We start from the raw sequence: 288,358 nt of genomic DNA, 5'->3' as shown, positions 1-288,358 counted from the left end.
ATATGGCAATAGGCTCACACCCTATTTCACCACAATTTCTTTTGTCACATATCTCATATTTATTCCTATTCTTTTATCTCTTATACCGATAAATAACGCTTATTTTAATATCTTTTTCAATGAACCTTTCCTCAGGACAAATACAAGGGCATTACATTATATTTATCTTGAAGTTATCTGTCATTTATCTCTTCATTCCTCTTTTAAGATTACGCCTTAATGGTATAAGCAGAAGAGTATTAAATGCCAATTACACGTGGTGGCTGTTGTGGCATAGTGACTACTGCGCCGAACGTTATATCTATACTAATATTATAAAGCTGAAGAGTTTGTTTGTTTGTTTGTTTGAACGCGCTAATCTCATGAACTACTGGTCCGATTTGAAAAATTCTTTCAGTGTTAGATAGCCCATTTATCGAGGTATGCTATAGGCTATATATCATCACGCTACGACCAATAGGAGCAGAGTACCAGTAAAAAATGTTACAAAAACGGGGAAAATGATGATTCTCTTATGTGACGCGAGCGAAGTTGCGCGGGTCAGCTAGTAACAGAAGTGGTTTGCTTTTTTCCCTCGAACTACCATAATAAATAATAAGAAGATCTTAGAGTAGTTTTCAATATAAAAACTTGTTAATTTGATTAGAAACAATAATTTTATGAGCTTGATTCTTGCCGCCGAGTTATTACCGTTTGTGTTGACATTTAAACGATCAGTGTGTTAAGTAACTAGTACATCACATAGATGTAGGTGCAGTGTTTGAGCTGAGCGTCTCCGTGATACAAGTCACGCTTGTTGTTTAACATAACAACAGTTCACGAGTATTCACGACATGTCAGTAATCTTCGGGCAACTTGAACATTTTTACTAACCGTACGTTAAAGCTAGTAAAACGATTTAAACCTTAGCTTCGCAATATAATGTATTTCAAACGACCAATTGATACTAACAAACTATGGGGGATTTTGACTAGGTATATACACAATACACGAGTATACTCTCTATTCTCTCACTCTCATAACAGTCGTTAAGCCACGTCAAAGGCCTTCGAGCGGCTTGAACAACTTTGACACTAGGTTGACCACTAACCATAAGACGAATAAATGATTAAACAGACCGTCTTCTCAATTCTATATTGAGATATATTTTAAGTTACAGCTCACGTGTTCATACACGTGTCGAAATCCAGGCCATAAATTATCTGCGTGCTAAATCTCATCAAAGCAGATTCAGTAGTTTCTGCTTGTCGAAGTAACAAACGTAAATCTATTGGATTTAATGTCTATTATATACCTACTGAACTAACTTATGCTCGCGGTTGCGGCTACATGAAAAGATTTTACGAATAGTAGTATCTGATTTTCGAATTTCATCAAAATTCGTTCAGTAGTTTTTGCATACATGAGTGACAAACATACATACGAGATCTTTACAAAGTTCTCTATCTTTTATAATTCGAGCTTCTGCCTGCAAACTTACCCGTATGAAAAGATTTTCCGGTCTGAAAGTCCTATGTGTTAATACAGTTTTTAAACTACTTGTGTACAAAATTTCATGAAAATGCATTCAGTAATTTTTGCGTGCATGTTACAAACATACCTTCTTCTATGATCTTCACAAACTTTTACAATATTATAGTCCGATAACGATGATAGAAAGTATCGGCATGCACGATTTATCTAGATTATAATTTAATTTGGGTATTTTCAAAATAATGCAGCTGTATCAATCAGGTCACCGTCAGCTGTATAAGTCTGCGGGTCAATGATGTTCTACATTCTGAATTTTCTGATACCACTTGCGAATCTTGCAAACTAGGCTCTCTATGAAGTTGTTAGACTATAGTAACATAGTTATTTTAAACAACGGATTAAAATAATAAATTTTACAGCATGCAATAAAATTATCTACGACGCATTTTGAAAATCAAATCCTAAAAGCATTTTGTTTTTATTTTGATTATAAAAACTATGACGATGTAAGTTATTAAAAGTGAATTAAGAGGTCAATTTTCGAAAAGGACCATAAATTATGGTTGTAGACCATATTATTATAGTTTTTTTGCACCCGGATAAAAACCTGTGACTGTACGTCAGTAGTTTTGAGTTCAAATTGCAAAAAATATTAGTAGTCCATTGAAATGTTACAATTTGAGGGCCGAATATTGCATTTCTTAGAGGACGCAATTTTATTTTTGGAACGCGTAGGGGGGGTCAATAGAAGCTTAACTTGAAGTTTGTGGGGTTGCCACTCTTGTCCCCCGGCCGCCATCTTGGAAAACACTTTTTTCGCTATATCTCAGAAACTATGCGTCTTACAATAAAATTGTAAAAGCATAATTTGTAGCAAATAATTTTGCCTACAAATGTTAAACAACTTTTTGTCCTAAATTAACAATTAAAGAAGTTATAAGCAAAAAAGTGATTTTATTTTTACAAAAAATTTCTTTCCGAATCTGGTCTACTTCGGAGCGCTGTTACTGAGTTATAATTAATGAGGTGAAAAAAATTATAGGGATAAATTTTCCTCGAAAAATACTCTACAAAATTGGTCTGAGGGATTTTTTTTGTATTTATACATATTAGCTTAGCCTTTTTTCTAAACTATGTTGGAGTCGGTTTCCAGTCTCACCAGATGCAGCTGAATATCAGTGTTTTACATGGAGCGACAACCTATCTGACCTCCACAACCCAGTTATCTGGGATATAAAACGATACCCTCCGTTAAGACTGGTTGTCAGACTTTCAAGCTTCTGACTACTGTTAACGACTGTCAAAGATCTTCGAAAATGACAGCCGGGACCCACAATTTAACGTGCCTTCCGAAACACGAAGGAACTCGATATGTGTAAGATGGTCACCCATCCACAGAACAACTTCGGCAAGCGTGGCTTAACCTCAGAGATCGATCCGCGCGGCTGTCGTCAAAAAAAGTTATAGAGCAATAAAGAAAATTGTCATAAATAAAATTGCACTTTTTTGCTTATAACTTCATTAATTGTTAATTTAGGGCAAAACGTTATACATCATATTTGTAGGCAAAATAATTTGCTACAAATTATGCTTTGACAATTTTATTGCAAGACGCATAGTTTCTGAGATATAGCGAAAAAAGTGTTTCCACCCCCTTTTCCAAGATGGCGGCCGGGGGACAAGAGTGGCAACCCCACAAACTTCAAGTTAAGCTTCTATTGACCCCCCCTAAATGTTCCAAAAATAAAATTGCGTCCTCTAAGAAATGTAAAACTGATGTAACATTTCAATAGACTATAGAATGTGTGTTCAAATCCCATTTTTTATAGTCTTGACGTAGTTAAGTTAGTAAGCTAGTTTTGGTCTTCATACATACATACATACATAAAATCAGGCTTTCTTATAACGGTAACAGAGAACACCACTCTTGGTACGGTCCTTACAAACTTCCCTTGCTTCATTCACATACATACATGTTGTCATACAGGACTGCCGGTTACGAGTAGCACCTGACCTTTTTGTTAGATATCACCTAGTCTCGTGAATAAATTTATTAAATCTATTAATGGGCTGGGCGAGGGTCTCCTCCTGGATCAAATAAAAATAGGGGCTAGGTCTTGAGTCCACCACGCTGACCAATTGTGGGTTGTATACCAAATTACTTCCAAATCCGTTTGAAAACTTTTTGCGTGAAAGAGTAACAAACACCCATAAGAATTATCGCATTTATAATATTAATAGGTTTTTTTTAAAAGACAACTCCCGCATTAAGAATTGCTCTTGTGTCGCGGGGACTTTTACAAACATACAAAGAACGGACAACATTTCTATTTAATTTTGTGCTTAACTACAGTTTATCTGTGGATCACATAAATATTATTCTGGTCTCCTTCCGTCATCATTAGAAATATCTGTAGTAAGCATTACTAATACCTAGACATTAAATCTAATGGTAGCTACACACTTGTACATACAGTAAACGGTGATATAATTTTTTGTAAGGCTTCCTACATACATATTCGGTTCGGCACGTTCTTTTCTTCATCTATTTTTATAAGACAACTCCCGCATTAAGAATTGCTATTGTGTCGCGGGGACTTTTACAAACATACAAACAACGGACACAAAGTAACTAGACCCGAAACAATTATTTCGCATCGCACAAATAATTGTGCCGTGTGGGAACCGAACCCACGACCTCCCGTCGGGTAGCGGCGCGGCGGCGTGGCGACCTAAACCACTGCGTCACGGAGGTAGTCATAAGTTCGGTTCGGCAATATTTAGCGAACTACAAAACCGACTCGACTCACTTGTTAAGCTTGCACCGGCACGGTGGCATTGACATTAAAATATGTCTACAAACGATAATGATATTAGACAGATAATTACATATTATCAAACTATCTAAATCTGTCTATTTATTAGCGATGTCCTACATTTAGTATTATCAGGTTTTAACTTAGAAAATAATCTTTCCCGTACAAAGCAAGTGTCTCCCCCCGTAATGCACTATCATTTGAAAAAGTACAATATTTCAGGTACCATTTTTGTATTGGAAAAGGTGATAAAGTGCGCTTACCTCTATGATTAACATTTGAATATTCTTAACAAGCTGACTCGCGCAACTTCGCTTGCGTCACATAAGAGAGAATAAGTCATAATTTTCTCCGTTTTTGTAACATATTTTACTGGTACTCTGCCGCTATTGGTTGTAGCGTGAAGATATATTGTCTATAGCCTTCCTCGATAAATGGGCTATCTAATACTGAAAGTTTTTTTTCATATCGGACCAGTAGTTTCTAAGATTAGCGTGTTCAAACAAACAAACTCTTCAGCTTTATAATATTATATTCTTAATATATTCTTAATAATAATCCATAGTTTGCATATGTTACAGATGTGTATACACCTTTAACTAGACAATGTAACACAATGTAATATAGATAATCATAACATATTGTAACTCACGTTGTTTATTTAAGTTCGCGATTAATCTAAACTAATTATAAACTACTTGTACATTACTACGAGATACTAATTATTAACACGTAATTATGATTAACTTATAATAATTATAATATTATTAAACTTAAACATTATTAAATTTAACTGCCTCGATCTTTCGCAGTAGTGTAACAACTTGTAGTTTCGATATTTATTCTCGGGTCGGGACAAATGCTTTTGCACTTTTCTAATTTTACTTAATACAATAATAAATAACTCTTCCGTTACTGAGTGACTGGCTGACAAATAGGCAACGCACAGCCGAAACTATTGAACGTAAGAAACTGAAATTCAGCATGTATATAATGTTCCTTGAAGGGGATGGAACACTAAGAGGGGATTTTTGGAAATTCTGCGCGATCAAAGCCTCGGCTGGAAAGCTAGTTTATATAAAAACTAGCTTTTACCCGCGACTCCGTCCGCCACGTAAATTTTCCCATGAAAATGCGTCATTTTTCCGGGGTAAAAACTAGCCTATGTCCTTTCTCTTATGTTCGCTATTTTTTTTTTTAATTTGCCATATTTCCCGGGTAAAGACAAAGATCGTTCTATGCGGAAAAAAACCACTGTGAAAAGTTAATAAATATGAATCGTTATCAAAAAAATACTGTATTTTGTCTAGTATCTCATAATCGTAAGATTGTATTAACCTCAATTACATAAAAAGTGACCTTTCCCTAATTTGATTACAATTAAATAAGATAAAAAACTAATTACATAGTAGACTATTAAGTTCTATTTAACTTTTTCTTCCAACTATGTTGTAGTCGGCTTCCAGTCTCACCGGATACAGCTGAATACCAGTATTTTACATGCTGCGACTGTCTATCGGACCTTCACAACCCAGTCATCTGATTTATAACACGTTACCCTTCGGTAAGACTGGTTGTCAGACTTTCAAGCTTCTGACTACTGTTAACGACTGTCAAAGATCTTTGAAAATGACAGCCGGGATCCACAATTTAACGTGCTTTCGAAACATGAAGAAACTCGGAATGTATAATAGTTCTTTCTTTTCTTCACCGTATGGTTAGTGGTCAACCTAGTGTCAAAGTAGTTCAAGCCGCCCGAAGGACTTTGACATGGCTTAACGATTGTTATCGAAGTAGATAACAACCGGGACAAACTTTTAACGTGCCCTCCGAAGCACGAAGACGCCCAGTTCAAATACCACTATGCGGTCACCCATCTATGGAGTGACCGCGCCATGGGTTGCTTAACCCACAGATCTTTTACCGACCGGTGAACGTAACTGGCTATGGACGTCTCGTGTATAATAATAAATATGTTACCTTAGAGATCTATCCACGTGGCTATTAACTAAGCCACGGGGACTCAGGCCTAAAACATTTGATTCTAGGAAGAGACTCTTACCCAGCAGTGGGGGTCATGGTTTCTGAGCTTATAGCCGGACTCTACATAGTAACTCTGATCCACCACGTATTATACGCACAAAATATAACATTTTAATGAGATAATTAAATTCACGAGTTATTATGTATTAATAACAGATTAGCGACGCGTATTTTGATGGAAAAATATCGTAAAAATACCTGTTTTGTAATCTTCTATCTCTGTCTGACATATACCGTTTTACATAAGAGAGAAAAGGAGGGAACATACTTTGATATTGCTATAAAATTTTATGGGCTTCTTGTTTTCTTTCAAACTAGATGAGTTTTATACATTTTTCCTGTGTCTCGCGTGATTTAGTTAAACTCTAAAATTAAGTAAAAAATAAAAGATTATTTTCTGTTAGTTTAGTATGTTTTGACTTTTTTTTTAACCCATTACTGTCCCACTGCTGGGAACGGGTCTCCTCCCAAAGGAGAGGGAGGGGTTAGGCCTTGAGTCCACCACGCTGGCCAAGTGCGGGTTACCGCGGGTTGCGCGAGTTAGCTAGTAAGAAATATATTTATATCAAAATAACATTTAAAAAATACTCACAATTTGCAAAAATAATAATCCAAAACCACAAAATCCACGCTCATTGTCCACAACACAGCACTTAACTTAAATAATAATTATTATTAAAATTTAATAATTATCGATTATTATTTCAACAATTTTCTTATTACTTTTTAATAATTAGTACAATTTTTTTTTTAATAATTATTATTTCATCAATTATTAACTATTATTAATTATTAATAAGACACGTATACGCGGCTTGGCAGCGCTTGTCACAATATTTCGTTATCATCTTCTTGCAATACAAGTGGTGCTATCTAATAATACACTCCGTCTGTCTGTCATAAGAAACTGTGCCAATTTTGATAAAGTTTATCTTGAGTGATAGAATATACAATTTGATTTGAAAATGCAGTTTTAATACTTTACGATGAATAAACAAGAAGATATAAGTAAAGGTGCTACTCGTAACCGGCGGTCCTGTATGACAACATGTATGTATGTGAATGAAGCAAGGGAAGTTTGTAAGGATCGTACCAAGTAGCGTTCTCTGGTCTCTGTCTACCCCTATGAGACAAGGGGCAGCTTTTTGTATGTTTTTATAATAATATATTAAAACCCTTTTTAAAAACAAGTAAGATTATTTTAGTAAACTACCTGACCCACTGCTAAGCTAACAAATTTTCTTTGCATTTTTTTATCTCCAGAAAAACCTTTCCCGTGTCTTAAAGATAATTTTACAAAAGCAATAAGTGGAATTAGTTGAGCCGTTCTTTTTTAACACTTTCAAATATAATTTTATTTTATTTTTCATTTTATTTGTATATTTGCGCTCACCGGTCGGTAAACGATCTGTGGGTTAAGCAACCTTTGGCGCGGTCATTCTATAGATGGGTGACCGCATAGTGATATTTGAACTGAGAGTCTCCGTGCTTCGGAGGGCACGTCGGTTGTTGTCGGTAAGCCATGTCAAAGGTCTTTCGGGCGGCTTGAATAACTGTGACACTAGGTTGACCACTAACCATACGATAGATAGATAGATTTGTATATAAGAAGATTATCGGCTAGGAGGACATTAATATAAGTAGATTACAGGAGAAACCGCGTATAAAACATAGTACATCAATAGATAAGCTACTATCTGTAAGTGACATCAATTATGCAGAACTTGCGATATCGCGTCTGTTTTTTGTGCTACTTTTACAATATTCTTATTAATTAATAAAAGAAAATACCCTTTCTTTAACATTTTTATATCATACTTAAATAAATACACGACGTTTTCCTCATGTAGCAAAGGAAAGACTATAAAACGTGACTTGCTATGATCTTCACATATTTGTTTTGCTTCATTCATATTCATACATCTGACTGCTGGTCCAAAGGTCTTGGATTTGATTCCCGGGATTAATTGCTATTTGGTTTTTCTAATTTTATATTAGCGTGATGGGAGTTTGCCCAAGATAGGGAATTTTGGAAGGAAATAGACTGTTGCCCAATAGTGGGACACAAAAAAGGGGACTGAAATAAATGTGTTTGAAATAATTATAATATTTTACAGAGTCCGGAATTTGGTAACGTGATTGGTGCATGAAATGTTGCACAAGACGGAATTTTGGATGTAATGAAGCTTTGCCCAAACGTGGGACACAAAAGAGGACTAAAAAAGGATATATAAATAATTCGAAAATTTTCCAAAGTTGTCCGGAAATTGGGAGCGCGTTCGGTATATGGCAATAGGCTCGCCCCCTATTACATGGGACTAACATTGTTAATGGCGAAACGTGGGTGTATTTCATGCACCTCTGCCTATCTCTAAGAGTTGAACGGTTGTGATGTTATGTATGTATGTTTAAATAAATGAAAATAAATACCATTGGACAACTCACACACGGTCATTTGATTCCAAACTAAGCAGAGCTTGTACTATGCTAACCAAATTACTGATAAACATACTTATATACTTCTAAATTTATACTTATATACTGCTGTTTACCTATGTTAAAGTAAGAATTATCTCATAAATATATTTTGCATGTAAAACACTTGTAAAAGATTAACTGTTATTATCAGGTAATAAAAACGTGTTAATTAAGTATTAAAGATTATTGCATGTTTTTAGTTATTTTTATAACATATACAAGAGATAAGTACAGTACATTTAACTGCACATTTGACGCAGTAGTTAACTGCATCTCGTTGCAATAACTGTAGCATCATGAGTGTAGGGTTCGAATCCCACCCGGGACAAATATGTATTTGTGTGATGAGCACGAGTATCTGATCGGAGCTTGGTTGTCAATTTATCTATATAAGTATGTATTTAGCAGTACCATAGTACAAGCTCTGCTTAGTTCAGAAATAGATTGGAGTGTGTAACTTGTCCAAATACGTGTATAATATACAAAAATTGTTGAACTTTTAACATAACTCATTAATGTCCCATTGCTGGGCAAGGGTCTCCGGGAATGAGAGAGCCTTGAATCTATCACGCTGGCAAAGGGCCAGTTGGGGATTTCATTCCTTCAAGAGCTGTGTTAAACAACCGTCAGACATGTCATTCATCACGTTGTTTTCCTTCACAGTTACAACAAGTAATAATTATTTCTAATATATACACATCACTTGGACAAGTCAGAAATATTTGTTAGTATCGAATAATATTAGAATTTTCAGCTGCATCCGGTGAGACTGGAAGCCGGCTCCAACATAGTTTGGAAGAAAGGCTAAGCCATGATGATGATCGAATAATATTAGAATTTTCGTCAATAGTAGTCCGTAGTTAAGTAACGCACCCGGTATATAGCAATAGGCTCGCCCTCTATTAGGCCCTATTACATGGGAGTTGGGACTAACATTGTTAATGGCGAAACGTGGGTGTATTTCATATACTTCTGCCTACTCACTGCATACACAAATAAAAACATGTAGTTTAATGTAAATAATAATATAATAATTTATTTATAATATGCATTAAGTGCATTAAAAATTAATTTACTTAATTTAAATAATTAAGATATTAAATTTTTCCTTCTTTTTATCGGAAATGGGTTTTACATGAGTTCCTAGTGTCGATCCCGGGGTCAGGTAAAATGTTAGTCTCTCTTTAGATGACTCAGTGCATCATCTATACTGATTATGATATTAAATAACTGAAACTGAACTGGTTTCGATGATTTTATTAGATTTCATTTTATAACGAAAAATATTATTAAGCATATTAGGAGCTACTTGCGGTTCATACTGAGTGATTTTTTAAAGTAATCTATTACTTGACATTATAATCTATCACTCTGGCATTTTTTGTCCAAATAGCATAGCAATAGTTCAGCCGTTTTGATGTAATAAACAAAGAAAATAACCCATTTTTCGCATGATATATGCATGTGATTCGAAATTTGGGTCTTACCGAATAAACTCAACCTCGCAGAGTTAATCTTTAACTGAAGTAAACTAAAATAAGATAATAAAGGTTAAAAGAGTACGATAAATAAATAATTAATGTAAATAGCACATTTAAATACACGTGAGCGTAAAAATTCCATTTATCTTGAAAAAAGTTTATTTATACAAAAACATATATGCAACTATAGGGTTGTTCTGTGGATGGGTGAACATCCTACTAATATTATAAACGCGAAAGTTTGTGAGTATGTATGTATGTTTGTTACTCTTTCACGCAAATACTACTGAATCGATTACGATCAAATCTTCCAACGATGTTGGAGTCGGCTTCCAGTCTCACCGGATGCAGTTGAATATCAGTGTTTTACATGGAGCGACTGCCTATCTAACATCCACAACACAGTTACCTGGGTTATAACACGATACCCTTCGGTAAGACTGGTTGTCAGACTTTCAAGCTTCTGACTACTGTTAACGACTGTCAAAGATCTTCGACAATAATAACCGGGACCCACAATTTATCGTGCCTTCCGAAACACGGAGGAACTCGATATGTATAAGATGGCCACCCATCCACAGAACAACCTCAACAACCAAGATTGATCAGCGCGGTTGCCGTTAACTAAGCCACGAGCTCCTCCTATATCCATTCATTCAAAAACATCTAAATATTGTATTACAATTACATAAGTTAGATAAATTCCTAAACTATTTATTTAAAGATAACTCGCTTGTATTTCACATTCATTGACTAGAATATGTCATAATATTATTATCACAGAGTACACAGTGAACTGTAGCTCGATTCTCTACTACTATCGACTACCGACAACCGACCTGTCATCGAGAAATTTTCTATGAAAATCTGATCAGCGCCTCTGACGGGCGTCGTAGAAACTTTTTTGGCAGTACATTCTAAATGTCAAAATTTCGATAGCTAGCCGGTTGTCGATAGTCGATAATGGTAGAGAATCGAGGTACTGAAACCCGTAGCCATTTGTACTCACCGGTCTTAAACGATCTGTGGATTTAAAATCAAATCATTTATTAATTTAGGTCAAATATTGACACTTATGATAGTCGTTACAATTACTGAATCTACCACTAGCTCGGAAAGGGGGTAGAGCCTTATGAGAAGAGCTAGCGAGAAACTCACGGCCACTCTTTTTATTCGCCAAAAGATTTACAATGTGGTTGATACAATAATTGATCATGCGAGGCGCTGCCAACAATCAATGATATAGTTTAAGCAACCCTTCGCACGGTCATTCCATAGCCCAACTAGCACACAAGCTGCTTATACAGTCGTTATACAGCCTGATAGTTGCATAAGAGTCGTTCAAATGCTGTACAATTCTCTATAAGTTGTATACTAGCTATTTAAAAAACCCTTTAACAGCTAGGCGGGATAGTAGCCGTTTAGTAGGAAACTAATGACTTATAGTGATATATGAGCATGTAATTGCATCGCTAGACAGCCTAGGGAAGTATAACTGAGTTAATGGAATCTTCTATAACACCGTTAACTGTATAAGGGGACTTTAGGAGATAAAGGAGTTTAAACGGAGTTATGCGTTGCGCTTATAGCGCTCAAGAGCGTAAATAAGCTTTTTGTAATGCCTTAGGTTCTATAACAGATTTTTTTAGGGCTAGTGTATTACTCATCTATAAAAGAGTTGCGTAGGTCTTTAATAGCGCCTTGAGCGTTATATCAGATATTTATATGGCTTCTGTTCGGCAAATAGATGTATAAGGTATCATTCGAAACATTTTTACAGCCATGGGGATAACAGAATTATGTTAAGCACCTAAAGCGCTATAACCGAGTAATATACCTTTATACTAAAGCTTAAAATTATTATCATAATATATTTACATAGGTGCAGTGGTGGTTCAGTCTGTCAACTGTTTTTAAATAAAATAAATAAAATAAATAAAATAAATAAAATAAATAAAATAAATAAAATAAATAAAATAAATAAAATAAATAAAATAAATAAAATAAATAAAATAAATAAAATAAATAAAATAAATAAAATAAATAAAATAAATAAAATAAATAAAATAAATAAAATAAATAAAATAAATAAAATAAATAAAATAAATAAAATAAATAAAATAAATAAAATAAATAAAATAAATAAAATAAATAAAATAAATAAAATAAATAAAATAAATAAAATAAATAAAATAAATAAAATAAATAAAAGAAATAAAAGAAATAAAATAAATAAAATAAATAAAATAAATAAAATAAATAAAATAAATAAAATAAATAAAATAAATAAAATATATAAAATAAATAAAATATATAAAATAAATAAAATAAATATAAATAAAAAAAAAATGATTTTCAAACTATTTTAATATTCAACGACTGACCCCTAAAAGTACGAGTAAAATGCTGGTGTGCGACCAAAACAGTTATATTGAAGCACTCCTATGCCACAACTGCAGAACCTTGAGGTCTACAACAGCAAACCATAGAGCCTTTGTACAGCTTAAGGCGCTAGAGCAGATGTAACCAACTCTGAGAGGTGCTTGATCGAGACGCCATTACAGTATTTGGTAAACATATTTTTTGAGGTTATTACGATCTTTTGAAGATCATATAAATCTATACCCTGGTAACGTTAACATAATTAAAATCATTTTTTATTACCTATAACCCTTATTAAACTATCTGTAACCCTCAAAGTCTTATTTATGTTCAAAATACAATTTCCAAATCCACATATCTATATAATTTTTGCATTTAAAACTGAATATTTTGAGGGCGCATGAAAATATTGACGATAATATACATATATATTGACAGCAAACTGGCACTCGCACTTTCATATCACGTACACAAAGAAATAAAAGCGATAGACTACTTGTTATTTTCATAATCCAATCCGTAAAAATAAAATGTCTCCTCATTTGTCACTGATGATTCATTTTAAAAAAATATATTTAGTTTACACCATAATAAACCGACTATATTACTAATTTAGAGCGTTAGCATTTATAACCGTTACACAGTAGCGCTAAAATAAGGTAAAGGTGGTATAATCGCGCTGCAAGAGCTTTTTCGAACGCTCGTGGCGCTAACCACCTCTGTACAACAGCTGGTAAGCGCCACGAAGCTGCGAAAAAGCTCTTGTAGCGCGATTATACCACCTTCATCTTATTTTAGCGCTCCTGTATGACTACTATACTACGTACTATTATAATTACTATTTACGACCACTGTAGATCCAATGTCGAGCTATAAGCTGGACAGTATGGGCCTATTTGACGCTACAAGAGATCTGTAGCCGCTTATAGAACCACTATACTTCTTACTAAGGAGCCTAAGGCGTTATAAAAATCCTTTAACCGGCCATTGTGCAGCTTGTTATAGCGCTTGTGTGCTAGTTGGGAGATGGGTGACCGCATAGTGGTATTTGAACTGGGCTTCTTCGTGCTTCGGAGGGCACGTAAAAAGTCGGTCCCGGTTGTTGTCATTTAAGATAACAGTCGTTAAGCCATGTCAAAGGCCTTCGGGCGGCCTGAACAACTTTGACACTAGGTTGACCACTAACCATACGATAGATAGATATGAAAATTTTCTAACAAATTAGTTTACTATACTAATACTACTATGATAACTCAGTCAGGGGGCAATAGTTTCTTATCATTATATAAATAAATACTACTTGAAACTTGAAGAAAGAGCTACGTTTATCGTATTATAATATTTTGGATTAGCACAGGTCAATGACACTGCGTAATTATTGATGGTACAGTGATTATAAAGTTATCAAACTAATATCAATGAGACGGTTATCTCACGTTCGATTTTTGCGGAAACTTTGATTCCGTATTACACATTTTTTTCTAACCAACTTTAGAAAAAGTAGGATGTTATCAATTCTTGGGTATGTTTTTTTTATATTTGGTATAATTTGCGTAAGTAGTCAAAAGTCTAAAATGAGATAACTAGGTAACATACTAAATACTTTTCCAAGTGATGTGTGTATTATAAATAATGATCACTTGTTATAACGGTGAAGGAAAATATCGTGATGAATGACATGTCTGACAGTTGTTTAACACGGCTCTTGAAGGGTTAAGTCTTTAATTGGTTAGCCTGATAGACTCATAGCTTATAATCTCACTCATTTAGGTAGCATAATGAAGAAATATACATAAACCTCTTCCGTTACTGACTGACTGATGGACAACGCACAGTCGAAACTACTGAGCGTAGATACTTGACATTTGCTATGATCATTCCTTAGGAAGTGTAGAGGTGCACTAAGAGAGGATTTTAAAAAATTTCATCCCGAGGGGAGCAAAAAGGGTAAAAACCCTTTATATGACAGATCTGAAGCTTTTTAGTTTTAGCGCTTTAACATCATTTTTTATGGATGTTGTAAAACAAGAAAACTAAAGTCCACGTGAACAAAACCGCGGGCAACCGCTAGTTGTAAACAAAACAGGAAGACTTGTAGGTCATACAAGCACGTGCTCTGTATGGCCTAATTCTTCCAAATGCGTTACGAACTAGTTAATTCGGAGAATTTATCAAGCTACCCTCATTATATGCAGTAAACATGTAGATGGTAGATACTATATAATAATGTTCTACAAGCCGATATGCGGCTGCGGCGGTCAGTTTCATTAAAACTAGCCAACTGTGCAGGACTTTGTTTATAGTAGCCAAGTGTGTGCACAATACACAGGTACACTCTCTGGTGAAATGGATAACCGACACGACCAGTGAGAGGTCAGGCGCAGGATCGACGGCATTACGTGCTCTCCGAGGCACGGAGGACGCTGAAAAAATGAAAATCTCAGGACGGATGAAAAAAAGATAAAGGCCTAATAACTCCAGCCGAAGCATGATTTTGGCTTTAGAATTATCAGAAACGTAACTAAACTTGGACTATCTGAAAAAAATATCAAAAAAGATTTAGGACCATTTTTCCAGCCGAATTCGAACCTGAGACCTAAACTAAACTTTTACTCGACCCAGAGGGGCAGATGTCAGGCGATTGTTTTCGTTGTTCAATACTAATTAGTAATTATCACATAGTTTACGTTAAAATGACAAAGCTTAGTTCCTTTGCCTCAGATTTCAACGACCGATGTCTTTTCTTTTGTGTTTAAATGTCATAGATATTTGCGCAAGGCCTTTGACCACAAAATTGTTAGTATTTTAACTTGTTTTTGAGTGCAAGTTTAAATGGCAACTATCAATTTTTAAATGCATAATCCGTCTTTCGCAATTCGTCCCGTAATTTGAGAAAAAATGTTGGCGACGCGATTCTTTTACGAAAATTAATGTATTTGTATCGTAGAAGTCGCTTGAGGACTAAAACGTCGAATATTATATTCACTCATGTTCCTCAACCACAAAAAGGGTATATTACTTGTTCTAAAATAGTATAGGAACAGCATAAAAATTGTTTCAGGCAGGTTATAAGTCCCGGCTATTATTTTCAAAGATCTGTGACAGTCGTTAACAGTAGTCAGAAGCTTGAAAGTCTTACAACCAGTCTTACCGAAGGGTATCGTGTTATAAAATTGGTAACCGTGTTGTGGAGGTCCGATAGGCAGTCGCTCCATGTTAAATACAGGTATTCAGTAGCCCAATTCTCACATTTTGACATTTAAAATGTACCACCAAATAGTTCTTACGGAGCCCGGTAGAGGCGTTAAACAGATTTTCGTGTATTTCTCGAAAGGTTGTCGGTAGTTGATAGTAGTCGAGAATCGTGCTTCAGCTGCATCCAGTGAGACTGGAAGCCGACTCCAACATAGCTGGAAGAAAGGCTAAGCTGATTGTTATTTAACCATGAGTCTATTCCACGTCTCGTTGAATGATAAGTGCTCGACATAACGTGTCGGGGTCATATCTCGAGTTACACGTGACAATGATACGATGTACTGACGTAATCATTCAGAGCTAAGATGAGAATGAACCTTTATGCATGTACATATATCAGCTTAGACTTTCTTCCAACTATATTGGAGTCGGCTTCCAGTCTCACCGGATGCAGCTGAATACCAGAATTTACATGGAGCGACTGCCTATCGGACCTCCACAACCCATTTACTTAGGACATAACACGATACCCTTCGGTAAGACTAGTTGTCAGACTTTCAAGCTTCTGACTACTGTAAACGACTGTCAAAGAGCTTTTAAATTGACAGCCGCGGGACCCACCTGCATCGTTTCTTACAAACTTTCATATTTATAGAATTAGCAGGATAGAAATATAGTGCGATTACTTCTAGCTCGTATGTAAAAAACCTAGCCTTCGTTGTCATAGTTAGTTATCGGATTGGAGGACAATATTTCTTAATAACACGATTAAGAAATAATCGTACTTGTTTAAATGTAAACAATTATGTTTACATGTTTCTTGTATGTAAAGGTAAAGAGTTTATCTTTTAATACAAATATTAAGCAAGTTATTTGTTCTCAATAAATGTGCTGATAAAATGTTTCATTGAGACGAAATAACAATACACAATACACACACGTCTAGATATATTGATTGACTAGTTTTTCCATGTGACTTCATATGCATGAAAAATATCTTTGAGTAAAAGTATCATATGTTTTAACCCGGTTATAAACTATAGATACATAATTATAATTATGTGTTCATTAATTTTTTTTTTATAAAATGCCAGCCAACGAAAAAAGGCATATATCGAAAAAGCTAGCTATTTGGAGCAATAGTTTGAAGATTCGTTATTTTCCAACATTTTATCATTTCTGAACGTGCTGGGAAACATGAAATAGTGATGAATGTTACCTAAATGAACCAATCGTCATTGTAAAGCACTTTTATGATTCTGATTTAAGGTCGTAGCACACTTATTAACTTGGAGAAGTATCGACACTTTACATCTCTACGGAAATAAGTTTAAAAAAGCTCAAGGCACTATTACATGGGACTTACATTGTTAATAGCGAAACTTGGGCTTATAATTGCCTTTGAGATAATAGGCTATTACAGGCTTGGGGTGCTGTCGTCAGAAAAGTCACTTCGCCTAAATGCCAACGCATCGTAGGTCCGATTTCCAATTGTAACAAATTAATCGTAACACAAAAGCAATTCTAAGAATCCATAGACATGAGAAGCACCATCATTTGAATAAATAAATTAAAATGTAACAAAAATAGAGACGAATTGAGAACCTTTTTAACTCAGTTAAACTATCCATCCAAAATAAACGCAACAAAAATAGAGACGAATTGAAAACCTCCTCCTTATTTAAAAGTCGGTTAAAACTACCCATCTTGACACATAAACTATTAAAACATGAGTATCCACAATTTCGACATACCTCTACATTTATCTTGCTGTTCCACTGACATTTGATTCCTGTTGCAGCATCCATTGATAGCTTATCACATCCTAACAGATGGGATTGGGCAATCTTATAGTGCACTAGTTATAGCTTGTGACTTTGTCTGCGTAAACTTGGAAGGCTGTGGAGGAACGAGGTAATCATGTTCCTACATCACACAGGAAGGATCCTCCGACCAGGCGAGGTGATCATGCCTGGTGGGCCTAGGCTGCCCGACTGTTGTAGTCGGGAACTTGTATATATAGTGAATTGCAGTGCAAACTTCGATAGCGCGATTCAGGACTTGTGACGTCATGCGAGTTTGGTGGTTGTGCGCTCGTCCCAATAGATGTCGCTATATGTACCGCTACACTTGACTTTCCCAAGGAGTAAGTTCTTCAGTTGAACTGAAAAATTTGAGGGGAAATTAAGGCACTGGTAGGGATTTATGGTATGGGAATCTGGGATATAGGCGGAGGGGTTCTTTATCTTTATCGTATAGTTAGAGGTCAACCTAGTGTCAATGTTGTTCAAGCCCGAAGGCCTTTGACGTGGCTTAACGACTGCTTGTGTCGAGGGTACTTTTACAAACATACAAACAACGGACACAAAGTACAACCAGACCCGAAACAATTATTTGCGGATCGCACAAATAATTGTTCCGTGTGGGAATCGAACCCACGACCTCTTAGGCAATAGCAGCGGCGTGGTGACCTAAACCACTGCGCTACGGAGGCAGTCTAAAATGTACATACTATATTTTTATTTTGTTATCAAAAGATTAAAAAATGACGCTCGTTACTAAAAAAATCATTTTGATATTTCAAGCTAACCCTAGGTCACTCATATCTTGAAATTCAGACTGTCTTTAAACATTAAAATGTTAAATTATTACCTAAATATAACTGTCTACATATAAAGATATTTCATAATTATATTTTGGATTACAAATAATTGTAATTATCTCATATTTGAAAAGCATCTAACACTTTTCTCGATATTGAGTTTTTATATTAGGTCGGGGAAAAAGTCTTTTTGCATTTTAGTATGTATAAACTTGTAATAAAATCTCTTTGGCTTCAAGAATCACAAATGAGTACACGGTTCATTAGGTTTCTTTCAGTGAGCTCGTGAGGTACCCAAATATCGAGCTTTTTTGTGAAGAGAAAGATTTTATTACAAGTTCATACATACTATAGTGCGGAAAGACTTTTTCCCCGACCTAATATGTTGCCGGAATCAGCAAATCGCACTTGTATAAATAATATATGTACATATATTATACTAAAATTTTCATTCTTAATTTCAAATATTTGAAATAAATATGTGTGTATGTGTGAAAACTGTACCCACATTTTATATTCTTGCAAACCCCATAATTATGTTTTTCAAAACGTTTTTCTGTACACAATAATGAAATAATGAAACAACAAGTTTTTGCCACAATAATTTAATTTGAATATATAATTATATCTTATATACTTAAGTACATATCTTATTATTTACTTATATACAACCTTTGGCATTGAATTATAAACTAAACTAAGTTATTCCTGCGACTTCACTCGAGTTAATTTCTCGGGTTTTAAAGTATATTTGTTAATCCAATTTATTAATATTATAAATGCGATGGACTATCTGTTATAGAACACGCTAATTAAAAGGTACGTTAACTTATAGGTACGTGTCAATTTTTTTTTCAAAATTTGTTTAGAAATTTTTACTGTTAAGAATAAACTTTTCAATCTATAATTTCCTATTTTATTTCTACGTAAATAGGTTCTATTGTGCTCTACAAGTTGACAATTTATCTGTATTTTAAATTGCATCAAAATCTGTTCAGCAATTTTCGCAATAAACATCCACACAAACTTTCGCATTTATAATATGATAATGATTAGGAAAATATACATTGCAGGTTTTAACCGTACTAATAGTATAACATTACGCCTTATTTTCTCAGAAAGGTCAAGCAGAGGTGGTGTATAATTACAATTTGTTGATTATGTAATATTTAATTTAACGGAATAAATGTGTAGGTACATAATTGCATTATTATGACGATAGATGGCACTGACGCAAAAAATAATGAAATACATTATTAATAGGATCAATTTGGGTAACTTTGAATCATTTGGGTAAGATTGACAGTGGGAATTTGAACTAGTTTCGATTATTTTTTCATATGAAACCAACACAATTGATAAAACTTTGCAAAACTAAAATAAACCTTTATCAATTGTGTTGGTTTCATCAAGTTTATCACTCAAAAGAAAATACTTAAATCGATGCACCACTGCTTACCCCTTATAAGACTATAACGCGACCAATATTAAATAACTTAATTTTCTTTAAATCTCTTATAATAATATTGAACTACAATCGGTAACTATTATATTGCTAATACACTTAAATAATAATAAACTCATAATTTGTTGGTAACTTCTGAAAAACATAAACAAGCTTATAGTCTCTTACACTAGTTTCAATAACTTAACTCCGGTAAGAGATAAGGTTAACTGTAGTTTGAAATATGATTCCAGTAACATGGGGCTTGTTTCAATAACCTATCTCCAGTAAGCAATAAGCCTAACTGATGTTTAAGAAACTGGTTCTAATACTATATCTTGAGAAAGATTATTAGTTATCTGAGCCCGTCTTTATATGAAATTAGCTGACCCAGCAAAGGTTGTTTTGCCATATAAATAAAAAAAAATAGTGTCACTAAGGGGTATGAAAAATAGATGTTGGCCGATTCTCAGACCTACTCAATATGCTCACAAAATTTCATAAGAATCGGTCAAGCCGTTTCGGAGGAGTATGACAACGAAAACTGTGACGCGAGAATTTTATATATTAGATAGGAATAGGCCTATTGTATAAATTGGTAACTTGGCAACAACGAACACAAAATAACAAGTAGTAGTTTATCCTTACTAAAGATAGCTTATTGAAAACGGCAGTAGAATTTATTGTTTTTTAAACTGCTAATTGTATCTATTCTTCATTAAAATATATAGATTAAATTAAACGATTGGTAATAAATATACTTTGAATCTTAAATTATTAATATTGTCACTAGGTACCCACTATGTACTAGAAAGTATAGTGCCACGTAGTGCAATAGTGTTCTTTTGCTAAAATTCTGGAGGTTCTTGGTGCTGCTTCAAGTGCTGTTGTCCCTGAAATCATATTAAATAATAAACGGGAAAAACTGGCATTTAAGATATTATGTACATATAATTTAGACGCATATATAGAATGATTTTTTTCCCGTTATCGTAACATTTTTTACTGGCACCCTGCCCCTATTGGTCGTAGGGTGATGATATACAGCCTAGCCTTCCTCGATAAATGGGCTATCTAACACTGAAAGAATTATTCAAATCGGACCAGTAGTTCCTGACAAACAAACAAACAAACTTTTCAGCTTTATAATATTAGTTATTATACCTTTTGTTATATACCGTTACCCACCTAAGAGCCTATTCGATGTCCCAGCGCACTCGCAGTGCTGGTAATCCAGTGTACATAAGACGCTACTCTCGTGTAGACTCCAGGCCGCGCCCGCCGCGCGCAGCCCGCGCCCCACGACACCACGCCATGCAGCTGCCAGCTGTCGCCCACCGGACACGCGAGGGGACCGCCTGAGTCGCCCCGGCAAGCGTCTACTCCACCTGAGAGGATACCTGGAGAAAGGCTTTTGTATTTTGATTTGTTTTTCAAAGTAATTGACCAAATAAATTCTACTAATTAATAAGCAGCGACAGCTGAGTGGTTTAAGTTGGCATTTGGCACCTCCCACGCAAGTGGATGTTGGTTCGAACCCGAGGCAACACACCTATGACTTTTGGAAGTTATGTGTGTATTAGAAATAATTATCACTCGCTCTAACGATGAAGGAAAACCTCATCAGGAAACCTTGCACGCCTAAAATTTTATAAATACATTCATTGAGGGCATGCAAAGTTTTCAACCCGCACTTGGCCAGCGTGGTGGACTCAAGGCCTAACCCCATCTCCTCGTTGGGTTGGGTATAAACTAAAGTTTAAATTGACTAAGTTTATACTAAAGTTTGATAGCAGTAAATGTATAAGCGTCTTGCACGCAAAAGGTTAAAGGTTCAAACTTAAGGCATTTATGACATTACGAAGTATTGTATATTTTAAAAACTATTGTCATTTCTTGTAACCAGAATTGAATCCGATTTATATACTTTTTTAATATTAAAGAATGCAAATGAAAGTCTACATTGCACTTATATTGCTATTATAATTTTTCAGGAGTTTCGTTTTATGAAACCGATTGCTCGTCTTCGCGATACAGGCGCTTATGGGTGGAAATCACTTGATATTGAAACATTTTGTGTACAATACTGACTACCTATTGTGAGCCGCAGTGGTTAAGGTCGCCACGTTGCGAAATCTGCCATTGCATAGAGAAGTTTTGGGTTCGATTCCCACATAAAACAATTATTTGTGCGATCCACAAATACAAACTAATAGAAGAAGTAGTCTCATTCACGAAGACATCTGATGAGATGATGTTTCCTTTACACCAGTGGTTTTCAACCTTTTCTTAGTCAGGGACCACTTGTATTACTCTTGTTAGCAGGGATCACTATGTAAGTATATTAAAAATAAAGTGTAATAATCATCCTGAAAATTAAAAATTTCAAAATCATTCGCGGACCATATTTTGACTTCCACGGACCACTGGTTGGGAACCACAGCTTTATACCCTTAAGTTGTAATAATACCCTCACCAGCACATATCATGGAGTCCAGAATGGTCTGCTGGCGCCCCCCAAGCACCTGGTTCTTGCGGCACGTGGCCAGGTCTAGCACCGGTACTGCTGCAGCTCGGAGGACTGGAGCGAAGTTCTCTGTGTTCTCTGCAAGAATGAGGAGAGGGGTACAGCGGTTTATGAGGTCAAAATTTCAGCTGACAACTAGATTACGTGGATGGCCGCTATGCAGTACATTATTGCTTTGATGTTACGTATTAATCAATTTTATTTTAGGGAAAAGGCAATGAACGGCATAGTGCCTATGAAATGGTTGTTAACTGGGATACACAATAGGAAATGGTTGAACGTTTTTAATTCGACATTTGCGATTTTAATGGACAATTATTTGTGCGATCCACGAATAATTGTTTCGGGTCCGGTTGTACTATGTGTCCGTTGTTTGTATGTTTGTAAAAGTTTCCGCGACACAAGAGCAGTTCTTAGTGCGGGAGTTGTCTTTTGTAAAGAAAAAAAAAGAAAATGGCAGCTGTCTTCGACTTTAAAGAGATGTCGACAAAAATAGGTAACTAAAAAATGGTTAAGTAAATAATAATCGTAATTTGTTATACTGTAATATATTGTAAATATTTACTTAATCTTAATTTTGTTTTTTTTGGGATTAAGTTTAGAAAATAATTAATTTATGTTTAGATGGATAAATTTAATTATTTTTTGTTTTAGTTAATGTAATATGTAACCAAATTGATTTTATCCCTAGACCAGATCTATATTTACGTGTGCACAAAGAATACATTTTATTACTCTCCTCATTACACCAAAAAAAAACGATTCCTTTACTTGTTCCCCGCGGTACAAAAGTCAATGAAGACAGCTACAAAATAATAGAAGAATAATATCAATCGATTATGCTGACTAAGTATCTAACCCAGGGTTCCCAACCTTTTCTTAGTCCGGGACCACTTTTATGTTATTCTTGTTAGCAGGGACCACTATGCAAGTATATTAAAAATAAAGTTTAATAATCATCCCGAAAATTTTAAATTTTAAAATAATTAGCGTACCATATTTTGACTTCCACGGACCACTGGTGGTCCGCGGACCACTGGTTGGGAACCGCTTATCTTACCCTTACTACAAAGAAAACCTGTTTAATCTACCTGCCTGGTACCCCCAGCCGCTGACAGCACACCACTTGCCAGGACTGACTCCATCAGCAGGCAAGCATATAGGCCTCACGTGAGAGTTGAACTGCACCCCGTTACCAGCGCGTGAAACTAGGATTATTGCTATATCGTTGCTGTGAGGACCGTCTGAAATACAAGAAAATAAAGGTTAAAATAATAAACAACGACTATGCAAATATCTTTGGACATCTCACACACGGTCATTTGATTCCAAACTAGGCATAGCTTGTATTATGCTTACCAGATAACTGATAAACATATATGTACTTCTTAATACATACTTATATAGATAAATTAACAATCAAGCTCAGAACAAATACTCGTGCTCATCACACAAATACTTGTCCCGGGTGGGATTCGAACCCACCACACGCGGCGTTACGGTTATTGCGGCGAGGTGACCACTTTAACCACTGCGCCAAACGTGCAGTTAAAAATAAATAAAATTAATCTTACTTTTCCTGAAGTCAGGGTGTCGCACCACCTTCTCAGCGAGGAACCGATGTTCATGCTTGTCTTGTACCTTCAGACGATGTTCTCCCACCACCAGGCGAATGTGCTCCAGCTCCAACGGTTGCTGGAACAGAGAGATTAGGGTCCAGGTCAAAAATTAGAGCAATTAACATGATTTCTTTATCGACTTTGAGAATATTTTTTTGCAAAATAACGCTATCGAAATGTTTCGTTACATTTTTGTTGTACGGTTGTAAACTCGACTATTACGTCTTGAGTTCGTTGTCCGGTTTTGAGCAAAAACTGTTTCTTTGGCACTTGGAGTCGCAGACCTCCGTGCCAAGGAGAGCACGTAAAGTCTTCGCATCAGCAGCCAACCTGTCACCGATCGTATCTAACATCCCAACAGGCTATGAGATTGATAAAGGAAAGAATGTACGTGTAATGTACGATACAACTATAAACGAACACCACGGCTTTAATTAATTTAATGATACTAGCCAGCAGAAGTACCAAATGTAAATAGCCCCTCTGGTTCCCAAAACCCTAGTATCTGCTAGAAAGCTCTAACATTACAGTTTTAAATAGTAGCAATGATCTGTACAAACTTTATCAAAACAGTGCGCGGCTGACAACACAAGTCTCTCAGCGATGACAGCGCCCCCACAATGATGTTCAAACGTCAGTTTATCAACGTCCAGCATCTGAATCTCCACCTGAAATAAACAATAATATATGGGGGACAACATCACTTCAGTTTTATGGTTCTTAACCTACAACTTGCTTCCATGGCGCTGTGGTTAAAGTCACCACGCCGCTACCATTGCCTTGGGAGGTCATGGGTTAAATTCCCACACGGAACAATTATTTGTGCGACCCACAAATAATTGTTTCGGGTCTGGTTGTACTTTGAGTGCGTTGTTTGTATGTTTGTAAAAGTCCCCGCGATACAAGAGAATTTTTTAGCGCGAGAGTTGTCTTTAAAAAAAGCAGAAAGACGTATGAAAACTTTTCTTAGGAGGTTTTCTTAAAGGATTGATATTTTTTTCCTTACATTTGTTGTTCATTGGATAGTAGTAAATCCATAAATTGTGATAAAACTCTCACTATTTTGTCGCAATACGGAAAATGGTGTTTCGTAAAGTTTGTAAATGTACCTCTATATAAATTACGAAATTACTTAGTATGAGAGTCGAACCAAGAATAACTTTATATCTAAACTTAAGAACTACACTATCTTACTTCTTATCTTAAGAACTGTACTGTTGCAGCTGCTGTATCTTTCTTATTATAGGCGGCGTATTTATAAGATACTTCAACATTCAGTGATTTAAATATAAAAAACATGCACTCATAATAATTAATCGAACATGAGACCTTTCACTTACAGTCATTAGGTCATTGGAACAAAATAACTTCGAGTATGAACAAAAAATACGTAAACATAAACAACATCTGAAAGTTCTTAATTATTACGAAATCGATAAAAAGCCCAATCATTCCCAAAATAGTATATGCGAAAACCTGTCTGTCTGTCTGTCTGTCTATTCTGCTTGTTCATAAACTGTTGAATAGATATTGTTGAATCCTGAGCTTTAACTAAAAGGTACTTTATTTTCAAGAATAATGCGAAAAAAGTGAATAATTTTAAACCCTACTGTTTGAGTTTATTTGAACCTATGTTCATGAAATTTACGCAAGCTTTTTTTTAAACTTAGCGTAAAGAGACTGAAATAGGAAAAGAATATTCCGCAAATATTATAAATTCAAAAGTTTGTGAGGATTAAGCTTATTTTTGTTAATTATTTCACGCAAAAAAATACTTTCATTTATAACATAGGATGCATTTTAGCTGAAAATATTTACACTCGGACAAAGTCACCGGCTGACACTAGTATGAAATAATTCGCAAAGCTACATAATCAATTAATATTTAATCAATTACGTTCATAAACAGTAAACATTTAAAACCGTCTTGAAAAGTGAAAGTTAATACCGCTCATTAATTCCCGAACGACACAATGTCTGTCACGCTGACATTTGTTTTGGCGGGAAACAAAGTACAAATTGAGGTTATGTTACATAATGGCCTCTTTCGTTAAGAGTAACGTAATATTTTGCGGTTTTCATTCATAATAGGACGTAATAGTGTGATTTGTGCTTTTGTATTTCGTGTTCTATGGAGGTGTGAATTTTGACATGTGTTTTTTTTATTTATATCTTCATTAAAAGGCTTAGCGGTGCTGTAATAAGTAGAGTTGGTATGTTGAAAAAGACGCAACGGAGTTACATTTTTATATATAACATTTTAGTTTTTTGTTTTTAAACTTAATATACCTAAAGGCGGAAACAACTTTGTATAAAGGCGGACTTAATGCCAGGGGCATTTGCCAGTCTACCTTAGGGTGATGCAGAGATAATTACGAAGGTGTTTTTAAATTACTAAGGGTAGGTTGTCTGCTAAGTCCAGATTTTTAATACCAAATTTGAGATTCTTCTCTCTCTCTTTTACGGATTTCAGACAACGTCATTTTTGGTGTATAAATAGCTTTAAAAAGAGTAAAAAACGTAGGCAACCATAAAAAAATCGACAACAATGTCTTGCTTCTCGTTTTGGAATAATAATCTTGTTAAAAATTCTGCATCTGTCTTTCTGTTGAGGACTAAACCACTGAATCGATTTTGATGAAAGCATGAAGAAAGTTGAAAATTCAAAAGGAGTAAAAAGAGGCATTTACAAATATCATCCCCAAAGCTGCTGTAGCGAATATGCTACGAAAAAAACTAACCTAAGAACAAAAAAGATGACCCATCCAATAGCAATCCTTGATCGAAAAATTTACCGATACGGTTAAAATAAATATGAATAAACAACCTTAATGATAACCTTCCAATGAAATAAATCATACAGAAATTCAGCAAACAAATCTGTATTTAACTGAATTAACATAACAATGTTATTCTAACGGTAAAACTTCACAATGTATGTATGGAGAGATTTCCATACATTTTGTTACGCATTGATATTTTACACTTGGACATAGAATGAAAGACATTTGGGTGCTCATGGAGAAACTATTGCCAAGTATAAGTACGCGGCAAATAACTTTGTGTCTCTGACCCCCGGTTTCTGAAGTACATTTAGCGGTAGTTTATCTATTCAATAGCGTCTTTTTATATGAGTTTTAACGCTATTGAATAGATAAACTACCGCTAAATGTACTCAGAAACCGAGGGTGAATCTGGTAGTAAGTTGGCGTGAGGAAGACAAAAAATAAACATAGCAGATGTTGGAAAAGGATGCTAGTTATCAGTCTAGTCTTTCTTCCAACTATGTTGAAGTCAGCTTCCAGTCTCACCGGATGCAGCTGAATATCAGTGTTTTGTATGGAGCGACTGTTTATCTGACCTCCACAACACAGTTACCAAAGTTATAACACGATGCTCCTAAGTAAGACAGGTTATCAGACTTTCAAACTTCTGACTACTGTTAACGAATGTCGAAGATCTTCGAAAATGACAGTCGGCACCCACAACTTAAACATCATCGCTTTATGTAAAACACTGGTATTTAGCTGCATCCGGTGAGACTGGAAGCCGACTCCGACATAGTTTGGAACAAAGGCTAAGTTGATATTTATATTTAGTAAGATCTAGTTACTTCATTTGACCTCACCCTAACATCACAACATTTGACTAATGTCATTTTACGTCAAAATTTTCATAAATTTTGCAAATTTTTGCACTTGAGTAAATACAAATATACATATGTTACCAACATTGTCAGTTATGCAAAATTAATAGTAATGAACAAAAGATGACCTTGGTGACAAAGAGGATCTGTTTGAGGTCAAATTGCAGTTTTGGAGGCTTTTTTGACCTTGAAAAAACCAGCTGATAGAATGATGGTGAGATGTTTTTCTTAGTTTGAAGACAAGCTGTTCTGGTTATTGTTCTAACCAAAGGAAGATGTTTACATTTTTTAAAATAACTAGCTTGGCGCCCGCAGCTTTCACCGTGTGGAATTTCACCCCCTTCGGAATGGAATTTCCAAAAATCCTTCCTTAGTGCTCCTCTACATTTCCTAAGGAATATTCATACTAAGTGTTCAAGTTTCTACGCTCAGTAGTTTCGGCTTCGGTTGTCCATCAGTCACAGAGTAAAGGAAATATTTTTTAAATAGATTTTATAAAAAAAAAAGAGAGTCTGGTTGGTAATTTATTTAGAAGAATATAACTATATATCTTAGTTCATCAGTTATTTGGTTACCATAGTAGGTACAAGTTCTGCTTAGTTTGGAATCTGATGACCGTGTGTCCAATGATATTAATTTATGATAAGTATTTATATAATTTGTTCAGTGTTATATATTAGGAATATTTCACTTCAGTTGTGAGGTTTTCTTACGATAATTTTCTTCTTGTCGATATGTCATTGAGGATTGACCTGTAATTCAAAAGGTCATAAACCATTTTGAATGCTATCCGATAATTTTAATGACATATTTCATGAGATTTAAATTTGGTAAAGGAATCTTGAAGTAATCGAGAAAATCTTAATATTATTATATACTCAAATATGTTTCTTTTTTAAAGTTTAGTTTACTCTTTTTTTGACTATTATGAAGTAGTTACTGTTTGCGAATATTTTTATATCAATGAAACATGTATTTTGGTTTCTTTAACAATATATTGAGACCTCTACCTAAACTTTAGATTTTTTGTTAGGTAGTGCAATAGATGAGTTACGAACCTGTGACCTTTCGATCAAACGGTCAACACAATAACCATTTGTTAAACTTTAACGTATCGATAAATTTTATTATGATTAATTTTGACAATCACAATGTGTCAATATTTGACATTATTCGATTAATTATATTGATTTCATTTTGGTTGTTTTTATAAGCAAATTTTATAATATAAATAAGTTTAAACAACATGATATTAGAAATATTGAGGCCAAAATATATGGTTTAACACTAATCTGAGGTAATGATGATTAAATCAAATCGTTTATTAATTTAGACCAATACACACACTTATAGTCAAAAATGCAGAGTGAATTTACCGCCAGTTCCGAATGCAACAAACTCCTGGCCATCTTTTTAATAGCCAATTATTTTTTTACAATTTGCATAAATTCAGGCAATATTTATATTAATCAATTTAGTATTTAAAAAAAGTCTACATGGTTTTAAAAAAAATATTTTTATATTTTAATGTTTTTTTACGTTTTTCGAGAATTTTTTATTACAGATTTTTTTTTCTTACTTACTTGCCAAGGAAAAGCACCGTAGGGTGTCTCCGTCCCTCCGACAATCTTCCCTGTCCTCCGAGGGTTAAATTCCACTGTCCTTGTTCCGCACTTCACTTTGTCACCCTTCAAAGGTTTCGACACTAAATTCTGATTGAAATAATTCGTTGAAAAACTCCCAAAAGCTTTAGACGGCCGCGTCCTATTTTTATAAAACTCCATATGATTGATTCTATTCAAAAAATAATCTCCATTGACTATGTCAATGAAAAATAATAAAAAAAATACTTTGTGAAACATTTTTACGATATTGATTTTAAAAATAATAATTCGTAAATTCAAAATTCGAAACGTCTACACATAATGGAGACCGAAAACTAAATGAGACATTACTGTAGCGATTTATTTTTTTTAAAAACTTACTGAGGCACAGATCACAATGCCACAATGCCATGACACATGAGAATGTATGTTACTAGACCAATCCGGAGATGCATCCTTTGTTCAATGAATAAATGAATTAATTATATTATGTACTAGTAGAAACGCGCGGCTTCGCTTAAGTTTAGAAGATATTAAACTTGACTTTTGGTTCATATTTTGACCCGTTAAGGGATGATTTCTGTGAACAATGACATGTTTTATTATTTACCACGGTCGATGTAATTCGATCGAAACTTCGGGTTAACAAATAAGGTATCCTAACCTTTAATTTTCAATTGCGTTTAAATATGACATAATAATATTATGTTATTATTTATTTATAATCAAAGACCTAAATAATAAGTTTTTTTTAAACTCTAAAAATGACAAACTTTTATGCCAACTTTCAACCTCCATTTTATTCCATTAGGGGTGAACATTTTAAAAATCCTTTCTTTGTTGGTGCCTACGTAATAAAAGGCACCCTTGTTCCAAAAATTCTTATTTCTAACTTTCATAGTTTATTCCCTGTGATGATTTATCAGTAAGGACAATTATTTTATACGTATAGAACTATATAGTTGTATAAATTGATAAATGAATAAGATTTCATTACTCTTTGTAAGGTGTTAAAAGTGTTCTAGACGTGCAATTGTGCATCTACTTTGACTTTCTTAGAAGTAATTTGTTTCTTTTATATTTAACTAGGATGCAATTTCGAGAGTGTTTCAAAAGGTCGTCTGATAATGGTTAAGAAATGCGGCCTGAAATCATGCATATTATACAATTCTGAATTACGGAAATCACGTTAAATTGTGAGTCCCGACTGACATTTTGAAGAGCCCGTGGCTAAAGAACGGCAGCCGCGTGGTAAGATCTCTGAGGTTAAGCTACGGTTACCGAGGTTGTTCTGCGTATGGGTGACCATATTAAACTAGTTCCTGTGTTTTGGAAGGTACGTTGAAGGTTTCTGCTGTCATATTTAAAGATCTTTGACAGTCTTTACTTATAGTCAGAAGCTTGAAAGTCTGACAACCAGTCTTACCGAAGGGTATCGTGTTGTAACCCAGGTAACTGTGTTGTGGAGGTCAGATAGACAGTCGCTCCATGTAAAATACTGGTATTCAGCTGCACCCTGTGAGACTGGAAGCCGACTCCAACATAGTTGGAAGAAAGCCTAGGCTGATGATGACTATATCTTAAGAAATATCTCCACAACAAATCTCGCTTGCACAAAACTAACTGTTCAATGTCACTTAAATACAAAGTTGTTATATTTTCATACAAACTACATTCTTCACATAACACGTACTATTGATTGTGTGAACTAGTTACGCGCCCTTATTTCTGTTGCATATTTATTAACTGGGTCAATGGTAGTACGCATTAGATTTTTTGCTGAAAATATGGCTAGACTGACATGCGTGTGTCTAATAGTTGCCTATCAGTCAAATCAGCTACTCTTTATGAAATGTCAAAAACACATTTTAGTATAGAAATACGACGTAGTGACGTCACTATGTCGTATTTTCGTTGGCGTCAAATAAGTGTCTAATGTTTCAGTCTGTAATAATAACAATTTCAATATTTTTATGGAAAGAGCTACATAGTCTGAGCATTTTAGATGAAACTTTTACGAGTACGAGTTTAATAATTTTTCGTTAACCCGGTGAACTACCCAAAAAATGAAAAGGCCTAATTCAATTTTATGACCCAGTGAAAAGCGTGTTACGATTTTTTTAAGGAACTGATATTTCACGCACTACTTTCAGACTTACAAGGTTTTATCGCTATGTTTTCCTTCATCGTAATGTATAATCAGCTATTTACGTCATATTTTTTCAGTCAAAAATCTTCCATCCAAACTCATTTAGTTGATAATCAATCAATTACAATTATCATCAAAGTTATTTAACTTAAAATACCTAAAGTAATAAAGTTTGTAATTTTCCTTAATTCACACATATGATTGTGTTATTTCGTAAAAACGTAGTTTAAACGTGTTAATTTCCATTGATAAAGTATAAATTATGAATGGAAACCTATTAACTCGTTTTGTAATACGATTTGCGTAAAACGTAAAACATATTTTGCAATATTTTATGACCATTTACATGTTCATCAACATGGCTATAAAAAAATAGTTTTCAAAAATGTTTATTCATCTATTGTGCGAAGTATAATTTTAAAAACAATATAAAGTATATTGTAATTATTGAATTATCGTAATTTAATTTTGGTATTAAGTTCCTATTTAAATATTTAATGTTTTGTGTTGTAAATACATACTTAATGTTAATAATTTTTTTTTTTAAATATTCTAATAATTTACAAAAATCTCTAAACCTCATAGCTAGTTGCTCTGAACTTAAACGACTCTTGAAGCGGTCATTTCAAGAGATTGATGGTCTATCAGAGGTATCAGAATTAATCTTCTTGCTTAGAAGGGCACGTCAAAATACTGTACTTACCGTTTTTTGACAATTATAACTACAGCCGATAAGCCATGTCAAAGGCCGAATGGCTTGAACAACTTTGACACTGGGTCAACTTTACTTTTGTGCTAAGTTAATGCCAGCATTTCTCTGTCCATGGTCCATAATAATATATTAGACATTATGTACCAACAACCAATAATTTGAATATTATCTTCAGATCTTCAAAGAAAAATCTATACTAATACTTACTAATATTATAAAGCTGAAGAGTTTGTTTGTTTGTTTGTTTGTTTGAACACGCTAATCTCAGGAACTACTGGTCCGATTCGAAAAATTCTTTCAGTTTAGATAGCTTATTTATTGAGGAAGGCTATAGGCTTTATATCATCACGCTACGACCAATAAGAGCAGAGTACCAGTAAAAAATGTTATAAAAACGGGGAAAATTATGACCCATTCTCTCTTATATGACGCAAGCGAAATTGCGCGGGTCAGCTAGTTAGCCATAATTTTGCAGTACAATGTCAGCCTGCCCCACTTGTAATTTCTAAATTACATACAATATGATGCAACTTCGACCTCGGACAACAGTACGTATAGTTTGAGTACTGTCTGCAAACACATGTGTTACAGGAAAATTCAGCTGAAGGAACCTGTTTCAGTAATAAATAATAATAAATAAATAAATATTATTGGACAACTCACACACGGTCATTTGATTCCAAACTAAGCAAAGCTTGTACTAAGGTAACGAAATCTATACTAATATAATAAAGCTGAAGAGTTTGTTTGTTTGTTTGTTTGTTTGTTTGTTTGAACGCGCTAATCTCAGGAACTACTGGTCCGATTTGAAAAATTCTTTCAGTGTTAGATAGCCCATTTATCGAGGAAGGCTATAGGCTATATAACATCACGCTACGGTCATTAGGAGCGGAGTAGCAACGAAGAATGTTACAAAAACGGGGAAAATTTTGACCCATTCTCTTAGGTGACGCAAGCGAAGTTGCGCGGGTCAGCTAGTAAGTAATAAACATACTTATATACTTTTAAATATATCTATACTTAATATAATAAAGCTGAAGAGTTTGTTTGTTTGATTGTTTGTTTGTTTGTTTGTTTGAACGCGCTAATCTCAGGAACTACTGGTCTGACTTGAAAAATTATTTCAGTGTTAGATAGCCCATTTATCGAGGAAGGCTATAGGCTATATAACATCACGCTACGGTCATTAGGAGCGGAGTAGCAATGAAAAATGTTACAAAAACGGGGAAAATTTTGACCCATTCTCTTAGGTGACGCAAGCGAAGTTGCGCGGGTCAGCTAGTACTTATATAAATTGACAACCAGGCTCAGAACATACACTCATCACACAAATATTAGTCCCGGGTGGGATTCGAACCCACCACACGCGGCGCTACGGTTGTTGCGGTGAGGTGACCGCTTAAACCACTGCGCCAAACGTGCAATATTACTTACCTATCGTATGGTTATTGGTCAACTTAGTGTCAAAGTTGTTCAAGCCACCTAAAAAGACTTTTCACCAATGTATGCTTAAAACTAAACCCTCCTTCCAATTATGTTGGAGTCGGCTTCCAGTCTCTACGGATGCAGCTGAATACCAGTATTTTACATGCAGCGACTGTCTATCTGACCTCCACAACACAGTTACCTGGGTAATAACACGATACCCCTCGATAAGACTTTCAAAATTCTGACTGTCAAAAATATTTGGAGACGACAGCCGGGACCCACAGTATAACCTTCCGAAACACAAAGGTACTCGGTTCATATAATATGGTCACCCATCCACAGAAAAACTTTGGCAAGCGTAGCTTAACCTAAGAGATCGATCCGTGTGTCTAATGTTACTTTGTTATGTATGTATGCATGTGAACAAATAGTATGTTTAGTTATTTTCAACCCAAAATCATTTTTTTTAGTTTACGAAAGGAAAACAATCTCTTTTTTTCAGTTATTATCTATCGGTACATACGTCCTTCTGTTATCAGGTCAAGTTACTCTGATAACGATGTACACCATAAATAACAAACCACCATAGTTGCAGGCATTTGTACCGGTTCTAACCAGTTCTGTGTGTTGAACCAATTAAATTGGCGATAGAAAAGGTTTGTTATGCATTGACGTCAAAATAATATATATACATACGCACATACAATCATACATACATGCATGCATACATACATGCATGCATACATGCATACATACATGCATGCATACATGCATATATACATGCATACATACATGCATACATACATATAAACGTACATACATACATGCATACATACATACATACTTACTTACATACATGCATGCTTACATACATGCATAAAATCACGTCTTCTTTCCTAAGGGGTAGGCAGATATCAAAGAACGCCCTGGAAGTACGAGGTGGCCCTTATCTAAACTCAATTTTTTTTATAGTATTTTGATTTTTCAAACGTTAAAAAAATACACCTCTGTTATCAGGCCCGAGTTTGGCCAAAACAATGTCTTCTAACATGAGATAAAAAAGCCCTTTGCTGCTCTATTTGCCAATGACCCAAAGACTGAGTTAGCAGCTTAGTATCTATACTAATATTATAAAGCTGAAGAGTTTGTTTGTTTGAACGCTCTAATCTCAGGAACTACGGGTCCGATATTAAAAAATATTTCAATGTTAGATAGTCTATTTATTTAGGAAGGCTATAGGCTACTAGCTGACTCGGCAAACGTTGCTTTGCAACAAAAAAAATTGTATCACTTAGGTGTATGAAATATAGATGTTGGCCGATCCTCAGACCTAGTCAATATGCTCTCAAAATTTCATGAGAATCGGTCAAGCCGTTTCGAAGGAGTGTGGCAACGAAAACTGTGAGGCGAGAATTTTATATATTAGATATCTCATCACACTATGACCAATAGGAGCAGAGTAGCAATATTTTTTTTTACAAAAAGGGGGAAAAATTTGACCCATCTTGTATAATATAATTCGGGAATTAACGCAGACTGACTGCGACCACAGCGAGTGCAACCTGCGCCGAAACGTTAGGCTTTTTGAAATAAAATGCGTGTTCGCGTTAATTGCCGTATTTTATTAAACATGCTACGCGTTTAATAGTTATGAGTTAGCAGTTGTTTAGTCGACAATGCATAGCAACTCTTACACAATATGTTCTGAACTAATTAAATAGTAAACGCGACCCTAACACAGTTATTTAGCCCGCAGAGTAGTAGCCTTAACCCTCTCAGATTGAGGAAGGTTTACTCAGAAATATTAGTACGTTTTGCTGTAAACCAAGTAGGAAAGTCTTCCTCCTAAAAAATCGACGACCTACCGAAATATATACTAATATAATAAAACTGAAGAGTTTGTTTGTTTGTTTGAACGCGCTAATCTCAGGAACTACAGGTTTGCAAAATTCTTTCACTGTTAGATAGCCCATTTATCGAGGAAGGCTATAGGCTATATATCATCACGCTATGGCCAATAGGAGCAGAGTACCAGTTAAAAAACGTTACAAAGACGGGGAAAATTATGACCCATTTTCTCTTGTGTGGCGCAAGCGAAGTTGCGCGGGTCAGCTAGTTACACCATAACAGTAGTATTATTGTATGTATAATTGCATTAAAAGGAAGTAGGTTGTAGCCGTTTACGATAAATGTGTCAACTTGGCCAATATTTAGGTATAGTGGCCAGTTTCATTGAAAACAGTCAACAGTGCAGGACTTTGTTTATAGTGTTCAAGTGTGTGCACAATACACAGGTACACTCTCTATTCCTTTACTCTCATAATCCAGAATGACGGATAATCAGGACCGTCGGCTTTACATGCTCTCCGAGGCACAGAGGACCTCAATATCTGTTCTTAACAATTTCTAACAGAAAACTCAGAAAAGTCTTTTTGGCCGGAACCAGGATTCGAACCCGAGACTACCACTACCGACCACGCCACAGATGCAGTCTCCTACAACCTACCTAGATTAGCACAAAAGATTAATTTTACAGAGCAAGCCGTGAGTTTCTTGCCGTTTCTTCTCACGAGCAACAGCTTTTCCGAAACGGTGGTAGATAAAAAATATTTTGACGATTTCAAATACTTGTTAAACTCTAAGAAATAAAGAATATTTGACTTTGACTTTGACTTTACTCCGAACAATATTTTCACGCGAACGAAACCACGATCAAAGATTCGTTTAAACGTTTCTTAAAATCTGATGACTAACTTTTGTACTCAGTATTTGTATAGATTATACATAATATACAGTTAATCTTATAAATGTCAATATTATGATTCATCATTGGAAAGTTAAGCCGATGTGATATAACCTGATGACTCAGTGGTTAAAACGACACACATGCCTCGGGAGGTTTTCGGTTCGAAATCGAATGTGTTATTTATTTAGGTCATACATTTTGTCGAAGTGTCATTTATGATTTTAAGAATGGAATGCTAGATCGTTTATGGTGAAATTTGGGAGATCAATAGATAATTTCTACGGAACGACAGAGTGTTAAAACTATCCATGCTAGCTTTTCCGTAGATAGAAAGATAGACAATTAGTACCGAAATTTTATCATAAGTTAATAAAGAAATTTAACTCTGTCTGTTAGTTTGTCACGCCTTTCAGACGGAACTGCTTAACCGATCCGACCGAAATAAATATTTTAGAAAATTTAGTATTAAAGAAAATCAACTCTGTCTATTCACTTGTTTTGTATTTTCAACGAAATTACTGAACTTAAATAAAATAAATATTTTGAAATTGGATTGGATTATAAACGATTTCAATAAAATATGGGGGTTTCCCCATATACTTAAATCAATCAATATACTAATATTATAATAAGTTTGTATAGCCAAACTAGACAGTATGGCGACAGGTCATTGACACCAAGTTCACTCGGACATTGACCCCCATTGATGTGCCATCAATCAATGCTACAAGTGGACACCATAGCTTAGTAGATAAGACAGTCTTCTGATCGTTGTGTTAGCAGGTTCAACTCCCAGAATTGAAGTCTGTATAAGTTAAGTAATTTAGCTAAAAGTTAAGTTAGGTCAAGGTATAGTTGGTTTTTTTGGGGTTCGCAAGTTCGATGTCTTGGTAAGGTAAGATGTAATTGGGAATCGAACTCACAGTCTCCTATATATTGTAACGATATCATAACAGAATTTTTCAGAGTCAAACTAATGAAAAGCTGAAAGCTATTTAAGAAATATAACATTCTACGAACTAAGACGAAACTCCCAACAAAATATTCCGTATCCTATTATATAAAACATGCAACGCGAGAGTTCAAAAGTTATTAAAGGTCCCCCATCACCAAACTGACCCCCCCCCCGTCACTAACCACCCCCTCCGCCCTCCCCTTACGAAAAGAATTCCCGAAGAGCCTCTCTCACAAAAACACACCCTCTAAGAATAAAGTTGGCATTGGACACAAAAAACTGTTTGACTGAAAATCGAACTGAATACCTCGTTATCAACAGCCGTATACTCTTCCACGCAGACCACAGAGGCAGATAAAAAATGTAAGTAAAAAATACAATACTATTTAGAGCACACAGTTGTTAAAAGACCTCATATATTTACAATAATCAGTTATGATCAAAATGTCACTATGTCAATAGGTAGGCCATTGTTATATGAACATATGATGGAATATTCGAGAATCACACGTGCTTCTTCGGTCTCTGACTATCACTGTATGTTTGTTTGTTTGTCGTATGGTTAGTGGTCAACCTAGTGTCAAAGTTGTTCAAGCCGCCCGAAGGCTTTTGACGTGGCTTAATGACTGTTATCTTAATTGAACCCGGGTACGACTTTTTACGTGCCCTCTGTAGCGGAGACGCCCAGCTCAAATACCACTATGCGGTCACCCATCTATGGAATGACCGCGCCAAGGGTTGCCTAACCCACAGATCGTTTACCGACCGGTGAGCGCAACTGGCTATAGGCGGCTCACTGTGGGGTAAAGGCGTGATTTTATGTATGTATGTAGTTGTTTAGTTTACAACAGGAACGATCTCTGAGATTAAGCTATGCTTGCCGAGGTCATTCTGTGGATAAGTGATCATATCATACATATCAAGTTCCTTCATGTTGCGGAAGGCATTTTAAGTAGTGGGCCCTGGCCGTCATTTTCATAGATTGACAGTCGTTAACAGTAGTCAGTAGTTTGAAAGTCTGACAACCAGTGTTACCGAATATCGTGTTAGAACCCAGGTAACTGTGTTGTGGAGGTCCGATAGACACTGGCTGAATGTAAAATACTGGTACTCAGCTGCATCCGGTGAGACTGGAAGCCGACTCTAATATGATTGACTGGTTGTCTCCGTCAGAATTATGGGTTATTATTATAACTGTTCAACTGTCGGTCACAATTTCGATTCCTATTTTGGTTAAAATGCTTTCAAGACAAAATTTCATGTAACTTAAATTAATTTAATACACGCCTAGTTACGAGTACATGCACTACCCATCCGATATTTAAAGAGTTAGGTTAAATAAATAAAAATCATAGGACAACTCACACACGGTCATCTGATTTTAAATCGCCGAATATCGGCTAGGAAGGCATTATTATTCTGCTTCACAGTTTTAACTAAATTCCAGTTATATAAAGCAGTAAATATTAAAATGTCACTATGTCACGTCATGATGGAAGGTTCGAGAATCATGTTTGTAACGGAAGAGCATCTCATTGTAAATTTATCTTTGTATTGGATCAATAACCGCAAACCACAATGGTTAAATGCACGTTTGGCGCAGTGGTTAACGTGGTCACCTCGCCGCAATAACCGTAGCGCCGCGTGTTGGGTTCAAATCCCACTCGGGACAAATATTTGTGTGATGAGCACGAGTATCTGTTCTGAGCTTGGTTGTTGTTGTATCTATATAAGTATGTATTTAGAAGTATATAAGTACGTTTATCAGTTATTTGGTTACCATAGTACAAGCTCTGCTTAGTTTGGAATGACATACAGTTCTGCCAACACCTTTGGGTATAACAGACTGTTGATATTATTTACACTATAATTATGTAGTACTAGAGGCCACCCGCGACTTCGTCCGCGTGGAAACCCTTCCCGTGTAAATCCCGATCCCTCGGGAACTCCGGAATAAAAAGTAAAGTAGTAGTAAGCTTATATGTTATTCGGGGTCTTCAGCTACCTATATACCAAATTTCATCGTAATCGGTTCAGTAGTATTTGTGTGAAAGAGTAACAAACATCCATACATACATACATTCTCACAAACTTTCGCATTTATAATATTAGTAAGTTAGATGGACGACAATATATCGGTTTCTTTTGATGTATTTGGGAATCAAACCCGGTACATTACAATGTAATTCCGATCGCGTTAGTCAAGTTGATTCCGTGTCCGACTGACATTTAAGCACATACAGTTAACTGTACAAAGATATCACATCTTGTTATGCATACAATAACAACAGGAGTAAACAACATTTTGCATGTTTGTAAAATTATCTATACTAATATTATAAAGCTGAAGAGTTTGTTTGTTTATTTGTTTGAACGCGCTAATCTCAGGAACTAATGGTCCGATTTGAAAAATTCTTTCAGTGTTAGATAGCCCATTTATCGATGAAGGCTATATATAGGCTATATATCATCACGTTACGACCAATGAGAGCAGAGTACCAGTGACGAAAATGTTACGAAAAAGAGGAATATTATGACCTATTCTCTCTTATGTGACGCAAGCGAAGTTGCTCGGGTCAGCTAGTATCTTATATATAACATTTCCATGTCACAATGATAGTCACCGTACTCCTCCGAAACGGCTTGAAAGATTCTCATGAAATATTGTGAGCATAATAATATTGAGTAGGTCTGAGAATCGGCCAACATCTATTTTTCATACCCCTAAGTGACACTATTTTTTTTTATTTATATGGCAAAATAACGTTTGCCGAAACAGCTAGTACTTAATAAATTTAAGCCTTTAATCCCACTGCTGGGCAAGGGTCTTTTCTCATATTGAGGGAGGGGTAAGGCCTTGAGTCCATCACGCTGGCCAATTCCGAGTTGGGGACTTTACATACCTTCAAGAACTGTTCTAAAGAACTCTCAGGCATGCAAGGTTGCATCACGATGTTTTCCTTCACCGTTGAAACAAGTGATAATTATTTCTAATACACACATAACTTGGAAACGTCATTAGTGTGTGGCCTCGGGTTCGAACCGTCGACCACTTGCATGGGACGCGTAATTATTATATAAACCACTCGGCTATTACTACTTAAAATTTCTTTCTTTTTACTCTTAAAAGACTACTCCCGCACTAAGAATTGCTCTTGTGTCGCGGGGACTTTAACAAACATACAAACAACGAACACAAAGCACAGCTAGACCCGAAACAACTATTTTCGGATCGCACAAATAATTGCTCCGTGTGGGAATCGAACCCACGACCTCCCGACGCAATGGTATTAGCGTGTTGACCAAAACCACTGCGCCACGGAGGCAGTCTAAAATACAATTATCCTGTTAAAATGAAGGAAATAACTGTTCTAGTAAATGCATTGAATGCATGTTATAACGCTTGTATTGTCTTATACAAATGACTAATTAAATGCATTTTGTTTCAAAACCTGAAAACCTGGATCTTTTTCAGGTCAGTGTTGCATTAGTTAGGTAGTTTAGTCAGCACTTTAACCAGGTCTGATACCTGACTAAGGCTTGTCAGTAATTTTATTGGGAATTCTAGTAAGTAATACCTAAATATAAGGAAATAAGATACATACATAAAGGCTTTCGCTCATAAGGATTGGCAGAGACCAAAGAACGTCACTTGGTACGATCCTTACAAACTTCCCTTGCTTCATTCACATACATACATGTTGTCATACAGGACCGCCGGTTACGAGTAGCACCTGACCTTCAAAAATGACATTAAAAATACTTTACATACATCATAAAATCTACGCCCCTTTTTATAAGGGTAGGTTAAAGACCAAAGAACGAGTATTATATAAATACTTTCTTAAATAAAAAAATCTAACCCATTAATGTACCATTGCTGGGCAAGGGTCTCCTGCCGAAATGAGGGAGGGTTTAGACCTTGAGGCTCACGCTGGCCATGTGCTGTTTGGGAAAAATACCTGGCTTAAATAAAAATTACTCGTACGGGAAATATAAAAATACTTTCTTAAAATGTTGGTTACTGCTGGATGTATGAATCATACATTCTTTCGACAAATGGGATACAATCTTTCATATTGTGTCATTGTTGCGCTCATCCTAAATACATTTTAATACACTTATTTTGGTCAATACACCGTTGCTTACTGCTTGCTGCAAGTAGCAGATTCGAAGCTTTAGATTCGATTCCCAGGTTGAGTAGAACGATATTGGGTATTACCGTAACGTAGAGTTTAAAGTGTAGTTCCGACAAGTTCCTCTGTATGCAATTGCAGCTTAAGCGTCTTGGGTTCGAAACCCGAGTCGGGCCAATTGTTAAAAAACAAGTTGAAAAACGGAAGCCTATAACTGAGATTTCTCCAAAGTGCGTCGAGCTTGCACTTGGCCGGTATTTGTTCATCAAGAAATTCATAGTGGGTTAGGAAGCTTATTGGGCCTTGGAGAGCACTTAAAGCAGTCAAAATAAGTCTATCTCGTTTGTTAAAACTGAGGAGTTTGTAGCTAAGTAACAACGACCGCGCGGATCGATCTCTAACATATGTAGGTAACCTTACTATACATATCGAGTTCCTCCGTGTTTCGGAAGTCACGTTAAATTGTGAGTCCCGGCTGTCATTTTCAAAGATTTTTGGCAGTCGTTACCAGTCAGAAGCTTTAAAATCTGACAAGCCGTCTTACCGAGAGGTATCGTGTTGTAACCCAGGTAACTGCGTTGTGGAGTTCTGATAGACAGTCGCTCCATGTAAAATACTGGTATTGAACTGCATCCGGTGAGACGGAAGTCACCAAAATAGTTGGAACAAAGGTTAATTATGGTTGTTATCAATTAATATAACAGTCGTTAATGTCAAAGGCATTATCCAAACAACTTTGACACTAACTTGACTACTAACCATAAAAAAACACTTTAGAAATCGACCTCAGGACTACGTAATCTTCATTCAGTAAAACCATTCATACATGTAATATACACATATAGTTATATCACCATTCAAATAAAAGACTTCAAATTACATCCTTTAAAGCAAGATCTTTTATACTGCTATGTCGTCACTGCTTACCCAACAAAGCGGCGCAATAATAACTTTCTTATTCAATTAAATTAAATGTACTCCGAGCTCAAATTATCATTAACTTTCAAACTATCGGAATCGGTTGAGCAATTCTTGGGGATAAAAAAACAAACTTTCTCTAGTTCATTGTTTGGGAGTCAAACCCGCGACCGGTGATGTCGGTCACTGTGCTAGGGTGTACAATACTGTCTCGTGCGTAGGAGAGAGGTCGTTAACTTTTGATATGGAACTTTTTATGTTGCAAGGACTTTTACAGTGTAGTTGAGTCAGTATTCTGATTATTCTAAGCTGTTTGATATTTATTATCTATACTAATATTATAAAGCTAAAGAGTTTGTTTGTTTGAACGCGCTAATCTGAGGAACTACTGGTCCGATTTAAAAAAAATCTTTCAGTTTTAGATAGCCCATTTATCGAGGAAGGCTATATGCTATATGTCATAACGCTACGACCAATAAGAGCAGAGCGGCAGTAAAAAATATTACAAAAAGAGGAAAATTTTGACCCATTCTCTCTTATGTGACGCAAGCGAAGTCAGCTAGTCATTCATAATAACATTATATATTAAAGTTATCGCCTTTGACGTGAACTGTAGTTATGTTAAACAACAAGCGTGACTTGTATCACGGAGACGCTCAGCTCAAACACTGCACCTACATCTATGTAATGTACTAGTTACTTAACACACTGAGCGTTTACCGACCGATGAGCGATACTTACTATAATAATATTAATAGTTATGTATATCCATGTAATATCTTTATATTATGTAAACAAAAATATGGGTGATTTGCCTGAAATAAATGATTATTTAATTTAATTTATTTAATATCCTAGCCTTTCTTCTATGTCGGCTCCCAGTCTCACCGGATGCAGCTGGATACCAGTATTTTACATGCAGCGACTGTCTATCTGACCTCCACAACACAGTTACCTGGGTTAACACGATACCCTTCGGTAAGACTGGTATGGTGGATCTTTATAGAATTCAGGCAAACCTTTGTACAAAGTTCTCTTACTGTACACACTGTGTTACTAAGAACCGTCTCATTGTATGAACAAAGCTTTTCTGCGCGACAGAAATAACTTCCGAGAATTATGTGACAGTACTCTTCTTTTCTTTCCACTTACTCATCAATTGTGTTACTTTTATCCTTTTATTTGAGACATACAGACGTACAGAGTATCTATATGAGTAAACACGCTTTCGTAGCAATCAATAAATCTTATTTTTTAGTCACATAGAATATAAGAAAAACGCTTGCAACTTGTACATATATTATTATAATGTAATGGGACTTAAACGTGATTGAAAAAAAAGGTTACTTTACCTTATACCTGGGTCGAAACGTCGGGTACACAAGTACCTACCTGACGTTTCGGCCTAGTTGCCATCGTGGTCATGGGCAGACACAGAAAAAAAAACAAATTTTGTTGCAATTATAAGAGTTAGATAAATATGCACAAAAAACTTTTCTTTTTCAATAACAAAAGAACTGAAGTAATATTTCATATTAGAGTATTCGTGTCCTTACGATTAGTCCTGTCTAAAAATCGAACTTACGACCTACCGACCAAGTGGCAAAACGACCGCCATAACATGAGATACGTTGACCGGCAAAATATATTTGTTTCATGTAAGAATCGAACCTACGGCATGCAATAGAATAGTATAGTTCGTCACTCACCTCTCTGTTATTAGACTAACTGCTTTTATTTGGGTTTGCCCATCTTATGACCGATATTATTTAATATTATCAAACGGTACAGTCATAAGAATTATAAAGCTATTATATTGTTCATCAAATGATTGATAGATCTACATCAAAATCTTCGTAAAGCAGTCCGTTTGTTAGTTTGTTTGCTGCAAACTAATACATTATTTATCACGAGACGCATTCTTATGACGGTATTTGAACTGAGCGTCTCCGTGCTTCGAAGGGCACGTAAAAAGTCAGTCCTGGTTGTAGTCAATTAAGATAACAGTCGTTAAGCCATGTCAAAGGCCTCTCGGGTGGCTTGAACAACTTTAACACTAGGATGACCACTTGACTAACCATCGATAGATAGATAGATGAACACCTCTGCCTACATTTTTGCCTATAATATATTTTGTATTTGGCGTACGCATATAAAAATACAGTCAAATTAAAAAATATAATTCTTTTATCGTCTGCAAAAGGGGCTATGCTCGCCTCTTTAATGGCGCTTTAAAAATAGACAAAACCGAATGAAAAGCACAGCCAAAATTAAACGGTCTGTGATGTTTCAATTCCGTTATGACAAACAATCATTAATCACTTAATATTTATATTAGTTATAATAAAAACCGTTGTTTTGTCCGTCCATTCATGTAACTAGGTCTGCTTATGAAACTGATTCATTGTTTTACCGGTAATCGAATGCTGGACTTCAAGGTTGACAGTGTGGCAATATCATTAAGTCACAGAGAAAAACATCCTACTAATATTATAAATGCAAAAGTTTGTGAGTATGTATGTATGGATGTTTGTTACTCTTTCACGCAAATACTATAAAATCGATTACGATAAAATTTGGTATATAGGTAGCTGAAGATCCAGAATAACACATAGGCTACTTTTTATCCCGGAGTTCCCGAGGGATCGGGATTTAAGACGAAGCCGCGGACGGCCTTTCGTTTAGGTAGGTTAAGTATACAAAACTTTTTTCATAAGGGGTACGCAGGGTTTTTTATCCTTGTCAAAAGGGCGGCATAGTTCTTAAAAAGTTAGGAACTTATGATTTGGAAGAGATCAAACTTTTCTATTTTTATAATATGTGTGTCTTTCTATGCGCTTTTTTGTATCGCTTATAATGTTCTAGTCCCATGTAATTGGGGGCGAGCTTATTGCCAAATTGAATTCTGGGATTATTGAAAATATTGATATATTTTCCTAAATTGCACTAAAATATACTAAACTAAACCCAAGACTTTTACCGCCAGTCCTCAATAATTACTTTACCAACATAAGGTATTTGAACCCACTACCCTAAAATATCACCACCCCAAAAAGGAACAAATAAAAACAAACAATATAAACAAATAAATAATCATGTATTAAGTTAAGCAATCTTAAAAATAGCCTTGGCGACGGAGCCTGCCTTCAGGTCCTTCATGGCTGACTCGTACTCCGAGAGACGGTAGGTCTTCACTCCAAGCTTGTGGTAGTCCAGGTATCTGAAGAAATATAATAAATAAATATTATTAGACAACTCACACACGGTTATTTGATTCCAAACTAAGCCGGACTTGTACTGTGCAACCAAATAACTGATAAATATACTTATTTATGTACTTCTAAATACATACTTATGTAGAAACATTAACTACAGTCTCACCGGATGCAGCTGAATATCAGTATTTTACATGGAGCGACTGCCTGTTGTTTCTCCACAACACTATACTGAGTAAGACTGGTTGTCTGGTTTTCAAGCTTCTGACTACTGTTAACGACTTTCAGAGATCTTTGAAAATGACATCCAAGACCCACAATTTCACTAGCCTTCCGAAGAATCTCGGTATGTATACTATGGCTACCGATTAGAAACACGGAGGAACTCGTTTTCTTTATAATATGGTCACCCATTCAGAAAATAACCTCGGCAAGCGTAGCTTAACCTGTTATTACTTAGTCACGAGCTGAACAAGCTTGCAGTCTGTCTCACCTGCTGCCCATAGCTTTGATCCAGCTGATAGCGTTAGGGAAGCTGAACGGATTGATCTTCACTCCAATGATGGTCAACTCTTTGTCGTAGATCTGGAACGGGTTCAGGCTGGAAGGTAAACAGAATATTAAACAGTATTAAGAAAAAGTCGTGATAGCCGAGTGATAGCGTTGAACTCTTAATTAGTCTAGGGTACAAGGTAATATACCAATAACTTTAAATTTTGACTGTCTCCGTGGCGCACTGGCTTAGGTCGCCACGCCGAAACCATTGCATCGGGAGGTCGTGGGTTCGATTCCCACACGGAGCAATTATTTGAGCGAAAAGAGAAAACATTTTCATTGTTCAATTGCTTACACGGTGAACGAAAACTTGCTGTAACCTTGACTGCTACAATTTGTCAGGATGTGTGAGTGGCTATTTAACATTTACTCGATATTAAACATACACTTGGTTTATAACCTGGATTATTTCGTAGCACAATATGTCTCAGCTAAATGCAACAGACGAAAATACCCATCTCCCCCCGCCCTTTCCAGGAGGAGACCCGTTCCCAGCAGTGGCTAAGTTCTTAAGACCTATGCTCTTATATGCCCAGCTATGGCTTACAGCTGCAGCACCATCATGTTCTTACACGTAAGAAGCAAATATCCTTATGACCACAAACCTGGACTGATGAGTAGGAGGGCAGCATCCGAACAGAATGTATTTGCCACCCTGTCTCAGATAGTTGAAGCTGATCTCCATTACTTTGCCCACACCTGGGAAACAAGAAAAGACATATTAAACTAGCAATATTCTCAATATTAGCCTGTAATTTGGTAACGTGTCCGGTATATGGCAATAGGCTTGCCCCCTATTACATGGGACTAACATTGTCAATAGCAAAATGTTAGTGTTTTTTAAAAACTTCTTTCTGCCTTTACCTTCGGGTGTAACGAGTATATTGGTAATTATTATCCTTCTGACCATTATCGGGCAATCCTTTTAAAATTAAACTGACCATAAAATTGAACACTTAACTAAAATTAATCATTTTCTTATTTACCTGTGCAGTCAATGATGACATCGTAGAGGGTCTTCTCGGTAGCCAAAACATCAGGGCTGACAAGCCTGAAGCCAGTGTCTGAAAGACAAAAATATAAACCAAAATCAACGAATATTCCAGATATTTAATTAAAACAATAAAATACCTCTTGCAATTTTTTTACCGCCGCCACTTTTAAAAATAACAGAATTTACTCAATTAATTATTATACAAGCACATACGAGTATATTAATTATTATATTAATTACATAATATTAATTATTATACAAACATATACTAGTGGTCTACACGTGGTCTACAAGACACAGAGGTATAACCTACTCTTAGGTGAAAAGCAAAGAAATATTTATTTACCCATCACCTCAATGCGGCAATCACACACTACCGAAGTATAGTTTTTTGTAAGGATTAATATCACTGGTAAATTCAAGTTAAAAAAGTTAAATAAACCGGCCAAGTGCGAGTTGGACTCGCACTCGAAGGGTTCCGTACCAAAAAAATACTAAAAAACACATTTATTGTATAGGGACCGCCTTAGTATCTTTTAATTGTTATAGCTGCAACGGAAATACAGCTTCCTAGCTATCACGGTTAATGAGATACAGCATGGAGACAGACAGACAGACAGCGGAGTCTTAGTAACAGAGTTCTGTTTTACCCTTTGGGTACGGAACCCTAAAAATCAAGTTGTGAACGACCTTTAAAATTTAGCCAGTGGTCAACACGGCTCGGTAAAAGATAAAATTATGAAGACTTACCCAGTCTCTTCACAATGTCCAGCCTGGTCTTGTTCATCTCGGAGACGGTGACCTCCCTGTGGCCGTGGTGATGAAGAGTGGTCACCCATAGGTTACCTGGAACATACAAAAACAAAACATGAAGTTTTTTATTGACTGCCTCCGTAGCGCAGTAGTTTAGGTCGCTACCACTACCATTGCGTCGGGAGGTCGTGGGTTCGATTCCCTCATGGAACAATTACAGTTTGGGCAATCTATCTTGACCGGCTTGAAGTTAGGCATAATAGAAGATTTGTGCAGGCATCATTTCATCTTCATCATCAGTTTCAAAAAAAAATATCTGCGCAGCTACTGCTGCTAACTTCAGGCTTATCGAGAAAGATTGCGCGTATTGTATTTGTGCGATCCACAAATAATTGTTTCGGGTCTGGTTGTACTTTGTGTCCGTTGTTTGTATGTTTGTAAAAGTCCCCGCGACACAAGAGCTATGCTAAGTGCGGGAGTTGTCTTTTTTAAAAAGATTTAAGATGAAAGAATGATTAGTGCGGGAGTTGTCTTATAAAAAAATATAGGTATGAAAGTCCTTGAACTATTACACAACATTTTAATCAAACAATAAACAATTATCTTTATACGATAAATAAACTAATACCGCTGATAACAATATCGATATAATTAACTACAAAGATTATTTGAGTAAAACAGCTGTTTTATTCAAATACTAGCTGACCCGCGCAACTTCGCTTGCGTCACATAAGAGAATGGGTCAAAATTTTCCCCGTTTTTGTAACATTTTTCGTTGCTACTCCGCTCCTAATGACTGTAGCGTGATGTTATATAGCCTATAGCCTTCCTCGATAAATGGGCTATCTAACACTGAAATAATTTTTCAAATCGGACCAGTAGTTCCTGAGATTAGCGCATTCAAACAAACAAACAAACAATCAAACAAACAAACAAACTCTTCAGCTTTATTATATTATATTAGTATAGATTATATTATATTCAAATATAAATTCTATCAATTTGATATTTTGTGTTATTTAAGAACGAAACACGTGTAAGATAAAACAGAATAGCATGTACTGTTTTCGTAAACAGTACCGCTAGTCTGTACTACTATCGACTACCGACAACCGCAACTGCCTCTGTGGCGCGGTCGGTAGTATAATAATATGCGACTGCGGTGCGAGAGGTCTCGGGTTCGAATCCTGGGTCGGGCCAAAGAGTATTTTCTGAGATTTTCTGTTAAGAATTTCTTAGAGATTGCCCGGAGTTAGGAAGTTGAGGTCAAAGACCTCCGTGCCTCGGAGAGCACGTAAAGCCGTCGGTCCTGCGCCTGACCTCTCACTGGTCGTGTCGGTTATCCGTCCCACCAAACTATGAGAGTGATGGAATAGGGAGTGTACCTGTGTATTGTGCACACACTTGGACACTATAAACAAAGTCCTGCACAGATGGCCAGTTTCAATTGAATGAAACTGACCGCCGTAGCCGTATATCGGCTAGGAGGACATTACACCGACAACCGGCTAGCTATCGAATTCTGACATTTAGAGTGTACTGCCAAAAAAGTTTCTGCAACGTCCGCCAGAGGCGCTGATCAGATTTTCATACAAAATTTCTCGATGACAGGTCGGTTGTCGGTAGTCGATAGTATTAAAGAATTGAGCTACAGAAGTCAGACGCTCATAGCTAGTTGCTCTCACCGGTTGATAAACGATCAGTGAGTTAAGTAACTTGTACATCACATAGATGTAGGTGCAGTGTTTGAGTTGAGCGTCTCCGTGCTTCGGAGGGCACGTAAATCAGTCCCGATGGTTTTCAATTAAGATAATAGTCGTTAAGCCATGTCAAAGGCCTTAAGGCGGCTTAAACAACTTTGACACTAGGTTGACCACTAACCATACGGTAAATGATTACCTATATATAAGGTATATACATACCAATGATACCAGCTCCAATGATGAGGATCTTCTGGCCCACCTTGAGGGGAGCCGCGCGGTCGAAGCCGTGAGCCACGCACGAGTACGGCTCAGTCAGACCAGCTGGAAAAGATAAATAAATGTTGATTTTATTTTCTAGAAGAAGAAGACAGAAGAAACATTGTAACGAAAGCCGTAAAAGTTATAATCTATTGCTCAACTGTCTCTTAGTCCGGTCACTGGAGTCTTCTTCTGGAATCAGAGAAACCCTTTACCTTGAATTCACCAAAGTAGCCAAATGCACGCTGGGTCTGGTTTTACTCTGTCCATACATATTAACATAACGCCAAAAAAATAACAGTTTTACACAGCTCCTGCCTCATGGTCTTAATTGCTAACCCATCCACTTGTATACCTCACGTTGTTCACTTACCATGTTCAGTAGTAATGCCATCAGGTAGGGCGAAGACCTGGTGCTGCGGTACAGCGCAGTACTGAGCCCAGCCTCCGTCTTGCCAGATACCAATAGTACTGTTGATGCTCACCCATCCACTTCTATACCTCGTGTCGTTCACTTACCATGTTCAGTAGTAATGCCATCAGGTAGGGCGAAGACCTGGTGCTGCGGTACAGCGCAGTACTGAACCCAGCCTCCGTCTCGCCAGATACCAATAGTACCGTTGATGGTCATCCATCCACTTCTATACCTCGTCACAGTCACTTACCGTGTTCAGTAGTAATGCCATCAGGTAGTGCGAAGACCTGGTGCTGTGGTACAGCGCAGTACTGAGCCCAGCCTCCATCTCGCCAGATACCAATGGTAGGTACTGTTGATGGTCACCCATCCACTTCTATACCTCGTCACAGTCACTTACCATGTTCAGTAGTAATGCCATCAGGTAGTGTGAAGACCTGATGCTGGGGTACAGCGCAGTACTGAGCCCAGCCTCCGTCTCGCCAGATACCAATAGTACTGTTGATGGTCACCCATCCAGTTCTATACCTCGCCACAGTCACTTACCATGCTCAGTGGTGATGCCGTCAGGTAGTGCGAAGACCTGGTGCTGCGGTACAGCGCAGTACTGAGCCCAGCCTCCGTCTCGCCAGATACCAATGGTGCTGTTGATGGTCATCCATCCACTTCTACACCTCGCGTCGTTCACTTACCATGTTCAGTAGTAATGCCGTCAGGTAGAGCAAAGACCTGGTGCTGCGGTACAGCGCAGTACTGAGCCCAGCCTCCGTCTCGCCAGATACCAATAGTACTGTTGATGGTCACCCATCCACTTCTACACCTCGCGTCCTTCACTTACCATGTTCAGTAGTAATGCCATCAAGTAGAGCAAAGACCTGCTACTTTTGTAGAATACAGTTACTCTCTAATATGGTCACCCACCCACTTCCACACCTCGTCACAGTCACTTACCGTGTTCAGTAGTAATGCCGTCAGGTAGGGCGAAGACCTGGTGCTGCGGTACAGCGCAGTACTGAGCCCAGCCTCCGTCACGCCAGATACCAATAGTGCTGTTGATGCCAGCAGTCAGACAGTATTGGTAGTTACCGTTGCGGCAGAAATCGCACAGCTGGCAGGCACTAAGAAAAAAAAGGTTTATAAAGCTTCATTCTTGTTTTTAGTCCTCGGCTCCTGTTAGCTGTACCTGATAGTCTTTATTAAAAATGTGGCTATGATGCACAAAAAGATTTGCTTCGATATGACCATTATTTTAACAGATTAGCACGTCTAACCCCCGGTTTCAAAGGTACATTTAGCGCTAGTTTATCTACTCATTAGCGTTTAAACTCATATAAAAAACGCTATTGAATAGATAAACTACCGCTACATGTTCCTCAGAAACCGGGGTTAAATGATGATGATGATTGTTTGGAGAATACCGAAACTGTTTTTGGCTAATCTTTTATTCAAGCAACGTAAGATATTCATGTGTTCCCTTAGTGGACAATCGAACAGTGCCTCTCGCGTATGTTAAATTATTATCTTCAAGTTATTATAAATGTCAAACGCTTGCCAGTCGATAGTCAGTACTGTAGCGAAATTTATTACACTCGATACTATCGACTATCGAAAGTTTGACAATTAGCTGTACTTTAAAAATTGTTCCTACTACACCCATAATCGCGCTGGTTGGGCTTTCATACAAAAGTCGACAGCCGGTTGACGGTTGACAAAAGCATTCGTTGCATACGTAGGACAACAAGATTATTATGCAATATGCAGTGCCTTACCAGTTAGGATCAATGACGACTTTCTGTCCGACTTTAAAGACGGAGTTCTTGCCGACCGCGTGGATGACACCAGACGACTCGTGGCCCAGGGGCAATGGACGCTCCTTGGACGCGGGAAACTCACCCTGAAAGAAACCAGATATACCATAAATCTTTAACCATTTGATTGCATCAGTATAGACCAGTGGTTCCCAACCAGTAGTCCGCGGGAGTCATAATATGGTCCGCAAATGATTTTAAGATTTATTTTTTTTAGGATGATTACTACACTTTATTTTTAATATACTTACATAGTGGTCCCTGCTGACAATCTATACTTAATATTATAAAGCTGAAGAGTTTGTTTGTTTGTTTGAACGCGCTAATCTCGGGAACTACTGGTCCGATTTGAAAAATTCTTTCAGTGTTAGATAGCCCATTTATCGAGGAAGGCTTTAGGCTATATATTATCACGCTACGACCAATAGGAGCAGAGTACCAGCGAAAATTGTTACAAAAACGGGGAAAATTATGATTCTCTTACGTGACGCAAGCGAAGTTGCGCGGGTCAGCTAGTAATAAATATAAAAGTGGTCCCGGACTAGGAAAAGATTGGGAACCCCTGGTATAGACATTTCCTTGATTTACAACTAATATTATAAAAGCAACAGTTGCTCGTCGTTCTATTCACGACCACGGACCACGGAAACGATCTAAATGTATGAAACATAGTTAGTTGAAAACCCGTTTTTAAAGTTTGAAAAATTGGCAAAAATATGTAATATTCGGTCTTTATTATGCCTAAAATAAGAATGTTTTGGTAACTTTTTGACTGTGCGGCATACGCGACCTATACGCCGTAAAATAAGTATTAGAAAAGTACCCAAATATTTGTCCCGATTGGTGATCGAACCCACGATAGTGGCATGGTACTTGAACCATTGCGACAAAGTGCAGTCGGTGCTCATATTGTCAATCACAGATTAGTAATTGAAGTGGTCATGTTTTGTCAAGTGCCATGTTCAGACTCGAGAGCAACACTGCACTTGATGGTACACGCCAATTAGCGTCACATATCTGAATATAGCAACAAGCCGCTGCGAATACAACGTACTCGAAGATTAAGTACTCGTCAATTTCAGGTAAAATGCATATTTGCGTTAATTCCCCTTTATATAGAAAAAATACATACATTTTTTTAACCCATTACTGATCCACTACTTCCACTGCTGGGCAAGGGTCTCCTCCCAAGGGAGGGGTTAAGCCTTGAGTCCACCACGCTGGCCAAGTGCGGGTTGGGGACTTTGCATGCCCTCAATAAATGTATTAAACATGCAAGAATTTTAAGCATGCAAGATTTCCTCACGATGTTTTCCTTCACCGTTAGAGCAAGTGATCATTATTTCTGATACAAACTTCGACTTCGAAGTCATTGGTGTATTGCGGATTCGAACCTGCGACCACTTGCGTGGAAAGTGCCAACTTGAACCACATATCACATTTATAAAGGCTTAATTAATACATTTAATAACAGTATATAAAACTTAAGCACGTCGTTGTTACGTCTGCGTCACACGCACTCCGCGTATAAGTACGTCTCTTGTATTTATGTTTCTACGCCGACTTGTTGCTATATTCAGACACACAAACTTAACTTGTGCGTACTATTATTGTAGTTTAATGGAAAATAACAAACTAATCTAAGAATAAACCTTGACTTTGTTATTTACTTATCTGGAAACAATTGAATACCGGCTTTTCTTATCATGTAATACGTATTTGATAGTATGTTTATATTACGAGTATAAAACATACATATTATGATTGTACCAAAGCGGAAGAAAGTATAAGAATTAAGTGTATAAAATACACCCACGTTTCGCCATTAACAATGTTAGTCCCATGTAATAGGGGGCGAGTCTATTGCCATATACCGGGCACGTTACCAAACTCCGTTAGGTACATAAATTTATATCCCAACTACTTTCCAATCCCGGACGTATAATATATACTTGTGTGATGAGCACGAGTATCTGTTCTGAGCCTGGTTATCAATTTATTTATATAAATATCAACATATTTAGAAGTATATATGTAAGTATGTTTATCAGTTATTTAGTTACCATAGTACAAGCTCTGCTTAGTTTGTAATCAAAATGACGGTGTGTAATTTGTCCAATGATATCTTTATATAAATAATTCTTCTGTAAGTGTGTATGTCACTGAACTTCTCTTAAACGACTGGACCGATTTTGATGAAATTTTTTGTGTGTGTTCAAGGGGATCTGAGAATGGTTTAGATTCAAAATTTTATCCGCTGGACAACGTTTTTTTAATTAATTTTTAATTTATTAGACAGGACAACGTCTGTCGGGTCCGCTAGTTTTTTTATAAAAAATACCAATAGTACAGGGCTCATGATTAGTAATCAGCACATAAACTGCATCACAGAGAAGTTTATCTTACCTGGATAATATGCAGGTCAGTTCCACAAATGCCGGAGTACTCAATCTTCACAATGACCTCATCATCGTTCTTTATCTTGGGGATCGGGTAATCCTTCTGATATTTCAGAGATAAAGTCTTTCCGTCAAATACTACAGCCTCCATTTTGTTACTGAAACAAGAAAAGTAATTATTAAAAACGTTTATTAACTACTAGCTGACCCGCGCAACTTCGCTTGCGTCACCTAAGAGAATGGGTCAAAATTTTCCCCGTTTTTGTAACATTTTTCGTTGCTACTCCGCTCCTTATGACCGTTGCGTGATGTTATATAGCCTATAGCCTTCCTCGATAAATGGGCTATCTAACACTGTAAGAATTTTTCAAATCGTATCAGAAGTTCCTGAGATTAGCGCGTTCAAACAAACAAACAATCAAACAAACAAACAATCAAACAAACTCTTCAGCTTTATAATATTAATTTAGCTTTAGATTAGTTTAGATTTATGAAATACACTGACGTTTCGCCATTAACAATGTTAGTCCCATGTAATATCGACTGCCTCCGTGTCGCAGTGGTTTAAGTCGCCACGCCGATGCCATTGCGTTAAGAGGTCGTAAGTCCGATTCCCACACAGAACAATTTATTTGTGCGATCCACAATGATTGTTTCGGGTCTGGTTGTACTTTGTGTCCGTAGTTTGTATGTTTGTAAAAGTCCCCGCGACACAAGAGCAATTCTTAGTGCGGGAGTTGTCTTAAAAATAAAACAGTCCCATGTAATAGGGGATGAACCCAAAGGGAAAGTTCTAAATTAAATTAAGTAAGTCAACCTTGCATACAGCGCTCTCTAGAAAATTGTCGATCTGTAGTAATAGTCGGATCCAAGGTAGAATATTTTTCCTTGATCATTAACTATGCACAAGGAAAAACATGTAACATCTGATTTGTTTAAAGTATAGTAGTATAGTGTAAAGTATATAGGTAGGTATAATAATTCTGTATTCTAAGATAGCGTTTATGTGCATTCAGCAAACAACAAACAAGAGGCGCTTATAGTCAGTATCGCTCATCTTAACGATCAGTGTGTTAAGTAACTTGTACATTACATAGATGTAGGTGCAGTGTTTGAGCTGAGCGTCTTCTTGCTTCGGAGAACATATCAACAACGACTGACAAAATCTACTGAACGGATTTTCATACTGTTTTCACCTATACGTAGTTATAGCTGTTCTCGAAAAGTGTTTATTTGCAATGGTTCTTTACAAAAAAGCATTCCAAATAAACACTTTGTAAAGTAACTATCAAAACTGGGGAAACTTTTACCTACTCAACTTACGATTCCAACATAGTTGCAATATAGGCTGGACATCAGCCCAGTCTATTATCTGTTGGAGTCGAAAGCGGCTGTCTATCAGACCTCCACAACCCAGTTACCTGGGTTATAACACTATACGCCTCGGTAAGACTGGTTGTCAGACTTTCAAGCTTCTGACTACTGTTAACGACCGATAAAAATCTTTAAAAAACCCTCCCACAATTTAACGTGGCTTCAGAAAAAAGTAGAACCCATCTTCTGACCAACCTCGACTAGCGTAGCTTAACCTTGCGAGATCGATGCGCGCGGCGATTGTTACTTAGCCACGAGGAAGTATAATAGTAAATTCTAATTAACGTTTTACACATACAAGTAAATAGTGTAAATACGCAAAGAGATCAAAACAAAAACATTATTTATCAGTTATTTATCCGTCCAGTAGATAACGCTGAGCGTCATCAGCTGTTATTTTAATTATAAAGATTATCTTATTCTATAGGCATAGTATTTTTCCTTAATCAATATGACCTATAGTGTTGTTATTTTTTTCATCAAAGCTAAGTGATTGTTCGTTTTTAGGGTTCGGTGCCGAAAGGGTAAAACGGGACCCAATTACTAAGCCTCCGCTGTCTGTCTGTCTCCAGGCTCTATCTCATAAACCATGATAGCTAGAAAGCTGAAATTTTCATAAATTATGTATTACTGTTGCCGCTATAACAGAAAATACCAAAAATTTAATATAATATATTAAGGAGGTCCCCATATAATAAACGTGTTTTTTTTTATTTCTTTAGTACGGATCCAACTCGCACTTGGCCGGTTTTTATTAAATGGTATGACAACATGTATGTATGTGAATGAGGCAAGGGAAGTTTGCAAGCATCGTACCTAATGCATTGGTCTCTATCCCAATGGGAAGAACGCTTAATTTTATGTATATACTAGCTGACCCGGCAAACGTTGTTTTGCCATAAAAATTAAATAAAAAAACATTGTCCAGCGGACAAAATTGTGAATCTAAACCATTCTCAGATCCCATTGAACACACACAAACAATTTCATCAAAATCGGTCCAGTCGTTTAAGAGAAGTTCAGTGACATACACACTCACAGAATAATTATATTTATAAAGATGTGTAAAACTGTGTTATTGTTTAAACTAGCTTTTCCCCGTAAAAACAAGTTTCTTGCTACGATTTTTAACATATACCTTTTGTATTTACACTTGTTGATACATTTTGATATTCATGTTTATATGTCAGAAAGTCGGTTCTAGGTTTGTTTAATTTTAATCATGTTATTTACATATAGTCATTGTAAAATATTGTGTATATTACTGTGTTTTTAATCACTAAAACGGACAAAATGAATTTATATTACACTAAGAACAGAAAAAGACTAAAACACACACTATTAACACTATTCTCATTATTTTCTACAGTATCTTTTCACCGAAAGAATTAACGAGCATAAACTAATTGGAAATAAGTTTAAAATACTTATCACTATCTTGGTTTTAATGCTAACTATGCATAATGCATTTATTTACATAACAAAAGTTGGTAAATACTTAAACGATAGGTATTGCAAAGCATTCGAGAAAATACAAGTAATACCTGTTTCTGAATAATTTAGGTTTATATCAGGTCGGGGAAAAAGTCTTTTCGCATTATAGTATGTATGAACTTGTAATAAAATCTTTTCTCTACACAAAAGACCTCGATATTTGGGTACCTCACGAGCTCACTGAAAGAAACCTAATGAACCGTGTACTCATTTGTGATTCTTGAAGTCAAAGAGATTTTATTACAAGTTCATACATACTATAATGCGAAAAGACTTTTTCCCCGACCTAATATTTATACTTTCAACTTTACAAATTTTTAGTCTTGATGATGTCTTACGACCGGTAATTAATACATAGATACTAATTTTATTATCCCTATCCCTAGGTACTAATTTTATAACTCAAGAAAAAACATTTTTGACAATTAAATTGATAATCTGGGAGCAATGTATATTTTTTTAAATTGATATTGATGAAATAAATTAATATAAATTAAAATTTATAAGTCTGCTTGACCCTTTTTATCATTGTTTAAAATTAATTTATTATAAAATTAGATTAACACACGAGGAAAAACATAGAAATTATTGTTTCAAGTACTACGAGAAAATACGGGCAAGTAATTAATAAATAATTAGGTACTTACGTGTGTTTCCCGCCGCGGTTGTCGTCCGAGTGATACACTAATAATACTAAAAGATAATATTACGTAACATTGATAACAAAAGATCAAGCGGGTTATACAATATTGTATATATGATTTTGTAAATACATAGACATTTGTTTATTTGTCAGGGATCTCTATTATCGATTATAGAATAGAGACATGAGGTTTCCGAAAAAGATGTTCAGGACAGAGCGAAGTGGAAAAGAAAGATCAGGAAGGCCGACCTCACTACCATGGTATTCATAGCATAGAAGAGAGAGAGAATAGAGAGGTTCGGGCATGCGATCCCGAGCCACTGCAGCCTTCAACAACTCATAGCTGCAATGTTAGAAGGAACCAAAATGTGTTTATTAATATTGGTGGTAGCTCCTTCGATAACCAATACACTGTAGTGAAAAAAAATTAAAAAAGGCAATTAAAAAGAATGGCCAAGAGTTCGTCGCCAGCCTTACTCATAGGCCCTACCTTCCAAACTGGCTGTATATTCATCTAGATACTGTATTTGACCATCATAAGTGTCTGACTAAACTAATTTATTTTGGTATACATCTGTTCGAACATAGGATAAAAACATTCGGGCATGTGATCTCAATCAACCCGAGTCTCTGCTGCAGTGTCACACAGTCCCGCCATACCATTAACTGCCGCCACTGCGCCCATAGCCAGTTGCGCTCACCGGTCGGTAAACGATCAGTGGGTTAAACAACCCTTGGCGCGGTCATTCCATAGATGGGTGACCGCATAGTGGTATTTGAACTGGGCGTCCCCGTGCTTCGGAGGGCACGTAAAAAGTCGGTCCTGGTTGTTGTCTATTAAGATAACAGTCGTAAGGTCACGTCAAAGGCCTTCGGGCGGCTTGAACAACTTTGACACATTGCAAACACACATTGCTAATATTTCACATATCCTAATACAAATTATAATAGATAAGATACTTAAATACTTTAGGTACTACTTAATAGGTACTAAATCCTTTTTCCAAAATGACCGCTATCAGAAAGTAAAGATAATTTAGACATAATCTCTATTTATTTTATCAGTTTTTGATATTATAATGTGTAGTCATTCAAAATTATTATCTAGATAATGCCTCGATGAGTTTGGCAGAGTAGATAACTTCTACTTAATCGATTTCTAAATGGTGTAAGTATTCGCTTCCCATGGCAATGGTCGAGGACCCAAATACCAATTAATGACTTTTTTAAGTGATGTGTGTATTATAAATAACTAGCTTTTACCCGCTACTTCGTCCGCCTCCTGAATTTTCTCATGTAAAATGCGACATTTTCCCGGGGTAAATAGTAGCTAGTCTATGTCCTTTTTATACCAAATTACATGTAAATTGGTTCAATAGTTTAGGTGTGATTGAGTAACAGACCGTCAGACAGAGTTACTTTCGCATTTATAGTATTAATCTATACTAATATTATAAAGTTGAAGAGTTTGTTTGTTTGATTGTTTGTTTGAACGCGCTAATCTCAGGAACTACTGGTCCGATTTGAAAAATACTTTCACTATTAGATAGCCCATTTATCGAGGAAGGCTATAGGCTATATATCATCACGCTACAACCAATAGGAGCAGAGTATGAGTAAAAAGTGTTACAAAAACGGGGAAAATTGGGATCCATTCTCTCTTATGTGACGCAAGCAAAGTTGCGCGGGTCAGCTAGTAATATATATGTATGGATGATCACTTAGTCTTGTTATAACGATGAACGAAAATGTCGTGAAGACTGACATGTCTAAGAGTTGTTTAACACGAAGAAAAAAAATTCCAACCCGCACTTGGATAGCGAGTCGGCCCTTTGTCTGGTAAAGGGAATATATTTACCACCATATTATGACGTGTTCTTTTTTAATCTTTCCCATTCCCCCCTTAGTTCGGGAGGGGGACCATTGCCCAGTCAGTGAGTAATATTTTTAAAGTGCGGGTCGAAATGTTTGTCTCAAAAATTCTATGAATCGTTTAGTCACAGTATAATAGCGCGAGAAATTAAGATACGCCCTTATCTGTTATAATCTAACTTTAATAACCTTGTTTTTCAATAAGTTTGTAAACCGCTGATACTATCGCTTACTATGCAATTGTAATAAGAATAGCCGCGTAAATAAATCAGTTAAATGTTTAGTTATTTTTTCAAGATTTATCCCATTGCGGTCTATCTGCTGGGTACGGGTTGCCTCCAGTAATGAGAAAGAGGTCAGTAGCGCTACCGTGAGCTGGTAACTATAGTCTCCCGGAGACACTGTAGTTCTCGTAAAACTCGAACAGCGCCTCTAGCGGATAGTTAAGGTACCAAAATTGCTACCATGGGTCGCCATATTTAATAACGTGTAGTTAAATTAAACAACAGTGAATGTAGATTGGCTTTGTCGTTCATTCTTTCCCTATTTGAGCCCACTGTTGTAGTTGCATTCTCACGTTAACTTCTCTAGTTTTTAACTACGCCAACTCATGGTAGGGCTACTGACCAGTGGTTCCCAACCAGTGGTCCGTGGAAGTAAAAATATGGTCCGCGAATGATTTTAAAACTTAAAATTTTGAGGATGCTTATTACACTTTATTTTTAAGATACTTACATAATGGTCCCTGCCAACAACAATAATATGAAAGTGGTCCGGGACTAAGAATAGGTTGGGAACCCCTAGGTTATACCATGAAAACGCGCTGCCCAAGTGCGTGTTTAGAACTTCGCATTTCTTCAATATTACAGTTATTTTTTCAAAACCCGGGCATGCAAGGTTGCATCACGATTTATTCCTTCACCGTTAGAGCAAATGATATTTATATATACTTAAATAGAGGCCGCCCGCGACTTCGTCCGCGTGAAAACCCTTCCCGTGTAAATCCCGATCCCTCGGGAACTCCGGGATAAAAGTAGCCTATATGTTATTCTGAGTCTTCAGCTACTTATATACCAAATTTCATCGTAATCGGTTTAGTAGTAATTGCGTGAAAGCGTAACAAACATCCATACATACATACATACCTACTCACAAACTTTCGCATTTATAATATACAGTAGAAAGTAGGATAGAGAGATATAACAATACATAATAACTTCTGAAAGTCTTTCGTATATTGCCTGAGATTAGAGATTTCGACATGGGAGGTGAATTCTCACTTGCTATCACTGCTTTTTCTTGTAAATATTATTTCAGATTATATAAAGAGTTCACGCCAAAGAATCGCGTTTATTTAAAACCATGATAATCTTTTTAATTAACCTTGCAACTTTCCTAGAGTGCAAGTAAACAACATTATCTAGTATTTACTAGTTGTAAACTCATAATAATATTATTTATCCTTATCTTATTCCTTAATTATGTATGAAATACACAAGATATTGTAATTGAATAACAAACAGTATTACGACAAGAGCCTGTAGTTTTAGCAAGTAAATTCGGTCGTAAAATCTGAGATAGTTTTTTATTACAGGGTAAAAGATAACTTTTTTATTTCAATAATCTTTATTTATTTCAATTTTTCATCATAGATTGTAACGGCATCTGTTGGATATAAATTACAATGTTTTAACGCCCTCTATTGAATAAATCTAAAACTGATTTAAAGCGCCATCTACTGTAGAATAGATAAACTTTTGTCAACGCGTATTAAACTGCTTTAGCGAAAGAGCAAGGCGTGGCATTGAAAATTTAAGTTCGTTCATTTCTGTGATTGAAGTTTTGAACGAGTGTGGATACACTAGAATAATACAACTTTGTTCTGTCTTATTGTTTTTGCTTTTGTTTCAATTAAGGATAATCACTGTTTTAAAAATCATAGCTATTACTATACTTCTTATTTATAATGCAAATTAGTTACGATTTAAGTAAGACTTCAGTCGTAGATCCTATTGAAAATTGACTATTTTTTTACGTGGCAATTTAGCACACGTTTCCATTCATTCACATTCAAACAAATCATTCAAACGGAATAAAAAGAAATTTCATTCTGGTGTTATTGTGCGAACCTGTGATGCGTGTATCGACAATGGAGGACAAAAATATAATATTTTTCACGTTATTACTGTACACAGCAGCAATTGGTGAGTAAAAACATCAACTTAACATCTTACCGAACATGTTTAAAGTATCAATATCTCGGAAACAAGTGTAACTTTCGACATCCACGCCTATTTTTTATGTCGTATGTTTTGCTAATTTACTCGGTTTGCCGTGCGTAATCTCGACACACCCTTTTTAAAATACACAGTCTACTGCATTATTAACTTATTCTTTGCCTAAATATTACTATGCCTGTCCCAAATATTGCAGATTTATTTCACAAATTCGCGGAAACTGTAAAGCATCCATGCGATTTTGATTCGATGTTTTACGGTATAACAACATTAAGATTTCTTTGACTACATTTTGAAATGAAACTAATGTTCTGTTTGAGATTTTAACGCTATATTTGAGACCCTAGATTCACAATTTCAAAATATTATGTTATACATTTTACGTGTATTTGGTAATTCGAAGTGAATACGTAAATCGTAGGTACAAGGATTTGTAGACATCAGTATTTTGACCATAGAGCAGCATATACTACAATATTAAAATTTGGTCGTCTACAATACATACAATAGTTGTTTATTATACCTTCGAAATATAAATAGAAATACTATGTTTCAAGTGTATGTAAATTGAACTTGGTTGCTATATCAACGAAAATAGCGTCTCCAAGAAAAACTGCCGTTTTGGCGGAAAATTTACGTCATACCACTACATAAAGTCTACATTATTATATGAAAATCCTTTTACATAATACTGGCATATGATTAGAACAATATTTTCTATAGTATTATATAAATTACAGTACTTTATTTAGATTTATGTGCATTTGTTGCAAGTAAATACAGTAAGACGAAATAAATAATATACTAACTAAACACTGCCAAATTATATCCAAGTTCACCTATTTATGAGTTATAGAGTTTCAGCAATGTAACTCTTATATATGCAATGAATTTGTCTTAGTAGTCATAACAAATATGTAACTTTCAGATAATTTTAGATAGGGTCAGAGTGGACCTCATTATGTAATTTATTTTAGCTGTAACAATTTCTGCAAAATCAAACATTGATAACTCTATCAAAAACTAAACATTTAATATATAAAATTCTCGCGTCACAGTTTTCATTGCCATACTCCTCCGAAACGGCTTGACCGATGCTAATGAAATTTTGTGAGCATATTGTGTAGGTCTGAGAATCGGCCAACATCTATTTTTCATACCCCTAAGTCACACTTTTTTTTATATGGCAGAACAACCTCTGCCGGGTCAGCTAGTATAAGTATAAATAAATAAATAAATATGATATAAAAGGTTAAGAACCCACAGATTTAGTTAGTATTTTCTACTGAGCATAGAAGGTTGAAATTATACTATGAAGATTCCTTAGAAAGTGCAGAGGAGCATTAATAGTGGATTTTTGAAAATTTCATTCTGAAGTGGGTGAAACATGAGCATTTAAAAAGTTAAGGTCCTGTCATACAGTCTAAAAATGCTCTTAATGCCCCTATTCAGGAATTCCTTGCTTGTTTACTTATTTAATTTAAACAATACACCTAACCTACCTACTATGTCCTTACTAACATACTTATTTTATTTTCTAGTTGTGAATTATCTTTATAAGTTTATATTTAGAAGTATATAAGTATATTTATCAGTTATTTGCTTACCATAGTACAAGCTCTGCTTAGTTTGGAATTAAATGACTGTATGTTAGTTGTCCATTGATATTTAATTATTTATATAATTGTTTTTACAGTGCAAGCTCAAAGGACTCCGACAATATCTCACATAACTCAGGAGCAGATCAGAGATATAGGAGGACAGGTGGACTTGGACTGCTCCGTGCATTACGCACAGGACTTTCCTGTTGTGTGGGTGAGTTATATTTTATATTTCTTGCTTTCTTTAGCACATTACAGGCCCACTGTCGGGAATGGGTCTCTTACCGAACAAGAGAGAGGTTAGGCCTTGAGTCCCTTTCTATGTTATTTCTTAATAATTTTTTTTTTTTCATTTAACCCATGACTGTCACGCTGCTGGGCAAGGGCCTCCTCCCAAACAAGAGAGGGCCTTGAATCCACTTCTATGTAAAAAATAAAAATAGTAGTCATAGTATAGTAGTCTAAGTGGACTAAGGTTGCATCTCCCACACAAGTGGTTGACAGTTGGAATCTGTGGCAATGTCTATACACGCTTTAAAATTCTGTGCTTATTTAAATAATTATCACTTGTTCTAACAGTGAAGAAAACAGTGATCAAATGTACCATGCCTAAAATTCTTGAGCACATTTCATTCATGCTTAGTTGTTTTTGATTTTGATTTATTAAGGTGCAAGGCATATGTTGATAAATTATGTTTCTTTGTTTTTATGTGCTTAGTAGCTACCTTTTTCATCTCATCAAAATCACAAGAATGCTTCTAGCCTACTAATATCCACTAAACCGAATTGGGAACAAAAAGCAGACAAAATAATTTGATCCAAATGAAGACATAACAATAGACATTTATTGAAATTAACTATAGTACCAGGGATTATTCTTTGTTTAGCTAATTGATTCTTGAAGAGGTGCCAAGTTTTCCATTCTGTACTTGATCAGTATGACCAATTTTATTGCTCCGTACCCAAAGTGTAAAAACGGAACACTATTATAGGTGCCGCCAAACAACTTGAGCAATTTCGCTACATCTTAGTGAACGATTTTTAGGTCAGTTTAGGAATAATAGTTTTGCGCAAAGGCGAGGGCGTTTCAGCTTCGACCACCCGACTGGTATAACAGCCAACCAAGTGTCTTCTGCATTGGGTCTACATTCTGTTTAATTTCTAATACAGCAAATGATGTTTAAGTTGTTTGGCGACGTCTATACTAAGCCTCCGCTGTCTGTCTGTCACCAGGCTGTATCTCATAAACCGTGATAGCTAGGAAGCTGATATAGTCACAACTTATGTATCTGTTGTATAACAACAATTATACTAAAAATTTAAAAATAAAATACTTGAGAAGAATTAACTAAAAAAATATTGTCCAGCGGACAAAATTGTGAATCTAAATCATTCTCAGATCCCCTTGAAAACACACACAAAAAATTTCATCAAAATCGGTCCAGACGTTTAAGAGAAGTTCAGTGACATACACACTTATATATATAAAGATACATAAATTTAAGCATTCACTGTTTAATTGTACTCTTTTAATGCAGACCAAGTCGGGGCAGAAGCTTGTATAAATTAAATGGTTTGTTTACTAAGAGTGCATTAAACTTTACTATGGGTCATACTATCAGAACACAAGTGACCTCTTACTGATAATTGACTTGAAATAGACCCTATTACTTGGAGAAATAAATTTTGTAAATTAATTAATTTTGTCTCTTACTAAGTTTTACCTGCGGTGCAAAGAAAGTTTTTTTTGGTAAAATATATACTATGTGTTAATCCAGGTTATAAACTAACTGTCTTAATAAACTAGAGGCCGCCCGCGACTTCGTCCGTGTGGAATCTCCCGGATAAAAAGTAGCCTATGTGTTATTCTGGGTCTTCAGCTACCTACTTACCAAATTTCATCGTAATCGGACCCGTAGTATTTGCGTGAAAGAGTAACAAACATCCATCCATACATACATTCTTACATACTTTCGCATTTATAATATAATACCGTTTAACTAATCAGAGCTTAAACCACGTTTATTACTAAGACAATAATGATAGAATAGAAATTAATACATACATGTATTTCTCGCGGTGCCTTTCAATTCTTTTTCAATTTTCCACCGTTGTACCAGAGTACTCTGTGACACTATGGGCATCAAACGAATGATTTTATTGTGCTCCCAACTATTATAGGTGTAGACGTAAGTCATTTCATTTAGTATTTTAGAGTTCCTTGGGTTTTATACAAAGTTAAAAAAAAATCCCTCCTCTGCTTCCGTGGCGCAGTGGTTTAAGTCGCCACGTCGCTACCTTCGCGTCGGTAGGTCGTGGGTTCGATTCCTACACGGAACAATTATTTGTGCGATCCACAAATAATTGTTTCGGGTCTGCTTGTACTTTGTGTCCGTTGTTTGTATGTTTGTAAAAGTCCCCGCGACACAAGAGCAATTATTAGTGCGGGAGTTGCCTTTTAAAAAAAAAAAGCTCGTGCAGTTACATATAACACTAGTAGGATTGAACTATTAAGGATAAAGAGAAATAAAACATTACATAATGATTTTAATGCATAATTCATAAATTTAAATAAAATTATGTATATTATGTTATTAATACAGTGTTTTCCTGGAGGAAAACCGCAATATTTAGATAAATTTTATTGCTCAGTGGTAGTAGGTATCCCAATTAATGAACAATGAAATGACTCATACAGAATTAAGACAATAAAAGTCAAGTAATTATAACTGATAGCTGACCCGCGCAACTTCGCTTGCGTCACATAAGAGAGAATGGGTCATAATTTTCCCCGTTTTTGTAACATTTTTTATTGGTACCTACTCTGCTCCTTTTGGTCGTAGCGTGATGATATATCTATAGCCTTCCTCGATAAATGGACCATCTAACACTTAAATAATTTTTCAAATCGGACCAGTAGTTCCTGAAATTAGCGCGTTCAAACAAACAAACAAACTCTTCAGCTTTATAAAATTAGTATAGATTTGGCGCCTACACGATATATGATCATTACTAGCAAAATACCATGGCTTCGCGTGTGACAAATTTATGATCACTGATCAGCGGGTTAAGCAACCCTTGGTGCATTCAATCTATAGATGGGTGACATAGATGTACGTCAGGCTGGCCCGGCCCCATGGAATTTAATAATGAGATTGTTATCAATCCAATGTACCCGGGTATACTAATATATGTAACACTTTCATTTTCAATGTAACTCTTTTTAAAAGAAATTACGTGCACTTCTTAGTGGCCGGGCCAGCCTGACGTTTTCAGCCCGGCCACCTTGTTTCCCACTAATCTACAAAAAATACTGGCAATACTGTGCTACAGATGAAATGTACCCTATAATTTATGCATATGTAACACAAAATCGAATCCTAAAATGCAATAGCATACGAAATATTAGCGGTTGCAGGTGGCCGGGCTGAAATTATTTCGTTAATATAAAACAGTAAAACTGCAACACCTACCAAAAACTAATACCAGTACATAATGAGATATAGAGATATAGAATACATGTAACGCTTTCATTTTAAATTATAATACATATTTAGAAAGAATAATCACTTGAAATTATATTTCAGCCCGGCCACCTAAAAGCGGTAATATTCCCTAAAATCTTATGCCAATTTGTACAGTAAAACCTGATACAGCTATGAAATGAAAGTTACATTGGTTTCGTTTTAGTCGTATACCTTTAAGCCTTCGGTTTGACTAGATTATCAAAATCTGAGAAACTTGCCGAAGAGTGACTATCATTTATTAACTAATTTCAGGACATTTGGTTTGTTGAGTGAAACAAAACGCGTTACTATGATATTTTTATTAATAAACTAAGTAGTATAAATCACACATAATAATTGTTGGATACATAATACCTAAACCTATATATATTTTCTCCGTTTTTGGCTTCACAACATAACTGTGGTGAACCTAAACTCCACCTTATACCTTATACCTTTGGTCTTATAGTTGTCAAACCGAATGGGAGTATCCGATTGTGCGCTGATTATAAAGTTACACTAAATAAAGTCATACAAAATGAACAATATCCAATACCTATGATAGAAGATTATATTTGCAGAGATGAACGGAGGTAAACTATTCTGTACACTCGACATCACCCAGGCATATCTCAACATGACAATGGATGAAGAAAGCGCAATGCTACAAACACTAAGTACGCATCGAGGCACTTTTAAGGTGAACCGCCTAATGTTCGGCGTTAAGGTCGCGCCGAGCCTTTGGCAGAAATTTATGGATAAACTCCTTCAAGATCTCGAAGGTGTAAAATGTTTCTTTGATGACATCATCATTCAAGGCATCAACAAAGAACATTTACTACAGAGACTTAAGCTCGTGTTAGACAAACTAAAAGAAAGTAACCTACGAGTAAACAAAAATAAGTGCCACTTTTTCAAAACAAGCATCGACTATTTGGGACACACTATCGACAAAGAAGGTCTACACAAAATTAAATTAAAATTGTTGTAATAATTATATTAGCATAATTTTAATTGAAAGTTTTCAAAACTTTAAATTCAAAGTTGATGTAAAAATCATTATGAAAATCTGTGATTTTTTACCAAGGTATAATAAGTATTTAACCAAAAATTATCTTCTAATATTCTGAATGAATGAATGTTCGATGTTAAGGTAATATTGATATTACTATAATTTTTTGATAACTGTGTTATTATCAATGTGTAACCTTTTTTTACATTATTTATAATTAACAATTGTTATAGTACCTAATTAATATAAGTACAAATGTTGTCTAACTAATTTCAAAAATGATTATTAAAAAAATATGACAATGGAGAATGTTACTAGGTATGCCAAATCGCTTGAAATTTTGACTCGGTAAAGCCTGTACATGTACATGAAAACTAGTTTTTGTTTTAGTCAAAAATACCATAATAGTTTTGATTTTATAAGCATTCAAAGTTTCAAAAAATATCGAGTCCCGCTAACAGCGTGACGTCATAGTACACCATGCCGCGCGGGCCGCGTCCCGCTTAATATCAAGTCTCCAGCCGTAGATGTAATAGCTTATGCAGTATTTTGTTGTGTTTTCGTCTGCTTATTACATTTAAAGTGTAATAATAGTAAATATTATTAAAAAAACCTATGTGAGCCAGACTTAGAGTAATGTACAATGACGTCACACCGACTCGCGCGGTTACAACTTGTTTTACTTATAAATCGGAAAGTAATTGACGTATCAAAGTAATTCTTTCACTAGTATTTTTTATTTTTAACAGAGAATATGGAGAGCTAATAATCCAAATTTGTTAACATTCTCCATTACCAATTTTGTTTCACTCAACAAACCAAATGTCCTGAAATTAGTTGATAAATGATAGTCACTCTTCGGCCAGTTTCTCAGATTTTGATAATCTAGTCAAACAGAAGGCTTAAAGGTATACGACTAAAACGAAACGAATGTAACTTTCATTTCATAGCTGTATCAGGTTTTACTGTACAAATTGGCATAAGATTTTAGGGAATATTACCGCTTTTAGGTGGCCGGGCTGAAATATAATTTCAAGTGATTATTCTTTCTAAATATGTATTATAATTTAAAATGAAAGCGTTACATGTATTCTATATCTCTATATCTCATTATGTACTGGTATTAGTTTTTGGTAGGTGTTGCAGTTTTACTGTTTTATATTAACGAAATAATTTCAGCCCGGCCACCTGCAACCGCTAATATTTCGTATGCTATTGCATTTTAGGATTCGATTTTGTGTTACATATGCATAAATTATAGGGTACATTTCATCTGTAGCACAGTATTGCCAGTATTTTTTGTAGATTAGTGGGAAACAAGGTGGCCGGGCTGAAAACGCCAGGCTGGCCCGGCCACTAAGAAGTGCACGTAATTTCTTTTAAAAAGAGTTACATTGAAAATGAAGGTGTTACATATATTAGTATACCCGGGTACATTGGATTGATAACAATCTCATTATTAAATTCCATGGGGCCGGGCCAGCCTGACGTACATTGACATAGTGGTATTTAAACTGAGCGTCTCCGTGCTTCGTAAGGCACGCAAATAGTCGGTCCCGGTTGTTATCTACTAAGATAACAGACGTTAAGTTAGCTACTCTTTATGAAATGTCAAAAACACATTTCAGTATAGAAATACGACGAAGTGACGTCACAGTTTTTTATTTTTGTAGAAATTAAATAAGTGCCTTATATAATGTTTCAGTCTGCTGTAAGTTTAATTTCAACATAATTTACTAAAATTACATAGCGTGAACATTTTGTATGTACCTTATATGAGTATAAGTTTAATACTTATTTAGTTAACCCAGTCAACTATCCTATTCTCTTAGCAATCATCGAAGTATATTGTACGGAATCATTGTCATATATTTCTTTGTATGTATGTATGTTTGCTATACAAACAATCAATTAAATGGCGACGCGAATAGAACGCGAAGGATGTTATTCTTATATGTGATTGAAACTATTAAGGTCAATTTTATTATTGTTATAACTTTAATGGCGAAAATTTTACAATAATGATTATACATAATATCACGCCTGTTATACCTAAAGGTTTAGGCTGAGATATAGAAGACTAGCTGACCCGCGCAACTTCGCTTGCGACACATAAGAGAGAATGGGTGAATTTTTTTTCCCGTTTTTGTAACATTTTTTACTGGTATTCTGCTCCTGTTGGTCGTTTCGTGATGTTATATAGCCTATAGCCTTCCTCAATAAATAGACTATCCAACAGTAAAATATTTTTTCAATTCGAACCAGTAGTTTCTGAGATTAGCGCGTTCATTCACCGTTGGTGCATGTGATAATTATTTCTAATACACACATAACTTTGAAAAGTCATTGGTGTGTTGCCTCGGATTCGAACCTGCGACCACTTGCGTGGGAGTTGTAAACTTATACCACTCGGCTATCACTGCTCTAATATTTTTTTTTATTATATTTAGTTCGAGACGACTACAGTCAAACCATAAAATGGTTTTGTAGGAATATGTGTAAATATATGTTAAAAAAATACTGAATAATAAATAATTAATAAACAACTCTTAGGTATACAATTTTTTATCGCGATGTTTTTCCTTTACCGTTGGAACCAGTGTACGTGTTAAATATTAATATTATTTTTATTTTTCAGGTAAAATACGATCGCCTGAAGACAATAGACTCCATCCCGTTGTCCAGTAATGCTGGTCTTATTATCAAAGATTCAAGATTCTCACTACGTTTCGACGATGCCACCGCTACTTATACTCTATCGGTAAGAAATATTTATTATTTACTATTTGTATTTAAAACTACCGACCGCAGACAACTGCAAACCGCAGACAACTGCGAACTGCAAACTGCAGGTTGCGTTAGTTTTTATTGGGGTGAAGTTTTTAACGTTAGTATCTGTGTGTTACTCAGGAAATGGGGGTTTATTATATTTACTGAGCTGACCCGCGCAACTTCGCTTGCGTCCAATAAGAGAGAATGGGTGAAATTTTCCCTCGTTTTTGTAACATTTTTCACTGGTACTCTGCTCCTTTTGGTCGTAGCGTGATGATATATAGCCTATGTCCTTTCTCGGGTATCAAAATATCTCCGTACCAAATTTCATGCAAATTGGTTCAGTTGTTTAGGTGTGATTGAGTAACAGACAGACAGGCAGAGTTACTTTCGCATTTATAATATTGATATGGATTTACTTTTTGTCAACAGATCAAAGATATTCAAGAGAACGACGCCGGCTGGTATCAGTGCCAAGTGTTGATATCTATCAGTAATAAGATAACAGCCGAAGTGGAGCTCCAGGTTCGACGCCCGCCGATCATCTCTGACAATTCTACCAGGTCTCTCGTCGCTAGTGAAGGAGAGAGTGAGTGTTACTGTCTTTTTAGTGGATTTGAAATATGATGTCTCAGGTTCGAATCCCGGACTGTGCAAAAAAAAATATTTTAAATGCTACGAAATTTGAAATCTGTTACCTGTTGTGTTTACTATAAAAATTACATATTTTACTAAATTTAATGAGAGCTATAAGCTCTAAAAACGTGGTGAAATGCGGATGCCTACGTCTTATCATCTTGCATGCCAAATTTCAGCTCGATCAGTCCAGTGGTTTGGGCTGTGCGTTGATAGATCACTACCAAACGGTTTCTGAGTACATTTAGCGGCAGTTTATCTATTCAATAGCGTTTAAACTCATATAAGAAAACGCTATTGAAACCGGGGGTAAGTCAGGCAGTCAGCCAGTCAGTCATCTTTGAGGTTTATGTATATATTTGTTTATAGGTGTACAAATGGAATGCTACGCCGGTGGTTTCCCCCCGCCAAAGATCTCGTGGCGTCGTGAGAACAACGCTATTTTACCTACCGGAGGCTCTATCTACAGGTAAACACTAATTTATTAGTTAAACTAGCTCACACGTGCAACTTCGCTTGCGTCACGTCACATAAGAGTGAATGGGTGAATTTCCCCCCCCCCCCCCCCGTTTTTGTAACATTTTTTACTGTTACTCTGTTCCTATTGGTCGTAGCGTGATGATATATAGCCTATAGCCTTCCTCGATAAATGGACTATCTAACACTTAAATAATTTTTCGAATTGGACCAGTAGTTCCTGAGATTAGCGCGTTCAAACAAACAAACTCTTCAGCTTTATAATATTACTAGCGGACCCGACAGACGTTGTCCTGTCTACAGGTTACTAATAAATTAAAAATTAATTAAAAATACATTATCCAGCGGACAAAATTGTGAATTTAAACCATTCTCAGATCCCCTTGAACACACACAAAAAAGTCGTTTAAGAGAAGTTCAGTGACATACACACTTACAGAAGAATTATATATATATATACAGATATTCAAATTCAATTATATTCAATATTTTCAGAGGCAACATCCTGAAAATAGCACAAGTGCACAAGGAAGACCGCGGCACGTACTACTGCGTAGCTGAGAACGGTGTGGGCAAAGGCGCGAGGCGTAATATTAACTTGGAGGTGGAATTCGCGCCCGTGGTTACTGTACCCAGGCCACGATTAGCTCAGGTGAGTTTTACCCACTATTTTTACAGTTTAAGGAATAAATAAAGGTTTCATAACGATTTCTAAGTTAAACTCATTTCAATTACATTTTGCACGTAAATAGTTTTCGAAAATCATCCCATAATTTGCTGATATATTGGACTAGCTGACCCGCGCAACTTCGCTTGCGTCACGTAAGAGAGAATGGGTCATAATTTTCCCCGTTTTTGTAACATTTTCTACTGGAACTCTGCTCCTATTGGTCGTAGCGTGATGTTTTATAAGCCTATAGCCTTCCTCGATAAATGGGCTATCCTATCACTGAAAGAATTTATCAAATCGGACCAATAGTTCCTGAGATTAGCGGATTCAAACAAACAAACTCTTCAGCTTTGTAATATTAGTATAGATAACAATAATACACACATAATACAGACTTTCATTCCGAGAGGAGACCTTTCCCCAGCAGTGGATCAGTAATTAATTTAAACTATTTATTATTTTCAGGCGTTACAATATGATATGGACTTGGAGTGCCACGTAGAAGCCTACCCACCGCCCGCCATTACATGGCTGAAGGATGAAATGCAACTCTCCAATAATCAACATTATAGGTACGTGCAATATTATTACACTACTGAAAGACTGATTGTTAATATAATTATAAACATACATATAATAAGTAGATACATACATAATACATAATACATATTATATAAAGTTCCTAACTACCTACTTACATTATAAGGAGCATTATTTTATGTTTCTATAATTTTGTTGGCTTAAATGTTAATTTAATTTTTAGTTTTGTTGTTGATATTTATTATTTTCTTTTAAATACCCTGATTATTGTTTGTTTAGTTAAGTATGTCATGTTAGTCAATAAGAGCGCCTTCTCGCCGTTAAACTAATAAGTTTGGCGAGTATAAACTAGTTACTAGATTAAGGTAAATTGTAAAAGTACAATAAATAAATAAATAAATAAATAAATAAATAAATAAATAAATAAATAAAATAAATTACACTACATAGAACATAAATACCTACGTAAAATTACAAAAAAGACAACTCCCGCACTAAGAATTGCTTTTGTGTCGCGGGGACTTTTACAAACATACAAACAAAGGACACAAAGTACAACCAGACCCGAAACAATTATCTGTGAAACGTGGCGCAGTGGCTTAGGTCACCACGCCAATACCATTACGTCGGGAGGACGTGGGTTCGATTCCCACAAGGAGTAATAATTTGTGCGATCCACAAATAATTGTTTCGGGTCTGGTTATGCTTTGTGTCCGTCGTTTGTATGTTTGTAAAAGTCCCCGCGACACAAGAGCCATTCTTAGTGCGGGAGTTGTCTTGTACAAACTCTGCTTAGTTTGGAATCATATATCCATGTGTGAGTGGTACAATATATATTTTTTTGTTTTTCTCCCAGGATCTCTCACTTCGCCACGGCAGACGAGTTCACTGACACAACAATCAGAGTGATCACTATTGAGAAGAGACAATACGGCCTTTTTAAATGTAAGGCGCAGAACAAACTCGGCACTGATGAGGGGCAAGTGGAATTAGTAGGTGAGTTGATCATTATATTAGGTCGGGGAAAAAGTCTTTTCGCATTATAGTATGTATGAACTTGTAATAAAATCTCTTTGGCTTCAAGAATCACAAATGAGTACACGGTTCATTAGGTTTCTTTCAGTGAGGTCGTGAGGTACCCAAATATCGAGCATTTTTGTGTAGAGAAAAGATTTTATTACAAGTTCATACATACTAAAACTCGAAAAGACTTTCCCCGACCTTATATTATTTATTTATTAATTCTGTAGTTATATAAACTCTAATAGATATGCAAAGAGACCAGTCATGCCCGGTTTCTGAGGTACATTTAGCGGTAGTTTAACTATTCAATAGCGTTTGTTTATATGAGTTCGCTATTGAATAGATAAACTACCGCTAAATGTACCTCAGAAACCGGGGGTATGTCAGTCACCTTTGAGTTATATATTTGGACTATGCAGTACTTTTTCCTAAAATAACGATAATTAATGCGTTATATACAAACTTTCCACTGGGATTGCATTTAAACATAAAAGTATATTTGTTATACGTATATATAGAACTTATTCATGTATTTTTCATGTAAATTTTGATCATATTTATCAAAACTGTTGATGCATTTTCATTTTGGTCATTGTTGTGTAGTTTTTTTCGTTATTTGCTGATGTTTAATGTATGATTAATAAATGTTAAAATATGTATTTTAAAATCCCTTTTTACATATGTCTATGTTATATCATTTTGCTGTTTTTGATTGCAATTTTCTTATGTTGTGATAGAGACTGAATATATTCTAAATATTATAACCGTAGCGCCGTGTGTGGTGGGTTCGAATCCTACCCGGGACTAATATTTGTGTGATGAGCACGAGTATTTGTTCTGAGCCTGGTTGTTGTCTACTAAGATAACAGTCGTTAAGCCACGTCAAAGGCCTCCGGCTTGAACAACTTTGACACTAGGTTGACCACTAACCATACGATAAGAAGTAAGAATAGTCCCTTATATATTCAGTCTCTGGCATCGCATGTAAGCATGTATTCCCCCCTAGAGTCAATAATCCCGGTGTGTCCGCCCGCCTGCGGCACGGCGCGCTACGCCGGCGCGGCCGCCATCACGCCGGCCACCAGCACGCTAGTCGCTATGTTCGCCGTTTATATACTACATGCCTTCCGCAGGTGAGTCGCTTTTTACATTATTTTTATGAGAAACAGTTGGTTTTTTTTTATTATGTTCTTTATTGTGGTGAAAAGGCGTAATATTGTCTTTGAAATTGAATGCAAACTAATATTTACAACAATTTTTTTTTCTTTTTTTTCGACAACCCCCGCACTAAGAATTGCTCTTGTGTCGCGGGGACTTTTACAAACATACAAATAACGCACACAAAGTACAACCAGACCAGAAACAATTATTTGTGGATCGCACAAATAATTGTCCCGTGTGGGAATCGAACCCACGACCTCCCGACGCAGTGGTAGCGGCGTGGTGACCTTAACCACTGCGCCACGGAGGCAGTCAAACAATAACCTCATAGTACTAGATACATCCTAAGCAACTTTTGAATGTCTCTGTGGCGCAGTGGTTTAGGTCGCCAAGCCGCTACCATTGCGTCGGGAGGTCGTGGGCTCGATTTCCACACGGTACAATTATTTGTGCGATCCATAAATAATTATTTCGTGTCTGGTTCTACTGTGTTCGTTGTTTGTATGTTTGTAAAAGTCCCCGCGACACAAGAGCAATTCTTAGTGCGAGAGTTGTCTTTCCAAAAAAAAATTGATATATGTATAGTTTGTCTCATCGCCAAAGCGTAGTCTATCAAATTTTAAACTTTCACCGAAATTGATTTAACAAGCAGACAGTTACTTTTACAATGAAATATAGAAAAATTAGCTGTTTCTTATAACTTTTGCATATCGTTTACACACCGAACCATTTTATTAATTAAATAGAACATTAATATTAAGTCCCCAACGTGCACTTGGTCAGCGTGGTGGACTCAAGGTCTAACCCCTCCCTCATTACGGGAGGAGACCCTTGCCCTGCAGTGGGAGATTAATGGGTTAAATTTATTTTATTTAAATGGAATATTTCTATAAACGTATAAGTACGTATACGCATTTTTACGTATAAATATTTGCACGTGTTCGTTGTGTATACGTAATAAATGTATGTCTGTATGTTTTAAATATTTTATTGTTGTGCTTTTGTATATTTGTGTCATGGCTTGAAATATTTCCCATTTTTTATTATTATTGTGCATATTGCGCTTATATTATTATCAAATACATTGTGATTTTTTTCCTAATCGAAAATATTTGTTGATGTTTAATATTTCTTATGATAACATTGAAAATTACGTCTATGAGATCCTTGGTTCGATTTCCGGGTGTGAAATTTTTCTATAGCTGTTCTTCAGTAAATATGTAAAGGTGAAGTAAATCCTAAAACAATTTATTTAATTATTGTTTTAGTTTTAAATGTGTTTGTGTTACAATCTTCTATACGATTATATGGACATTATAATATTATCATAATCACATAACAATGGAATTCTTCAAACTATAATTATATTAAATATCTTATTACGACAAATGTTCTTGTAGAATATAAAATTATATGCAAATGTTCGAAAACAAACTTCATAATTTTCACTATTTGTCTATTCATACTAAGTTTGTTTATAAACGATTGTTCCCTATGTTAGACCGATATTTGTACCCATCTATATATTATGTATGTATATTTCTTTCTTTCTTCATATATAATGTCCAAATAAAAACCAAAAAAATATAGGCTAAATTAAACACAGCAACTAAACTATTCCTGACGCGGGGAATTAAACCTAAGTCCTTTTGATCGGCGAGCACAATTAACTACTATTGAAAATATTCTAACAGAAATTAAATTACTGAACAACACTACTCGACCCGAGAATCGAACCTGAGACCTCTGGATAGACAGTCGCACTCATTACACGTCTTTATTGGACAATAACATATATTTGTTCTCGTTTTTTAACCCGTTACTGTCCCACTGCTGGGCAAGGGTCTCCTCCCAAACGAGGGGAAGGGGTTAGGCCTTGAGTCCACCACGCTGGCCAAGTGCGGGTTGGGGACTTTGCATGCCCTCAATAAATACCACTTCAACTTCTTGTTCACTTCAATAAACCCGCACTTGGCCAGCGTGGTGGACTCAAGGTCTAATCCCTCCCTCATTACGGGAGGAGACCCTTGCCCAGCAGTGGGATAGTAATGGGTTAAATTTATTTATTTATAAGGTTTCCTCACACACATAAATAAGTAAATTATATTTGTGTCTCTCAGCCTACCCCTAAAGTGCTAATATGTATGTTTCAGAGTCGCCAATGGCGGACATTAATTACCCGGGTTTACGGCCGGACCCGCTAGTTTACGGATATCCGGACACAGCAACAACGCCAACAACACATATCTTGTATGTCACATTATTGACTTTAATTGCGATATTTATTTAAATACCTAAAAAACATTTCTTTATAAGTGAAGGAAAAATAATCTCATATTTACAAACTGTTTCGGTTTGTACAAATAATACTTAATTACTAATGCCCGGTTTCTGAGGTACATTTAGCGGTAGTTTATCTATTCAATAGCGTTTAAACTTATATAAAAAAACTACCGATAAATGTACCAGAAACAGGGAGTAAACGGGTCTTAAACGCAATTGATAATAAAAGGTTAGGATACCTTATTTGTTTACCCGTATTGGTCGATGTAATTCGATAATAACTGCACGTTTGGCGCAGTGGTTTAAGCGGTCACCTCGCCGCAACAACCGCACAGTGTGTTATAAACGGTAGTGCCGCGCGTGGTGGGTTCGAATCCCACCCGGGACAAATCTTTGTGTGATAAACACGAGTATTTGTTCTGAGCCTGGATGTCAATTTATCTATATAAGTATGTATTTAGAAGTATATAATTATGTTTATCAGTTATTTGGTTACCATAGTACAAGCTCTGCTTAGTTTGCAATCAAATGACCGTGTGTGAGTTGTCCAATGATATTTATTTATTATTATCAATAGCAGTTAGACCCGTCTAGTAATTAAATATTATGAATGAATATCACATTTTAAATGCAGCTAATAAAATTGTGCCAATGTTATTCCTTAAATTACCGAATTTTTCGTCATAAGATTTTTTCGCGTTGCATGTTCACAAACAAATATTTTACGGGAATGAAAGCGAACATGCAATTGAACCGGATTGCATGTTCGCGTTAATTCTTGTGAATACTTATGAAACGAATATGCAACGCGAAAGTTAAAAAATTATGTGCGATAATATTTGACAGTCGGTTTATACGGAAGGCGTAAACTGAAATTATAACTATAATTTATTTTTAATTCAAAGTTCAAAATATTGTGCCTCTATCAATGTTTTCTAAAAGGTACCAGCATTTTTTAGGTAACTGACCATTTCTTATGACTATAAAATGTAAGAGGAAACGATTTTAAGCAATATGTATAACCTATTTCTCTGGTCTCTGCCTACCCCTTATGGGAAAATAAGATAACATGTACGAATTTTAAACTTTACAGTGACGTCACAATACAATAGTATGAAAAAAATAGAAATTTCAATTATATATGCAATTTTTTAAAGACTTTTTCGAACGACAATAAGTAAAAGGTCGATTTTTCTACAATTTTAGTGTTAAGAATAAAATAACCAGTTTATTAATAACTTGTTAACCCGCGCAACTTCGCTCATGAAATTACTGCATTTTTTCTCTCCATGAAAACTCTTCCCGTGTCTTAAAAGACAATTTAACAAAAACAATAAGCGGATTTTTTTAAACCGTTTTTTGAGTATTGCGCTTAGCAATACATTTGGCGATATTTTTTTATATATAAGAGAAATACATCAAAATCATACAAAAGATAATTATAACACGTCAATTTTTTGAAGCACAAATTTTTCTTTAAACAAACTCTTCATCTCTTTGAATAAGGGCCTAAGTAACATTAAAAATCATTTACATTACGTCTTTTCAAAACTAAGGGAAGGTTCATATCTGACGGAAGATGCGTCGGGCGTAACTTAATTTATATGGGCTTCACCGACGCATCATCGGTTGAGTGTGAACGGTCGAGTGTTCATGCATTTGTCTGTTCTGACGTTACGCGACCGATAATACGCGACGTATGTTCCGTCAGATATGAACCTTCCCTGAAGATGTAATTTACCATCTTGTAATATATAAACGGTTTATAAGATTTACCCTCGGTTTCTGAGTACATTTAGCGGTAGTTTATCTATTCAATAGCGTTCTTTTTGTACAGTCAACTTGGGTAACTGAATCATTTGGGTAACATTGACAGTGGGAATTTGAACTAGTTTCGATTATTTTTTCATATGAAACCAACATAATTGATAAAAGTTTGCAAAACTGAAATGAATCTTTATCAAAAGTTACTCAAGTTGACTGTATGAGTTTTGACACTATTGAATAGATAAACTACCGCTAAATGTACTCAGAAACCGGGGGTTAGAGAACTGTTTTAAAGTTGTGTGTCAGTTAAACGGGAGTTTAACCATAAGATAGTGATTAGTACCTGCCGGATAGATGTTGTGTGTGTATTTTTAATATTTTTATATGAAACTAGTATAAGATTGTCATATGGCGATGCGATAGTGATAGAACAGGCAGCTTTTTCTCAAAAAATTGTAATATTCTCGCATTTTTATATATTTATTACATTTATAGGGCCTATTTTTTGTATATTTTAATTAATTATTTAGTGATGCCTGTGACTCCACTTTGAAATAAATGCGAAGCCCTTCTCCGGCACACAATCTATTACCATGCCAAAATTTATCTAAATTAGTTAGCTATTATAAAGGACAAACAAACTTTTGCGTTTATAATATTAGTAGAAATAATAGATAAATAAATGTCCATTAATATTGTTTTTAACAAAAAATATTTATTATTTTACATTAAATGAGATTTTTTTTACATAATTCTAAATATTTTTCACAACATCGCATCGCCACTGAAACAAATACATGTAAGAGTGTGTACAAACCCATATCCTTTAACCTTAACTGCACTTTACCATGAGTTTTATCAATATTTGTTCAGCAATATTTATGTATTGAAATATATAATCCAGTGTATAGTTGCTTTGAAATAATACCAGTTGAAAATGTTGCGATTTATTTGTCGCAGGTAAGACAAAATAATCACAGGCTAGACAAAAATGTCGCAATATAAAGAAATTTGATTAAGTTGAAGTAGTTGATGATTCCAATAATAATTTTATGTATTTTTTTGTATAAATTAGTAATGTATTTCTTTATTTTTGAAAAATTGTATTCGTTTTGTGTAATAATAAAATTTTGCTCTCGAAAATAAAATGTAATAATTTAAATTTATAAGCTTTTATAGCAATATTTAAATTTAGTGAAAAATAACTTAATAATATAGTAATTTGACATTCCTTTATGTATAAAAATATACGCTAAAAAACGACTGTCGGGTCAAAGTTCGAATCCGGAGTCAGTTAAATAAATTTCGTCAGTAAAATTCTCTAACTAGAGTTTTAAAATGTGTCCGATAGATGGCAGCACTTTAACGTAGTATAATACTTCTGCTTACCTCTTAAAGGACAAGCAGTCGTGATTTTACGCATTTTTATAAAATAATTTAGTGTTTTTGGACTGTACTACTTAATTCCATCCAATTAAAGACTAAATATTATTGATAAATGATAATTATTTGATCGTCAACCTAGTGTCGAAGTAGTTGAAGTTGGTCGTGAACTGTAGTCATGTTAAACAACAAGCGTGACTTGTATCACGGAGACGCTCAACTCAAACACTGCACCTACATCTATGTAATGTACTAGTTACGCGAACACACTGAGCGTTTAGAATTCAAAATTTTGTTCAAAAGGCTTGTGCCTTGTATACAAAATTCTGAATTTAGAACATCAGTGACCCCATATACTAAATTTAACCCATTACTGTCCCACTGCTGGGCAAGGGTCTCCTCCCGCAATGAGGGAGGGGTTAAGCCTCGAGTCCACCACGCTGGCCAATTGCGTGGATCAAATAACTATCATTTATTAATTACTTTAAGACTAATTTACAGTTAAAAGTCGTGATATTTACTAAACAAAAATAATTTGTATTAATTTTTCGCATTTGTATGAACTTTTTGGCATTTATTCCATAGTTTCTCGTTAGTTAGTAAGTCACTAGTGATTGTTTTGTATGTATGTATATTTTTGATTCGCAGTTTTGTAAGGTTTTTTTAATATGCAATAAGAATACTATCTCATAATATAAGCTCCCCTTAATAAATTAAAAGCATACATTTTTCTTCCCAAACTTGCAGTCCGATTCGCTGTAATTTTTCACAACATCTAAGTCAAAGTCAAATATTCTTTATTTCATAAACTTTAACAAGTATTTGAAATCGTCAAAATATTTTTTATCTACCACCGTTTCGGAAAAGCTGTTGCTCGTGAGAAGAAACGGCAAGAAACTCTCGGCATCTTACAGTAATATAAGACGGAACTTTAATGATTTATGTACTAAAATCACTTATAGAAATAAAAATGAAAATCGGTTCAGTAGTTTTTAAGAAATAGACAGACAAATAGCCTTCGAATGTAATGTTGTGGTTGATCTAGTATTCTTATTGAATGTTTAAAAAACCTAAAGAATCTCATTTTAAGCATATTTTTGTATTTTTGCTTTAATTTATAGACATTCTAGAATCTCACGTCCCTGTGTAATATGTGCAGTTTTTTTGTTTTTGATGAATAAAGATTTTGACATGAAATAATTGATGTTTTTATACACTTTTACCTTCTACACTAGAATTAGAACCAGGCGAAACTTATCACAGAACGAATAGACCCTTTGAGTGGACGATATTAGAAAATAAACCAACAAGACAAATTTTCACAGCCTATACGTAATCAACTTGAGTGAAATTCGTTCACCGGACTCACTAGTCATATGACATTCGAATCAATGAAACTAAAATGAGAAAGAATGCTACTACAATAAAGCCTCTTTCCTAGTGATTCTGCTATAGGGCAGGCGGCGCACGCGATGTTGATGTACTTTGATCTATCCCGCCAGTGCCGCCCGAACCTGTGGCCTTGACACACTAACCGGTGCATTCCGCGCGGTAAAAACTAAAATTTAAACTTACCTTACGCAAAAAGGACGCTAATTTATCGTTTTTGTTTTAGTTTTTAGGGTAATTAAATAGTAATAGTTACTGTTTTGTGTAATAAAGTAGACATTTTAATAATAAGTGTTTACATATGGCGATAAGAACGCCATAGTGATATTGGTTTATCATTATTAGGTAGTGTTTTTGTGTTGTTTTCAATGTGCCATACACAGTATACGTTCCTTGAATTCGCCGGGAGATTTTATATTAGCGAGTGTGCATTCATAACTTTTAAACTCTCGCGTTGCATGTTCAATGTATAATAGAATACGGGAATTAACGCGAATACGCATTTTAACTTAAAATGCGTAACGTTTCGGCGCAGTGTGCATTGCTTTTCATAAGCACTCGAAGTGATTAGTGATGATTAATAAGTAACAATAAGTGATAATAACTCGTAAGTGGGTAGTAATACATTCGCCGCACGAAGTGTCAGTTTCGTCATAGGATCGAGACGCGCCGGCGCCGATAGCGAGCCTTGCTTCGTTGCCGCTGTTGCTCCAGCATACACGTAAGTAATAATTTGTAGTCATAGCGAGGTGATACGAATGAATGATTGTTAGTACAGAGTGATACTGTTTTGATTTCAGTATTTTATTATTTAGTATGTGAATGCGTCCTGGCCGATTTCGGCTACGGCGGCCAGTTGCATTGAAACCAGCCAACTGTGCAGGACTTTGTTTATAGTGTCCGAGTGTGTGCCCAATACACACCGGCTAAACCGATACGACTAGAGAGATGTCAGGCGCAAGACCAACGGCTTTACGTGCTCTCCGAGACACGGAGGTCTAAAGACCTTCCTAACTCGGGGCAATCTGAGAATTTTTAACAGAAAATCACAGAAATGACTTTTTGGCGACTTGTTCCAACGGTGAAGGAAAAACATCGTGATGAAACTTTATGTGCCTTAAATTGCTTTAATACGTTTCTTGGAGGTATGCGGAGTCCCCAGCCCGCAATTGGTCAGGGTGGTGGACTTAAATCGCCGTTGTGGTGAAAAAATGTCGTCACAGGTAGAATAAATAAACAAACACAAATAATTTCCGTATATCTTTATTTTTGAATAGTTATATAAACTTAACATAACTTATAGTAGACATAATTACATATATTTACTTTGAATCTCTCGAAATTCTATTGTTATAAATATGCAGTCAATGCTTTATTTTTGTGATCAAATTACCCAAATATATCTTTTTACGCCTTTTGTATCTCAAAGTGTATGAAATACACCCACGTTTCGCCATTAACAATGTTAGTCCCATGTAATAGGGGGCGAGCCTATTGCCATATACAGGTTAAACCCTGGAAATACTGTTTTGAATATTTTCTTGTCATACATTATCAAGCTCCGGGCTACTTTTGAGAATATTTCAATAGAAATTGGATAAATCTGAAAGCAGCTGCCTGTTACGGGAATCGAACCTCGTGATTGACAGTCGCATACCCTACCACTCATACGACTCAGGCAGTTACTCAATGTTTCTATTGGCAACTCCAATATATTTTTTGTAATGGTAACATTCATTTATAATACTATTTTACACTTAAAAAACATTTACAACTTATTTTCAAAACTTACAAATAATTAGGTTTTGGTAACATTTGATTTTACCTAATGCCTAAGTATAAACTTAATTTATAATTGTACATACATTTTGGTTTAAAATTTTAATACCAAATATTGACAACTGTCAATTCTAAGAATAAGACCACCGTACCCTTTCTTGGTTATTAAAAAACCTTTTATTTGCTTGTATAAGGCTCAATACAAACCACTTGGCGAAGATTGTGGTTACATTATTTATTCGTATGGTTAGTGATCAACCTAGTGTCAAAGTTGTTCAAGCCACCCGAATGCCTTTGACGTGGCTTAACGACTGTTATTTTAATTGACAACAGTCCGACTTTTTACGTGAAATGATCGAATAAATCACAAAAAAGAACTTGTAAAAATCAGTGAAAACAAAATACATGTGGTCTTATTCCAGACTATATTTACCAATTTAATAATCACCTTATATAACTGCTGTACAATTTTTGAAAATATTTCTTAAGAGTTTTTGACAAATTCTCTATTATTTCTCTTCTTTGAGCGACCTTTAAATTACTATTATTTTTTAAATATGGTAACTTCAAAGCACCATTTAAAATTAGTATACGCAAAATAACTTCGAGCGTCAGATTATAGTGTCGGAAACGTAACGACGTAAAATACTGATATTCAGCTGCATCCGGTGAGACTGGATGCCGACTCCAACATAGTTGGAAGAAAGGCTGATAGATTGAGATATCGTCATCCTTCCGTCTCCGTCACACGCACTCCTTCTACACCTACGTCTCTTGTATTTATGTTTCTACAGAGGTTTGTTGCTATATTCAGACACACAAACTTAAATGGCGTATACAGAATTTGTCTCGTTCCAAGTTTGTTTATATTTCTATTGATTTGTTTCATTTTTTCACAACATTATTGATAATACCGACCAAAAAGCGTACACTGCCAGGACGAAGAAAATTAATCTTGCTATCTGGTGAAGATAGTATAATCTGGAAATAGAAAGAAACAGTTTTTAGTTATTATGTAAAACTATATCTTCAGATTAAATAATAATACTTTTCTTGAGTACCAGTAGTCCAGTTTCAATGAGACTGTACTACACTCTCATTTAAATAATACACATTAAATGTATGATTAAAACAATGGAGAAAAATTCTTATAACGCCCAATAGATTAGAAACGTACATTTTTTTTCTAGATTGCGATTACTTACCCTTGTCCAAATTACACAGTAATAGGCTAAAGTAATTAATATAATACTACATACGAATATAATAGAGAAAATAAAAAAGATTTTTTGTTTGTAGACGATAAGCTTTGAAAGTACAAAAGCGATTGGAAAAAAATGTTCGTAATAAATCCAAGAGTATGCGTAGCCTCTCCCCCATTTTGGGGAGAAGCCTTACCCAGTTGCCTCTTGCCAGACTGAATTTGCTATTATATAGTAAGTTATAAGGCCAAGAGTGACTTAAAAGACCTATGCGGGAGTGACAATTATTAATTATTTTTATTTTTTGTTAGGTATTTTAAGTCACGAACGAAGATGATCCCTCATTACTAACATTCCTCTATCTGACGCCACCTGAATCATCTGCAATAGATGAACACAGGCCAATGATGATGATAAAGCCAAGAGTGATCAGCTCGTACCTTTTCCACTTAATCCTGGCTTGTGGCAACGTGTCATCGCTCTCCTTGAACAGATAGCGTCTGATGCCGGCGAGGTACTCGTCGAAGTACTCGTCCCAGTTCATCTCTGACATACTGAACGGGTACAACTGTAATATATGCAAACATACATAAGTACATTACACCCTAAAGTGCAGGTAAAGGTGTTATAACCTCACGTTTTGCCATTAATAATGCTAGGTATTATGAAATACGGGTCGAGTCTTTCGCCATTTGCGGGCGCGTTACCAAGCTCTGAGCTACTATTGAGTTATATATAAATTAGAAAAGATCAAAAGTACGTTAGGTGACCCAGGACCTGAAGATATAAATAAATATACACTTTAAAATACTTCTACTATCTTTTACTTAATGGCCTTTTAGGAACAACATAGAGAAAAACACGAAACGCTTAGAAAATGATGATAAAAAATCAGTATTGTGAGTTTTATTTTTATTTTATTCCCCCATAGGCCTCAAAAAAAGTAATCAAAAGAGATAAATAATCTTTAGGCCCATTTCTTTTTTAGATTCTTTCAAATAAGTTTCCAATAAATAAAATATTCAACCTTGAAAAATCTTAAATGTAATTTGCATTCATCTCTGAATTTTAAATGTTACAGGTGACCTTTACTGAAAAATATGCATGTGACCTTGAACTTTACTCTAATAGGGTCAAGGTCAACTGTAAAACATTATTATTTTCGAAAGTTCTCTAACTTTCCTACGCATAACAACGTATACCTATACTACATATAGGTACAACTAACTATACTACAAATACCTACTATGCGGTATTTCATTGTAAAAAGTTAAATAACCTAGCGATAAAAATCGAAAAACTGTAGAGAAAATTTCAACATTGATCAACACAAACGAACTTTTTGCCATGAAATATAAAAAATGGAAATTAAGAAGTAAGAAACTATTTTTGCTAAATTAATTATGCTACATTTTTTAATAATTTTTCCCCGCAACTTTGTCATGGAAGTTCTTATTTTTTTCAAAATAAAAAGTATTATACATTTATGTGTAAATCCCGATTTCGACAAAAAATTCATCCCAATCCGTTCAATGGTTTTGAAGTCATCGAGTAATATCCAAAACTTTCGCATTTATAATATTATTTCTATTTACCTTCTTGTCAGCATCAGAAGTCTTCTCCCAGAGCTCCTGCGTCCTCTCGTTGCAGAAGGTGATCTCTCTCGTACAGAAGTAAGATAGCACTGACGAAAACTTGTGAATTTTCTTGTATACTTTTAACATCCTGGGAAAAATACGGTAAAAATCACACACGGTCATCTGATTACAAACTAAGCAGAGCTTGTACTGTAACCAAATAACGAATAAACATACTTATATACTTCTAAATACATGCTTATATACATTTACAACCAGCGATGTTATTAATTTGATCTCAATTTTTGCTCTCACGTAAAAAGTTAAAATTAAATGTTATTATTCGTACGGTTAGTGGTCAACCAAGTGTCAAATTTGTTCAAGCCGTCCGAAGGCCTTTGACGTGGCTTAACGACTGTTATCTTAATTGAAAACAACCGGGACCGACTTTATACGTCCCTCCGAAGCACGGAGACGCCCAGTACAAATACCACTATGCGGTCACCCATCTATGGAATGACCGCGCCAATTGTTACTTAACCCACAGATCGTTTACCGACCGGTGAGCGCAACTGGCAAATAATACTTTATACGGATACTTACTTTGGCTTTCGTCCGAGGCACATAGCAAGTCCATCGACGAGCGCCGCGGGGATCAGATGCAAGAAGAATATGTATACCTTGTTCAGTAACGCTGACTTTGTCAACCTTAGCGAGATGAACCTGAAAACATACATCCATATCCATACTAATATTATAAATGCGAAAGTAACTCTGTCTGTCTGTCTGTCTGTCTGTCTGTCTGTCTGTCTGCTACTCAATCACGTCTAAACTACTGAACCAATTTGCATGAAATTTGGTATGGAGATATTTTGAAACCCGAGAAAGGACATAGGCTACTTTTTACCCCGGGAAAATGACGCATTTCCCGGAAAAATTCAGAAAATTCAACGAAGTCGCGAATAGTCAATATTATAATGACATTGAAATAACAAAATTCCGTTGTCATGGCAACTGTTTTAATGGCGGATATGCCTTAGCGCGACTTCGTTATATTAAGAGATATAAATAATTTTGAGAATATTTTTCGTGAAAAAAACATATTTTATATCATCACGCTACGACCAATAGGAGCAGAGTAACAGTAAAAAGTGGTACAAAAACGTGGAAAATTCTGACCCATTCTCTCTTATGTGACGCAAGCGAAGTTGCACGGGTCAGCTAGTTATAAATAAATTAACCCATTAATGTCCCACTGCTGGGCAAGGGTCTCCTCCCGTAATGAGGGAGGGGTTAATCCTTGAATCCACCACGCTAGCCTAGTGCGGGTTGGGTGGGTTACATTTTAAATATTTTATTATAATTTTAACTTTTCAATATTTTTTGGCGTCAACTTCATTTTATTACACGAACTCACCAGACTGCATCAGAGAAGGGATAATGGTGTATCCTCGCCATGTTTTGTGACACGAAGTCTCCCCACGTGATCCTGTTCTCCACTGAACTCACGTAGTTGAAGATTGGAGGCTCCAGGGGAGGAGAACTGGAAGACATACATACATAATATCACGCCTGCTATACCCAAAGATAGAAAAAAGACCGAAAAGAAAGAAAGAGGTATATTTTATATAGGTAGTATAGGTACCCATACCCACGTTTCGCGTGGCTTAACGACTGTTATCTTAATTAACAACAACCGGGACCGACTTTTTACGTGTCATCCGAAGCACGGAGACGCCCTGTTCAAATACCACTATGCTACCCATCTATGTAATGACCGCGCCAAGGTTTGCTTAACCCACAGATCGTTTACCGACCGTTGAGCGCAACTGGCTACGGGCGCTTAAGACTACTATCGAGAAATATTAATAAATTAGAAAAGAAAATAGCACTATGCCCGATTTGAACCTAAGACCGTGATTAGCAGTCGGATGTCACTACCGACCAATGAGCTTATGATTATCTATATTTAAATCTGTAGCGAGGTTAATTCTGTACAATGAATATATAAAAAAAAAAACAATGGGCGATGTTTAGTAACGGATACTGATACCGAATCTGCAATTTATAATTTTTTTTTCTGTCTGTCCTCCGGATAAAATATGAGATAAATTGGTATCCTTACCTTCCTTTATAAGCATTATGTACACTAAAAGCGGCGACCATGAGACAATTGACGACTGAGTCTACAGGTACGATGTCTGCTGACACCAGCTCATCACATTGCACTGTCCTTAAGATACCCGTGGCTGAAACACAAACAGAAAGAAGCTGTTAATATAAAATAGTAACTTTTAACAAATTTGTTTCAATAGAAGCTTTAACATCCGTTGAAATTAACAAACTAGAAGTGTGTTTCATAAAAGACATATCGAGAATTGTTTAAATGAAAAACGAATTAGTATGCATGTGCCGTATATCAGTTGACAACTATTATAGTGTACGTCAAATTGATGGTCACTATTCAGTACATTGCTGCTTTGACGTAATGTTTTAGTCACTATAATCTAAGAGTGAAAACAATGTACAATATAGAGGCTTTTTAAATTGTTGTCAACTGAGATACGTAATAGTAATGTAGTCTAGAACATTTTTAAAACAGGTCTTTGGAGCGTATTTTTAAAAAATGTTCTATAAGATTTTTAAAACAGGTCTTTAAATGTCAAACTGTCGATAAAATTGCGATATCGATAGTTTTGAGTAGCAGCTTTTAAATAGACAATCATACTAATATAAGGAGAAGTAACTTACCACTGCCAACGGCGACTCCTGTGGGTCCGTACATGTTATCTAACCAACCTTTTAAAGGCTCTTTGGCTGTTGATATCACTGAAAAACATCACCACACGTGTTAGATACAAAACTTAATATAATTTGTATTGCTGTGTTCTAATACACTTACTGAAAAAATACTCGAAACTCTGAGTTTTAATTTCACATTAGAATTATCAAATAGATTTTTTGCTGAATCGAATACTTTAGCTATTTTTTAATTGAAGCACATCAAGTAATAGGGATTTCGTGAGACTAATAAATATACGATGTAATTGCAATACACTGAAATGTAGTTAAATTAGGTCGGGGAAAAAGTCTTTACGCATTATAGTACCTATGTATGAACTTGTAATAAAATCTCTTTGGCTTCAAGAATAACAAATGAGTACACGGTTCATTAGGTTTCTTTCAGTGAGCTCGTGAGGTACTTATCCAAATATCGAGCTTTTTTGTGTAGAGAAAAGATTTTATTACAAGTTCATACATACTATAATGCGAAAAGACTTTTTCCCCGACCTAATATATATTTTGTCGAAGTCAGGACAAAATGATGTCGATAGGCGGTTTATACTTTTATCCCGTAAGATATTAGTTTTGCCCAGCAGTGGGGTAGTCATTTGTAGATATATTTTAATTAATAATTGCGTACTTACCTATAGCCGGTCTGAATATACCTATAGGCATGCCTCCCGCACTCACTCGCAGTTCCTTCTCCGCTAATGCTTTTGTAAACGTGTACGTATTTGGCCACGGTCCTAGAATACTGAAATATTACAATTAATATATTATCCATACTAATATTATAAATGCGAAAGTTACTCTGTCTGTCTGTCTGTAACCCAATCACGCCTAAACTACTGAACCAATTTGCATGAAATTTGGTATGGAGATATTTTGATACCCGAGAAAGGACGAAGGCTACTTTTTACCCCGGGAAAATGACGCATTCCCATGGGAAAATTCAGGCGGCGGACGAAGTCGCGGGTAAAAGCTAGTATTATATAAACCTTAATCATATCTTGCATTGTATGTTTTTGATCCCATATATGTAGATAAAACTTCAGACTCATGCCTGAAATTTTCCAACAGAAAGGTCATGGCCCATTTAGTGTGAAAACTATACCTACGGCGTACAGAAATGAAATATGGCGGGTATCAAAGACAAATGATTGTACTTTTCAATGGTAACTAGCGCATTATTGTGGCTGATGGGGATCATAAAATAATAATAATAAAAAATTGTAATCTACTGTAATTGAAAACTAAACTTATAACTTGTGGTTTTAGGGAAGAGAAAATAAAATACATGTTTTTTTTTAATGTTTATTCAGCTTCATCAATATCTATTACATTGTCCAAGAAAGCAGCAGGTGTATCAATATTTTTTTGATGTCTGGCCCAGGATAAAAAGTATACTACGCTTGCAATATGGGCACAACTTCCTATAGTGCGGCGGCCGTGAATACATGAACAGTAGTATCCCTCGATACTCTCTCGACCATGTCGTGTTGGATTCACCAAAACATAAGTATAATATTGTTTACTCCTGACATGTCGAGACTGAATTCTCCCTCTAATTAATATTTTGTTGTCAACTGAATACTACTCAGAATACTCATACCATTTAACACGATTCGGAAATCGACTCTGAAACCTCGTGATTTGTTTTACGTAAACATGGTCAGTTTTATAATGGCCATATTATTGATAATTATTTCCGTATTGCAATTAAAGTTCGATTCTCCCACGGAACAAATATTTATGCGATCCACAAATAATTTCAGGTCTGGTTGTACTTTTTGTCCGTTGTTTGTATGTTTGTAAAAGTCCCCGCGACACAAGAGCTATTCTTAATGTGGGAAGAGAAAAAAAAATGTTCAGAAATATATAAAAGAGAATACTCACGTAGGTAACATATCATTAATCTGATTATCAGTTAATTTGTCAATCATCTGATGCAGTTGTTCACAGTCGGCGTCGCACGGGTAGAAGCGCTCCTCGATCTTCGGCAGGTGGGAGTTGGAGTACGCTGTCGATATGTGCATTAGTACCTGGGAATAGAGTTAAAATTAGAATGGCAAAGTATTGTTAGTTACGACCTTAGAAAAGGAAATGTAGGTATAAGATTTGAAGATCAGACAAACGAAGGAAAAAGACAGCTCTTTTTTAACTATAAATACGCAGAAGATAATGTATGGTATTAGATACTAGAAAAATAACACATGTGAATATTTTATAGGTTAAAAAATCCTGGTTTAATGCTTCCTAATGTTCCAAAAACGTCGAAAATCATATTTTTTTCCGACTATCTAGATCGTCTTTTGTAACATAAAATTCTTATCTTTATATATATAATTCTTCTGTAAGTGTGTATGTCACTGAACTTCTCTTGAACGAATGGACCAATTTCGATGAAATTTTTTGTGTGTGTTCAAGGGGATCTGAGAATGGCTTAGATTCACAATTTTGTCCGCTGGACAATGTTTTTTTGACGTGTAGACAGGACAACGTTTGTCGGGTCCGCTAGTAACTTAATATAACCGCTTATGACAACATGTATGTATGTGAATGAAGCAAGGGAAGTTTGTAAGGATCGTACCAAATGGCGTTCTTTCTCTAACCTACCCTAATAGGAAGAAGACTTTTTTATGTATTTACTTATAGAAACTGCTATAATATGTATGTATAAATGTACAACACATAACTTGTTGAAACACTTAGTACTTACATCGAGTTTCTTCATATCCCTAGCTAATCTAAGCAGGTGTAGTGGCGCCCTCACATTGGTGACCAGCGCCGCGCGGAGGTGCTCGTCAAACTTTACCGTAGCTGCCGAATGGAAGATTATGTTCACCTGAAAATTGAATGAAGAGTTTTAGGAAATATTTATCCTTTTCTTTCTAAAATCTTGGATGTTAGATCAGTCATTTCGTAGAGCTACAGACCGCGGTGCATAAGGCAAAACAAAGACGTCAGGCATAAAAGAAGTGCTGTTTTATGCGTCTCTTGTATTTATGTTTCATCTTCTGCAATTGTCTGTAACTGATCGCCATTTTTAGACACGTATTTACATAGTGCGTACTATGACCCAAAGTTACCTTCAAGAGAAGCTACAACTTTTGTAAACAAACTTTCAAGATTTCACAACTTTTGGTTTAAATGTTGAGAACACGCTTTTTGTCTTTTCAAATCCGACTAGATGATGACTATAAAATGCACGTACCTTTTCAGTGAGCATCTGTCTGTCTGTCAGTGTAAGCCCAAGCCCGGCGGCTTCACAGTCAGCAGGCACCACTACCACCTTGTGACGGAACTTAGGCACTTCTTCTTTTAGACGACTGAATACCTGTAATTAGAACAATAGTTTAAATTAGCAAAAGATTTATGGGAGATTTCAGAGAGTGTCCAAGATTTTTAATGATAGATAGAGCCACGTCAAAGGCCTTCGGGCGGCTTGAACAACTTTGACACTAGGTTGACCACTAACCATACGATAAGAAGAAGAATGATAGATATATGAGGTTGCAGAAGCAGTGATAGCCGAGTGGTATAAGTTGGCATCTCCCACGCAAGTGGTCGCAGGTCCGAACCCGAGGCAACACACCAATGACTTTTCAAAGTTATGTGTTAATTGGAAACAATTGTCACTTGGTCCAACGGTGAACCTTGCATGCCTAAAATTTGTTTAATACATTTCTTGAGGGCATGCTAAGCCTCAACCCGCACTTCGTTGGAGAGGAGACCCTTGCCCACAAGTGGGACAGTAACGGGTTAAAAAAAATATGATTACTGATGACTTGAGAACCTCTTCCATTCTTTAAAGTCGGTTAAAAGTCGTACGTTTTGTGTGTTTACAAACTATGTCGTAAGTATCAAATGTATTTGTTCAAGCTATAACGCTTGCATTGTGACTACAAATTCACATATTATAGCGCGTTTACATAGTCTTGATACTATTATTTAAATTACTAACATTCCTGCTTTAGTTAGTGTCGTATTTTTTGTTTATTGTCAACAATGTAATGGAGGTAAGCAATAACTTTTAAAATTTCGGGTTGCAAATTTCTTATACAAAAGAGTACAGGAACTTCTCCGAGGCTAAGTTGCGCTTGCCGAGGTCGTTCGTGGATGGATGGATGGGTGATCGTCTTATACATATCGAGTTCCTCCGTATTTCGGAAGGCACGTTAAATTGTCCCGGTTGCCATTTTCAAAGATCTATGACAGTCGTTAACAGTTGTCAGTAGCTTGAAAGACTGACAACCAGCCTAACTTTGGACTACTACTGAAAATATATAAAAATTAATTGGCATCCCGTTTTGGCTCTACCTGGGAATTGAATCCAAGACTACCGTCTGAGCCACTGAGTCTGGTATTTAATTGTTTATTCATCATGATCACCTTCAAACATAAGCAGAATAATAATTTCGGTCAAGGAATATTGACACAGGATGACCGTTTGTATATTCATTTTAAACATATTCACGACTCATGACACTTAGCTCAAATATTAAGATATGTACATACATCTTAAGACTTAGGATGAGTTTAAATCTTTATTTTATCAAAGGACTTTACTCTTTTTCGAATCCCACCCGGGACAATATTTGTGTGATGAACACAAGTATCTGTTCTGAGCCTGGTGGTTAGTTTATCTATATAAATGTGTATTTAGTAGCATTTAAGTAAGATTATTAGTTACTAGCTGACCAGCGCAGTCCCGCTCACGCTTTTTTTTCTCTCCATAAAACCTTACTCGTTCTTAAATAGGTACAATTTTACAAAAACAATTCTGGTCTGGTCAGGTCTGTTCTTCCAGGTACAAACGTGGTCGAACGGAATAAAATTCTATGTCCACCTCCTGGTCCTAAGCTGCCTCTCCACCAATTGTCAGCCGAATCGGTTCAGCCCTTCTTGAGTTATAAATAGTGTAACTCACCCGACTTTCTTTTATGTATATAGATTTATTTACTTACCGGGTCATCGAATATCTCTTCCATCCTCGTGTAGATATCCTTCCCCCGCTTCTGTCTGACCAGCAGGTATAAGTTCTCAACTCCTGGACAACATCTTAGCAGTTTCTCCACCAAAATCTTACCGAGGAATCCTGAAAAATACATAGATAATATCACACTTTGTTCCCTATAGTGATATGTAGCTAGGTAGCCTGAAGCATCTATCTATCTATCATATTGTTAAATGTCAAAGTTGTTAAAGCCGGCCGAAAGGCCTTTGACATTGCCTAACGACTGTTATCTTAATTGAGACCGACTTTTTACGTGCCCTCCGAAGCACGGAGACGCTCAGTTCAAACTCCCGCACTAAGGATTGCTTTTGTGTCGCGGAAACTTTTACAAACATACAAGCAACGGTCACAAAATACTACCAGACTCGAAATAATTATTTGTCGATTGCACAAATAATAATCTTCCGTTTGGGAATTGAACCCACGACCTCTCGACGCAATGGTAGCAGCGTGGTGACCTAAACCACTGCGCCACTGATAGAATCAAAAGAAATCAAGTTAAAATAATGTTGTTTGCAATTTGAGTTCAAAAACATCAAATATTTATTAAACAATACATTTTTAATGAACTTTTGTTGAAATTAAATGACGCAGAGCAAAACTAATAAACAAGTCATCGACCTTACATAGAGTGGTTAACTATTAAAAAATATTTACTTAATCCTGAATAAATGTTTTATATATTTTAACAAAAGTAAACTTGGAATTTTTGGTAAATAAACTGGCAGGAAAGTCTCTACCTATGGACCTGTCTATCTCACTAGTTCCGTTGAGTTATTCCGTGACAAGTCAAATGACACTATTTTGTCCCAGTTGTCCTGCGATGGGACATCCCAAAGGGACTAGCACCATTAGGGCCCTTCCGTCAGTCTTTCACTCTCATGATTTTTCTGCAAAGGAGCAACCACAATTCCAGATTCCTACACAATTAACTTGCATCCCCACCACTGCCTTAATTTACCCCCTTTATAACGCAGGATTCTGAAGGAAGGTGGACGCCCGCGGCCGGTGGTAAAATATCAGCCAAATTAAATCTTAGGATACCTTATTTGTTTACCCGACGTTTCGATCGAATTCCGTCAACCGTGGTCATGGGCTAGTGAATAAATTGATATTCAATCACGTTTAAGACCCGTTACATTATCATATAATATTATGTTTACAAGTCGCGAGAGTTTAATATCGTCAGCATCAGCTAAAGTAGACGTTTTTGACAACAAAAGCATGTTTTGTCTACTCTATTTCACGTAGGTTAAGGATAAAATACTCACCGGTCGCTCCAGTTATAAGTACATTCTTTCCATCATAAAACTTCTGTACGTCTGTTAGTTTGTCTGTCTGATTCATATTCTCGTCTACACTGTATTTATCTCGTATTTCAGTAGTTGCTGTCATTATTGCGTCTTTACTCGGGGATATCAGTGCAGTAGACATCTTTGAAGAATATTATTGTTGCATTTTCTGAAACAAATAGAGAAATAAATTTATATATTTACATAAGTTTATTAAAGTTTAATAATGTAATGTCCTCCTGGACGAAGTTAGGCTACAGCGGCCAGTTTCATTGAAACCAGACAATTATGGAGGACTTTGTTTATAGTGTCCAAATGTGTGCACAATACACAGGTACACTCTCTATTCCTTCACTCTCATAGTCCGACGGGACGGATAACCGACACGACCAGTGAGAGGTCAGGCGCAGGACCGACGGCTTTACGTGCTCTCCGAGACAATAAGGTCTACGAAGTGAACTTTCAAACTCCAGTCTATTTCTGAGTTGTTAAACTATGACAAAGACCTTTTAGGCTTGAATAACTTTGACATTAGGTTGACCACTAACCATACGATAAAATAAGTCAAATTTATTAGAAATATTAGGTCGGGGAAAAAGTGTTTTTGCATTATAGTATGTATGAACTTGTACCTAATTAAATGTTTTCTGTACACAGGGTACCTCACGAGCTCACTGAAAAAAACCTAACGAACCGTGTACTCATTTGTGATTCTTGAAGCCAAAGAGATTTTATTACAAGTTCATACATACTATAATGCGAAAAGACTTTTCCCCGACCTAATATTATGCAAAAGTGCTAATTTTTTTTCAACAAATTCTTGTAGGCAGTGTAATACGAATATAAAACGATGTCACTGCGTGCCGATGCCTAAATATTCATCAACATGTCACCACAAATATTTGAACCGGTTACCTAACGATTATACAACAGTCACGGAGGTTACTGGGTCACTGATGAGTATATATTACGTGGGTAGACTTGATGGAATGTCATAGAAATTATATGATGGTTTCATTGAGGTAGGACGTTTTTGCTACTGGTCCACTGCTGGGCAAGGGTCTCCTCCTGGAATGAGGGAGTTAGGCCTTGAGTCCACTACGCTGGCCAAGTGCGGGTTGGGGACATTGCATTCTTAAAAACTGTGTTATTAAATTTTTATCATGATGTTTTCCTTGACCATTAGAACATGTGATATATCTATTGATTTAATACACTACAGTGATAGCAGAGAGTGATAAGATGGTACCGTACCGTGAACGTCAACCACTTGTGTGGGAACACAAGTGTTCGACGTTTCGTACCCGAGGCAACACACCAATGACTTTTCCAAGTGATGTGTGTATTAGAAATAATAATCACTTGTTATAAAACTATTAAAAAAGGAAAACATCGAGATGCAAACTTGCATGCCTGAGAGTTCTCTAGAATAGATCTTGAAGTTGGCCCGCGTGGTGGACTCAAGGCCTAAATCTTTCCTCATTACGGGAGGAAACCCTTGCACAGCAGTTAATAATAAGGTGCCCAGTATAAGGCAATAAGCTCGCCGCCTATTATAAGAAATTAAAATTGTTAATGGCAAAACTCGGGTGTATTTCATACACCTCTGTCTATACCTCCGGGTAAAGCAGGCGTAATAATATGTAGACTAGGATATATCTCAGTAGAAATCCGGAGTTTGGTAACGTGCCCAGTAGATGACAATAGGCTCGCCCCCTATTACATGTGACTAACAATATTAATGGCGTAACTATCTAGGTAATAATATGTTTGAATCAATATTTTTCTCCTCTAAATTTAGGTTTTCAGAGATCTTTCTCAATATTTGTTGAGACAACTAGGGCGTTCCGTTACAGTTTGATACATGCTAATAAATTCATTGCAGTTAACTGTGAATACAAAAATAAAGTGTGATTTGAAAGTTTTAAATGCAGTTATAGATAAATAGAATGTGTTATTCATTGGAAAAAATCTAATGTATAAAATTCATGCGTCACAGTTTTCGTTGCCATACTCCTCCGAAACGGCTTGACCGATTCTCATGAAATTTTGTGAGCATATTAAAAAGGTCTGAGAATTGGCCAACATTTATTTTTCATAACCCTAAATGACACTATTTTTTTTATTTATTTGGCCAAACAACGTTTGCCGGGTCAGTTAGTAGCGGTATAAATAAATCAATTGTTTTTTAATTAATTCTAATTGTTCTATTTTAAATATCACCGGTATAACTCACACACGGTCATTTGATTCGAAACTAAGCTGAGCTTGTACTATGGTAACCAAATAACTGATAAACATACTTATATACTTCTTAATATATACTTATATAGGTACATAAAATATTTTGAATGGTTTATCTAACATTCAAAACATTCAAAAAAACTCACCAAACGAAAAAATATATTTCCTCAAAAATTTGCGAAGACTTTTTCTAATTTTAACTATTATATAAATATTTTTAACTGCACGTCTTAACTAAATAAATAAAACTAAAGAAATACATAAGATCTCCTCTATATATTAAGATGGACTGTATACTTTAGGTACACAAGGATTTACCCCAAACATGCTTGTTTTACATACAAACTAATATGATTAATACGAAGATCTGTCCGTCTGTTAGAGATTTTCATGAAATGTTGCATGAATATGTAGTGGTAAGATTCTGATTAGGGTATCGTGTTATAACCCAGGTAACTGTGTTGTGGAGGTCAGATAGACAGTCGCTACATGTAACATACTGGTTTTCAGCTGTATCCGGTGAGACTGGAAGCCGACTCCGACATAGTTGGAAGAAAGGCTAGGATTATAAAATAGTTGAAAAACCCGTATTCGAACTTGGATTACTTTTTATCGATATTACTGGTCGTGACAAGTAACTTTGTGCGAGTGAATATAACAACAAGCCGCTTCAAGAAAGTCCTACTTATATAATAAATACAAAAGTATTTGAAGATGTAAGAAGATAGTTACTTTCACGTAAAAATGACTGAACAGATTTTCAATAAATTTGGTTCACCGAGAGTTTAGTACCTCTACAAACAAAAACCTGATTTCTATCATAAGTATCACGCTACAAACAGGAGCGGAGTAAACAATAAAAATGTGGGTGCAACTGCGAGATACGACTAGTTAATTTATAATATCCTAAGACAATATTAGTTATAATAATATAGAATCCTAGAAATGGTTAGTCATTGATGGGGAAAATGGAATTTCTGTTTTACTTTTTCATTTTAAACTCACGGTATTTGCAGCATGGTAAAGTACACTTTTTGTGCTCAGCTCAAATACTACTATGTGGTCACCCATCTATGGAATGACCGCGCCAAGGTTTGCTTAACCCACAGATCCTTTACCGACTGGTGACTTGCTCTAACGGAGAAGAAAAACATCGTGAGGAAACCTTGCATGCCTAAAAATTTGGTTAATACATTTATTGAGGGCATGCAAAGTCCCCAACCCATTTGCCAGCGTTGTGGACTCAAGATCTAATCCCTCCTTGGTTAGGGAAGAGACCCTTACCCAGCAGTGGGACAGTAAAATCATTTCAGTTGCGTATAAAACGCAAAAACATTTGAATATCACTTGCTACGATTCCAACAAACTTCCCTTATTTCATTCATCCATACATCTTGTCATACAGGACCGCTGGTTACAAGTACTACCTTTTATTTTAAACATATTATGTTATTTCCAAAAGTAAGGAAAAAAAATAACCTTATTTTTAATTTTATATTCGTTATAGTCTGCGCTGATGTTGTTCCAGATAAGGTTTCCAAAATATTGTTGTTTTTCATCTTAAATAATTCCACAGTCAATTGCACTCAATTTTCGATAAATAAGAAGAGAGGTTAACGACCTTTGAAGTAGTAATAAGCTATGGTACACTATGTTTTAACCGCGGCTCTGCGTGATATCTATGTAAAAATAAGTTTGGCTTAGGAAAAATTACCAAATTTTGATTTAAACTTTTTTTTACGGGCAACTCCCGCACTAAGACTTGCTTTGTCACTTGTACTAAAATACGTTGTTTGCATGTTTGTAAATATCCCCGCAAAAAAAATCTTGAGAGTAGAATTTTAAAAAAACTAGAACTAAAAAAGCTATTCATAGCCAAATGAATAACTCATAAAAACCTAGTATCGTCATTTTTTTCACCTTATCCTACGTTATATATTTTGATACCCGAGAAAGGACATAGGCTATATATCATCACGCTACGACCAAAAGGAGCAGAGTACCAGTAATTAATGTTACAAAAACGGGGAAAAATTTCACCCATTCTCTCTTATTTGGACGCAAGCGAAGTTGCGCGGGTCAGCTAGTATATTATAATTGACGAAAACTGTGGAAAATTTTGTTATGCAACGAGACAAAGATAATAATCTTGGTAATGAAAATAGTTAATTACGTAATTATATCTTTACTAGTTACTGCCCGTGGCTTCATCCGCGTGAAAACATTTCCGCGGGTAAAAAGTCTAACCGAAGGGTATCGTGTTATAACCCAGGTAACTGTGTTGTGGACGTCAGATAGACAGTCGCTGCATGTACAATACTGGTATTCAGCTGCATCCGGTGACACTGGAAGCCGACTCCAACATAGTGCAAGAAAGGTCAAGCTGATGATGAGACAGACAAAAGCGAAGAGGTGACTTTATTCTATAATTCGTATTTCGTATTGATAACTTAATGCTTATTTTCTACGACATTTAAATATATAAGCAAGGCCAATTAAAACGATTAGTTAATGAGATAAAGACGTTTTCGTACTTTTAAAGACGTAACTAATCATTATAATTTGTAATTATATAGGTATTCGAAAATAATTTAAAATGATTGTATCTACTTAGTAATTAGAAGTGGCGTCCGTAGTCAGTTGCGCGCACCGGTCGGTAAACGATCTGTGGGTTAAACAAACCTTGGCGCGGTCATTCCATAGTTGGGTGAACCCAAAGTGGTATTTGAACAGGGCGTCTCCGTGCTTCGGAGGGCACGTAAAAAGTCGGTCCCGGTTGTTGTCAATTAAGATAACAGTCGTTAAGCCACGTCAAAGGCCTTCGGGCGGCTTGAACAACTTTGACCCTAGGTTGACCACTAACCATACGATAAGAAGAAGAAGAAGTAATTAAAAACGCTATAATATACATATACATAAAATCACGCCTGTTATACCCAAAGGTGTAGGTAGAGGTGTATTTCATACACCCCCGTTTCGCCATTAACAATGTTAGTCCCATGTAATAGGGGGCGAGCCTATTGACATATACCGGGCACGTTACCATACTTCAGGCTACTATTCTTCTTCTTCTTATCGTATGGTTAGTGGTCAACCTAGTGTCAAAGTTGTTCAAGCCGTAAAGGCCTTTGACATGGCTTAACGACTGTTATCTTAATTGACAACAACCGCGACCGACCTTTTACGTGCCTTCCGAAGCATAGAGACGCCGACTTTGAACACCACTATGCTCGGTCACCCATCTATGGAATGACCGCGCCAAGGCTTGCTTAACCCACAGATCGTTAACCAACCGGTTTACCAACTGGCTATGGGCTACTATTGATACATTTTCTTTTGAAATAAAATTGCTGTGTTTCTTTTGTGTCATAATAACTACGGATATTGGTTAACTAGAAAATTTTGGAGGATTGAATGGTGTAACGAAATTATAGTGTGGTTGTGTTACTTATTGTGGTTGCTTAGCATATCAGTGTATTTTTTATTTTGACACATTCAAATTGATGTTTGATTACATACATAGACATACACGCCTTTTTATTATGTGGGTAAGGTCTAAAGAAAGCCACTTGCAATATTTTACTGCACGTTTGTCGCATTGGTTAACGTGGTCACCTCGTCGCAATAACCGTAGCGCCGCGTGTGGTTACAATCACACCCGGGACTAATTAATATTTGTGTGATGAGCACGAGTATCTGTTCTGAGCCTGCTTGTTAGATCTATCTATCTTTATGTATATAAAACTCAAAGGTGACTGACTGATATAGTGATCTATCAACGCACAGCCCAAACCACTGGACGGATCGATCTGAAATTTGACATGCGGGTAGATGTTATGACGTAGGCATCCGCTGAGAAAGATTTTAATCAATTTTACCTCCAAAAGGGGTAAAATAATGGATGAAAGTTTGTATAAAATTCTGTCTTATGTAATAAACCACGCGGACGAAGTCGCGGGCAAAAGCTATTATAGTAATATACTAAATATGAAACGCAAAAATTTAAAAATTTGGTTGTGCTTTGTGTCCGTTGTTTGTATGTTTGTAAAAGTCCCCGCGACACAAGAGCAATTCTTAGTGCGGGAGTTGTCTTTTTAAAATGCAAAAATACAAAAAAATAGTTATAATCGTCGTGCAGAGTTCCACGTTTATCCAAGTGTACTATCACAATAATTGTCTGCTCTACTCCGCAACACATTAAGTCGCCGTGATGACGAGTGCGTGAGCGTTTCCTCGCGCTTCCTCACTTCGCGGACGTGTTGTGTAACGGTTACGTGTTGACATTCATTGTACAGATCTGGATTGTGTTGTAGTACACGATATTCTGTATTTTATTGTGGTTGACCACTTGATGCGTAGTATACGTAAAGTTGTTCAAACCGCCCGAAGGCCTCTAACGTGGCTTTATTACTGTTGTCAATGTTGTCAATTGACAATGACCGGGACCGACTATATACGTGCCCTCCGAAGCACGGAGACGACCAGTTCAAATACATGGCACCGTCACTCATCTATGGAATGACCGCGCGACTGACTATGGGCCCCTGATATACCCCAAAATGTGTATGAAATACACACACGGTATTGAAAATATATTGGTATTACAAGACGTATTTATACAACGTGCCGCTGCAATGGCTTATTTCCTTCAACGTATGGGTAGGGTTAAGGGTTAATAATCGTGTAACAAACAAAAAATAACATTGTTAGCTAATTTAAAAAACTTTTATATCACACATACTTACTAAATAATAAAGCGGCACGTTGTATATTTCAAATATGATAAGTAGCGTGTAAGTAAACAAAAATACATTTTTATTCTCACATGCAATTTCAGAGATTAGTGTATTTAAACAAACGAAACATCATCATTCATCAGTCTAGCCTTTCTTCCAACTATGTTGGCTTTCAGTCTCACGGGATGCAGCTGAATACCAGTATTTTACATGTCTATCGGACTTCCACAGCCCAGTTACCTGGCTTATAAGTTGTAACATGACACCCCTTGATAAGACTAGTTGTCAGACTTGCAAATTGCTGACTGCTGGTAACGATTGTTAAAGATCTTAGAAAATGACAGCCGGTACCCACAATTTAACGTGCGAAACACTGAAGAACTCGGTTTGTATGGTGGCCCATCTGGTCAATGATCACCGATCCACTGACTAACCTCAGCAAGCGTAGTTTACCCTGAGAGATCCGCGCGCCTGTTGTTATTAAACCACGAGCTCTAGTTAATTCTTTTAATAAAGAATTCCATCCGTATTATCTCCTCCCAGCCGATAACCGGCTATGGCGGTTAGTTTCATTGAAACTGACCAACGATGCATTACTTTGTCTAAAGTGTCCAATTGCGTACACAATACACAAGTATACTCCCTATTCCTTCACTCTCATAGCCCGATGGGACGGATAACCAACACAATTCTTAATCATCATTTTAACTAGCATACATGCGAACCTACATTTAAAAAGTCGGTGAAAAATCCAGTAAAAACTTAACACAGTATTCTAGTACACAGATAAATGATACTAAACACTTAAGTCAATATAACCTAGTTTAAAGTGAAATATCGCTTTAAATGTAGCACACTGACCGAGTGAATACCGTTTACAATTTGACAAGTTAGAAGTTAATACTTATTGTATCGAACGTCTTGGGTTCGATTCCGATAAAAAATATCTGCTTTTTAATCACATTTTTTAAAAGTACGAGTAAAATATTGTATTATAGGTATTATTAGTTAAACCTTGTATTAGTACTAAGCGGTCACCCATCTATGGAATGACCGTGCCAAGGTTTGCTTAACCCACAGTTCGTTTAACGACCGGCGAGCGCAACTGGCTATGAGCTTAGGTTAGAAATTGTTAATTTACTTATAAATACGACCTTTATTTGTTTGTTTGTTTGTTGTTTACAAAATTTTGAAAATTGATTCTTACCTGATAAGAATATTTATGTATAATAAGTATCATTAATATTTTACGAAGGGCTAGTTATATACCGTAACTAATAACCTTTTTTACGTTGTTGCGGTCAAAACTATTATAACAAACATTTCTGCCTACATAATCAAGTACAGGTTATGTTACAAAAATTACTTGACTCGGGAATCGACTCCATTAAATTACAGTAAATATGGCGAGTAATTTAAAAATGGTTTTATTATTTAATTAAACCCATTAATATCCCACTGCTGGGCAAGGGTCTCCTTCCGAAATGAAGAAGGTATAAAGTCTTGAGACCACCCCGCTGACCAAGTATGCGAGATAAGGTCTTTGCGGTCTCGAAAACAAAATGTTTTAAAATTCGTAATACTTCATTAAATTAAATGCATAATCCTACTAATATTATAAATGCGAAAGTTTATAAGTATGGATAAATGTATGTTTGTTACTCTTTCACGAAAACCTACTGGATAGACACTTTGTAACCCCGGAAATCTTTTCAAGTTTGTCAAAATAGCTATTAACCTATACTGTCTAATTGTTATTTTTATCCGACATTAAAAAAAGATACACTTTCAGTCATGCTTATATTATAAATGCGAAGATTTGTGAGTAGGTATGTCTGTTGTCCGTATGTATGAATGTTTGTTACTCTTTCACGCAAATACTTCTAAACCGATTGCTATGATATTTGCTATATAGGTAGCTGAAGACCCAGAATAACACATAGGCTACTTTTTATCCCGGAGTTCCCGATTGATCGGGATTTACAGGGGAAAGGTTTCCACGCGGCCTCTAGAGTCTCTAGAATTGGATTTCTCATGTACACATTCTCATATTCACACGAATGGACATCTTATTCATAATTATAAAATTCGTTTGTTAGGCAACATTGTCGGCCGACCAACGGCAAACATTGGCCGCAAACATTTGGCACCCACGACCAACGTTGCATCACAGTGAAATCAGTGTTATACAACTGAAACAATGAACTTGAGGTGCTTTTACTAAATCATTATTTGCACGGTTTCGTGGTATACGGGTTTGATTCCTGATGCCTGGTTTCTAAAGTACATTTACCGGTAGTTTATCTAATCAAACTGTCATTTTTACATGAGCTTAAACGCTATTGAATAGATAAACTACTGCTAAATGTACCTCAGAAACTGGGAGTAAGCGAAGCGATTTATGGTGAGTTTTCCGGATAAAATAATACGAAGAAAAAGTCAATAATATTATAATGCAAAAAAAAACACTATTTTAAATTATTATGTATTTTTCTGAACAAAAAATAAATTAAATTCTAGCATCAAAATTTGTGTTTGGATTTTGGCAAATTATTTTGATATTTATAAAGATTTAAAACAATGGGTTTGGTTAAATACGTACTATAATTAAAAAAAAACTAGTGTCATTAATTTAAAAAATAACTACGACAGAATAGGCCATAAACATTACTTTTATAACATCTATACTAATAAAATATTCCTGAAGAGTTTGTTTGTTTAAACACACCAATCTCAGGAACTACTGATACGAACGAAATACTATTTTTTGAGTCTGATCAACTGCCTTTGTGGCGCAGTGGTCGTAGGTTCGATTCCCACACGGTACAATTATTTGTGCGATCCACAAATAACTGTTTCAGGTCTGGTTGTACTTTGTGTCCGTTGTTTGTAAGTTTGTAAAAATCTCCGCGACACAAGAGCAATTCTTAGTGCGAGAATTGTCTTTTTTAAAGAAAGCAAAATAATTAAAGAGAGTATAATAGCCCATTTATTGTAGGGCTATAGGCTATACAAAACATTACGCTATGTTTAATACAAGTGAAGCTGAAAATTAAAGTCCCAGTGGTCGAAACCACGTGCGGTCGCTAAAAATTATAATAAAAATGAGACTATTATAAGTAAAATACTACATTTAAAACATTACGCATTAAAATAATTAATTTCTTTATTGTGAGATTTCCTTATTAAATTTTAATAACTTGTTTTTTAACAATGTTGAGAAATATTTAATAATAGGTACTATTATGAATTTTGTGGTAATGGCCGTTGTAATTTTTTTTGGTAATTTTCAAAAAACACTTAAAATTGCTTTTGATGTCTAAAAATGGCGGTCGCAAGCGAGACGACCGAGACATGAGACTGCTAGAGCTATATCATAATTCTACTGAGAAATTAAAATCAGAATAAATAAAATAAATTTTAACCCATTATGTCCCACTACTGGGCAAGGGTCTCCTCCCGTAATAAGGGAGGGGTTAGGCCTTGAGTCCACCACGCTGGCCAATTGTGGGTTGGGATATAATCAGAAAAATAACAACTTTTTGACCTAAGAATCAAACCCGAGACTGTAATTTGCAATCACTAAAAACCAGTCTTTATATTTTGACACACAACGCCATTCACTTGCGCACACACAAAATTGTCCAAGTCCGCATATTTAGTGTGTGATCATATGATATGCAGGTTGCGTGCGAGCCATACAAGGTTAGTGAAATGGGTCGCCAGTTCGACTCCGAGTCGCACAAATATTTGGTGGACTACTCTTCTTAAAATATTTTTTTTTTCATTGTATTTTTTTCGTAGTATATTATTGTTACGGAAATCAAACTTATGACCTCAAGAAATTACATATTATTTTGATTTTAAAGAAAAGTCTGTTTCTGATAATCTCAAAATTTACTAAACGGATTTTCGTATTCTTTTCTCCAATTGATAAATAAATTTTCAAAGAAGCTTTTAATGTAGTTTGATTTAGTGTAACTTGGGAGAAACCGGGGTGAGCTGGTATTAGCTTTTATTTATTCCAAGAATCGAGCCCATGATCATTTGATGTCAGAAAATAATACATTACTTGTTAAAGTTTTTAGGGGGACCATCAAGTATTCCAGTTGACAACTATTTGAAAGCCACTATGCTGTACATTGTTTTCTCCCTTAGATTAAAGTGATGAACACGTTATATCAAAGCAGCAATGTACTGAATAGTGACCATCAATTTGAGGTACACTAGTTGTCTACTGTGATACGTAATAAGCTGGACATTACATTCGTTTAAGAATTGTTTTAAACAACCCTCAGGCATGCAAGGTTTCATCACGATGTTTTCCTTCACCGTTTAAGGTGTATGATATTTTTGACGCAATTCCGGGAAAACCCAGAGGATATAATTTCTCTGGCCTTGGAATAAAGGCTACATGTTATAGTGTTGAAATTAATGAATCATTTTAACTGTATAAGATGCGAGTTCGCAGAAATATGTATATTTTTTCTGCGGTTTTTTGGCGGGTTAAGGCCGTAGAGATTTCCATAGTTGGATAAACATATTCGGGGAATTATTTTGACGTTTATAACTTTGAAACTTTCGAGATAAAGATTGAAACTTTTATTTTACTTCTTTTTTGCTAGGTCCCGAACGAAGCAGTGGTTAAGCCTTAAGTCTCCCACGCTGACCAAGTACAGATTTGGGACATTGCATGCTCTAAAGAAATATGTTTAAGAACTTAGACATGCAAGTATTCGCAGGATGTGTTTTTCACCGTCAGAGCAAGTGATAATTATTTCTAATACACACATAACTTCGAAAAGTCGATGGTGTTGCCTCGTGTTCGAATCATCGACCACTTGCGTGGGAGGTGCAATTTTTACCTCTCGACTATTATATAGCACTAATAGATATGTCGTTTTCAAAACAGAAAAATACCAATATTTCATAAATAAACCACTAAAAAGAATTTAGATATTTTATATTGTGTATACCGCATTTTCAGTTCTGAATTAAGGCTCAATGTACAATGCAGCCTTAATTAAAGTTAACAGGACAGTTAACCTATGTAACAATATGAAAAACAGCACACAATTATAGCAAGGGATTTAACAAACATACAAAAAACTACTTGAGACCTTCCAAACTGACAAAAAACGCAAAGGTTTTGCAACCTTAACCATGAATCGAACCCACGACACCACGCTAACCATTGCGCCATGAGTTACGAAGCGGTTATATAACACAGTTACAAGTTACAACTATGTAATTAAACAAGTTCACGCACTGAATAATATGAGGTAATCTTTTAACTTGAAATTATATTTTTTTGTAACTATTGTTTTTGTATTTATTACAATATAATTCGTATTTACTGACTACGGATTCGAATCCCGGACTGGGTAAAGTACTATTGCCCTTTTCCTAATTTATGTTAGACCAGCGGCCCGCCCCGACTTCGCCCGGTATCATTGACTATCATAAGTGTCAGCATTTGACCTAAATGAACGAATGATTTGATTTTGATTTTCGGTTTAAATTGTTATTTTACATATGAAAACGATTACAATTTTTACACATAAACCATACTCTTACTTTACCCTTTCTGTTCAAATAACTGCATCAAAATCCGTTGCGTAGTTTTAGAGATCTAAGCTTACATACATACAGACATAGGGATTGACGAGGGTAACGACTTTGCTTTATACTATGAAGTGATAAACTGCCTCTGTGGCGCGGTCGTTAGTATAACCGACTGCTGGTCATGAGGTCTTCGTTACGATTCCTAGGTCGAAAATTGTTAGTTTGTTTTTAAAAGGTTTTATTCTATATCATATTTGATTAACGTTAACATTGAGACCAATATTGTTTTAGATGAAGTGTCGTGGCCGTATTGTATAAAGAGTCTGTATTTAACACAGCTCTGCTTGCACCTCCAGGTATAACAGGCTTGATATATTTTTATGAAAATTCGATTATAGTTATTCTCAATAGTAGTCCGGAGTTTGGTAACATGCCCGGTATATGACAATAGGCTCGCCCTCTATTACACGGGACTAACATTGTTAATGAACTCAAGACCTCCCAGTAATAATGAGATGCTCATGTAATGATTTATTTAACACAAAACTCCAATATCGTATTATTTTATTACTATTTACATAAATTATGTGTTTCCAGGTTAAATAATAAATATATTATTTTCAAAGATGAATTAATTTGTAAGTAAAAATAACAAAAACACTTATTTTTATTCAAAAGGTGGCCAAAATAGAGTCAAGCCTATATTCAAGCTGATCGTAGAATTTTAGTTTGTAATGGACCCTGTCTACTGGTATAATTGTGAGTTCCTTTTGTCGCGGGGACTTTTACAAACATACAAAAAACGGACACAATGTACAACCAGACCCAAAACAACTATTTGTGGATCACACAAATAATTTTCTTTGTGTGAATCGAACGAGTCAAGAAAGCAGTAAAAAATCTAAGATGTTTTTTAAATCAACTATATCTTTTCCTGATTAAAGATGGTCCTTATATGGGCAATTTTATATTTATTTAAGATCCCAACCGGAGAATCGAACCGGGACAACATCGATTTGTATGTCGGTTCAAACCATAAAGTTAGTCTCATCAAGTAATGGTTACAATGATTTCAAATACAGCCTACGATTTCTATCTGAGTTAAATAGATCTAGAACCTTAAAATAAGGCTCTATTGCAATCTATTTCAAGATAATCCGTGAAAAATTATTCCACGCGTGTTCCCCATACAAAAGACATCAACGCGCTATTGACTAACTGAATGACAGAAATATTATCGCATTCTTAGGACGAAGGCTCTATCTTATTTGAAATAGTTGGCTTACTGCCAAGCCTTTAACGCTATAGTTTCATTCTAGATTAAAATATACAAGAATTTCGCATTTTTGTAGAACAAATGTCGTAAAAACGACTTGGCGATTTCAAAGAGTTGCCGAAAGTTTCTTACCAGCTCTTCTCATTGGCCCTACCTTCCGAAATGGCGGCAAATTCACTTACTATACTGTGAATCATAAATGTCAATAATTGACCTAAATAAAAAAATGATGATTTCGACAAAATAAGTTGAATTACATCAAAAAATATTCGACCTAATTTTTCTTAAGCAAAAGCAAATTTTGTTTACTACTCGGCTCAAACGAATTGAGGTCACCGAACTTCAACGTTGCATAAACCCAAAACCAATATTAAGATAATAAATTAACATTATTACCAAATATGATAGAGTTCTAACAAAGTGATATTTAAAAAAGTAGGTTATAGTACCGCAATATATATTATCTAACTTTAAAATTGGGCAACATAGACCGACACACACACACTTTCACAAGCAAAAATTGAGTCTATAATAAAATACCACTTACTTGAGTATAGCCTGAGCACAACACTATTTTGTCACAACACTAAACTGTTTTAAAATACACGGGTTTTTTAGTTCGAAAGCCTGTACGCCATGGCGGTCGCAACAGCCAAAATATGAGGCTAAAGGCTATTATATAACACTGTTACATTGGATTACATAAAATAGCCAACAGCGATATTATGCAAGGAGCAATTTTTTTTAGGCTATCACGAAATCCTTAACACTTGAATGAGAAAAATAAAATAATTGGGAAAAATAAAATAAAATTTCTGTCACGAAATTTTTTTTTCGGAAAATTTTATTTTATTTTTTTACGAAAGTAAGTTTTTTACGTTATTTTTTATTTTATTTTCCTCGACGCGTAAGTTTTGATTGAAAGTGCGGACCGGTATGAATGGGCTTGCAGTACAGTGGTGTAGTAATTCAGTAGTCCGTCTCCCCCCTACCCACTAAGTGGGGGGACCGAGTTCGGTGCGCGACAAAAAAATCTGTTTTGTATTACAGAAAATCGTCAAGGTCGACTTGGATGGTCCGATGAAAGGAGGTTAGGCGGTCGGTTAAGTGTACTTTGCGAGGTATGGATTTGGATGGGTGGGTGCAGGCGTGTTACGATTGCAAGCCTAAATACCTTTTTTTCTCATGTAGTCTGCCAAATATGAAGTATATTTTGTTTTCCTTAATGATTGTTTATCAAATGGTGTAGTGGTGAATGAGGTCGTGGTGACCTCATTCACCACTACACCTTTGCCACTCAACGGGGTCGCGAATTCGATTTCCACACAAAACAAAACATATTTCGTGATTTACAAAGTTAGTTCTCAATAATTGAAATCGATAGTAATCCAGACCTCAATTCAAAATCATTTTAGCCGAGTTTAAAAAGGAGGTCCTCTTATTCAATCATATTTTTCTATAAGGTGAACCAAATTTAATGATTATTAATTAATTAACACCATAAAATAACCCAAAGGTTGCACCGACCTCGGGGTGACAAATAGATAGCCTAAAAATAAATAGAAAATTACTAATACAACCTTATTTCACTATATTTGAGATAAACCGGATATATCTTCTTCTAAGAATGGCTCTATCGAGTGGGTTGTGTTTTAAACCGAGGTGATACTTTAAAATAGTAAAGGCTGTATTTAGCACTTCCGATACTAAAGTATACATATTTATGAGTATGTTATGATCAAAGTGTGTTCGATAGTGTTGGTAGCAGCTCCTTACATCGTCAATGATTTATACCAGACATAATTATATTGTTAAAATCATGTAGCGATTAAAAAGAGTGGCCAGGAGTTTGTTGGCAGCTCTTCTCATTGGCCCTACCTTCCGAACTGGCGGTAAATTCACTCTCTGTATCACTGACTATCATAAGTGTCAGCACTTGACCTAAATGAATAAATGATTTGATTTTGTTTTTGTTAGATATTCGGTTTGAGCTAATTATGGTAGCGTCAATGGCGCAGTGGTTAAAATGGCTGTCATGCTGTCACCATTCAACTGTTTATGTAAAAATACATAGTTTATTAGATAGATTTCAATTCAAAATAAGTATTGTATTTTTTGTCCGTTTCGGGAAGAAACTTACGAATATAGTTTCTTTCTTGTTGGTTATCCTTCCCTGGGATATAATATAATTTTTTGCGTTATTAAATGTTCCCATTTATTAAGAAAATAATGAGATGCAATTACAAACTAAAAAAGAAAAGTTAAAAAAAATTACAACCCGTTTCGCCATTAATAATTCTATTCTAATGCAAACGGGGCCCTGCCTTTTACGATATACCAAAAAATCTAAATATTCTAAAATTTGAAAGTCTCATTTACCCTTTTCTACATCAAGGAATCGAACCACTATCTTACAAATAGCAACCAATACAGCCCTTAAAAGCAATACGTTGTCTCTTAAGTCCAATAAAACGTCTATTGTCACCAATCCAGTTTCAAACCGCGTCACCATTGCTTCACCATATCATTCGATCACTGACGTCACTACCCCTCCCATGGTATGACGTAATACAGTGTTTCACTCACGCTTGGCTGACGATGATAATAATGATTTATGCCCAGTGGGTTTACTTGTAGCGTAGTAGTGTATGTGATGTCTTGAGTTCGAATCCTGGATCGGGCCAAAAAGTATTTTCGTAAATTCTCATGAGTGTTGAGGTTTGACAAAACAAATAAATAAATTTATATTTTTGGACATCTCACACACGGTCATCTGATTCCAAACTAAGCAGAGCTTGTACTATGGTAACCAAATAACTGATAACTATACTTCTAAATACATACTTATAAAGATAAATAAACAACCAGGCTCTGAACAAATACTCGTGCTCATCACACAAATATTATTCCCGGGTGTGATTGTAACCACACGCGGCGCTACGGTTATTGCGACGAGGTGACCACGTTAACCACTGCGCCAAACGTGCAGTTTCATTTAAGCCGTTCGAAGGCTTGACTTTACGAATTAAAAGTCAACTACCGGGACGAACAGAAAACTAGGTTGATCTTATAGATTATAAGTTACAGTACTGTTACATAATAAGGTTTTGCAAAATACATAATTATACATAGATACATAGTTGAATTATGTGAGCAAACAGACCGACACATGCTGTCACTTATTATAGTGCGTTTATTTCTCTCCGAATAAGAAAAGAAGGAAGTTTTCAATTCGTTTGTACAATTTTTGCTTCATAACTTTAGATGCGAAAGCTGTGATAGCAATATGGTCTAAATATGCACAGCTCCCATTCAAATGGTCGACGGTTCGATCCCGAGGCAACACACCAATGACTTTTCCAAGTTATGTGTGTTTTAGAATAATTTAACGGTGAATAAAAACATCGTGATTCAACTTTGCATGCCTCAAAGTTGTTTCTCACGTGATTTCAAAGGATGCATAGCCCCCAGCTCGCATTTGGCCAGCGTAGTGGATTCAAGGCCTAACCTTTCCCTCGTTCGGGAGGAGACCCTTGCCCAGCAATGGTCTCTCTTACCTTTATTTTTACTGTTCAAAAATGCATCTACTATTATACGTTTAGGAGTTAAAAATATACCATTAACGATAGCCAACTTTTTGTTATCAGTGTCTATAAAAACATGAATAACAATTTGTAGAATTACGCAAATGCCCAGCGTTTATTGTTTTCAATTGTTTAAGATGATAGTTAGTTGTAGATAAACACATTAAATAAGCATTAGTATTTGTAATCATATTATTGACGTGCAAAGATTCCTGTAGATATAGTGGTTTCTGTCTTCCGCCTACATTTGCAAAACTGTTTTAAGTAGTATTATATTATTTATTTTAATAAATGAAAAATCTTTATTTGGAACGCTTTCACAGCTAAACGACTAATGCCCGGTTTCTGAGGTACATTTAGCGGTAGTTTATCTATTCAATAGCGTTTAAACTCATATAAAAAAACGTAATTGAATAGATAAACTACCGTTAAACGTACCTCAGAAACCGGGGTAAGGCAATTTTGATGGGTAGCATGAGGATGGTAAAATCGGGATGAAACGTAGTCTATTAAATAAATATACATTTTAGTTAAATAAATTCTGTTCATGTACTCTATAAAAGGAATAATACAAAAACATTATTGTAAAAAAAAAAAAGAATAACTATAGTTATTCAAACCTACTCAATCAATAAAAACCCATAATTTATTACTTTAAAAACAAAAAGTTCCTATTCTTAATAAATACAAAAATACATACATTTTAATTGGTATGATAGTAATCTTACTCCTACTTGAATGACGTTCAAAACTTTACAAAAGTCGGTTCAGTAATTTGCGAGATTTTTCCAAACAGATAAACTAACACTATAATAGCTACAGATCTCAGTGTTTTGTGCAAATCTTTGTCTTAACCACAGGTTCGGACAAAACGTGACAATGATTTTACAAAAGACAAAATTTTAATGGCGGAAAATTTTACACTTTAATGTGTAATTTAGAAAACAATTTGTGAATACAACAAATAATAATCATAGGTATTATTTTATTCTATTTTATGGTTAGAGTGTATTCACACGGCGTATTTTAGACTTTTTACACGGACAATTTTTCACTGCCTCCGTAGCGCAGTGTGGTTAAGGTTGCCACTGCGACGGTAGGTCGCAGGTTCGATTCGCAGAACAAATGTTTGTGCGATCCACAAATAGTTGTTTCGGGTCTGTTTGTACTTTGTGTTCGTTGTTTGTATGTTTGTAAAAGTCCCCGCGATACAAGAGCAATTCTTAGTGCGGGAGATGTCTTTTTAAATAATAAATAAATTGTCGCCATTTCTCTTTATCTTTGACTGTGTATGTATGTGTACATATTATTATGTATGTATGTAAATTAGTGTCCATAGCCAGTTGTGCTCACCGGTCGGTAAACATTCTGTGGGTTAAGCAACAGTTGGCGCGGTCATTCCATAGATGGGTGACCGCATAGTGGTATTTGAACTGGGCGTCTCCGTGCTTCGGAGGGCACGTAAAAAGTCGGTCCCGGCTGTTATCTACTAAGGTAACAGTCGTTAAGCCATGTCAAAGGCCTTCGGGCGGCATGAACAACGTTGACAATAGGTTGACCACTAACTATACGATAAGAAGAAGTGCAGATTACATTGCTATTGTTCTATGACTATAAATTCTTTTTACGTCAGTCAAATTGCATAATTTTAGTAAGGTACATATTTGCTTTTTCTAACAGTGTTGACGCGTAAATGACAGTTTATAAATATATCTTCCTAATGTTATACAATTATATAAAAGTTGTTATTTCCGATGTTACTTAGATTTTTTGTTAAGGCTAGTTTTATCTAAACTAATATTATTAATGTTAAAGTTTGGATGTTTGTATGGACATTTGTAACACAATTACGCCAAAACAACTGAAAGAATTTTGATGACATTTGGTACACAGATAGTATAATACACGTTTAATACTTTTTTACGAAGTGGTGGGCCGACGCAGTATGCTTAAGATTGTATTCTATTTTTTTTAAATAAGAGTAAACTAAACATGCTTAATTATTAAACGGAGCGGGATTTAATTTAAGCTTTAGTAAGCAAGATGTAGTTCAACAAATTAGTACAGAAGCTAGGCATGCTCAATTAATCTAGACTATAGTTCATAATTTTGAAAAACCTTTAAAATAAAATAACTGTATGAAACAGGCCATCATCAGCTGATAATCATGAGCCTGCTAGTCACTGATATTCTACATTTTGTAAACATACCTTCGCCAAACGCGAACCTTGCAAACAAGGCTCTCTACAAAGATGTTAGAATATTTGTTAAGTTAAATATATATAATTTAACATTATGGACATAAAGCTAAGAAATTACACGGTGTAACTTACACCAAGGCGTGGGATAGGATATTAATTGTTTATATAACTTTTATTATATTTGTAGACTATAAAATAAGATAGTAACGTAACTTAGCAAGCAAATATGACGTTATTACGATATTTAACCGACGTTTTAAGTAAATAAATGAACTATTGTTTGTATATAGGTTTAATATTCAAATATTTGATATTTATTTTGATTAGCAATGTCCTGAAAAAATATGAAATCATTAGTTTTACCCAAAGTCGTACAGCGACATTTAGTTAAATTTGTGGATAATAGAAATTGCGTTTAAATTATGCTGTTCGAGGAATTTATACTGTCTATTATTTTTATTCCTCAGTTTTACAGAATCATTCCAGATGGCCCCTTTTCAACGTACATTGCGATTGATTATGTATTTTATTTTTACAAACAGTAACTTTGAATTTGCCATAATACATTTATACAATAGCATAGCAAAAACTAAACGCATTGCATTTGACATTTAAATGACATTTGATTCGTTAAAAAGAAGAGTTTGTTTTTATTGCATCCTCAATACTCGATTTCTATTGGTCAAAATGAACATACAAATGTATAACGACCAATGAAAAATCGATTACGAGATTTTTATAGAAACGTCAAATCTCAAGTCATTGCTTGCTTTTGTATTGATTGATGCTCGGGATATTATTTTGTATATTAATATCTGCTTGAAAGGTATTTATCTAGTGCTGAAATAGTTGTTTGTAAACGAAGAGACAGGTAAATTGAATAATCACATTGCTTTTTTGCTGTAAATAGTTTTTGTAATAACAAAATCGATACAAAATTGTCCTCCATTTTTGGCAAAAATAATTTTGGTCTTATTTTTACTTTTTATCAGATTAATGTTGATTTAATTATGCTTTTCAGCAACTACATCGTTTAAAGATGATGCCAAGACCGTATTACAGTGAACAGGACATAAGAAAACGTCAAATAGACACGCTCAAAGTGTTCAACGACCATGTAGTCGAAGTGACAGAAAACTCGGAATATCGCGTAGAATTTGTGGCTGACGGTAAAAATATGAGCTTATCAGTGGTCCTAAGCCCTGAATTTCCTAACGAAAAGCCTTCTATATTCGTAAACCCGCCGGTTCCTCATCCATGGGTCGGTGAAAATTCGAACCAAGTTATTGGCGCTCCGGGGCTGTTGAATTACACTCCGCACTCAGATGTTGGTCGTGTAGTGCAAGCTATTATAAGGGAGTTTCAGAAATCCATGCCAAAGTTGCCCAATTCTGAAGAAACAGTCAAATCTAGTGATACAAGTCCTCAGTCACATGTGAGTGGACAGTCTTTGATGTTTCCGGAGCTAAATGATTGGAGTATTGAAGAGTTGCAGGATATCTTGGAGAATACTGACTTACAGGTATGGTTATATAGTTGTTATAGTTAAAAAATGACATACTTTTCTCTCTCACTCAATTGTGTGCAAGTACTAATCTAATTTTTATGGTACACAAATAGTTTATAATGTGGATTCAGTCAAGATAATTTTAGGCAAAGAATTTATTTAGATTTCTAAAATTAATTTTAGAATTTTAGAATACATTTGAATTAATTTCAACAAGTGGTATATAGATTTAGACAGAAGCTCAAAAATATGTGTCAATACTTTTATGCAAGCTAACTCGAAAGTCCAGACTAACAATAATAATATTAGTAACTGCATCTGACAATCAAAACTAATAACTATTTTACTCTCCCCAGGACAAAATAATAGAAGTAAACCCCCAAATAATAGAGCTAGACTTAGAAACAGAAGAATTAATGACCAGCATCGAGCAGATAGCACAAGAAAACATCGCAAAGCAGCAAATGTTAGACGATTTGAAGACGGAAGTGATTGACCGGATATCAACTATTGTACAAATGAAGATGAACTTTGAAGAGATGAACCGTAAACATCAGAAATTGTCTCAGATGTACGATCCGTATAAAATAAGGGATTATTTGAAGGTAGCTGCGTTGAAAGCTGATGAGGAGTCGGAGGTTATTGCAGAGCAGTTTTTAACTGGTGAGTTTCCTGATAATTACAGCGCTCACCGGTCGGTAAACTATCTGTGGGTTAAGCAACCCTTGGCGCGGTCACTGCATAGATGGGTGACCGCATAGTGGTATTTCAACTGGGCGTCTCTATGCTTCGGAAGGCACGTTAAAAGTCGGTCCCGGTTGCTATCTACTACCATAACAGTCGTTAAGCCACGTCAAAGGACTTCGGGCGGCTTGAACAACTTTGACACTAGGTTGACCACTAACTATACGACAAGAAAAAGACAGTAAATCTTAAAGTAAAGTTTACGGCCTCTGTGGCGCAGTGATTAAGGTATACCATGGGTGTGAGGGTTCGATTCCCACACGGAATTATTTGTGCGATCCACAAATAGTTGTTTTAGGTCTGGAAACAATGGACACTAAGTACTAACTTTTTGTGTGTGGTTTGAATGTTTGTAAGTCCCTGCAAGAACAATACTTAAAGCAGGAGTCGTTTTTATAAAAAAAAAGGAAAATATCTGCATAGTTCTAAACTAACTAACAGTTATCAAATCATTAAATAATCATTTTCTTTCATATTTTCAGGTAACATGCCAGTGGAAACCTTTATAGCGAAATTTGCTGAAAAACGCGCACTAGGGCAAGCGCGCCGCGCCCGGGAAGAGAGACTGGGACATCAGTTACAACAGCTAGACATAGCGACCACTACACGCTTGACACCACCACCCAAGAATTATAAAATGCGAGAATATTAATTAAAAAAAACTGTCAAGTGTGAGTTGAACGACGGGTTTCGTATCATATAAAATTCTCGCGTCACAGTTTTCGTTACCATACTCCTCCGAAACGGTTTGACCGATTCTCATGAAATTTTGTGAGCATATTGAGTAGGCCTGAGAATCGGCCAACATCTATTTTTCATACCCCTAAGTGAAACTTTTTTTTCATTTATATGGCAAAACAACGTTTGCCGGGTCAGCTAGTTATTTATTAAAAACATCAGGTTTGTTGTAACTATAACCCCCTTAAATATTTATTTTATTCTGTTTAGTATTTGTTGTTATACTTATAGCGGCAAAAGAAATACATAATCTGTGAAAACGTCAACTGTCTAACTATCACGGTTCATGAGATACAGCCTGCTGACAGACAGACAGACAGCGAAGTTTTAGTAATAGGGTCCTGTTCTTACCATCTGGATACGGAACCCTAAAAATCATGTAAGTGCGAGTTATATGATTGTAAAAGTCACTTTAAGGCTTTCATTGTGTATTGAAACATTCCTAAATTATTTATTTAAGTATTATCTGTAACAGTGTCCCCCTAGTGTGAGTTCTGACAAACTTTTAATACCATAATATGTTTGTCAAAATTCGCACTAAAAACTACAGTAGGTACTTAATTTCTATATATTATATCTAGGGTCGGCGGACTAAAGAACATAAATCAAAAAGTCGAACTTTACCGGAACAATAAAAAACGTTTTTTATTCCGTCTTGGAATTTTCAAATTGTGCGAGGCTGATAAGGTACACTTAGTATGCTGGGAATAATTGTCAGTGACTTAAGTGCTTTAGTCGGATGGCGTATTGAATTTTTTGAAGTCGAGAGACCTAATAAAAAAAATATCAATTTTTTTGACTTATGTTCTTTAGTCCGATATCCTACATATATTATAATCCCAATTTAGAAGTCTTCCTCTTTTAGCTTAAGTATGTTATCGTGTGATGTTCACTGTAGAAAAGCTATAGGAATACGTAGTACTCGTAACCGGCGGTCCTGTACGACAACATGTATGTATGTGAATGAAGCAAGGGAAGTTTGTAAGGAGCGTACCAAGTGAGGTTCTCTGGTCTCTGCCTACCGTCATAGGGAGAAAGGTTTGATCGTATTAGGTCGGAGAAAAAGTCTTTTCGCATTATAGTATGTATGAACTTGTAATAAAATCTCTTTGGCTTCGAGAATCACAAATGAGTACACGGTTCATTAGGTTTCTTTCAGTGAGCTCGTGAGGTACCCAAATATCGAGTTTTTTTGTGTAGAGAAAAGATTTTATTACAAGTTCATACATACTATAATGCGAAAAGACTTTTCTCCGACCTAATATTTAGTATGTACTGGGAATGTTTAAGTTGTATGAAAATGTATGAAATAAATGCTTTATGTATGAAATCCTTGTATGTGATTGGCGCAATAATTGTTACTGTAGTTTTAATAATAAGATAATAATATATTTGAATTATTTATTAATGTAATTTTAATACTTTGTGATAATTATTATTAAATGTTTTCACTGTATGCTGGGGTTTTTATTGATTCTTTGTAATAAAAAATAGGATTCCATAGCTGTAACTAGTACTCGTCAATAGTATGTTATTCAACACCATTGAAAAGAAGATATTATAGACATTTTGACATATTTTTTTTGCGACTACGCCATAAATAACAAAAAACTGCCATCTAGTATCCAATAGAATTACTAGTATTCTTATTGCCATCTTGTGCGCAATAGCGTAACTAATTAAAATAAACGTTATCGATAGATGGCAGTAGGTAGCTGAATTATTTAGAAATACCGTCCGGGAGGATTTATTCTACATGTATATTTTTATTGAAAGAAATATCAGTTCAACCGTAGCCTGAAATATTTAGTTCATTTTCTAGTAAGTACTTCATCGTATAGTGTAGTGATTCTAACATTGTAATCTAGCATACATACATTAACCAAAAATGGCAAATAACAACTTTTACACGCCTCAAAAATTTAAAAACGTCTTCCCGCTACCATAAACTTCTATCACATCAAAATTCTTGTCAAACCAAACATAACCTAAAAAAATGGACGAAAACAAATCTTCACAATCGCCTGAAAGCATACAAACAGACACAAACGGTAGAAGCGAAAAGAAGAAAATAAAAGTAAAAAATATGAACTCTAAAATAGAAATGAGAGTTATTCGCGAAAGGCAGTCTTCTTCGGACTCCATTGAGCTCGGATTTGGGACAAGGTCTTTTGCGATATTGCCTCAGGAACATGGGAGGCCGAGGCAGAAACTGGCTAACACTAGCAGCTCAATAATAAGTCCATCTCATTCAACTGTTGATATAACTACTTCAGTTTCCGATTTTTCTATCACGTCTTCTATTTCTAAGTAATTATTTTTATTTATTATACCTTTTTAGTAATATTCTGCATAAGTTACTGCCTCTGCGGCATGAGCTACTATCGTCAGAGTCAAGTTCGACTCCCGGGAATAAGTAAAAGAGAGAAAACAAAAACAAAAAATTGTTTCCTGACCCGGAAATTCTGAAATAATCGACACGACACGATCTACAGATTTCCAGATAACAAACTCCTGTACAGTTTACCAGTGTTCTTTCAAACTAACCAGTGTCTATCAAGAGGGCGTTATCATTATAGTGTCTTAAATCCAAAGCACGGAGACGCTCAGCTCCAACACTGCACCTACATCTATGTAATGTACAAGTTACTTAACACACTGATCGTTTACCGACCAGTGAGCGATAATGACTAGCGCCTCGGAAAAATATTTTAGCGACTCTTATATCCTTTACTAGCTGACCCGCGCAACTTCGCTTGCGTCACATAAGAGAGAATGGGTCAAAATATTCCCTGTTTTTGTAACATTTCTTATTGCTACTCCGCTCCTATAGGTTGTAGCGTGATGATATTTATATAGCCTATAGCCTTCCTCGATAAATGGACTATCTAACACTGAAAGAATTTTTCAAATCGACCCAGTAGTTCCTGAGATTAGCGCGTTCAAACAAACAAACAAACTCTTCAGCTTTATAATATTAGTATAGAAGTATAGATTAGTGATAGTAATCGCTTCTTTTCTTCAATTTATAGATTCAGAACAGACTTCGACAATTTCAAATGTAAAATGAAGATATTTGGCGAATCATTGAACCTGTGTAAATGTATAGCAAGCGACTTCAAAAGCAGAATGAAATGGATGGAGAAACGGCTGGACAATCTGGAGAAACGATACCGACTAAGTAAGGTATGAATTGATATAAATTATTAATTACCTAGTACCTATATCCATTATCTCTGAGGTTAAGCCACGCTTGCCGAGGTTGATCTGTGGACGTGTGACCATCTTATAAATATCAAGTTCCTGTCATTTAAAAAGATCTTTGACAGACGTTAAAAGTAGGCAGAAGCTTGACAGTCTGACAACCAGTCTTACCAAAGGGTATCGTTTTATAACCCAGGTAACTGGGTTGTGGAGGTCGGATAGGCAGTCGCTCCATGTAAAACACTGGTACTCAGCTGCATTCGGTGAGACTGAAAGCCGACTTCAACATAGTTTGGAAGAAAGGCAAAGCTGATTCCATTATCCGTATTAAAAAAACCCATTAATATCCCACTGCTGGGGAAAGGTCTCCTCCCGTAATGAATGAGGAGTTAGGCCTTGAGTCCACCACGCTGACCAATTGCGGTTGGGTACTTTGCATACCTTCAAGAACTGTTCTAAAGAACTCTCAGGCAAGGTTACATCACTATGTTTTCCGTCAGTGTTATAATAAGCGATAATTATCTAATATAAATACGATGTAGGTATGCATTTTGCACACGAAAATATTATGGTATAGGTACCTACATATTTTTGAAAAGTAGATACCTAATACGGCCTCTATGGCGCAGTGGTCGCCACGCCAATACCATTGTAGGTCGTGGATTCGATTCCAAAGTGGGAGAATTATTTAGTAGGATAGTTTTAAAGAAACTGGCTGCAAGATATTATTATGTAGGTATGTTTTTACTTTCAGTAATAAACATTTAGGTCGGGGAAAAAGTCTTTTCGCATTATAGTATGTATGAACTTGTAATAAAATCTCTTTGGCTTCAAGAATCACAAATGAGTACACGGTTCATTAGGTTTCTTTCAGTGAGCTCGTGAGGTACCCAAATGTCGAGCTTTTTTGTGTAGAGAAAAGATTTTAATACAAGTTCATACATACTATAATGCGAAAAGGCTTTTTCCCCGACCTAATATATATTTTTCATAAACAAAACTATGCTTTTATGTACCAGATAAAATGTACATAAGTACCTACGTGAGCACTTAAATAAATATAGGTATTGTATAGTTGTTAGTTTGTTTGTTTAGTCATCATTTTATCAGATAACTTGACAATATAAACTTTGATAAAATTATGAGTGTTTGAAAAGATATTTTTTATCTGTAGTATGACGTGGCGATAGAATTAAAACCATTATTCAGCCCCTGACAGTTGAAAAGATGCATCTAACAAGTATTAAAATAAATAAATAAATTTAACCCATTAATGTCCCCTTGCTGGGCAAGGGTCTCCTCCCGTAATAAAGGAGGGGTTAGGCTATTGCTACTCTGCTCCTTCTGGTCGTAGCGTGATGATATATAGCCTAAAGCTTTCCTCGATAAATGGACTATCTAACACTGAAAGAATGATTTAATTCGGACCAGTAGTTCCTGAAATTAGCGCGTTCAAACAAACAAACCCTTCAGCTTTATAATATTAGTATAATTAGTACAATAGACTGATTCTTGAAGTGATTCAGCTGTATGTGTAAAAAACTTGTTATTTTGCTAAATATTGTGACTAATAGTTAAACAGTTCTATGTGATTGCTATTTTCTTTTATTCGCTCACTTATGGTTTTCTTAAAGACTAGCTGACCCGCGCAACTTCGCTTGCGTCACATAAGAGAGAATGGGTGAAAATTTTCCCCGTTTTTGTAACATTTTTTACTCGTACTCTGCTCCTATTGGTCCTAGCGTGATGATATATAGCCTATAACCTTTCTCGATAAATGGACTATCTAACATTGAAATAATTTTTCAAATCGGACCAGTAGTTCCTGAGATTAGCGCGTTCAAACAAACAAACAAACAAACAAACAAACTCTTCAGCTTTATAATATTAGTATAGATTAGTATAGATATATAAATCAATTTCGACAAAAATGTTAGATGCGTCTTTTTAACACAGAAATAAATCAAAGTTTCCTACCTGGGTTCCCTCCTTATGTGAAGATACCACTTTCATGTTTTATAGTTCGTGAGGTTGCGAGACAGTCTAAATACTATTGTTTTATTTTAATTAATGCTTGTGACGTGGATAAGTGCATAGGGAAAGGCACCCTTTATGGAATACAACAATATTATTATCTAAATATATCAGGTCGGGGAAAAAGTATTTTCGCATTATAGTATGTATGAACTTGTAATAAAATTTTTTTGGCTTCAAGAATCACAAATGAGTACACGGTTCATTAGGTTTCTTTCAGGGAGCTCGTGAGATACCCAAATATCGAGCTTATTTGTGTAGAGAAAAGATTTTATTACAAGTTCATACATACTATAATGCGAAAAGTCTTTTTCCCCGACCTAGTATATAACTCAAAGATGACTGACTGACATAGTGATCTATCAACGCACAGCCCAAACCACTGGACTGGACTGGATCGGCCTGAAATTGGGCATGCAGGTAGATGTTATGACGTAGGCATCCGCTAAGAAAGGATTTTGACGACAAGGAAACAAACTCTTCAGCTTTATAATATTAGTATTGATGATTATTTCAGTGTTCAGGAGTTATAGTGATAGTACTTATTTTGCCGATTAAAATAAAACATTTTCATTGTTTTTTTATTTGTTTAATATTCCATATTCGGCCCCTTGCCTCTAATAATATGTTAATAGCCCCCTATTACAATAAATGAACAATACAACTATTTAAAATAAATTTTAATTAAGTTAATTTTACGAAAGGTTATTGGTCACCGCCAAAAATAATGGGGCTGTATTTTCAAAATAAAAGAAAGTTACAATTCCCGAACTAAGAATGTCTCTTGTGTCGCGGGGACTTTTACAAACATACAAACAACGGACACAAAGTAGAACGAGACCCGAAACAATTATTTGTGGATCGCACTAATAATTGTTCCGTGTGGAAATCGAACCCACGACCTCCCGACACAATGGTAGCGGTGATCTTAACCACTGCGCCACGGAGGCAGTCGAAAATATTTTTTCCTTCACATTTGAGGTCAATGTGCTCAATTAACGTCAAATTTGCCTGTAACTCGTTGTTTAAGGCAACAGCACAGATAATAAATGTTAATTTACCCTAATTTTGCGATAAAATTTCAGTTTTTTACTTACTTTGATGAAAATTGTGGTAATTGGAAAGAAAAAACCGTATTACTGAGTTTGAAATGATATTTTTGCCTGCCCTTTACGCTAAAACCGATTTCAACAGTTTGACAGACGCAGACGCGTCGGTCTGTCAATCTTCAGATTTGCAAAAAAACTAAAATTACTGAACTGATTTTCACGCAGTTTTGACCAAAGTTTTGTGACTAATGAGAAAGTTTTAAGTGTAAAGTAAAGTAGAGTAAATCTTTGATTGAGTTTACAAGTGTTACAACAAATATTTTAATGGCATTTTTCTTCTCTTAGTTTTGTTAAAATTGACTGAAATAATTATAAAATAAAGTCTCCTTGCCGCGTTAGTCTGTTTGCAATTAACTCAAAATCTATTAACGGATTTTGATGCGGTTTTCACTAATAGATAGAGCAATTACTACTATAAGGCTGCTGTACTAGCTTTTACCCGCAACTTCGTCTGCCACCTGAATTTTCCCATGGAAATGCGTCATTTTCCTGGGGTAAAAAGTAACCTATGTCCTTTCTCGGGTATCAAAATATCTCCATACCAAATTTCATGCAATTTGGTTCAGTAGTTTAGGCGTGATTGAGTTACAGACAGACAGACAGAGTTACTTTCGAATTTATAATATTAGTATGGATTAATCGTTAAGGTTCTGTGTAAAATAACGTTTAAAACCGGCTGAAGCCGGGTCGTAATAAAATAAAGAAAAATTGTGACGTTAGTCCATCGGCCATATTGATTTTACAAATTATTATCTGTGGCTAATTAGTTTCTTATATTTATGATAATTTTAGTGCAAGCATCAATACTTATTGTATTTTATGTTCGGCCTTGTTAAAACGAATTAGTGTTTTAACTGAAAAGTAATTATTGTTTGTCTTTAGTACGAAAAAATGGCTTTTAATGAAAGTATTACCAAATTAGTGTTTCAAAGACTCGAAATTGAGAGTTATTAGGCTTAACTGTCAGACATGTCGTTCATCACGATGTTTTCCTTCACCGTTATAACAAGTGATCATTAATTCTAAACAGTTGCTTGAAAAAGAATCCTTTTTATATAATCAGTGAATTTTTTACACCAAACTCCGGAATATTTTTTCGCGACTGCCTGACTCGGGATTCGAATCCGGAATCTCGGCATTGGCAGTAAGCACTACCGACCGCGTAACAAAGAGAACCTAACCCCCGGTTTCTAAGTACACTAGCTGACCCGTGCAACTTCGCTTGTGTAACATAAGAGAGAATGGGTCAAAATTTTCCCCGTTTTTGTAACATTTTTTACCGGTACTCTGCTCCTATTGGTCGTAGCGTGATGATATATAGCCTCCCACAATAAATGGGCTATCTACCACTGAAAGAATTTTTCAAATCGGACCAGGATTTCCTGAGATTAGCGCGTTCAAACAAACAAACAACCTCTTCAGCTTTATAATATTAGTATAGATTTGACTAATCTTTCAGACATGTAAATTGCCTAGCGATACGCGCGTATTTCAGTCAAAATTCCACACAAACACATGACTAAACACGTGACGGTTTAAAATTAAACGTGGCTAATCTCAAACATGTCACGTTTTCTTTACAATACTAAATAATAGTCATAAAAAAACATACTTATGGTCTTAGTCTTTTAGTTACAAACTAGTTAAGTTAATTTTGTAGTTTAAAAGACTTGGTTGCTTTTGTCCTAAACAATTGTTAAATAGTAGGTACTAGCATCACATAAGAGAGAATAGGTCAAAATGTTCCCTGTTCTTGTAACATTTTTTAACGGTAATCTGCTCATATTGGTCGTAGATCGTATCGTCGTGATGATATATAGCCTTCCTCGATAAATGGGCTATCAAGCACTGAAAGATTTTTTCTAATTGGACCAGTAGTTCCTGAGATTAACGCGTTCAAACAAACAAACAAACTCTTCAGCTTTATAATATTAGTATAGATAAATCACCCTAGCACAGAACATAAATTTTTGCAACTGTGATACATCCAAAAAGATAAAAATGTACTTACTAATTATTGTTTCATTTTATTTACAGAGCGAAAGTAACTATTCAACAATAATACAGAAGAACAAGGCGTTATCACAGAAATGTATGCAGGATGCTAAGGTAAGTAACATTTATTAAAAGTAGTTTTAAAAATTATGTGCACCATCAGGGCTTAGTAACTACAGCCGCGGGTATCGATCTCTGAGGTTAAGCTACACTAACCGAGGTTGGCCAGTGGATGGGTGACCGTTTTATACATACCGAGTTACTTCGTGTTTCGTAAGGTACGGTAAATTTTGGGTCCCGGCTGTATTTTTCAAAGAATTTAGACAGTCGTTAACAGTAGTTAGAAGCATGAAAGTCTGACAACCAGTCTTACCGAAAGGTATCGTGTTATACCCCGGGTAACTGTGTTGTGGAGGTCAGATAGGCAGTAGCACAATGTAAAATATTAGTATTCAGCTGCATCCGGTGAGACTGGGAGCCGACTCCAACATATTTTAATAGTTATGATCACTTGATTCAACTACAAAGGTGCAGGCAAAGTACAGCCACGTTTCGTCATTAACAATGTTAGTCTCGTGTAATATAGGGTAAACCTATTGCCCCCTATTACATGCCCCCTATTAACCGGCCACGTTACTTAACTTCAGGCTACTGTTGAGAAATATTCTAATTCTAGAGGCCGCCCGCGACTTCGTCCGCGTGGAAACCCTTCCCGTGTAAATCCCGATCCCTCGAGAACTCCGCAATAAAAAGCCTATGTGTTATTCTGGGTCTTCAGCTACCTATATACCAAATTTCATTGTAATCTATTCAGTAATATTTGCGTGAAAGAGTAACAAACATCCACACATATTCACAAACTTTGGCATTTATAATATTAGTAGGATGAATTAGAAAATAACTGAAAATACCAATAGTACTTCACTCGCACCGGGAGTCGAACCCGAGGCCTAATGTTCAGCAGTGGAATATATCTATACTAATCTATACTGATAATATTATAAAGCTGAAGAGTTTGTTTGTTTGTTTGAACGCGCTAATCTCGGAAACTACGGGTCCGATTTGAAATATTCTTTCAGTGTTAGATAGTCTATTTATCGAGGAAGGCTATAGGCTATATAAGATCACGCTACGGTCATTAGGAGCGGAGTAGCAATGAAAAATGTTACAAAAACGGGGAAAATTACGACAAATTCTCTCTTCGGTGACGCAAGCGAAATTGCACGGGTCAGCTAGTCAGTATAAATATGTCCGTAAACACAAATGCCCTTGGTCTCCGTCCTTGCGTGACATTGTCATTGTCAATATACAGAGAATAGTCATAGGACAACTGCAGACTCGCTACTTTTAACATCAAATATCTGCAATTTAGAAACTAGATAATGCGTTCAAATATTCCATTTCACTCGCTAAGTGTCGCCAAATGTGGTGATCGCTTTTTATAAACTACTGTTCACTTAATTCCGCACACATTCTAAAGTAGGTAGTTGCCGAAATGCTGTGTAGTCGCGAAATCGCGCGATTCTTTCTTTAGTTTATAAAACGCGCGATAGTGAAGCTGGTCTGATGCAGGTAATCGCTAAAACGCGATGCACCAACGTTGCAATAGCATTAAACGCTTGATTCGGATACCATATCATTTCCATATTTTTTCTCTTTTTCGGCAAAGGTCTCCTCCCTGGTTCGGTAGGACAGCCAGTGCTGGACTCAAGGCTTAACCCATAAACCCCTGTTAAGCCTTTTTTCCAATACGCTGGACAAGTACAGGTTGGGGAATTTGCATGCCTTCAAATGGTTAAAGAACTTTTAGTCATGTAAGGTTTCATCATAATTTTCCTTTACCGTTATAGCAAGTGATGTTTATTAAGCGTCGTTGCAATCGCTAAATCGCGCGATTCGGGTAGTAATAGTCGTGTATCTGCAGTGTCCCTAATAAGTATCTAATTTTCTACATAATAGTAAGAAAAACTATCAATTTCTTGCTCAAATGTTATTTGGAGATATGTTTTTATTGAAAACTATCAGACGTGAAATAAAAAAGTACTATTGTTACGAAATTGTGGTATTTCTTTGGCCTTGATTAGGCTTTTTTTGTCTTTTATTTACTGTTTTTTCTTGTAAGATTGAATAGTGATAGCTAGCAGAAATAAACGTTTTCTACGCTAATCTTATTAAATATCTAATACACATAACTCCGAAAAGTCATTAGCTCGTATGTCTTGTGTCCGAACCTGCAACCACTTGCGTTGGAGGTACCAACTTGAACCACTCTGCTATCGTTGCTACTCGATTTGACTGCAGCCGTGTATTATCTAATCGTAATTAAATTAAGTCAATCCATATAGTTTTTATTTCTATAGTAATTTTCTAAAGTCCATTTACTTTTTATATAAATTCTATTGTCAACAAGTTAGCTAATCTTTTGTACATAATAAACGTAATCTGACTTTTTTAGTGTGGCAACTTTTTAGGAGGTCTTTCAACAAAAACCTATAAATAAGGAAGGTTAAAGAAAATTGTATTTTTTTGTAGAATTGATAAAAAGCTTTTGGCTAAGTAACAACAGCCACACGGATCGATCTCTAAGGTTAAGCTACGCTTGCCGAGGTTGCTTTGCAGATGAGTGACCATATTATACGTACCGAGTTTCTCCATATTTCAGAAGGCACGTTAAATTTTGGGTCCCGGCTGTTATATTCAAAAATCTTTGACAGTCGTTAATAGTAGTCAGAAGCTTGTAAGTCTGACAACCAGTCCTGCGGAGGGGTATCGTGTTATAACCCAGGTAACTGTGTTGTGGAAGTCAGATAGACAGTCGCTCCATGTAAAACACTGGTATTCAGCTGCATCCGAAAAACTGGAAGCCGACTCCAACATAGTTAAAGAAAGGCTAAGCTAGATATTCAATATAATGCTATTAAGTTGTATAGGAATTCGTATCACATCCAAGTGGTCGAGGGTTTAAAACTCAGACAGCATAAATTATTAACACATTACTGTCCAACTACTGGGCAAGGGTCTCCTCCCGTAGTGAGGGAGGGGTTAGACCTTGAGTCCACCACGCTGACCAAGCGCGGCTTGGGGGACTTTGCATACCTTCAAGAACTGTTCTAAAGAACTCTCAGGCATGCAAGGTTGCATCATGATGTTTTCCTTCACCGTAATAACAAGTCATTATTATTTCTAATACACACATAACTTGAAAAAGTCATTGGTGTGATTAAATACAAAAGTTTTGAAACCTAAAAATAATCTATACTAATATTATAAAGCTGAAGAGTTTGTTTGTTTGTTTGTTTGTTTGTTTGTTTGAACGCGCTAATCTCAGGAACTACTGGTCCGATTTGAAAAATTCTTTCAATGTTAGATAGCCTATTTATCGAGGAAGGCTATAGGCTATATAACATCACGCTACGGTCATTAGGAGCGAAGTAGCAACGAAAAATGTTACAAAAACGGGGAAAATTTTGACCCATTCTCTTAGGTGACGCAAGCGAAGTTGCGCGGGTCAGCTAGTACATAATAAATTACCGTTGCAAACAATATTAGGTTTATTTTGAGAATACAACATTGTACCAAGGACAAAATAACTTACATATATTTAGAAATCTATTTCTGTAGCGACCTACGCCGTTTTTTGAAATACTATTTCAAACAAGTTATGAACAAGTTTTTTGTTATTTCAAATAAGTGGGTTAATAAAGTTTGTTCAAAAAACGATACGAAAAAATAATCTATACTAATATTATAAAGCTGAAGAGTTTGTTTGTTTGATTGTTTGTTTGTTTGTTTGTTCGTTTGAACGTGCTAATCTCAGGAACTACTTTTCTAATTTGAAAAATTCTTTTAGTGTTAGATAGGCCATTTATCGAGGAACGCTTTAGGCTATATAACATCACGCTACGGTCATTAGGAGCGGAGTAGCAATGAAAAGTGTTACAAAAACGGGGAAAATTTTGACCCATTCTCTTAGGTGACGCAAGCGAAGTCTCGCGGGTCAGCTAGTACCTAATATGCATAGAGCTCTTTAGAAAACGTAAGAGTCTAGTCAAGTTAAACTATTTGTTGATTTGCTACCTCCGTGGCGCAGTGGTTAAGGTTGCCACGCCGTTGGCACCGAGAGGTCGTGGGTTCGATTCCCACACGGAACAATTATTTGTGCGATCCACATATTTGTTTCGGGTCTGGTTGTACTTTGTGTCCGTTTTTTGTATATTTGTAAAAGTCCCCGCGACACAAGAGTAATTCTTGGTGCGGGAGTAAAAAAAAATTTGACCAATTTTCTACTTAACTAGCTGACCCGCGCAACTTCGCTTGCGTCATTTAAGAAAATAAGTCAAAATTTTCCCCGTTTTTGTAACATTTTTCGTTGCTACTCCGCTCCTAATGACTGTAGCGTAATGTTATATAGCCTATAACCTTCCTCGATAACTGGGCTATCTAACACTGAAAGAATTTTTAAAATCGGACCAGTAGTTCCTGAGATTAGCGCGTTCAAACAAACAAACAAACAAACAAACTCTTCAGCTTTATAATATCTACTTAATTTCTACCACTTCTCTATATTCACTTATCTCTTCCACAAAACGTGCTAAAACACTGTATGTGACATCGAACATAGTAAATAAAGTATTTTTAATTGCCCACGTGTGATAAACGTGACTTATAAATAATGTCTATGAATATAAATTGTTGGCCGGCTACTATCTATTTATTGTACAACACTCGGCGATGATTAAAATATTCTCCTGTCAAATTGTGGCAGGATTCTTGCTGTCATCATGACAATGATGGATATCTCTACATAAGGATCTATCCTATCATAGGATAGACACATTTGGGCATGCCATCCTAAACTACCCGCGTCACTGCAGCCTTTAATTACTAAAACTATCTGCACGTTTGGTGCAGTGGTTAACGTTGTCGATTAGCCGCAATAACCATAGTGCCGTGTGTGGCGGTTCTAATCCCACAAAGGACAAATATTTGTGTGATGAGCACGAGTATTAATTTGTTCTGAGCCTGGTTGTTAATTTATCTATACAAGATATAAAGAAATACAATGACTGCTTAGTTTGGAATCAGATTACCGTGTGTGAGATGTCCAATGATATATGTATAATAATTAATTATTTACTACCTGGAAAAGTGTAGAACCTTATGAGAAGAGCTCAAAGTGCTACAAACTGTCTATCCATCTATCCGAATCATTTAAACTCCAGCTCCTAATAAACTCAATTATTTTAAAACCTATTTACTTCCTTATTCAATCAAGCGTGTTAACTTTGTAAAAGCAACATGAAAAACCTTTCAGTATTGAAGCAAACCTCAGCATCGATACTCGCGTCAGCTGTTAGCTGTGGCCGCCATTTTTTAATCTGTGAACATTTTTGTTCCTTTGTGTTGGTAGTACAATGGTATAAAGTGACAGTTAGTGTTTTTGGCGCCAATTGCTTTTTTCGTATTTCGTGTAGAAATTTTTTGGTGGTTTTTTTTAATTCTTTGGAAAAATGTGTAGTACTCATGTAAGTATATTTTTCTGTTTTGTGCTAATCTGAATATAAACGTAGTAAGATTTTTTACTTTGCAAATAAAAGCAAACTAATTTAGAACATTTTTAAAATCTGTTAGAAGAAGAAAACTTTTAGCTATTTATTGGTTGTAAAGTAAAGTTAGTTATAAAATAGATATACCTACTTACTTAATATAAAAAACGAAATTAAGTATGATCGAAAAGGAATAAAAATATATTATACTTTCTTTTTAATTGCTCCGAAATAGAAAAGTTTTTGGATATTTTATTACCTAAAAATGTTTTTTCTAGCTGCTATTATTTAAAAGTATAAAATTAAATAGCATTTTGTACATTTATCGAAAAGTCTATATTATGAATGAATGAAGATATGCATCAAATAGATAGCATGAATCACGATTACTGGCAATATTTTATCATGAAACTTTTGCAAATCGGAAACAGAAAAGTAATATAAACAAATCCTTATCTCTCAGGAAAATGATCGCACCATTTTACTGAAAAACGTATGACTCATATAGGGTGTCCGGTGGCAGAATTTGGATTTCAAAATCAGATAATAAGAAAACTACAAAATATTTATTTTTATTTCAATGACAATAATAAAGCAGGGAAGTGCGGGTTTTATTTCTTAAAAATTATGTCGTCCAAATGTTGACCGTTACGTCGGACACACTCTTGGAATCGTGCTTCTGTATTCCGCGCCACTCGCTGGAGAAGAGACGTCGGGATGCCATTCACCTCGCGAACGATATTTTCTTTTAATGCTGAGATGGTCGGGGCTGTTTCATAAACTTTACTTTTGAGGTACCCCCACCCCACCCCCCACCAGGTCGCCAGATCTTACTCCGATGGACTTTTTTCTGTGGGGGTACCTCAAAAGTAAAGGTCAGCCCCGCCGACCATCTCAGCATTAAAAGAAAATATCGTTCGCGAGGTGAATGGCATCCCGACGTTTCTTCTCCAGCGAGTGGCGCGGAATACAGAAGCACGATTCCAAGAGTGTGTCCGACGTAACGGTCAACATTTGGACGACATAATTTTTAAGAAATAAAACCCGCACTTCCCTGCTTTATTATTGTCATTGAAATAAAAATAAATATTTTGTAGTTTTCTTATTATCTGATTTTGAAATCCAAATTCTGCCACCGGACACCCTATAGTTACAAATCAAATAATCTTTATTGATATGCGCTAGACTAAAAAGTTTGTAATCATGTAGGTAGTTCTCCTTGGTAAACTAGATGGACCGTTTTCACAGTAAATATCCTATGTATTTTTTTTATTTAAAAAAAGACAGCTCCCGCACTGAGGATTGCTCTTATGTCGCGGAGACTTTTACAAACATACAAACAACGGACACAAAGTACGACCAGACCCGAAACAATTATTTGTGGATCGCACAAACGATATAATTTATGTATGACTGTCCCCTGCTAGGCAAGGGTCTTCTCACGAACAAGAGAGGTTAGGCTTTGAGTCCAAAGTGTTGACGAGTTTCGGTGGGCACGTATAAAGTCGGGTCCCGGTTGGGCGTCAATTCGGCCAGGTGGCAAGAACAATTTTGACACTAGGTTGACCACTAACCATACGATGAATGAACAGAATAAAAAAACCTCTTAGGTTCATTCCATTTTATTTCACACATGCGTAAAATCACGCCTTGTTCCCGTAGGGGTAGGCAGAGACCAATTAACGTCACTTGGTACGATCCTTATAAACTTCTCTTGCTTTATTCACATCCATGCATGTTGTCATTTTATTATTCGGGGTCCATAGCCAGTTGCGCTAACCGGTCGGTAAACGATCTGTGGGTTAAGCGACCGTTGGCGCGGTCATTCTATAGATGGGTGACCGCACAGTGGTATTTGAACTGGGCGTCTCCGTGCTTCGGAGGGCACGTAAAAAGTCGGTCCAGGTTGTTGTCAATTAAGATAACAGTCGTTAAGCCACGTCAAAGGCCTTCGGGAGGCTTGAACAGCTTTGACGCTAGGTTGACCACTAAACATACGATAAGAAGAAAATTCTGTGTATAAATTGAACTGTAATGTTATAAGTCACTAGCTGACCCGCGCAACTTCGCTTGCGTCACATAAAAGAGAATAGGTCATAATTTTCCCCGTTTTTGTAACATTTTTTACTGGTACTCTGCTCCTCTTGGTCGTAGCGTGATGATATATATAGCCTAACCTTCCTCGATAAATGGGCTATCTAACACTGAAAGATTTTTTAAATCGGACCAGTAGTTCCTGAGATTAGCGCGTGCAAATAAACAAACTCCTCAGCTTTATAATATTAGTATGGATTATTGCACCATATAACGCCTCGTCACAAGTTAGTCATGCTTTATACCTTTCTTTGTTACTTTCAATCAAAGCATTTATAAGGACAATAGTAAACAATAGAATAAGGAAATAGTTTTTATTTATTTACTTAGGTACTTCAGGCGCTCATAGTCAGTAGGTATCGCTCGCCGGTCGGGAAGCGACCAGTGAGTAAACTTCGTGTTATAACCCAGGTAACTGTGTTGTGGAGGTCAGATAGACAGTCGCTGCATGTAAAATACTGGTCTTCAGCTGTATCCGGTGAGACTGGAAGCCGACTCCAACATAGGTGGAAGAAAGGCTAGACTGATGATGATAAATTACTACTCGCACTTACAAATTGTCGCATTCCTATGATTCTTTTGATTATGACGTAGTCTGTAGTTTGTAATGGCCAGAGTAAATTTACCTAAACGTTTGCATGCTTTTATAATAATACTAGCTGACCCGGCAAACGTTGTTTTGCCATATAAATTAAAAAAAAAAATGTGTCACTTAGGGGCATGAAAAATAGATGTTGACCGATTCTCAGACCTACTCAATATGCCCACAAAATTTCATGAGAATCGGTCAAGCCGTTTCGGAGGAGTATGGCAACGAAAATAATGACGCGAGAATTTTATATAATAGATTTTCCTTCCTATTACATAGGCACTCTAAGGTTTTATTGCAATGAGAATTTTCAGTGCTATAACAGGCTGGCCAACTTAATGAGAGACCTAAAGAAATGTGAACAATTTTATTGGATCAAAGCGAAATTTGGTAGCATTTTGAGTAAAACAATAAATATGATGACTAGATTGTAAAAATATAACAATTGTTATAGTTTCCTTAAGCGGGACACATTTACTGTAGCCTCAAAATCTTTCCCCATATAGCGAAACGTATGGCACGTTAACATACGGCCTAGAACCGCCATGACACTTTCTATACATGGTCACCCATTCCTTTCTTAACTGCAACAAAGTTACTTAACCTATTTATAGTCCAATCGTTTCTTAGTGACGGACGTGACGGTACTTATTTCGGGCGATAGTGACTGCTGATTACGAAGTCTCGGCTTCAATTCCCGGGTTGGGTAAAGTTAAAATATTCTATTTCCTGCTGATGATCATGAGATCGCGGCTTCGACTCCGGGATCGTGCAAAATACCTTTCTGATATTCTTGATAGTATGTGATAGTAGTTTATAAACGTGTCTGGCATATGAAAATAGACTCGCCCCCCATATTGTTTATGAACCGTGATATTGTCTTTAAAATATGAAAGTTAAGTCTACAAACGCTATGAAGCGTTAATTACGCCCTTAATTAGTCATTAAATATAAATTTAAACGAGGTAAAGTAAACAAAATACCCATTTACATGCGCTCTTTCATCTAAAACTTGATGACGATTCAACAAAACGTCTAGAAGCCAATAACAATGCATTTTAGAACGTAAATATTATGATAATAACGCAACACTTCCATAACAATGAGTATTTTACTGTTTTAGTAACAAACAAAGAAATATCAACGTACATTTTAACGTTTACACAGATTTGAACTTGAATACAATGCAAACTAACCTTAAATTATTATTTACAAAGCCTTTTAAATACAATAACACGATTTCAGAATGCAATGAACGCAATATATGAATAAAAAGCGATTTTTGTGATCTTTCATGTGACGTTAAAATGCTACACGTAACATGGGCCGCTATTCGGATCATATCGACTTTTGTCGTGTGTCATCGACGGTTTTTTGTCTCGCTCGCACCCATGAGGAGACCAATCGCGCCACCTTATCGAATTTCCGTGGTGCTCTTCTTGCCCCCGCCAGTACATATTTTTAGCTTGTGATGTGAAGACGTACTTTGAAGAATAAAGTATCGGTGTTTTTTTGTTACTAAATAAAAGAATTAAACGTTTAATTACAATTGAAAAAGTGAATATCGTGTTAATATGGCCAAGGTAAAGTGTCGTTTGGTTTGTATAGCTTTTAAATTTGAAGCAATGCACCCGTTACGAAAAAATATCTTTTTTTACGTGAACATCGCACCACCGGTGACGTATTGTCTATAAGATAACTGTTACGTTATTTTACAATTGAGAGGAATATCATTTCTAATTATAATTACGTCTTGAAAATCGCATGTTGAATGAATTATAAAAAAAATTGCTAGTCTTTGGCATTTACAGAAACATATGTGCGTTGAACGCGTTTAAAAAAATGAAAACATGCTTCGTTACGGACGATTTAATTATAAGAGCGAATTTCAATAATAGCAATTTTATCGGTTGTTTTACGACATTTTCGACGTAATCTTTGAAATGGCCTTAAACTTGCACTCGAGTAAATTTTATAAATGTTATTTATAAAATACCTGTAATAATTTGTAAAGCAGTATGCATGTCCTAACTATTTGGCTCACTCATCACTATCAGTGTCAAAATCAATACTTTCAATAAAAAAGTAAAATCACAAATTAATATTGCCATACTAGTAACATTTCCCTAAATTAGATCTAATGAATACCTCGAGATGACACATTACCTAAATTATTTGCACATCGTCTGTGACGTATTTGAAAAATTTCCGAAACAAATATACATTTTAGTCTTTAAATTATTATTTATTTTACCTAGAAGAGGGTTTATCATACAGTAGTTATTTATTTAAAGCTTATATTATTTAAAGTAGTATAGGCATATTAAGATAAGGGGCTTTGCAAATAATAATATGATAACATAAATCATCCCACATCGTCTCATTCATTATTATTATCATAAATAGGTGTTGCAATAACTTAAAAACAACAACATCGTAGTAAAAAACTATTTAATTATTAATAATGAACTACAATGGGTCATTCCCATTTCACATTAATTAAGCGTAATCTTTTTTAGTACAATTCGTATTTACATTTAATTCACCTTGCTCCAATTTTTAATCCTTATCTTTAAAAAAACAAGCGCAAATTCCTTTTACAGTGCTGTTTTTCATCGCACATTGAAAAGTTAGAATATTTTTGAACGTCTGACTTTCGTGTCGGGAAATCAATAAAGTATAGCATGGTAACACCAGCTGTCAGTCTGTCATATGATAATCGGCCGGTCCGTGAAAAAAAATCGTGATAGTGTTTCATAATAATCTTTTTTACATGTCTACAATAAAAAATCTACTGTTACAAGCTAGAAATAGCTACAGGAAGGTTTTAGACATGAACAAGAACAGTTATAAGGTGAGTTTTCATAAATAAATCGATAGTATACGCCCATGAAAAATCAATGACTTTACGCTATGATGAAACGGTGTTTATTATTGGAAATAACCTTTTGATTGTTGAGTTTTAACCTTGTCCTTGTCTTAAAAACGATTAAAAACGTGTACAGCATATTTCCGTCCGGATTTAAACTCATTTTTACGTGTTTTTTGTAGGTTATTTTTCGTCAAAACTGTTACGTACTTGTGACGTCAAAATTATGCTAAAATGTCTAATTACGCGGATAATTCAGTGAAAATTTCTGTTATTGTACTGAATGTATGCTGTAGGTATCAGTAGAATGTATAATAGAATATTGGTCCCAGGCTGACTCCAGTCAGCCTGGGACCACGGCGAGTGCAACCTGCGCCGAAACGTTAGGCATTTTAAGGTAAAATGCGTGTTCGCGTTAATTCCCGTATTCTATTATACATTAAACATGCAACGCGAGAGTTTAAAAGTTATGATCAGTAGAATGGTTTTTAGTTATGATTTAATGCGAAATTAAAAATTATTGGCCGTCTGAGTTATTAGGGACACTTGTTAGAATAAATTTCAAGCTTATGTGCAAATTAATGATACATTATATGTTTCTCGAAGTTGAATTTCAATTTATCTATTAAATAACTTCGTACACACTACTGATCGCTCCACAGAGGCAGTCCTTCATTTCTAAATTCATTTTTATTCTCAGAACTTTCTAGAATATAATAAGACTGGCTCTAGAAGTCTTAGCTATTAACTTGATGATATCATACAATGTTATGGTTTTCCTCAAAAACTCATTTGTTTTTACCTTCTTAGGGATTTTCCCAACCATTTTCTTGCATCAATTAAATAACTATTATGTTATGAAGAAGATATTAGATACATAGATGCATACACCAATTAAGGTGATCATAGTATCTCACCATTTGGTATATGATCAGGGTGTTCTCGTAACTGGTACATTACATAGATGTAGGTGCAGTGTTTGAGCTGAGCGTCTCCGTGATACAAGTCACGCTTGTTGTTTAACATAACTACAGTTCACCACAAACACTTCAACTACTTTGACACTAGGTTGACCGCTAACCATACAATAAATTATGACACCCACTTTGAAAAATCCAGCTGCTACAGCAGTTGATTTGTGAACAACTGTTTGCATATATTTTGGCCTAGGTAATAGGTTTCATCTATTTTCTATCTAGGTTACCAGAAACTGGTCGTTCTGTCTATAATTCTTCTCAGATGAGAGGTCGAGCTACGGGTTCAATTCCCTAGTCAGGCAGAATGCTATTGGTCTTTTCTTATTTATATTAGAATATTTCTCAATAGAAGAAGTTTGGAAATGTGCCTGGTATATAGCAATAGACTCGCCCCCTATTACATGGGACTAACATTGTTAATGGCAAAACGAGAGTGTATTTCATACACCTCTTACACTTTCAGACTACTAAAACAGGCATATTATTATGTATGTATGTAAAAATTACATACAATAAAATTTACACCTCAGCCTAAATTTTAGGTAAAATATTATGTATGTATGAAATGAATGAATGGTTAGATATATTTTGATTATGAATATAACTACACCTGGGAAAATACAGCTGTCACGTCGTTACCCAAGATTTTATCTCATAAATGAATTTTAATATCATTCCTAATCTCTAATGTTATCGTTGTTTGTTATTCTTATCGTTATAGGTATAGTTTTTTATAACACACGGATGTGCGTATCATGTAGGTCTGGATTCTACTAATTTATGTTTATTATGATGATAAGTTATAGGATAAATCATTTTTGGAGATAAGTTTTATAATTTGATATTTAAACTAGCTGTCCCTTTCGGTTTTGCTTGTATCAATATTTTAAATATTGGAGATTGAATGGGCAACTTTGTTCCTTAAAAAGTGCTATTTGTTATTGAAAGCTGTATCAAAATTTGTTCAGTAATTTTGGAGATCAGACGAGATTAATAACAAAATATTGCATTTCAGTTCTTAAAGGAATGCAAAGTCTCTCTGGAGTAGTTTGTGATAGCATTAAGACCCTACTCCTCCCTCATTCTGGGAGGAGACTTGCCCAGAAGTGGGATAATAGCTTAAATTTAAAGTTTGTTTACATTTACCCGACTTGAAATAAAGAGGAGGAGGTGGAGGTAGTTCTCAATTTGTCGTAATTTTTCAAAATTAATGTTTGTTTAGTATAAAAACAGACATGATTTATAATATAACAATTGTCGTAACACAGGCTTATAGATAATTCGATTACGAAATACAATATCAAGTGGATACTATTGCGACGTAGTATTTTTGTAGTAAGATAACAATCTGACATATATTCGTATTGTTTTATCAACGAAAATGGAAATGTACAGGCCACTGACAAGGCTGGGTTAGTAACTGCGTAAATTGATAAATACAAAAAAAAGGTCAGGTGCTACTCGTAACCGGCGGTCCTGTATGACAACATGTATGTATGTGAATGAAGCAAGGGAAGTTTTTAAGGATCAAAAAGAGTGATATATGATTTACACCGGGAAATTTTCCCACACGGACGAATTTGCTGGCAGAAAACTAGTTAAGAAACAGAAATTAGAATTATGACGTAATAAATGCTGTTGAACAGATTTTTATGCGATTTGAAACAAAATATAGTGACTTCCTCTTTGCTACGGTCGGTAGTTTATATGACTTCTGATCACGTGATATGGAGTTCGATTCCCGGGACGGGCGAAGTGCTTTTATACTTTTCTATTCGAAGGGTAAAATGTCCCTTATACGGTAAGACATCCTAGTCAAAAGAATCATAGAAATGTGACAATGTGTAAGAACGAGCTAGAGTAAAATAAAATGACATGACGTAGTTCGCACGTTTGTAAAGGTCCCAGTAATCTCTGAAGCTAGAAAGAGATGGATATATCTTTTATCTCTGTCACATATAAACGTGTTGCAATTATCTTATCAGTGTTATCAGTGAGCCTACAATCTGACAACAACCTTGTTGATAGACATTACATTGTCATAGATAACTTATCAGACATCCTTAATAGTTTAGGTATTTACAACTTTGGGAAAATTGAGGAAAAAATTCCCATATTTGATAAAATAAATAACAAAATACGTAACTTTATTGTATTTTTGTTGTATGATCTGAGAATTGAACCCGAGACGGTACGGCAGTACACGGTCTACTCGGTTCCACTATACAGTTACCCATCTATGGAATGACCGCGCCACGGTTTGCTTTTCCCCACAGATCGTTTACCGACTGGTGATCCTACCTAAAATGACTTATACCCTTTTAGACTAGAGGCACAGATTTGAAGTCTTACCGACTGGTTACTAATACATTGTTTAGTATTTTCAGCGGATGTTTACACGGCTCTCGTGTGAAAGTTTATTATTAGCTCGCTCGTGTTTCTTGATAGACCACGCTGTATTTGATACTAATGTACAAACATACATACATATGAATCTAGATGTATGGATGTGAATGAAGCGAAACATGTTTTTTGGTTAGTGACGTTCCTTGCTCTCTGTTTACTATCTTCTTCTTCTTATCGTATAATTAGTGGTCAACCTAGTGTCAAAGTTGTTCAAGCCGCCTGAAGGCCTTTGACGTGGCTTAACGACTGTTATCTTAACTGACAACAACCAGGACCGACTTTTTACGTGCCCTCCGAAGCACGGAGACGCCCTGTTCAAATACCACAACGCGAGTCCACGCTGGACGAAATATGATGATTATTTTTTAGGCTATGTTAAAAGCTTTTTCTTCATGTACCTACCTAACTTTTATTAGGCTGTTCTAGGTATTAATAAAGTCGCTTTGGCTTCAAGTTGACCATGAACCACAAGAAATAAAGAAAACCTATAAAATTATCCATTCCACGCGAATAAGTCACGAAACAATGAAATATACTTACTTCGTAACAACTGTTTATCGTTTAAGAAGTCACGCTATTGTCGATAGATTAATAAATTATTGTTCCTCGGCTGGGCACAGGTCTTCTGCTTCATCATCAGTGTAGCCTTTCTTCCAACTATGTTGGAGTCGGCTTCCAGTCTCACCGGATGCATCTGAATACCAGTATTTTCATGCAGCGACTGTGTATCTGACCTCCCCAACACAGTTACCTAGGTTATAACACGAAATCCTTCGGTAAGACTTAACGTGTCTTCCGAAAAACAGAAACTCGATATGTTTAAGATGGTCACCCATCCGCAAAACAACCTCGGCAAGCGTGGCTTAACCTTAGAGATCGATCCGCGCGGCTGTAGTTAACTAAGCCACGAGCTCCTACCGTTGATATAAATTAACTCCGAAGCATGGAGACATTTAAATATTACTAAGCGGACACCCATCTAGGGAAGGACCGAGCCGTTTGCGTTTACCAGTGAACGGAAATACATATTATTATGGGTGCCTATAAAAACGGTTTTATGATACTTGATAAATTTCACAATCGCATTAAATTTCAAAATGTCCAGCCTACTATTATAATCCTAATACTATATCAATCATTATTAAGATGTAAGATAAGTTATCAGTGCATTTAGACTTGTGTTATCAGACCCCTAAAGGCTATTATCATGTTTGATGTATCTACGCGCCAATTCAAGGCTAAAGGCTAGACTTATTTATTTAGGTATTTAGTGATAGCCGAATCGTGAGTGTAATAAAAAATATGGCTTGCTATTAAAATTAATATACATCTAATATAAAAAATTCTCGCGTCACAGTTTTCGTTGCCATACTCCTCTGAAACGGCTTGACCGATTCTAATCAAATTTTGTGAGCAAACTGAAAATCGGCGAACATCCATTTTTCATACCCCTAAGTGACATTTTTTTTTATTCATATGGCAAAACAACGTTTGCCGGGTCAGCTAGTACATATATAAAATCACGCCTTTTTTTTGACAGATGCCAAAGAACCTCACTTGATACAATCCCTACAAACTTCCCTTGCTTCATTCACATACATACATGTTGTCATACAGGACCGCCGGCTACGAGTAGCACCTGACCTTTTTGAAGGATAGCCCAGAGGTTTCGGCTATAAGCATTCGGCTAGCACGCAAATGGCAGAGTTCAAAATCTAGGCCTTAAAGTCTTTGGCGCAGTGGTTTAGGTCACCATGCGTCGGTAGGTCATGGATTCGATTCCCACACAGAACAATTATTTGTGCGATCCATAAATAATCGTTTCGGATCTGGTTGTACTTTGTGTCCGTTGTTTGTATGTTTGGAAAAGTCCCCGCGACACAAGAGCAATTCTTAGTGCGGGAGTTGTCTTTTTAAATAAGAAAAAACAAAAATTAGGCCAGATTCTATGCAAATTTGTCCATAGCCTTTCCTTATTGGATAGACGTAGTCCAGCGACTGTCATGGATGCGCAAAAGACAGATTTATCTGTTTTGTATCATGACTAAGTAGTACCTGTTGTTATTGTATCAGAATATAATCTTGATAATTAATTGCAGCAGATAAACATGTTATGTTTATTATTGCCAATTTCTTGGTATTTATTCTATGTCTGTAACATAACAACTAGCATGTTTTTGACAGATAGGCGTAGTTGTTCCTTTAGACCAGGGGTTCCCAACCTTTTCTTAGTCCGGGACCACTTTTATATTATTCTTCGGTAACCTAGCAAACGTTGCTTTGCCATATAAATAAAAAAAAGTGTTAGGGGTGGGAGCATCCCTTGTCACCTTATCACAGGGGTATGAAAAATAGATGTTAGCCGATTCTCAGATCTTATTTGTTTGTTTGTTTGTCGTATGGTTAGTGGTCAACCTAGTGTCAAAGTTGTTCAAGCCGCCTGAGAGGCCTTTGACGTGGCTTAACGACTGTTATCTTAGTAGACAACAACCGGGACCGACTTTTAACGTGCCCTCCGAAGCACGGCGCCCTCAGATCTACTGCTCACAAAATTTCATGAGAATCGGTCAAGCCGTTTCGGAGGAGTACGCTAACATTTTGACATGGAAATTTTATAAATAAGATATAAATTGTCTGAATTAGAATGATGATTGTTCTGGAAGACGCAAAATATACTGCGTTCAATTTCCAGAATCTTGAAGATGTCAACAAGTTAATTATACTTGCAAATGTTTTAATGAAACGAAACTGTATACTTCAATTTTAATAATTATCACTGAATGACTTTGATTGCGAACAGTCATTTTATTAATTGTTCAAACGCATTTACAATTACTTGAAACGTGATACCGACGTATTAATTTTAATTAATATGATTGTAGTGATTTTATGAAGTACTAGCTTTTACCCGCGACTTCGTCCGCCACCTTAATTTTCCCATTATGCGTCATTTTCCCGGGGTAAAAAGTAGCCTATGTCCTTTCTCGGGTATCGAAATATCTCCATGCCAAATTTTATGCAAATTGGTTCAGTAGTTTAGACGTGATTGAGTAACAGACAGACAGAGTTACTTTCGCATTTATAATATTAGTATGGATTTGAAAAACTGCATTTTGTCCACATTCTCGTACAAATATTCATCTCATCTAGTGGTCGCAGGTTCGAACCCGAGGCACCACACCAATGAATTTTAGAATTTATGTGTATATTAGAAATAATTATCACCTGCTCCAACGGTGAAGGATAACATCGTGAGGAAACCTTGCATGCCTAAAATTTGTTTAATACATTTATTGAGGGCATATCGGCATGCAAAGTCCCCAACGCGCACTTGGCCAGCGTGGTGGACTCAAGGCCTAACCCTTCCCTCATTACGGGAGAAGACTCTTGCCCAGCAGGGGGACATTAATGGGTTAAATTTATTTTTATTTTTATAAGTTAAGAACTACTACAATGAAGAAATCTATGCTGAATTACCTAAAATCAATTCTTTATTCCCACTTTGTAATTAATTATTCCTATGTAACCGTCTATAACGATCTACTTGTTCAAATATTCATGAAATCGATAACAGCTGTTTTCGAGACACGCACACACATTTATACTAAAAATAGATGGTCTTTGTATTAACTGGCGTTACTGCGTAATTACATACACAAGGTTTAACACGTTTTTAATTAATTGTGAGTGAATTTTTTGACGTTTCGGCACGGCTATGGTTGATAGGTTGTAATTTTAGGTCGGGGAAAAAGTCTTTTCGTATTATAGTATGTATAAACTTGTAATAAAATCTTTTCTCTATACAAAAAAAGCTCGATATTTGGGTACCTCACGAGCTCACTGAAAGAAACCTAATGAACCGTGTAGTCATTTGTGATTCTTGAAGCCAAATAGATTTTATTACAAGTTCATATATACTATAATGCGAGAATACTTTTCCCCGAACAAATATTAGTCCGTAAAATTGAAGGTTTAAAATCTTGACATAAATTCTCTGACAGTTTCCGTGGCGCATTGCGTCGGGAGGTCGTAGGTTCGATTTCCACACGGAGCAAATATTTTCCTGGTCCACAAACATTTGTTTCAGGTTTTATTGTACTTTGTTCATTATTTGTATGTTTGCAAAAGTCTATACGAAACAAGAGCAATTCTTTACCTAAGTGTGGCCATTTCTTGTTAAGAAATAGAATCAAACATTTCTACGATCTCTCATTTAGTGTCGAAAATAAAGAGTCAATGTAAAAAATGGTTAATTCCAAGTAATGTCCATGTAATTTTTCACGCCATTGTCACAAAACCAGCCATGTTAGTATCCGTTCTGTTGAGGATAACCATGGTCAGAAATAATCTCATCATCGTGATAATTTATTTTTATATCAATTTGGGTTTTCCTTATAAAGGTTTAAGGACAGATTGCATATTGCAATGGTATGTACTTTTGGCTAAAATCTGAAGGTACGGTCGACTGTCAAGTCCTTTAGGGCAAAAAAATTGATAGCAGAAACATATTTTGATTTTCGTGATTTTTAAAATATAACTCCCGCACTAAGAATTGCTCTTGTGTCGCAGGAAATTTTACAAACATATAAACAAATTAAACAAAGTATATAAAACCAGATTTAAAACATTTGTTTGTTAATCGCATAAACAATTGTTCCGTATGGGAATCGAACCCACCACCTCCCGATGCATCAGTAGCGGCGTGGCGACCTAAATCACTGCGCCACGGGGGCAGTCCTTGTGTAGGAATCGAACTCCCGATCCCGACGGTAGTTGCAAATTCTGAAATATAAAGTACTAGCTGACCCGCGCAACTTCGCTTGCGTCACATAAGAGAGAATGGGTCAGAATTTTCCACGTCTTTGTAACACTTTTTACTGTTACTCTGCTCCTATTGGTCGTAGCGTGATGATATAAAATATGCTTTTTTTTCACGAAAAATATACTCAAAATTATTTATATCTCTTAATATAACGAAGTCGCGCTAAGGCATATCCGCCATTTAAACAGTTACCATGACAACGGAATTTTGTTAATTCAAATGTCATTATAATATTGATTACTCGCGACTTCGTTCGCCACCTGAATTTTCCCGGGAAATGCGTCATTTCCCGGGGTAAAAAGTAGCCTATGTCCTTTCTCGGGTATTAAACTATCTCCATACCAAATTTCATGCAAATTGGTTCAGTAGTTTAGGCGTGATTGAGTAGCAGACAGACAGACAGACAGACAGACAGACAGACAGACAGAGTTACTTTCGCATTTATAATATTAGTATGGATATATATAAATTCTGATAGACATCGCTGTCTTACTTGAGAATCGAACCTGGATCATAATCTTCACTAGCAACTGATTACCAAACCATTATTATTATCTAAATAATAATTCCCGATTATTACAGATTACAGAGAAAACCCTAATAGGCTTAATAATAATCTGTAAATCTTTAATAATAATATATTATTACCCTATTATTATTATTAATAGAGATAAAATTATGCAATAATCTTTATTTTAATGCAATGTAATGTGAAAAGGTGAATAACATTATTGATAAAAAATATTTAAAATGATAGATAGATATCTAGAGATTAAGGACTGTTGTACTTAGTGAGTACGATTTTATATAAACACTAACTTTTACCCGCGACTTCGTCCGCCACCTGACCTTTCCCATGGGAAAGCGCCATTTTCCCAGGGTAAAAAGTAGCCTATGTCCTTTTTCAGGTATTAAAATATCTCTATACCAAATTTCAATGCAAATTGGTTCCGTAGTTTAGGCGTGATTGAATAACAGACAGACTGAGTTACTTTCGCATTTATAATGTAAAAAAAATATGGACTAGCGGCCCGTCCCGTCAGTTATTTTACAAAAAAATACCTTTACAACTTACATATAAACCTTTCTATTGAATCACCCTATCTATTAAGAAAACCGCATCAAAATCCGTTGTGTAGTTTTGAAGATCTAAGCATACATACATACAACAAATAGTAGTCCGGAGTTTGGTAACGTGCCCGGTATATATATGACCATAGGCTCGCCCCCTATTACATGGGACTAACATTGTTAATGGCGAAACGTGGATGTATTTTTTACACCTCTGCCTAAGTGCCTACACTTTCGGTTATAACCGGCGTGATAATATGTACCTACAATAATAAAATGATAATATTATGTTTATAGTTACTTCTGAAAATTATTTTATCTTATTTAATTTATTTAAAAGATGCTGATTACGATTGTTTTTGTACATTATGTACAAGCTTATCACAGTATGCTGAACCGGTTTTGATATGCTTATCAGTGGTAAATAGCTCACAAAAAATGTAGGTAAACATATTGATAAGATACATAATAGCCTAGAATTTACCAGTTATTCTTAATGATAAAAACTTCGTTCTTTTTAACCGGCATCAAAAAAGAAGGTTCTCGATTTGTCTGAATACCCTTTATGTCTTTATGGGGTGGATCGATTTTGATATATTTATTTCATTTGATATGCTGCTCTTTCTGGATCTAGATTTGATGAGTTTATTAGAGGTCGCTTAGGTCATAATGTCAAAAAAAGATAGCCTATGTTTGAACTCGGATCTTAATATTAAAATAATATTGGTTTATTTCGTCTCATAGATTTTGTTATCTATATGGAAATCAAACCCATGGTGTTATTACCACTACAATAACGTATGCGCCAAATTGCTTTATGTCTAAATATGTAGTAATAAGCGAAACTAAAATACAAAATTAAGACTAGTATAACGTATGTACCCACGGTTTCTGAGTAAATTTAACGGTAGTTTATCTATTCAATAGCGTTTTTTTATAAGAGTTTTGACACTATTGAATAGATAAACTACCGCTAAATGTACTTCAGAAACCGGGGGTTAGTAGTATAAATGAACTACAAGCACGATTCTTCGTACCTTAAAACTCACGTTCTGTCTCTTTCTCTCACCAGAAACTTCAGATGTGCGGCACTGAGGAGGAGATGAGGGAAGTGGCTGGCAGGATCTGCAGGAACTACCTCCACGGCGCGTGGAAGACCATCGACCCAGCTGACATGTATTTTAGCAGAATCAGGTGAGCAAAACTCTTGAGACTGTCGTCCTGGCCGATTTCGGCTCCTGTTTGTTTGTCGTATCTATGGTTAGTGGTCAACCTAGTGTCAAAGTTGTTCAAGCCGCCCGAGGGGCCTTTGACGGGGCTTAACGATTGTTATCTTATTAGATAACAGCCGGGACCGACTTTTTACGTGCCCTCCGAAGCACGGAGACGCCCAGCTCAAATACCACTATGCGGTCACCCATCTATGGAATGACCGCGCCAAGGGCTGAACTGACCAAAGTTTTTAAATCAAAAGTAAACAGAAAAAAATCGTACTACCAAAATTAGTGCGTTTATTGAATTCCCATACAAATTGTGGTGAATTCCATATGAACCCTTTCGCAAGTTTTCAAGCTAGAACTCATAACAGCATCTCTGAATGCATAAAATCAACCTCCATATAAGACTTTGTATTGAGATGAATATTTATCTAACGCGTGTCTGATCTACTATGTTGTACACAAACATCATAATATAACAGTTGCTATGTCATCATATCTGAATATAAACTATATACATTGTAACTTTGATTTATATGTACATAAAACATTGTAAGGAAGTCCACTTGAAAACATCAGAAACTGTTGAACAGTGGTCCTAAATGGTGCATAGATGTAGGTGCAGTGTTTGAGCTGAGCGTCTCCGTGACACAAGTCACGCTTGTTGTTTAACATAACTACAGTTCACCACAAACACTACAACTACTTTGACACTAGGTTGACTACTTGACTATAGGGATGCAAGGCTTCATCACGATGTTTTCCTTCACCGTTTTAACAAGTGATCATTATTTATAATACACACATCACTTGGAAATGTCATTGAAGTATTTAAACCTTCAACCACATGCATGGGAGACTTCTACTCACTCCTTCCCTATGACTGAGTAGTTACCAGCAGTCAGAAGCTTGTCTGACAACCAGTCTTACCGAAGGGTATCGTGTTATAACCCAGGTGACTGTGTTGTGGAGGTCAGATAGACAGTCGCTCCATGTAAAATACTGGTATTCAGCTGCATCCGGTGAGACTGGAAGCTGACTCCAACATAGTTAAAAGGCTAGACTGATGATGTATCATTGACGTATTGCTATTATGCAATATAATGAGATCATAGACACGCATGTCAACAGTGTTAGTCATAGACAACATTATCTAGTTTATTAAACGTTTGTTATGATAAGGCACGTGCTCTGCCAAGCGACTCTGATTAAAGTATTAAATAGATTTTTGTAATTAGTCAGCGATTTGTCTTATATAGTATAATTTCTTGTTCATACTGGTTTATAGAAAAATATGGCAAGAGTCTCCTCCCGTAATGACGGAGGAGTTAGGCCTTGAGTCCACCACGCTGACCAATTGACTGCCTCCGTGGCGCAGAGGTTTAGGTCGCCACGCCGATACCACTGCGTCGGGAGGTCGTGGGTTCGATTCCCACACGGAACAATTATTTGTGCGATCCACAAATAATTGTTTCGGGTCTGGTTGTGCTTTGTGTCCGTTGTGTGTATGTTTGTAAAAGTCCCCGCGACACAAGAGCAATTCTTAGTGCGCGGGTTGGGAACTTTGCATACCTTCAAGAACTGTTCTAAACAACTCTCAGGCATGCAAGGTTGCATCACGATGTTTTTTCTTCACCGTTAGAACAAGTAACCATTAATTCTCATACACCACTCTTTTCCAATTTATATTAGAATATTTCTCAATATAGTAGTCCGGAGTTTGGTAACGTGCCCGGTATATGGCAATAGGCTCCCTGTTACATGGGACTAACATTGTTACTGGCGAAACATGGGTGTTATTTATACTATTATGGTAAACAGGCGTATGTATATACAGATGTATGTATGTTTGTATGTATGTAAAAACTTAAACAACAAAACTGAGTCATTACCTATAAAGTAAACATCACTGCGACGCAATTGATTCGCTTATGTACCGCTTATGTAGTTAAATTCAAGGTTTTATATACAATAAACAGGTTATATAAGACGCAAAAAATATAAATAAATATCTCTGGCCTTCGGTTTACCTGATGGTGCGTTGGTAAAAGGCATAAGATGTAGCGGGAGCGATAAGCGGAGGCGGGTTTATATGTGTATATGTTTGGATGATTATTACTCAATCAAGGCGGGGTCTTAACAAATAAATGTTCCACTACAATGTACTGGTTCTAATCTTAGCTCTTTGAAATGTTATAATCTAGATTAACACATCAATATAGTTTTTGTTTTAAGTTATTTTTTACATTAATGAAAACAAGGGACCCATATTATACGATTTCTGTACACAAATTTGAAGTGCACTATACATCACTGTATAATAAAAAAAACTCCTTTGTTTGCCGATATTATTATTCTATAAAACTCAAAAAGTACAGAAACTATTTTCGTAACGTTCGCGAATGGGTGCAGTGACGCAACATTCAAACAAAAATTGTTTTAATTGAATATTTTTTTAAATAATTTGTATACTTATAGAAGAACACGGTCGACCAATAAATGTATCTTCAAATTCACCCGCTAATCGGCCATACCATAGACCACGTACTTAAAACTGTATTTTAATACAAAAAGCAGCAGTTTCGTGCAAGTCTCCATTTGACAATAACATCCATTATCATCTTTATTACTTCGAAGAAACGAACAGTTTTCTTTTAAAGTATTTTTACATCAATTTGTATGCGAAATGTAAAATCCATGCTTTACAGTCTTACTTATATTACATAGGTAGGTACATAAAGCGCTTTCCCCATAAGGGATATCTGAAATGAGAACGTAATTCTTGTTTTGTTACGCAATCACGCCAAAATTACTGAAAGGATTTTAATGAAATATAGTATACAGGTAGTTAATAACATGGATTAATGTATAGGATACTGTTTCCTTCAGAAAACCTTTTCACAGTGACTCAGTCGTGAGCAGAAGTTACTAATATTACATTTTTATTACTCTTTCAAAATAAATGATAAATTTCGATGTAATCGACAATGTAGATAGTCTAGGATCAAAATTAAACATAATATTCGTTTAAATACACCTAAAAGCTGTACCTTAGTTCATTTTAGCGAATGGAACTGCGCAGGTCAGCTCGTGTAATGATAATCTTGCTTTTCTCGGTTCAGCAGTTTACCCGTGAAAGCGTTACAGTGCTTACTTTCGCGTTTATAATATGGCTATGATTTTATACCATTGCCTATTCTATCGAGGAAAGTAAGCAGAAGACCTGTACCACGATTCTGTACAGTCGGTACTTTCGAGTATCGACCGTTTGTCATTGTTGTTTGTTTGTCGTATGGTTAGTGGAAAACCTAGTGTCAGAGTGTTCAAGCCGCCCGAGAGGCCTTTGACGTGGCTTAACGACTGTTATCTTAGCAGACAACAACCGGGACCGACTTTTTACGTGCCCTCCGAAGCACAGAGACGCCCTGTTCAAATACCACTATGTGGTCACCCATCTATGGAATGACCGCGCCACGGTTTGCTTAACCCACAGATCGTTTACCGACCGGTGAGCGCAACTGGCTATGGGCGCCTCAAGTTGGTCATTTAAAATGTACTGCCAAATAGTAGTCGACAGTGGTAGAGAATCGCGATACTGATGTTCAGATGATATCTGATACTGCGGAGAGTTTTGTGCTAAACATTACCGCTGCCGGTCGCGGGACTTTGACAAAAAGGGCCGTGACTAGAGCGAAACTATCGGGCGTACTTGGACTCTCACAAGGCAAGTTTAACTTTGCTCATGCGACTGCCGCAGAGGTCTCGGGCTTGAATCCTGAGTCAGACCAAAACGTATTTTCTGTTAAAAATTTCTCTGGAGTCTGGAGTTAGGAAGTTGAGTTTGTAAACCTCGGAGACCACGTCTCTGGCTGCGCCTGACCTCTCTCTAGTCGTGTCGGTTATCCGTCCCACCGGACTATGAGCGTAAAGGAATAGAGAGTGTACCTGTGTATTGTGCACACACTTGGACACTATAAACAAAGTCCTGCACCGTTGGCTGTTTTCAATGAAACTGCCCGCCATGGCCGAATATCGGCTAGGTGGACTTTATTGTTTTCATAAATACTTTTAACGTGAAACTAGGAACACCACGTAACCGTTTTCGCTACCACAACCGGATTACGCTAATATCCAGACTGCCTACTGCATTTTTATAACTAAGACATTATAAAAAATAATAAAATAATATGCCTAATAAATGATTTAGTTTATAACATCGTAAAACACATACCGATGCCGTTTATTGGTAACAGTGGAAAATTACTTGACTGATAAGAAATAAGACTGTATTGTTTTACTGATAACAGTCAGTTAGAACGTAGTACCGTTCTTTGTTTTAAAAGTTATTCGTGACATGTTTACATACAAAAAATATATAAAAATACTCGCGTTCTCCCTCAAGCGATCTCTGGCGTTAAGCTATGCTTGCCGAGGTTGTTCTGAGGATCGGTGACTAAATTATACATATCGAGTTCCTCCCTGTTTCGGAAGGCACGTTAAATTGTGAGTCCCGGCTGTCATTTTCAATGATCTTTAACAGTCGTTAACAGTAGTCAGAAGCTTGCAAGTCTGACAACCAGTCTTACGTGGTATCGTGTTATAACTCAGGTAACTGTGTTGTGGAGGTCAGATAGGCAGTCGCTGCATGTAAAATACTGGTATTCAGCTGCATCCGGTGAGACTGGAAGCCGACTCCAACATAGTTGGAAGAAAGGCTAGACTGATGATTTGTTAGTTGAAGTACTTAATCAACTCGCATATATAATTACACATAAGTTTGTTTGAAAATGTATTCAGTTGATAAGATTGTAACATTTGCACGATTTATACTGTCATTGGCCGTGAAAATTATGACAAGTAAAGCTTATAAAAGACTTGACTTACGACTCAATGTTTAAACAAGTATTTTTTTATACAATGGACTTTTTATTTGTGTTTTATCGTGTACTAGCTGACCCGCGCAACTTCGCTTGCGTCACCTAAGAGAATAAGTCAAATAGTTCCCCGTTTTTGTTACATTTTTCGTTACTACTCCGCTCCTAATGACCGTAGCGTGATGTTATATAGCCTATAGCCTTCCTCGATAAATGGGCTATCTAACACTGAAAGAATTTTTCAAATCGGACCAGTAGTTCCTGAGATTAGCGCGTTCAAACAAACAAACAAACAAACTCTTCAGCTTTATTATATTAGTATAGATGTTATGAGCCGTAGCCAGCTCACTGGCCGGTTAACGATCGATAGGTTAAGCAACCCTTGGTGCAGTCATTCTGTAGATGGGTTACGCGCTTCAGAGATTAGTAAAAGGTCTAATTTACAATCATTTTAATAGTTTTAAGTCATAGCAAAGGCCTTTCGGGCGGCTTGAACAACTTTGACACTAGGTCGAAAACTTACCAGACCTTTCGATAAAATAAAGTTTACATGAAGTAATCTTGTTTCTAGATTGTAATTAGGGTTATATTAACTTATATCCTAAGTACACAAACGGTCTTTCCAAAGCAACTCACCGGACTTGTCCTTCCACAGTGGCGGTCTTTCAAACTTCCTCTATATGGTGGGTCTACCAGAAGACCCCTCTAAGCTAGGAGCATACCGCCACCGGGAGAGCAGTCCTGATGAGGAACTGGAACTCGGCAAGAAGACCATGAGAAGCACCAGCTTCACCCTCGAAGAACCCAAAAAGGTTAGTCTTTTGAACCCGTATTTTAAATAGGTTCTTTCAAAAAAGGTTGTTTTATAAAAGGTTTGAACCCTGCTCGTTATTCCTTTTGTTCTTTTTTTAGTAGAATTTGAAATTGGGACTTCGACTGCGACGGAATTTGGAATTTGAAAATGATGGGATTTTTGATAAAAATAATAGTTTTTTTAATATTGGAGAAGGTGAGCTCCGTAAATTTTCTAAAGACGATTTAGAATTTCTGACTTTAAATTAATTTTGTAATTTTCCTGGGGTCATTCTGACCCCCTATATAATTAGTAATTTACTATTGTATTTTCTTGTTGAAATGAAATCACCTCGTTATCTAGATGTAATTTGGTATTGTGTTATATTTCCCATTAATTTACTTAACTTCAAATACAAAAATCTGATATGGGGTCTAAATAGACCCCAATTATAAAGCAAAATACATTTCAAATCAAATTTTATTTACTTTTATGGCAAATTATCAGTAGTAAATACCAAAAATATGTATAAAACTCACTGTTTTTAAATGGCCCGTTTGTTTTTTGTTTGCCTACTGTATTTTGGGTCCTAAAATCAAAATATTTGTTGGCTAGGATGATGTATTAGTTATATATGTTGAGCGTCGACTAGCACAAATGCGTGAATAAGTGTTTACTCAGGACAAAGTCCGCAAAATTCGGGTCCCGGAGGTGAGCCGGCGGTCGGCGCTGCGTCACGCGGCTCGAGGATAAGGTGAAAACATCATCTATATACGTGTCTTTTATGTGTTCAGATCTGGTTTGATACTGTCTTATTAAATAACTTTGAAGATAATAACTAAAAATTATTGTAATTACTTGAAAAAATATAGATTTGTTGCAGTTTTGAAAATTAAGAGAATATATTTGGGGGTCATTTTTGACTCCGGTTAATATTTTGTATCAAAACAAAGGGCATCAGTTTCATTTTGTGGGGTCTACTTTGGCCCCGGAGTAGATATCTTGGTAATTTGTTAAAGATTGTAATATACATTGGGGTCAATTTGATCCCAGTATCAATAAAATCGTCTCTCATTTTTTTTAATAAAGTGGTACAATTATAGACAGTGTCGAAACAGATCGAATTAAAACATAATTTTTATATTATTTAAAAAGTGCACGTCATTTTATAAATGACAATTAAATAAGTAATTTCTAAGTTATTTAGTCTCTACCTATGGGAAAAGGCTGACATTATGTATGTATGTATCATAATATTAATACTCTAATAGGGTACTTGACTATAAAACAAACATACTCTTTAAAAAACAACAAAACTCATTTTTAGGATTCCGTGCCCTAAGGATAAAAACGGGACCCTATTACTGAGACTTCGCTGTCTGTCTGTCTGTCAGCAGGCTGTATCTCATGAACCGTTATAGCTAGACAGTTGACATTTTCACAAATAAAACGAATCAGCACTCACCAGTCGGTAAACAATCTGTGGGTTAAGCAACACTTGGCACGGTCATTCTATAGATGGGTGACCGTATAGTGATATTTAAACTGGGCATCTCCGTGCTTCGGAGAACACGTAAAGTCGGTCCCGGTTGTTGTCAATTAAGATAATAGTCGTTAAGCCATGTCAAAGGCCTTCGGGCGGCTTGAACAACTTTGACACTAGGTTGACCACTAACCATACGATAAAATAAAATTCATGGTATAACGATTTAAATAGGGTTTTAAGTCAAGTACCCTATTGTCTTAGTAAAATAACACTTCGAAAAAAATAGAACCAAAAAATTTGTTTTTTCGAAAAATAAATTTCTAATAAATTTTCGTTGTACATTGCAGGTTTTGCTCCGTATTTACGGTCAAGTTCACGGCGAGAGGGCAATGGACGCTATCGTGACTGAGTCGGTGATATTCACACTGCTCTCTGAACGGAGGCTGGGCCCGAGGTTGCATGGAGTGTTCTCCGGTGGCAGGATTGAGGAGTACATACCGGTAAGTAAGAAAAATGGGTGAGCAATCTATTTGTGGCTGATTGTTTGCAGCATAGATTACGCTACTATATGACACTACTGACAATAATGCATATAGTTTGTGTCAAAAAACTGCGGTGTAGTTTCGTTTCTTTAAGCAAAAAAATTTACAGTGAAAAAGTAAAAAAAAAAGTTTTAAGTACTTCATAATATATTATCAGGCAAATAGTATGCGTCAAAGTTTCCACTCTTTACTCATGATTTGTTCTTGTAATTTATTTGCAATTACGAGTGTCAATTTATAAGCCTAGCTAGTAGTTATTAAGTAAATTCTCAGCGCCGAACAGTATAATGCAAATTGTTAGCTAGAAATAATCAGCAAGAAACTATCATATTTTCAATATGATTTTATCATTTCCTTCCGATTATCTAATTGTTAAATCTTTTAAACCTTTTTTCTTATAAAATCTAACCTTACCAAATTTTTCTTCTAGGCTCGCCCCCTGCTCACAAAGGAGCTAGCAGACCCGTCTATTTCCATGAAAATCGCAGAGAAAATGGCCGCCATTCACAGCATGGAAGTCCCTCTGTCCAAAGATCCTGACTGGCTGTGGAAGACTTGCTATAAGTGGCTCAAGACGGTGAAGGAGGAACGACTGTCAGCTGTGAAGGGCAAGGTGAGATGTGACAAATTGTATGTTGGCAGATAGTTTGTGGCAAAATATTTGCTGCGTATAATTTGTGGCAAATTGTATGCCGATGAAAATTTGTGGAATACTGTACGATGCGAAGCTGATGCGGCAAAATGTATGCAGCAAATTGTACGCAAATTTGCTGTCAATTGGATCTTAACATACTGTTGCTTAATGTTTCATAAAATTTTGCGGCAGAATTTGTAAAGCAAATAGTATGTGACAAACTATACACAGTTAACAGTTATCAACAAACTGTATGTATAAAATACATAGATTTACACTGTGTTTATGAAGTTGTGTTCTGAAAACCTTCTTATAATGAACTGCGTGACACAATCAATACGCTGCAAATTTTACGCTTAAATCTATACTAATAATATAAAGCTGAAGAGTTTGTTTGTTTGATTGTTTGTTTGTTTGAACGCGCTAATCTCAGAAACTACTGATCCGATTTGAAAAATTCTTTCAGTGTTAGATAGCCCATTTATCGAGGAAGGTTATAGGCTGCATATCATCACGCTACGACCAGTAGGAGCAGAGTACCAGTAAAAAATGTTACAAAAACGGGGAAAAAATTGACCCATTCTCTCTTATGTGACGCAAGCAAAGTTGCGCGGGTCAGCTAGTAAATTATAATTTCTCTATGTTATTTTTAGAACAAAAGCTAATATAGACTAAAACGTAGCAAACAGTTTGCCACAAACACTCAGCAGCAAACTATACGCGACTAACAAATCTTCTCTCCTTCTAGAACGAAGAAGAACAGCGTATCATCAAGCAGATGAAGTCAGTGGACTTCGACAAGGAGTTGGAGTGGCTGAAGAAATTCCTCGCCACCGTGGACTCGCCCGTCGTGTTCTGTCACAACGATATGCAAGAAGGTAATTTTATATTAATTTTAAACATTATGATGCAACCTTGCATGCCTGAGAGTTCTTTAGAACTGTTCTTGAAGGTATGCGAAGTGTGTATTAGAAATAATTATCACTTGTTCCAACGGTGAAAGAAAACGTGATGTAATGCATGTCTGAGAGTTATTTAGATAAGTTCTTGCATGCAAAGTCCCCAACCCACACTTGGCCAGCGTTGTGGACTCAAGGCCTAACCTTCCCTCATTACGGGAGGAGTCCCTTGCCCAGCAGTGGGATTATTGGGTGAAAAAAAAACTTAGTAATTTACAATAGGTCAGGTGCTAATTGTAACCGGCGGTCCTGTACAACAACATGTATGTATGTGAATGAAGCAAGGGAATTTTGTAAGGATCGTACCAAGTGACGTTCTCTGGTCTCTGTCTACCGCTATGGGAAAGGCGTGATTTAACGTATGTTTACTTATGCACTGAGTAAATAAATCATTTTGGTAAAGTAGTTAACGTGGTCACTTACTCACCACGCTGTTATAACCGTAGCGCCGCGTGTGGTTACAATCACACCCGGGACTAATATTTGTGTGATGAGCACGAGTATCTGTTCTGTTAATGTATCTTTATTAGTATGTATTTACAAGTATATAAGTATGTTTATCAGTTATTTGGTTACCATAGTACAAGCTCTGCTTAGTTTGGAATCATAAGACCGTGTGTGACTCGTCTAATATTATTTATTTGTCTTTCCAGGTAACATCTTATTGTTCGACGATTCAGTATCGGGCGGACAGACAGACAGCGACACATACTCGTCATACGTACAGACATATGACACCGACAGCTCGAAAGACATCGGCGAAGATGATGCTAACACCTCAGATAGTATACTAAGCAGGTAATAACTTATTTCTAGGCAAATACTCTTTTTTTTTGTTTTAAAAAAGACAACTCCCGCACTAAGAATTGCTCTTGTGTCGCGGGTACTTTTACAAACATACAAACAACGAACACAAAGTACAACCAGATGCGAAACAATTATTTGTGGATCGCACAAATAATTGTCCCGTGTGGGAATCGAACCCACGACCTCCCGACCCAGTGGTATCGGCGTGGCGACCTTAACCACTGCGCCACGGTTAACTCATTAGTCTAGCCTTTCTTCTAACTGTTGGAGTCGGCTTCCAGTCTCACCGGCTGCAGCTGAATACCAGTATTGTACATGCAGCGACTGTCTATCTGACCTCCACAACACAGTTACGAAAGCTATAACACGATACTTACTGCTGTTAACGATTGTAAAATGTCTTTGAAAAAAACAACCGGGATTCTCAATTTTAAGTGCCTTCCGAAACACGAAGGACCTTGATATGTATAAAACGATCACCCATCCAAGGACCAACCTCGGCAAGCGTAGCTTAACCTCAGAGATCGATCCGCGCGGCTGTTGTTAACTAAGCCACGAGCTCCTTCAGTACAGAATCCTAATATAATTATCAAAATCTCCCAAATCAAAAGTTATAAAGTTACAAAGGAATTGAGAACCTACTCCTATTTTAAGTCGGTTAAAATTAACAGTATTTTTCTCCGTTTCTCAGGATCTCAGACTCGGGTGAACCTCGCATGGTGCTGATAGACTTCGAGTACTGCGCCTACAACTACCGCGGGTTCGACATCGCTAACCACTTCCAGGAGTGGGCCTACGACTACTCCAACCCACAGCACCCGTTCTACTATGAGAATACTGACGACATGCCCAATTTGGAACAGAAGGTCAGTTTAGAGGTCTGCTAGACCCCTAGATCCATACTAATATTATAAATGCGAAAGTAACTCTGTCTGTCTGTCTGCTACTCAATCACGCCTAAACTACTGAACCAATTTGCATGAAATTTGGTATGGAGATATTTTGATACCCGAGAAAGGACATAGGCTATATATCATCACGCTACGACCAAAAGGAGCAGAGTACCAGTAATTAATGTTACAAAAACGGGGAAAAATTTCACCCATTCTCTCTTATTGGACGCAAGCGAAGTTGCGCGGGTTAGCTAGTATTTACATATTTGGCGAGTGGTATAAGTTAGTACCTCCCACGCAAGTTGTCGCAGGTTCGAACCCGAGGCGACACACCAATGACTTTTCCAAGTGATGTGTGTATTAGAAATAATGATCTTGTTCCAACGGTGAAAGAAAACATCGTGATGCAACCTTGCCTGAGAGTTGTTTAGAACAGTTCTTGAAGGTATGTAAAGTCCCCAATCCGTACTTGGTCAGCGTGGTGGACTCAAGGCCTTACACCTTCCTCGCTCGGGAGGAGACCCTTGCCCAGCAGTGGGACATTAAAAAAACTTACGGCCCGGTATTTGTCAACTCGTTTATAAAAGCTTCATAGGGCTCGTGAAAAGTCGTTCCCAGTTGTTGTCTACTAAGATAACAGTCGTTAAGCCACGTCAAAGGCCTCTCGGGCGGCTTGAACAACTTTGACACTAGGTTGACCACTAACCATACGATAAGAAGAAGAAGACCTTCGTCCCTTTGACCCTATAGACTCTCTTTTTCCACCATCGCACATTTATACTAATAATGTAACATTTTCCAGGAGATCTTCATAAAGGAGTACCTGAAGCACTACCAGCAGAACACGAGCGAGGACAAGGCGTGCGCGGCGCCGGGGCTGGAGGCCGTGAACCAGCTGCTGGGCGAGGTCGAGGCCTTCGCGCTGGCCTCGCACCTGCTGTGGACGCTGTGGTCCTGCGTCAACGCCTCCAAGAGCCAGATACCTTTTGGATACTGGGTATGTATAGACCCCTAGTGTAAGTTTCTGGGAGTGTTTCAGGCCCTTGGGGTCTCGTGGACCTTTATAAGGTATATTAGACCTCAAAGTGTCTAAATACTATGATCTCGTGGACCCCAGGGATCTTAATGCTAAGGTCTTGTGGACTCTAGGGGTCGTAATGCTAGGGTCTCGTGGATCCCTGGTGTCTCAATTTCGGATCTTGTGTATCCTAGTGTAAAATTCCTAGGTGTACTAACGACACTAAGGCAAGTAACGTGTAACACAGACAAAACACGGATGGGTGAGCGGTACTTAGAAGATATGATAAGATAAGGAGTGTTTTAGATACAATCTATACGATTTCAATTTTGTGACTGTGGAGGAACGAGGTGATCATGTTCCTCCATCGCAAAGGGAGGATCCTCCGAGCAGGCGAGGTGATCATGCCTGGTGGGCCTAGTCTGTCCGACTGTTGTAGTCGGGAACTTGTATATATAGTCAGTTGCAGTGCAAACTTCGATAGCGCGATTCAGGACTTGTGACGTCAGTCACACTGCGCGTGGTGGTTAGTTGCGCGCTGGTCCCAGTAGATGTCGCTGTATGTAGCGAGCCGCTACAGTGACCTCTGAGAGACCGTGATAATAATATGTTAGACTTTAATGTGCCATCAAAGATGTTGATTTTAGCAAAAAATACTATAATATTTTACTTAATTCACATTAATAATACAATATATTTGTTTCAGGAGTACGCCCGCTCCCGCCTAGAAACCTACCTGCGTCTAAAGCAGGAGGTGATCAAGAAAGGTAACGGCGTCGCGCAGAAGCGCAAGATCTGTGAAGTGGACATATGAGAGCGCATGCGCACCTTGCCGCTGGGCGAGCCGCGCTGAGTGGCGGCTGAAGAGATAAGACTTATTTGTTATTACGTGTTTTGTGAGCTTTGAAGGTCTGGTGGACCCTAAGTTGTGAATTTTTGGCGGTCTGGTGGACCAAGGTAAAAAAAATTGTGGACTTGTAGACTGTAAAATGATTTTTTTGCGGTCTGATAGACCGTAGAATTATTTTTTGCGGTCTCATAGACCGTAAATGAAAATTTTGAGATCCTATGGATTTTACAGACCTCTAGGTTTTGAGATATTTGTGTTTTAATATGGTAAGAACGATCACGGTCTTATAGACCCCAAGTTGTTAAAGATACTTGTGTGTTAATGGTTAAGACGGTAGGGGTCCTGTGGACCTCATTCTTGAACCTTGCAATGACTTGAGATCAAAATTTCATATAGCCTTATAGACCTCAAATAGTGTAAACATTTCGAGTGTGCTACATTAAATGCTAAAGTCTTGTAGACTCTTAATGTTTTACGTTTAAGGTCTGTCAGACCGTATGGTCTAAGACCTCAAATATATTCGACTTGGGGTCCAACGGACGCAATATGGGTAAGACTTGCTAAGTCCTTGTGGATATGACTGTTAAGGTCCAATAGACCGTATATGGTTAAGACTTTGGGTTAGTTATCACAAAAAGGGACTGCGTTGCATATATTAGTTCGGGGAAAAAGTCTTTTCGCATTATAGTATGTATGAACTTGTAATAAAATCTCTTTGGCTTCAAGAATCACAAATGAGTACACGGTTCATTAGGTTTCTTTCAGTGAGCTCGTGAGGTACCCAAATATCGAGCTTTTTTGTGTAGAGAAAAGATATTATTACAAGTTCATACATACTATAATGCGAAAAACTTTCCCCGACCTAATATTACTAAGAAAACCAGATCGCTGAAAACACTAAAGGCTAGTTTTACAGCTTGTGAAAGTTTCAGACAAACCTATTTATAACCTGTATGTATGAAAAACAACTGTATACCTAAATACCATCTGATTATATATCCGTGATTTCTTAGGCACATTTAGCGGCAGTTTATCTATTCAAACGGTAGTTTATATGAGTTTAAACGCTATTGAATAGATAAACTACCGCTAAATGTACCTCAGAAACTGGGTATGAGAGATATTAAGAAGTAATGAAACCTAGCCTTAGTGTATTTTTAGTTTTTTTGGGGTAAAGACCCAATTTTGTAGACCCTTAGGGTATCAATCAAGGAATTTTCTAGACTTCCCGGTCTACTAGACCCAAAGTCTTGCAGTTATCATAATACAAGTATTACAATTTGCTCTTAAGAAATTTTGTAAAATATAGATTTCTAAGGAAATGTTTTATTTTGAAGGTCTTACTGAATTTTGGCGAAGTTCGGTTTTGGGGTCAATGACTTTATTATATTTTAAAGTTTCTGTCGACTTTAAATAATCTCGAATATTATTGTAATATTGTGGAAATTGATAAATATTTAAAAAAAAAATATAGTAAAAATAGCTTACGTATGTGTTTTGAAAAAGAAATAAAAACAATTTTTTGGTAATTTAATTTTATCCAGAAAATCTGTTAAATTTTCACTATTATTTTAATAAAATATACTTATAAAATCATATTATAAATGAACTTGATTTTAGCATTAAACAAGCAATTATTATTTATATATTTCATTAAGATATTTATCAATTTCAAACTAACATCACTCGTGGACCCTAAACTGCAGACTTATAGTGACTGAAAAATTAAAAATACGCATTTTAGATCAATTTTTGTATGAAAAATATCATAAATAAATAAAAAGAACATTTTTTGTTTGACCTTTAGTCTTTGACTATCTCCATACACAAATTTCATCAAAGTTGGTTCAGCAATTTAGCTGAAAACGCATAACAAAAAAATGAACTTTCCTATTTACATATTATTTTAGAATTTATCTGAAACGCGTATTTTTTATCAAAAATAAATTGTTACCTACATAGATCTCTTGCAATTTTGTATATATACCAAAAAGTTTGATTTTGTATATTCTTTCCCGAAGCGAAGGCGAAGCGTTATAACTTTTCGCTCCTTCGCTACTGTGTGACCTAAAGTTGTTTAAAAATTTGAGATTACCCAATGCAATTGTTTTGTTTTAGAAAAATGACGTAATATGTAATTATTTTTCATACAAATTTAGTTCATTTAATTTTGTAAAGTGATTTTTCCATCTTACTGTCTTACTAACCCCCGGTTTCTGGGGTACATTTAGCGGTAGTTTATCAAATTCCATCAAAATTGTTTCAGCAATTTAATCGCAACTTTGCAATTTAAAAATTATATTTGTATGAAAAATTTTAATTTAATTCCTGAATGATTACTTAATTAATTAAATGTAATATTAAATGTCTGTAAATAATTAAAACTATATCCCTTTTATAATAATTATTGGGATTAATATTAAAATTAATAATTTAAATGAATCTTGAATAAGTTGTGATGTTAATGTCTTCTAACCTAAAAGTGTGGCAGTATAACGGATTCGATTCCCGGTTCATGCAAAAAATAATTGCTAAATATTTATTTGTATGGTGTAAATACTGCCTATCCTATAACGGTTAGCAAGCTTGATATTACAACAAAATAATTACTTATGTATGAATGAATCAACTGATTCAAAAGTGTACTGTAAATTACTAGACTCTAAGTGATGTGATTTTAGCATATAAGTAGTTAGCCGAATGGGAGCCTGAATACATTCCTGTTCTAATAAAATATTTCTAAAAAAATGTTTAAAAATAAAAACTTTTTTTTGAATTTGAAACCTTATACCTAGTGGTGCAATGGTTAAGATGATCACTACTGCTGTTGTACCCAGTTCGATTCCTGACTAATACAACGGATTTGTATGTTTGTAATATAACATAAAAATACGATTGTCTTTAGCTATTTGCGTCAACATCTTACTAATTTTTATCTAATTTCAGAGCATAATTTAGCGTATCATTCTGCTATTTTTATCCAAATCGGTCAAGCCGTTTCGATGTGTAAAAAGGACAAACACATTGTCATATTTATTAAAATTATAGCTCTGCTTGCGTCGTTACCTTCTGTCATGTATGCCGAGATATAATCTATCACTAATGGCAATTTTCATCCAAATAAATCCAGCCGTTTTCACTTGAAAGTCGGACGAACTTTCATATTTACTAACTTACTAAATTTTGTTATTAATTATAAAAGTAAGTGAAATATTTGCAAACAAAATATACGCTCTTCACTTAAAATATTGAGTCCAGTCATATCTTTTAATACTTAAAAATTGGTATATTAGTAAATAAATATTGTGCCTTTTGGTAAAATTGTAATCAAAAGGGGTAAGAAATAAACTAAGGTTTTTAATACCATTATTAAATTTGAGATCGGACTCAAAAAATGGTATTGGATGCAAGTTCTTACTAAAAAACAGTTTGACAACAACTGAGTTTTGAGAGTGTGGTTTCAAAATTGAAAGCTATCTTAGAGTTGAGTGTGATATCAAAATTGAGTGCAGTCTCTAAGTAATTTCAAATACGAATGCGATAACAGTGATCAGTAGCTCGATTCTCTACTACTATCGACTACCGACAACTGAACTGTCATCGAGAAATTTTGTATGAAAATCTGATCAGCGCCTCTGACGGGTGTCGTAGGAAACATTTTGGCAGTACATTCTAAATGTCAAATGTCGATAGCTAGCCGGTTGTCGGTAGTCGATAGTGGTAGAGAATCGAGGTACAGAAATTCAATAGTGATATTAAAATTGAGAGAGAACTCAAATTTGAGTAGTCTCAAGGTTAAGATAGGAATTTGAGACATCAATAATGCTTCGTCCCACCAGTTTTGAGTCTAACTCCAAACTTGAGAGCGATCTCAAACTTAAGAGTGGTATTAAAATCTTAAATATACCGACTGAGTAAATAATAAACAACAAAAATATATGTACTTAATATGTCAAAGACTTTCGTTTAATCAATTTTCAAGCCGCCCGATGGCTTATGACTAATTTCTATATTAAGTACCCTATAAAGCACGAACAATACGATTAAAAATGTCGTGACCTTTAAAGCACGTAGAAATACATGCAGCAAAATTACGTACCCACTAAAGCACGTAAAATACCAGCTTGAGAACTACGTGCCTTCTAAAGTACGTAAAAATAACTGCAGTAAAATTACGTACCCTATAAAACGCGAAACCTTTATCACGATGTTGCTTAACACACTAATCGTTTTACCGACCGATGAGTTATTAAAATGTAATTATTTGTAAATAACAATGAAAATAGTAAAAAAAATCGTAAAAAAACACTTGAAAATGTACTAGAAAGGACAAAAAACAAGATTTTTGAAAAATACTTCTTATTTGTGACTTTAAAACATTCCCCTCCACCCATTTTATTATGCATTTTTTTATTCTTGCAAGGGTTTTAAAATGAAGACCAGTTTCACGACTCACGGATAAGTGTCGGATATCTTATAGATAAAGTAATTATCATCAGTCTCGTCTTTCTTCCAACTATGTTGTAGTCAGCTTCCAGTCTCACCGGATGCAGCTGAATACCAGTATTGTACATGGAGCGACTGTCTGTCTGACCTCCACAACACAGTTACCCGGGATATAACACGATACCCCTCGGTAAGACTGAATCCGTTTGTTAAAGTGACTATGAAAATAATTGTCACTATTCCTTCTGGTAAACTAACTAAAACATATTCATAAGAAGTGAAACTGGGATTTAAATTACGTAATTTTATATATAAATACTTAAAACATGAAATGAGTATAAAGTCGATGTGTTATAACAATTAAAAAGTATCGATTTTGGAAATGTCATTTTCAAATCGATTAAAAATATCGATTTTCTGTTTAAAAATTGTCACTTGTTTCGGTTTTATTCTATAAAACGTTATCTTAGACCCTACGATATTTTAAAAATATATGCATGATTGAAAATAATAATAATTTGTAATAAATAACTACAGAAATTAGTTACTTTAGTCTTATGAGAGTGATGTAATAGAGAGTGTACCTGTGTATTGTACACGCGGCAAACTTTACCAGGCCAGTTTTGATAAAACTGCCCACTGTTACCAAATATCGGCCAGGAGAACGCGAGTGAAATTAACTGTGACTAAATAACGGTCAGGACTAAAAAATACATCCTACACATTTGGCTAGTTTTAATAAAACTGACCACTATTGCTAAATATCGGCTAGTCTTAAAGTGACTAATTGTTGTAGTCATTAAACAGTAAATGTAACAAATATAACCATTTTTAGTAATACAATGCGTACAAAAGCTGTTGAATTTTTAATTTTATAACCATAAAATTAAACTAACTTATTCATTTATCGTATGGTTAGTGGTCAACCTAGTGTCAAAGTTGTTCAAGCCCGAAGACTTAAACGGGACTTTACGTGCCCTCCGAAGCACGGAGACGCTCAGTTAAAATGTTTTACGTGCCCTCCGATGGAGAAGTTTAGCTGGTCAAGTGTGAGTTGGGTAATTAAGATGTAATTTATATGGTTATAAAATTATAAAGAAATGATTGAGAACGACAATGTAAATAGTTGTGATATAATTTGTGAAATTTAGTGTATTAATAATATTTAGTTGATTATTTTTAATTGTTTTTTATGGAAATAAAGTTATTTGAAAAATATTTTTTTGGTGTTTTTTATTTCATGAATAATTTTTAAAGTAACAACACGTATTTGAAAACAGTTTAACTACCCATAAGTTTAGGTTTCACGTGAAAGTCGTCACGTGACACTACGCTGACGACATAGGTTCAATTCCCACTAGAAGCAAAATATATCAAGCCGATAATTTTTTTGGGGTCTGGTTGTACTATGTCCATTATTTGTCAAAATATTAAGTTTAATAAAAAAATCTTTATAACAATTTTAAGATTAACACCGGACTTTCAAAACACGACGAGCAATATTTTCTCAACGATTTACTTTCAAAAAATTGAAAATTGCAAAAATCCTTGAGTATTACGCAATAACTATTTTAACCGTCTTCGAAAGGCAGTTCTCAAACCGTATTTTTGATGCCAAAAGGTTTCTACGCGAAAGTATAGAAAAGATATTACTTAAATAATAAAAGTATAGAAAACAATCCTTTTTTAAAGATTTATTTATAAAAAAACATCGATAACAAGTAAAAATTAATATTAATACATGATTTAGGATTCATACAAATACTACTAGGTTACAATCACACTTAATAAACAGAAATATACATGAAAATGTATGAAAAACATACATAATATCACGCTTGTTATATCCAAAAGTGTAGGCAGAGGTGTATGAAACACATCCACGTTTCGCCATTAACAATGTTAGTCCCATGTAATAGGGGGCGAGACTATTACATGGGACATATACCGGACACGTTACCAAACTCCGGACTACTCATAACCAGAGTAAAATAATAAATTAATAATTCATAAATTAAATAAACTACATACCTTGCCCGACCCGGGTGTCGAAACCGTGGCATTACAATCAGCAGTCGGGTACATTACTGACTGCGCCACAGAGGCAAGATGATATATAATTGCCATATTCATAAAAATATATGAAGTTAGGAAAGGCTTATAAGATATTTTGTTTCTTTCACTCCTTAGCGAAATGAAAAAGTAAAAATATTTTAGTCTTTTTACTAAAATAGGTTTATAGTGTGTTTATGAATAAGAGGGTAAGATTTTAGGGTATGCACACTTATGTTTTAGGTGTATCTTCTGCTCTCAATATAGCAAGGCGTAATGTTTGTCTGTCTGTGGCATCATATCTCCCAAACGGATGAATCAATTTAGAACAGTCACAAATTCCAAGTATATTTCTGTTTATAACTTAATACTAATTTTAATTAATATTTGACTGGTATATAATATATAATAATTAAATATGATACATAGTTAGTAAGCACTGACTAATTACTCTCATATATCGCTCCCACACGCTCTTAAGATCAGCCTCCCTGTGAATTAAATACAATATTAATATAAATATAAGCCATCACCGGATGCAGCTGAATACCAGTATTGTACATGCAGCGACTGTCTATCTGACCTCCACAACACAGTCACCTGGGTTATAACACGATACCCCACGGTAAGACTGGTTTCAATTATATATGAATATATAATTAGTTAATATTACAATATATTATTAAGTTGGGGAAAAAGTATTTTCGCATTATAGTATGTGCGGTGCTTTGACTTCAAGAATCACAAATGAGTACACGGTTCATTAGGTTTCTTTCAGTGAGCTCGTGAGGTACCCAAATATCGAGCTTTTTTGTGTAGAGAAATTATTTTATTACAAGTTCATACATACTATAATGCGAAAAGACTTTTTCCCCGACCTAATATATATTTACCTGAGTACGTCCATCTGTAAAGCACATTGTTCGTAGGCACATAGGAACTGCGCTAAATCTGTCTTGGGCCAGCTTCCTAGTCGTAGTGGCTCTATACACCTGCAAACATACAAACAAATATACAATAAATCGCGAGCTATTTAAAGAAATAATTCCATACATTATACATAAAATCGCGCCTTCTTAGGGGTAAGCAGAGACCAGAGAACGTCACTTGGTACGATCCTTACAAACTTACTTTGCTTTATTCACATATATACAATAAATTATGATTATGTCTCAATATCCGTAGCGCAGTGGTTAAGGTGGTGACCACGCTGGTTCTAATGCGTACAGACGATGTCAGTTCGATTCCCACTCAAAACTAAATAATTACGTGTCATAAAAATGTCATATCTAGGTTAACTATGTAATTGATTTGTATGTTTGTAAAAATCCCACAAGAGCAATTATTAGCGCTAGAATGTCTTTATATAGAATAAAAAGCTATTATATAGAACATACCTCTCAAGTAGATCAATGAATAAAGATCTGAGTTCCCTCCCACGGTGTAAGTTACAAGCTAATCCCACTAGCGCACGCGTGTATAACCTGAAAATAATAATTAGAAAATAAGTGCTTTTTTTAACTGCTAACTGCGAGGCCCCGGGTTCGTTTCCCAGGTCAGACAACATCCGGTCTTTTTTTCAATTTAAATAGACTAGCAGACTTGGTCGATTCCGTCCCGGTGAAGTACAATTTTATTTTACTGATTCCATTCCGGATTTGCGAATGACATGAATAATAAGTTAGTTAAGAGAAAGTTTTACCTAGTGAAGTAATGATTATCGTGTTGGTTATGTAAGTTAAATCAAATCAAATATTTATTTGCGAATATGGGTATAATTATAATGATATGTGACTTACCTAAAATTAAGTTCCAACTCTTGGTAAGATTTCTCCAATAGTTTCGGTCTTAGACGCATACAAATTAAACTGAAAATAGGGAAAGAAAATATAGTTAGCTAAATAATAAAATATTTTTCTTTTATTTTACTAATTTACTAGTCTAATTTTCGCATATTACAAATTCCCGTAATATATCCCGAAACTAAATCTAGGGAATGCTAGGGTAATATCCCAAAACAGGAGTACCAAACACCCAAATCAAGGTAATATCTCCCAAAATCGCGGGAAAAAACTAAAAACCGGGATAACTCATCCAAAATTGGACAAATAATATCCTTATAGTTCGGGTAAATGTTCCCAAAACATGGGTAAATCTCTAACATTTTCAGGGTAAATCTCCCCACTTTCAGGGTAAATCTCCCCACTTTCAGGGTAAATCTCCCCACTTTCAGGGTAAATCTCCCCACTTTCCGGGTAAATCTCCCCACTTCCCGGGTAAATCTCCCCACTTTTATTCAAATTTCCCCACTTGTATCATGAAAAAACTCACTGTTTATGCTCCTTCTCCTTGTCCAGCAGTATGCGTAGTTCGCGCAGTTCGAGCAGGAACTCTCGGTCCATCTCTGTGTCATAGTACTCCGGCCCGGTGCAGCTGTACGTCCAACTTGTCATTATAGCCTGGAATAGACCGAAATAAAGACTTAAATTTAGACTAGACACTGGTGTGTGCGTTTATACAAAAATGCATTATAAAATTCTCTATCCCCCCTGCTCGGTTTTCGCCCCATTTTAAGAAGTTATTTTACAAAAAAAACCTTTACAACTTTCAACAATAAATGTTCCCTGTGAATCACCCTAGCTATTAAAAAAATAATCATCATCAAAATCATCATCATCATCAACAACATCATCACCGACATCATCATCATCACCGACATCATCAATTCTATGCCACTATGCGGTCACCCATCTATGGAATGACCGCGGCAAGGTTCGCTGAACTCACAGATCGTTTACCGACTGGTGAGCGCAACTGGCTATGGGCTAGTAATAAATAAATATTATTATGACAATGCTTACCTGAGCGCAGTGATAGAAATCATTGAATGATAAGTATTGCAGCTTCCTCTTGGCTGTTTCAAACCGCATGCAAGCAATGAAAACCACTGCGCCGTACTTTCTGAAAACAAAATATCCAATAATGATCAATTTTGAAACTGTATATGAGTACTGGAGATCAGTGGTCTAAGTGTATACATCACACAATGACTTTTCCAAGTGATTGCATCGGGTTAAAAAAATATATATCCGCTTAGCCTTTTTCCAAACTAGAGCGAGAGTATAATTTTCCATCTTGAAGACGACATTTGGTAGAATTTTCCATTTTGAAGACGACATTTGGTAGAATTTTCCATGATGAAGACATACATCACTTGGTAGAATTTTCCATGTTGAAAACGTCATTCGGTAGAATTTTCCAAGATGAAGACGTCATTTGATAGAATTTTCCATCTAGAAGACGACATTTGGTAGAATTTTCCGTGATGAAGACGTCATTTGGTAGAATTTTCCATCTGGAAGACATCATTTGGTAGAATTTTCCATCTTGAAGATGTCATTTGGTACAAATTTCCCATGATGAAGACGTCATTTGGTAGAATTTTCCATCTTTAAGACGACACTTGGTAGAATTTTCCACGATGAAGACGACAATTGGTAGAATTTTCCATGATGAAGACGACAATTGGTAGAATTTTCCATGATGAAGACGTCATCTGGAAGACATCATTTGGTAGAATTTTCCATCTTGAAGATGTCATTTGGTACAAATTTCCCATGATGAAGACGTCATTTGGTAGAATTTTCCATCTTTAAGACGACATTTGGTAGAATTTTCCATCTTTAAGACGACAATTGGTAGAATTTTCCACGATGAAGACGACAATTGGTAGAATTTTCCATGATGAAGACGTCATTTGGTAGAATTTTCCATTATGAAAACGACATTTGGTAGAATTTTCCTTCATGAAGACGACATTTGGTAGAATTTCCATCTTGAAGATGTCATTTGGTAGAATTTTCCATCTTGAAGATGACATTTGGTAGAATTTTCCTTGATGAAGACGTCATTTGGTAGAATTTTCCATCTTGAAGGCAACATTTGGTAGAATTTTCCTTCATGAAGACGACATTTGGTAGAATTTTCCACGATGAAGACGACAATTGGTAGAATTTTCCATCTTGAAGGCAACATTTGGTAGAATTTTCCTTCATGAAGACGACATTTGGTAGAATTTTCCAACTTAAAGGCCACATTTGGTAGAATTTTCCATCTTGAAGGCAACATTTGGTAGAATTTTCCTCGATGAAGACGTCATTTGGTAGAATTTTCCATCTTGAAGGCAACATTTCGTAGAATTTTCCATCTTGAAGGCAACATTTCGTAGAATTTTCCATCTTGAAGGCAACATTTCGTAGAATTTTCCATCTTGAAGGCAACATTTGGTAGAATTTTCCGTGATGAAGACATCATTTGGTAGAATTTTCCTTGATGAAGACGTCATTTGGTAGAATTTTCCGGGTCGATTTCTTAATGGAAACGCCACTTGGTAGATTTTTTCGGGTAGATTTCATTATGTATACGTAACTTGGTAGAATTTTCCGGGTTCCTTTATTGAGGAACACGTCACATGGTAGAATTTTCATAATCACATAAGAGAGAATGGGTCATAATTCTTCCCGTTTTTGTAAAATTTTCCGTTGCTACTTCGCTCCTAATAGATGCAGCGTAATGTTATATAGTCTAATGCCTTCCTTGATAAATGGTCTATCCAACACAAAAATATTTTTTCAATTCGAACCAGCAGTTCCTGAGATGAGCGCGTTCAAACAAACTCTTCAGTTTTATAACATTAGTATAGATATACTTACTTGGCAAGTGGTTCAGACAACAGGAAGGTAGTACGTATGTTAGCGACAACGTTCCCCGGCATTTCTTCCACACACTTGAACACGCGTCGTACATTGTCGAACTGACGGCGACAGCAACGCAATGGCGCCCCTGAACGTTCCGCTACCTGAAAGAATAAATATAAAACAAATTATAATAATATGTAATCCATTTTATTCTATCGTACGGTTAGTCAACTTAGTGTCAAAGTTGTTCAAGCCGCCCGAAAGGCCTTTGACATGGCTTAACGACTGTTATCTTAGTAGACAACAACCGACGTCGACCATTTACATGCCCTCTGAAGCACGGAGACGCTCTGTTCAAATACCACTATGCGGTCCCCTATCTAAAGAATGACCGCGCTAAGGGTTGCTTCACCCACAGATTGTTGTCAGACCGGTGAGCGCAACTGGCTATGGGCGCCTCAAATGCCCTCAATAAAAGTATTAAACAAATGTTAGGCATGCAAGGTTTCCTCACGATGTTCCCTTCACCGTTAGAGCAAGTGATAATTATTTCTAATACACACATATCTTCGAAAAGTCATTGGTGTGTTGCCTTGGGTTCGAACCTGCGACCACTTGCGTATGACCAAAATGTGTTCGATAGTGTTGGTAGCAGCTCCTTACATCATCAATGATTCATACCTAACAGAAATATTGTTAAAACCATTTGGCGATTAAAAAAAGTGTCCAGCAGTTTGTTGGCAGCTCTTCTCATTGGCCCTATCTTCCGAACTGGCGGTAAATTCACTCTCTGTATCATTGACTATCATAAGTGACAGCATTTGACCTAAATGAATAAATTAATTGATTTTATATGAAAATTATTGAAAGGTTATGTCATTAGCCACATGAAAGTAAACGTTAATTCCTGTATAATACAATAGATTGATTTCATACCGTGTTAACTACGCCATTTTAAAGTCTCTCGCTCGCACTTACACATAATATTACAATAAACGGGTCTTAAACGCGATTGAAAATTAAAGGTTAGGATTTGACTTTTAACGCCTACCCTCACTTGGTTTTCACTGCGTATACATTGTTCGAAATCGTCGTTACGTCGTGCCGGCGAAACTTTGCGTTATAAATGTAATATTATGCATACAAGTCGCGAGTTTAAAATCTTTAACTGATAAACATACTTATATACTTCTAAATACATACTTATATAGATACATTAACAACCAAGCTCAGAACAGATACTCGTGCTCATCACACAAACATAAGTCCCGGGTGGGATTCGAACCACACGCGGCGCTACGGTTATTGCGGCGAAGTGACCACGTTAACCACTGCGACAAACGTGCAGTTATTTCATAAAATATTATATTAATTCACCTCATCTAAATCCTTCCTGTGTCGTGAAGATAGTTTCCTTCCAAGTAATTCTCTGATTACAGCATCATCTAGATCATAATACCTGTAACAAATAAATTAATATTATAGTATGGTTATTGGTCAACCTAGTGTCAAAGTAGTTGTAGTGTTTGTGGTGAACTGTAGTTATGTTAAACAACAAGCGTGACTTGTATCACGGAGACGCTCAGCTCAAACACTGCACCTACATCTATGTAATGTGCGCGTCAACACAAAATCAATGATGATGTCAATGATGATGTCGGTGATGATGATGTCAATGATGACGAAGTCAATGATGATGATGTCAATGATGATGTCGGTGATGATGATGTCAATGATGACGATGTCAATGATGATGATGTCAATGATGATGTCGGTGATGATGATGTCAATGATGACGATGTCAATGATGATGATGTAAATGATGATGTCGGTGATGATGATGTAAATGATGATGTCGGTGATGATGATGTAAATGATGATGTCGGTGATGATGATGTAAATGATGATGTCGGTGATGATGATGTAAATGATGATGTCGGTGATGATGATGTCAATGATGATGTCGGTGATGATGATGTAAATGATGATGTCGGTGATGATGATGTAAATGATGATGTCGGTGATGATGATGATGTAAATGATGATGTCGGTGATGATGATGTCGGTGATGATGATGTAAATGATGATGTCGGTGATGATGATGATGTAAATGATGATGTCGGTGATGATGATGATGTAAATGATGATGTCGGTGATGATGATGTAAATGATGATGTCGGTGATGATGATGTCGGTGATGATGATGTCGGTGATGATGATGATGTAAATGATGATGTCGGTGATGATGATGTCGGTGATGATGATGTTGATGACAATAAATGTTGACAGTGACGATGTTGATGATCATGTCGTTGACGATGATGATAGGAATATGGACATGGTATTGATGTGTTCATGGTGATGTTAATGATGAACTAATCAGAGCTTACACGACGTTTAGTAGTAAGACAGTAATTGTATAAGATACTCACTTTTCAATCAGCATCTGTTTGGTCGCGTCATCAATTTGAAAGATCATCTGATCGGACAACTTCGATGGTACTGTGAGTAGCCGCTCCAAGAGTGCAAAGGTCCTGAAAATTTAAAGAAAAATCTGTTATTTCCATAGAAGCTGTAGAGAGATAGGCCTGAAAGAGGTGGAGCTCGTGGTAGATTGGGTAACAACCGCACATCGATCTTTCAGAGTAAACTACGAATGCCAAAGGTTGATCTATGGATGGGTGACTATATTATACATATAAATTTCTCCGTGTTTCGGAAGGCACGTTCAATTGTGAGCCCCGGCTGTTATTTCCAAAGTTCTTGAAAGTCGGACAACCAGTCTTACCGACGGGTATCGTGTTATAACCCAGGTAACTGTGTTGTGGAGGTCCGATAGGCAATCGCTCCATGTAAAACACTGGTATTCATCTGCATGCGGTGAGTCTGGAAGCCGACTCCAACATAGTTGGAAGAAAGGCTAAGCTGATGAGTACAAGCTCTGCTTAGTTTGGAATCAAATGACCGTGTGTGAGTGGTCACTAGTGGACTGGCCCGACTTTGTCCAGCTTAAGTACAATTTTATCCCGTTGATTCCATTCCCGTGTGAATTTCGATCCCATCAATCCCATCTAAACCTTCCCATTAAAAAAAGAATTATCGTACGTACATTTTACGCGTACATACATTTCGGCAATTCATTTTTATTTGCGTAAGATTTATTTACGAGTAAAGGACAGACTCATGTATGTATGTGTTAGGTACCTGTAGTGGTCGAGTACATCGCTAGCAATAAGTTCGACGGTAGCTCCATGCTGCTTGGCAAACCCTCGCTGATGTAGAGTCGATACTGCTTCACTTGCTACAAATAAAACAAATTATGAAATTGAATGATGTTGGTCATGACGTTGGTGATACTTGTAATAAAGTTGGTGATGATAATTATGATGATGATAACATTGATGATGAATTTGACAGTATTGTTACTATACTCTCAGAATGAAAGAACAGTTAGGCCTTGAGGTGAACACTCCCAAAGCAATGGTAGTGGCATGGAGACCTAAACCACTGCGCCATGGAGTCAACTACTTAAAACTGTTTACAAAGTGATCCAATGAATTGCACGGATTTGAAGACCTGTTTCTTTTAAATTGTTCAATTGTGCAAGGCACATATCTATTGGCCATTTTAGATCTTGAAGACTTTCTTTAATTATTGTTAGCATCAGACAGGAACTATTTATAAATCAAACATTTTACATACAAAGTTTACATGCACTTATTATAGTCTTATTCTAATAAGACTAAACACAACCACAGCTGTTTAATTCAATAACTCATACCAGATTTATTAATACAAACTATTACAGACGTAATTACATCTATAAATTTGATATTAAGCCAAGTTTTCAATCAATTTTGTACAAAAACGGATCATGTTTCATAAAAATATATACCTATTTTGGTAACAAAATAAATCACTATTTATTCTATAAATAAACGCGAAAGTGACTTTATTTCTGGCCTAAAAGTGAGCAATAAATAACAGAAACTCACATTACATAAATGTGGAGCTAAATTTAGAAGATAAATGAGATTTTTACGCCGATAAAATATGATAAAGGTGGTACATAGATTACTCGTGAAATACTTACAGGAGCAGCCCTCTATCCACAGCTGGTATATCTCAGGATCTATCAAAGTATAATTACTCACAAACACATCAACTTCTGTATACATTTTTGTTTATTTTTGTGATTTTTTGAGTAAATAAAATTATCAATTACACAGGAATGTTTTTGACAGGTGACATCTAAAGACGTGTGTTGCCAATGTTAAAATAAAAAAATATACAATTATACCAGGAACAAGAATGCCTATTTCATGTACACGACTATTTTGTTCAGAGCCTGGTTGTAAATTCATCTGAATATTTGCGTACGTATGAAGAAATATATATTCATTATATTTATAAGTTGTCTGGCTGTCTGGTAGTTATTTCAGGTCCGATGGTCAAAATTTGGTTTAAAGATTTTGGCGCTTCGGTGTCCAGTGGCATTTTTCCCGATTATTCATCCACACATATTCGATCTTATCACCCGGATGGGCCGATTAATGCCAAATATGTGCATAGTAAACCTCACGCCCAGGGCATCTTGTCAATCATGCTTCCGCGACTACAACAGTCGGTAACCATAGTGTTAAATTTGTGTGTAATTAAAACAAAATCAGAACAATTTATAGACGCATTTATTAAATTCTTATAAGCTAAAATCAATCGTTAAAACTCTCGTCATCCAAATATCCGTTTCCTTGCTTCGATTCATTGCAATTAGACATTTAGCCACTCTAATAAAAAGCATCTTTATCAACATTCGTTCCTAGCCATTAAAAACTTCAAATACATACAATATACATATATCACGCCTTTTTCCCATAGGGGTAGACAGAGACCAAAGAACGCCACGCCAATATAGGTAATTATATTCATAACAGTTTTAAATTTTAACTAGAAGTGGCAGAATTTTCATTAGTCTGTAACATTTCAATTTCAGACCGATTCATTTTCAAAGATTCAATCTTGCTATCATTTATTATAACGGTATCACTACTCAAATGACTGTGATACCGTTTAGTATGGTTCAGCAACAAAGACCTACGGACAGATGAGTAGTCGCAGAATTCACAGTTAAAAGGTTTTTTTCCTGTATGTACAATCTCATGTAACAACAAACTATCTGTCCGAGTAGCTTTATAATCACAATATTTACATTTTAAACCATTCCCTAGATGCACAATCGAATAATGTTTAGTAATTTCGTACTTATTCTTACAAGTGTACCCGCATGCTGTACATTTATGCTCATAGTGACATTTTTGATGCATAACATACTGACATTTGAAATTTGTTGAATACTCACACAGTCTACAGTACATAACAACTTCTGATTTAGAACGCTTATTGTGTAAAGCGATTTGATCTTTAGTTTTTGTAGAAAAATCGCAGTTGACACATTTGTATGGACGGTTTGTATTACCTGTATGGTGACGTTGAAAATGTCTTTGAACGGATGCTTTAAATCTTGCTGTGTAAGTGCATTGTATACATTGAAATGGTTTTTCTTTATTATTTGACGCTAATACTTTTATATTATGCCAGTCGACTTCAGAAACGGGATCAACAATATAATGATTGTTTTTCTCATGAACCGTTTGACCTATGATTTCTGTTTCTTCATTGGAACATTGGTTTGTTGTCTCCGGGACATCCATATCATTATTTTCTTCATTGACATCGTTTCCTTCATTTTGATCACTATTCCTTGGCGCATATATCTCGCTGTAATGCGTAACTTTATGTTTCCTACTCTCACACATATAATAAGTTTCAAATTCACACAGAATACATTTAATAATATCATTCTGTTTACTTCTTTGCTTATGTAAGTTCAATCGCCATCTTATTTTCGTAGAAAAATCACATAAATCACATTTATTCGCCTTGTCCGATACTTCGTTGTGTATTTTAGCCAAATGTCTCGTTATATGCCCATCGTATTTAGTTACAAAGGGGCACTTATCACACTTATAAAACGTCTCTTTTTTATTATGAACTTTACTATGTTTCATAAAATTATGTCTATAAGCAGTTGTGTATGAACATTCAGTGCATTTAAACTCTTTCTCCAATCTGTGCTTGCGTCTATGTGCGTTCAAATTCCATTTATAATAAGAGGTGTATGTACACTGATCGCAGGTATATAAAGGTAGGTTTTTCTCTTTTTCCAAGCCTTTGCATTCATGCTGAGTGATCATATGTCTGGTTAAAGAGGTTGGGTACTTAGTGACATAGTTACAATGTTCGCAGTTAAACGGCTTGTAGTTAGAATGTCGAGCGTGGACGTGTAGTGAAAGACAGTTCCTGTATATTGTTGTGTAGTCACACATTTCACACTTTAGTTCCTTGGGTATTTTTTGAGGATTCTTCTTTTTACGTTTTGAATATCTTGTACTGGAACAAAGAATAACATATTATATTATTATTGCTTCATATAAAATGTAGAATGACGAATAAAATTTACTGTGCGGTAAATGGAAACACCCAGAGGGGATGCTGTAGAAAGGCAAGAATATATCTGTGTGTGTGTGGAGTAGTGGTAACCAGCAGTCCTGTGAGATGATGTATCACTGTATGAAGCAAGGAAATTTTGTAAGGATCATATAAGACGTTCTTTAGACTCTGGCTATATGAACAAAGTGTGATTTTATTATGTACTAGTTTTTACCCGCGACTTCGTCCGCCACCTGAATTTTCCCATGGGAATGCGTCATTTTCCCGGGGTAAGTCCTTTCTAGGGTATCAAAATATCTCCACACCAAATTCCATGCAAATTGGTTCAGTAGTTTAGGCATGATTGAGTAACAGACAGACAGAGTTACTTGCGCATTTATAATATTTAATATTATAAATGCGCAAGTAACTCTGTAGTAGTAACGCAAGTAACTTCCATACTAATAATAATTAGTATGGAAGTATGTATGACAAAGACTAGAATGTTTTTATTATACTCACACTTCCATCTCCTGTACATTTTCCTCATCGGGCTGCTCCTCGACCTCCACCTTGACCCACACGCTGGCAAACATGCCCATGTCGGAGTCAGGGTCATGCTGTTCAAAGTCTTCAGATGGTTCCTCTCCTCGAGGTGTAGGTTCTGCATCTGACATTTTAAACTGGAAGGAATATACTTACATTAAACATGCATTTTGTTATGATAATGTTAGTTTTGGGTAAAAGGAAGCCCTTTATATAAACAATGTATTGTAGTAAAAAATTGAAGAACACATTTGTAAAGTTAAAGTTGTGTGGTGGGTCTTTTCTACGTCCCTACCTGTTGAACTGCCAATAAATTCACCTATTGTATTTTTGACAATTATACATAAGTGTCTGTATATGACCTGAATTACTAAATGATTCAATTTTGGGCAAGCCTATTGCCATATACCAAGGGTGTGACCAAATTAGAGGGTTGAGAAATATTGTATTAAAAATTATGACAGATCATTGTTATTTTGCTCAACCTGGGTACGAAACCAACTTTGTGATCTACCACGCAGTATGATCAAGTTTAGTATTTTTATAACAATCAAAATCAAATAATTTATTAATTATTCAAATATTGACACTTATGATAGTCATTACAATTACTGAATCTACCACTAGCTCGGAAAGGGGGTAGAGCATTATGAGAAGAGCTAGCAAGAAACACACGGCCACTCATTTCACTTCTTTTCAATCTACTTATTTCTATACGCTATCGAGCATACAAGGAATAACATTCCTTGTTTACAGGTACTATTGAAAACTTGTGAAATTCTAACAACAATTTTAGTAATACTTGAAGTTTTATAGTGGCTTAAGAATAAAGCAAATCCCTCATGATTAGCAGTCGCACACACTACCACTTAGCCACAGAGGCCACCGTTTTATCATGACTGTGTTTGTAAAATACACCGGGTGGCGCAAGATAGCCCGATTTCTTATGACAACAATATGAGTTACATATAATAGGACTTACTGAAGCTTTAAAGAGACGTGTTTATAAGATTCCAATAGTAATTTACACGAATTGGACGCTAAAACTTGTTTTTATGGTCACAGGTAAGGCATCTATTTTTGGAAAGAAAAAACAACAAATTTTTTTGGACACCTCTTTCGGCTTTCGACGATTTGGCCAATTCCAAAGGTATTTACAGAAGGGTACTTACTGTGTTAGTCTAAGGAATTATAATTCCTTGAATCACAAATATTTCTTTAACAATTTTCACAAAATCACAATTTGTTTTTTTTCTAAATAAATTTTACGTAAAAATCAATTTATTGGTTTACGTTTAGAAATCAACGTTTGACAGTTGTTAAGATGTTCGATTTTATTACAATTCAAGTGAAAATAAACGAACTAGTATACAATAAACATATAACAGGTAAATAGTAAAAGATACATAAATGCCGAAAATCAATGCAACAAATATTAAAATATATGCGAAATATTTGATCGAGAAGTTTTTCGTATTTCTAAACTTTTGGTTTTCGATTGTAACTAACTTCACAGTTGTTTATTTTTTGTTCGTACACCAGCGTCATTAAAGAAACATTAGGAATTAAATTTAATATTATTTCTATTGGCCTTGTATTAAATGTTTTAATTAAAAATGTCTTCCAACAACCGTGGAAAAGTTATCCGCGGCGACGCACGGGCGGTGGTATACAAGGTCATTCAATATTTTGAAGAAGAGAAGAAATCGAAGAAATATCTTCCCAAAAGTCACAGCAACCTTCGTGCAGCGCTAGCAACTGGTTTATCCCACAGTACAATATCAAAAATAAGAAAAGAAGGTATGTGTAAATAATATTTCGCAATATAACCTTTGCCGATAAAGAAAAGATTTTAGCAGTAGGTACCTTATTATCTGTGGTCATTGTAAAGGTGGTCGTACACTAAACTTTTGTTAACAATCGGAATAATCTTCTACTTACAGGAAAACTTGCAGAACGTTCACAAACAGAGATAAAAACCCCAAGCAAAGGCAACAGAGGCCGAAATAACACCCGCGCTCCCATCGACATTGTGATATTATGCAAAATAAGGGAAGTAATCGCTTCATTATACGACATACATCAACTACCAACCACAGCAAAAATTAGGGAGAGGGTTTACCAAGAAATAAATGTAAAATTATCACAAACGACACTACGTAGGACTTTAAAACATAAACTGGGTTTTAGATTTGTTCAATGCTCGCAAAACAGAAAAGCTCTATTAGAAAGTGACAACATTAAAGCTTGGCGGGTAAAATATTTGAGACAGATAAAAAATAACGATGCTTTGAAAGGTAATAAATGGCTTGTTATATATCTTGGTGAAACATTTATACACGTGCCTTGTCAAAAAAGGATAAAAGGCAAGAAAAATATACTGAAAAAGTGTTTCATCATTCATGCTGGCTCTGAAGAAGGCTTTTTAAAAGGCGCTGAATACTTTTACACAAGTGATCGTCAAGAAATTGCCAGCAGTGATTATTTGAACTACGTTAAAGATGTTTTAATTCCAAATCTACCAGAAAACTGTATAATAGTTATAGACAATTCTTCTTGTCATAATTTCGAGTTAAATAACGCTCCTACCAGCGTAGATAGTAAAGATTCGATCAAAAAATGGATGGTGGATAACTATATCCCTTTCGAAGAGGAATGGACGAAAGTAGAAATGATTTTACACATACAAAAGAATTTACCAAAGAAGACTTACGCGTTAGATGAGTTATTATCAAAAAATGGGCATGAAGTTATACGATTACCGCCTTATAATTACGATTTAAACCCTATTGAACGCATTTGGGTTATAGTTAAAGATAAATTAAATAAACTTAGCACAGATTTAGATATAAATAACGTCGAAGAATTTGTTATGAAAGCGATTAATTCGGTTACTGTTCAAGAGTGGAAAGAACAATTAAATATTGTTAAAACTACTGAGAAAAAGTACTGGTTACGTGAAGTATTGAGAGAAGATGAATTTGAACAGTTTTTCATGACTTTAGGAACGAATGGTGATGTTGATTTTCTGAGTGAAAACTCTAGTTCTGATGAATCGATGCAAGAAATCGAGTATTTGGATGAGAGCTTTGATGAAAGTTGCTTTTAAACTATGACTGTAATAAAAACGTTTATTATAAAATCACTTAGCTATTGTTTTATTTTAATCGGTCCTGTATGAAAAGATATCCATAAGACCCTTATTACCTTTGCGGCATTCACATCCATACATGTTGTCTTACAGGACCTAATATAAATCAGAAAACCCAATAGGTAGCACTTTATTCGACCCGGAAATCACAGGAGGATTTCTGGATTCCGATAAATGACAAACACATTTCGTATCATCTATACTAATATACTTACTAATATTATAAAGCTGAAGAGTTTGTTTGTTTGTTTGAACGCGCTAATCTTAGAAACTAGTGGTCCGATTTGGAAAAATTCTTTCAGTGTTAGATAGCCCATTCATCGAGGAAGGTTATAGGCTATATACCATCACGCTACAACCAGTAGGAGCAGAGTTCCAGTAAAAAATCCCTTCATAGCAAAATGTACAACAAGCAAAATGAGCACGGCACTTAAAATGTACAAATCGCATAATGTGCAAATAGCAAAAAGAGCAAATCGCATAATGTACAATACGCATAATGTGCAATACTTAAAATGAACACTATACGCAAAACGAGCAAAAAGCAAAATGTACATAGTCGCCTTCGTTCACACTAACCACTTACTGCCGTTTCTTAGTTTGGGGTTTGTTGGATTCATAGAGCATTGTAATAAAACAACTTCACATTTAATATAAGTTTATTTATATATTAATAAAGGGAACTTAATGAGGCGTGGTATGAAATCCTTGAATCATCACCAAATAACAAAGCAATGAGGACTTGCGCAACAACTAATTCTGTTGAAATTATATTATTTATTTAAACTTAAAAGAAAACAAACTAAAATGCAAGTCTTGTATATATCATCTGTAGAAGAAATTGTTTAACGGAAATACTTTTAATATGCAAACTGTTTAGTATTTTTTTATACATTTTTTTTTTTGTTTTAAAAGACAACTCCCGCACTAAGAATTGCTCTTGTGTCGCGGGGACTTTTACGAACATACAAACAACGGACACAAAGCACAACCAGACTCTCAGAGATCGCACAAATAATTGCTCCGTGTGGGAATCGAACCCACGACCTCCCGAGACAATGGTTGTCGGCGTGGTGACCTAAACCACTGCGCCACGGAGGCAGTCATATTTTAAAATAATCATTTTTATCAGAGACGATGTCTGCTTTTCTCCTATTTTTCATTGCCGGCTCAAATATGCTTTTTTAAAATTTATTATCACTGAACATAGCTTCTTTTTTTAATTTATAAATGAAAAACATTAAACTTATCTTTTTCGGAATTTTGGCATTCAAACGCCTGTGCCAACCTTCAACAGGATTAGTTGTTCGGTGTCGTTGGTTGGCACAGCTTAGAATCTTTGGGTTAAACTTGGGATACCACGTCCGTTCGAAGTAGAGTCTAAAGGCTCTCATTGCGTTGGTATTTGGCGATGATTCAAGGATTTCATACCACGCCTCAGGAATTATTATTATTATTATTTATTTTATGTATGTATATAGAACAAACCCCGCTGATTTTAGGATACTAACGATCAAAGAAAAAAATCTCCACGAGTCGGTCTTGTAAACATGCCCTAACAGTATTATGTACATTTTGCTTTTTGCTCGTTTTGCGTATAGTGTTCATTTTAAGTATTGCACATTATGCGTATAGTACATTATGCGATTTGCTCTTTTTGCTATTTGCACATTATGCGATTTGTACATTTTAAGTGCCGTGCTCATTTTGCTTGTTGTACATTTTGCTATGAAGGGTAAAAAATGTTACAAAAACGGGGAAAAATTTGACCCATTTTCTCTTATGTGACGCAAGCGAAGTTGCGCGGGTCAGCTAGTGATATAATAAAAGCTGCTTCAATAAGGAACAGACTTTTGGGTCGAATCTTTTAGACGGGAAAGGGAGAAAAGTGGAAAAGAAAAGGTATAAAATGTAAGAGGGGGCTTTAAAACCACCTTTTTTTCTACAAAAACACAAATAAAACTTCACTAAATCAAGGACAATGACCTTTTATTAAATTTGATTGTGCATTCTGTTATAAAATAAATGGCGATACATTCAGAGCGTGCGACGTGCCCTCGATTTGTTCAGTAATGTAATGTCATCACAAAAATAACTGCTCTCAATGCTCTCAATGCTCTCATACGCTAACAGACGGAAGCCGCTTGCACACTAGATGCCGCCACTGGGCTGGTCATGGAAATTATATAGTGGAGAAAAAAATATTGATGATTTTTTTCATTTAAAAAGTTGGTATTAAGAATGAAAATATGCAATTACTGACTTAGGAATTAAATTGAAGTTGCTACTGATCATAGATGACTTCAAAAACGTTTTGAATAATTCGGGAATCGAACTCAAGACATAACGGAGTTGCTACTGCGAATCAAATGATAACTCCATTACAATTTGGCTGTTTCGGGAATCGAATCCAGGAATTTGTAATCCAGTCGCATACACCATACTTTTTAAACACTAACCGAAGTTAATGTATCTTTTACAGGCAATTTAGGTAACCATTCTTAATAAATATTTCAACCTTCTAAATACTCAAAAAAAAAATCCATCAATATTTTTGAAAAACACTTTACAACACTAAATAATTTCTATTACCAACCTTTAGGCAACCAAAAAGCGATTCAATTTTTTATTTTTTTATTCAGCTCAAGACGCCATCTTGTTTTACATTGAACAACATGGCTGACGCATAAAACCGCTCAATTTATTCTCTCATTTATATTAATAATATCATAATACTTAATTTCTAAATATATTTTAATAATTATTATTCATTACATACTTTATATCTATGCAGCAGGACTAGAATTTGATGGCTACTACTTAAAATATATAATATAATATATATTTTTATATATTATTACCAAATATGATCAGTGATTAAAAGGTGATCAGTTTCTGATCAGACAAAATCCCGTGAAAAATATATTTCTATCATCTTAGAAGCACGGTTTTAAACCCATTTTCACATATTTAATAGGTTTTTAAAACCGATTATCCAAGTTGATAAGGATTCTCAAATAAAACAGCTGTCACATTGTCTCAGAAATTAAGATATTAAGGTTTAATATAGAAAAATATTTTCGTATTTTCGCCTGATTGAGATTTCGTACTTGGACTGATCAACTATTTTTTAATCATATTTGGTAATGCCATATAAGTTTATACAATATATTCATACTAAGTGTGGTTCTGTGAGTTTGTCAGTGGAAAAACGGCGTAAAGGGAAATAAACGTAAAACTACTTACGCTTTTCTTCCACTGAGTTATTTAAATATTCGACATCAATCGATTTAATCGAAACATGCAAGTTATTTTAATCAAAATTTGAACTACGCTTACAATTTTTTTCGCGTTTTACAATTAATTTTCTAGATAATTTTATTTTCGTAATTAAAAAAAACAAGTGTTGCTCTACTCTAAAGAGTAAAAACAGTAGTTTTCAATAAAAAAATTGTAAACAAATTTCAAAATGCAACTTATGAAAATATAAAAAGATACATACAATTAGCTTTATGGCTAAAACAGCAGTGTTACATCTATATTTTGTCTCGTTCTCTCTCAGTGCATTCATAATAAAACAGAAAAGGACAAAACACTTATTCTCTATAGGGTTGTACCACTCACGGGAGATATCGATAACTTTTTCGCAACACGGTAATAATATTAGTTACCGATATAAGCAGAACCACACTAGTATTAACATTTAGTTATAATATTATAAGATGTAATTAACATTTTCCATGATCAATTTCAAATCAATATGAAATATTTTTTAAAGGCCGATCAAATCAGGTACTAATCAATTTAAAAACCAGTTAATGACTTAAAATAGCTGTTTTAGTACATATGCCTTTGTACTGTAATTAAATAAGGATTTTGTGACATAATTATTAATATTTCGATATATTTTAATGATTAAGTACTTAATTGATCAGCTTTGAAAACTTTCGGGTATTTTTTGATACTCAATTTCGAAATTACAGTTACTTGAAGTATTATACAATTTCTCGATAATATCGACCTAAAAATAATGAAAAGTATTATTTAAAAGAATAAAATCATACAATGATGGCAATCTTTCCATAGTTTCGATGGAACAAGAGCATATTTTGTCAATTTTAATAACCTCATAATATTACAACTAAATAATTATCAAAAAAACAAAATAAAAAAATAATATTCACAAAAACGTGCAACATCGATACGCGAGATTTTTTTTTCGAAGGAAAAAAATACGCAATTTTTTTTTTATTTATTTATCCAATTATTTTCAAAGGTATATAGCACGAAAATTGTACATTACATGCTGACTTTCTTTCTTTCCTCTAAACATACGTCCCAAAGAATTCTTATTAATTTCTTCATTCAACGCTTATATTTTCAAAAATATCATCATCGTTATTTAAATATACATCCGTATTTTTAGTAATCACACAACTGTCCAATTTTCGAGTTTTATATTTCAATTGAATTATACTTGAAATTGAAAAGGCCTATGTGATGTAACATTTTAAATCTCTTACGTCTTTTTGTTATTGTGTTACTTTTAGCCATTCTTTTTATCAGAAGATATAAGATTCTTTAGTCTATTAAATTAAAATGATTATTTTTCTCTCTCATTAAATGGAATAAAGTGTCAAACACTCAACCCTAAAATCTTTCAATAATATCGAAATTCCAATGTTGTTTAAGAGCAAAAAGGGTTTGAAATTTTATGCACAAAATTTTATAATGATTAAATTTACCGTACCAAATAAATTGTAAGTTAAATCATGTTTTACTTATTTTTGTATCGATTTAACTTCAGACTGCTTTATAAACCTTTTAAATTTCAAGTATAATTCAAAAATGACATTCCTATCATTGCCTTATTATAAAACTTTAGACCGAATACAGAAACGTTGTTCAACTGTGCTCAACTGGCAATTATCATGTTGTGTTAGGGCACCTAGGTACTATGCGGTTAGCCGGACGTCGACCGCAATAGAAAATTTGTATGAGTATGTAGTTATTATATGTACTGCGATGCGACTGTCGGCCGACCGCTGCGGCCCGACTGTTGGCTGCATACGCACTACCACAACAGTTTCTAACCGCACCAGCTAACCGCAAACGCACCTGCAGTTGGCCGGACGGCTGACTGCATAGTGCGTAGGTGCCCATAGTCACTGTGACGTGTATCATACACACAAATATACACGTTGAACATCATATCACATGGAATTATGTTCCTGCATTCGGTATCCATTAACAAAGCCAATTTTCTTATAAATTTTGATTTATTAATAGAATAAATCCCGATTTCACCCATTTTAAATTCTTTTCTTTCTAAGAAGAGACTACTCCCGCATTAAGAATTGCTCTTGCGTCTCGGGGACTTTTACAAACATTCAAACAACGGACACAAAGTACCTACCACCAGAACCGAAACGATTATTAGTGTAAATACATTACACAAATAATTGTCCCGTGTGGGACTCTAACCCACGACCTCCCAGCGGAATGGTAGTAGCGTGGCGACCTAAACCACTGCGTCACGGAGGCAGTAAAATTTTTGAAAGTTGTTTTTTTTATATTTGCCGTCCCATTATCCAGTGGTTTACCTAGCACTTATTCGAGAGTAGTGAAACCGGGTCTAAGTATTATAATAAGACTTTTAGCATCAACAAGTTATTCTTGACTGTCTTAAATTCTGATAATATCAACACATCGTCTATGTACACGATATGTTTATATTACAACCATCTCACTAAAGAATTATCTTGTTTAAGACTTTTACAAACATACAAACAACGGACACAAAGTACAACCAGACATATAACAAGTTTCTGAGTATCATACAAATATTTTGTTCCGTGTAGGAATTATTTATATATGCTTGAACGCCTGAAACGTGTCTACTTTAGGAAGCCCCTAGATGATACATAGGATGACGAATATTTCAAATTTTTGTCCGTCAGGTAGATTTTAAATAAATACTAAACACGTATTTTTTCTTTTGGTACAAATTCAAATAATTACGGCGATAAATTTAGTTTTTTGATTGAAGTCGCATAACGTCATGGTATAGTAGAAAATGTACAACAGCGTGACGTCATTAGCCCGGTAACTGTTAAATAGTCGTTATCCCTATTATACGCTACAATAAAATTACAGAAAGTTATTGACTGTTTAGTGTCTATACTGTGTTATATTTTTTTCAGTTTCGACACAAGATGATATTTAATTTTATTGTGCAAACTTATTGCAGTTCTAGGAGCGGCCCGTCTTTTCGTTGTTTGTATTTTTTTTAAGTTCAACAATAAATAGTGATTTTATACTAGTTTTTTTATTCGATGTCTATTTAATAGATGACGTGTTGATATAAATCAGAATATGACTTCTCATCACGTTTTTCAAAGCACAAACAATATTTATACCTTAACGATTTAAATAACATTTTTTGTCGATACCGTCGTTTCGCTATTATACCAATTTTGCTATAATTTGACAATAGCCTTTATACACCCACTCTATCGCACAAGAAACAAGAATCGCGCGTGTAAGGAGAAAGGAAAGAGCACGCGCCGCGCTCATCTGTCCGCGCTCGCGAAGAAAATCGCTCTCTCAGAGCGCGCTGCTTTCCCGCGCGTAATCCTGTACGCTCCTAAGAACGTGCGATACAGTGTGTGTGTAAAGGTAGCTATTATCGAAACTGTAATACTTAGATAATATCGAAACTCAGATATACCTAGCAATTTATCTTTTCATCTTTGTCTTCACGACCAATATCGCTATAACTCGATAGTATAGTAATTATCGATATAATAGCTTAACGTTTAAAGTATTAAAATATATTGTTGTCCTTTCATCGTATTCGTACAATTTATTAACAAACGTTTTGAACTATCTTGTACCCAGTAATAAAATATAATCTTTAATTAACGAGAGTTGACTGACTTACTTCCAGTTTCTGAGGTACATTTAGCGGTAGTTTATCTATTCAATAGCGTTAAAACTCATATAGAAAAAACGCTGTTGAATAGATAAACTACCGCTAAATGTACTCAGAAACCGGGGGTCATTGTGTTAGAAAAAGAAATATTACTGCACAGGGGAAAATCCGATTATTCGTACTAATATTATGAATGGGATAATAGTTATAATAATATCCAGATTATACGGCTAAACGGCAGAACCGATTAAGATGGAATTTGGCAGAACGATAAATACATAGTCTGGAATCAGACACATAAGTTATTTATATTCCTGTTTTCGTGAAAAACATCAACATCTATTTAAACCTTCGCATTTCTAATATTTGTAGGAATTTATATATTTTTGATTCTCTCCCTGTATAGATTATTTCTCATTATTACACAATTAATATTGACAGCGTCGCAACGCCATCTATAGTTGAAATGCGTCAACTCTCATCCGTTTCATTAATACGCGAATAATTTAACAATTATTATTTTAATGTGTTTTGAACTACACTATAAAAACTAATTTTGCATTTTAAATTCCGACTTGTGGGATTATAATACTTTGTCCGACTCGGGAATCCAACTTCAGACTTGTGATCAGCGTGATTATATTTAGTGTATTTCACAGATTTGTGGAAGCAACAACTCGAGAATCAAACCTGAGACCTCGTGATATTCGTAATTTTTTAGATTAATCATCGTATTTTCAGTAATTTATATTAGTTCAAAACACATTTAAAACAATTTGAAGAGAGCACCAAATAAACATGAATACAAGATCGTTTATTAAAATATCAAATTAATAATTTATTATTATGATATGCTATATGTCTGCCTTACCTCCTAAGACGATGCCTTGAATGTATACTAATATTATAAAGCTGAAGAGTTTGTTTGTTTGAACGCGCTAATCTCAGGAACTACTGGTCCGATTTGAAAAAATATTTCAGTGTTAGATAACCCATTTATCGAGGAAAGCTATAGAATTATATCATCACGCTAGCGTTTTTTTATATGAATTTTAACGCTATTGAATATATGAACTACCGCTAAATGTAGCTCAGAAACCAGGGATAAGTGTTATAAAAGACTTTTACAAACATACAAACAACGGACACTAAGTACAACATAATCGCAAAAATAATTGTTTTGTGTGGGAATCGAATATACGACACTTTTAAGCATTGGTAATTAGTAAATCCCAGGTAACTGTGTTGTGGAGGTCAGATAGACAGTCGCTGCATGTAAAATACTGGTATTCAGCTGCATCCGGTGAGACTGGAAGCCGACTCCAACATAGTTTGGAAAAAGGCTAAGCTGATATATTAGGCATTGGTAATAGCATAGTGACATGTTTAACAACTTTTCCATTAAGGCCTTAATAAAGGTCAAAGGTCAAAGATTTAAGGTCAAACATACAGCATATCACAACATAAAAAAAAAGTCGCACCATTTATTTATTTTTTTACTAAAAAAAATGAGAAAAACAAGTAAAAATATTTACAAAAAAAAATTAAAATATTCCGCTTCTAACGCAATAATAAATGTAAATAAAATAATTTAGTGAGCTCAAGTAGTCTTTGACGGTAATAATCTAATATAAAACATCGTTTTTTTTATTTATTTTCTATTGATTTTAGACACATTTTTAAACTTTTGAGTAGCTCGTTGCTATGTAACAATAGCCGAGATCTATCTCTGAGGTTAAGTTGCGCTTGCCAAGGTTGATATATGGATGGGTGACCATATTTTTTACAGAGTTCCTCCGTGTTTCGGAAGGCACGTTAAATTGTGGGTCCCGGCTGTCATTTTCAAAGATCTTAGACAGTCGTTAACAGTAGTCAGAAGCTTGAAATACTGACTGAGTGAGTAAGATAGAATATATGAAAAATATTGTGAAGAAAAGAGATGGAATTATTCTGATCAGTTGGCAGTGTGGGGTGTAAAATATACCCCAAGATTTTAAGTCTTCCTTTAATACTCTTTTCAAAATGATTGGATGTTCAAACTAGTATTTTCGATATTTATATTTAAAAATTATTTGGTTCAATATTTTTTCTATAGTTTAAGATAAAAATGCGTCTAAAATCAAAAGCAAAAAAAACCTCGTTATCTTTTAAAAAGAAACACCACGTTTTATCCATTCTCTCCCTGTATAAACTAGAGAATCGCATCGAAATCGGCGCAGCAATAAACGCAGACGCCTCATTGAGCTGTCTACGAGTGTTGGGAGTGGGCAGGACTGTTCGTACCCCAGCAGTGGGCAAGTGGACATAGTACATGATAGATTTAAATGTATTTTTTTTACTATATTTTAACGTTTTTGTTGCTTAATTTCTTAGTAACTAGTGGGCATAAAAATATACTTAATGATATTTGCTTCGGTAATCGAACCTGGACCGTGAGCGTGCGATCGATTGAAGCAAGGCAGTTTAAGTACAAGAAGCCCATTGATTTTTTAAATTAATTTTCTATCAACGTACCATTGGGGTTTTTTTAACACCCCACTATACAAGTCCACTTTACCTGGGGTGTGGATAACACCCCGTATATGGGGGTTGTATTCACACCCCAATAAGACATTTAAACTTGTTTATACTCTATACAGTACATATATAGGCAAGTTTAAAGACTTTTTCCACTGGGGTGTCACGAACACCCCAGCCCATTCTCAACACGTACGCACCTAGAAGCCGCTTATTAGCTTTGAAAAGGCGAATACCTAACTAACAAGAGATCTATAACATTATTTAATATTATGTACCTTAACTTGTATGGAATAAGGTGCAAAATATGATATCATTTTTTTGTGTGTACGGGCTTACACTGTCTATAGATGACGTCATGACTATGACGTCACAATGGACAGATTTATTGGATGTGTATGAATCATTCATATACATACATAAAATCATAGGCAGAGACAAAAAATCATTAATATTTTTTGTGAAAAATAACTCCCGCACTAAGAATTGCTCTTGTGTCGCGGGGACTTTGACAAACATACAAACAACGCACCGAAAGTACAACCAGATCTGAAACAATTATTTGAGGATCGCACAAGTAATTGTCCCGTGTGGTAATGAAGCCACGACCTGCCGAGGCAGTGGTAGCGGCGTGGCGACCTAAACCATTGCGCAGTGGTTACAAAAACAGGTGTGTTATAAATTAATATATATTTTTTAGGATTCCGTACTGAACGAGTAAAACAGAACCCTCCTAATTACTAAGCCTCCGCTGTCTGTCTGTCTGTCTCCAGACTGTATCTCAAACCGTGAAAGCCAGATAACTAAAATTTTCACAAATGCTGTATTTCCGATGCAACTATAACAACAGACACTAAAAATTAAAAAATGTATATGAATGTCCCCATACAATAAACGTGTTTTTTTCGTATTTTTTTGGTACATAACGATTCGTCCGGGAGTCGAACTTGGTCGATTTTATATAATTTCAATACACATCCAATATAAGCCCGTATTTATCGAATAATCATTAAACGCTATCAACGCTCTTATTATGATATAACATAATATTTCATATATCCTATGTACCGTATCATCACATAAACCGCTGAGTTATATGTTTTATAGTATGGGCAAATTAGGGTCAAACCTGTTCAAGGCCGAAGGATCCCAACTGTTCAATTATACAAAAAAATCCAATAAAAAAATATGCATTTAAGAAAGATACAAATTTAAGTCGCCGACCCAATGACGTCTGTCGCCGGCTTGGCGATATTTTTCACTGAATGGCCGACTTTGTTGCCGAAACACCGATATGTCAGCCATTTTGTTTCAAAAGCAGTTTTTTAGTACCACCTACATGATTCTGTTGTAATAATCATGGACAGAGGTCGCTGGGTCGGCAACTTATGTATGTAAACTTATAGCCTCCTTTACAGAAACAATTAATATAAGTGAATTTGAAATATTGATTGATTTTAAAAACAAAACATTTTTGAGTATATTAAACATAATTTTATAAAGATTTGATATTTGCTATTTTTGTAAAGGCTCTCCAATCTGGGCTAGAGTGGTGGACTAACCGAACTCAGAAACATCTGTCAACTGTAAGCAACGGCAGAGACCTCAAGACTCCGACCATTAGTTAACTTTATATAATGTATACAGTTTACAAGCGAGACTGAGACAGGTTTCATGTCTCGGTCTGAATCGTCCGATCCGAAACAACGTGAGATAAAAGCATAACAAAGAAGACTTCTTTCAAATTGATTGATGTTTCTGCTATCGGCCGTAGAGTCAATCTTTAAGGGAGGAGAGTGTTGCCCAGCAGTGGGACATTAGCGGGCAAGTCAGTGGGACACATAGAGACATTATAATAAGGTATATAACTCAGCGGCGGCGCGGGTGTCGTGTGTTAAGGCGCGATGGACAGCGGCCGGAAGCGCCGCGCACGCGCTGCGTTGTGCGCCGGCGCCGGGGACGGCGGCGCCACCGGGGGGGACGCGCCGCCCGGGCCGCCCGCGGGGGGGGGCGAGCCCGACGACGACGAGCCGCCCGAGGCTGGCGGGGACGACATGAGGAGCGCGGGCACGCCGCGGGACCCGCTCCGACTGGAACAAAGGTTTTATGTTAAAGTGTGAACAATTGTAAATTGCAGTATTTTAAGGTACGCTCTCTATTCCTTCATTCTTATAGTACGGTGTGACGAACACCACAAGTGAGAGGTCAGGCGCAAGACCATGGGTCCGTGCTGTTCGAGGCACAAAGTACAACCTCAGCTTACTAACTCTGGGCAATAACTAAGAAATTGAAAATTCAGAAAAGACTGCTTCGACCCAGAATTCGAAGCCGAGACCTCTGCGCGGTAATCACAAACACTACCGACTGCGCCTAGTGTTGCCAGATCCAGGCTAATCATTTTCTGGCCATTTTTGGGCCACGAACGAAGTCACAGTTTTGGTCTCCGATCCTACACTACGGACTACACTAAGAAAGTATGACCAAAAAAAACGTCGTAGTATCGTAGCTTTGTAAAAACTAGTATTATTCAATTCCGGGGCAGTGAAGTAAAATTACTGGACACAGGACAATAAGCAAAATTCCGGGACAATCCCGGAATCCCGGCCATCTGGCAACCCTAATTGCGCCACAGGTGCAGTCGTATGCAGTAGTTATCCACACTAATATTATAAATGCGAAAGTAACTCTGTCTGTCTGTCTGTCTGTCTGTCTGTCTGTCTGTCTGCTACTCAATCACGCCTAAACTACTGAACCAATTCGCATGAAATTTGGTATGGATATATTTTGATACCCGAGAAAGGACATAGGCTATATATCATCACGCTACGACCAAAAGGAGCAGAGTACCAGTAATTAATGTTACAAAAACGGGGAAAAATTTCACCCATTCTCTCTTATTGGACGCAAGCGAAGTTGCGCGGGTCAGCTAGTATTATATAAAAATACATAGTAGTATAGATATATTTACCTAGAATGATGGTGTGGCGGTTGACGGTGCCTCGGTCTCGCGAACCGCAGGTTCAGTTCCCGAGCAGGGTCAACTGCGTACTTGTCGTTGGCGTTCTGTCTGCGTCTCCGCAACGCTTCAACACAAATATCATACATTTATTAAGATATTAATTAATAAACATACTAAAATATGATACACAAAAAACCTCGACTAATTGAAATAGTTTTTTTGTGACGTTTTCCTTTTGAAAGTCAAAATGAACAAAATAACATTTTTATATAATAATATAATTATTTATAATCAATTGGTATAAGTTGGCACCTCCCACCTAAGTGATTGAAGGTTCGTACCCGAAGCAACACACCAATGACTTTTCCAAGTGATGTGTGTATTAGAAATAATTATCAATTGTTCTAACGGTAAGGAAAACATCATGATGAAACCTTGCATGCCTAAATATTTGTATAATAAATTTATTCTTATTTTAGTCCCCAACCCGCACTTGGCCAGCGTAGTGGACTCAAGGCTTAACCCCTCCCCCTCGTTTGGAAGATCCTTGCCCTGCAGTGGTATAGTAAATAAATAAATTTAACCCATGAATTTCCCACTGCTGGGCATGGGTCTCCTCCCGTAATGAGTGAGGGGTTAGGCCGTGAGTCCATCACGTTGGCCAAGTGCGGGTCGGGGTCTTTGCATGCCCTTAACAAATGCATTAAACAAATTTTAGGCATGCAAGGTTTCCTCGCGATGTTTTCCTTCACCGTTGGAGCATATGATAATTATTTCTAATACACACATAACTTCGAAAAGTCATTGGTATTGCTTCGGGTTCGAACCTGCGACCACTTGCGTGGGAGGTGGGATAGTAACGGGTTAAAAAACAAAATGTAAAGACCCAAATGTCGAACTAAAGTTGAGTGCCGCTGCTATCATTCGCAGAATTGAGCTACAAAAGTCAAAGTCCCAAGTTCGATTCCCAGTGAACATACCAGGCGTGAGGTCCTGTACATCAGGCGCCAGGGGCCCGTCCCCGCTCCACGAGGCGCACTTGGCCAGGCGCTGCTCGGCGCCGCACGCCACGGGGATGCGGGACGTGCTGGCGCTACCCGACGAGCGCTGTTAGTCGAAAATATTATCTTGTTAACACTAACTACAGGCGGAGCCGAGAATATTAGGGGCACTTAAAACTGAGTACTTTTGGAGGCACTTAAAATTAATGCAAGTTCCTTTGGGGAACTTTTATAAGGGCACTTTAAATAAATCCCAGTTATTTTGAGGCACTTTAAGTAAATCAAAATTCTTTTGGGGGCACATTAAACATACCCAAGTTCTTTTTGGGGTGGGGCATATTTCTTGGTACTGCTGGATACATTTAGAGGTATGTATTTAATAAAGAGTGTCATCAGAGGCAAATACCCTATATGCCCCTGATGACACTGACGGATCCAACATTTCAGTGACCTTTGGTCTTTAAATGCACGTGACCTTGTGCCTATCTGATAATAACATGTGTCCTTAACCATCCAAACAGGCTATTTAAATCAATAAAAGGTTTAAAACTAAATACTCTAATTGTACTTATTCCGTATACATGGGTACTGTTTCCGTCCTAATTTTGTGCCACTTTTTAAACGACTTCAAAAAAGGAGGAGGTTCTCAATTCGACTGTATTTAGTTTGCTGTTTTAATATATTAAAATGAAGATTATGTAACAAATAGAAATCACCTACAAATATATTTTTCTAAAATTTAGAATAGAATTCTTGAAATAAACATGTGCCCCTAATTATTTCCCGGATCCGCCCTCGGTTAGTACCGTATAGAACTATAGACTGAAGTGGTAGATAACTTAAACAGTACAAGATAACCACACGATAGTAACAAGTGGTTATTATACGTGCAATAACACATAGGAGTGGGTTTAAAATGGTCGATGGTACTAAAATGAATATTTAAAATAATAATAAGAGAAAAAGTGGGTAGAATTTCAACACAATTTTGACAACACATACAAGTCTTTTGCATATTTTTTATAGTTTAATAATCCATTTTTTTAAACAGGTTTAGTTGCATAATTTTCTAGTTTTTGATAAAAAAACAGGGTTGAATAAATCATTTACGTAGTATTTTCTTTCTAATATAAATTTACCGACAATTTCAAATAACAAAAAAACCTTGTCGAGATATCTCATACAATTGTATATCTAAAAAAATATAACTTTATTACCAAGCTGATCATTAACTATTAAATTTGAAATAATACTAACAATATATATTTAAATAATGAATAAAACATTACTATGAAGGAAACCAAACCTATTAGTAACATATAACAACCAGTATGTTATATTATCAATTATTATATTATATTACTTATTATTAAGAAGGAATCATGTATATAATAGTATATAATTATTATTATATATACTTACATCTCTCAAACTTTGTGAGCCGTCGCCGGCCGCGTTAGGCACCTCTTTTTTTACTGTCATAGTAGGTCTGAAAAAAAAATCAAATCATTTATTCATATAGGTCAAATGCCGACACTTATGATAGTCAATGATACAGAGAGTGAATTTACCGACAGTTCGGGAGATAGGGCCAATGAGTAGAACTGCCAACAAACTCCTGGACACTCTTTTTAATTAATAAAAATATATCAAAACTAGCTGCAAATGTATCCTGTTAACTACAAGGTCCCGGATTGGAATATGTGTGTATTAGAAATAATGATCACTTGTTCCAATGGTGAAGGAAAACATCGTGATGCAACCTTGTATGTCTGAGAATTCTTTAGAACAGTTCTTGAAGGTATGCTAAGTCCCCAACCCGCACTTTGGCTTGTGTGATGGACTCAAGGCCTAACTCCTACCTCATTACGGAAGGAGACCCTCGCACAGCAGTGGGACAGTAATGGGTTAAATTTATTTTATTTATGTGTGTATGTATGTTTGTATGTATAACCTGTCAGGTATAGCGTCTAATCTTGTCCTCTCAATGGCTGGACTTTGACTCTTCTCTCCACTCCGGGTCGACGACCTGTTCAAAGAACATATTGTACTACATTTCCCAAAGCAATCATAACTGTGTAATCTAACCCTCTTATTCATAAACACACTATAAACCTATTTTAAAAAAGCTACTATAATATGTTTTCTCTTTTTCATTTCGTTAAGGAGGGAAAGAAACAACTCTTTATAAGCCTTTCATAACTTCATATATTTTTATGAATAAGAGGGTAAGCATTATAACGGTGAAGGAAACATCGTGATATATGACATGTCTGACAGTTGTTTAACACAGCTCTTGAAATGACACAAAGTCTCAAAATAGTGTAGTTGACAACAGTGAAATCAGCTACTCTTTATGAAATATCAAAAACACATTTTAGTATAGAATTATAGTGTAGTGACGTCACAGTGTCGTATTTTCATTGGTATCAAATGAGTGTCTAATAAAATGTTTCAGTCTGTAATATCTAAAATTTGTATTTGAGATGAACCTTTTATGAGTACCATTTTTTCCCAATGAACTCCCCAATTGTATAAGATGAAGAGATTAACACAGTTCTTAAAGAAATGAAATAGCCAGCGTGGTGGACTCAAGGCCTAACTCCTCCCTCATTCCGGAAGGATTAAATAAAAATTTTATTCCTGGGTGTTTATAAAGCAAGTTCTTAATTCTAACGATTGTTATTTTCTGATAGTATGTCGTATATGTTTTACTGAGTATTGAGTTTTTTCTTAAATAAAATCTTTACGTTGGAACAATACAAATTTTGTTTATTATAATTATTATATATTTGAACAGACTGTTGCCCAGCAGCGGGACAGTAGGAGTATATAATGTTAGGCCCTTGCCCAACAGTGGGACAGTAGGAGTATATAATGTAATGTATACGTACACGTACCGCTTGTCGCGGTGGTGCTCGGTCGCGTCGTAGTACACGGACGCGTCGTCGTGGTTGCGCACCTCGCCGCTCACCACGGACTGGATCTTTACTGCACATACATACATCATATGTTATATACAAATATTACATTATAATTTATACATATATCGCACTAATAATACAACAGTGCTGTAACTCTAAATACAACTTTCATCAAATCGACGAATAACTTGTTTATCACTCCCTATTATGGATACAAAAAAAAAAAAAAAAACTAAATCGTTGTGGTTTTTTTGTCTTTTTAGTGACATCTCCCGCACTAAGAATTGCTCTTGTGTCGCGGGGACTTTTACTAACATACAAACAACGGACACAAAGTACCACCGGACCCGAAACAATTATTTGTGGATCGCACAAATAATTATTCCGTGTGGCTATCGAACCCACGACCTGTCGACGCAGTGGTATCGGCGTGGTGACCTAAACCACTGCGCCATGGAGGCATTTAAATATAAATAAATAAATATAAATATCATTGGACAACTCACACACAGTCATTTGATTCCAAACTAAGCAGAGCTTGGTTACTATGGTAACCAAATAACTGATAAACAAACAAACTTATATATTTCTAAAGACGTACTTATATAGATAGTTCACAAACATTATTAAATCGAATATTGGTTCAAGAATATGTATGTACCAGAATGTCCGGGCGAGGTGGAGTCAGGCGGCCGGACGACGATCTCCAGGCGGCTGGACACGGTGGGGCCCTCCGCCTCGGGCTCCGGCGGCGGCGGCGGCCGGGCGGCCGGAGCGCTGCTGGACGAACTTGATATACTCTGAGGGAATAGAGTTGTTAGATATAATGTGTGGTATTTGATCGATTGTGGGTATTGCGTAGAATATAATTATGAATGAGTAATTTATTATATTATTCAGTATAGTTTTTTTAGTAGAGTCAAAGGTTAATTTTAACTCAACTTTTTGGTGACAATTTTCAAATAGTTAACTTAAAACAAAAGTGAATATAATTTTAAGTTCGAAGTAAATTATTCTATATTTCGGATTCATATGGTAATTTACCCTTAAATCCAAGTTAAATTACCCTACAAATGAGGGTAATTTTCCCCAAATTAAGGGTAAATTTCCCTATAGATAAGGGTAAATTTCCCCACACTAAGGGTAAATTTTCCTTACATTAAGGGTACATTTTCCCCACATTAAGGGTAAATCTCCCCACATTAAGGATAAATTACCTAACATTGCGGCTAATTACCCCACAATTGAGGGTGAATGCGCCTACATTAATCACAGAGCACAATACACAACTGACCGGCAAGCTATGCGCGCGGTGCGGGGGCGGCGGCGGCGAGCTGTCGTGCCTGGCGCCCACGCCGCGCATGACGTCGAGGCGGTAGCGCAGCGCGCCGCCGCCGCAGCCCGCGCCGTCGAACGACGCCTGCTGCAGCAGCGGCGCGCGCAGCGCTCGCACCAGGGAGCCTGCGGGGAACAACATATATATACTGCTGTACAAAAATATGTACAAGTTCAAGAAAACGAGGCCTCAATACACCAATCATGACCAATATACACTACTCTTATGCTGGCAGCAAAGAGAGTTGCGGATTCTGCTAGCGCAATAACGCAAACACATAAACTTTGATTAAATTGAACTAAGTACGGTCGGAGTGGTTGAGCAGAAAACGCAGAAGGACAAGCGACTGTCGCGAGATTTGTTAAGTTATGTTGCTGGTAATTCAAGTAATTTAAGAATAATTTTCCCAATATTTAAGCGGCAATCATCCTTACTTTAAAAAAACATTTCTTCACTTGTCTTTTACTTACCTTTATGTTGCTTTTTAGATATTACACTCGCTTCTCAATACCTTTAGGGGTATATCTCCCAATGTCGGGGTAATTTTCCCAGCATTTGGGGTAATTTTCCTTATTTTTCGGGTAAAATCTCCCAATTGCCCGAGTAATATTACCCACTTTTAGGGGTAATTTGACCGACTTAAGAAAGCTATTTTTTTTTCTATGTAAAGTTATGTTAAGAGGTAATAACTCACCGATGGCGGGCAGCGACCAGCACCTAGGCAACGTGGGCTGCAGCTTGGGGTAAGCATCGATCCCCGGTATGTACAGACACTGGGGCTTGCGCTTCGACCGCCGCGCCGGCTCGCTCAGCTGTCGCGACGGGCGCGTGATGGTGGGGGGCGGGGGGTTCGGAGTGGGGGTGCAGGGGGGCGGCGCTGACGGGGGCGGGGATGTCTTTTCTGGGGGTTGAGGCTGCTGTTGTTGCTGTTGTGCCTGAAACAAAAGATTTTTTATAGGAAATATTCTTTTGACAGCAAAAGTAAAGGTTTTGATCAGACTATTGGTAGGAATTGGAGGGAGCTTATAAGAACTTGAATGAATGATGACGATTACCTAAATGACACTACGTAGCAAAAGAGCACATTTGCGCGAAAAGTAATATTTAATTTACGAAATTATCACGAATTTTATCGAGATGATGTAGTGAGATGTATTCATCAGGCAATGTGATAGAATGCATTTTCACTAAAGTAGAAATGGGCGGAACGGTTCATGAATTGACTAATCGTAGTAATCGAATTCTCCATTGCACGTCAGTAGAAACCGTGTCATTAATTTGGCCGGGTTCGGCTTCCATGGAACTGTATCGTCATAGGCCGGTGAGAATCGGTGGCACGGATAACCGGCACGACCGCTGCGATGACTGACAGTTTTACATGTTCCTGTACCACGAAACACACCATGTCGACCAACTGCCGCCATAACTGCGCATACGAGAGATAAGGACAGAGATAATAATCGCTCGCTATCGCAATGTAACTCAGTAACGGTACGCTTGTTTACGTTTTATCTCGTCTAGTTGGCCTTACTTTACATGCTACTAAATACATATGATACTCACGTGTCGTCCCGCGGGCGCCGTGTTCGGGGCCGTGTTGGGAGCCGTGTTGGGCGCCGTGTTGGGCGCCGTGTTGGGCTGCGTGCTAGGCGCGGTGCTGGGCGCGGGCGCGGCGTGGTGCACGGTGTGCACGGTGTGGTGCGTGGTGGAGTGCGTGTTGTGCGTGTTGTGCGTGGCGTGGGACGTGTGGCCCGCGTGCGACGCGTGCGACGCCGCCAGCGCCGAGCGCGCGCCCGAGCACGACGACACCGCTGACGCCGCGCGCCCGCGGTGCTCGGGGGACTACGGGAATACAGCAGCCACATTAGCTACATGATATGGTGCTGACAAATATGTAGTGATACGCTTTGCAATATTCTGTCGAAAATTACGGATAAATTGCTAGTTGTTAACTTAGATGAAGTCAAAATGATCTTGTTTAATGTGATTGCAAAAAAAACATTTTTTTTTAATTACCCCTTAAACTATAATAGGATACGGGGATTAACACGAACACACATTTTACCTGCGACCACGGCGAGTGCAATCTGCGCCGAAACGTTGGGCATTCAAGTTAAAATGAGTGTTCGCGTTAATTCCCGTATCGTACTATATATTAAACATGCAACGCGAGAGTTTTTAAGTTATGATTATACCCTAACCTGACCTCTAAAGCATTTTTTGGGTAAATCCCACTAGTTAATCACGTGATAGACCCCATTTTTACTAACGCATTATATTATATATGTTACTGTAAAAGCCCGAACGGTGGTAAATCCTAAGATTTTCCGGTATAACCTAAGATTTACCAACTCGCAATGGTAAAAGTCCGAATAATTCTTTTATTTCGAACTTTTACCTATATTCACTTGATGATATCGAGATGTCGCCGGAGCCCCGCTTCGCGGGGCTCCTCCTTCTGGGTGGTTAAAAAAAAATAACCACGAAGGCTAAGGTGGGAGCTTCGCTTCGCTCGCTCCCACCTTAGCCTTCTAACCTAACCTACCCATGTCGCTATGCCCAAAACTCCTTCTTTATAACTATGTCACAGTATATAATTATACCCTGAAATAGTTATAAACATAGTTATGAAGGAGGATTTTTTTATATATCGTAACATAGTTTTTAAATTCTGGCTTGTTCGGACTTTTACCACTGAGAGTTGGTAAATCTTAGGTTTTACCGGAAAATCTTAGGATTTACCACAGTTCGGGCTTTTACAGTAACATATACATATCAATCAATATAATTATATAAAACTCTTCCGTTACTGAGTGACTGACTGACTGAATTATGGAAAATATCTATGTAATACACTACATATAAAACCTTTACCTGCATCACTTTACACGACATAATAACTAAATTATAACCACTAATATAAATTAACACACAATATCTTTCAAACGAGAGACACGTTTAACACGGTTTAAAATTACTATACTAATTAACTACCATTATTTAAAGATAGTTTTAGCGTGGGATGAATGACCTTCCGACCTCATTTACTAAACTAACAAAAAATATTTTAAACAATCTTAAAATAATTCGAGGAGCAGTCGGTAAACGCTCAGTGAGTTAAGTAACTAGTACACTACATAGATGTAGGTGCAGTGTTTGAGCTGAGCGTCTCCGTGATACAAGTCACGCTTGTTGTTTAACATAACAACAGTTCACCACAAACACTTACACTACTTTGACACTAGGTTGACCATAAGTGCGAAAAGAAATAGGAAAGCCGTCGTGGCTTTCTTATTTCTTTCATCTTACAACTACACTTTCTTTAACCCCAGCAGTGGGACAGTAATCCCACTGCTGGGCAAGGGTCTCTTCACAAACGAGAGAAAGGTTAGGCCTTGAGTCCACCACACCGGCCAAGTGCGGGTTGGGGACTTACAACAACTACCCACACCGTGATAAAACAGTTCATGCCTGAGAGTTATTTTAGACAGTTCTTGAAAGAATGCAAAGTCCCTACGCTTGGCCAGCATTGTGGACAAGGCCCAACTCTTCCTACATTCCAGAGACCTTCAGCAGTGGGTACAGTAATGGATTAATTCAGATAGTACATAAAATCAGGACTGTTTAATTAATGTATACGAACGCACAGTCGAAACTACTGAGCGTACAAACTTGACATTTGCTATGAACATTCCTTAGTAAGTTTAGAAGAGCACTAAGAGAGCATTGTTGGACCCCCCCCCCTTTCAAAGGAGGTTGAAGGGGAAATACTTTAATATGAAAGATCAGCAATAAAAAAGTCTACGCAGACGAAATCGTGGGCAGTTTCATTATAAACGGTGATACTAATATAGTTCTCTTTGGCAGGTAGATTACATTACATACTAACTATGTGTGAGGTGTTTGATGATTAATAACACGAAAATAGATCGACCTTGTGTACTCATTAACTCAAGGTCAAGTTAATTAGGTCAAGGTCATCGTGACGTCACTCACGGCATAGGTTTAGTAAATGATTATTATCTATACTAATCTATACTTAATATTATAAAGCTGAAGAGTTTGTTGTTGTCCGATTTGAAAAATTCTTTCAGTGTTAGATAGCCCATTTATCGAGGAAGGCTTTAGGCTATATGACATCACGCTACGACCAAAAGGAGCAGAGTACCAGTAAAAAATGTTACAAAAACGGGGAAAATTTCACCCATTCTCTCTTATTGGACGCAAGCGAAGTTGCGCGTGTCAGCTAGTATAGAATAAGCACAAGCATGCATTTTGGGGACAACTTTGATTCCTTACTTCACAGCCTAGCAAAGAAATGACTCTCACTTGTAAGCAACTTTTAAGTATCGTACACACATAATCGGATCGGTAGTATTAATAAAAAACAAAACAAACTTTCGGGACTCTTACAAACATACAAACAACGGACACAAAGTACAACCAGACCCGAAACAAAATTTGTGGAACGCACAAATAATTGTTCCGTGTGGGAATCGAACCCACGACCTCTCGACGCAACGGTTTCGGTGTGGCGGCCTAAACCACTGCGCCACGGAGGTAGTCATAATTATAGTCCATTGAACAGTTACATTTATGGTTCGTCTCAGAGACCCCTATTTCTAAAATGGCGGCCAGGGGGACAAGAGAGGCGACCCTATAAACTTGAAGTTTTAAAAAACAATATGGCGTACTTTGAAAAACGCAACTTTAGGCCTAAAAATATAACATTACTTTACTTTCCTAGTTTGGTAGTTCTTTCGGGTCCGATCACAATTCGGAATTTTTCCCGAATGTTCATCTTATGTATTCAGTTTTGCCGCCCGGCTAGTCTGATTCATACCGACCAGAATATGTGTGTTTGTCATTCTAACTAAATAGTAAGTTTTGGTTTTACGATTACTGGATTTTACGAATCGATTCCAAAAACAAAAAGATATATATAAATTACTTTATAAAGCATTTGATATGCTTATTTTTTGACGTAAATTGTGTTTGTCAAAGCCAATTTTAAGGGTACTTTACTAAGTAAATATAAATAATATTGTAAGTGTGAAAGAGTGAGAAAATAAAGAAAGAAAACAAAAAAAAACAGCCTTTATTAGGAACAAAAATGATACATATTTTGTGATACATTACTCTTGAAATAATGAATGAAAAAAGCATGCATTTTCTATTATATTGGCATAACATTTGTTCAGTATTTGTTTGTAAAATATCCTACTTTTGAGAACATAGAACAGCGAGATTTTATTAATATTCTCTCTTTGAAACTTTTTGTCTTTGTTTATTAAACGTCCAAGTAGTAACTTAAAGCTTTTAACAAGACTAGCTTTTTGAAGGGGATCAAATAAAATACAGAAATATTTTAACATTTATTCCTTGTTTTTTTCTTCTGGTTAGTGGTCAACCTAGTGTCAAAGTTGTTCAAGTCTTTAATATGACTTAACGACTGTTATCTTAATAGACAACAACCGGACCTAGCAATAAGATGCTCAGCTCTTAAACCATTAAATGGTCACCCATCTATAGAGGTGTCGGTATCAAAGGTTGCTTACCACACTGATCGTTTACTAACATGTGCGACCCATACAATCGTGTCAACTAAATATATTGTGGGATTCTGAAGCCTACCTCCACTTAACATTCAGAAAATATTATCCTACAATCAATCAGTCTAGCCTTTCTTCCAACTACGTTGGAGTCGGCTTCCAGTCTCACCGGATGCAGCTGAATACCAGTATTTTACATGCAGCGACTGTCTATCTGACCTCCACAACACAGTTACCTGGGTTATAACACGATACCCTTCGGTAAGACTGGTTGCCAGACTTTCAAGCTTCTATCTACAGTTAACGACTGTCAAAGATCTTTGAAAGTGACAGCCGGGAGCCGGGACGGATATACATACAATATGGTCACCCATCCAAAGAACAACCTCGGCAAGCGTAGCTTAACCTTAGAGATCGATTCGCGCGGCTACTGTTATCTCAGCCAAGAAATTCTCCTTTCCTTTAGTATTAAATACGACGTTTTATGAATACGTTGAGAAAATTAAAGCGATAGAAATAAAAATTATTGTCCCACAGCTGGGATAAATATCCTCTTAGTAAGAGAGAAGTCAAGCTTTAGTCCACCACGCTAGTCAAGTGCGGGTTTTGGTAAACAGTTGTCAGAAAAAAGCAAAAAAATAAGGTGAGGTTAAAATAAAACAACAAAAAATAATTAAAATAATAAATGCATACAATACAAATAAGTACAATTATATGACGATATCAATCGCTGAGTACCAGGTTCGATTTCTATACTAAATATTTGGTTCACAATGATTATTTATATTCTTATACCTAGCCTAGTTTTTTATTACACAACTTATAAATTCGTAAATTCGATCGAAAATTTTGCCCAATACTGTCCCACTGCTGGGCAAAGGTCTCCTTTCACAATGAGAGACGGATCTTGGGTCCAACGAAATCAGGTTTTCAGGAAGGCGAGGCCATTGGATATTCCTACTATAGTTAAGTTGTCGTTCTCAATAAAATACGCACCAAAATTTACCTAATCCACTGATCGCTTACTGATCAAAGAATAAAGTATTTTTTTCTCAAAATAATTGCTTTATAAGATCTCTTTTACGGTCATACACAAATAAACATCAAACTAGTATGTTGGAGTATCCCCCTACCCCCCTAAAAGGCTCCTTCAATAGTAATAAATTATTTTTATGTTACCTGTTTAAAATTTCTACAACTTGTATTGCAATTTTCTAGAAATTTAAGAAATTTCATGCTATAAAAAGTATCCTATATGTGGCTCCAATATCTATTCTATGACCATATCAAATTTTAGTGCAATCCATCTCGTAGTTTTCAGTCAACATACAGATAGATCACCCCCTACGCTCTTCTATACATATTACTACATTATGGTATATAACTCGAGCTTATCACACCCTACTCCTCCTCCTCTCCTAATAAACTATATATCTTATAATAATAATGTTATATATACTCCTTCGCTATAGTATATATAACATAACGATTAACGGTATATATATAGACAAGCTGGTATACCAAACTTTCACCTCAACTACCAAATAAAATATATTACATTATGTATGTAATCAAGCTTGTAAATTCCTATACTCGCCTATTCATACAGTATATAACGAATAATGGTATTTATCACGCAATAACTAACACAAGAGGAAGGGGCATGTGGGCGTGGCGCACGTGCCATATGAAGTATGTGACGCTATACATACCCTAGTACTAACCTTAAAAGTGACAATAAAACCACGTAGATAGAATTCCGATATAAAGCACAAAGTATTAGTGCAAAATACAACTCTAATGTCTTTGTAATAGTAGTTTATTCTTTTTCATATTTGCGTGTGTGTTAAATGTCATCGGCGGAGTTTGGCGACAGTCATCTATAACGAAATAGTGTGACATGTCCTTTCCTTTGTGTTAGTTATTCCGTGGTATATATAAATCAAGATTATCAGCCCCTACTCTCGCTACAGTCTCCTACACATATATAATCAAGCTGGTATGCTGACCTGCAGTTGTTCCTGCTTCCACTCGTTGTCGGTGGTCTCCTCCGAGTCGTCGAACTGAGACTTCCACAGTGACACCAGCGTCAACGCACCGCCTTTTGTCACCTGCAAGTTATATAATATACATTAAAATGTATACTAATATTATAAAGCTGGAGAGTTTGTTTGAACGCGCTAATCTCAGGAACTACTGGTCCGATTTGAAAAATTCTTTCAGTGTTAGATAGCCCATTTATTTAGGAAGGCTATAGGCTTATATATCATCAGGCTACGACCATTAGGAGTAGAGTACCAGTAAAAAATGTTATAACAACGGGGAAAATTTTGACTCATTCTCTCTTATGTGACGCAAGCGAAGTTGCGCGGGTCAGCTAGTATATGTATATTAAAAATCATGTGTTTTGTAGCTAGCCGGCTATGGCGGACAATTATGTTGAAACTGACCAGTGCAGGACTTTGTTAGTGTCCAAGTGTGTGCTCAATACACAGGTACACTCTCTATTCCTTCACTCTCATAGTACGGTGGGACGGATAACCAACACGGCCAGTGAGAGATCAGGCGGATGACCGACGGCTTTACATGCTCTCCGAGGCACAGAAGTCTACGAGCTTTACTTTCTATCTTCTAGCAACAACCTTTGGGCTCTACCAAAGAACGCCACTTGGTAAGATTCTAACAAAACAAATTTCTCTTGCTTCATTCACATCCATACATATTGCCATTGTTTTCGTCGCTAGTTTTTCCAAGACTACTCAAAAACCGCAGAGGCTACAAAATGTTCTAGTTATAATCTAATAACTAGACATTTGGAGCTACAATTTTCTTCTTTTATTATTTCCTGTTCGACCGTTTCTCTCGAAGTTACGGCTTGTTGAAAATTGCCTCATTTTTTTGATCCCTTCATTTGTCTTGTAGTTTACAATAGTACATACCTGTTGCAGCGCGGACACGTTCTCGTCGTCCATGACGGCGAACTGCGTGTAGCTCTGGTCGGCGCGCGCGCGACATCCGCGCCGACCTCCTGACCCACAGACAGACAGATTATATATACAATTATATATTTATATATTAGTGGATATTCAGAAAAAAAAAACTGTTATAGCCGAGTGGTGTAACCTCCCACGCAAGTGGTAGATGGTTCAAACCCGAGGCAACATAACAATGAACGGACATACAGACAAATTATATATTATTATATATATATTAGTGAATTTTCAGAAAAAAAACTGTTATAGCCGAGTGGTATAACCTCCCACGTAAGTGGTAGATGGTTCAAACCCGAGGCAATATATCAGCGACTTCTCCGAATTAATGTGTGTATTAGAAATAATGATCTCTTGTTCCAACGGTGAAGGAAAACATCGTGATGCAACCTTGCACGCCCGAGAGTTCTTTTGAACAGTTCTTGAAAATATGCGAAGTCCCCAACCCGTACTTTGACTTGCGTGGTGGACTCAAGGCCTAACCCCTCCTTCATGACGGGATGATCCCCTTGCTTAGCAGTGGGACAATAACGGGTTAATTTTATTTTATCCATACTAATATCATAAATGAGAAAGTAACTCTGTCTGTCTGTTACCCAATCACGCCTAAACTACTGAACCAATTTGCATGAAATTTGGTATGGAGATATTTTGATACCCGAGAAAATACATAGGCTACTTTTAACCCCGTAAAAATGACGCATTCCCAAGGGAAAATGGCGGACGATGTCGCGGGTAAAAGCTAATATATAATATGTAATTGTTTTTTGTACTCACCTCGTTTGAAATGCGTGTCGGAGTGTACACTGTCGACATCGGCGGCTACTATCCTAGGACTCACTGCTTCACCTGCGTATTACAATATTTTAAGTTAATATCATTGGCATCTATGACCAATTCTCCCGCTGGTTTGCGTCGGCCTAGAAGGCTAGAATTTTTTTTAAGACAACTCCCGCACTAAGAACTGCTCTTGTGTCGCGGGGACTTTTACAAACATACAAAAAACGGACACAAGGCACAACCAGACCCGAAACAATTATTTGTAGATCGCACAAATAATTGTTCCGTGTGGGAATCGAACCCACGACCGACACGACCACTGGCGTGGTGACTTAACCACTGCGCCACGGAGGCAGCAGAATAGGGGATTAAATTTTCTAGGCGAGCAAAGCCGCGCATATTTAGTAGTACTAATAATTCTACTTATAAAAATCATTTACCACACTGTGGACGTGTATTGGATATTATGTTAAAAGTATAGAAAAGCAAGTCAGATATAACTTATGTCATGACGAAAGTTGGTTCGGTAGTGTTGGTAGCAGCTCCTTACATCATCAAAGATTTATACCAAACATAAATATTGATAAAACGAATTGGCGATTAAAAAGAGTGTCCAGGAGTTAGTTGGCAGCTCTTCTCATTGGCCCTACTTCCGAACCGCTCAGGTTCATAATGTCCCTTTCCCATAATGCCCCCCGGTTTCAAAATGTCCCTTTCCCAAAAAGTCCCTTTCCCGAAATGTCCCTTTCCCAAAAAGTCCCTTTCCCGAAATGTCCCTTTCCCAAAAAGGCCCTTTCCCAAAAAGTCCCTTTCCCGAAATGTCCCTTTCTCAAAATGTCCCTTCCCCAAAATTATATTTCATACATCGGATAGATCATAAAATAATTGATTACACATGAAATAATGGCTGGCGGTAAATTCACTCTCTGTATCATTGACTATCATAAGTGTCAACATTTGAACTAAATGAATAAATGATTTGATTTTGATTTTATTGTGTTCTCACTTGCACAAAGTGATGTGTGTTATGATTTTTATATTTTTATTTTTCTACAGTTTTATATTATTTTCTACGCATGTGGTATTCACCTTTAATTAGTTATACAATTATTCTATATGTTTACTTAGTATGTGTCTTCTTTTTTTGTGTATGTACTATTGTAATATCTGTTGGTGAATTTATATAAATAAATAAATAAACTGGAAATTAGGTTGAAAGTGTCATCGCTAACTGCGGTGGCATCCAGCACCTTGGTAGCAGATGGTAATAGGCCCTATGTATATAAACTAGCTATATACTAGCTACCTGGCGTGGCGGGCGAGGCGGAGGCCAGCTCCTGCACACACGTGGGGGGCGCCGTCACCACGCGCAGCCGGGCCAGCGTCGGACCTCCACCTGCAACATTATATACATAATATATTAGTACAAATAGTAATAAAATATATGTCGGTAGAGCGGACGAAAGTAAGCAACGAATAATCGAGGAATCAAACCTAATAAATGAATAAATCAATATCTTATAAATATTTATATGTTTGTGTTAATGCCAAAATGAACTACACAGCAAATACCTACTTTTGAGATATTAAAGGTTTTATTAAAACTATCAGTTTCACTTCGTTCTGTTCTGCTTTTTATAAGACCCTTTTTTGAGGCGAAAATCACGTGGTTCTTTTTTTGTATATCGTTTTAGACCACTTTTATATTAGTATTCCGCCAAAAAGTAAAAATTTTAGTGTTGTTCCATTTTGCATAAATACGGACGATTAAGTCTACACACCCCTGAACTCGTTTCTGCCTTATATATGAGCTGACCCGCGCAACTTCGCTTGCGTCACATAAGAGAGAATAGGTCAAAACTTTCCCCGTTTTTGTAACATTTTTCACTGGTACTCAGCTCCTATTGGTCGTAGCGCGATGATATATATAGCCTTCCTCAATAAATGGACTATCTAACACTGATCTAACGCTTTATCATATTAGCAGATTTTACGTTTAATGGTATCGGCACAACATGTACTCAGATTAAACAACATTGACATTGGCTTGACCACAAACCATATGGTATATAACACAATTTGTATAGAAATAAGTAAAGTATAGTAACATACCGGGCGCGGGCGGTCGCGGCTTGCAGGGCGGCACGCTCTGACGCTCGGGCCGCGTGGCCGTGCCCGTCACCGCTGAGTTACTCGTCTCCTGTTGCTGGAATATAACACACGAATATATTAGAAACCTTCATTAAACTTCTTCAAAAAAACAAGACTTCAAAAAAAAGAGGTTCCCAATTCGAATGTTTTTTTTTATAACTCATGTCTGCCTGATGCCTCTCAAATTGCCTGGGGGCAACACATGTATATTAGAATATAGCTTAGCCTTTCTTCCAACTATGTTGGAGTCAGCTTCCAGTCTCACCGGATGCAGCTGAATACCAGTATTTTACATGCAGCGACTGTCTATCTGACCTCCACAACACAGTTACCTGGGTTATAACACGATACCCTTCGGTAATCGACTGGTTGTCAGACTTTCAAGCTTCTGACTACTGTTAACGACTGTCAAAGATCTTTAATAATGACAGCCGGGACCCACAATTTAACGTGCCTTAAACACGGAGGAACTCGATATGTATAAGATGGTCACCCATCCACAGAACAACCGCGGCACGCGTAGCTTAACTTCAAAGACGTATCCGCGCGGCTGTTGTAATTTGTTTTCCTCTTTTTATAAAAGACACCTCCCGCACTAAGAATTGTTCTCATATCGCGGGGAATTTTACAAACATACAAACAACGAACACAAAGTGCAAACAGACCTGAAACAACTATTTTTGGATCACACAAATAATTGTTCCATGTGGGAATCGAACCCACGACTTCCCGACGCAATGGTAGGCGACCTAAAACACTGCGCCAGGGAGGCAGTTAGAAATATTGTAAATAGTAATAATTACTTTGGCATGTCTATCAGGTGAAGGCGCGGGAGTAGTTCTCGGTTCCGCCTCCTTGTCCGTGGTCGGCTTGTCTGTGTTTGACTGGAAATATAAACAAAAATAATCATTATTCTCTACAGAAATCACTTAAATATATAGAGGCGCCCCTAGCCAGTTGCGCTCACCGGCCGGTAAACGATCTGTGGGTTAAGCAACCACTGGCGCGGTCATTCCATAGATGGGTGACCGCATAGTGGTATTTGAGCTAGACGTTTCCGTGCTTCATAGGGCACGTTAAAAGTCGGTCCCGGTTGTTATCTACTAAGATAACAGTCGTTAAGCCACGTCAAAGGCCTCTCGGGCGGTTTGAACATCTTTGACAGTAGGTTGACCACTAACCGTACGACAGACAAACAACTTAAATATCCCATAAATCAACGTCAAAACATTAACAGAAAATAGGACAAAGCATGGTGATTCTCAAAAAAACTTTTTGTGACAATTTGTCTGCGGGATGGAATTCGAATCTACCACACGTGTGAGTTTATTGTGGCAAGGCGTCCACGTTAACCATTGCGCCAAACGAACAGTAACATTTGATAACATTGCAACACTTAAGTTGAAAGTTAAGACGACTGAAATGTTACATTTTCAGACCTTAGTTTCCATTTTAGACGCAGTAATATCTATAATTATTATCAAAGTTATATGGTTTCTTCTCTATTCTATCGTATGGTTAGTGGTCAACCTAGTGTCAAAGTTGTTCAAGCACGAAGGCCTTTGACATGGCTTAACGACTGTTATCTTAATTGACAACAACCGGGACCGACTTTTTATGTGAACGGAAGCGCGTAGACGCTCAGTCTATATGAGTCATTATGCGGTCACCCATCTATAGAATACTCTAATGTTTCAGCCTCATGTCTCGATCTCCTGTCTCAGTCTCGCTTACGAAAAGCCGCCTCAAGCTGTGTGTGAGCGACAGCAGCGTTCTTCGACTAGAGTGCTGCTTACGAGCGCGGGGGAACAAGCAGGGGACCTACTCCAGGATGTGTATATGTAACACTGTCTGTCTGTCTGTGTGACCGTATATAACAAAACTCACGTATCCATTAAGATGGTGTTGGTTGTGTCTCGGGGACGCGGGGTGGGCGCGCTTGTCCGTGGTCTTGTCCTTGTGTGCCGGGGTCTGTGTGTCCGTCTGTCTGTCTGTGTGACTGTATATATAAGACTCACGTATCCATTAAGATGGTGTTGGTTGTGTCTCGGGGACGCGGGGTGGGCGCGCTTGTCCGTGGTCTTGTCCTTGTGTGCCGGGGTCTGTGTGTCCGTCTGTCTGTCTGTGTGACTGTATATATAAGACTCACGTATCCATTAAGATGGTGTTGGTTGTGTCTCGGGGACGCGGGGTGGGCGCGCTTGTCCGTGGTCTTGTCCTTGTGTGCCGGGGTCTGTGTGTCCGTCTGTCTGTCTGTGTGACTGTATATATAAGACTCACGTATCCATTAAGATGGTGTTGGTTGTGTCTCGGGGACGCGGGGTGGGCGCGCTTGTCCGTGGTCTTGTCCTTGTGTGCCGGGGTCTGTGTGTCCGTCTGTCTGTCTGTGTGACTGTATATATAAGACTCACGTATCCATTAAGATGGTGTTGGTTGTGTCTCGGGGACGCGGGGTGGGCGCGCTTGTCCGTGGTCTTGTCCTTGTGTGCCGGGGTCTGTGTGTCCGTCTGTCTGTCTGTGTGACTGTATATATAAGACTCACGTATCCATTAAGATGGTGTTGGTTGTGTCTCGGGGACGCGGGGTGGGCGCGCTTGTCCGTGGTCTTGTCCTTGTGTGCCGGGGTCTGTGTGTCCGTCTGTCTGTCTGTGTGACTGTATATATAAGACTCACGTATCCATTAAGATGGTGTTGGTTGTGTCTCGGGGACGCGGGGTGGGCGCGCTTGTCCGTGGTCTTGTCCTTGTGTGCCGGGGTCTGTGTGTCCGTCTGTCTGTCTGTGTGACTGTATATATAAGACTCACGTATCCATTAAGATGGTGTTGGTTGTGTCTCGGGGACGCGGGGTGGGCGCGCTTGTCCGTGGTCTTGTCCTTGTGTGCCGGGGTCTGTGTGTCCGTCTGTCTGTCTGTGTGACTGTATATATAAGACTCACGTATCCATTAAGATGGTGTTGGTTGTGTCTCGGGGACGCGGGGTGGGCGCGCTTGTCCGTGGTCTTGTCCTTGTGTGCCGGGGTCTGTGTGTCCGTCTGTCTGTCTGTGTGACTGTATATATAAGACTCACGTATCCATTAAGATGGTGTTGGTTGTGTCTCGGGGACGCGGGGTGGGCGCGCTTGTCCGTGGTCTTGTCCTTGTGTGCCGGGGTCTGTGTGTCCGTCTGTCTGTCTGTGTGACTGTATATATAAGACTCACGTATCCATTAAGATGGTGTTGGTTGTGTCTCGGGGACGCGGGGTGGGCGCGCTTGTCCGTGGTCTTGTCCTTGTGTGCCGGGGTCTGTGTGTCCGTCTGTCTGTCTGTGTGACTGTATATATAAGACTCACGTATCCATTAAGATGGTGTTGGTTGTGTCTCGGGGACGCGGGGTGGGCGCGCTTGTCCGTGGTCTTGTCCTTGTGTGCCGGGGTCTGTGTGTCCGTCTGTCTGTCTGTGTGACTGTATATATAAGACTCACGTATCCATTAAGATGGTGTTGGTTGTGTCTCGGGGACGCGGGGTGGGCGCGCTTGTCCGTGGTCTTGTCCTTGTGTGCCGGGGTCTGTGTGTCCGTCTGTCTGTCTGTGTGACTGTATATATAAGACTCACGTATCCATTAAGATGGTGTTGGTTGTGTCTCGGGGACGCGGGGTGGGCGCGCTTGTCCGTGGTCTTGTCCTTGTGTGCCGGGGTCTGTGTGTCCGTCTGTCTGTCTGTGTGACTGTATATATAAGACTCACGTATCCATTAAGATGGTGTTGGTTGTGTCTCGGGGACGCGGGGTGGGCGCGCTTGTCCGTGGTCTTGTCCTTGTGTGCCGGGGTCTGTGTGTCCGTCTGTCTGTCTGTGTGACTGTATATATAAGACTCACGTATCCATTAAGATGGTGTTGGTTGTGTCTCGGGGACGCGGGGTGGGCGCGCTTGTCCGTGGTCTTGTCCTTGTGTGCCGGGGTCTGTGTGTCCGTCTGTCTGTCTGTGTGACTGTATATATAAGACTCACGTATCCATTAAGATGGTGTTGGTTGTGTCTCGGGGACGCGGGGTGGGCGCGCTTGTCCGTGGTCTTGTCCTTGTGTGCCGGGGTCTGTGTGTCCGTCTGTCTGTCTGTGTGACTGTATATATAAGACTCACGTATCCATTAAGATGGTGTTGGTTGTGTCTCGGGGACGCGGGGTGGGCGCGCTTGTCCGTGGTCTTGTCCTTGTGTGCCGGGGTCTGTGTGTCCGTCTGTCTGTCTGTGTGACTGTATATATAAGACTCACGTATCCATTAAGATGGTGTTGGTTGTGTCTCGGGGACGCGGGGTGGGCGCGCTTGTCCGTGGTCTTGTCCTTGTGTGCCGGGGTCTGTGTGTCCGTCTGTCTGTCTGTGTGACTGTATATATAAGACTCACGTATCCATTAAGATGGTGTTGGTTGTGTCTCGGGGACGCGGGGTGGGCGCGCTTGTCCGTGGTCTTGTCCTTGTGTGCCGGGGTCTGTGTGTCCGTCTGTCTGTCTGTGTGACTGTATATATAAGACTCACGTATCCATTAAGATGGTGTTGGTTGTGTCTCGGGGACGCGGGGTGGGCGCGCTTGTCCGTGGTCTTGTCCTTGTGTGCCGGGGTCTGTGTGTCCGTCTGTCTGTCTGTGTGACTGTATATATAAGACTCACGTATCCATTAAGATGGTGTTGGTTGTGTCTCGGGGACGCGGGGTGGGCGCGCTTGTCCGTGGTCTTGTCCTTGTGTGCCGGGGTCTGTGTGTCCGTCTGTCTGTCTGTGTGACTGTATATATAAGACTCACGTATCCATTAAGATGGTGTTGGTTGTGTCTCGGGGACGCGGGGTGGGCGCGCTTGTCCGTGGTCTTGTCCTTGTGTGCCGGGGTCTGTGTGTCCGTCTGTCTGTCTGTGTGACTGTATATATAAGACTCACGTATCCATTAAGATGGTGTTGGTTGTGTCTCGGGGACGCGGGGTGGGCGCGCTTGTCCGTGGTCTTGTCCTTGTGTGCTGGAGTCTGTGTGTCTGTCGCCACTGCTGTGGTCACTTCTGTCTCTAAGCGCCGACGAGTCTAGAGAGAAAAATTAAGGAAAAATTAGCTCATACATAATAAATAAATACTATTGGACAACTCACACACAGTCGTTTGATTCTAAATTAAGCAGAGCTTGTGCTGTAATCAAATAACTAAAAAACGTACTTATATACTTGTAAATGTCAATTCATGTATTTACAAATACTCGTGCTCGTCACACAAAGATTTGTCTCGGGTGGGATTCGAACCCACCATACGTGGCGCTACGGTTGTTGCGGCGAAGTGACCGTTTAAACCACTGCACCAAACGTGTAGTTAAAAAAAAAGTATAAATATATTATGCCATGTTTCACGCAAGCATCCGGAGAGATGAGCGACAAATTGGACACCATATGATGGACATCATTGTCGAGGCCGACCACGACATATAATAATTGAACGGCATTTACAGGTCTATCGTGTCGGAGCTTGGCATAGAGCAGACAGGTTTTGAAGGAAAGAGGGCTTTTGCCCAGCAGTGGGACACATAAGAGGCTAATAAAAAATTTATGTAATGGCAGTACATACATGGTCGGGCACGCTGTCGGCGGGCGCGGTGGGCGCGGCGTGCTCGGGCGCCGCGTGCACCGTGGCGCGGGAGCGGGACACCTGCGCCTGCCATACACACACATACATACATAATATTGACTATTTAACTGAAAAATACATATATTGGGGCATTATTTGGGTTAAGAAACAACTTTTCGTGTAGGGAGAAGGTTATAAACGTACACATTTCTGTGCGTGCAGACTTAAACCGCATTGAATGAGACTTGAAGAATCTACCCGATCGGCACGAGCCGAACAAGTGTAGTAATTTCTCCGAATCGGTTTTGTTGTTCGGGAACTATTGCCAGAAATAATGTGGCGAAATATCACAACTGCATTATACATTATAATAATTAGAACAATAATTACTGTATTGCATGTTATCCTGCCTAAATCTATACGCACTTTGTCATAATGGTGTCAAAAATCGAAATCTTCCGACCCCACAAAAACGATCGAAAATTTTCAAACAAAAAATCGACATATACATACACAATAATATTCCCAAAAATCGACATTTAATACTCTCTATGAGAATCTAAACAAACAATGTTTATATACAGTATGTATAACTATCGCGTTTTTGATTCTCACCCATTGGAATGTATAGAGCTGGGGTTAAAATAAATATGCCTGAAAGTAATTTATTTTAATTAAAGCATACTTCAGTACAAAATACGTAACTTTTTTTAAATAATCTTTACTTCTTCTATTTATTTAGAAATGCTTAATCTAATATTAAAAAAGTCCCAAACTTGCACTTGGTCAGCGTGGTGGACTCAAGGCCTAACCCCTCTCCCTTGTTTGGGAGGAGACCCTTACCCTGTAGTGGGATAGTAATGGGTAAAAAGGCCAGTATATTATATATATACATATATTCGCTTAGCCTTTGTTCCAAACTATGTTGGAGTCGGCTTCCAGTCTCACCGGATGCAGCTGAATACCAGTGTTTTACATGGAGCGACTGTCTATCTGACCTCCACAAAGGCCAGTAGTTAATATAAAGTAAAACCCTTACATCTTTCTCCCAGTCATAAGGGTCAGTATCCCTGATGCCGCGTCGCTTGCAGCATCGCTCCAGCAGTGACGTCAGCATGGCGTAGTCCGGCGTGTCGGCGTACTCCAGCTGCTGCACGTGCTCCAGGAACTGGCGCAGTTCTGACGGCAGGTGCTTGAGGAGGAGACGGTGGTCGTATTTCTCTTTCATGAGCCCGACCTGTGGGGTACAAATGTATAGAATTAGCTGAAATATTTAAAATTATAATTATTTTGTAACCTGGCCCAAGTAGGTAGCTACTTAAACGAAATGTAGGTAGGCTTACTTTGCCGCGCTAATTGACTTAACCGACGAAATTGCAAGGCAACTCTGCCAACTAAAGCGACAATTGCTTTTCCATCATGAATAGCTAGCCGGTCTGAATAACTTTGCGACTCCAACCAACTTTGCCAGTCAACACAATATAGCTAGTAAAAGGATAACTTTGCCACCATATCAACTTTGCCTCATAAGGCTACTTTGGTTTTTTTTATTCAACAAGGTTGCACAGCAGTAAAAAAAACGTAATTTGAAATTTTTTTGATATATTTTATGTAATACTGTGTTATTGGCGGAATTAGGCATAAAGCCGGCATCGCCACAAGATAAACGAGAAAAAAACTACTTTGCCGAAGTAACTTTGCCACTAAGGGCAACATTGGCCGTCATGTTAAATTTGCCCCAAAATGCAATCTAACCTAACTACGCAACTTTGCGTCTATAATTAACTTTGCCATGCTCTCACCTGTTCTTTATCCTTGATCTTCCTCCACGGCAGTTGTCCGTTAACAAACTCTACGAGCATGTAGAACAAGGACCAGAGGTCGTCGTGTCTGCCCATCTCCTTGTTCTTGTGAGCGTTGATTGACGCGTAGCGGACCGTGCCTGGGGGCAAACACATGTATATTAGAACTAGCTGACCCGGCACACGTTGTTATGCCATATACCTAAATAAAAAAAGTGTCACCTAGGGGTATGAAAAATAGATGTTGGCCGATTCTCAGACCTACTCAATATGCTCACAAAATTTCATGAGAATCGGTCAAGCCGTTTCGGAGGAGTATGGCAACGAAAACTGTGACGCGAGAATTTTATATATTAGATATAGCTTAGCTTTTCTTTCAACTATGTTGGAATCGGCTTCCAGTATCACGGGATGCAGGTGAATACCAGAGTTTTATGTTCCTTCCGAAACACGGAGGAACTCGATATGTATAAGATGGTCAGTGGTCACCCATCCACAGATCAACCTCGGCAAGCGGTGCTTAACTTCAGAGATCGATCCGCGCGGCTGTTGTTAACTAAGCCACGAGCTCCTCACATGTATATTAGAATATACATACATAATATGTCTGTTATACCCAAAGGTGACGACAAAAGTGTATGAAATACAACTAGGTTTCGCTATTAACAATGTTAGTAATGTTATTAATAATTTAATTATTAATAATTAGTGGCGAGTCTATTGCCATATACCGGGCACGTTACCAAACTTTGTAAATATGTAATACTAGCTGACCCGTGCAACTTCGCTTGCGTCACATAAGACAGAATGCGTCATAATTTTCCCCGTTTTTGTAACATTTCTCGTTGCTACTCCGTCCCTATTGGTCGTAGCGTGATGATACATAGCCTATAGCCTTCCTCAATAAATTGACTATCTAACACTGAAAGAATTTTTCAAATCGGACCAGTAGTTCCTGAGACTAGCGCGTTCAAACAAACAAACAAACAAACTCTTCAGCTTTATAATATTATAGTATAGATATTAGTATAGATAAGAAATTACCAATATACCTTTCTCGGTAATCGAACCCGAGGCATCGTGATTAGCAGTCGGATATACTACCGACCGCGTTACAAAGACAATCAATATAAATGGTGCGTACTATACAACATGTCTCACGAGTCCAAAATTAAGGGTACATGTAAATGGTCACCCATCCACTTCCATTCCTCATCACAGTTGCTTACCTCTAAATCCGGCAGCGGCTCTCGGCGGCCGCACTTGCCCATTACTAGTGGTGTACTGCCTCGCGAGCCCGAAGTCCAACATGTAGACCTTCCTACTGTTAGACGGGTGACGTCCTATGCTGAAATTACTCTGAAAATATAGAAAACAAAACATAAATATTCTGGGCTGGGCGAGGGCCTCCTTCCGCAATGAGGGAGGGGTTAGGCCTTGTCCACCACGCTGACTAATCGCGGGACTTTGTATGCCCTTAAGAGCTGTGTTAATTAATGTAGCGACTGCATATCTGACCTCCACAACACAGTTACCTGGGTTATAACACGATACCCTTCGGTAAGACTGGTTATCAGACTTTCAAGCTTCTGACTGCTGTTAACGGCTGTCAAAGATCTTAAATAATTACACCCACAATTTAACGTGTCTTCCGAAACACAGAGGAACTTGTTATGTATAATATGGTCACCCATCCACATAACGACCTCGGCAAACTTAGCTTAATCTTAGAGATCGATCCGTGCGGCTGTTGTTAACTAAGCCACGAGCTCTACTTTTAAAGATAAAGATAAATACAATACAAATTACATAGAATAACTGACTAGAAAAATCTTATAACGCGAGAGAAGTAACGTGTCGAAGCTACTGTTGTTATAAATATATAATAATACTTACAGGTTTAATATCTCTATGTAGAAATCCAACAGAATGTATGGAGTCAATCGCTTTCAGGATTTGAAGACCTAATCTGTAATTACAAAATAAATACGGTTAGCTGACATTAAAAACTACCTTAGTTAAAAAAAATATAAGAAAATTATGTTTAAGGCTGTAGCGGCATGCTGAAGTTTTCAGGGTTGACAAGGCGTCGTTTGTAGTAAGTTTATGTACTGTCACATTTTTATATTTTCATCATCATCATCATCATCATCTCAGCCGGGAATCGTCCACTGCTGGACAAAGGCCTCCCCCATCGAGCGCCAATAGGACCGGTCCTGGGCCGCCCTCATCCATCGGACTCCGGCAACCCTTACCAGGTCGTCGCTCCATCTTGTGGGGGGCCTGCCAACACTACGTTTCCCGGTTCGTGGTCGCCACTCCAGAACCTTTCTGCTCCAACGGCCAATTTCATGTAGAGTCAAGATTCTAACCCTACATTTCCAAACCTAAATATATAAGCCTTAATTTTTCAAAAGTCGCGGCCGAAATATTCGTTTTGTGTGGCCACACGTAAAAGGATTACAACTCTACACTATAAATATCGAGTATTCCGCCATAATTAATATTTTGTATAATCATAATTAAAATGAAATAGTTAATGTTGATAAAATTATAGAAATATAAAGTAAAGTGGTAAGTAGTACCGTAGCGTGGTGGAGAGCGAGAAGGCCCCGCGCGGCTGTGCGCGGCGCAGCTCGGCGAGGTTGCGGCCCTGCAGCTGCATCACCACGTAGTTGAAGCGAGCGTTGCGTCCGCAGCCGATGAACCGGCACACGTGCTCCTTGCCTGCCACACACAAACATACATAGGTAATATAACCCAGGTAACTGGGTTGTAGAGGTCAGATAGACAGTCGCTCCATGTAGAACACTGGTATTCAGCTGCATCCGGTGAGACTGGAAGCCGACTCCAACGTAGTTAAAAGAAAGGCACAGTTGAAATATGCTGGGCAAGAGTAAGGATTGAACCTTGAGTCCACCACGCTGGCTGAGATTTGAAGACTTTGCACCCCATCATGCAACTGTTTTAAGAAACTTAGAGTAGAAGGTTCCATCACGATGTTTACCTTAATATTTTACCGCTAAATGTCCTTCAGAAACCGGGCATAAAGCAACTATTCTTACTTATTGGGATTATAGCAGTTGGGGGACCTAAGTAACTCCTGACTACTTGCTTTTCCACACTACAGCAAACTCTAAGGTTGACTCTTTCTTCTTATAGTATGGTTAGTGGTCAACCTAGTGTCAAAGTTGTTTAAGCCGCCCGAAGGCCTTTGACGTGGCTTAACGACAGTCATCTTAATTGACAACAAGCGGGACCAACTTTTTACGTGCCCTCCGAAGCACGGAGACGCCCAGTTCAAATACCTGTTGCTTAACCCACAGATCGTTGGGTGATCGGTGAGCACAACTAGCTATGGGCGTCTCAATTAAGGTTGGCAAAAGGTACATTATCAATCAGGTCAGTTACCTTGCAGTTTCTTGAGCACGGCCACCTCCATCTTGAGCACCTGCTTGGGCTGGCGCGCCGACTCCACCTTGAGCGCGACCTGCTCCTGCGTCACCAGGTCCAGGCCCTCGTAGATCTCGCCGAAACCACCGCCACCTATCTTTTTCACTACCTGGAAATTTGACACATTGCCAGTTTAATACCGAGTTTTTTTGGAGAGGAGTGGCAAGAAGACAGCTATTTCCCTTGGCCCTACCTTACGACACAACTATGACAATTAAAGTGTCTTCAAATATGGTAAAATGTTAGACATTTTCCTAAAATCATGAATATCCTATAGAATTTCATTTTCTAACCCATGACTGTCCCATTGCTGAGCAAGGGTCACCCAAATCGAAGGAGTGATTAGACTTAGTCAACCACGCCAATTGTGGGTTGGTAACTTTACACAATTTTTATACATGCAAGGTTTCATCACGATGTTTTCCTTCACTGTTATAACAAGTGGCAATTATTTATAATACACATCACTTGGAAAAGTCATTGGTGTATTGCCTCGGGTTCGAACTATCGAGCACTTGCATGGGAGCTGCCAACTTATACCACTCGGCTAACACTGCTATACTCAGGCCGTCACAAACATGCTCGCTACGTCACAATCAAAAGAATAATTGGAATGTGACTATGTGTAGTGAGCGAGAGAGAGATATAATGACATGAGAGCCCTACCTCACTAGGACGCCATGGCGGCGTCGCTGGCTTCCAAGCAGTTAATATTGAAATGTATGTCACCTAACTCACGTGGCGACGGTGTGGCGACGTGACATGTCAATAGTAACTGCTTGGATACGTAGCCAGCGACGCCGCCATGGCGTCCTAGTGGGCTCTTAGTTCACACGTATGAAATGGCCCGAGTATAATATGTAAAATGTAAGTGTCAGTTATTTGCGAGTGTGGGTACCTTCCATCGCTCCTTGACGACGTGTCCGGGCTGCAGCAGGTCCTCGGACGCCATGGTGATGTGGTGCGCGCGCCGCGATGTGTCGCAGCGGGACGCCTCGCGGGACGCGCGCCCGCCGAAGTTCGGGAGAGTGCGGGATCTAACAAATTGAAATATTAAACATTATTTTTTATTATATATGTACATAGCTGACCCGTGCAACTTCGCTTGCGTCACATAAGAGAGAATGGGTCAAAATTTTCCCCGTTTTTGTAACATTTTTCGTTGCTACTCCGCTCCTAATAGCAGTAGCGTGATGTTATAAGAATTTTTCAAATCGGCCCAGTAGTTCCTGAGATTAGCGCGTTCAAACAAACAAACAAACAAACTCTTCAGCTTTATAATATTAGTATAGATAATATTACGCTTTTCTCTCATTCGGAAACTCACGAATTTCCCTTGCATGAGGCAACCGTCACATCCATTTATGTTGTCAATTGTGTTTTTTAAGACATTTTTATTTATTTATACATGTACGTAAGCTACAATTTAAGCATATTTTTCACGCGGTCGGAACGTAAGGATAATATTTCCTTTCGATAAATCCGTTTCATTCACGATAAAGAAAGCAGTAGTAATTTAACACTATGATACACAAACCATGACAATATGATTCACAAATACCAGGCTACCATATACTGATGGAAGATAAATGATTGGCATAGAACATCGTACATTAACTCATAATGTTACCTATATTGTATATAAGGCGCGGCCCACCGACATTTATATCGTGAACTTTGTAAGGTTATGCTTAAAGGTTAGCTCTTAGCCACTGTAAATATTAACTTCTAGGTACTGCCCGCGAATTCGCTCGTATAGAAAGATTTCTTGAGGAAAAACGCATCTTGCGTTAGAAACAGGCCTTATTTAGATTACACACTTCATATTAATATCATCAAATTTGATCTGTAGTTTTCGTGTGATAGAGTAACAAACAAACAAAAACAATTCATAAGTTTAGTATGAAAATTTAGAATATCTATCTTCCTATCATGTTTTTTACGGCTAAACTATTGAGCCGATTTTAATTAAATTTAGTGTAAAAATAGTTGAATAATGAATGCAGAATACACATAGCCTATTTGCACTTCAAAAATCAACCCTAATTTACTTTCTCTCTTTCCTATACAAAATACTATTCTTTGACAACACGTAAAATTTTTAACCGACTCCAATAAAAAGCAAAATTCTCCATTTTACTCGGTATCTCTTTCTGTTCCGTGTCATTCTTTAACCTACTTTAAAAAAAGGTAGCATCTCTTCTTCACTCGCATGTCTATAATAATCATTTTACAAAAATTACACGCGACCGGATCTCCACAGGTTAATTAAATACCTTTTAAAACGATATCTAATGAATCAAAGAGAAATCACAAAAAGTATGTATGAATGATTCTTCAGATATATTAAATTAGATCAGACCTTGCGACATGTCGTCGAACCTTTACGCTTTTGAGCGTAAATTTACGCTTATTTGAGCATTCAACGCTGCGCAGTATTACTTGAGATAATACTTTATAGAGATTACTCCGCTGTTGTAGGTCTTAGCGTGATGTTAGGTAGCCTATAGCCTTCGTAATAAATGTGGCTGTTGCATTAGGTCGGGGAAAAAGTCTTTTCGCATTATAGTATGTATGAACTTGTAATAAAATCTTTTCTCTACACAAAAAAGCTCGATATTTGGGTACCTCACGAGCTCACTTAAAGAAACCTAATGAACCGTGTACTCATTTGTGATTCTTGAAGCCAAAGAGATTTTATTACAAGTTCATACATACTATAATGCGAAAAGACTTTTTCCCCGACCCGATATGTAGAAAATATTTTTTTGTAGTTTCAAAGATTAGCGCATTTAGCGCGTCCAAAAACTACCATCAGAGATAATTAAGTTCGAAAACGTTAGCAATCATTAAGTCTAATTAAAGAACTATAGACTTTTAGCTAGCCCAGTTATTAATTAAACTTTGATCTTTGAATCGATACAATTTTTTTTTAGCTGATCTTAATTTCGCGTGCTTTCCGAAGTCCGGCAACAAAACCTAACGAAAATCAAGCAATTAAAAACGACAGTTAACAACGGCTTATCATACTGACAACACTATTATACTCTTATCAATATAATCAACTATCACTACATTATCATATAATATATTATCTATAATGGCAATTAATGAGTAATTAAATATAACTTACCTCAATAAAGGATTAGGTTGTACGCGCAGTGCGCTGGCCGCTTCCTGGCGACGCTCTTCCCTCTACAAACAAGCAAACATACAAACAAATTAACATAGATTTCAAAATCACAATCAAAATCAAGTCGTTTATTCATATAGGTCAAATGCTGGCACTTATGATAGCCAATGATACAGAGAGTGAATTTACCGCCAGTTCGGAAGGTAGGGCCAATGAGAAGAGCTGGCAAGAAAAGTTTTCAATAAGTCATATACTCTTTTCTTTACATACAAGACTGTCTCATTGCTGGGCAAAGGGTTCCCGAAATAGGGGTCAGGCCGTGAGTCATACATAATATCATGACTGCAGTCTGAAATCAAAGGTGTATGAAATTCACCCACGTTTCGCCATTAACAATGTTAGTCCCATGTAACAGGGGGCGAGCCTATTGCCATAATATTAGGCACTTTACCAAACTCCGGGCTACTTTTGAGAAATATTTTAATATAGATTTGAAAAATCTTCTAGTACATTTGCCCGGCATGGGAACTCAAGCTCTGAATGGAAGAGAGCGTGGCGACAAATCAATAGTCTTTTAAAATCAACTAGTTTTAATTAAAACTGATTTTTTTTTATTGTCATACTCACATTCACCGAGACACATGGTATCATTTTCAAAACGGTTTGCTCCAAAGAACGCATTTTTACATATTTGCAATTAACAATATTAGGCCTTTTACCACTCCGTTAAAAACTTAATGCAAATAAAGGAATTTTAACAACAAATCCCGTTTAAATAGTTAAAATATATTTAGTAACGCTGTTCACAATATGTACTACCAACATATACATATTCGTATAACTAGAAGGAAATATTGGCATAGACTGAAGTCAGTTGGTATATACGAATCCTTTATTTGGTATAGAAAATTAACAGGTGTATGGTAGATTATAGAATTGTCAAATTGAATGACATTACAATATTTTTGTTTCATGATTCAGGACACGTGTAAAGAAAAGGTCTTGAGTATAGATATATAATAAAATACAGTCAACTTGGGTAACTTTGAATCATTTGGGTAACATTGAACGTGGGAATTTGAACTAGTTTCGATTATTTTTTTATATAAAACCAACACAATTGATAAAAAATCAATTTAGTTTTGCAAACTTTTATCAATTGTGTTGGTTTCATATGTAACCTAATTGATATAATATAATTTATCTGTAGAATGGTAATGAGTGAACTTTCAAGGAAAAAAAAAATAGTACTACTTTTATGATGCAGGAAAAATTATAATATTTCTAGAGTGATGTAGTTGTTTTCTGATTTAAAAATTAATATCTGGACCGCCTCTGTCATCTCAGTGAGTATTCGACTAAGAAGTCTCGGGTTCCATGCCTGTTAAAATATTTTTATCGAAGCTGAATTTCGACTCTATCTTTGCACAGCAAATAATAATAGAATTCACTAGCTGACCCGCGCAACTTCGCTTGCGTCACCGAAGAGAGAATGGGTCATAATTTTCCCCGTTTTTGGAACATTTTTCGTTGCTACTCGGCTTCTAATGGCCGTAGCGTGATGTTATATAGCCTTCCTCGATAAATGGCCTATCTAACACTGAAAGAATTTTTCAAATCGGACCAGTAGTTCCTGAGATTAGCGCGTTCAAACAAACAAACAAACAAACAAACTCTTCAGCTTTATAATATTAGTATAGATAGTAGATACCACATGAAAGTAATTTTGTGAAGCGGGTACATTATGTGTGATGACTTTAACAGGAATATTATACTTATTATTATAGTTTCACAAACCGTAAAAGTAACCCTCGGTATTTAAGTATAAACCAGGGCAGCGACACGGTTCGGCATTAACCGGCCTAGCCGGTCGGTAAAACCGAATGTGTATATGAACCCGATCGGCACAAGCCAAACAAGTAAATCGAGTCGGTTTTGTTGTTTGATAAATATTGCCGAACTGAATATGTGTGGAGCAAGCCTTACTGGAAAAAATCTACCGAGCACAGTTCCTAACTCCACTAAGATTTGCTCTTGTGTCGCGAGGACTTTTACAAACATACAAACAACGGACCCAAAGCACAACCAGACCCGAAACAATTATTTGTGGATCGCACATGGTAGTGACGTGGTGACCTTAACCACTGCGCCACGGAGGCTAGAGTAGATAAAGGCTATACCTGTGGTTCATGTCTCTTTGGCCGCTGTGCTGGCGCGGCAGCCGACCCAGACCCCTGAGACGCTGTGTCCGCTGATGATGATGATGATTCTGCAGACAAACACTTGATTAAGTTAGAAGTCACCTCCCACGTAGATCTTCCCTAAATCTTACCAAGTTGTTCGCATAAAACTAAATAAAAACCCATTAATGTCCCACTTGGCCAGCGTGGTAGACTCAAGGCCTAACCCCTCCCACATTACGGGAGGAGACCCTTGCCCAGCAGTGGGATATTAATGGGTTAAATTTATTTTTATGTCCCACAGCTGAGACTGCTGACACTTTACCGACCGGCAAAAAAAAAAGACGAGAAAAGAAAAGAACATTTTTTTAATGCAAATGCAATCGCGCGAATTAGCCAGTGAAGGAAAACATCGTGACGAAACCTCATAGGCTTGAGAATCAGAGTTAATCCACACTTAATCAACCTAACGGACTGAAGGTTTACTTATGCCCAGTTTCTGCGTAAGTTAAGCGGTAGTTTATCTATTCCACAGCGTTATTTTTATATAAAGTTTAAACGCTAATGAATAGATAAACTACCGCCAAATGTACCTCAGAGACCGGGGGTTAAACTATCTCTCATTCTGCGAGAGGACCCTTTCCCAGCAGTGGGACAGTATATATAAATAGTAATATTTACCTGATCTATTAGACTGAAGCGGTGCCTCTCGTTTGAAGGAGGCCTCCCTCTCGCAATTCGGCTCTTGTTCCCTGCAACAATGTTATAACACATGTGAAAATAGAGCCAAGTTTAGCTGTACCATTATAATAAATAATATCTTGATGGTTCCACTGAAATAGTATGCTGAGGTTTTAGTCCTTGTTTAGTCTCGATAATGTGCGGTAAAAAATATGTCTAAAATAGACCTGGTTTATATGATAATAGCAAAAGAAATAAAGTTAAAAATAAATGAATAAATAATAGATTATGTAAATATGCTTTCCCTTAGTAAGACAAGTAGGAATCCCAAAGTGTTCCTGCTACGTCTAATCCAAAAAGTTTATTTAATTAAGGAGAAAGATATACCTTAGCCCACATGATGGTGCTAAGTAATATAATTACTTTAAATCAATACGGGAGCATGCTTAAAATTATTGATTTGATATTGCTTTACATAAATGTATTATTTATTAAAATTTAGTTGACATCGTGATCTATTTCTTTCTTAAAAGGGTGTATTAATGGATAATCTTTTCTTATGACAGATATTTTAATACTAACGAAAAAGAAGCTAAGCTTGGCTGTACCTCACACAACTTCAGGTCGAATGGTTCATTAGTAATAACACATTACAATCAATTATAACGACCTGAATAGATATTGTACAATTATAATTATTGCAAATTATAATACATTTGCAACATTGTAACTAAAACTCAAGACGCAGTACGATAACACGATATATTTTGGTAAATTGAATCGGTTGTTTTTTCGAAGTCAAAGGTAACGCTAATTTGTTAAACAGATTTAGAAGGAGCTCGTGGCTGAGTAGCCGCTCGGATTACTTTCTCAAGTTATCTACGCTTGCCGAGTTTGGTCTGTAGATTGGTGACCATATTATACATTACGTCTTTCTCTGTTTTTCGGAAGGCACGTTAAAATGGGGACCTCGACTATCATTTTCAAAGATCTTTGACAGTCGTTACCAATAGTAAGAAGCTTGTAAGTCTGACAACCAGTCTTACTTAGTATCGTGTTATAACCCAGGTAACTGTGTTGTGAAGGTCAGATAGACAGTCGCTACATGTAAAATACTAGCATTCAGCTGCATCCGGTGAGACTGGAAGCCGACTCCAACATAGTTGAAAGAAAGGCTAGATCGATGATGAATATAATCCACATTTCCTAAGTACATAAAGTTTATTATGTAAACAAGACATTTCGCACGTAATACTAAGATAGTGATAACCCCAATTACAGTTATTTATATGAATATTGATAAGAGAATAACAACAAATATTGTAATGAACATTCTAAAGTTATTTATGGGTAACAACAACGCCGAATTTGAAACGACTTACGGCCGACATTTTCTTTCCTTCTTTTTTAAAAGACAACTCCCATACTAAAATTTGCTCTTGTGTCGCGGGGACTTTTACAAACAAACAAACAACGGACACAAAGTAAAATCAGACCCGAAACAATTATTTGTGGATCGTACTCTCTTGTAGTAAGTGGCCCTTTTTGGTCTGCTTAGTGCCTTCTACACTCATAACTTTTTACTTTCATAACCTGCGCCGAAACGTTAGGCATTTTAAGGTAAAATGCGTGTTCGCGTTAATTCCCGTATCCTATTATGCCTTCTGCACTGCCACAAATAGTTGTTTCAGGTCTGGTTGTACTTTGTGTCCGTTGTTTGTATGTTTGTAAAAGTCCCCGCGACACAAGAGCAATTCTTAGTGGGGGAGTTGTCTTTGAAAAATATAAATAAGAAGGCGTCACATAAGAGAGAATGCGTCGTGATTTTCCCCGTTTTTGTAACATTTTTTACTGGTACTCTGCTCCTATTGGGCGTAGCGTGATGATATATAGCCTATAGCCTTCCTCAATAAATGGGCTATCTAACACTGAATATTTTTTTCAAATCGAACCAGTATTTCCTGAGATTAGCGCGTTCAAACAAACAAACTCTTCAGCTTTATAATATTAGTATAGATGTATAGTGTATGTTGTTTAGCGACACCTATTCTATGTTCTGTACTCTCCCCTCACAAGCCATTTCGCAGCTGATTCTCCAAAGTAAATATAGGTCACCCGTTCATCTCAAAGACGAGAGCGAGATTAATCTGAAATGTGACGCAGTTTTTGTTGGTACGTTTATAAATAAAAATGTTAAGTATTATTTATATAACGTATATTTTAATGAAGTCTGGATGTATGCAAGTAGACGTGTTGGCGTTTATTTTTGTGGGAATTGCAAATTTCTTTAATTTTTTACATAAATACATAAAATCACGCTTTCTTATCATAGGGGTAGGCAGTGATCAAAGAATCCCACTTGGTACGATCCTTACAAACTTCCCTTGTCTCATTCACATCCATACATCTAACAAAAATATGGGATAAAGGGGCATCAAATATTAAAAAGAAAGGTTATTGCCCATCCATATTAAAATGAAAGCTAGATAAGAATCAAGTTAAAAAAAAGCACGAAAAAACGGAGTTAATATAATAATATAGGGGACTAGAGACCGCCCGCGACTACGTCCGCGTGGAAACCCTTCCCGTGTAAATCCCAATCCCTCGGGAACTCCGGGATAAAAGCCTTTGAGTTATTCTGGGTCTTCATCTACCTATATACCAAATTTCATCGTAATCGATTCAGTAGTATTTGCGTGAAAAGGTAACAAACATCCATACACACTCACATACTTTCGCATTTATAATATTAGTAGGATAGTTTAAAATAGTAAAAATGTTACTCCCTTTTCAAAATGCAGACTACCAACCCCCTAACGGGGTAGCAACCAGGCAATTTGACAATATGATAAGGGTTCCCCACTCTATTCCCCCAATATAATTAAATTAACATAGCAGCGGAACCCATCGATTACACAAATGAAGAAACTTGACACGGAGATTGTAAATTGATTTTGTAAGGGAACCCCGATGTCGTAATACGAGGGTAGGAGAAAACTTACAAAATTATTTTGTTAAAATTATGAAACAGATTTTGAAATTATTTAAAAGATATTTCTGTAGCGCTTTTGTCGCAAGGACTATTAAAGACATACGAACAGACACACATTAGCCAAAAGTATGAAGAACTAGTTATACCTTTGTGCGTGACAAAGTTTCTCAGGGCAGAAAATGTTATGTGTTAATCCAGGATATAAGCTATCAGTATAGGACATTCCGACTATAAGAATATTTTTAAAGCCATTTCGAAATTTCGAGTACCAAAAAACTGCTTTAGACAGACAGACAGACAGAGTTACTTTCGCATTTATAATATTAGTATGGATATATCCAAAAAATCTCATTGGTACCTGAGTGGTCACAAATTCTTCGAAATCCGACATCTCCACTACATAGTATAAAGCTTCGCTTCCCACGTCTGTCTCTATGTTTGTATGTATGTATGCTAGTAGATCTTTAAAACTACGCAAGGGATTTTGATAGTTTTTTTTATAGATTCTAGAAGAAGCTTGTGTCGAACTTATAACAGTTGTTTCGTAAAATAACTGTCTTAACCGGGCAAAGCCGGGTCAGGCCGCTTGTACGAACTAAAATCGATTTTTCCAATCGTCTATAAAGTAGCCTACCAGAGTCTGTCGTGAGGCTAATAAAACAACGACATGTACACCAGTTGTAAAATGTCACAAAAATGTTGGTATTCTGAGGTCACGGCGGCACGTAACTCTGTTAAAATGGAAAACGGTCAAATTCGAGCTGTGCCTAAGAAAAACAAATCTTAAGTTTTATCTTGCTTAGACCTTTATTCAGAAGAAGTAGCTATGTTCTATACTCGAACGATTGATGATGAATGATTTGGCCGATGTCTTTACGAACGGTCTGCCTGACGCCAACACTCCCTGGGTATCTAAAGTAGTAAATGTTGAAAAGGAAATTTGGTCAGTCGTGATGCGAGTTAACGGTAGAATCTGGGACATAGAATCATCTCATACTACAAAATACTCAAAAATAACTACTCCCAAATATCAGGAAGACAATTTAAATAACAACTATTCTCATACGTTTCCGTAAGTACTGTAAATATCGCTAGTAAGCACATTTGGCAAGCACGTCAACAGATTTTGGCACAGGTGTACACAGTTCTGGAGGAAGGACTCATATGTTTGTGTTATAATAAGCTTAATACGTCTGCTTGGGTACTATTTGACACGTTTGTACTATCATAGTAACATAAAGATAATGATTCACTGTCATTAAAAAAAAAAAAAACCTATGTCCCACTGCTGGGCAAGGGTCGCCACCCGTAATCAGGGAAGGGTTAAGCCTTGAGTCCACCACGCTGGCCAATTCCGGGTTGGGGACTTTGCATACCTTCAAGAACTGTTCTCAAGGAATTTCTCAGGTATGCAAGGTTGCATCACGATGTTTTCCTTCACCGTTGGAACAAGTGATAATTATAATTAAACTTACAATATTAAATTTTTTATATGCCAAATATTGACAACTAGCTGACCCGCGCAACTTCGCTTGCGTCACATAAGAGAGAATGGGTCAAAATTTTTCCCGTTTTTGTAACATTTTTCGTTGCTACTCCGCTCCTTTTGGTCGTAGCGTGATGAAATATAGCCTATAGCCTTCTTCGATAAATGGACTATCTAACACTGAAATAATTTTCAGTATCGGACCAGTAGTTCCTAAGATTAGCGCGTTCAAACAAACAAACAAACAAACAAACAAACTCTTCAGCTTTATTTTATTAGTGTAGATTAGTGTAGATAACGATCGTCAATATTACAGGTAATAAATTCATCGTCAGTTCAGAAATTAAAGCCAATAAGAAACGCTGGCAAGAATCTCTAGGCCACTCTTTTTTAATTGCCAAATTGCTTTTTTTAATATTCTAAAATTCATTTCGTATATTTTAAAGAGTATACCAATATCCCAGCAATAATGTCTCTCCTAATCAGTGTTAGATTAAAACCAATCCCTTAAAGTAATATACTGATGAAAAATTCGACGCTAGAAACCCCCCATCAAATCCTAATGACCTTTGAAATATGACCTCATAAACATCATCAAATTATGCGCATGGAGACATTCAGATCTAGGTCGTAAATAGACCATAAAGATATCTAGATTAGTCTAAATGATTGGATCACGTCACGGCCCATCAACTTGCTACCTCCTACGTATTTTTGCGAAGTAATGAAGATTGGTAGAGGTCAAGGTGAATTGGGATGAAGGCAATGGAGGCGGGTATATTTTTAGGTAATTTTTTTGGTATATTTTTCATTAGAAATCCGCTAAGATATACAATACGCTTTTAGAACAGACTAGCTGACCCGCGCAACTTCGCTTGCGTCACATAAAAGAGAATGGGTCAAAATTTTCCCCGTGTTTATAACATTTTTTATTGCTACTCTGCTCCTTTTGGTTGTAGCGTGATGATTTATAGCCTATAACCTTCCTCGATAAATGGACTATCTAACACTGAAAGAATTTTTCAAATCGGACCAGTAATTCCTGAGATTAGCGCGTTCAAACAAACAGACAAACAAACAAAAAAACTCTTCAGCATTATAATATTAGTATAGATGTTAAAAGCACATGATATTAATGACAATATGTGCTTACATTTCAAACTCCATGTTATTACGATGGTCATTACATTTACAGTCGTTCGCAATAGGCTCTATGCGAAGAATGTTAATGAACTAGGTTCGACCTTGGGCTAAGAATCTAGGGGTCGGACTCTGAAGGCTTCCAGTTATTTCCTTGAAAGGTCAAGCGTTATAGCGTGAGATCAAATTGCACGTGGATTGGGAAATAAACCCTTTGAAAAGAGACAGGGTATAATCTATACTTAATATTATAAAGCTGAAGAGTTTGTTTGTTTGTTTGTTTGTTTGAACGCGCTAATCTCAGGAACTACGGGTCCGATTCGAAAACTTCTTTCAGTGTTAGATAGCCCATTTATCGAGGAAGGTTATAGGCTATATAACATCCCGCTACGGTCATGAGGAGCGGAGTAGCAACGAAAAATGTTACAAAAACGGGGAAAATTTTGATCCATTCTCTTATGTGACGCAAGCGAAGTTGCGCGGGTCAGCTAGTAATATTATAATGCGACGGGTCTTAAATGCGATTAAAAATAAAAGGATATGGATACTTTTTTTGTTTTATCAGACCTTTCTATCATATTGCCTAGACCGTGATCTCGGGCTGACTTTATCAGAGAGAGAGAGAGAGAGAGAGAGAGAAAGAGTAGTCAAATGGGTCAGTAAAGAACGAAGGTTTAATCAAAAAAATAGGTTTCTATTCCGAAAAAAAAACTATGTTCTTTTGACTCCTGTACGGGATTAATAAGTCCCCAATTCTAATGAAGCATACATTTTTTCAGTTTCAGCAGTTATTATTTACCTTCCAACCAAAAAAAGTATTGCTATGTGTAAAACACGGCATTATGGGGTCCTAATCTAAGAAAAATCGTGATTTTTGAGCTTTTACTAGATATATTATTTTATTTATTTATTTATTTTATTTTAAACTTCATATACATGTGTATATAGGCGGACTTAATGCCAAAGGCATTATCTACCAGTCTACCTTAGGGTGATGCAGAGATTGAAAGAAGTAGGTGTTTAAAAAAATAAAAATAAAGGACGTTAAGAACCAGGTTTACCAATAAATAAAAATAAGGTCATGTATGTACGTGTACTTAAATATAGATAGGTTTATACATACATAATGATTAACAAATAAGAAATATTAAATACATATATATACCCATATACATAAATAAATAATAAAATAAACTATATACTGAATTATACAATATATATACATTATGAATAATAAATATACATAAATAAAAACTAAGACGAGTGTGACGATTCTGCTACTTGTTTTAACAAGAGATTCCGCACTTTGATCTTAAACGTATGACGGTTAGTGGACATCCTGATTTCAAGAGGGAGCGCATTCCATAATAAAACCGATTGGACAGGAAAGGAAGAGTTGACAAACCCAGAAGTGTGAGATGGACATAGAAGAAGAAGATTGTTTGAGGAACGGAGGTTACGGTTGTGATTGTCGCACAGATATTGAAAGTAGGGAGTTAGGTAGGCTGGGGGAGTAGAAGAAGAGAGAAAAGAGAAGAGAGTCGTGAGTGCACGTAAGTGACGACGCTCACGAATAGGCAGCCACCTAAGTTGGGAGCGATAAGTAGATATATGATCATACTTGCGGAGGTTGAAGATGAATCGAATGCAGTTGTTAAGAAGACGGTCTAGTTTGTTGAGGAGATCTGCATTCAGGTCAAAGTAACACACATCACCATAGTCGATCAGAGGGAAGATTAAGGTCTGCACAAGCATAGCTTTAGTCCTAGAAGGTAAAAAGTTCTTAAGACGATAAAGAGCCCTCAGTATGCCAGTGACCCTTTTACAAACATTAGAAACTTGGGCTCTCCAGCTTAAAGTTGAGTCCAAGTACAGGCCAAGATCTTTTACGGTAGGGGTCAGTTCTATGGTAGAGCCATTAAATACAACTGGTGGTACCTGCTTATGATCTAACCTACTAATGCTACGATTACTTCCTACAACTATAGCCTGGCATTTGGTAGGATTAACAGCCAAGCCGAATTTCATCGACCAACACTTGACATGCTCGAGGTCGTTATTTAACGTGGCGACAACTGAGGCTATAGAATCCACTGTTCCTTGCGAGTAGAGTTGCAAGTCGTCCGCATACAGATGATACGCTCCCTGAAGGTTTTTAGTCACAAGATTAATGAAAATTGAAAACAATAGTGGAGAGAGGAGGCCGCCTTGTGGGACGCCAGTGTCGAGTTCACGCCAGCTCGATGAAGATTCACCGATGTGAACCGACTGTTGGCGTCCTTGAAGATACGAGGAAAACCAATCCAGCGCACCGGAAGATATGTTAAGATGGGAAAGGATGGCGAGAAGGATATCATGACTGACGGTATTAAAGGCGTTCGAGAAATCAACCAAAGCCACCACGGTGACTTTAGTATCCTCCATGCCTGCCCTAATATCGCCAGTCACTTTTAGGAGGGCGGAAGTAGTGCTATGACCTGGTCTGAACCCAGATTGAAGTGGGTCAAGGAGGTTGTTATTAAGCACAAACTGTGTTAGTTGCTTGTGTACACAGGCCTCAAGCACTTTGGAGAGGAAAGGGAGAATCGATATGGGGCGGAAGTGAGCTGGACTTGAGGGATTAGGAATTTTTGGTAACGGTATAATGTAGGCTTTGCGCCACAGAGAAGGAAAAGTACCAGAGGTAAGGGAGAAATTTATGATATGGGAAATGGCGGGGAGCAGATGATCCAAGACAGAGACGACCATATGACGACTAACGCCATCGGCGCCCACTGCATTGGACTTAATTGACAGGATAATCTTTTTAATATCTTCCGGTGTAACTGGAGCAAAATAAAAGGATTCGAAATTGAGTCGAGGTAAATTCATCAGGGCACGAACGGTGTTGCATTTGGTTTGGTGATCCAAAGGTACAGAGGAAGTGAAGTGGGTATTGATGTCATCCAAACCAACCGTGCACTGTGGATCGTTACTACGGTGTTTGCCGATACCTAGAGTCCCAAGGAACTTCCAGATATCAGCAGGGGAAGAAGAAGATAGATTACTAAGAATGTGTCGGCGTTTAGCATTGCGTACCATCTGATTGCATCTGTTCCTTGCAACTTTGAACCGAACCCAATTGTCGTCACAGCGGTCTCTGCGGAACTTTGCGAATGCCCTATCCCTACGCCTCATGGCCATACGAACTCCTTCAGTCATCCAGGGAGCAGGCGGTCGCTTGAGTTTCACTTTTCTGACGGGCGCATGGACGTCAAACAGCCCAATAACAGCTTTGTAAAAAATGCCTAACTTGTCATCGATTGTGTGGGCTGTCGTTAGCTGCTCCCAATCGATTTTCGCAGCGTCCCTACACAATTTAGTTACGTCCATACGCCCAAAGCAGCGTCTGTACAGAACCTTGGGACGGGATTTGGGCGGTTTGAGGATATAGGACAAATGAATTAGGTCGTGATGAGAGAAACCAGGGGCAGGGTATTGACCAAAAAATGAGGCAAGGGTGGGAGCAGACGTAATCATTAGGTCCAACCATGTATCATCGCCTTCGGTGTTGTGATGAGTGGCATTCAGTGGTAGAACATGTAGACTGGCGGACTTAATGATGTCTAGGAGTTTACGGGAACGGAGTGAACCGGGAGAGAGGAGATCGGTGTTGAGATCGCCCATGATGATGTGATGCGAGTAAGCGGACCCTAAAGATTCCAGCACTAGTTCAATGCTGGAGAAGTAGTCGACAGATGGGGGACAGTATACTACGCCAAGAAGGATTTTAGCCCCTTTGACCCAAACCTCCAAGAAAAGAAATTCGGCGGAAGCGGAGTAATTAGGACAGGAGGAAGCTACGATTTGATAAGGGAGGTCACTTCTGAGGTAGATAGCGACGCCACCCCCTCTCCTGTCTATCCGATCATTACGGATGAGAGAAAATCCAGGGAGGGGGTAAGAAGTTGAAGGAAGGTGAGGTTTGAGCCAGGTCTCCGAAATCAGGACGGCATGAACGTCAGCATCACAAAATGCCTCCCGCAGGTCATTGTAATGGCTAGGCACGCTTTGCGCATTTATGTGACATACGTTAAATAGATTTATCCCAGAACGCTCAAAGGTCTGTCGGACGAAGTCGCCTAGCGTGCCTGTCGTAGAGCAAAAGCTATCCGAGGATGTAGTAGAGTCGTTCGCAGAAACATATGAAGCATCATCATCAGACATAGTGTATAAATATTAAATAAATGATAGTATAATATATATATGTAATAAATAATTAAATAATTATAAAGATAAAAGTGATAAAAAAAAAACAAAATACTACGGTGCAAATTGCATCTCTGCACCACCCGCCAGCTAACACAAAAAAGAATGGAAAAAAAAACAGTAAAAATATTAAACAATAAAACACATTCCCGAACGCAACTTAACTAATCAAAGGACTGTCAGTTTGACAACTAACAACCCTTCGACGCAGTCATTAACGTCATGTGTCAAACAAAACAGTTTATGGTGAAGAAATAAAAAGTTATAAAGTAACAATGCGTGTAGATAAAAAAAATATATAAAGTGGGTAAACATATTATCGACGAAAACTACAAGTTACGTAGGATGCAAAACTAAACTGGAGCACGGCACAGTCTAACAATCGAATCAATTAACACGTAAACATTGCGAGTCTTACTTGCGTGTCTTAGATATCGCCGTCAATGATCCCGCACTTCCACTGGCTGCTCCGGTCTGGGAGGAATGAGAGTTACCGGTCACCTTTGGATGCTTGGCCGCCAACGCGTTCAGCTCGTCGGATGTTATGATCTTGTGGCGGCTTCCATCGGCAACTTTCACCACAATGACGCCGTCCTGTGTCCAGCATCCCCTCATACCGAAGTGCTGTCGTGCCTTGGCGAAAACAATTTGGCGGGTCCGCGTCAAGAACTCCTTTACGGCGACAGACGTTCCACGCAGCTTTGCCTTGGCACGCCAAACAGCGTTCCGGGTGTCCGCACTCGTGAAGCGCACCAGAATGGGTCGGTGATGCTTGCCTCCAGGGGCCCCAATCCGGTGACAGACTCTTATGGCGGCAGTTGAGACATCAGGCAACCCCATCTTGCTATTAAGGATCTCCGAAGCCAGAAACTGTTGGTCAACCTTTGCTGACTCCGGGATCCCCAGGAAGAGAAGATCCTTTCTTCGGTGCCTGGTCTCAATAGTGTCCACCATCCGGGCACACTCACTTATTTGTTGCCGCAGCAACCCAAGGACCCCAAACATGAGTTCCCGGAAAGTGCGGAACTCCTCTGCAACCTTAGCCACCGTGTCCTTGGCAGCACCAGTTTGGAGCTGCGCCTCGAGTTCAGCCATCCTCTTGCTGAAAGATTCCTCCAACTTCGCCTGTGTCATCTGTATGTCACTTAATTGAGACATAATGCAGTGTAGAGTGAAGTGACTTGCAAAAAATTGTGCTCAGCTGGCAGGTGGTGTATAACAGTACACTAATACTACATGTACTAGGTATTTACTATTTGTAGTACTTAAGGGCTAAATATATACTATTATTAAATGATTATAATTAATAAAAACGATTAAATAAATTAATTTTCAATAAATAAATGAGGAGTGATTTTTTGTGTGTCTACTTATTTTGACACCTACCGCCCAAAAAAAAACAGACAGATCTACCTGGAGAAGTTATTTTGCTGTAAGTGGGTTATACGACTAACGACCACCCGCGACTTCGTCCGAATGGAATTAAGCTTCTATTAGTCACAGCATGATATTACATAGCCTTCCTCTATAAATGGACTTTCTAACACAAATATTTCTTCTCTGAAATTAAACCAGCAGGTTCTGAGATTAGCGTGTCCAAACAAAATCTTTGGCTTTATATCTATACTAATATTATAAAGCTGAAGAGTTTGTTTGAACGCGTTTATCTCAGGAACTACAGGTCCGATTTGAAAAATTCTTTCAGTGTTAGATAGCCCATTTATCGAGGAAAGTTATAGGCTATATATCATTACGCAACGAATAATAGGAGCAGAGTACTGGAAAAAAATGTTACAAATACGGGGAACATTTTCAACCATTCTCTCTTATGTGACGCAAGCGAAGTTGCGCGGGTCAGCTAGTTATTTGTAAGTATGAAAACTACACAGTCTCTCAATTCTGACTAATTTACGAATAGAGGATAATTTACCAGATGAGTACACTTGTCAATATTCTCTCTGACTAACAAAAGAGTCAGGTTATAGCAAACATTACTATCCCGGGCACACTGCCAAACTGTAGGACAAAAGTATTATAGAGAATTTGTGAGGAAAAACATTCAATAACATTGTATTTTGTAACTATTACAAAACATACTAGCATCTCCAGAAACAACTAGTTTGACCTCAAAAAAAATATTTAATCAGAATCAGTTCTTAGTATATGATTACCCCAAGATCTTTAGTCCCTGGACTCAAATCTTTCCCAATTGCCACGATATCCGATATTTTATGTAAGTGTTATAGAGAGATGAAGAGATCCTCAACTATTGGTGGAGATAGAAAGCTTGGAAGGTTTAATGCTGCTAGGGGGAAGGTGCATTTTTTTGTGCTGTCTTGGTCAGTAGTGAAATCAACCCTCGCAATTCCTACAGCTTGAGCAAGCAATAAAAGCATATTCAGATCGGAGCGGACGTTTTGGGAAGAAAATTCCCTGATCGTTCGTTCCTTCGTCGTATGGTTAGTTAGTGGTCAACCTAGTGTCAGAGCTGTTCAAGCCGCCCGAGAGGCCTTTAACGTCACTTAACGACTGTTATCTTAGTGACAACAGTCCCTCCGAAGTACGGAGACGCCCAGTTTAAATACCACTATGCGGTTACCCATCTATGGAATTACCGCGCCAGGGGTTGCTTAACCCACAGATCGTTTACCGATCGGTGAGCGCAACTGGCCCTGATAGAAACGAAACAGGCTGTAACATGTCTAGAAAAACGGTATAATTTTGCAGAATCCGTATTGGTGTGAACAGTAGGATACCGCGTCCCTTTGCGGCTTTCGCTACCTCATATAGTCATTAAACCCCTGCTAATATTTGGATAGTCTTTTAGCCAATAAACATCTTAAATACAGCCACAACAAAATATCTACTAGAGCATCGAACCAGTGAAGGCAACTAAGTCATACCTTTAACAGTTCAATAAGGTGTAAATCCCTTAGATATGATAAGTTTCAGCCAAGCATATCATGAATCAGAACTAAGGAGCCCTGAGCCGAGATAAACGTATCGATTGACCTTCGGGAGTAAGAGGCTCTGGTATATTCACTAAGGGATAAAATTATAACTGTGTTAGGATATTATGAGTGAAAAAATGAGACGATTTTAATTTAGTAGTTTGAAGAGAAAGATAGATAGGCTGTTTTAAATTGGTCTGGAATTATTATTTAATGTCGTCCTGACCGATTTTTGGAAGAGGTCTACAACCTTAACTTCCTTACTCCGGGCAATCTCTGAGATTTTTTTAACGTAAACGTCAAAATGGAGCAATAGGAAGAAAAATAAATAGGTCGCCCTAGCCGATATTCGGCTACGGCGGCCAGTGTCGCTCATAGTATGTGCACAATACACAGGTACACTCTATTCCACCACTTTTATTGCCCAGTGGATGTCACACGGACGGCAAAGAGGTTAAGCGTAGGATTTGCAACTTCAATTTTCATTCTCCAGGCAATTATAGAAAATATCTGGAGAGCTATCACGTATCTCAGTTGACGACTATTTGAAAGACACTTTGCAGTACATCGTTTCCTCCCTTACATTATAGTGATTAACACGTTATGTCGTACACACGATTAACGTGTTATATTGACGTACACTAGCTGTTAACTAAGGTATGTGATAATCCGCTGGAAAAACTCAAAGATGTTTACACGGGATTCAAAACTAAAACCAAACACCCCTTCATAGAATTTTTAACCTCAAACCAAGTGACATACCGTTCTAATTTGTATGATTAACCTTCAGATCAGTACATGTGCTATACACAATGGTATCAGGATTCCTCCACGGTCGACGGAGCACTGCGAAGGTCTCCGTGCAGGGTCAAAAGGTCACTAGGTATGGCTCCATTAGTATATAGTCTGATGTATATAGTAGTTAGTAGTTATATGGTATATATCGCAGTTAGTTAAGAGATCTAGTTTTAGATTTTAGTTTTCGAAGACTTTTCCAGGACAAAGCGAAGTGGAAGAGAAAGATCAGAAAGGCTGACCCCACCACCATATGAGATTCATAGCATGGAAGAGAGAGTTAAGAGATTTACAAAAATAGGGGAGTGTGTATGCGACTGCTGATCATAAGGTCTTGGGTTCGAATAAAATGTTGGCACTTCAGTTTGTCTAATATTCAAGTATCAAAAGTACAGCTAACTGATACAGAATTTCAGTAATAAAATTCTGGCTATGCTGTAATGAAGTATTGCTACATTTAAAAATTCAGGTCCAATAATTTCGGAGGTCACCCCTTTAAATAAACATTACTTGTATCTTATTTGAGTCTATTTCACGAAACCAAAAAATAGCATAATGGGCCACGGGAACGAAGCCTGATATTTTATACATAACCGAGTAATTACTACAACTGTATAGTAAATAATCAGATATCGTACAATAAAAGCTTTCATTTCTTATAGTGGAACAAACAATGGGAAGAATCAAGAAATGTCTAGCTCGCTACGAATGCCTTTGTCTAAATACTAATTAATATGTCTTGTGTTCTAGTATTACTAGAAAAAATAAGCGTTTTTTATTTAATTTTTAAGGATAATGTAACCAAGGGGTAAAAACAATACCCTATTACTAAGACTACGCTGCCTGTCCGTCTGTCTGTCACCAGGCTGTATCTCAAACTGTAATTGCTAGGAAGCTGATACTTCCACAAATTAAGTATTTCCGTTGCCGCTTTAACAATAAATACTAATAATAATAAATGAAAAGGGGGGTCCCCATATAATAAACGTGTTATTTTTCCTATTTTTTGTTACGGAACCCTTCGTGTGTGAGTTCGACTCGCACTTGGCCGGTTTTTTTGGTACGGGACCCTTCGAGACCGACGCGTTCTTGTTTGACTGAATGTTAAAATAGTTGCCACCATTTTAGCATTCAGTTTCGTTCTGTCCAAATCTATACTAATACTAATACTTACTAATATTATAAAGCTGAAGAGTTTGTTTGTTTGAACGCGCTAATCTCAGAAACTACAGGTCCGATTTGAAAGATTATTTCAGTGTTAGATAGCCCATTTATCGAGGTAGGCTATAGGCTACATATCATCACGCTACAACCAATAGGAGCAGAGTACCAGCAAAAAATGTAACAAAAACGGGGAAAATTTTGACCCATTCTCTCTTATGTGACGCAAGCGAAGTTGCGCGGGTCAACTAGTAGTACAAAATAATCATATTTTACATAACATACAAAAACTATGCACATTTTTTTGCTTAGACTACTTAGTCGAAGGTCGCGTAATACCTTCAACTTCAAAAGTTGTTTTGTTGCCAAATTTTAATTGAAGGACGTAATAAAAAATATAAGTTGTGCAATATGTAGTTACTAAGGCTAAGCATTTCCTAATGTAGGTTAAATAGAAAAATCTTTTATACGAGATAATTTCAAATACTGAGAAAAGTTAAACTACTCTCAATACGTAATATACGCATATACTAGTATATGGCATCTGATTTGAAGAGGTCTCAGGTTCGATTCTTAGGTAAAAAATATTGAACCAAGAGATGGAGAGATAGATATTTTATGTCACAGTAACTCTGACGAAAATGATAAATTACTGCAACGAAAAGTTGCACTAATTGACTTCCATGCAAGAAGCCATTAACAAAACTACAAAAAAACTTCTAATAAGGTTTTCCAACCCAATACTTTAAGTTCACAACTCCATACTCTAATATTAAACCACAAAAGTTAGTAACAAACTTAAGTACTCTAAAACATGATAAAATGCCCAATCTACATACATACATACATAAATTTGCAATAAATAATACAAATTCAAAGATAAAACGTACATTATGTATTCTACATAGTTGCACCAATGTTGACCTTTGTAAGGGCATAGACATTTGTCTATGTTTAGGGTGATTGTCTATGAAATTTAGGGACTGGCTGGATAGGAATCTATAGTGATGACTAATGCTCTTAAATTATGTGAATCATAAATATCTTTTAGTGAGGGCTGTACTTTAATAATACCCACCTACATACTTAAAATCACGTCTTTCCATATGGGTAGGCAGAGACCAAAGAACATCACATGGTATGATCCTTACAAACCTAACTAACCTCATTCACATACATACATTTTGTTACACAGGACCACAGGTTATGAGTACTCAAATTAAAGAGAAACATCAAAATACTTTTTCTTCCTTAGCCTGTTTGAGTCTCCCACTGCTGGACAAAGGCATCCACCCTTCCCTTCTAAAATACTTTGAGTGAAAATAAAAGTTTATACTGCCGTTAAGCTATTTTTCTCTTGAGAAACTTAGCCCTTACTACTCATAATAAGAAGATTCTATTTGTCAATTATGACATTAGGTAATTAAGCCAAGTCAAAGGTCACTGACTGCTATGTGATGCTGGAGAATGCAGTGTAATATTAAATTCAAATTAACACAATACTTACTAATATTATTAATGCGAAAGTAACTCTGTTAGTCTGATACACTTCCAAACCTGGTACAGATATAGAGGTGACCTTAAGAAAGAACATAAACTATATGCTATAGCAAAAAAGGGGGATAATGGGTAGAAGAAGGGATGAATGTTTGTATGGAAATTATGCCCTAAATCATTAAACTTCACAGGCAAAAACTCATATTATATAATTAAATAAATTTAAACAATTAATGTCTCACTGCTAGGCAAAGGTCTCCTTTAAGAATAAGGCAGGGGTTGAGTCTTTAGTCCACCATGCTGGCCAAGTGCAAGTTTATTTGTATGATTGTACAGATAAAATCAAAAACCTATAGTTCAATCAGGAAGTTCAAAAATGAAATAATATTGTGTTATCAGCATATGACTAATGCCCACTTTATAAAATAGATTTAAAAACAAAAATGGTAAAACCCACTGATAAGCGTTTTGTCCCTAACAATAATCTAGTTCTTATAAAAAACATTAAATTTAAGAACAGCTTATATGCTCAGTACAAGTACTCATCCCATATGACAACATGTATGGATGTGAATGAAGCAAGGAATGTTTTTAAGGATTGCTGCAAATAGCATTTTTTTTATTTCTGCCTGCTCATATAGAAGAAAATTGAGATTTTATGTATGTATGAACAGTTTATATTAGAAATGGAAAGGGACGATAAAAGGAAGAATCAGAATTTAAGTTTTATTATGTGTAATTACTGCTAATGATGTACCAATTTAATTTATTACTATCCTGTGACCTTTATTGGCATAAGGTCACAATCTGCTAACCATGATTAAATATAATTATTTACAGATTGACAGTTGTAAAACTTTAGCTTAGTTTTGATACATTTAGCGCATTTTTACATTGTCAAAAAGCTTTAATAATATGTATAACAGTAAAATTTGTGATAGATTCTCTTTTTATAGTTAGCAAGACAAGGGTAATTTTATTATGAGGATTCTGCTGATGGTTTATGATATAATAAATGCCAGAATATCAAAAATCCACATAAATGTTAATTCACTATGAAAACATGAACCCAAAAGTGTAATTAACCACATGACAAGATTTAAATAGTTTAAATACCTGCCTAATTGTTAATTACAACAACTAGTAAATACATTATTTTGACTGAATCAGTTATCAAAAGAATTTATACCTAAGAAACTATTTTCTATTCACTGAATAATGTTCAACTTTTGAACATAACAATGAAATCTGATATAACAATGTGAAGCATTTTAATTTATGGATAATAAAGCCAGAAGCATGTATTTTAAATTGTTTCCATTATGAATAACATCTCATTGTTTAAGTAATACACATTTTTACAATAAAAATAAGAAGTTAGCAATAATTTTAAGTGAAAACTGTTAAATAAATAATTAATTTAATTGACTTCCATTTCATCCATTTTGTTAAGATTTTTTCTTTTTATTTTGTTTTTTTTTAATGAACAACAGGCAAAGGAAATACCTTTGATTCACATTCATTCTCTCAATGTAATAGGCTGAATGTGGGGGTCGATTTTATTGCAATCTTATTGGAATCTTATCAGTGTAGTGTTTTAATACTCTTTGTGGCATTTTGCGTAAAGGGGAATCACTCTGAATCAGGGAATGAAAGGCACTCCTTTAACAAGGCACACCTACGACGCAAATTAATTAATTTGCAGCCAAAATGACTTAAATTTATTAGTTTTTATATCGCGACATTGTGCTCTATCAAAAATTAAAGAGTGCAAGCAATTTTCGCTCTTACGCGAATATCGTGCGATTAGATTTATAGCTGCAATTATCGATTAAATACAACTATAATTATTGATATAACTCTTGGCGTATATACCGCGAATGACGCGCCAACATCCATAAATTTCATCAAAGCCATGATTCATTACAGTTTTACTTAGAAAACTGTAAAAGATCCCGAAAAAAATAACTAAAATTAATAAGACATTACGCTAGAAAGGAACGGATATGGTTACCCGGCCGTTTTCAATTGACTGCGACGCGCTGCAGACGTCGCATTGTTACGTCACTCTCGCACGCGGCCGGGTAATACGTAAGAGAGACAGGGACAAGCCTCAGCAATCCCACCCACTTATAATCGATTTTTATTCAACCAAAGACATTTTTTTCTCAATAAAATGCACATATTTACAAATAAAACACAATTCGTCTTTTATAAAGCCACCTACGCACACTTTAGTGTCGCAAAAAACACAAATACTCACCGTGAAAATTTTCACGAGTCGTCCCGTCTGACAAGGAACAAATTTAGATACGCTCGAAATTCACACAATAAACACTTTACTAGTGTACCGTTATGCTCAATATAATAATTATAGTTTTGCGAAGGCGCGGGCGTCGTCCTTCAGCGCTTGCCGCGACATATTTTTTGTTTTCCAGTAATTTTTAACTGGGGACTAACATCGATCGCGGAGCCATGACAGAAACATTTTCAACTGAGTGAAGTTCGCTGCGGTCGCTCAGCTGACGGGCAAGTTTTTTTTTCTGGTTTGCGAAGTGAAGTGAGCTTAGAGCGCTCTAAGGAGGTTAGTGACCTATGCAGTATAATTAGGGTTCCGTAAAACAAGTTTACTGCAGATGACATTTATGCAGAAATGCACGGATAAAATTCTAAATAAAATGTACTTGGAACAAAACTTATAAAATTATTTTCAAAGAAACTTTAAGTGTAATTAGAACGTTTTAACTTAAAAGGGATCAAGTTTCAGTTTATGATATTGTTTTCTTTTTTATTTTAGTAAATATGGCAAAATGTCTTTAGGTTTTCGTCTACTAAAAAGCAAATAATAAAACAATCTCGAACTGCTACCAAAATGCTTGTGTGTCACACAATTTAATTGAAATCACATAGTTCTAATTAGGGCCACAAGGAAAAGGATATATTCCTCTTTATCAAATAAAGTCTGACTCCTTGTTGATTAATGCACCATCCGATAGATGGCGTTGTACTTAATGATGGGGGATGAACAATCGAAATTAATTTGAGAGTCAGATTTCAGGGTAAACAAAAGAAATTAATTACCGTTTGTGTGCTTTGTAAATTTAATTCAGGGATTGAATACAGCTACAATTTGTATAACTCATTTTCGTGTTGAAAAAGTTTGAATAAAACCTTGGTCTAATCTTTACCTAATGATTACTTATATCCCTTGCTATCAAAGTTCTCATTTGCGTTTGTTTAGGCTAAATAAAAGTAGGTACCTATCTAATATCAGGTTTATTCTATAAGCTTTTTCGTTAAAAGTTTGAATTCGAAACAGTTAAGTAATCATTATATTTACACTTAGGTAAAAAACGTAACCACAATTTTATATGTATGAAACAGTATTAGATATTAATAATATATAAATTATTTATCATGTGGAGTTTGTATAATATATGCTGTGCCTACAACGCCTATTTCGTCTTGTAAAATATGCTAAAGTTGTACAACTTTCTAACTAGTTCAAGTTAATGATAAACTTTCTCTATGCTCGTTTTTCCATCGCGGGAAAACTTGACGTAATTACAGCTACTCTATACATAGACAAACTGTGCCTGCGAATTTGTCTACTTAAACACCCGAAGTCTTTGAAATGCTTTCAATAGAAAGGAATTTCAGTAAATAAGAAATGATAGCTTTCTACTTGTACAATATAATTAATAAAAAAGTAAGGTAGGTAGAAAAACCTACTAAAATGTAAGACGATCAAACGCCTTTCCCATTTCGAAAAAAGTTTTTTGATTTAAGGCTAGTAAAGTCCCAAATATACTTTTATTTTATAATTTATGCGTATGAAGTCAAGACAATACAGAAATAATAATATATCAACTATTGTAAAATTAAATCTTACCATGGTATAATAGCAGGTGCCCAATCAAGTTGGACCCTCCGTGGCGCCACTAGCGACATCTTGTGTCTCTCTTTGTCATCCACTTTATATAATTTAAAGTCCTTTTCGCACTTACACTAACTTAATTCATTAACTGCCATTTCTTAAAAGGGCAGTATTTTTTAAGTTCTGTAATTATTTCTGTAGTTTTTAACTTGTATATGTGTCATACCTGAAACAAAGATAAAGATAAATTAGTATTTTTGCACACGACATGTAACAAGTAACGCCATCTATTGAGTGGTGTACAGAACATGTAGGAAAGTAGCGTTTGACGTATTTTGATATTTCGTGGTTAGTTTCGCCTCTTTTGAATAAAAGTATCGGTTAACCTATCAAGTGGAATACTGGTAGATTTTTGCTGTTACTTTAACTACAGGGGTGTAATCTGAAGCTTATGTTTAACCCGTGATCTTTGATCGTGCTAGTAAACAACGAAGTAAAACACCAAATTATAATGAAACCCATCCGAAATTCATTTGTTTTTTAATAGTCTAGCCAAAAATGGGGTCTGAGCTGTCAGCTAGCAGCTGCACGAATTCAACATTGATAGGTACTTGAAAGAAGTCGTGTATAGCTAAAATGTTTATTTCATTATTAAAAAACACAATGCCACATTTCTTATTTATGTAATTTGGTTAATAAATCGACTTATTTATGATACAAGTTTTAAGAAGTAGGTATCTTAATGACTTAAAACCTAGCATAACCTATCAAAATGTCTACACCTAAATCATAAAGCAACAACGATATCAATAAAAGTGACGATCCCAGTATATTCTTCGTTATTCACACGGTTCTTTTATGAGTCAGCATTATTTGCGGCTACATATAGATACGTGTGAATTTAAACAAAAATTGTACTATTTGTGCCAAGTTTACACAAAGTTGGGGTTTTTCAACTCATCTTGTCTAGGTATAACCTTTGATGGAGTGATGTGCTTTGATAGACAGTTGATCCGTTTAGAGTTCAGTCGGTGAACGACCAGTGAAGTTCGAAATCTAATGTTGTAGTTTGAGATATTTTTTTACTGAGATTTTTAAGGAATTTGAGCTTTTATATTCTTTTTTGCACAAGATCGTGAAATATTGTAGTTAGGTAGGTACCTAGGTAGGTATGACGAATTCCGATGTGTTGAAAGTGAAACCCCTTAGAGTTTAGATTGATATGGGTAGGTAGGTACCTAGTACCTATGACATTATAATGGAATGCTGCTTTTTACTTAGGTAGGTACCTACCTACCTACTTAATGTACCGGAATACCTACTGCTAATATTTTGTTATTTTTGAGAATTTGTACTAGTGACTATAAACACAATGTGGTTATTTCAACATAATAAATCTCAATTACAATTTTTTCTATTACAAAATAGGTGCTTTACGTTAAACCTCTTTGCATTCATAGATTAAAGAGACTGCATTGTCAAAACACCCGCGAAAGGACATAACCTCAAAACTAAAAACCGTCACAGTATTTAGGACAAAACGTTTATTTGGGACGCTCATAACTATTTCTCGTTCACCAGGTGACTCCTACGCAAAACAGAAATACACACGACTACAAATGATTTCAAATCTTTGACGCTGTATTTCGTCTGTCAAAAATTAAAATGGCCGCTGTCATGTTTTCGCGGGAATTAATTTTTTATTCAACTTTTTTGTTCTATCGATGATCTAAGAATTTAATGGATTAGCTATTTGATTTGTTTGTTTTAGATTTCAATCTTGATTTTTTAAATGTCGGTCAAGTGCATACAATACGTACTCAGGCACTTTTTCATAGTAGGTTAATAGATAGATGCTTAGTTCAAATTTTATCTGTTGGTTGTCCAGCTAAGTGTAAGTACTAGAGTACTAACCTAGTGTGTAGGGCTAATATACGGGCTTTCATTTAGTTTCATTAGTATAGGGATGGCCTTTGACCAGCAGTGGGACGCAAAAAGAACATGAAATAGTAAAAGTAATTCAGTAGATGCTATGCTCATAACAAATAGCAACAAAACTCACTATTTTCGTAATATGATTTTGACTCGGCAACGCAACATTTAAATAAATATTTACACCTAAACGCCTGCTATTAATATAACTTAACAAAAAAATGTGTCAGAAAAAATATTGCCATTTTAATCTGTCAGGCGTTTCGGTTCATTATCTTTCATGTACGATGTGAAACAAATGTGCTTCTCTGAAACACCAATAAACATATTTTTGGAAAACGCAATTATTTTCAAAAATATCCCTTGAACATGCTTCTTTCTTGGTATTTTAATAAAAGCTTGTTTTATAAAAAGAAATAAAAAGATTGGATCCTCATGTTATTTCTTTAAAAAAATATTTGTGGATAATAATTGTTTAATCGCTTTAATATTTAACTATCAACTAAATTGTTTGACATAAATTAACTAGGTACTGTTTGCTGATTCGAAAACGTGATTTGATTGTGTACATAACACAATTTAAGAACCAGAAATGAGACTCAAAATTAAATCAATCATTATTATAGGTCTCAAATATTGATACTTTTGACAGTCATTACAATTACTGAATCTACCACTTATCTCAGAGGCTAGAGCTTTATGAGACGAGCTAGCAAGAAACTCACACACACTCTTTTCTAGCTCATATGAACAGCATAAATTATGTAACGAAAATAATAGAAAAACACTGTAATTCTAATTAAGTATATGTACACTGCAGCTAATTAACTTCGATAGTCACGTAGACTTGCAGATAATTCGTTTAAACACAGGTACAAATCAAAGACCATTTCTGCGAATCATGATAAGATATTTGCAAGTAATCTACCACCTGATTACTCTTAAATAGGCTACTTCCTGTATCTATTTACGTGAGAAACAAAAACAAGCTTACTCACTTGGTTTTACCGTAAATTATTTTGTTTTGAAGTAAAATTATTGTAAGAAACTGAAATTTTCCGTCGAAAATTTATATTGTAGGTAGGTATGTCTGTTTATTACACTTTCTAGATAAAAGTATAAAACAGTTCGATTTGTAAATATTTTTAATAAATTATTGTAATAAAAGGACACTATAGACTGGACTGTAAACTTTTTAGACCTCTATGATTAGTTTTTACGTGACATCCATTCATAATATCACGCCTGTTATAGGTACTCGAAGGTACAGGCAGAGGTTTATAAAATACACTCACGTTTCTCTATTAACAATTAAATATTATTGTATGCCATATCTGTACGTTTGAGAGACATTCTGATATAATTTAGAGTCTGAAATTAATTCAAACGTTTCACAAATTACACTAAAATTGTCTTTTTGAGTCACTATCAAAAATAATGTAACGAAATTCTTTGAACGCGGATATTTCATGACTAAGATACATCCTTATATCTTATTACTCTTTAAAATACCTACAGTCACAAACGTTTCCCAAAACTGTAGACGGAAGACATTTGCAAAAGTGATTTAGTGAATTTAATTTTAAACTCAAAATTTGGATGAAAGTTCGATGACATTTACAAGCTGAAGTTATTATTGTTTCGTTGGAAACTGCTGGTCAGAATTTTGAGAACTCCCGTTTCGCAAAAAAAAAGTCCCGTTTCCCCATAAACAAACTAGTCCTACGTAATAGGGGGCGAGCCTATTGCCTTAAACTGGGCACGTTACCAAACTCCGGCAACTATTGAGAGATATTCTAATAAGTACACACTTTACTCTCAGCTCTTCTCATTGGCCCTACCTTCCGAACTGGCGGTAAATTCACTCTCTGTATCATTGACTATCATAAGTGATTTTACCTGAACCGGGAATCAAACCTAAGATCTCATAAGCAGTCACGCTACAGAGGTAGTCGACTGTTATTTTGTTTCATATTTTTGGGCGTAGTTTATTCAAAAGAATTCTAAGATGACAATGGCATTTGTACTTTTGATTTATAATCGCAATAAACGTCAAAATGTTAATGGAAAAAGATACATTATCCGTATTATTACTTACTCCCACTTTTACAAATTAATTTAAACTTGTTATGACAGGCTTATTTTTTAAAAGAAAAACTGGATTCCCACGTCTTAGAAATAAATACAAAACTAAAACTTAGAAAAATGATTATTGCCTTGATTTTTTAGGTTTCCGTACCCAAACGGTTAAAACGGGACCCTATTACTAAGACTTCGCTGTCTGTCTGTCAGCAGGCTGTATCTCATGAACCGTGATAGTTAGACAGTTGATATTTGCACAAATTATGTATTTCTATTGCCGCTATAACAACAAATATCAGAATCATTGCAGTGATATCTTTACAATATTTTTTCTCGATTTTAATAACGATTACAAATAGAAACTTTAAATATTTGCTTGAATAAATGATATAGTAAAATAAATATTCTTTATTTCTCGAATAATTTCCCTTAATGCACGAGTCCTACTCGCATTTAGCCATTTTTTAATTATTTTCGAAGTTTTAGGTAAACTATGTGCTTGCCTCATGAAGTAACAGATATAGCTTGACTATACACACTCTTACGACATCACAATACTGTTATATAATATACAATAGATGTTATTTCACGTCATGTAATTGATAACACTCAACAATGGTCTTTCATGATGATCTAACTCTGAAATTAACAGCCACACTTATGCGGTAGTGGAAAAATTTATAATCTTTTTTAGTAAGTTTGGTCTGAGATTTTACCCGTGTAGAAAGGTTTTTCTGAGGTAAAAAGTGTCCTCTATGTTAATCTAGGTTTTAAACTACATACATTGTCATACATGCTTAATTTTATGAAGATCCGTTAGCCGATTTTTGAGAAATTTGCGGACTGACCAATCACAAAACTCACTAACTAATCATCAAAAATACAACAATTCAACACTCTCAATTATTTCATTAGCTTATTAAGTTGGGTTTTGACAATTGTTTTCATACATTTGCTGTCTCTTTATCTGTTGGATAAATTATCTGACACTTAAACAAAAGCCATGAAATACTGTAATGTCTTATTCTTAGTATTTGGCGAATAAAAAGAATAGCCAGAAATTTCTTCCCATCTCTTCTTATTGACTCTACCTTGAGATTCCTTTTTATGTATTTGATAATAGTCAGTATCTGAACTTAATTAAAAATTATTTAATTGATAATATTCGCACTTAAGTCTACGCTTAAATCAAGGCATTACTGAAATGTTTTCCAAACACTAGCGTGGTTCATACAATTACTAGACACAATATTTTCAAATCATGTCATCATTCATCCTCTCGTCTCCAACCCGTCGAAACGTGCGCTATGTTTTATATAATCATTATTTATTTACTTCAAATTACTCAAGGACAATTACTATCAAAAGTGTTTCCATTAATCGCTAAAACTACTGATACTATTGTAAACGAGTTTGTGAATCCATTAGGCGATGAAGGAGACCTTATAACAGCGGCATTGAACACTCTGACCAAGATACCAAAAGCACTATTCGGCCATGTTGAAGAACCATACTTCAGCAACACAAACCTACAAGCAATGGACGCCTTCTTCATCGACTTCAAAGCAGGATATATCAACGAAGATGTGAACATGACTTTTAAACAGTTAGTGAATAAATACGGCTACGATTTCGAGAAATATGAAGTGGTGACTAAAGATGGATATATGTTAAGTTTGTTTCGTATTCCGGGAGATAGGAACCCTGTGTTTTTGATGCATGGATTGCTGGGTAGTGCTGATGATTTTATTATCGCTGGACCGAAGAATGGGCTTGCTTATCTGCTAGCTGATGCTGGATACGACGTCTGGTTGGGCAATGCTCGCGGCAACAAACACTCCCGTGCTCACGTCTCAGTTCCCCCTTCAAAGGCAGCTTTCTGGGATTTCTCTTGGCACGAAATTGGGATCGAAGATCTACCATCAATGATAGACTTTATCTTCGAAAAATCGGGTGAAATACCTCTAAAATACATCGGACATTCACAAGGAACAACTGCTTTCTTCGTAATGGCATCTATGAAACCGGAATATGACAAAAAAGTGTCTTTAATGATCGCGTTATCGCCGGTAGCTTTTATGGGCAACGCTCGATCGCCGATAGTTAGACTGCTATCTCCGGGGACCATGGTTTTGGAAGGTTTAACAAAACGACTAGGTATCTACGAGTTCCTTCCAGACGACCATCTAACAAGAACGCTAAAACAAATCGTTTGCGGTGCGGGAATAACAGCAGAAATCATATGTAGTAACACAGTATTTTTAGTATCTGGTTATGATTTTGGGCAGTTAAATGTCAGTAATTTACCTGTAGTTTTCGGTCATTTACCAGCCGGTGCGTCTATGAAACAACTTGCACATTATGGCCAAGGTATCATGTCGGAAGAATTCAGACAATACGATTATGGGAGTATGGAAAATTCTGAAAGGTACGGGACTATGGTGCCTCCGACATATCCGTTAAATAACATCAAAATTCCTATCTCTCTAATGTTCAGTGACTCTGATTGGTTAGCTGATAAAAGAGATGTAGCTAGATTAAATTCTAAGTTGCCTAATGTGATAGACATTTACAGGATTCCTTATGAGAATTTCAATCACGTGGACTTTATTTTAGCAAGAGATGTAAAGACGTTAGTATACGAACGTGTGTTGAAAATTTTAGCTAAACATTGATGTAATAAGGTTTAATTAGTAAGTTGGTTTTTAGATTTAAATGAATTTTAAAATGTGATTTATATTGTGGTACTAGTTTATAAATGAAAATGTCTTATACCATTATCCGAGGATAGAATCTATTGGTCAGCCAAATTGTTTGGAAATTAATTTACCCATATCCTACGAGCCAATTTAACTACTTCTATTATCAATAACTTGTCAGATGAAACTGAGACAGTTGTGTCAATATATTTACTGTCTCTTTATTTAGCAGATAGATTATCTGACATTTAGATACATGTAAAATTTGAAACTGGCCCCTAATATTATGAATTTATGAATACGAAAGTTTGTGATGTGCATTTGTTACTCTTTCATGCTAAAACTACTTAATGGATTTTGGTAAAATTCGATTTAAAGGTAGTTTATAACCTGGATTAACACATATGATATTTTTTACATAAGTTTATCTTCGCTCGGTAAGTTAGTAAATAAATAATTAAGTATACGAATTTGTAAGAGTGCAGTTCTTAAGTGTATATTTTCGTTCATTGATCTATTGTCAGTGTTATTGAAGCCGCTAGAAGTCCCTTGTTATCATAATATAAGGCCTAACTATTGTTATCAAACTTTTAAAACATTGTGTATAGTTCAACAACTTAGTAGAGAGTGTTGTATGCAAGGTTCGCGTCGGGTATACAACATTCAGAATGTAGAACATCAGTGACCCGCAGACTTATACAGCTGACGGTCACCTGTTTGATACAGATACTTAATTTTGTAGACAATTCCTCTTTGGCACAATCGGTTACGTGTCCGACTGCTGACCAAGAGGTCCCGGGTTCGATTGTCTAGTCGGAAAACTGCTATTAAGCTTTTCCTATTTCTATTAGAATGTCTATAAGATGTAGTCCGGAGTTTGGTAACGTGCCCGGTATATGACATAATAGACTCGCCCTCTATTACTTGGGACTAACATTATTAATAGCAAAACGTATTTCATAAACCTTTGATTACACTTTCTGATAAAATTGATTTGAATAAGGTAGTATCTAGTTGTTATAAAATAACAATATATTATATATGCGTGTGTGTTTGTTTGTTTGTATGTTCGTATTGATAAACGTGACGTCATGTAGGTATTTTGTATAAGTAAATTAAAGACATTGGTTTATTTTTCATTTTATTTTATTTATTTAGAACATACTTACTCGCTGTGTTGTATAACATTTGTGAAAACAGGTTTTATCAATACCAATATTATTGATTTAAAAATCTCTAGTTCTGGTACATTTTGACGAATAAATAGAAAATCCGATCTCGTTAAAATTTTGCTAGGATATAATTGAAAACACGAGATATAATAAAGGCTATTTTTTTCAAAAATAAGCTCTTAAAAATATTAATATAGTCGAATTGAGAACCTCCTCCTTATTTTGAAGTCAGTTAACAACTGTAAAACAGTGTACATAACTTTATATATAACCCCCGGTTCCTGAGGTACATTTAGCGGTAGTTTATCTATTCAATAGCGTTAAAACTCACATAAAAAATAACGTTATTGAATAGATAAACTACCGCTAAATATACTCAGAAACCGGGGATTAGTCATCTAGTATACAATACGTAAATTAACTCCTCTGCCGAACTCCTCAAGGGTGAGCTGGCGTGATGTTATTTAATAACGTTCAAACAAACACGCGTATTATTCGACGCTCACTAAATTGTGTATTGACGGACGAAACACAGAGAATTGTAATGCCTTGTTCACATTAGGCAGTCAGTTTGTGGCAGATTGTTTGCCAAGTAAAATACGTCGATAAAAAAGATTGTCTAAAAACAAGAGCAGTGCAAATACCTTATTATTATTGCATTAGTGATGAAAACATGACTTATTGTAATGATTATCCATTATGGACAAAAGTATATTAACTTATAAACATATATACAAGTAAATATAGCATATACTTAGCTATAAATCCAAGTTAAATAGCTGGCTAGCTTATTACCATCTATCGGGTAAGTAGATTCAACATTCTGGACTTCAAAATACCTATAGGAGCTGTGTCTATCAATTTTGAATTTAATGTAGCTTTGTAAAAAGCAATTTGTTAAACGGTATAAATATTAATTATGTTATCATATACTAGCTGACCCGCGCAGCTTCGCTTGCGTCACCTAAGAGAATGGGTCAAATTTTTTCCCGTTTTTGTAACATTTTTCGTTGCTACTCCGTTCCTTATGACCGCAGCGTGATGTTATATAGCCTATAGCCTTCCTCGATAAATGGGCTATCTAACACTAAAAGAATTTATCATATCGGACCAGTAGTTCCTGAGATTAGCGCGTTCAAACAAACAAACAAACAAACTCTTCAGCTTTATTATATTAGTATAGATTACAAAATACAATTAACTTCAAGAATATCAGTATGACCTCACACAAATCGATCTGTTTATAATACATGCAAACAGTTCGCCACAAACTGTACGCTACATACACAAACAGACTAAATCCAAGGTGAACAATGTTTGCCAGCGCATTCAGGTCATTACAACGAAGCTGATAGATTTACTGCAACACAATGTTATTGTCATATTTATATATTTAGTACATAAAAAATGTAATAAAATGTTCTACTAAACTAGTTGGGCAATGTTGAGAAAATGTCGTGAAATATATCTATACTAATATTATAAAGCTGAAGAGTTTGTTTGCACGCGCTAATCTCAGGAACTACTGGTCTGACTTAAACAATATGAGTGTTAGATAGCCCATTTATCGAGGAAGGCTATAGGCTACATACCATCACGCTACGACCAATAGGAACAGAGTACCAGTAAAATTTTGACCTATTCTCTCTTATGTGACGCAAGCAAAGTTGCGCGAGTCAGCTAGTTAATCATATTTGCCTCTCTGGGTCAGTGGTTAGGTTTACGATTGCGCCGGGAAGTCATGGGTTCGATTCTCACACGGAATCATTATTTGTGCGATCCACATATAGTTGTTTCAGGTCTGGTTGTACTTTGTGTCCGTTGTTTGTACGTTTTTAAAAGTCCCCGCGACACAAGAGCAATTATTAATGCGGGAGTTGTAAAAAACAATGAATTTATTTCGTAAACTAAAAATAATTTCATCAATGTTCCCAGTTCGGCATACCACGCATAGATGGCGTTGTTATAAATATCTTGTATTGCAACAATGGCGGCGGGAATGCAGCCCCAATTCCGCGCTTTCATCACTTCAAATATGTATAAACGACTACTAAAATGATACACAGATATTTTAGACGTGGCCACATGACACGGGACTTTCGTGTTTTGAAAATATAGGTGAAACTAGTTTAAATTATTTTTTACTAGAGGCCGTCCGCGACTTCGTCCGCGTGGAAACCCTTCCCGTGTAAATGCCGTGTGAATTCCGGGATAAAAAGTAGCCTATGTGTTATTCTGGGTCTTCAGCTACCTATATACCAAATTTAATCGTAATCAGTTCAGTAGTATTCGCGTGAAAGAGTAACAAACATCCATACATACATACTCACAAACTTTCGTATTTATAATATTAGTAGTATAGTAGGATAGGATATATTACCAGTAGTCAGAAGCTTGAAAGTCTGACAACCAGTCTTACTTAGTATCGTGTTATAACCCAGGTAACTGTGTTGTGGAGGTCTGATAGACAGTCGCTGCATGTAAGATACTGGTATCCAGCTGCATCCGGTGAGACTGGAAGCTGACTCCAACATAGTTGGAAGAAATACTAGGCTGATGTGACAGCAAACGTAGGAAATAAAACTGTTAAAGCTCCTAGTAAGCTATCTACTACTTATCTGGAAGTGATAAATCCGGGACTAAATATGAAATGCTAGTAGGTTAATTATAATTAGTTCAAATCTTAGAATAGCGCCATCTATCTTTCATATAAATAAATAAAAGATCTACTTGCAAAATGTCACAGTTGTATTTGTAGTATTGTAATTATAGAAGGGCCAAGTGCGAGCGGTAATTGACATGAGTTCCGCATGATATGCTCAATGGTGCAATGGTTACTACTACAATAGTCATAGGTTTGAATACTTGTTCGAGCAAAAAATATATTTCCGAGTTTTTGTAGAGTTCTAAGCGCAGTGGTTTAGGTCACTACGCCGCTACTACATTGCGTCGGGAGGTCGTGGGTTCAATTCCCACATGGGACAATTTGTTTTAGCGATCCGCAAATAATTGTTTCGGGTCTGGTTGTACTTTGTGTCCGTTGTTTGTATGTTTGTAAAAGTCCCCGCGACACAAGAGCAATTCTTAGTGCGGGTAGGTACGACTGTTATCTTAATTTAATTGATGACAACGGGGATCGACTTTTTACGTGCCCTCCGAAGCACGAAGACGCCCAATTCAAATACAACTATACATTCACCCATCTATGGAATGACCGTGCCGAGGTTTGCTTAACTCACATATCGTTTACCGATTGGTGAGCACAACTGGCTATGTGCGTCTCTTCGTGACAGTGAAAATTATGAAAAATATTTTTCTTGAGGCAGGTTTCGAACTCAAGACCTCTGCATGACTGGCGCATAATATAATGCGAAATATGACAGTAAGTACTAGCTGACCCGCACAACTTCGCTTGCGTAACATAAGAGAGAATGGGTCAAAAATTTCTCCGTTTTTGTAACATTTTTTTACTGGTGCTCTGCTCCTATTGGTCGTAGCGTGATGATATATAGCCTATAGCCTTCCTCGATAAATCGGACCCGTAGTTCCTGAGATTAGCGCGTTAAAACAAACAAACAAACAAACTTTTCAGCTTTATAATATTAGTATAGATAAGTGGCGCACAGGAGCAGTTAATTGCAATTAAAATAGCACTAAAAAGTTTATATTTTACGTTCAAAGACTGCACTGAAGAATTCACGTAAAACATTTCGATGTGAGATCAAAATAGAAACTGACAACAAATAGCTTATGACGCTGTGTATGTGAGAGTTATGTGATAGATATATTTAGTTTATGCACTTTTTATTTAGATCTCTTTAGGGCTCTTGCTATTTGGAGGAGATTGGAGTTCATCTTTACTTACTTATCGTATTAATATTATATTATTTTGTTATTATTTTTGCTGCATGCTTGGCGCAGTAGTTAAAGTGGTCAACTCGCCGCAATATCCGTAACCCCACTTGTGCCGAATTCGAATCCCAAAAGGGCACGTGTTATGTGTGTTTGTACTTCGCCGGCTTGTAAATCTATACAAGTATGTATGTTTATCAGTTTTCTGGTTGTCGTACCAGCTCGGCTTAATTTGGTATCAGATGACCGTGTGAGAGTGGTTCAAAAGTATTAAAATAACGATTTATTCATTTTGTTTATTAAATGCGAAAGATTTTATGTTTGAAACAATTTTGTGAAAACTACTGAACAAATTTGTATTAGCAGTAGGCCCCATTATATTGGACTAACATTGTAAAACGTGGGTGTATACATACACCTCTGCCTACACCTTCGGGTATAAGAGGCGTATGTCAATATGTTTCCTATTTATCTGCATACCCTAGTCTTTCAGAAGCACGTGTTAAAAACAGCTGATATGTCAATTTTTCTTGAGTACACGTAAATATCGCACGTGCTCACTCGCTTGCCAAAGTACACAAAAAACTAACTATTATCTCTGTTCTTTAATATGTTTCGATGTTAGTTCTGTAATAGATAGACTGATCTTTGTCAATGATATGGACTTTTGTTAGTTTCTTACGCAAACATAATTTAATATTTATGCCCGGTTTCTAAGGTACATTGAGCGGTAATTTGTCTATTAAAACTGTCGCGTTCGGCTTAAACGCTATTGAATAGATAAACTACCGCTAAATGTACCTCAGAAACCGGGGGTAAGTCGCTTAACCTATTGGTAAAAAGTTTGTCAAACAAGATTGCAATGACTTTTCCAAGTGATGTATATCAATCTAGGCTTTCTTTCAAGCTAAGTATGATGGAGTTATAGAGCGACTGCCTATCTGATCTCCACAACACAGTTACCTGAGTTATAACACGATACGAAGTAAGACTGGTTGTCAGACTTTCAAGCTTCTAACTACTGTTAACGACTGCCAAAAGATCTTTGAAAATGACAGCCGGGACTGCTACGGTGAAAGTGAATGCGCGTGTAACTTAGTATGACTGAATATAGCAGTCACTGCGCATAAGACGAAACATAAATACAGTAGACGTATATAAGGAGTGCGTGTGATGGAACGCAACAACGATTACATTCTTCCTTTCCAATCGAAAATTTCAATACAAAATACTGCCGTAAATACAAAAATTACATCTATTTAATAAATCCAAACATACAAATTTCTTTGAAACATAAAAATCATAAATACCATTGTTTTATTCATACAATTTCTTTAATAAACAACACGCGGCGGCCATATTGGAAGCGCGCCAAATCTTAATATGTTTGATGTCAAATTATAAGTATTTCGTGATAAGAACCTATTACTCGTATTGATAATATTAATGATATATAATAAATTGCTTCCGTATTTGATTGATAGAATTATTGTTTGTTGTTATGGAGTATGATAACTGTAAATAATTATTTATTAAACCTTATCGTATTCGATGTCTTATTTTTGGATCCTACATAACTAATTAATCCTTTTTAAAACCATAATAAGTTTGGCATTAGATACATAATAAGTACATTTATTTTTAACTGTACATTTGACGCAGTGGTTAACGTAGTCACCTCGCCGCAATAACTGCAAAGCCGCAAGTGGTGGGATCGAATCCCACCCGGGACTAATACTTGTGTGACGAGCACGAGTATTTATTCTAAGCCTGGTTGTTAATTTATCTATATAAGTATGTATTTACAAGTACATAATGTAATAAAGAATGTTTATCAGTTATTTGGTTACCATAGTTACAGCTCTGCTTAGTTTGGTATCAGATGACCGTGTGTGAGCTGTACAATGATGATATCTACTCACTATTATTTACTCTGCCTACACATAAGGATATAACAGTCGTGTTATCATGTATTATATATTATTTACTTCTAAGGTGAAGGTTAATCTATTACTAGTTCATTGAAAGGTCATCTTGGTTTGAAGTATTCGGGGCATTTCCCTCTACACCATATGGCTTGTAAAATATTTGCTTATTTTCAGCTGAAAGTATGCCTCGCTCTGTTTGTGTACGCAGTTATTTGATAGCTTGTTTTGTGAAAAACAGTGCATTTTTAGTATTAAGTTTGATGATTCATTTAGCAAGAATCTTTATGTTTTCAAGCTAGTAAAATATAAAGAATTTCAGGGGAAAACATGGAAAAATAAAGTGGCTCTTCTCAAAGCTTATTTTGTTTTGGACAGTGAAAGTTGAGAAATTTAAGTACCTATACTTATAAGTATGTATTTAGAAATACATGTAAGTATGTTTATTGGTTATTTGGTTACCGTAGCACAGTCTCTGCTTAGTTTCGAATCAAATGACCGTGTGTGAGTTGTCCAATCATATTTATTTAATAACCAATCATACAATGTAACCTTCATCAAACTCTACTGGTGGAAACCGAGTTTTTTGCGACCAGACAGACGAGGAGACTTTTAATTTAAAATATGCAGTGAAACTTATTGAAATCTTTGCAAAGAATGGCCAGACTGTAATAAACTGTAGCAGAAAGCAGACACAAACAGATCGCTGAACAAAAATGCACTCGATATAAACAAACCGTGTGATGTGGCACAAGCTTGCAGGTGGAACTTATACGAATTGTTTTATAATACTGTTGAATTTCGTTATTTTATTTAACTGTACGTTTGGCGCAGCGGTTAACGTAACCTCGCCGCAATAACCGTAGCACCGCGTGTCGTGGGTTCCAATTCCACCCGGGACTAATATTTGTGTGACGAGCACCAGTATCTGTTCTGAGCCTGGTTGTTAATGTACCTATCTATATAAGTGTGTATTTAGAAGTATATTTTTCAGTTGTCTGGTTATCAAAGTACAAGCTCTGCTTAGTTTGGAATCAGATGATCGTGTGTGAGTTGTCCAATGATATTTTATTAGCAAAATCTAAATTTACCGAAAGACATCAAACCACGTTTGAAGTTTCATTCAACAAGATAAATCATAGCCCAATAGAATCTACCATATTATTATTGCATTGTAACCCACCTGTTACATCAAAATAACACAATTTTGAAACTCAGGTCACTAACCCATGAACAATAATTTACTCAAAACTGACTTTTATAACCTAAAAACAAAAAAAATGCACGTATTTTTTACATTGGCAAATATTCAAAGTTATAGTTAAATCGATTGATGTTTTTTTAAATTTTATTAGTCATTCCAAATAGGCAGACAGGTTGGTGTCGTTGCTCGTAAAATAATATGATTGTCTATGACGGGTGACAAGAGTGACAGATAAAAAGGCGCGAACGCGTTGCTGTTTTTTTTCGTTGAAATTGATATTTCAACGTTGATATTTTTCTTAAATTCACTTTGCGATGCAGGAAATAATCACTTTAAGATTTCAGTTGAAAATGTCGCTATTTTTATAGATTTCATTCCAGATTACGCGAAGTAATATTTGCGATTTAAATAACATTGCATAGGTACAGTTTTTTATAATAGTTAATAAGAGATTTTTGAACTACGGGCTACGGTCTTCAAATGTCTTTCATTTCATCGTATGGTTAGTGGTCAACCTATTGTCAAAGTTGCCTTTTGACATGGCTAAACGACTGGTATATTTATTATAGACAACTAACGAACAACTGGGACTGACATTTTACGTGCCCTCCGAAAACGGCAGATGAAAATTTTGGCCATAATTTATTAGCCAATATTTAATACGACTAGGCTCTATATTACGTGAAACCAATATTATAATCACTGAAATCCACATGCAAGGGGAGTATGTAATCGTAACAAGTGGCGTTCTTTGGTCTTTATCTACCCCTATGGGAAAAAGGCGTGATATTATGTATGTAATGTATGTATGTTTGTATGCATGTATGTATATATGTATGTATGTATGTAGAAAGCTCTCAAAGTTATCAGCAAATAGTGCAGGTAACACAGAAATACATTGAGTAATGTTTTACATGGACGCATTGACGTCAGCACAGAGATATTGTACTGTTTGCAAATATTTAGCTGTTACTGTGCCTGTGTTATTGATTGAGGAAACCTCTTTTTTAGTTTGTACAATTGTAGGAAAATGTGGTGAAAAAGTGTTGTAATGGAACATGATGAAAAGAACAAGTATTGAAGTTTCTTAAAATCTACAACCGGATTTCCTAAATGCAACACATATCCGAGAATTTCGGATTATCAGCCTAGCCTTTCTTCCAACTATTTTGTCAGTCTCACCGGATGCAGCTGAATACCAGTGTTTTACATGGAGCGACTGTCTATCTGACCTCCACAACACAGTTACCTGGGTTATAAAACAAAATTTTCGGTGTTGTTATTGTAAAATATCCGAAATATTCGGATAAAGTTTTTTGACAATTGTTTATACAAAGTGTCACTGATACTAGACAATCTTCTGTATACAATGACTAGTATATAAAATTACCAAACATTGGTCAGAAATCTAATATTTTCCCACGGTATTACATAGTATACTCTATCACCTGACTGCGTACGAGGATAATGTAACATCAAACAAGTAAATAAGCTGTTATTTATAGAAGTTCGTCGCTTTCTGCGAAGCCGCGTCGTTAAATCATTGTTTACAATAGTGAGCCGCAGATTCTTGACGCACGTGGTAACAGGCGAGTAGAGCCGCAGTCACTAGAGAAAGGGAGTTCTTAAGTCAACTTTGGTATATTCTGGCAATACTTTATTTACCTTTATTTACGCTAATCTATAAATGAATCGCTAAATATGTTGCTCAGCTTAAATTTCGAGAGCAGCTGAATGAATATCGCAAATTACTTTTTTTTGAGAGAAAATGTACAAATTGCAAAAATAATATTAAACAGAAAATTTTTGAATCGACTGTTAGGCGATACGAAGTTAATAAAATAGGAGAAGCTTGTGGCTAACTAACAAAACAGCCGCAAGGAGCGATCTCTGAGGTTAAGCTTGCCGCTTGCCAAGGTTGTTCTGTGGATGGGTGATCATCTTATACAAATTGAGTTCCACCGTGTTTCGATAAACACGATAAATTTTATTGTAGGTCCCGCCTGTCAGTTTCAAAAACAGTTAACAGTAGCCAGAAGCTTAAAGGTCTTACCGACTGGTATTGTGTTATAACCCTATAACAGGGTTGTAGAGGTCCGTATCCAGCTGCATATGGTAAGAGTGGAAGCCGACTCCATCATAGTTGGAAGAAAGGCTAGACAAGTGATCTACGTGAGTGACGTTGCAGAAATGTGTCGAAACTATCCTTCGTATTTACCGTACGATTACGTAAACTCAAAAACACTAAAGCTCACTCAACTGTAATGACATAATAAAATGTACACTCATCACGAGAATCTCACGGCTGGATGGAAAACAGGAAAGTTGATGAAAATACAACAGGAAATACTTAATAAAAAACAATTATATCATTATATTTATAAAATTTGTACGTTGTAAATCAGGGAGACTAATTTTGTTTTTGTCTACAGGGTTGACGCGAAGATTAACGCGACTGTGTATTTGGACAAAAAATTCCGACATTTGTAGACTATTTTCATCACTTTCTTTGTGTTTCTTCAAGAACTGTTAAAACAACTCTCAGGCAGGTTTTATCTTGATGTTTTCCTTCACTGTTATAACAGGCAATCTTTCTATAAGTTAAACTAATCATATCTGAAAGTTATCTATCGTTAAAAAAACTGTTTAAATAATTTATAGGCCTTCAAAGTTTTTAATTCTGTTCAACTCTTATTCCATGATATTTCTTTTGACTAATTTCATTGTAAAGTCTTTATATAAATAACAATGCGGAAGTCTATCAAGAAAATATCTTTATCATGAATTTTCATTCCGTGTCAGTAGGTACGTGTTGAAAAATAATGATAAATTACGGCGTCTAAAACGATTTATTTCTTTAAAACAGTCATCAAAAGAACCATAGACAACCCTACGCAACCACAGACAAACGCATAACCTGACATTGACCTTCACACCGCCATTTTAATAGACGAAAATACCGCGTAAATACTATTAATTGCGCGCGAAAACAGTTTTTTGAGGTTATACAGTTTTGATTTAGTTAGAAACTGTTTTAAAATGTTTAGTTTTTGTTGTTTTTATAGCTTTTTAATTAGATAACGATTGTTTTGATTAATGAGAGAATCAGTTATTTTGTTAAACAATTTCGAACTTTACGCGCAGTAGTTTTGGAATAGGAAAGAGAGCACAATATAATTCAAATTGTATTAAGCTTCGTTGATTTGTCAAAAAGGAATGGGTCCCGACTGTGGATCTATTTAGATTTTTATTTTATTCTCATTTTTGTTTTTTTTTTTATTGAAATACATTTTATGGCATACCTATATGACATATAATTTATTGTGCGAATGTTAATGGAATCGCCTGGAGAGGGCGCCTTAGAAAGACATACAGAGATCATATCGGTGATGTCTTGCAAAAAGGTCAGGTGTTCGTAACCGACGGTCCTGTATGACAACATGTATGTATGTGAATGAAGCAAGGGAAGTTTTAAGGATCCTACTAAGTGACGTTCTGTGGTCTCTGCCTACCACGATGGGAAAAAAGCGTAATATGATGTATGTCATGTTTGTATACCAGGCATATAGTCTTAGGATTGTTTTTCAAACGCAGTAATGTTAATATTATTAAAAACTACCTATTAACATTTATAAACTTAACATAGTTTCCCGTAAAACATCATATTATAATTGGAACAAACTTATATTTCTAACAATTCCTACGTCAATGATTTCTCATTAATCTAATAATAATGCAGACAGAAAGGCAGACATTTATATAACACGCGTCACATCGAACTCGTGACAAATATAACGAGGTCAAGCAACTTTGACGCGGCATGGAAAAAGTTAAAAATCGTGTAAACCTTTCATGTCTTAGACATTTTTAGACAAGTCTTGCAGAAACAGGATGTATTCTACCCAACATGATCAGAGTGGCTACCCTTAAGACTCCCCCTTAGGTCTCCTCCCAGTGTAAGGGACACTGGGAGGAGACCCAGCAGTGAAAAATAAAAACATTTGCCTCACTACTACTATTATAGAAATAAAACTACAACTCCTATACCAATTTAGAGTCGATGTAGGATGTACAAAATGCATTGTAAAAAATCTACGTAAATATAAAAAGTAGGTCAAAATAGATTACAATAAAAAGACATTTTATTTTCCCACTAACATCTTCACTCAAATTATTGTTCCTACTTACGTTAGACAATAAAATACAGGAATTATTTAAGAACAAAATAATTTCAGACACTTATCTTACTAACATTAAACATACTAAGAACTGTCTGTCTATAAATCTTTTTTTAACCTAATATCACACCTGTTATAGCCAAAAGTGCAGGCAGAAGTATAAGAAATACACACGCTGTTAGTCCCATGTAATAGGGAGCGAGCCTATTGCCATTTACCGGACTACTCATAAAAATTAAAAAAAATTCTAATTGAATAGTGCTTTACCCGACCCGGGAATTGAACCCCAGATGTCCCGATCGGCAATTGGATACACTACCGACCACGCAGAGGCAGATCAACAGTTTACTTATTGTATGAAAAATCCGTTAAACTAAAAATGCGAGCGCAGCCGCACGAATAAACTAGTACCTAGGTACACTAATAATATCCAAGAATTATTTAAGAACAAAATAATAATTTCACATCTGGACTTAAGATCTTTGATACAAATATTTTAGCGTCAAACCATTTGTTTCTTTGGCAAACTAAATGCAATAAAATTTACTCGATCTCTTACTAAATAACTAGTGAAATTTATTTTATAAAGTTGCGAGTACATTGCCTCGTTTCTTTTTCTTTATGTGTATGAATATAGCAACAAGTCGTTATAGAAACATAAATACAGTATACGTATACGTAGAGTGCGTGTGACGGAGACGTAACAACGACGTGCTTCCGTTCCCTTACACGCACTCCGCGTATACGTCTACTGTATTTATGTTCCGTCTTCTATGCAGTGACTCGTTGCTATATTCAGAGTTCAGAGACATAAAGTTAATATATGCATGTGGCGTGGACTGCTGCCGACACCACTATTGTTTGATACAATTCAACTTAAATTAGGACCCACCGTTCCGGAGATATGATACTTTAAAGTCTTAAAATTGAGCTTTTTGTGCTAGTCCGTAGTTAATAAGCAATTTTTACATAGTTACTCAAAGTTTAGTAATGCATATGGCACATCGTTTAAAAGGGTATGAACTGAAGAAGTTTTTAGAAAAGTTAAATAACTCTATCAAAAAAGGTCCCGGTGCTTGTCAATTAGGTAAACAGTCGTTAAGTCAAAAGGCCTGAAATATAAACAATTTTGACCCTAGATTGACCTCTAGCAAAGAAACTCGCATGTTTAGTATATACAAGATCTTTTTTTAGCACAAAATAGCGATGTTGAATCAAACATTCACTGAATGACGGATATCATGACGAAATAAAAAAGATAGCACGTGTTTAATACATGCGTTTGAAACCATTTTTTGTTAAATTTTATCTACTACTAAGACGCAAACACGTGCTTAAATCAAAATAAAATACGGTCATTTGATTCCAAACTAAGCAGAGCTTGTATTATGACAACCAAATAACTGATAAACATACTTATATACTTGTAAATACATACTTATATAGATACATTAACATCCAGGCTCAGAACAAATACTCGTGCTCATCACTCAAAGATTTATCCCGGGTGGGATTCGAACCCACCACACGCGGTGCTACGGTTGTTTGCGGCGAGATGACTGATTAATCCGTAAAGTATATGTAGGTATATATGTATATAGGAAGCTTAATATTACAGTATTTTACCTCATAAATATATTTCGATGAAATCGCGGGCATATTCATACCCCAAAAATCTATTTTAAACTGCTATTACTTAACAAAAAGTAAAGAAAAAAAGATTTGTAAATGATCATCAGTTGATGGAGACGGTACAATATGTGTGTCTCTCGGGACAAGACGGTGGGTGTCACGGAGGCGAGCTGAGGTGGAAATAACACGATCACAACGTTTTACAAAGGCCAACGATCTTTGTATATTATTTAATTTGTAAGAAGTTTTGAATAATTTTCAGCTGCAGATTGTAAGATTGGAAGCCGACTTCAACATAGTTGGAAGAAAGGCTTACGATGATGAAGTTTTAAATGTTGTGATTATAAATGCGAAAGTTTGTCAGTGAGAGTGTATGTTTGTTACTCTTATACAGAAACTAGTGATTCAATTTTGATGAAAAGCATTGAAATAGTTGTAGACCTAGATAAAAAATGGGTTTTCAGGAACAAAAACGCGAGTTTGGGAAACTTGGCTTTATATTTATTTTAATGAAATACGATAATGGACAGGTACAAAAAGGGACTTTGTTTTGGATTATTTTATAATTCAATTTAAAAAAATATAGGTATGGTACGCCCAAAAAATCCTATTTACTCAAGTATAATTTAGCTTATTCTCCGATATGTTATTTCTTTATGGATGCAGAAAAAAACTCCGCAAAAAGAATTAACTTAACTGTCCTCATATTCCGACATGTTTTAGTTATAACACGGGATGAACTAATAAATATGGTGTACTGCGTAAATGTTCATAATAATTATAGTCAAAAGTTTACATAAAATTAAAGTATCAAAACTATTCCCTCCACAAATAATCCGTCACTCGTCAGTTGTCAAATCATCTGTCATTTCTGACAGCTACAAGTGCTCACGTTTCGTTTCACGCAGTGTGTAGATATTACGCAAAGCTTTCGCGTTTATTTAACCTTGAATAAATAGCTACGATTAATGATCACGATGAGTATAATAGTTTCAATATTAGACGCAAAAATGTGATTTGGTATTTCTATTTTTGATTGATTTCCTGGCTTACTCAGAAAGTCTACTTTGAAAGAATTTTTGTGTTGTTTTTGCTTAATACCTAATGCTGTGAAGTATTCTCTTTCAAATTAAATAAAAATATAACACTCGTTTAGGTATATTTTTAACTAGCTGACCCACACAACTTCGCTTGCATCACATAAGAGAGAATTTTCCCCGTTTTTGTAACATTTTCCGTTGCTACTCAGCTCCTAATGGCTGTAACGTAAAGTTATATAGCCTAAAGCCTTCCTCGATAAACGGGCTATCTAACACTAAAATATTTTTTTCAATTCGGACCAGTAGTTCCTGAGATTAGCGCGTTCAAACAAACTAACAAACAAACAAACTCTTCAGCTTTATAATATTAGTATAGATTAGTATAGATTATTGACTATGTAAATATTATTATCATTAGTTGCGAAAGTTTTTGGAGATGTATGTTTGTTAGTTGAATACACACAAAACTATTGGATTTTGATGAAACACAGGTTAATTATAACCTGAATTAAAACGTAGGATACCTTTTCAAGGGAAATCGTTTTACGCAGACGAAGTCGCGGTTAGAAGCTATTAGGTACATAAACCAACGCCTTTTCCCATGGATTTAAGCAGAAACCACAGCATAAGTACTACATTATTGCATGAATTCCTAAAAAATCTATTCCTTCATTCACATTTTCATTAAAGCTCATAGTGGACACCCAGTCTTATTAAGAAAGTGATTACGTATTTAATTTACGTTTATTTACATTAAAATTACGTCGCAAAGACATTCGTGTGCCAATTCTTATATACATGTGTATTATCACGCTATGTTTCTATGAAGATAGGCAGAGTATATGATAACTGCTTATACATATATTATGTACAAAATAAAACAGTATTTTAAATTCATATTTATTATGTGTGTGAGCAGTGATAGCCGAGTGGTATAAGTTGACACCTCCCACGCAAGTGGTCGCAGGTTCGAACCCGAGGCAACACACCAATGACTTTTGTGTTTATGTGTTGAAGTTATGTGTGTATTAGAAATAATTATCACATGCTCCAACGGTGAAGGAAAACATCGTGAGGAAACCTTGCATGCCTAAAATTTGTTTAATACATTAATTGAAGGCATGCAAAGTCCCCAACCCGCACTTGGCCAGCGTGGTGGACTCAAGGCCTAACCCCTCCCTCATTACGGGAGGAGACCCTTGCCCAGCAGTGGGACATTAATGGGTTAAATTTATTTTATTTTATTTATTTTAAATTCATAAAATATGTGCGACTGACTAGCTGACCCGCGCAACTTCGCTTGTGTCACATAAGAGAGAATGGGTGAAATTTTTCCACGTTTTTGTAACATTTTTCACTGGTACTCTGCTCCTATTGGTCGTAGCGTGATGATATATAGCCTTCCTCGATAAATGGGCTATCTAACACTGAAAGAATTTTTCAAATTGGGCCAGTAGTTCCTGAGATTAGCGCGTTCAAACAAACAAACTCTTCAGCTTTATAATATTAGTATAGATATATGTGTTTTATGCATTTATTGAGGGCATGTAAAGTCCCCAACCCGCACTTGGCCAGCGTGGTGGACTCAAGGCCTGATCCCTCCCTCCTTCGGGAGGAGACCCTTGCCCAGCTGTGGGACAGTTAATGGGTTAAAAAAAGTGTGCAAAACATTTCTCAATTTTAGTCCGAAATTCATCTTGAAGTAAACAAAAATAGTTTAATTCGTCTTACTTTTTTGCAAATTCATCAACAAGGATTAGTTTGATGCAAGATTTACTACAACTGTAAATAAAACTGTTTCTGCATTCGCAATGACCTGTTTGCACCTTAGAGAAGTCTTTCACCTCTTATACAGCTTATTTTGAAGATAACTCTAGTTCAGGGGTTCCCAGCCTTTTCTTAGTTCGGGACCACTTTTATATTATTCTTGCTAGCAGGGACCACTATGTAAGTATATAGTAAAGTGTCATAATAATCATCCCGAAATTTTTAAAATCATTTAGTGACCATATTTTGACTTTAGCGGGCCACTGGTTGTGATCTAGTCTAACTACCGAATAGAAAGCCTTGTATATAAGGGTCATAATAATCCATGGGAATGCGTCATTTTCTCGGGGTAAATAGTAGCCTACGTCCTTTTCCGGGTATTAAGATATCTTCATACCAAATTTCATGCAAATTGGTTCGGTAGTTTAGGCGTGATTGAGTAAGCCGCCCGAAGGCCTTTGACATGGCTTAACGACTGTTATCTTAATTAACAACAACCGGGACCGACTTTTTACACGCCCTCTGAAACACGGAGACACCCATTTCAAACATTATAGCGGTCACCCATCTATGGAACGACCGCGCCAAGGTTAGCTTAACCCGCAGATCGTTTACCGACGCCGACGGGCCTATGGGCGCCTCATTATTTCTCTGACGCATCCTTACATCCAGGTAACTGTAAGTCATTGCTCCACCTTCCTAGCAAAACCCACACTATTTTCTTAGAATCACTACGTCCGTTTGTAAATACTGTTTGTTTCAACAATAACATTATTTTCAGCTAATTATAGTATTCTACGTCATATTTACACCAAATAGTAATGTAGGATGTCCTGTAATGAACTTTTTGGTATTTATAAATACATTTTTACTTTCAACTTGAAAATAATGGCATTATATGATGAAACTGTCCATATATCTATCTATCTTTGGCAAAAGGCATCGGATCTTAGACGCGGTAAAGACAACACTCCACTGTCCGTTAAGTATTGAGTTTAATTAGCGTAGAGCGTATCTAGTAGTTAACGTGGTCACCTTGCCTCAATAATCGTAGCGGCGCTTGTGGTAGCTTCCAATCAGACCCGTGACAAATATTTGTGTGATGTGCACGAGTATCTGTTCTAGCTAGGTAAATGCTCAGTGAGTTAAGTAACTAGTACATTACATAGATGTAGGTGCAGTGTTTGAGCTGAGCGTCTCCATGATACAAGTCACGCTTGTTGTTTAACATAACAACAGTCACGACAAACACTTCAACTACTTTCAAGTTTGAACTCTAACTATACGAAAGAAATAACAGATCATTCTTGTATAATAAAGAAACCTAATACTTGTCAAACAAAAGAGAAAGAAAGCTCTAGAAACATCGTAATAGTTTGACCGACATTTAAAACAATTAGCCAGAACGTTGATCTCTTTGTTTTTGAGTTTATTATTAACATTATTCTGTTTGTTTCGAAGCAAAATACTAGTTGGCAGTAATTAAAAAACTCTAGATTTTCGACAGCTTAGTATTTCAGTTTCATACCATCTATCTATCGTATGGTTTGTGGTCAACCTAGTGTCAAAGTGCTTAACGTCTGTTATCTTAATTGACAATAACCGGGACCGACCTTTTACGTGCCCTCCGAAGTACGGAAACCCTCAATTCAATTACCACTATGCGGTCACCCTTCATGAAATGGCCGTGCCAACTGTTGCTTAACTTACAGATCGTCGAAAAGCTATCATTGATTAAGTAGAAAACTCGCGATCATACAAAGACTTCAGTGATTTTTTTATTTTAATCGACCGTAATGCTTCGTTCCGGAGATCTTTGACATAATTTGACGGCTTACTTAAAAGAGTATTCTATTTGAAATAAATGAATAAAAAAAAATTATCACTGGACAACTCACACACGGTCATTTGATTCCAAAATAAGCAGTGCTTGTACTATTGTAATATACATATATGTAACATACTTATACATATAGATAAATTGACATCCAGGCTCAGAACAGATACTCGTGCTCATCACACAAATATTAATCCCGGGTGTAATTGTAACCACACGCGGCGCTACGGTTAATACGGCGAGGTGACCACGTTAACCACTGCGCCAAACAATTATTTTAAAATGACTATATTTCCTATTGTTCTTCAAAATAAACAAATATTAAAAATACAAGCGCCGTAACAGCTGGTTGCCGGCAACCTGGCAACCATACACCGTGACGCGCAACCTAAATATAACTCAAACGAAAACAATGTGAGATTCACATGTTAAGAAACGAAAGAAAAAGCTTTTGCAAAAGTTTCAGACTGAACGCACGTATTATAACGCCTGTAATACTCCAACATGGTTTGGAAGAAAGGCTAGACTCAAAAAATATCAATATTTCTCTGTATATCCAAAACTAGCTGACCCGCGCAACTTCGCTTGCGTCACATAAGAGAGAATGGGTCATAATTTTCCCCGTTTTTGTAAAATTTTTCGTCGCGACTCCGTTCCTTATGGACGTAGCGTGATGTTATATAGCCTATAGCCTTCCTCGATAAATGGGCTATCTAACACTGAACGAATTTTTCAAATCAGACCCGTAGTTCCTGAGATTAGCGCGTTCAAACAAACAAACAAGCAAACTCTTCAGCTTTATAATATTAGTATAGATAATTGGCAAGCAGGAAACCGTCAGGTGCATAAGATTATGGGTCACGGATGCTCTATCTTCCGAATTAACTACTTTTGCACGCTACGAACTTTACATTATTCTCTACTAAGTTATTGGACTGCACAACATAACTTTTTCCCAGTCGATAATTTTCAAAGAAATTATCTCCATTACCCGTGAAATTATGGTGATCAAAACGGTATCAATACAAGGTGTAAACCTTGGTTTGCTCGTTTAAGTTCCTACATTAATCTCATGTAATATCAGACAATTTGCATTATTTGTTTACCTTATTGATTGTACACAGACCGCACACAAACACTTTATCACTTCATAAAGCAAGCCGAGTGGTGTAACTGTTCATCTTTAGTCAGAAGGTCTGGTTTCCAAGGTATCCCTGACATACATAGGTACATAAAATTACGCCTGGTTATCATAAGAGCCCTGCCTCACTAGGACTCCATGGCGGCGTCGCTGGCTACGTATCCAAGCACTCCACTTTGCATACCTTCCAGAACTGTTCTAAAGAACTCTCAGGCATGCAAGGTTGCATCACCATGTTTTCCTTCACCGTTAGAGCAAGTGATAATTATTACTAATACACACATAACTTGGAAAAGTCATAGTGTTGCCTCGGGTACGAGCCCTCGACGACATGCATGGGAGATGCAACTTAAACCACTTAGCTATGACTGCTCTAAGGCTAAACACATACTGTGCGAGTGTGATGCTTTAGGAAGGAAAATAATTGATCTTCTAGGATGCGGTTACCCTAAACCAGAAGACTACAGGCTGCTTCCGATGGGGTGTATAGCAAAACTGATAAGTTTTGCCCTGCCCCCCAACGTCTAGAGTAGCAAAGGAAAGAGGAAAGGGAAGAAAAGGAGGAAAGAATAAAATAAATAAATTTAACCCATTACTGTCCCACTGCTGGGCAAGGGACTCCTCCCGTAATAAGGGAGGGGTTAGGCCTTGAGTCCACTACGCTGGCCAAGTGCGGGTTGGGCTCTAAAGAATAATAGGTTAAAATAAAATATTAATAGACGATTAAAACTCATTGAAATCAATAGTGAACGGATGCCAAATCATATTAGAATAATTGACAGTTTGCCATGAACATCCATCAAGGAGAGGTCATTGCACTCTTGTAAATATAGGTCGGTATAATTAGCCTAGGTCGACGGCTGGATCCGCTTACCTATATATTGTTTCACGCTTGATTTGTTACCTAGTTTTTTAATCTTATTTTAGTTAGTTACTTATGAAAATAGTAAATAGACCGATCTGATAATGACTGTTCCAAGTGATGTGTGCGTTATAAATCGATCACTTGTTATAACGGTGAAGGAAAACATCGTGATGAAAAAAACATTTTAGTATGATTAAGTAATAAAGTTGTCATGTTATAACCCAGGTAACTGTTTTGTGGAGGTCAGATAGACAGTCGCTTCATGTAAAATACTGGTATTCAGCTGCATCCGGTGAGACTGGAAGCTGACTACAACATAGTTGGAAGAAGGCTAGACTGATGATGATGTCAAAGTAGTGTAAGTGTTAGTGGTGAACTGTAGTTATGTTAAACAACAAGCGTGACTTGTATCACGGAGACGCTCAGCTCAAACACTGCGCCTACATCTATGTAATGTACTAGTTACTTACACACTGAGCGTTTACCGACCCGTGAACTATACTTACTACGACCATAAGATCGAATATCGTTTACCCACCTGTGAGTGATACTGACTATGACCACTTCAAGAACGAATTAATACAAGAGAAAAAAATGTATGTTTGTAAAAGTCCTCGTTATATTATTTCCACTGCAAAAGTTGTTTTGAAATGCCTGTTCCGCAGTATATTCTTAAATATAGGTTTATGCACATAAGTTTCTTCGAAAAGTGAAAATATATATAAAAGAATATGACTAATAAAACAACGTGTCTGTTTATCCCACAATACACTAAATAACGAAATAGGTCAAGCTATTTGGCCAACATCTGCGTATTCTACAGGTGGGAGTGACGAAGATTTTACAAAATATGATTGACATAAAAACAGCAGTTTTTTAACTCGAAGAAAACAACTATCTTGGTAGTATTTGGTAAAATCATTGCTAGAAATAGGATGCGTTTGGTATTAGCGATTTTATTCGCGTGAAAAGATTTCAGTGTTTAAAAAGTTAGCCAGACAGTTTATCTATGTCAAAAAATTTCAAATTCAACAAAATACATTCAGTATTTTATGTGTGAAGCTCGTATTTACACCTTAAATAATTTAACGGGGGCATATTTTTCATGTATTTGATTCCCATCTATACTAATATTATAAAGCTGAAAAGTTTGTTTGTTTGAACGCGCTAATTTCAAGAACTCCTGGTCCGATTTGAAAAATTATTTGAGTGTAGATAGCCCATTTATCAAGAAAGGCTATATATCATCACGCTACGACCAATAGGAGCAGAGTACCAGTAAAAAATGTTACAAAAACGGGAAAAACTATGACCCATTCTGTCTTATGTAACGCAAGCGAAGCTGCGCGGGTCAGCTATATAAAATGAAAATCTTCAAAAGTTATTTTAAGTATTGAACCAATGACATATCGATCTACCAGTCGTTATTTATCAACCATCTCTTCTTAGTTGGTTAAAAAATAGCCACAAATGTCTTACAACCACTTGGAGATTATTAGACAAAAATCTCTAGCACCACATTTTAATTTGCCAATTATATAGCAATGCATTTACTTGCCAAAACAAACAAGAAACATGCACAGTCTCATATTCTCTTATTTCTAAACAATGAAAGGTCACTGACATGACAAAATGAGGTGTCAGGTCTTTATGTCAATGTAAATAACTAGTTTTAGGAAAGTTAGTTAGATCCTGGAGTTAGGTATTCAGCTGGTTTCCTTGTCTGAAAAGTACAAAAACCGTCGCGACTTGTACACATAATCAATACTTAAAACTCTTCCGTTACTGACTGACTGATGGACAACGCACAGCCGAAACTACTGAGCGTACAAACTTGACATTTGCTATGAACATTTCTTATTATCTAGTTACCCGACGTTTCGATCGAATTTCATTAGCCGTGGTCAAGTACTAATAAAATATTTTTCAGAAAAACAGGTTTCATCATTCTGAGAACGCTCGGGTGAACTAAAGGCCTAACCTCTTCCTTTAATTTGGGAGACCTTTGCCTAGCAGTGGGACAGTTATGAGTTCACAAAAAAAGACCAATAGCATTTGCCCAGTCAGGCAATCAAACCCAACATTTCAAGGTCGGCAGTCGTACACTACTGATACTAATCACTTCTAGTTCGACATATTCGGTTCGGCATTAATGAAACTAACCGGGCGGCAAAACCGAATATGAGTAGATGAACAATCGGCACAAGCCTTACAAGTGAGTCGAGTCGGTTTTGTTGTTCGATCAATATTGCCGAACCGAATATGTCTGTAGCAAGACATACAAAGAAAAAAAAGGACCCAATTCTGGAATGGTTTTTGGCAGAGTTTAGTATATAGTTCAGGAAATAACCTAGGAACCATATTGTGTTCGTGTCCGGACATGACTCGCTGACGTGGCAAAGTAAATGTGTCAGAAGTACTAAATATAACCACGTTTCTCTTTATTACTGTTTCTCTTTAGTTTGTGAAGAGAAAAGCTCTTTGAGAATAAGATACAAGCCGTATGATTATTGTAAACTACTTAGTGCAACTTCGCTTGCGTCACATTAGACAGAATGGATCATCATTTTTGTAATATTTTTACTGGTACTTTGCTATTGGTCGTAGCGTGATGTTGTATAGCCTTCGTCAATGAATAGGTTATCCAAAAGTAAAATACTTTTCTATTCGCATCAATAGCTCTTGAGATTAGCGCGCATCCTCTATTTTATCCCCTTGGGGGCAGAATTGATCAAAATCCGCGGGTGCCCACGTCGTAACATCTACCTGCATGTTTTTCAGCCCGATCCGTCTAGTGGTTTGGGCTGTACGTTGATAGATCACTATCCCCCGATTTCTGAGTAAATTTAACGGTAGTTTATCTATTCAATAGCGTTTTTTTAATATGAGATTTGACACTATTGAATAGATAAACTGCCGCTAAATGTACCTCAGAAACCGGGGGTATGTCAGTCAGACACCTTTGAGTTATATATATATTCAGACTGACTTGCCCCCTATTATATGGGACTAACATTGTTAATGGCGAAACACGGGTGTGTTGCACAACTGCCCACACCTTCGGGAATAACAGCCGTGATGTATATAGAGAACAAAAGCTATATAATGACGTATGTACTGAACTTACACAGTACATTGTGTTGTTTGGCAACAATACTACATGCATTTTCAGGACAAACACTCAACGCCAAATAAAATTAATATGGATTAACGAAAATAGTAACAAAAAGCAGTATTTGTATTTTCTTTTTAAACATTTACCTTTTAATAACAAGTAATAAAATTGAAATCCTAATTTGTCCGTCACACATGCTCATAAGAGAGAATGGGTCATAAATTTTTCAGTTTTTGTAACATTTTTCGTTGCTACTCCGCTCCTAATAGTCGCAGTGTGATGTTATATAGCCTACAGCCTTCCTCGATAAATAGGCTATCTAACAGTACAATAATTTTTCAATTCGCACCAGTAAGTCCTGAGATTAGCGCGTTCAAACAAACTCTTTAGCTTTATGATATTACTATAGATTAGCTTAGCTTTTCTTCCAAACTATGTTGGAGTCGGCTTCCAGTCTCACCGGATGCAGCTGAGTACCAGTGTTTTACATGAAGCGACTGCCTACATATATCACCTCCACAACATTAGTGCAGTCAATTAAGCTTAAATTAGGTAAGAATCTCGGAATTCGAGATACCCAGCTGTAAGTCTGTAAATACTTGTATATTGACACCCTAAAAGTTGTCTCAAAACCTACATATGGTAGGGTGTACGCAACTATAAAATTTCAAGGTCCCAAGTCCCAAAAACCGGTTTTTTGAGCTTTTTTTATAAATATCTCATTTCCTATGGATTTTTTGCATTCGTATTCATTACCAATATTGTACAGTATAAAATTCTCTACAAATTTTGTTTGAATTTTTTTTTTTACGGTGAACCGTTTTCGAGATAGAGGGGGGAGAGCGCGCGGTCACAGGATCATTTCAAGTCAACCGGTGCCTCCGGTCGAAGATGCGCCATATATATTATAGTTGATGAACTATCGATAAATCAATGATTAATAAATATTTGTCAATTTCTATTAACTATTACATTATTTTTTATCATTTTTTTCATAACCTATCCACTTTTTATTCAGTATTAATTAACTTATCAACACTTACCTGCCCATGTAATTGCAGAATTTTTCATGAAAATATAGGCACTATATTTGAATTTTAACCTAATTAATATTAATAACTTCTTACATGATAAAAAAAAAAAACAAATAAATCAGTATTATTGAAAAGATATCGATTTAATATAATTATGAAGAAAATTATGACACCAATGACTTTTCGAAGTTATGTGTGTATTAGAAATAATTGTCACATGCTCCAACGGTGAAGGAAAACATCGTGAGGAAACCTTGCTTGAATAAAATTTGTTAAATACATTTATTGAGGGCATGCAAAGTCCCCAACCCGCACTTGGCCAGCGTGGTGGACTCAAGGCCTAACCCCTCCCTCATTACGGGAGAAGACCCTTGCTCAGCAGTGGGACAGTAATGGGTTAAATTTATTTATTATTATAATCATTGATTTATCGATAGTTCATCAACTATATATGGCGCATCTTCGACCGGAGGTACCGGTTGACTTGAAATGATCCTGTGACCGCGCGCTCTCCGCCCTCTATCTCGAAAACGGTTCACCGTAAAAAAAAAATTCAAACAAAATTTGTAGATATTTTTATACTGTACAATATTGGTAATGAATACGAATGCAAAAATTCCATAGGAAATGAGATATTTACAAAAAAAGCTCAAAAAACCGGTTTTTGGGACTTTGGACCTTGAAATTTTATAGTTGCGTACACCCTACCATATGTAGGTTTTGAGACAACTTTTAGGGTGTCAATATACAAGTATTTACAGACTTACAGCTGGGTATCTCGAATTCCGAGGTGAACTTACTATAATGACTGGACTACATAGTTACCTGGGTTTATAACACGATACCTTTCGGTAAGACTGGTTGTCAGAATTTCAAGCTTTTGACTATAATACTGTTAACGACTGTCAAAGATCTTTGAAATTCAAAGCCGGGACCCACAATTTAACGTGCCTTCCGAAACACGGAGAAACTCGATATGTATAAATTGTATTTGTACAAGATTGGGAATGCCCACCACTTGACTACGCCTTACTATGACGTGCAAAGATAATTATAACGTTTTGGCTGAACCCATAACGATTAATTATATTATGATGAATTCGCACGTCTGTCTGTCTGTCTGTGATCTTGTTTGTAAACAAATGACGATGGTAAATAACTTTGTGAATATTTAATCAGGATTTTTGTTACATATGTATTCTAATAAGTCATTTTACAATGTCTCTTTGCAGGAATGTTGCATTTCACTTAGTATAAAGCAAAGTCGCTTCTCGCGTCTGTTCCTATGTCTGTATGTATGTATGCTTACATCTTTAAAACTACGCAACGGATTTGGATGCAGTTTTTTTTAATAGAGAGTATGATCCAAAAGGAAAGTTTATATGTATAATAACATGCTTGATATATTAGGGAACCACTGATAATTTCGAGATTTGTAATGCGAAATCATAAAGAAACACATTTTTTGCGAGTAATAACACATGCTGGCTGAACTCTACAAAGATCTATTATCCTCCGCGGATTAGAATGGGTGGTTGGAAGTCTATTTTTATTGTCCTAAGTTGAAGCTAGTTTCCAAATAAGACAGAAGAAGGGCCTTATTATGAACGTGTGAAGGAACGAGGTGATCATTATTCCTCCAACACAAAGGGAGGATCCTCCGACCAGGCGAGGTGATCATGCCTGGTGGGCCTAGGCTGCCCGACTGTTGTAGTTGGGAACTTGTATATATAGTCAGTTGCAGTGCAAACTTCGATAGCGCGATTCAGGACTTGTGACGTCAGTCACACTGCGAATTGGTTGCTGAGCGCTCGTCTCATGAGATGTCACTGTATGTAGCTATCCGCTACAACAGCATCAACTAGATTAGGATTCGCAGTGGTCGCCATGGCCGAAATTGGTCGGAGAGCGTCAAGATTGCCTACTACACAAGTACTCTTACAAATTAATATATAAATACTAGTCCAAACTCCACATGTTTCACAATAGCAACTAATCTTTCAGATCAAGGTGTTATTGCCAAAAGGAACAGGTGAGACCACTAATTATATGTTCGCTACGCCTTTTTGTGCCCTTTCGTAGTACATTATATACTAAACGTATGTGAACATTCCTGTCAGAAAGTTTCGTGATTAGAGTGAAACAGTAAATATTGCGAAGGTAGTTATTCATCATCAGTCTAGCCTTTCTTCCAACTATGTTGGAGTCGACTTCCAGTCTCACCGGATGCAGCTGAATACCAGTATTGTCCATGCAGCGACCGTCTATCTGACCTCCACAACACAGTCATCTGGGTTATAACACGATACTAAGTAAGACTGGTAGTCAGACTTGTAAGCTTCTGACTACTATATCGTGTCTATGGTAGAGTATCGCACTGTAGAGCTCAGTGAACATTTCTTTGTTTTCCCAAAATATTAATATTTTTGCTGAAAGATAAGTAACATAATGCGTAGGTGTATATATATTTTTATATAGTCCTACTGATTGATTTAGTGCTTTTCTGTTCCTTTTGTTTTCTGGAAAAATAATATTTTTATTTTTGTTTATACACCCAAGTCTTTTGTATTTGTACAATGACAAGCACATATCTCGAATACCTACGCCGTTATATATTTAATTTTTAGCAAGTGCAACTAGTTAAAACTCTACTCACGCAGATCTTCATAATAATTATATCATACAGACATAATTATGTACAAATATATTAGTTCGGAGAAAAAATATTTTCGCATTATAGTATGTATGAACTTGTAATAAAATCTCTTTGGCATCAAGGATCACAAATGAGTACACGGTTCATTAGGTTTCTTTCAGTGAGCACGTGAGGCACACAAATATCGAGCTTTTTGTGTAGAGAAAAGATTTTATTACAAGTTCATACATACTATAATGCGAAAAGACTTTTTCCCCGACCTAATATATACATAATATGACCCTTTTTCCCATACTTAATTACTATCCCACAGCTAGGCAGTTTTCAAAGTGATATCCAAATTAGAAATACCTCTCACTTGTTATAGCGGTGAAGAAAAACATCGTGATGCAACTTTGCATGCCTGAGAGTTCTTTAGAACAGTTCTTGAAGGTATGCAAAGTCCCCGACCCGCATCTTGCCAGCGTGGTGGACTCAAGATCTCTGAAATTCAGGCGGAAACTCATGTCCAGCAGTGGGACAGTAATGGGCTAAATATTATTAAAATAAAGTGTTACTATTGAAATATCGCCAAGTAGTTTTCTTCACGTATCATATTTAACTCAAGTGCCACAGACAGACGGACATATTGAATTATGTGCCAAAATATATTATATATTTACTTTATAAATATGTAGTATGAGTATTTACGTTTATTTGAAGATCCTAGGTTTGAATTCCGGGTAGGATAAAAAATTATTTTGCAAATAAACACCGTGTAAGCTCAGATTGGCAGTTAGTCCTTTGTTTTTTTTCACTCATGTACAGTTTTAAAATTGATTGTAAGTGAAAAAATTCTGTATAACTAATCAGAGCTTAAACCACGTTTATTAGTATTATTCATAAACACACTATAATCCTGTTTTAGTTAAAAAACTACTACAATATGTTTTCTATTTTTCATTTCGCTAAGGAGTGAAAGAAACAAAACTCTTTATAAGCCTTTCATAACTTCATATATTTTTATGAATAAGAGGGTAAGTATATAAGGGGACTCTAGTTCCTTTAGGTATATTCCCGTTGTCCACCCCCTGCTTCCTCATACAGAAAAAAAATGGGTATTCAATTTACAACCCAATATCAGCTATGGGTAAAGTCTGCCTCTTGAAATGAGAGAGAACTTCTGCCTACCTCCCTGGCTAATTATGCTCATACTGCTCATAGTCAGTATCGCTCACTGGTAAACGCTCAGTGTGTTAAGTAACTAGTACATTACATAGACGTAGGTGCAGTGTTTGAGCTGAGCGTCTCCGTGATACAAGTCACGCTTGTTGTTTAACATAACTACAGTTCACCACAAACACTACAACTACTTTGACACTAGGTTGAACGGTAGCCATACGAAAGCAAATGGTTATTATGTTTTTTAAACAATAATAATACTATAAATATATAGTTTCAGGAAGTATTTTCATTCATGAACAACAGCTGTTGTGACACGTAAAATAACGACATGTTATGTCTATAACACTGTTTGTAAATATATGCCGCTGTACCTCGGAAACTGCTTGATTTATGTCTATTTTGAAAATTCTAAAATACATTTGATGCATAACATTTATACTTTCGCGTTGCATAATTTTATTTATATGATGTTGTTGAGTTGATTTTTGTAATTTATTCGGTAGTCTTGATGATAGTGAATGCGACTGTTCATTACTAGGTCTCAAGTTCGAATCCTGGGTCGGGTAAATTGTTACTGGATTGTTCTCAATAGTAGTCCTAAGTTTGGTAACGTGCCCGGTATATGGCAATAGGCTCACTCCTTAGACTTGACTAAAAAATTGAGTACCTACAATCTACATAATACTAAAAATGTAAATTGCGATACGTGGATATATTTTATACAATTCTGTACTGTAACACCTTTTACTACAATATATGTAATACCTGACTATAATCTTAAACAACCTTTATTTACAAAAAGCTTGAAAAAGATTCCTGAATAATATTAGATAACGTTTTACATACCAGTCTCAAATTAACTCATTGCATTTTCATCACAAAAGCTTGTTGCAGCACACGCGCGAATGTTAAAAATGCACTGTTTATATTGGCTAATAGTCACACATAGCAACTGTAAAACTGTATCTAAGAGGGTTGGCAAGCTTTCTGTAATACTTACATACATTCATAAATCAAGTATTTTTCCCTTAAGAACAGAGACCAGAGAACGCCACTTGGTACGATCCTTACAAACTTCCCTTGCTTCATTCACATACATACATGTTGTCATACAGGACCGCCGGTTACGAGTACTATACAACGCTTTGCAAATACATGATTAGTACTATTTATCGTATGGTAATAAATAAACATGAACATAATAAACATAAACATTTGAACTACTTCAACCTAGTGTCAAATGCTTGAAGTGTTTGTGGTGAACTGTAGTTAGGTATGTTAAACAACAAGCGTGACTTGTATCACGGAGACGCTCAGCTCAAACACTGCACCTACATCTATGTAATTGATTTGAAAAGGATCTTTTCTAATTCATATTAGAATTTTCAAGCCTCTAGTTTTGTATATTGCCCGGTATATACATAGTAATAGGCTCCCTATTACATGGGACTAACATTGTTAATAGTGAAACGCGGGTGTATTTTATACACCTCTGATCTGTCGTAATATTATGTATTTACTAGCTGACCCAGCAAAGGTTGTTTTGCCATATAAATAAAAAAAAATAGTGTCACTTAGGGGTGTGAAAAATTGATGTTGGCCGATTCTCAGACATACTCAATATGCTCACAAAATCTTATGAGAATCGGTCAAGCCGTTTCGGAGGAGTATGGCAACGAAAACTGTGACGCGAGAATTTTATATATTAGATATTTCAATGTAAAACCACGCAATATCCCATAGGCAACCCTATTTAATTCATATATACGTTTCAGTTACATAAACACGGGGTTAACGAACACATAAATCTAAATATAAGAAGAATATCTCTGAATTATCTAATAGTTTTATAATATTCATATAACTATTTATTGAAAACAGTCAGCTGATTTGTAGCGTACAGCTTTTTTAAAAATAAAAGTTGAAAATAAAAACGAACATCAAAATTTATGAAAAAACTAACCTTTTCCCAAGACTTTGTTCCTACGAAAAGATTTCCCGGGGTAAAAATCTTATGTGTTAATCTGGATTAACACATAGGATACTGATGGACAACGCACAGTCGAAACTACTGAACGTACAAACTTGACATTTGCTATCAACATTCCTTAGTAAGTGTAGAGGAGCACTAAGAGAGGATTTTTGGATCTTCCACATGCAAAGCCGTGGGCGAAAAACTAGTATAGTTTTAAGTATAATATTTAAGACGTGTAAGTAGTATAAAAACATGTAAATCTTGTAAAATTCTTAACGTTTATGATAGTCTCACATCTGGTGTAAAACTCGCGCGTATTACTAGGAACGTGTGCAATTTTATTAACTGTGAGCGAAAATGTACACAAAGTACTTGTTTTTAAATTACAATAGCGTATTTTGCTCCATCAATAGAAAATATTAAACTTGTACTAGCAAAAAGCTGCATCTATAATGCTCATGCTCATTTACGCGTAAAAAAATTGGATGTAAAATCAATATAAGTATGTATTTAGAAGTATATAAGTATGTTTATCAGTTATTTGATTAACATTGTACAAGCTCTGCTTAGTTTGGAAAGAAATGACCGTGTGACAGTTGTAAAGAAAAAATATTTATTTGATGTAAGTACCTAATGTCAATTATTTTAAAGTAAAAATTGACATTTGTCCCCAGTATATAGACTCTAATTTGCTAAAATGAATGTGTATTTCCATATAACAGAAGGTACATATTATTATTATTTAATGAGTCAGCAAAAGTGTCTAAAATATATATTGAAGATGACAATTTCCGACATATAATAAATGCGTTTGGCACATAAATATACAGTTTATTTTCTCTAAGAATACCGGTCAAAAACCTTACCAACCTTATGTGACGATTTAACCTAATTTACGGTCGAAATGCTAGTTTTTAAACAGGTCCGTCAAATAAGCAACTGTATGCCTCTTTTATTGAAAATAAATTTCAGTTTAAATTATCTATATTTCTTTAATAATATTTGAGTTTTACAACGATGAAAATCAGATCTCATGTATTTAAAATTTCACGGTCAAGAAATGTGACTATTAAAAATAAGATTTAATTAAATCTAATTAATATTTTTGCGATATATTGATGCTTAGATGATGCTACATAACATAAAAATTGAAATACTTTTGACCCAAAAATAATGACAAAAACTTCAACAAATACATCAGAGAGACAAAAAAGTTCGGCTGAAAGTTTGTTACTAACGAATTTTAGAACAAAAATATCGGAAAAAATATTTCAAATTTTCACGAATTGTTATTATTAACTGTTTTAATAATTATTTTAAAATTTTACCTCAATATATTTTAGTCAAAATTCACAAAATCATTCATAAATTTTCATTTCACTATTATCATTTAAACATTGATTTTAATTTACTTCAACACACAAAATTTACAAATAATATCCTTTGTCAAAAATACCCTCACAAAAATTAACTGTTAAAATTTTACAACCTATATTTTTTTCTTTATATTTTATAATACGTAATTGTAAATATATCAAAATAATATAAATATCTTAATATAGTATTGTAAATAAACGAATATATTCAAATAAATGTAATGCATTCTTTAATTATTTCGTATTAGCATTTTTTTAAACGTCCATAATTTTAAACATAATCCGAATTGTTGTTCTAACATTAAAATTTTTTAGCTGTTAATATTTCAAATAATCTGTGGATATATAAAGAAAATAAGAAATACTCACTCACCGTTTTAAAATCATATCGCACACACATAACACAGTTGTATAAATAGATGTTTATTTTCACGTGCACACGCCAGCCACGGCTACAGCGAGCTCTGGCCACTACACTTCTGGACTACTACTAAAACTGTTTGAGGGAAATATAAAATTACTTTGACTTGTAGAGATGGGATGGGAGTATTGTCAGTTGTCGATAAAACGAGTATTGCAGTTGTAGAAGGACTTTTGAGATTGAATGGTTGCCCGCATATAAAGTTTTGGTGCGTCTGGTTCGGTCTTTCATGAAATATTAGGTCGGGGAAAAAGTCTTTTCGCATTATAGTATGTATGAACTTGTAATAAAATCTCTTTGGCTTCAAGAATCACGAATGTGTTCACGGTTCATTAGGTTTCTTTCAGTGAGCTCGTGAGGTACCCAAATATCGAGCTTTTTTGTGCAGAGAAAAGATTTTATTACAAGTTCATACATACTATAATGCGAAAAGACTTTTTCCCCGACCTAATTTTTGTTGCGTTTGAGTCGG

At 36.3% G+C, this 288,358-nt stretch overlaps 12 protein-coding genes across 22 annotated transcripts; 5 read left to right on the top strand and 7 right to left on the bottom strand.

Moving 5' to 3' along the window:
• Window positions 1-19,071: 19,071 nt before the first annotated feature.
• LOC142984834 (trypsin-like) lies at window positions 19,072-29,621 on the bottom strand. Its single transcript, XM_076132682.1, has 7 exons — window positions 29,290-29,621; window positions 24,621-24,728; window positions 24,016-24,136; window positions 23,533-23,685; window positions 22,391-22,519; window positions 21,103-21,314; window positions 19,072-20,807 (listed from the first exon to the last, which is right to left on the bottom strand). Exons 1-6 carry the CDS (start codon window positions 29,566-29,568, stop codon window positions 21,103-21,105), a joined length of 1,002 nt encoding a protein of 333 aa, XP_075988797.1. The 5' UTR covers window positions 29,569-29,621; the 3' UTR covers window positions 19,072-20,807.
• Window positions 29,622-45,432: 15,811 nt separating this feature from the next.
• LOC142984819 (uncharacterized) lies at window positions 45,433-65,834 on the bottom strand. 2 transcript variants are annotated; one of them, XM_076132659.1, is made up of 10 exons: window positions 65,741-65,834; window positions 54,462-54,612; window positions 52,017-52,141; window positions 51,199-51,365; window positions 49,794-49,895; window positions 47,869-47,964; window positions 47,111-47,188; window positions 46,730-46,823; window positions 46,063-46,170; window positions 45,433-45,574 (listed from the first exon to the last, which is right to left on the bottom strand). In XM_076132659.1, the coding sequence occupies exons 2-10, from the start codon at window positions 54,603-54,605 to the stop codon at window positions 45,460-45,462; spliced, it is 1,029 nt and encodes a 342-aa protein (XP_075988774.1). In that variant the 5' UTR covers window positions 54,606-54,612; window positions 65,741-65,834; the 3' UTR covers window positions 45,433-45,459. The 2 variants fall into 2 exon arrangements, with proteins under 2 accessions (XP_075988774.1, XP_075988772.1); XM_076132657.1 differs by lacking the exon at window positions 65,741-65,834 and adding an exon at window positions 57,970-58,023.
• On the top strand, window positions 61,893-82,099 carry Lac (septate junction protein lachesin). Its single transcript, XM_076132656.1, has 10 exons — window positions 61,893-62,041; window positions 63,771-63,889; window positions 70,832-70,954; window positions 71,398-71,554; window positions 71,971-72,070; window positions 72,574-72,730; window positions 73,214-73,320; window positions 74,145-74,284; window positions 75,318-75,444; window positions 77,626-82,099. Exons 1-10 carry the CDS (start codon window positions 61,972-61,974, stop codon window positions 77,645-77,647), a joined length of 1,122 nt encoding a protein of 373 aa, XP_075988771.1. The 5' UTR covers window positions 61,893-61,971; the 3' UTR covers window positions 77,648-82,099.
• A 1,455-nt stretch (window positions 82,100-83,554) lies between these two features.
• On the bottom strand, window positions 83,555-110,737 carry LOC142984910 (fatty acyl-CoA reductase wat-like). Of its 2 annotated transcripts, none has more exons than XM_076132790.1 (15): window positions 110,645-110,737; window positions 110,314-110,535; window positions 95,925-96,114; window positions 94,604-94,734; window positions 92,851-92,973; window positions 92,356-92,481; window positions 91,533-91,678; window positions 90,281-90,390; window positions 89,604-89,681; window positions 88,978-89,101; window positions 88,270-88,395; window positions 87,456-87,575; window positions 86,871-87,000; window positions 85,716-85,843; window positions 83,555-85,054 (listed from the first exon to the last, which is right to left on the bottom strand). In XM_076132790.1, the coding sequence occupies exons 3-15, from the start codon at window positions 96,085-96,087 to the stop codon at window positions 84,967-84,969; spliced, it is 1,593 nt and encodes a 530-aa protein (XP_075988905.1). In that variant the 5' UTR covers window positions 96,088-96,114; window positions 110,314-110,535; window positions 110,645-110,737; the 3' UTR covers window positions 83,555-84,966. The 2 variants fall into 2 exon arrangements, with proteins under 2 accessions (XP_075988905.1, XP_075988906.1); XM_076132791.1 differs by having other exon boundaries at window positions 110,314-110,438; window positions 110,645-110,691.
• A 5,560-nt stretch (window positions 110,738-116,297) lies between these two features.
• On the top strand, window positions 116,298-119,996 carry Vsp37A (Vacuolar protein sorting 37A). Of its 2 annotated transcripts, none has more exons than XM_076132763.1 (4): window positions 116,298-116,422; window positions 116,573-117,073; window positions 117,415-117,721; window positions 118,285-119,996. In XM_076132763.1, exons 2-4 carry the CDS (start codon window positions 116,591-116,593, stop codon window positions 118,452-118,454), a joined length of 960 nt encoding a protein of 319 aa, XP_075988878.1. In that variant the 5' UTR covers window positions 116,298-116,422; window positions 116,573-116,590; the 3' UTR covers window positions 118,455-119,996. The 2 variants fall into 2 exon arrangements, with proteins under 2 accessions (XP_075988878.1, XP_075988879.1); XM_076132764.1 differs by having other exon boundaries at window positions 116,304-116,377.
• Window positions 119,997-132,253: 12,257 nt separating this feature from the next.
• LOC142984940 (choline/ethanolamine kinase) lies at window positions 132,254-166,993 on the top strand. 3 transcript variants are annotated; one of them, XM_076132825.1, is made up of 10 exons: window positions 132,254-132,407; window positions 148,329-148,450; window positions 154,003-154,159; window positions 155,974-156,126; window positions 156,599-156,781; window positions 157,551-157,680; window positions 158,415-158,559; window positions 159,260-159,434; window positions 160,264-160,458; window positions 161,186-166,993. In XM_076132825.1, exons 1-10 carry the CDS (start codon window positions 132,393-132,395, stop codon window positions 161,291-161,293), a joined length of 1,383 nt encoding a protein of 460 aa, XP_075988940.1. In that variant the 5' UTR covers window positions 132,254-132,392; the 3' UTR covers window positions 161,294-166,993. The 3 variants fall into 3 exon arrangements, with proteins under 3 accessions (XP_075988940.1, XP_075988941.1, XP_075988939.1); XM_076132826.1 differs by lacking the exon at window positions 132,254-132,407 and adding an exon at window positions 136,562-136,694; XM_076132824.1 differs by lacking the exon at window positions 132,254-132,407 and adding an exon at window positions 137,819-137,965.
• Window positions 166,994-167,454: 461 nt separating this feature from the next.
• Window positions 167,455-176,780, bottom strand: Fibp (acidic fibroblast growth factor intracellular-binding protein). Its single transcript, XM_076132593.1, has 11 exons — window positions 176,618-176,780; window positions 175,729-175,825; window positions 174,957-175,058; window positions 173,902-173,983; window positions 172,540-172,685; window positions 170,689-170,788; window positions 170,159-170,286; window positions 169,627-169,695; window positions 169,225-169,311; window positions 168,721-168,819; window positions 167,455-168,318 (listed from the first exon to the last, which is right to left on the bottom strand). The coding sequence occupies exons 1-11, from the start codon at window positions 176,700-176,702 to the stop codon at window positions 168,240-168,242; spliced, it is 1,074 nt and encodes a 357-aa protein (XP_075988708.1). The 5' UTR covers window positions 176,703-176,780; the 3' UTR covers window positions 167,455-168,239.
• Window positions 174,147-174,881, bottom strand: He (Hemese). Its single transcript, XM_076132783.1, has one exon. The coding sequence runs from the start codon at window positions 174,879-174,881 to the stop codon at window positions 174,147-174,149; it is 735 nt and encodes a 244-aa protein (XP_075988898.1).
• Window positions 176,781-177,194: 414 nt separating the features above from the next.
• Window positions 177,195-180,872, bottom strand: LOC142984916 (uncharacterized). 2 transcript variants are annotated; one of them, XM_076132797.1, is made up of 3 exons: window positions 180,732-180,872; window positions 179,536-179,696; window positions 177,195-178,974 (listed from the first exon to the last, which is right to left on the bottom strand). In XM_076132797.1, the coding sequence occupies exons 2-3, from the start codon at window positions 179,688-179,690 to the stop codon at window positions 177,468-177,470; spliced, it is 1,662 nt and encodes a 553-aa protein (XP_075988912.1). In that variant the 5' UTR covers window positions 179,691-179,696; window positions 180,732-180,872; the 3' UTR covers window positions 177,195-177,467. The 2 variants fall into 2 exon arrangements, with proteins under 2 accessions (XP_075988912.1, XP_075988913.1); XM_076132798.1 differs by lacking the exon at window positions 180,732-180,872 and adding an exon at window positions 180,542-180,671.
• A 114-nt stretch (window positions 180,873-180,986) lies between these two features.
• LOC142984840 (uncharacterized) lies at window positions 180,987-182,696 on the top strand. The gene is made up of 2 exons (XM_076132687.1): window positions 180,987-181,359; window positions 181,503-182,696. The coding sequence occupies exons 1-2, from the start codon at window positions 181,176-181,178 to the stop codon at window positions 182,666-182,668; spliced, it is 1,350 nt and encodes a 449-aa protein (XP_075988802.1). The 5' UTR covers window positions 180,987-181,175; the 3' UTR covers window positions 182,669-182,696.
• Window positions 182,697-184,682: 1,986 nt separating this feature from the next.
• On the bottom strand, window positions 184,683-287,954 carry Asator (tau-tubulin kinase asator). Of its 5 annotated transcripts, none has more exons than XM_076132651.1 (30): window positions 287,839-287,936; window positions 248,835-249,045; window positions 228,673-228,743; window positions 227,992-228,080; window positions 225,812-225,873; window positions 223,577-223,715; window positions 222,637-222,787; window positions 221,811-221,952; window positions 221,122-221,194; window positions 220,455-220,584; window positions 219,226-219,365; window positions 218,463-218,660; window positions 217,424-217,510; window positions 216,755-216,892; window positions 212,658-212,738; window positions 211,816-211,909; window positions 211,007-211,099; window positions 209,701-209,772; window positions 208,873-208,961; window positions 207,943-208,044; window positions 201,945-202,223; window positions 201,076-201,316; window positions 200,340-200,506; window positions 199,707-199,845; window positions 199,016-199,112; window positions 198,076-198,150; window positions 197,544-197,610; window positions 196,101-196,227; window positions 195,130-195,244; window positions 184,683-194,251 (listed from the first exon to the last, which is right to left on the bottom strand). In XM_076132651.1, the coding sequence occupies exons 2-30, from the start codon at window positions 248,891-248,893 to the stop codon at window positions 194,056-194,058; spliced, it is 3,513 nt and encodes a 1,170-aa protein (XP_075988766.1). In that variant the 5' UTR covers window positions 248,894-249,045; window positions 287,839-287,936; the 3' UTR covers window positions 184,683-194,055. The 5 variants fall into 5 exon arrangements, with proteins under 5 accessions (XP_075988766.1, XP_075988768.1, XP_075988767.1 ...); XM_076132653.1 differs by having other exon boundaries at window positions 199,022-199,112; XM_076132652.1 differs by having other exon boundaries at window positions 211,010-211,099.
• Window positions 254,123-256,622, top strand: LOC142984841 (lipase 3-like). Its single transcript, XM_076132688.1, has one exon. It carries the CDS (start codon window positions 254,141-254,143, stop codon window positions 255,506-255,508), a length of 1,368 nt encoding a protein of 455 aa, XP_075988803.1. The 5' UTR covers window positions 254,123-254,140; the 3' UTR covers window positions 255,509-256,622.
• Window positions 287,955-288,358: the final 404 nt, after the last annotated feature.

Source organism: Anticarsia gemmatalis, chromosome 28, assembly GCF_050436995.1.
Source record: "Anticarsia gemmatalis isolate Benzon Research Colony breed Stoneville strain chromosome 28, ilAntGemm2 primary, whole genome shotgun sequence".
Classification (NCBI taxonomy): Eukaryota; Metazoa; Arthropoda; class Insecta; order Lepidoptera; family Erebidae; genus Anticarsia; species Anticarsia gemmatalis.
The sequence above is the reverse complement of the archived record's forward strand: the minus strand, read 5'-3'. Positions and strand labels throughout refer to the sequence as shown.

Excerpts from the sequence above, each read along its gene's own strand:
- LOC142984834 (XM_076132682.1), bottom strand. The coding sequence starts at position 29,568 with ATGTTTCACAAAGTATTTTTTTTATTATTTTTCATTGACATAGTCAAT. Across the intron at positions 24,137-24,620 it reads CCGCGCACTGTTTTGATAAA|CAACCGTTGGAGCTGGAGCA; the intron begins GTTTGTACAGAT and ends TCTCTGTTCCAG. Across the intron at positions 21,315-22,390 it reads GGACTCCATGATATGTGCTG|GTATCCTCTCAGGTGGAGTA; the intron begins GTGAGGGTATTA and ends GCCTTTCTCCAG.
- LOC142984819 (XM_076132659.1), bottom strand. The coding sequence starts at position 54,605 with ATGGAGGCTGTAGTATTTGACGGAAAGACTTTATCTCTGAAATATCAG. Across the intron at positions 51,366-52,016 it reads GTCGTCATTGATCCTAACTG|TGCCTGCCAGCTGTGCGATT; the intron begins GTAAGGCACTGC and ends TTTTTTTCTTAG. Across the intron at positions 46,824-47,110 it reads TGTCATCATTGACTGCACAG|GTGTGGGCAAAGTAATGGAG; the intron begins GTAAATAAGAAA and ends CTTGTTTCCCAG.
- Lac (XM_076132656.1), top strand. The coding sequence starts at position 61,972 with ATGCGTGTATCGACAATGGAGGACAAAAATATAATATTTTTCACGTTA. Across the intron at positions 70,955-71,397 it reads CCGCTACTTATACTCTATCG|ATCAAAGATATTCAAGAGAA; the intron begins GTAAGAAATATT and ends TTTTGTCAACAG. Across the intron at positions 75,445-77,625 it reads ATACTACATGCCTTCCGCAG|AGTCGCCAATGGCGGACATT; the intron begins GTGAGTCGCTTT and ends TGTATGTTTCAG.
- LOC142984910 (XM_076132790.1), bottom strand. The coding sequence starts at position 96,087 with ATGTCTACTGCACTGATATCCCCGAGTAAAGACGCAATAATGACAGCA. Across the intron at positions 88,396-88,977 it reads CATAATGCTTATAAAGGAAG|TTCTCCTCCCCTGGAGCCTC; the intron begins GTAAGGATACCA and ends TATGTCTTCCAG. Across the intron at positions 87,576-88,269 it reads CCCTTCTCTGATGCAGTCTG|GTTCATCTCGCTAAGGTTGA; the intron begins GTGAGTTCGTGT and ends GTATGTTTTCAG.
- Vsp37A (XM_076132763.1), top strand. The coding sequence starts at position 116,591 with ATGATGCCAAGACCGTATTACAGTGAACAGGACATAAGAAAACGTCAA. Across the intron at positions 117,074-117,414 it reads TGGAGAATACTGACTTACAG|GACAAAATAATAGAAGTAAA; the intron begins GTATGGTTATAT and ends TACTCTCCCCAG. Across the intron at positions 117,722-118,284 it reads TGCAGAGCAGTTTTTAACTG|GTAACATGCCAGTGGAAACC; the intron begins GTGAGTTTCCTG and ends TCATATTTTCAG.
- LOC142984940 (XM_076132824.1), top strand. The coding sequence starts at position 137,885 with ATGTCTACAATAAAAAATCTACTGTTACAAGCTAGAAATAGCTACAGG. Across the intron at positions 154,160-155,973 it reads CCCTCGAAGAACCCAAAAAG|GTTTTGCTCCGTATTTACGG; the intron begins GTTAGTCTTTTG and ends TGTACATTGCAG. Across the intron at positions 157,681-158,414 it reads TCACAACGATATGCAAGAAG|GTAACATCTTATTGTTCGAC; the intron begins GTAATTTTATAT and ends TTGTCTTTCCAG.
- He (XM_076132783.1), bottom strand. The coding sequence starts at position 174,881 with ATGAACACATCAATACCATGTCCATATTCCTATCATCATCGTCAACGA.
- Fibp (XM_076132593.1), bottom strand. The coding sequence starts at position 176,702 with ATGTATACAGAAGTTGATGTGTTTGTGAGTAATTATACTTTGATAGAT. Across the intron at positions 173,984-174,956 it reads AAACAGATGCTGATTGAAAA|GTATTATGATCTAGATGATG; the intron begins GTGAGTATCTTA and ends TATTTGTTACAG. Across the intron at positions 169,696-170,158 it reads AAGGAGAAGGAGCATAAACA|TTTAATTTGTATGCGTCTAA; the intron begins GTGAGTTTTTTC and ends CCCTATTTTCAG.
- LOC142984916 (XM_076132797.1), bottom strand. The coding sequence starts at position 179,690 with ATGTCAGATGCAGAACCTACACCTCGAGGAGAGGAACCATCTGAAGAC. Across the intron at positions 178,975-179,535 it reads AATGTACAGGAGATGGAAGT|TACAAGATATTCAAAACGTA; the intron begins GTGAGTATAATA and ends TCTTTGTTCCAG.
- LOC142984840 (XM_076132687.1), top strand. The coding sequence starts at position 181,176 with ATGTCTTCCAACAACCGTGGAAAAGTTATCCGCGGCGACGCACGGGCG. Across the intron at positions 181,360-181,502 it reads ATCAAAAATAAGAAAAGAAG|GAAAACTTGCAGAACGTTCA; the intron begins GTATGTGTAAAT and ends TTCTACTTACAG.
- Asator (XM_076132651.1), bottom strand. The coding sequence starts at position 248,893 with ATGTCGCTAGTGGCGCCACGGAGGGTCCAACTTGATTGGGCACCTGCT. Across the intron at positions 223,716-225,811 it reads CAACCTAATCCTTTATTGAG|ATCCCGCACTCTCCCGAACT; the intron begins GTAAGTTATATT and ends TCAATTTGTTAG. Across the intron at positions 221,195-221,810 it reads TCGCTCTCCACCACGCTACG|ATTAGGTCTTCAAATCCTGA; the intron begins GTACTACTTACC and ends TTGTAATTACAG.
- LOC142984841 (XM_076132688.1), top strand. The coding sequence starts at position 254,141 with ATGTTTTATATAATCATTATTTATTTACTTCAAATTACTCAAGGACAA.